Source organism: Lissotriton helveticus, chromosome 1_1 (genome assembly GCF_964261635.1).
Source record: "Lissotriton helveticus chromosome 1_1, aLisHel1.1, whole genome shotgun sequence".
In the NCBI taxonomy this organism is placed as follows: domain Eukaryota; kingdom Metazoa; phylum Chordata; class Amphibia; order Caudata; family Salamandridae; genus Lissotriton; species Lissotriton helveticus.
Genome location: NC_136057.1, coordinates 1,105,783,664 through 1,106,072,021, shown reverse-complemented (window position 1 = coordinate 1,106,072,021; position 288,358 = coordinate 1,105,783,664).

Sequence of the window (288,358 nt, the reverse complement as noted above, 5' to 3'; positions counted from 1 at the left end):
CCTGAAAGCCTTAGAATTATGGAAGGGGATGATGAGGAGGATGACGACGGTGAGCTAGTCATTGTGGCAAGAGGCACAGAGTAGTCCGAAATTGTTATTCAACCTGCTCTGATTGATGTGGCACAGATAGCACCACCAGCTTTGATATTTGCAAAGCCCCAGCTGAAAGCTGCACTAAACCCTACCTCAGTAGAAGTATGCACTGCAGAGAAGCAATCAACGACACACCTACTCTTTTTCAGTTCTTCTTCAGGCATTGGCAGTTGCCCAGTAAAAAAAGTACTTCTTCCCAGTTTGGAACATTTTTATGATTATCGCTAAGGGGGAGCACATTGCAATATGCACTATTTGCCTCAGGAATGTTCGCCGAGGTAAGCCTGGTTCACATTATGATACTGGCGACCAAATAACCCATATGGAACAACACCACACAATCCGGTGGGAGGAGCACCTTAAAAAAATTGCATGGTGGTGAAGGTAAGGACAGCCAGGTAACCTCAGCTACAAGTCCAACCATAGTGGGAGGTGATGATCAGGAAGATGAAGGTGAGATCCTCATGCAAAGCAGCCCAGTTCCCAGCAGTGTGCCAGCAGAATCACCCGCCTCAGCGACTTCAAAATGGCGCAAGACTCAGAGTCAGATGAAGAGACCACAGCTTACAGTGACTGCTCCACCACAACATCCACTGAGTCTACCACCACCCACTTCTCAAAAGTCACATGCGTCAGTGGCTGCAGAAAAGGGGAAAAATGGGCTACTATTATGGGCATGTTTAGGCAGAAGGGACCCTATGAACGCAACCATCCAGCGTCACGTTTGTGCAATGGGAAGCTTGCAAAAGTGTTAGCCCTGGACCTCCACCCTTTTGCTTTTGTGGAAGAAGTGGGATTGTTAGAATTTGTGGCAGACATCTGTCTGAAATTGCAGGTTCCAAGTCGGACCTATTTTGCCAGACTTGCTGTTCCAGCACTGCATCACAATGTGCTACAATTGGTTAGACAAGCTTTGCAGCAAAGTGCTCTTCATACTATCCACCTGGCGACAGATATGTGGACCATTTGTCAGCCGACTGATTATATGTGCATCATGCACACTGGATCTCTTTTGCAGAGGTAAAGCAAAAACTATCAACATGTCTTGGACCTGAAAAAAGAGCATTCTGTGGCATGCAATAGTGGCCATGTTCGCCATGGAGAAATCAAAGACAACTGCAAACACCTTGGATGAATTTAACATGAAGGTGTCTGAATGACTGTGACCCAGAGGTATCAGAATTGGATTTGTTGCCAAGAACAATGGCAGTAACATAGTCGAGGCCATGGCAGACGGGTGCTATTTCAGGGTCCTGTATTTGGTGGATTGCATCAACCTGGTGGTGTGAGACTTTCTCAAAAAAGAAGACAGCAACATACTGACCACCTGTTTTAGAATCTGTACTCATTTATGCCATTCTTTTGAAGTCCGGAAGCAGTTGTGGATTATTCAGCGTGTTAATAGAGTACCAGTTAAAGCCCCGATACAGGACATGCCAATATATTGAAACTCGACCCATTACATGTTGCAACGTCTGTTTGAGCAGTACAAACGGATCAATGACTATGTCATTTAAAGAGGAGGGGAAGCAATTGGGAAAGCTATGACCATGGATGCAGACAAATTGGGCCTAGTCAAATGTCTGACACAGATGCTATTTGAGGTTTTCACATGGGAAGTTACCAAGGCGAACAGTACGATGAGCCAAGTAACCCCGTTGTTGCATCTGCTACAGGACCAGCTATAGATGGTGTCTAAAAGGTTCGAAATCGCAGGTGTGAAGACAACCACAGAAGCGCATGCCTTGTGTGTGAGCCTACTCTTGCACTTGGCTTGTAATGGAAGGCTGCATAATAACATCATCTCATCCAAACAGTACATCTATGCCACACTAGTGGAGCCACAGTACAAAAAATGGTACCCACTTTCCTTTCAAAATACAAGAAGTGGATTGTTGAGCAAGCAGGAGACCTGGAAGAAGAACGGCTAGAACTTAGAGTCCCTCTCTGCAGTCCTGGTGTGCTGCCTTCAACTTCCAGAGAGAGCAGTCTTCTCTCACAGCAGCAGACACCAGTAACCAGAGCACCAGCAACAACAGCAACAGAAGGATCAGACCCAATCTTTGCATTGCATTAGTATCAAATTGCAAGGCTTAAGTTCAGTGCAGAGGTGATGGCAAAAGAGGTCGAGCATTTGGCATGCACCAATGTTCCAGGAGTATCTGGATGATCCAAAAAAGTTCAATGTGGATCAAAACCGATTGATGTATTAGTATGGGAAGATCCACCAATGGCTAGAGCTCAGCAGGCTGGCAATAAAGTATCTGGATAGTCCTATAGTCAGTGTGTGCTGATCATGTGTTCAGTGCAGGTGGCGCAGTTGTTACAATGAGAAGGACCAGTCTCTCACCTCAAAACGTGGTGAGTTTGCCCAAAAACAAAATAAATCAACATTTCATACGACACGATTATACCACTCCTGAAACAGCACATGAAGAGGAGAAGGAGGAGGTGAGGGTGGAGGATTGGTCAGAATCAAGTGTATAAGCTGACCAACTTCTGGGTAGACCACCGGAGTTTGAGGACGAACTCTAGTTCCCGGACTAAGTATATAAGTCCCACCATAGAACTTTTATTATTTCTCATTGAACTTCTTTCTTTGCAAACAAAAAACAAATAAGGAGCTAGTGGAACATTATGTTTTTGCCAGATTTATGCTACCCCACCATTTCTTGGTCACATATATAACCGGATTGCAGTTGGACCAGTGTGCAGTGAAGAAGCCTCCACAATTTCTTCATGACATTGAAGACAATGCCCGTCTCCCTCACATGCCTAACCTTTTTTGCATCATTTAACAGAGATGCCCCAGAAGATTGTTGATTTACAAGAGTGCCAATACCAAATCTTACTGTGTTGCCTGCATCATAGATACAATTGTATACCTACTACCTAACCTATCCGTGCTTGGATTGGAAGAGGTAACTCCAAGTATTGCAACAATGAGTGAGTGATTGTGAGTGATGATTGATGATTTATGTGGTAGCAGACAGTGAGAGAGGGTGTTCAATTAATAGTAAACTTGATTTTGAATAATTGCAAAGTTTTGTGCCTGGTGGGTGATCATTTTTCCTGAAGGTGATTGGCCAAACATATTTAGTAAAAATGTACCTCTGACGTCCACTCCTAACCTCTTTTTCCAGCACCTAGAAGGGCTGCCCCAGAAGATCATATGATTTACAAGAGTGCCAAATTCCAATGTGCTGCTTGCATCAAAGAAGAGGCTCAATTCTGCACCTACCACCGGGCCTGGATTGCGTCAGGTAACTATTTCACCAATGGAATATATTATTGAGTAATTGTGAGTGAAGATTAGTGGTACATGTGGTGGCAGACGGTGAAGGAGGGTGTTCAACTAATTTGTAAACTTGATTTCGATGATTGATTTAAAATGTTTGGGGCATGATGGGTGATCATTTTCCTGAAGGTGATTGACCGTTTCACACTTAGCAAGATTTACTTGCAGGGTCCAATCCTTTTTTCTGGTTCTTCAGAGACCAGAATGTTTCCTCCTCCATCTGGAAAGCTGGATGTTTCCATCTTGCCGTCGATTCCGTCCTTGAAAGCAGAGTTCAACAAGATAAGTCGAACAAGAGCTCTTTTGTCCCAGAAATAAGTCGCCCTTACATCTGCCCGTTAAACATTTGTCCTTCACGTGGCAAACACCCGCACAGAAGTGCATGCTTTATTAAATACGAATCTGCCCCTGCATTTCGGAGAGTTAATTCACACTATCTTTAATGCTTCCTCGACCACGGGGCTGGCTCACTTTTTTAAAGGTGTTAGTAGTGGCCTTGTTTCAAACTATATTCGGTGTGTTCCCGGCATTTTTTTCATTCAATTTTCTCCAGCCTCTTTGGTGGATTACCCTTGATGCTTGCTCTGGTTGCCGGAGTGCTTCTACTACTTTGTTTATTTCAGAATGGATGCACATCCTGTGCCACGAGACGATTTGCCCCAGCTGTTGCTGCTCCGCAACCGAATGCTTAATTTCTATGGAGCGCTGCCTCTTGCTACATTGAGTACAGCTTATGGATTATCGTTTTAATTTTCCTTTTTCACATGCGTCCAGCCAGTCTTTCATTGCCTGAGCTGAGATTTTGAATGGGCTCTGGATTTGTGTCTCTGCAGTACGGTGTCTCCCAACGCAGATTATGATCAACCGATGAACCCCTTAGTTGCTCATGAATTGCTTTGTTCTGGCGGTGGCATTATGGCCTTTGCAGCGATGCATGGAGCCTTGGGACATTGGAATGTTTTTGCAGCGGCGCATTAATTCTTGGCACACAGTTATATTGAAGTAAATCCGAGTTGTCCTCTGATGGTACTAGAGACTCCGGTTCTTGAGGAACATGTATATTCATTCCCGTTATTAAATTGGATGGCTGAAATGTTTTCAGATGAGAACAATGACTTCCTGTTGGAGGCTGTTGCAACGTACTGTGCATATACACTATTGGAGTGAGGTGCATTTCCTGCTCTCTCTCTTATTCACGACTGTTACTATTTTTTTATTAGGCCTATTGGCTTTACTAGGCCCAAAAGTAATTACTGATTTGAAATTTTAATCAAAATTCGGAGCTTGCTCCCATTTTTCCATTATGGCAAATTTTAATTTGATTCCATCTCTCGAAATTGAACTCTGAGTTCCTGCTTTGCCCACATTTCTTATCCGTGCTCCAATCAAGGGAGGGTGTAGTGGGGCTGAGCCTTGCATTTATATAGTGTTAAGTTAGCATGAGCTTTTTAGAAGTTTAAACGTCATTTTACCTTTTGCTTTCTTTTGCACTCTACACACACGTTAGATATTGTTTCAAGTTAGACTGAGTGTTTTGCGTCACATGAGAATAACTTGTTTTTCTACATTGCTAGACTTGCTTCGTAAGCTTAGTCTGAACAGTGAGTGCAGAGGCCTTCAAGGTTATATCAACACTGTTGCTCGAACTGATCAGCGCAAGTTCTAGACATAACATATATGCAGCTGTGGACAGCTCAGATACTGGTGCCTTTAATAATACACTGTGTAGGCATGATTGAACATACTTGGAGAACATTCGTATGCTGAGAGCTTGTGCTGAACTTGAGAGCTTGTGCTCGAACTCCTGCTAATCTCTGAGGTATGGGGTCGCCTATGTAAGCCTAAGAGACCTTATTTAGTTATAAAATAACCTACAAACAAGGGAGGGTGAAATATGGGTATATATTTAACCTGTTTCCATTTAGCTTTATAACATGCTTTCTCCCTTTGTATTTTATGGAATAGTAACTATGCTGACAATCTTATTTCTTGTCATATGTATGCTTGTATTAGCTAAGATGCTGCACCTGAGATCACGGCGTTAAAATAAACATTTTAAACTTGCTCGTGTCTCCCTTTACTCCCTGTTCTGGACTGGTATGAGAGTATAACGAAAGAGTGCTCATGTTTCCCACTTTACCTGAGGTATCCTAAGTCGAATGTTCTAGGTTGTCTAATCATTGGTGACTTTGCTATAGGACGAAGAGCTAATGAAACACTGATGCTAGTCTTGTAGGGGATTTTGGGTACTAAGGTGAGTTTTTGGTACACCCTAATTTACTGAGGTCCTGAGTCTCTGTGCACAGTTCTGTGACTGAGCAGAATCCCTGCAACAACTTTAGTTAACAAACACAAACCTATTCAAAATACTGCAATTTTATTTCTCTACTTGTTCTCCAACACCAGTGCACTAACGGTCTATCTTTCAACAAGTCGGGACTGGGGTGAAGTTACCCAGAGTCAGAAGGAGGATGGAAGGACTCAGGGTGGGACTACATCATTAACAGCTTGAAGAAGGAAGTTATCGACTTCACAGGAAAACCATGACTCTGAGGCCTAGTGCTCAGCTATTTGGAATGTACAGAGATGTTAATTTGGGAATTGCTGCTGAGTGTGAGTGGTGGCAAAAGTGAAACCCTGAGTCATCTTGTTTTTTGCTCTGCCTCTGAGTCTTCTTTGTACACTCTTCATGAAGCTTACCTTCATTATGTCCTTCTCCTTGACTCTACAATACAGTTTCTGTTTTACAATCTTCAGGCCTTCTCGTCTCCTGCACAAACGAGAGGCAAAAGCTGAGCTCAACACTCCTGCTTACCTACCGGACCAGTTCAGATAGGCACCCAAAAGTGACGGACATTCCTGAGGAGAATACAGATGAACCACCCAATTTGGCAATACAGTATCATTTTTCTTTTAACAGTCATATTTTTAGAACTGGGTGAGTTCAATTAACTTCTCCATAATTTGATTTTCTCAAACCTACAAAACAGAACATTTATATATCTGATAACTTGAGTCTCTGGGGCAGAAGGACTGTTTTCAAATGCATTTAACTGCACTGTGTCATACTCATTCCTTCGTTTCCTTCCACAACAGATTGATGATGATGATGTGCTGCTCATCGCCCTCATGAATATTGTTCTTGTGTTGTGTTAGCCTTTGTCACACTTTGTGGGGCCGATGTAGTTACATGCAACATCGACTGCAGGATCTTCTATTACCCAAGCAATAGCCCACACCAGTCCCACTTACCCATCCATGAACTACGTCATTCCTCTACATTAACATTTCAGGCCTTTGTTATGCATAAATAAAAAGCTGAACCTTGTTGACTTCAAAGTACAGACTTTGAGGGCATTGTCCCTGACCTGAAGATTTCATAACTTTGGTTCACCATTTCTCAGAATAATTTGCTTTTGCTAGTTTTTGGTATAATATGTGGTATTCTTTTCTTTGATGTGTCATGGCTATAGTAGTCTGTCTTCAGTCTTTCTAAAGCTGTAATATAAATGTATATACTACCCCTGTTTTTCTTTCAATTTAGTTGCCTGTGATCCTTTTGATTACTCCTGCAGTTGGAGATCCCCTAGGTGGGAGTGGGACCTCGTTGTGATGCCTTCACTGTTAGCACACTACCACTATCATAAAGAAGGCATATTGGGAAACCATCCAGGTGTTGGAAGAATGACAGAGGAAGCAGCCGTCAGCCATCACTTCATCTATTCAGGTAAGAGAACTATGGGGTGAAGTGAGCTACTTTACTCACTACTTAACTAAAGTGTACTGCACATGAGATAGCTTAATTGTTGATCTATGTTTCTGTAGGCAATATAGGGAATGGCAGCATACCCTTCTAACTGGCATACACTTTAAGAAATAGTAACGAGAGACTGTGCAAAAAGGCATCAGTGCAAAGTTGAAGTAAAACATACAAAAAGTCTTCAGACATTAAGTTGATTATAAAGGATTTCCCCATTACTAACATATATATTAACATCCACCCTCTTAGGTTAGAGAACTAAATAATATTAACGAGAACTTACTAGGGCTAGCAGAGCCGTCTGCCGCGGCGCTGGTAGTGGAACTTCCACCCGCCACGGCACTGATGGTGGCAACCTCCTCACCTGCCCCTACAATGCCCTCTTCTTGCCCTTGGGTGCTGAAGAAATAAAGAAGATAACAAAAATAGATTAGTGGTTCAGTTAATCTCCTAGAAAATATTTTGACAGGCAAAGGCAAGCACAGTAACATATTGACATTATACTTTTCTAAAACAGAATGCCTATATTATACAGCTGACCTATTCCTAATTTCCGAAACAGTACATAAACCCTCTTCCGAATTTCCTAATCTACATTTGGAGATACTTATTGCTTCGTAAATCCAATCCCCTTTGATGAGCCAACTCAGTCCGTTTCCCCTTTCAATGCATAGATGTATATTTTGCATACAAAAATCAAGGGAAGATTGCTTGGGACGGTACACACTACATAAAAAGAAAGACACAGAATGACTTGCTGCTGCACCTCTCAAGGCTCTGGCGCCCACAGGGTGTGCTCTTCGCTCCACAGGCACCACCTCTGCCATGCTCTGGCATGGTGCTAGGTGAATAAGAAAAAAAGAAAAAGGGAGGAAGAAGAGAAGGAATAGAATAGAGAGGGAGAAATTAGGAAGTTTGGGGAAGTTAGAGAAAAAGTCATAAAAGTCCCAGAAAATAAAAAAAAGAGACAAAAACGTAAATTGCACTAACACAAATGCACACACCAAGGAAATAAATGTAAAACAGGGGAGGGTAACTTAAATAAAGTTAGGATGACAAAGATGTGGTTAGGATTCAGAAGTATGCCCAGCACCATGAACCGAATAGGAAAAACTAAATGGCCACCAACCCGCGGTCGACAATGGTGTGCTCTTCGCGTAGGTGTTTCTATGTGGCGCACGTTCATCATACCAATCAGCATGAATGTGTGGCCAAGCACAACTCTGCCCGCTCACGCGGAGTTCACACAGTTTTTTTCACCACGCAAGCTCTGCCCACCCCTAATTTAAACATGTTAGGGTACAACACTATCCCCAAAAGTAATTAGATTGGAGTGAGCGTAGTAAATGTGAGCCTTTTAGTGTCCAACATGTTTCCCACAATGCATTAGATTGGAGTGTATATAGTAGATGTAACTCTTTTAGAATATAACATTTAACAAAACACATGTTTTTCTGTGTACTGTGAATTGTTTTGTAAAGTAAACAACTCATATCATAGGTTTTACAATTGAATCTATTTTGCTTTTCATATTTTATTTACTGTCTATGATTACAATAATTCTAACATACAAACGTTTTTTTAATTAAAAAGTTTTCATTATTATAGTGGCATAACATTAATTACACTTTTTTGTAATTGTGACATGTAATGTTGTTTCTAAACTGTTCAACATATATTCATTTGTAAGCATTATTACAAAAATAGTACATCATTATTTTTAACATGCACATTTGTTGCACATACATGTGTGTAGTTTTATCGCGTTAATATACTTTTTAGTATCTAATAAATAGTACTATAATGTGTTATGTTTTTGTAATACTATTTAAGTTATACTTTACATATTCATTTATATTTTGTTATTACATTCGAATACTTTTTGGGGCATTTTATAAACATTTTTTAATATTTTTTATTAATTTTGATTATATATTTATATTGTCTTCTAATGAGGATAGTCTTTTTTTATTTCCATTTAGCAGCCCTAACGTTACCTTAGTTTGTAGTCTATGCCGTCATTTTAAGGGGGATGTCATGGAATCGAGGTTACCTGCTGCTGTTCAACAGACAAGGTAAGATCTTTCCTAAGTTTTTCTTTAGGGATTTAGGAGTGATGGGGTGTGGCTGTATGTAGTTAGTGTGGTTTACAGTCTTACTTTTGTTTTTGAAGGTTGTTTGTGGTTGTTTTTGTTATGTTGTTTTGTAGTATTATGTGTTGGGCCTAGTTATAGTTATATACGACTATTGTGTTATTATGAAATTTCTTTTTGTGTTTGCATAATTCTAAAGCTATGTTTATGTCAGAGCATTACTGAAGAAACCTAATTTGGACAACTCCAACATGGCCAACTATCGCCCCATCTCCCTTCTTCCCTGGTTGGGCAAGCTGCTTGAGAGACATGTCATACCTTCTTGGTTCACTACCTGGAGTTCAACAACCTACTCCATGATTCCCAGGCAGGTTTCCGTCCCTAGCATGGGACGGGAACAGCCCTCCTGGCAGTGACAGAGGAGGCACTGAGGCTCCTGGACCAAGGCGGCACAGCAGCAATTATTTTGCTTGACCTCAGTGCCGCCTTAGACACTGTGGATCATAACATCTTGCTCACTCGACTAAAACATCTTGGTGTGACAGACTTGGCTATCACCTGGCTTAAATCCTGTTTGAAAGACCATTTTTTTCAGGTCTTGGAGGGTGCCACCTCATCAAACCGATGGCCTCTTAGTTGTGGGGTCCCACAGGGATCTTCCCTGAGCCCCACGCTTTTTAACGGCTATATGGAGCTATTGGCTGGGATAGTGCTTCCTTTCGGTATTGAAATTATCACCTATGCAGATGACACCCAACTGGTGGTGGCATTAAACCACCCTGAGGGGTCATCTAGCACCTTAGGCACTTGCCTAGAAGCGGAAGCCAAATGGATGGCACTATCTCACCTTAAGCTAAACAGGGACAAGACAGAACTGATGTTCCTGGGTAAGTCTCCCTCACCCAGCTCGGCTTTGGTGTGGCCTACCTGTCTCGGCACCATGCCGGCCACTAAAGATCAGATTAAGAGTCTGTGGGTGTGGCTGGATAGCGCCCTTTGTTGTAACTACCAAGCCACCATACTCTCCGCCACCTGCTTCAGCCTGATGAGGTTGTTTAGAAAAATGTTGCCTGTACTCCCCTTTCAGGCTCGAAGGATTATGATGCAAGCCCTCATCCTGTCCCGCCTAGATTACGGGAATGCTTTGTATTTGGACGCGCCTTTGGCCACCATAAAAAAACCTACAGGTGACTCAGAACTGTGCGGTCCGCTTACTCCAGGAGCTTCCCCGAAGGCATTCAGCGTCATCTGCTTTGAAGAAGCTCCATTGGCTGCCAATCCAGTCCAGAATCCGATTCAAGGCTATGTGTTTAGCTCATAGAGCCATGTGGAAATCAGGACCTGCTATGATTCGCTCTCTTGTTACCCCTATCAACCTTCTAGAAGTCTGCGTTCTAGTACGGCCTTCCTTGCTACCACAAGGAAAGTATGACGAGCCAGATGCGGTGGACGTTCCTTTTCCTGGAATGCCTCCATTTTCTGGAACTCTTTGCCACCCATTCTGAGCAGCGAACCTAACCTACAGATCTTCCGCAGACTCCTGAAAACCTTTCTCTTTCACTAACACTCATTGTCTGGCTTTGTTCTCCGCCCTCCCGGTCCTAGCGCTACGAGGCCTCAGGGTAGAAGTGCGATTTACAAACCTAATTTTCATTTCATTTCATGTTGCATTTGCGAATTGGCTTTTTTTAGGGTGAATATGTTATGTTTTCTTACAGATTTACACATCAGAGGGCATCATTTGGACCTTTTTTAAAAAAAGGAAATTACTTTAGTGTATTATAAACCAGTACTTTTTAAATGTCTTTTAACACTTTGGGGTTTTCTTGGAGCGGTTCTTATTTTTTTTCTGTTTTTTTTCTGGTTCCTAATGACGGAGGATTACATTGTCGGATTTACTTTGGACTTTTTCATTTTATACATTTTACCGGTTTGTTTACTTATTTTAGGTTTGAATTGGTTTACTGGTTGCTGTATCCTTTGTTGCTGGTAGCTTTGGAGTGCTTCTATTTATTTTAAGAGTGTTCATGCTGGGTCTTCCTAGTGTGGTTTGTAATGCTTTGTGCCATCCTTCTACCCCTTTGTTAGTTTTGGATTGTTGAGCCATGGTGCTGACATAGACATTCCAATTTGGGTTGGCATATGTTTCCATAGAGGTGCAGTCTGCCAACCCAGGTGACTTCAAAATAGTCCATATGGGGACTTAATTGATGTTCATTTTATTTTCAAAACTGGGTTTCTATATGCATGTTGTAGTGGTTAGCTACCTCTGTTATGGGGCATATGCTAGTGCAAATATTTTTTTTAATTTCAAAGTCAAACTGGCATATGTTATGCCCAGTGTAGCTTTTTGGAGATGCCTCTAAAGGCTTTGAATAAAGTGGTATTATCAGCCTTGTATGGATGTGTATAGGTATACCTTAAGTATTGCCTGTTCAATGACTATTATAATTTTATGTGGGGAGTAGTTGTTAGCTTTTATTTTGCTGTGATTTATTAGTTTGCAGTAAATACTACTTTGTTTGTTAGGCAACAGTGCACCATGTACGGTGTATATCTGTGTGAATGGTCTATAGCACATTTTGAAAGTTCCGTCCATCATCCATGTTTCACATTGGATTAGTGTTAAAAAATTATTTGCAGTAGCAAATGTAACTATTCTGTTGTCATTCTTAGCTTTTGTCATGTAGGAGGAAGAGTTAATTGTTATGTGTAGTGGTTGTGTGATCAGGAATTTTAATGTCTTACTATCTTCTAGGACAAGCAGGAGTTTCACTAGTGGCTCTATTAGTATGTGCTATTAGGATTTTGAAAGTGGGTATTGCTGGTTCCTGACCTGTGATGTGTTCAGGCACTTTAGGTAGTAAATCTTTTTGTATTTTAGTAGTGAGCTATTGGGAACTAGTGCTTGACTCTTTTAAATCCTGAAGTATATGTCCTACTTCTATTTTGGTAACATTTGGGGGTGGTTGTGTTCTCTCACATTAATAACAACATCGTTTTGGTTGTAGCCTTCCCATAACAAGATGTAGGAAAGTACTTTGCACATTTCCAATTTGCATTCTTGCTGCTTGTGCTTTTCTGGCTGTTAGTGTATCCCATGTGTCAGAGCAATTGTTTGCCTGTCTGTGATTGTATATGCCTTGCCCTTGCTGCCATTCTGAGTGAAAATACTTGAATAATATAGTGAAATATTGTGTTATACATGTAACTTTACTTTGCTAATGTAGAGAAAACATAGGGGCACATGCATGAAAGTAAGGAATTGCGATTCCTTAACCCTATCGCTGCTGCCGTCGACCGTTGGACATCGCGCGAGCTACCTCCCTGGTCCTGCGAACGTCCAACGGCCGACGCGGTCGCACCCGTTTCTTCGAACGTTTAGCACTGGCGCTGAGCGTTCGAAGCAGCAAACGGGTTAATAGCGACTATTAAGTAATCGCTATTAAGGACTCGCAATTCCTTATCCATGTAGGAATCGCCAAAAAAAATGTTATTCCTACACTTCCCTAATAGCGTATCGCAAATTGCGATTTGCTATTAGGGAAGGCCTTTCCATTCATTCCGATGGGCCTTGAGGCCCATAGGAATTAATGTAATTGCATGCGCCATTTACGAATACCAAATAGGTAATTGCAAATTGCGCATGCAATTTCAAGGGTGCTAGGGGGCCAAAAGGCCACCCTGATACACCCCCCAAAATTGGTATAGCTCCACATGAGGCGCACACACATGCCCCAAGGGCATGTAAGTGCGCCGCATGGCACTTTGAAAATGCACTTTTGTGCAATTTTAAAGTTTTTGCAAATTACCATCAACTTTAGCGTTTCCGAAATGCAAAGTCGCATTTAGGAAAGGCTTGTTGCATCCCAAATAGGGAATCGCAATTTGGGATTCCCTAAAAGCATTCGCAATTTAGGTAATCGCAATTAATTGCAATTACCTATTTTGTAAATGCAATGCCTTTAATGCATCTGAAAAGGCATTTTACTGGTAGCAAACGGGCTGATTCTGCGAATTGGCCCGTTTGCGACCGGTAAAATGCTTGATGCATGGGCCCATAATGTATTGTAGATTCTAATTGCAGCTTTTTCAGTTGAAGCTGTTGAGATGTGGGATAGGTGTCTAATTTTCTTTTGGGGAAAACCATTTTAGTACCAGTTGAATCATTTAGGTTTGGATCGATTGAAGGGGTTTTTAGTTTTCTTTTTTTACATTACTTGATGTTTAGAAAATTCTTAATTTTGCTTACTTTTAACAGGCTTTGATTTTGCTGCAGTTGTAGATTAGTATCTAAAGAGTGATAGAGAAAGAAAAACAGTGACTTTGTGTAATTATTTGTACATTTACGTTTTTAAATTAAATTACTTTACATTGAGTTTGTTTCAATGTTTTTATTTACTTGTTAAGTTACTTGGTCATTAGGTTGAACCCTATCCGACATTTTGGGGACATTCATAAAGCTTCCCTGGGAATGCATTCCACCCGTTGCTAACCATTGGCTTTGAGGTTTGTAACTCACATTTTATGGCTTTCTATTTGCTGACTTTATTTTTTCAGGCTGTCCAGGGTGAGTTAGTCCCTCCCAAGGAGCAAAGCCTTTTCACAATAACTCCCTTTATATTCTTCCATGAGTGCCTCTTTTTAGGTCTCGCCTGTCGATGCGCATGCGCATCGAGCTTACGAGACTATTGGGGCTTAAACAGTCTTTAACCAACTTGCAAGGAATCGTGGCGATTCCTTGCAGTGCCCGTGAAATTGAAGCTTAATGCGCATGCGCTTAAAAGCGCGTGCACATGCCCCCAGCCGCCTGCCTGCCCCTGCTGCTTTCACACCCTCTCGCCGTCTGTTCCCCCTGCTGCGTCATCAAAGGCTTTCACGGCGGCCGCCCTCTCGCCGTCTGTTCCCCCTGCTGCGTCATCAAAGGCTTTCACGGCGGCCGGCCATGCTTTCAGTTTCACTGCCGGCCGGCCGTGTAAAGTGCACTTCAAAGGCCGCTCTCCCTGCTCCGCCCCCTGTAAGTGCTCTTGTTTTACTCGTTTACTTGTTTTTCGAACATTTCTCCCACCCTTCTCTGTAATCCATCCCGCCCCCTCCAGCTACACGTTCTTTGTTTCCCAGCCTCTTGTTTAACTTATCCCATCCCCTTACTGTTTCTTCTACCCTGTCCCTGTTTTTCCTGCCACCTCCTATACGTGCCCCATCCCCCTTCCCCACTACAGAGCGCCCAAAGCAAAGAACCATTTGCCACCCCCTCCCTGCTGCTGCTCTTCCCAGCGTGTGCACTACACCCCCTTCTCCCAACGCTCTCAGCTCCTTGGCGCAGGTCACGGCTGAGCACACAAGCAACAGACCCTCTGTATTGTCCGTTTGATGCTGGCCTCTGGCTTTCCGTCTCACTTGTTATGTTTCATTGCCTGCTTACTCCTGTTTATTTAATCTTTTAAACTATCTACACTTCTAAACTCCTGCTACATTAACGTTTTAAATTACAAATTAAAGCTTCCCCGTGCGTTTTAACCTCTATAGAATCAGAAAGATTTGCCTGCCTGTTTCTTTTATGTTTTCACCTACCTCTCTGTTTATTAAATATCCTCCTTCCCCACATGGTTTCGCAGGTTTGCTGTTAATATAGTTTTACATCATAAATATTTGCTTTCCCGTCCTGGTTCATTTGTGTCCTCCGGCATAAAACCTTTGTCTGCATGTTTCTCTTTAATTTCCACTGCAGCCAGGTAATTTCTCATGTTTCCTGTTGATTTAAACTTTTACATTATAAACATTGTATTTCCGGTTACATGTCCTCCTTCTCACAATACCAAAGCAGTGCCTGCATCTTTTCTTAACTTTGAAGCCTTTGCTGCATCTTTTGTTATTGTTTTTACTACTCTCTGGGCTCATCAACCACCAATCTGCGCCTCTTCTGTTTATCACGTCATTTGTGCCCTACATATTCATTAAAGATGGACATACCTGCTATGTCGTACGCCCGTTTACTCCTAAACATAACACATTATAAATCACAGCCCTTGCCGCCCAGTTTCCACTCCATCCATCCCTCCCCCCACTCCATCATCCCCCCCACTCCATCCATCCATCCCCCCACTCCATCCATCCCCCCACTCCATCCATCCATCCATCCCACTCCATCAATCCATCCATCCATCCATCCCACTCCATCCATCCATCCATCCCACTCCATCCCACTCCATCCATCCATCCATCCATCCATCCCACTCCATCCATAAATCCCCCACTCCATCCATCCCCCACTCCATCCATACATCCCCCCACTCCATCCATCCATCCATTCCCCACTCCATCCATCCATCCATCCCACTTCATCCATCCATCCATCCCACTCCATCCATCCATCCATCCCACTCCATCCATCCATCCATCCATCCATTCATCCCACTCCATCCATCCATCCCCCACTCCATCCATCCATCCCCCACTCCATCCATCCATCCATCCATCCATCCATCCCCCACTCCATCCATCCATCCCCCCACTCCATCCATCCATCCCACTCCATCCATCCATCCCACTCTATCCATCCATCCCCCCACTCCATCCATCCATCCCCCACTCCATCCATCCATCCATCCCCCCACGCAACACCACTCACACACGCAACACCACTCACACACGCAACGCCACTCACACACGCAATGCCACTCACACACGCAACGCCACTCACACACGCAACGCCACTCACACACGCAACGCATCCACGCAACCCCACTCATCCACGCAACCCCACTCATCCACGCAACCCCACTCATCCACGCAACGCCACTCATCCACGCAACGCCACTCATCCACGCAACGCCACTCATCCACGCAACGCCACTCATCCACGCAACGCCACTCATCCACGCAACGCCACTCATCCATTTGAAAAACGAAAAACGTCAAACTCTTCTATTGCGAGACCTATTGCATTTTCAATGCTTGTTTTAAACAGGCCTGTAAATCGTGTTCCTATCTTGTCACATGTGCTGTGCATTCAAAGACTGAGGTCAAATGCCAGGCTCTGTCTTCCAAAGGGAGCTTGGTGTTTATTATTCTTTCTCTGACTTCAAATTGAGAGGATTTATATGACAATCAATGTTTCTGGATACTGGGGGTAGACAAGGTTTTTTTTTCTTTCACACAACAACATTTAAATGAACTATGCAAGTATTTCAGAATATATCAGAATTAGGAACTGTTGGAAATGGTCTTTTTTAGGGTGCTTTACCTCGACTTTTTGCTTTTGTCCCTCCTGGTTTTCCACTGATGTAGATGCTATCCTTAGGACTTTGAGCACTTTTGACACTGCTATTCAATGACAAAGAGCTATGCTTGTCATATACATAATGGTGGTTGGTGTATACATGATTGGCTGACTAGAGTTAGCTGTAAGACCCTTGTCTAGGGGTAAGACATATACATATGGCATGTAACTCAAATGCTCCTCCATGGGCCTACAACACTGGTTGTGCCACCCACGGAGGTAGCTCTTCAAAAGTGCCACAGGTTTGCCATGGCAGAGCCTGTGTGTACAGGTTACTGTTACTCGGCTTGGCATTTAAAAAGCTACTTGCCAAGGTTTTGCATGTCTCTTGCTACATTGGAGTACTCCCTGGGGGCAGGGTGTGGTGGTGTGGGGAAGAGGTAGGGAATGTGCTCAGGTGGCCTACATGCACTGGTAGTAAATGGTACTGGATGGTGTGTTCGGTACAATAGTACCTGATTCTAGCATTGGACTGACATGTGGGATCCGTGGAAAGGCTCTAGCGCTGTATTTCCTATGTGTACAAAAGTGGCAGTTTAGTGTTTGATATTGATGAGTTATTAATGGCGAATCTTCTCCCATGCTGCAAGTGGATTCAATATTACTAATGTGGAAATACCACATTGGGAAAGTGGACATTTCTAAGCTTGTGGCTTTGTGTGCCTTTCAGCCTGTCTCCAATACACAGCTAGGTGCTGGGGGTACACCTACATCTGTGCATTCTTGATAGAATGCCATAAACTAGATGCTCACGGGCAACTGCAGACCTCTAACTCTGAGGGGCCTTCCTGGGATGGATAAGTGGCGGTGGAATTGGCACCGCATTACAAGGGGCACGGTCTTGGCCCCTCTAAAGATATTGATCAAGCCTCCCGGGATAGGATGGCAGACAGGACAACATTTAGAAAGGGCCCGTGGGTTTCAAATTTGTCCTTTTGAACTGACCTCATCTTCAAAGGCCATTGTGGGTATATCTATTGGGGCTCTGCCATCTGGAGTTAGAGATGCTTTTGGATTGGAACCATACTATGCTGGTTCAATGCTGGGACCCCCCCTGCATCCTAGAAATTGCATTCTCATTTTGCGATTCCTTAATTGCGAATCGCAAAATGAGAATGTAAATGTAAATGTAAATGTGGGATACTTGTAAAGCGCACTGTTACTCTACCCGAGTGTCCTGGCGCTGTAGACCGCTGGGGAACCCGTCCTGGTTTTCCCTGTGAGATGGTCCCTTTCTGGGTATCTCCAGGGTAAAACCAGGCATCCCCGGCGTCTGTGGGGGGCCGTTGTAGAGATGAGGCAAGCTTAATGCCCAGAGTTACCGAGTGTGTTCCCTGGTTAGAGTAGGCACTGAGGCGAGAATTATCGAGTCCGTTGACCCTGGTCCAATGCCTTCCCATTGATTCCTATGGGCCTATAGGCCCATAGGAATCAATGTAAAGGGATTCGCAAAATTGGGAATCGCAAATAAGGAAAAATAAGAAATCGCAAAAAAAAATGCGAATTTTTAATGCATAGGTATTTGCGATTTATAAATTGCGATTCCTTAATTTTCGCAATTTAGGATTCGCAAATACCAACAATGACAATGATGCATGTGGCCGCATGTTCAGAAATAGTTCAAGATTGTTAGTTGTTAGGTGGTATAGAACCCCCTGTTCAAACGATAATATATTTGCAAATCAGTAAAGATAAAAAGTGGTATATTGTACCATTTAAAATATGCTGAATCTGCAATGAACCTTCTTTAACAATTAGCACCTATGGCTACCAACACTGTCATGAATATCTCCAATATTTCACTAATATCAGTGTGCTGTCAAAATCAAACTTAATGTTTATCTAATTAATAGTAATTATATTATTCATATACACATCCCAATATAAAAATTTCCTGTTCTATATACAAAACATAGTTTCAATCAAAACTGCTATTACCCCCATTACTCCAATCACAGTAATTCCAAATTTTAAATCTAAATCAGGAGGTCCACATGCTGCTCACCTCGTTCGTTCAAGTCACAGTCTCATATCGAGAGCAAGACCACCTGTATCTCATGACTTCTCCCGGTCATGAGTTTTATACCATATGTCAACCAATCCCTGTTCATTCAACTAAGGGGATATTTAAAGCTCATTCCAGTTAATCACAACTGCCAAGGTTGGTGGTGTTTGTACACCAGTGTTCTACATATGGTGTGGAGTCATTTTGTAGCATACGCAGTGTGTTGCGAGGGTAGTGCTGTGCCATTACTTTACACTTTAACCCTGAGGAGAGGCCTTACTGCTCTTTGCCAAGCTACCCACAGGTGAGCACAGGTTATCAGACAAGGGATGTGTTCTCATCCTATCTAGGACGGTGGAGTCTATCTCATTTTGATTGGTTCCAGCCAGCCTGAAACCGCTGGGTCTAACAGGAACACAAATAAAGCACTCTTTTTTGTTAATTCTTAAGTGTATTGGAAATAAATACTTTAATATGATCAAAAGAATCATTAAACTAGGTGATGCCATTTTCAAACATTACCATTTGTGAACTGAATTGTTTTATTAGTAAAACTGTGCCTGTACAAATGAAAGAGTAATTTAAGTTAAAAATGTGTTGTCTGTAATACCAGTGTGCTATCACATCATGCATAATCCACTCTAGGTCACTCCACTCTACTCTCTACCACTCCACACCACTGTGCTCTACTCTGCACCACTCCACTTTACACAACTCCATGCCACTGCACTCTGCCCTATGAGGTTCTTTAATTTTGACTCCATCTTACATTTGTCGTCATTTTTGTGTTGCCTTTACACAGGCTGCTCTATTCATGAAGTGTCTCTGCCCTTTGGACTGCAACGTGTTGAAAACCCCCCTCTGTCCTTGCTTTGAAATCAATCTCAGACACCAGCTGGCCTAACTGCATACAGACATGTCCTGCCATTACTGGTTGACCTATAGGTGCTGTCATTAATTTACTTGTGGGTTGGGCAGAAACACGACGTAAGGGGGACGTTCTGGTTATATGATGCCTTGTTCTGAATGCTTTCCTATTGGCTAATATTTTACAGATCTTGTATGTCCATATTAGGTATTTTGCATGCTTGCAAAAGCTAGGACTGCCTCTTACTTTTGTGTTGAGTTTGTAACCTTAAGCATATAAAAGGCCTCTGTGTTTTGTACTCTTTAGACTGCCTCATTCAGTTGCAAAGGCTCCTGTGTGACGTAGTCTCACTTAATTAAGTTTAATAAAGATGTCTTTTCATATTTCAGCTTCTGTGCCACGTTCTTTGTATTAGTGAGACCCCTGAGAATGAAGATTACAGTTCTTCAAATGGCGCCCAAAGTTGGGCCTCATCAGAGAAGTGACTTTCTGAAGGAGTGATCTTGTCAGGAGACAGAAATCTACTGAGGAGGACAGGACGGGACTCTACTACTCTGTGCACAAGGATTCTGGAGATTCTTTGTCTTTGCAGCCCAGTATATTTCTGATCTTCCTGATTTTAATCCTCCACATGATGTAACTCCTGACTGAGAACCTTTTTGGCGTGAGTATTCTAAAAAAGGACCGTTAGGTCATTTAGAGCTTGGCAGTTAGAATTTGGACAACCTTTTGATTGGTGAAAGTAAGGTAGTTTAGTAACGCTTACTGTAGCTTTGGAATTTTGGAATTTGTGTTGGCCAACTTTGGATTTGTATAGGTTTGTATATGCGAATTGCAATTTGTGTAGACAGGTATTGAGGAGATTTTTCTCTATTTGGTTTTGTTGAACGGTGCACGTACGAAAAGTACATTAAGCACTACTTTGATTATATTATTGTGTATTCTGCAATATTTTTGGCATGCCTGTTTCAAAGCACACATAGAAGAATGTGTTGCTTTTTCTTGGCGCTACCATAGTGTGATGTGAAATTAATTAGCCGTCTGTCCTAGAAGGAAGGAACAAAATTGAGAAGCGCTTTTTTGTAAATATGACTTACAACTAATATTTACAAATGGTTTGGTTTAAGTACAGGCTAAGGGCTGTCCTTTGTTTCTATTCTGAGTATTGGTTTGTGGGTTAAATGTGTGTTTAAATGTCTATGTGGTTTTCCCATTAGTACAATTTCTGTAAGTGAATAGCGATGGCGGTATTCACGAAATAAACAGCTAAAGCGCATCGTATTGTGTGTCCTGAGTGTTTGACCCCTTTCTGTTTATGTCTGAAATGAGCTCAATGTCTGTTCGTGGTTTTTCTTGATGTTTTCAGTCTATTAAGCAAAATGTCTAAATGCTTAAAAACTAAAATGTAAATTCACATTCACTAGGGGGGGCGCTAGAGGGCGCACAGCGGAATGGCTGCCATTTAAGACAGCTCTGCCGGCCAGGTCCCAAGATATTCATGAACCTGGCCACATCCACTATGCTGGATGAAGTGTTGCACCCCTAGCAGACCCCCTTACAGGGTGCACCCCTACCACAGTTATGTATGGTTCAAAGTTTGTATGGGGGAATGTATTCGGCATGTTTGGGATGCCGGAGTGGGAGGGGGAAAGGGGAGGGATAGTTGGGGATCATTGTTGAATCTACTGCATTTGAGAAGCACTGCCGCAACTCAGGGTACGCACACACGAAAGCAAGATTGCTGTCGACCACGCTACCTAATGCACGTAGTTATTTTACCACCGTACTTCATATTAGCACAGCGGGGCAGCCGAGAGATATGAGTGTTCCCAGATTGTCGGATGAACTCCGACTAATTACTTGGAATGTGAGAGGGCTCAAAAACCCGAAAAAGATAAGACAGATCATAGCATACTTCACAAGACATCATATAGATATCACGTTTCTCCAGGAAACGCACATAGACCCACACACCACTAACCGCATTGGCCACAAATGGGCTGAATCGGTCCATGGGGCAGCATATTCATCCTACTCACGAGGAGTTCTCATTCTTATACGTAAGGGGATCCATTTCACAGTTGAACAGGTTACACCAGACCGAAACGTCAGGTATGTCGTGGTGACGGGTATGCTGCGAGGCAAAGAGTGACGCTATTAAACATATACGCACCCAATGTAGATGATCCCGAGTTCTTCCACATAGTGTGGCAGGAACTTCAGAAATTCCCAAACACATCGTTGCTGTGGGGAGGGGACTTCAACCTGGCCATCGACGATACCATAGATAGATCGTCGGCGTCACTGGAGACACATAAACGCGCATTACAAAAACTGAAGGACATTATGCATGAGGAGCACCTCATAGACCTCTGGAGGCAAAGCCACCCCACTCAACTCGAAGCCACACACACGACAGCGGCTCATGGAACTTGGTCTAGGATCGACTATTGGTTGGGTTCCCAGACCGTGTCCTTGTGGACATTAGATGTGTCGCACCTACCCCACACATTATCTGATCACAACCCGGTCATGCTCACTCTTAAGTTCCTGCAGTATGTCCCTCCGCCATTTAGCTGGCGATTTAATGGTGAGGCCCTACTAGATCCGATATACAAAGACACGATAGCAAAGGCAATAACAGAATACTTCCAACTGAATGGGCCCTCAATGGAGGACCCCGGAATTCTGTGGGAAGCCTTTAAGGCGACCATCAGGTGAGAATGCATAAGCACCACGGCAGGAATTTTAAAAGACCTACGCCAACAGTTAGTAATCCGGGAACGTAAAATTAAAGCCCTGGAAGTGGAGTACAAACACACTCAAAATACGACACTAGTAGGGGACATCAGACAGGCAATCACAGACTACGAAGAAACTGCGGAGGAAGAACTACGTTACATGATGAAACGTCACTCAGCCAGACAGTACGGAGAGGGAGGCAGGCCGGGAGCTGCTCTGGCGAACAAAATCTGCAATCCAAAGCCGCCGCACATGGTGCAGGCAGTTTGTGATGCTGAGGGCGTCCTAAGACACGACACACAGGGCATACTACAAGCATTCATGCACACATATGGGGCATTGTACGAACAAGAGGACACTGCAACGGGGGGCGATATCTCTCAATACTGCGAAGACGTAGCGTTAGCCTGGCTTTCGGACGGGCAGAGAGCGTACCTATCCCAACCTGTAACGGTGGAGGAAGTCATGGAGACGATACACTCGTTGCCTAATGGCAAGGCCCCGGGCCCGGATGGGTTCAAGGGAGAGTTTTACAAGGCATATGCGGAGCAATTGGCACCGTACATAGTGCAGATGCTCGGAGACGCTCATGAGAAGTTGACACTGCCCCGCACTCTTAGAGAAGCAGTAATCCCAACTTTCCTGAAACCGGATAAAAATCCCGAAGAATGCGACTCGTACAGACCTCTGTCCCTCATGAACGTAGACACGAAAATATTGTCGAAATTGATAGCTACCAGACTGAAGCACCTTATGACGAGGCTGGTCCTACCAGATCAATCAGGATTTATACCCACACGCTCCACCTCTCATAACACCAGATCGCTCTTCGCTCTGTCACACTACCTAGACCCCTCCATCAAGGCTGCGACCGCCCTACTGGACGCAGCTAAGGCATTCGATACCATAGCATGGACATATCTACACGCGATACTGGCCAGAATGGGCTTCCCCCTAATATTCCTCCAATGGATAAAATTACTCTACATCGTCCCAACAGCCAGAATACGAGTCAATGGATATGTGTCGGAAAGCATAAACATAGCAAGAGGCACCAGACAGGGATGCCCCTTGTCCCCCTTGTTATTTGGTATCGCTTTGGAGCCTCTGGCCTGCAAGCTGAGCCACGGGCATCACTACTCGGCAATACAGTTCCCTCAGCGTTCTCTTCACATATCACTTTACGCGGATGACATGTTGCTCTACGTAAAGAATCCAGAACCCAATCTGAACCCCATCCTACGGGAGTATGTCAAATTCGGCAGGCACTCGGGTCTTCGGATCAATTGGGCGAAATCTGTAATAATCCCCCTAACTGACACCACACTACCGATCACCACGGACTATCCATTGGATTGGCAAACCGATCCGGTAAGATACTTAGGGATCTGGTATCGCAGAGACCCAGAAGTGGTGGTTCGCACGAACTATAACAGAGTTATATCGACACTCGAGGAGAAAATAGACAGATGGGTCAACCTGACATTATCCCTAGCAGACCGGGTGGCAATAGTTAAAATGGTAATCCTCCCTAAGATATTGTATCTCTTTAATACCATTCCTATTAAACCTCCCACTGTAGTCTTTCAGGCAATAACAACAATGACGTTACGATTAATATGGGCTGGGAAAGCAGCAAGAATCGACCTCCACTCACTGACACTACCGTACTCCAGGGGGGGATTCAAGGCGCCTGATTTCCTCCTCTACTACGTATGTGCTCAGGCTCAATACACCCACTACTGGTATCATCACATCCCATTCCTTAAACACGTGGCAATAGAGGAAGGTGATGCAGCACCTGTCCCGTTGAACGCCATTATTACTCATAACAGACCTCCGCTTCACAAAAGAGATATCAATACCATAGACGCCACAAACCAGGCCTGGAGTATTATAGGACAGAAAACAAACAGATTACCCCTATACGCCCCGACCATGCCACTGCACCATCACCCCAATATCTCAGTAACGCAGGAAGAGGTGGGAATGGACTTACTGAAACAGGTGGGGATAGACACCATGGGAGATCTATTTCACGAAGGGAAGTTCATAACCCTAGAAGAGCTACCATACGTGCAGAACCAAACGATGTTATTTAAATTCACGTTCTATCGACTCCAAAAAGCACTGAAAGCCTTATACCCAACATATCCGGATGAACCCCCAGTATCTAAAACATTCCAACTAATTCTTACCACACCTACACCTACCCATCTGGTCTCCAAACTGTATACGGAGCTGCAAGCATAAATTGGCGATACAACCCATAAGGCATTGGCCAAATGGAATGCTTGCCTAGATAATCCCCTGACTGAAGATGAGTGGACCACGGTGGGAATGATAACGGGTCTACTAACGCCGAATGGCAATTTAAAACTGATAAACGTAAAATATATGCACCAGACATACCACACCTCAACACGAATGTTTAGATTTGGACTCCGATCAGACTCCAAATGCCAGAGATGTGGTGCTGATTCAGCAGACTTTATACATCTAGCATGGTATTTCCCGAAAGTAGCAGAGTACTGGAAGCAAGTGACGAACACTTTGGGGATCATGTTTGGTGTAACATTGAGCTGTGATATTAAAACATGCTTGTTGGGACTGGTACAAGGAGTGAGAGCCTTGAAAAGGAAGTTTTGCGTCATTGCACTACTAATGGCGAAACGCAGAGTATCGATTACAGGGGGGGTAAAGCAGCTCCGCGAGTGAGGCAATGGATTGAGGACCTAGCATACTGCAGGGACAATCTAACAACGTATGAAGAAGAACTGCCGAGTGGAGCACGCTCCAGAGACTATTGGGTTTACCTCGTCTCATATCTTAAGGAGCAGAGTCCGGCACTGTAATGGGTATGAAATATACTTCAACTGTAATTGAGAAATGTTGATTAGTGAAGCTTTGATGATATGGTATGTATAAACTGTGCTACTGGAGGAAGAGTGCTGTAATTCAATGTAGTTCCATGGTTCTAGATGGTGCGTATTAAGCACAATGTTGTAACCTAAAGTTTGAAATGCCAATAAAAAAAAAATTATAATAATAATTCACATTCACTAGGAATTAAAAAAAAAACGAAATTGGGTGTTTTGCAAAAAATAAATAAACTTACAGCATTTTCCTTAGATACATTGTATTAGATATTAACAGGCAAACACACCATCTGAATACATTGGACCTTGCTGTATTGCACACGCATTTTGAAACTTGAAATGTCTTAGTTTTAGCCACCGTGCTCAAGTTACAAACATTGAGAGACAAGCTAAATAAACAGGAATATTTATTCAGCCAGGACTTTGCCCTCAGTTGCACAAGTGAAACTTTGCATTTCAGAATGTTGTTTTAAAAAGTTTCCAAAACTAAGGTTCATTATTTTGTATTATAGGAAGACAGTTCAATTAAGGGTTTTCCTTTCTTTAAGCATTTCTGTAAGCATATTCTTGGCTCTGTTGCTAAATAAGAATTAACCCATGTAATGAAGAAACATTTAAAAAGAAAGAAACAGTAACAGATGCTGAAACAAGATAAGGCAAGTGCAAGGAAACTAAAAAGTTAACGATGTCTTGAACATTGATTGGCAATCTCAGATAAAGATCAATCAGGGAAATTGGCTTTGCGAAGTCAGTTTCGGGTGAAGAGGTCAGTTTCTTACAGTTTATTTCAGAGTAAACTTGTTAATGTGTACATGACCTGGGACGGCCAGGCCACCTTGTTCGTCAGGCTATCTTTGCAGGCCTACGTGGCACAGAGCAAAAAAAAAAAAAAAAAATGAAGTCAGATTCGAGGAATTACAGAACCAAATATGTGGAACTATCAAAAATGATTGGGTTTATTACAAATAATTATTAATTAAGCAAAATAATTATTAAAAGTAAGTGCTACAAAATTCGTTTTTTTCTATTCATGAAGCTTAATACTTATACTGTGACCTCCTAGCATTATAATTTAATTTAAGTTATGTTATACTGCATAATGAGGACATTAGCATATAGAATTTCACTTGGCACAGGCGTGAAAAACTCATTTTTCTCAGGATTTGCATGAGATATGTCTAATGTCCAATCTCTGCAATTTGTAAAGAACATTCTGAGGATGATTAATAAGTAATGCAATTGTAGGATCTTTATTTTTAAGTGCCCCAAATATCAAAGTCGAATTTGGGTAAAATGTGGGCATTTTTGCCATTTACAATAGCTTTAAAGTGCTTTAGGCTTCAGTAAATGCATACATTTAGGTATAATACAAATTTGCAGGTTGTTCCCATTTGGGTTTGCTTTTAAATGGCTCAGTGAGCCAATGTGCCCGGTGCAGAGGTTTGAGTTTAATATCAGGGTGGAAGGTTTTAACTTTGGCTGGACCTAACTGAGACATTCATCCATTTAAGGTTGATGAAATGAGTACCAGTGCAAACAAGCATTTGTTCTAAAAACTGGTATGTGTGTTATTATGTTCTGCGAATTATTCACAGTAACTGTTTTAATAATCTAAGTATAGAAATAAATTGTAGCTCCTAACAGGAGTAATATATATATATCATGTGTTTTTAAATAGGGTTGGTTATTGCAGGTTAGAAAGAGTTGGGAAGGTTTTTTGTCTTTTTCAGCTTTAGAGTGAGGAAGAGGGAGAGGGCTGAGGAGCCCGCAAGGCAGATTTTGACCTTAAGGTCAGTGAGGTAGGATAGGAGTAAGTGTAAACAGATGGAGAAATCATTGCTTGGAAAAGCAGGGCCTCAAAGGGTGTTGGCGCACGGGACACGCAGAGTGTCTGTGAAAGAGTTTTTGGGATGTCAGAATTAACGTGGTTTAGCATGTTTTCAAAAGATGGTTGGTTAAAGTTGATGTTTTGTTTGTTATGTGCAGTGTCAGCAGTATGTTGAAAAAGATGTGTTTTTTTATTATGACTTCTTTTGAAAAGAAATGTTCGTGTGTTTTATATATTTTTGCATTTTATCCTTTTATGAATTGTTCCTGCTGGTCCTGTGTGTCAGAAGCGACACAGTAAGTTGTGTTTGACAGCCAAATCTCCACTAACTGGTGATCTGCTGTCAAAAGGAGGGTGAGGATTTTAAGCCTGACAAATTAAGCAGGCCCGAATATTGGGTTTTGGGCTGCAGGTTCACAGTGCATAAAGTGCATGCAATTGTGTTGTGTGTCACCGCTTATTTACATATGCTATTGTACTTTGTCTATGCTTTTTGTGCTTGATATACAGCGCGTATATCTGATGGCTTGGCATGTGTGTGTTTTTTTAATTTTATGTATGTTTTTGTTTTATGTTGCTGCTTTAGATACTATTACAAGTTCACCTGTGTTGTGAAGGGTTCTACATGACGATGTATATCGCTGCACAACAGTTGAGTGAATTTGCGCTGATACTAAATTTCACAGATATGATTTACAGACAACACTTCACCAGTGTATGTCAAATTTGGCTATATAGTATTGAAGTAAAATAAAAGAGATATACAGGATCAAAGTGTGTCACCTGCTGTTAGTCACGATACTGTCCTCTTCCCTTAAGGAACAGGCAGCCCTAAATTTATGTTTCCTTGATTGGACCTAAGAATGAAAATGATAGATTTGTGGCTCTTGCTAAAGGTGACCTAAACTTTCCATTTTTTTCCCTGAAAAAGGCACTGGAACATTAGCTGAGATTACCGTATATGGTGTAGCGGCCAGCGGTAGAGCTAACATTTGTGAACTATTTTGACTTTTGTGCATCACCCATACTCTTGGTATTATGTCACAAACTTGACTATCACCCAAGTAATTCCTTGTTCTTCCTATAGATTTTTCTTTTGTTACTTCTCCCCGACCGATGTCGCATCGTGCCTAGCTATTGGGGATTTTAGCTGTGTCCTACTCACATTTCCCTTTTCCGTATTCTTTTCACCAGTCAGCTCATTTATTCCTTTTGTATGACCAGATTGGTTTTCAAGAATTTTCTTTAGGCCTACTTTGAGGTTTTCCAGTCTGACCATCAGGGTAGTGATAGACTGGTTAACTGACTCAATGCTATAGTAAGATAAGTTTTCCACCTCAATAGGAGACACCTTACGTTTTTTTTAATATGACAAATTCAATGCCTATTCTAATTTGGTTTTTAGTTCCTTTTTTCTGCTGCTTTAATTTTTGGTGGATTAGATGTGTTCCAAATAATGGAAATACCAGGACTCTCTAGCTCTTGTCTTTTGTTTCCACATTTGATCATTAGCTTTTGTATTGCATAGTCCACCTGATGCACAGTTATTAAAAGAGAGGTATCTACATGTCCCTGATAATCTGTATTATGTGATTTCTCTTTTGAGGTGTTCTAGATAAGGAATTTAGGAACACCTACATGTAATCATTGAGGGAAATAAATGGTTGCCCCATTAGACAATGCCACCATATGTGAGGACATCCATTCAGATAGAATTCCCAATTAGCTATCTACCCTTAGATGGCAGAGAATAATGAAGAGAGCCCAATTGAAGAGGCTAGAGGCACTGTTTTGCCTACTGCCTTTGTCTTTGTATTGTCTTTGTAAATGACAGTGTATTCTAGACCAGAAATGTCCCATGACGTATGGCCACTCCTTTAAAGATTGCAGGCCACTTGCTTGCAGTCCTCTTGTTATATAATCAACTGTGTTTGTACTTAATTGAAGGAAACTAACAACTGTGTCTCATTTCCTACGTCACTAGGTTCTGCGGGATTAAGTCATAATACCCTGCGGAACTCACCCACAATCCCATCAGTGACAGCTATAGATGAAAAGTCCCAGCACCCAGAAAAGTAGCAAGACTGGACAGCGATCGCCAGCGTGCCATCAGTGGTATCTCCAAAGTATTGTGCTTGCTTCATCAGAAGGCGTTAACATCAGAAAAGAAGGTTTTGCCACAGAACCAGAGTTTCAGTGCAAAAGAGCGAAAGAATTGAGGCTTGAGTTTTCCACCTGTCATGTGCTGGTAACCTCTGACAGTGTGCAGTCCCTTGAGCCCCTTGGCCTGAGTTTTGGCCACACACCCCCTTTTCTTTGCTCCAACGGAAGTGCAGTGCACCGGAGGATCCAAGATTGGCAAAAGGCACTACATTGTGGTACCTATGATTAAATGAAAGAGCAGCCCGAGCATCCTCTGACACTGAATAGAGAGTGTTGGAGCCTGAAAGTGTTGCTGACTGTGAAAGTCTGTTGCTCTTTCCCGATTAATAGTACTTGGGTCTGCATGAGATGATCTGTGCCCATGACTAACGAAGAGCACAATATCTGTAGTGCCTGCAGCACAGGAAATATTGGTGCACTGCATTGAGACATTGAGACTTTCAAGTGAGCTGTGAGTGTTTGCCAGGAAGGCACTCCAACGGATACTGAGAAGCACCATGTTCATGAAAGGCCTGAATGAAGAGGCCCATGCGGAAGAAAACAACAGAAGCAGATTTGATGGACAATAGAAGCCTGCCAGAGAGGCTTCGACGGACTCTGGGTATTTCCCGTGCGATTGCATAGAATGGGTGTTTGGAGACTGATTCTTATTGTTTTACTGCATTGTCAATAGTCGCTGAAATAACTAGGAGCCCTGAAAATGTTTGCAAAATAATTTTAGGATTTGCCTGTGCAATGGCAAAAGGAGGGTCTGAGGTTCTTTAATTTTGACTCCATCTTACATTTGTCGTCATTTTTGTGTTCAATAACAAAAAATCCCTGTACCCTGGATTTTAGTTAGCATCCGTCTAATCGACATGAGAACCAAATCAGCTGGACCACTGCTCTAATTCCAACAACACCCCCTCTCAATTTATGGTTAAGTGTATGTTCTCTAATGTCATACTATCCATGCCAAACCATTGTTTGTAACTGTAAGTAGGAGACTCCGGGTAGGATTCAACTCGACACATCCAATGATGTCTGTCCCACTGAAACAGTCCATCCATCCACACTCAAACCATCTATAAATGAAAACAATGAAAAAATGAGTGGCGGAGAGGAAGGCACCTCATGGGCGAACAACCCTCTGGCAGATGTTACCAATACTATGCCCCTTTCTCATCATCGGTTGCGATTCCTTTTCCAAGCAAAGAACAGTGTCAAAGCAAAAAGTGTGCAAACAGAAAGGTGCTCAGCAGGAAGCTCAGGAAAATCGCTCCCTGATGTGACAAACACAGAGAAGTGAGATTTAAAATCAACAGACACACCAATTGTACAATTTGTATTACTAACTCAGGTGTGTACTGGTGAGTTAAAAAGGCTGGTAGCTTACTGTCGCATACCACTACCTGTGACCGACATGTTTCACTGCCAGGTGGACTTTATGGCAGATTCATCAAGGTTCACCACTCTGTCACCGCACCAGTGTTGGACATCTTTAAATAGGAAACTGTCGAGTTGAAAAACAAACCCTACATAAAATTAATTCTGGACCAAATATACCTCCCTATCATACCCAACAGTGGAAAAAATAGGGGATACAAAACGGGGTCATTACCCTCAACCAGCCATGTCCTCTCATACCAGCTGGTCAGGACAATTCTCCGCCCTGCTGTAGATTGTTATATCAATCTGTAATTAATCAAAACGTGGTTAGAGTTAAAATTAGAGTTAAAATATCTAACTCCACTTCTGCCTTGTTATGCAGCGGTGTCCCAACTAAGGCATTGACACTCAACAGCAAAACACACCACTGGCTGTATATATCAACCATACTTGTTCCCAAGTTATGTGTGAAATGCGCTGAATGTTAGACCCAGACCTGGATATCAATGTGGAATTAAACACACTCATGCTGTGATGTCAATGTCTAAATAATCGAAATATGGTCAGCGATGTACGTATTGACCCAATCCGCATTCAGCCATACTTTGCTGTGATGTGCACGGTAGTGCGTAAGGTGATCACCGCATTACTATTGTCTAAACTCTATATCGCCGGCACCACCTATTTACACCATCTGCGTTCCAATGCCGGGCAGAAAACTCCACACGTCATTATGACACTCACTGTTAGTGGAATTAACATAACACATCTCTGCCCTAGACCCGAGGCGTTCCCGTCTCTGACTACAGACGAAAGTGTCAAAGTGACCTGGGCATGAATAAATTCTACCACCCTCTACTCCTCACAGTACAGATAGGAACCAGGACCGTATCTCATCCCAGGAACACCAACCATATCGAGTCCCCGGTTTTTAAATTTCCCAAACCGGTGCCCATTCCTGTGCGCGTCCGATCACGTGGTCGGAAGGACGCGCGAGGGGGAGGGCCCGGTAAATAGGGCAACGCCAAACAGCTAACTCATGCAGGCGCCATCTTGGAATGGAGTTTGTAAATGTATTTTAACCAATGCTAGTTCTGATTATGGGGATGCACTCGTATTATTTAAAAACTCTCTAAGAATACAACCTCCGAAAACTTTTTCTTCAGGATAGACACGTAACTAAGGGTGATTCCTTCATTATGTCCCTCGCTACACACAATAAATCAAGTTCTCTTATTCATATGCAGTCGATTCCTGCGGGCGCCATATTGGAATGGAGTTTGTAGCTATATGTTATCAAAGCCAGGTCTTATTTTAGGACCACATTCACATCGATCCAGAGCTACAAATAAGCACAATCTTACTGGACTTTATTCTCAAGATGAGCGTCTAACTCATATGCAACCATCTGTGTGAACACTGGTAAATTGGAATATAGGCATTAACAGCTATGGAATTCACCAATACAATGTATGGTAGTGGTCTGGTTGTACAAATAGGGAAGCCAATGGCCCTAGAGAATTGCATCATGAGTGCCAGGTTATATGTATTGGGCCAGAATTGGATAACACATATAGAAGCCCAACACAAATACACTTTAGATGGACAATAAGGGCACCAAATCCAGACAAAACTCTATGCAAAAATGTGGATGTATCAATCTAGATGGTTCTATTTGACTCTATCCCACTCGATAATTTCATTAAGGCCCTGTATGTCACTTCTTTCTTTAAAAATCCATCTAGCTTCCTTAGTGAGTAACACAGCCTCAATGTTATTAGGATTGCCCTTCACCGTCTCCAGCACCGTCCATGGAAAGGTATGTTTCTCGTGGTAACAGTGCTGTACCAGTTTAGTTGTTAATTTTCCTGCCTTGATCCTGCTAAGGTGTTCTTGTATGCGGACCTTTATTTTTCTTGTGGTTAGTCCAATATACTGGAGACTGCAATTGCACAGTAACCTGTAAACCACATTGGTGGTGTTGCAGTTGCTGAATTGGTTCAAAAACCATTCTTTTCCTGTTGATAATATCACACTGCTGCATTTTTTGGTTAGTGGGCATACCGAGCACGTCCCACAAGGGTAATGCCCATTAGGAATGGTTGTAGATTCATTTCTAAGCGGCATCCGGTCACGGGTATGGACAAGCCTGTCCTTCAGATTACCTGACCGTTTGAAAGCAAACCTAGGTGGTGGCATAGAAAAGTCTTTGTTCGATAATAAATTCCAATGCTTTCTAATGGACTGCCTAATCTTGGTGGCCATAGGATCAAATGTCATCACTACTGGTAGACAATCCTGTCTTTCCTTGCTTGTATGTTCTAGAAGTACACTTCGTGGAGTGTTTAGTGTCCTCTTCCTAGCATTCTTGACGACCTTCGGAGGGTAATTTTGTTGTACCAGTTTCTTAGTCAGATCAACGGACTGCTCCACAAAAGATCCTGTAACTGAACAGTTCCTCCGATATCTGAGAAATTGACCCACCGGGAGGTTGTCCCGGAGGGCTCTGGGATGATATGAATTGTACAGAAGGAGGGAGTTTCTGTCAGTCAGTTTTTGATGAACCCGAGTGGTGAGGCTGCCTTCTCTACCAGACTCTATGTCGAGATCCAGGTATGTAGCCTTGGTATGGCTATACGACCAGGTAAACTTTAGACTCTGATCCTGTGAGTTTAGCCAGTTCAAAAACTCTAACAAGCATTCCTCGGAGCCAGACCAAATACAGAGCACATCGTCTATATATCTCTTCCAGAGGCAAATTTGCCTCTGGAAGGGGTTGGTGTCCGGATAGACGATGTGCTCCTCAAATTGGCCCACGTATATACATGCCATCGAAGTACCCGGTGTTTGTAGGTAAAGTTGGTCTTTGTACATAAAATAGTTACGCGTGAGAGCCAGTTCTATACATTCCATGACAAAGGATTGCGGGGTGTCATAAGTTAAGTTAAATTAAGGCATTTATAAAGCGCACTACTCACCCAGAGGGTCTCAAGGCGCTAGAGGGAAGGGTTCATTGTTTATCGAATAGCCAAGTTTTCAATTCTTTTCTGAAGGAGATGTGATTCTGAGTAAGGCGGAGGTGGGTGGGGAGTGAGTTCCAGGTCTTGGCAGCCAGGAAGGAGAAGGATCTGCCGCCCATGGTGGTTTTTTGGATGCGCGGGACTGCGGCGAGGGCTTGAATGGATGATCTTAGTTGGCGGGTGGGATAGTAGAAGGACAGTCGGGAGTTGAGGCATTCTGGTCCTAGATTATAAAGGGCCTTGTGTGCGTGGGTAAGAAGGCGGAAGGTAATTCTTTTGTTGACGGGAAGCCAGTGGAGGTTTTTTAAGTGACCGGTGATGTGATCTTGGCGCGGGATGTCTAATATGAGTCTCGCTGATGCGTTTTGGATGCGCTGGAGCTTTTTCTGCAATTTTGTTGTAATTCCGGCGTAGAGAGTGTTGCCGTAGTCCAGTCGACTCGTGACCAGAGCATGGGTGACAGTCTTTCTTGTTTCGAGGGGGATCCAGCGGAAGATCTTTTTGAGAATGCGAAGGACGTTGAAGCAGGAGGACGACACGGCGTTGACTTGTCTGGACATTGAGAGAGAGGAGTCTAGGATGAAGCCGAGGTTACGTGCATGGTCAGTGGGTGTGGGCGCTGAACCCAAAGCGGAAGGCCACCAAGAGTCGTCCCACGCTGAGGGGGAGGATCCAAGGATGAGCACCTCAGTTTTGTCTGAGTTGAGTTTTAGGCGGCTCTGTTTCATCCATTCGGCTACTTCTTTCATACCTTCGTGAAGGTTGTCCTTGGCGGTGTTGGGGTCTTTGGTGAGGGAGAGTATCAGCTGGGTGTCGTCGGCGTAGGAGATGATGTTGAGGTTGTGTTGACGTGCGATGGGGGCGAGGGGACTCATGTAGACGTTGAAGAGGGTGGGACTGAGTGAGGAGCCTTGAGGTACGCCGCAGATGACTTCGGTGGGCTCTGAGTAGAAAGGGGGAAGTCGGACTCTCTGTGTTCTCCCGGCTAGGAACGAGATGATCCAGTCCAAGGCTTTTCCTTGTATGCCGATGTTGTTGAGGCGTTGTATGAGGGTGCTGTGACAGACGGTGTCGAAGGCGGCGGAGAGGTCGAGAAGAATGAGGGCCACTGTTTCACCGTTGTCCAGGAGTGCTCGGATGTCGTCGGTCGCTGCAATGAGGGCGGTTTCGGTGCTGTGTTTGGCTCGAAAGCCGTTCTGTGAGGGATCCAGGGAGTTGTTGGATTCAAGGAAGGCTGCGAGTTGGCTGTTGACGGCTTTCTCGATGACTTTGGCCGGGAAAGGGAGGAGGGAGATGGGTCGGTAGTTTTTCAGTTCTGAGGGGTCTGCTGTTGGTTTTTTCAGAAGGGCGCTGAGTTCGGCGTGTTTCCATATTTCTGGAAAGGTGGCTGAGTTGAAGGAGCAGTTGATGACATCGCGGAGTTGGGGAGCGATGATGGAGTCAGCTTTGTTGAAGATGTAGTGGGGGCAAGGGTCAGAAGGTGAGCCAGAGTGGATTGAGTTCATGAGGCGAATGGTATCTTCAATGGTGATTGGGTTCCAGGAATTGAGGTAGTTAGTGGGAGGGGTGGGATCAGAAGGGGGTGGGGTGAGTTGGTCATTGGGAGTGTTCTTGAAGCTGTTGTGGATGTCGGCAATTTTGTTGTAGAAGAAGGAGGATAGCGCATTGCAGAGGTCTTGGGAGATAGTGATGTCGTAGGATGCTGCGGGAGGGTTGGTGAATTCTTTGACGATATTGAAGAGTTCCTTGCTGTTATGAGAGTTGTTGTCGAGACGGTACTTAAATGCTGATTTCTTGGCGGAACGAATCAGTTGGTGGTGTTTGCGGGTGGCTGTCTTGAGGGAGGTCATGTTGTCTGAGGTTGGTTCTTTTCTCCAATTCTTCTCCAGGGTGCGGCAAGTCTTTTTGGATTTTTTAAGGTCATCATTGAACCAGGGAGCTTTTTTGCTGAGTGATTTCAACTGGTGTTTTTTCAGGGGTGCTAGTTCGTCCGCACTGTGTGTAATCCATTGCCTGAGGTTTGTGGCTGCTTGGTCTGGGTCCGTTGTTAGGGTGGGAGTGTTTTGGCTGAGGGATGCGAGGAGTTGGTCGGTGGTGATTTTGTTCCAATTTCTTCGGGGAATGGGTTGTGGACGGTTGTGGGTCAGGGTTGTTTTGTAGCTGAAGTGAACACAGCTGTGATCCGTCCAGTGGAGAGCTGTAGTGTGATCGAAGGAGATGTGCTTGCTGGAGGTGAAGATAGGGTCGAGCGTGTGTCCGGCTGTGTGAGTGGGGGTGTCGACAAGTTGTTTGAGTCCGAGATTGGACATGTTGTCCAGGAGGGTGGTGGTGTTGTTGTCGAGAATGTTGTCAAGGTGGTAGTTGAGGTCTCCTAGAAGAATGTAGTTCTCGGAGGCAAGAGCGTGCGGGCTGATGAAGTCTGTGATGTCGTCGCTGAATTGAGATCGGGTGCCTGGGGGCCTGTAGATGAGGGTTCCTCTGAGGGTGGTCCTGGGGTCGGTGTAGATCTGAAAGTGGAGGTGTTCGGCGGTTGCAAGATTGTCGTCAGAGCTGGTTGTAATTTTGATGGTGTTTCTATGGACGATGGCGATGCCTCCTCCAGTTTTTTTAATGGTGCGGTCTTTTCGAATGATCTTGTAAGTGTCCGGTATGGCTATGGCGATGTCGGGGGCAGAAGATTCGTTCATCCAAGTTTCAGTGAGGAAGGCGATGTCAGGTGACACAGTGTCGATTAGGTCCCAGAGTTCGGTTGCGTGTCTATGGACCGAGCGGGTGTTCAGTAGGATGCATTTCAAGTCGTTGGGTTTGGAGCTGAGTGTGGAGGAAGTGTGTTTGGTGAGGGTCCTGAAGCAGTTGAACTTACAGGAGAGGCAGGAGAATGGGCCGTGGGTACGTCTTGGGGTAGCTACACAGCATAGTGGGGTGCGTCCAGCGTTGAGGGCGAGGAGAGTAGCGGCATCATAAGTTACTCTGGGGGGTTGGGGGCGGCATAGGGCAGGGAGACGGGCGCTGGGCGCGGTCCAGGCGCGGACGGGCGCAGACGGGCTTACCTTTGGTGCACCTTCGGCGCGACTGGGGCGCGATCGCTGCGCGTGAACGCTGCGCGTTGGATCATCTGTCATAAATGGATAGTGGAGGGGGAGGGGCGAGGGATGGTCAGCTGGGAGGACCATAGAACCATTCGAGCTCCCCCAGGGTGCGCGCTGCTGCCACCAGCGTCGCGTCCTGGGAAATACTCGTGTACAGGGACTCGATGTCAATTGTAACCAAAAACAGTACTTCTGAGTCATATGGGACACTCTCCAAGATGTTTAAAACATCAGTGGTATCCTTAACAAAGGACTGCTGGTTCACCACTGATTCGCGGAGAAAATAGTCTGTATATTGTGAGAGGGGCTCGAGAACTGACTGTAGCCCAGACACAATCGGCCTACCTGGTGGTGGCGGGTGGGTTTATGTATCTTTGGTAAGATATAAAACGCCGGAGTCCTGGGGGTATCATTCACGAGAAAATCTGTTTTCTTAACTGAGATCCATTTGTTGATCTTGGCTTTGCTCACCATTTTGCGGATTATTTTCAATAAGCCCTCAACCGGATCTTTGTTGAGTGGTCTGTAATTAGTACGTACACTTAACAGACGTTGTATCTCTGTGTCATAATCCTGTGTATTCAGGACCACGACTGCACCCCCTTTGTCCGCTGACTTTATTGTCAGCGATGCATTCTGCTCAAGGCTCTTAATTGCCTCCCAATCATTTGTGGTCATATTGGTGTGTGTGCGTTGTTCCTGGGATTTTTCAAAGGTTTCAATGTCAAGGAGAACCTTCTCCTCAAATACTGCAACTTCAGGACCTACTGCAGAAGTGGGATGACAGAAAGTGGACGGTTTTCTCAGATTCGTCCCTCGAAATGCGTCAGTGTCTGTTTCCTTATTGGCAAAGAATTTCCTTAATTTGATTTTACGAATTGTTTCATGGAACTCAATGCGACATTTAAATGCGTCATGTTTAGGCGTCGGAACAAATCCCAATCCCTTGTTGAGCACTCTCTCCTCACTGGGTGTTAGGATGTGATCCGACAAGTTCACAACAATGCTCTCATTCAGTTCAATGTGCGACCCCGGCTGCGGGTCACCCTGGGTGAGTTGGTTTGCCATTGAGGTGTTGGGTTGCCTCTCCCTCTGCCTGTTCCTGGGGTCCCCCTTCCCCTGTTGTGATTGGTTCTCTGACCCTGTCCTAAAAAAGAACGTAGTAGAGCTCCTAGATCTTCGTTCTGGCGATCCGGTTGATTAAACGTCACCCTATTGCTCTGCTGAGGTTCCTCTTCTTCCTCGCTTGATGTATTTTCAAACGTCCAGTTGTTGGGTGTACGTCTGGACTGTTGTCTGCCTCCCCTACCTCTCTGCCGGGTCCCTGCACTTGGCTGCTCTGATCCCTGTTGGTAGTATTCTTCTTTCACATATGGAAAAGCCCACTCATGTGTGTATCTTTCAAGATTTCTGGTAAGCCCTTTTATTTTTTGGATGACCATATAATTCTTGTAGTCAGCAAGATCGTCCTGGATCTTCTGAAGGTGCTCCTTACTGTTCACCAAAGTGGCATCGTTAGCTATGGTTTCTTCCAACTCAAGGATTTTTTTAAGGAGTTCCTCGCTAAGTCGTTGGGCAGTACTAATTATTAGAATGAGCCAGTCCCTGGTGCACTTGTTGGCGATGTAACTCCAATCAAGGCGGAACTTACTGTCATCCAAAGATATGCGTGGCTCAATTCTAACCAACAAACTCGGGGCGCTACTCCTGCTGTATAGTATTCAGTCATTAACGCACCATGCAGTGCGACTCTCACTTGTTTCTTTTTTAATGTCGACAGTTTCTCCCATTCCTCCCTAGCAGAGGTAGTACCTCGCAGGGGGGCACCTGAGAATAAGGATGGGCCTGACAAGATTGCTGCTATCTGGTCATCCGTAAAGGCAAGGCAGTTTTTATCCATCTGGAACCCTATTACTACTTACACCAGACAGAGGGATATCAAAACCTTGTTATCGAAACACTTATAGCTCTCTAAGTAGTATAAAATGACAATCTAGTGTCAAAAACCCTATATAATGTAAGGAAAGGGAATTGGTCCAGATCTGAACTCACTCTTAAAAAGAAAATCCCACTTTTTAAAAAAAAAACAAGCTCTCACGGCTGAGCCGCCGTACAATACATGTAATCACAAAGGAGCTCACAGGTGAGCACAGGTTATCAGACAAGTGATGTGTTCTCATCCTATCTAGGACGGTGGAGTCTATCTCATTTTGATTGGTCCCAGCCAGCCTGAAACCGCTGGGTCTAACAGGAACACAAATAAAGCACTCTTTTTTGTTAATTCTTAAGTGTATTGGAAATAAATACTTTAATATGATCAAAAGAATCATTAAACTAGGTGATGCCATTTTCAAACATTACCATTTGTGAACTGAATTGTTTTATTAGTAAATCTGTGCCTGTACAAATGAAAGAGTAATTTAAGTTAAAAATGTGTTGTCTGTAATACCAGTGTGCTATCACATCATGCATAATCCACTCTAGGCCACTCCACTCTACTCTCTACCACTCCACACCACTGTGCTCTACTCTGCACCACTCCACTTTACACAACTCCATGCCACTGCACTCTGCCCTATGAGGTTCTTTAATTTTGACTCCATCTTACATTTGTCATCATTTTTGTGTTGCCTTTCCACAGGCTGCTCTATTCATGTGGTGTCTCTGCCCTTTGGACTGCAATGTGTTGAAAACCCCCCTCTGTCCTTGCTTTGAAATCAGTCTCAGTCACCAGCTGGCCTAACTGCATACAGACATGTCCTGCCATTACTGATTGACCTATAGGTGCTGTAATTAATTTACTTGTGGGTTGGGCAGAAACACGACGTAAGGGGGGCGTTCTGGTTATATGATGCCTTGTTCTGAATGCTTTCCTATTGGCTAATATTTTGCAGATTTTGTATGTCCATATTAGGTATTTTGCATGCTTGCAAAAGCTAGGACTGCCCCTTACTTTGGTGTTGAGTTTGTAACCCTAAGCATATAAAAGGCCTCTGTGTTTTGTACTCTTTAGACTGCCTCATTCAGTTGCAAAGGCTCCTGTGTGACGTAGTCTCACTTAATTAAGTTTAATAAAGATGTATTTTCATATTTCAGCTTCTGTACCAAGTTCTTTGTATTAGTGAGACCCCTGAGAATGAAGATTACAGTTCTTCACCTACTGCACTTTATTCTGCACCACTCCATTCTACGCCACTGCACTGTATGCTGCCTCACTCAATGCCTGTCTACTCTCTGTACTATGCTACTCTCTATTCCACCACACTGCACTCTTTGCCACTGCACTCTACACCATTCCAGTCTAGGCCACTCCAATCAATTCTACACAACACTGCAACAATACACTCTTTGCCACAGCACTCTATGAAACCCTACCCTGCACCACTCTAACCTACGCCACTTCACTCTACTCTGAAACAACTTTTCTATGCCACTATACTCTACACCACTGAACTCTATGACACTCTACTCCACTCCGTGTCACCGTACTCTACGCCACTCAACTCTAAACTAGTGCACTCTACGCCAACGCGCTCTACAGAACTGCACTCAACGTCACTGCATTCTATTCCACTCTACACACTGTAATCATCAACAATCTTCTCTGCACAACTGAACTCAATGTCAATTCACTCTACGCCACTCAGGGCCGGACTGGCCATAGCGGGCACCGGGCAATCCCCCGGTGCTCCGCACGAGTGGGGCCAGTTCGGGGTCCCTGGGGGCCGTTTTTATTACAGGGTCGTTTTTGCAGCCTAGCTGCAAAATCGGCCCTGTAACAAAATCGATCGAAAACCGGCCCCGGCAAAGAGCTCGGTGGCACCTACAACCCCCCCCCCCCGAGTGGGGAGGGGGGCCGGCCGAGCACTTTGCAGGGGCCGTAGTTGGTTCCCAGTCCGGCCCTGACGCCACTCTATTCTGCATCACTCTATTCGACGCCACTGCACTCAACACCACTCCACTCTGCATTTCTCTCTATACCTCAGCTTGAGATCTATCATGACAATCTTGATCACACAGGTGATATTCAAGCACCCGTGTGCATTTATTTTGGTGCACAACACAATTTTGGGAAGTTATGCGATTATAATTGAGGAACTTTGTGGCAGCGTTCAAGAAAAAGTTGAGAATCTACCTTTCTATGAAGCTTTTCCATCCTCTCTCTGAATTATCAAGAATACCACCCCATCCCCTTCTGAAAGAGAAAAGGCCTGATCTGAGTACAGCAGGATACACAAAAAATATATCCAACTAATCGTTGGAAAAGGATTGATCTATTTGTGTTCTGCTTCACTATTGCGTTTTACAAAAGTAAAAAAACGAATAAGGTCAGTGGTTCTCGTGTTTTGTTGATCTGAAAGAATGATAGACTGAGGCAGTCACAATGAAGTCGGAACTGATTACTTCTCATTTACTCACACGTTTGCAGTAGGTGCATTAACCGTCTGAACTGCTGTATTTATTCTTAGTAGCTCACACCACTTAGCGCTAACTTGGCCGCCATCCTCATTTTTTTCTGGGTCTCTTTTTTGTGTTCCTTTACGTCAAAGATCGTATTCCACTATTCCCATGCGCTGTCGCTGACGCATTATCAGCTAGATTCATGAAAGGAAATTGCGCTCGCAAAGGGCCAGATTCTGAGAATCTGGCCCTTTGCGAGCGCAATTTTTGCATTTGGGATTCATCATCCCAAATGCAAAAATCGCTAATAAAGAATTCGCAAATTTGCGAGGATTAGCATTTAAGGAATCTCTATTAGAGATTCCTTAAATGCCATTTATGAAACATTGAAAAATTGCGATTTCGCAATTTAGGACCGCTATTTACCACGAAGTCAAACCTCGTGGTAAATAGCGAAAACTTAGAAAAATGCATTTTAATGCATGTTTCTAAGTTGCATGTTACACACACACATGTCTTTTGGACATGTGTGTGCACAACATCAGTGTAAATTCACATTTCAGGGGTGCTACAGGGTGTCCTTTGGACACCCCTGCACCCTTGAAATCGCATCCTTATTTGCGATTAGCAAATTGCTAATCGCAAATAAGGAAGCTGTAGGAATCGCAATTTATTTTGCGATTCCTACATGAATCCCGTTTTGCAAATCCTTAATAGCGATTCCTTATGAATCGCTATTAAAGACTCGCAAAATGGGTCTTTGATGAATCTAGCCGTATGTGCGCAGTTTCTCTCTTTGGTCGCGCCTGGTACCCATTGCAACCCTGGCAGTGGCGTAAAGAAACTTGAGCGGGACCCCCTGCCAAGGACATGGAGGGGCCACCTTCTGGACTTACTCAGGAGCACTGAGGCCAGTGGACTACGCTAATGGGGCCGTGGACCCCCCGCCCCCTCCCCCGCATTGAGCGAGCTGCAGGGGCCTTTGGTACCCACTAAACCCTGGCACACTATTGTATGGGCACCGGCAGGTGGTAGTCGGCGCGCTCGGGCTCCACGTGGTTGTCTATTGACTTTATAACTAGGCGCCTGCATTCAGCTCCCGGTGCAGAACGTGCTTTGTTCCGTGCAGTGGAAACATCCCCGCATCCAAAACCAAATCAGCCGCGCATTCATGGGTTTTCCAGCGGTATTCAGAAGCATCCGTTCTCCTGCCCCTTCTCATTAGGCCGCGTCGAATTACATTATTGGGCTACATTTGTGACAGCGGCTGTAACGATGCTCATTATCTTGACTGCTGCATACATATTATGAATAATTCAAGTCTGCGACAATGTGTTTGATTTTCTGCATGGCTGATTAACCGCACACTCCAAATACCCCGCGCACGCGCCAGCTTCATCCGTGTGTGCGCGAGACCTACAGGGGCGCCGGCGTGAAACACGTGTATTCATCACTCCGTGCTGCAGAATGTGTACTGATGCGACAACCTGCGCTTCATACGGGGTATGAAAGGCGCTGCAACTGTGGCACGAGGCAGGCACTACCTCCCAGCTGAAAAACATACTCACGAGTAGCCCAAGTATCAATGCCACATTCGGAAAGAGGACGAAATTATATTTCGCTCCAATTCACTTCTCAAATGAGAAAACAGAACGGGAAAACGGAAAATATATATATTCTTCTGAAATATCGGCCCAGTTGTCTCCCTCAATGAAAGCTATGGAATTCATAGGCGGTGGAAGTAGGATGAGCTGCAGCACCCCAACAATCATGCTGGAGTTCGGAAGGTTAATGAGTAATAACGAGTTATTTTAATATTATCTTGGCATGGAGGTCAAATGTCGGGCTCCGTCTTCTGACACATTGGTGCTTATTCTTTTGGCATGGGCATTGCACTTTACTTTCTCTGACAGCATAGAGAGTATTTTGTATCGGAACTATATGAACATCTTGATGAGTGTGAAAGGAAAGGCTCTGGAATGTTAGACTTTTTTCTAATACCACAAAACGTGAGCTTCACAAATATTTCACAATATATCAGGGTTTAGGAAAGAACATTTTTTTTTCAAATTCTGAAGTATGATGGGAGAAAATACTTAAGTAGGATTGAAACAAATCGAGACACTTTACTTGGGATGTGCCATGGCTAAATATTCACTGAAACCTGATTTCCGCACATTATCATGTGTGAGTTGTACTTGTATAGTGTTATCTGTAAAAGTACATGTCTGTGCAAATTTAATGGGTGTTTCAATAGAAAATGTGTTATCTGTAAACATTTGCCACTCTGTGCTCCAAAATGCGCCACTGGCTGCATACCACACCCTCACCACTCTCCTACCGAATGGGCGTGGCTCAATTGCTAAACTTGTTCTTTGAATGACGCTTGGATTTTTCACAGTCACAAGGACTTCAGTGGCGTAGCACTGACAGCAGCACCCCCACTATGGAAATTGTCCCAGCACTATTGATGGAATTCTCTAACCAGATCTAAAGGTGATTAAGTAGATTATCTGCACCATTACCACGACAACCAGCTTGTGGTTACTAACTATCAGGATAACCACACTGTCTCTTGGCCACATTTCAAACCAACATCATCCTCGCTAGCTTCCTGGTAAAAACTGGGTACCATAAAGTCTGACCACTGGAGTTAAATTTTGGCAAGCCAAATCTACCAGAATTTCACACTGAAAATATGCCAATAACGGAGACTAGATTTACTAAGCCTGTGTGTTTCTCTTGCGACACACAAGGTTACACAGAGCAACGCACAGACTTATTTGGAATTTACAAAGTGTGCCTTGCTGCACAAAAATAATCCTGCCTGTAAAGCAGGTGCCCTTGCACTTTGGTCCATATCTTTACATTTACCTTTCACACAATGCAACAAGTTGCCTTGCTGTATTGCGTTGTGTGAAAGCATGACAAATCTGCCTACAAGTGTGTGGGCTGCATGCAATCTATGGGCAGAATAAATCATATTTTCAAAGACAATCACAGATCACCCCTAGTATCCCGTTCCTCCTCTCTATTATACTTCTGGCACAACACTTTACTCTGATATATTGTAAGCCACTTGCCTTTTGGTGTGCCGCTGCCAGGAGGTTTCCCAACTTATTTTGTCCAAGTACTCCAAAAACAACCATCTTTTGGGGAGATCTCAGATGAAGATGGTAGCGTTGTATGCTTTTCATTTGCGACAAATCCTTATTTTATAATATTGCTGGGAATCCTGTTTAAAAATAGGTAATATTGGGCGTGGCCAACAACATGGCCGGGTAGGACGTGAGCCTGCTAGCTCCGACTACCATCACTAATCCGACGATCATATCGGCGGCCTCAAATCCTGAGTTTTGCTTTTTTATGATGATCGAGGGCCCCTGCTCCTGCTGGCTACCTCTGAGAGCGGTCTGAGGGAGAAACTGCCCCGTGTTGGGAGGTGAAGTGGGAACGGTCCGGAGGCCTGGTGGATGTGCTAAAATCGAGCCGGCTTTGGGTTGCTGACAGACGCGGCGCTGCTGGAGGCCCCGCGAGTGGCAGGGGGCGCGGTGTCCTGGGCGGCGCTCATCGGGCTGTCGGATCGGCCGCAAGTGGATGCCCACGACCCCGGGGGACTGCGAGGGGGTGCTCCGGGAGCAGCGGCGGCCGGGAACCAGCGAGGGGGCGACCTCGTGTCGGGGCAGACGCGAGTCTGGGGACAGGCCTCCTGCTTTGGCCTCCCCCCCGCCTGTTCACCTGTCCCGGGGCAAGGACATTTCTGCATTGAGCCCCCCCTGCACTGCAGCCGGCACTAGTGAAGGGAGAGTGCACAGGAGAAGGCCCATGCTGGACATCTGCCGATATAGGCCGGAGGGGAGAGAAGGGCCGGACATGAGAAGGGAGGGCCCTGTGGATGACGCCAGAGTAGAGTAAAGTTAGGTCGGAACCTGGACCTGCAGAAGGACGTCTATCCAGTTTGCGGGTGGTGAGGGCACCCCAGGAGCTGCGGAGCCCCGAAGCACTGAGCGAGTTTGGAATGACCTGTGGAGCAACGAGGTGGAGGTGAGAGGGCTAGGGAGGCAGAGTGCTTGCCTGGAGGAAGGAATAGATTTCAAGACAGGGTGGCCCCCTCCTCTGGAAGGGTTGTGTGGTGGACGCAGAAGGGGGTGGCCCAGTGGACTGTGGTGGAGGTGAAGAGTACCTTTGGGACATCCGTGGTGCCTGGGCGGATGCTGGTACCGAACGGCGACAACCCATGGCATTGCAGGCAGTGGTAGGTGGCACTTGATACGGGGCGAGTTAAAAGACTCTGGCCCTGATTAGAGAGGCCCTTGTAGGGGAGAGGCAGCCACGCAGAACAAGATGGGCAGGAAGACCCTGGACCCCAAGTTCCCCAAACATGGCACCCCGGACCACGACGCTGTGGCCCCTCCGGCGGCATAGGGAGATCTGAAAGGGGCAAGATCGGACACAGCCCTCCTGATGAATACCATACAGGTGTTTCGTGTGGCCCTGGAAAACAAAATAGGTGAGGTGGGAACGGAGGTGACGCTCCTGAGACAGGACCTCTGCAATTTAGCCGAACGAGTGACGGCCTCGGAGACCAGGATAGGAGAGGCGGAACATAACATACAGGAACTAAAAAAGGATCTGGTGGACCTACAGGCCTCACATAAACAACTTTTATGGAAAGTGGATGATGCGGAAATAGGGCGAGACGCAATAACCTCCGCTTCGTGGGCTTTAGGGAAGGAATTGAGGGGGCAAACATGGCAGAGTTCCTTCACTCCTGGCTTCTACGCACATTCCCAAAAGACAAATTCTCCACTTGCTTCGTCATTGAGAGGGCACATAGAGCGCAGCTGGCGAGACCGCCGGTAGAGGCACGGCCACGGCCAGTCATCGCCCATTTCTTAAATTTCTTGGATCGGGACATGATCCTCCGGGAGGCTAGGAAGCTGGGGGACATCCGGCACAAAAATGCACACATAATGATTTTTCAGGATTACATCCAGGAGGTGCAGAAGCAACGGCGCTCCTTTGACTCGGTGAAAGATAAACTGAGGGCCCTCCAAATATAATACATGCTGCTATTCCCTGCAAAGCTGAAGGCGATATACAAGGAGAAAACCCATTTTTTCCAATCTCCGGAGGAGGCATGTCAATGGCTGGAGGAGCGCCCTCCTCTGGGACGGCAGCCGATGGAGGAGCGGAGACCACCGGAGAGAGATCGCCCTGGGGGAGGTCTTCGAGCATCACCGAAGCCGCAGAGACTGAGGCAGATGCGTGGCAGCCGCGACGTGGTGGCTACCCCATACCCCAATTCCCCAATTCCGGATCACTGCAGAGGAGGCGGTGGCGCACAGCCTCCCTTGACTCGATTCACCCTGCGGGCTCCCGCTTTAGCTGCCTGGCAGAGCAGACGCGATCAGGAGAGGAGGAGGAGCCTGGTGGTACCTCATCCGAAGAAGAAGATATGGAGGGGTCCTCGTTACACCCCTTGGTGGCAGCCATAAAAGACATGGAACAGGGACATACGCAAGATACCGAGGTCTCGCAGGGGGACCCTCAGGACTCTAATTCGTGATGAAGGGACGCACGCAACCTGGGCTTCATCCTGGACTCCTCGCTCTCCATGACCAGACAAGTCAACGCCGTCTCCTCGTCATTCAACATCCTACGCATGCTACGCAAGATCTTCCGGTGGATCCCCACCGAGACCAGGAAGACGGTCACCCAGGCCCTCGTCTCCAGCCGACTGGACTACAGCAACTCCCTCTACGCCGGAACCACCGCCAAACTCCAGAAGAGACTCCAGCGGATCCAGAACACCTCAGCACGACTCATCCTGGACATCCCCCGTCGCAACCACATCTCCGGACACCTGAGAGACCTGCACTGGCTCCCGGTCAACAAGAGAATCACCTTCCGTCTCCTCACCCACGCACACAAAGCCCTGCACAACCAAGGCCCAGGATACCTCAACAGCCGCCTCAACTTCTACGCTCCCAAACGCCAGCATCGTTCGACCGGCCACGCCCTCGCCGCCGTCCCCCGCATACGGAGAGCCACCACAGGGGGAAGGTCCTTATCCTACCTCGCCGCCAAGACTTGGAACTCCCTTCCGACCCACCTCCGCCTGACCCAGGCCTGACCCAGGACCACCTCGCCTTCAGGAAGCAGCTCAAGACCTAGCTGTTCGAGCAGTAGCGGACCCCCCCTCCCCTAGCGCCTTGAGACCCTCCGGGTGAGTAGTGCGCTATACAAATGCATTGATTGATTGATTGCTAAAGGTCAGCCAAACGTGGACTCTGTGGCCAAGAGCACACAAGTTGAACACCCCACTCCTATATTTGTTTGTATTGATAGTATTGGACTGATTTTCTTTTTCATTTTTGTTTCCTTAGTTGCATGCTTGTGATTATGCCTTCCAAAGATTTTCTTGCAGAGCTGTAGAGTGGGCACGATAATAGTTGGGGTAGAGGTGGGGTGGGAGACAGACCTCCTTCACCTGGACAGCTGTATCTATGGCTTTAAGATGGCGATGGGTCTATAAGGGGGAGAGGGGTGGGGTGGGGGGAGTTTATGGGGTGAACCAGTAGGGGGGCTAGGGAGGGGAGGGGGGTCAATAGGGTTGTAAGATGGAGGGAGTTCATGGTTATGGTTATCTTTTTCAAGCGTGCTGCAGGCAGAAATGTTTACTACACCTGTACCCCCTACACTAGGGACCGGCCGGTGCCTGTCTTGACCCAGTTTGATGTCCCCTGAAGTGATGGGTGGCCCCGGGATGGAGGCGCACAACACTGGAACCGTCAAAATCCTTACGTGGAATGTGAACGGCTTGGGCACTAAGATAAAGCGGGGACTGGTTATGGCCCTTGTTAAGAGGATGGCCACGGACATAGTACTACTCCAAGAAACACATTTGCAAGGTACACAGTGTTGATTTCTGGCCAGAGGGGCGTATAAGGTACTGGCCCATGCGGGTGCACATCGGGCTCCAGAGGGGTGGCCATTTTAGTCAGGAAGTCCCCCCTTTCACGGTCTTAGACACTTGGACTGACTCACAAGGTACATACGTTGGGGTAACAGGGACATGGAGGCGTCAGAAAATTATGATCCTGTCAGTGTATGCACCTCCTAGGCTGCAGGATAGAACCCTTGCAGGGGTAGCTGACATAATTCTGTCCACGCCAGACACTCTACACGTGGTGGGAGGGGATTTTAATGATGTGGTACACCCCCCTCTGGACAGGTCAGGGGTGAGGGTGGACTCCTCGGTCCAGTCCCCTTTGGCGAGGTTTCTTGACACAGTGGGGCTGACGGACGCCTGGAGATGGCTCCATCCGAATGCTAAGATGTCCAGCAGCAATACAGGGCCCTGGCAACTGACGAGGCCAAGACGCAGGCGCAGGCGACCTTGCATAGGCTTTACGATGTGGGGGACAAATCTGGGAGACTTTTGTCATGGCTGAGTCAGAGGGGGCAAGAGGCGAGATGGGTAGATTGGGTGCTGGATGCAAAGGGCCAAACCAGAACAACGGATGAACATATAGAACAGACGTTCGTAGCTTATTATGAGAAGTTTTATGAGGCTCGGGACCTAGGCTCGATGGACGAGATCAGTCAATACCTGGAAAGGGTCGAGACCCCAAGTCTAGAAGAGGAGGCTCGAGAAAGCCAAGAGGCAGAGATTACAATAGCCGAGGTGAGGGTGGCATTAGCTAAACTGCGCCCGGGAAAGTCGCTGGGTCCAAATGGGTTCCTCGCGGGATTCTTTAAAAAACTGGCTGACCTCCTTACTACTCACATACTGGCTTTATTCGAGGGAGCACTGGAGGAAGGAGCGCTCCCCCCAGATATCCGCATGGCCACAATAGTCCCTATCCATAAGCAGGGCGAGCCGCTAGGGGAGTGCGCGTCTTACCGCCCCATATCTCTATTGAATGTGGAGGTTAAACTCCTGGCGACGATTCTGGCATTGCGACTGAGAAAGGTGATAACAGATCTGATACACCTGGATCAGACAGGCTTCCTGCCAGACAGGGCAACTAGACATAATTTGAGGAGGACCATAACTGGATGATGGAGGTGTGTGATCGTGGGGAGCCCAATGTGTTTCTATCCCTCGACGCTGAAAAGGCGTTTGACGCGGTGCACTGGCCGTTTTTAGATGGGGTGTTGCTACAGTTTGGATTTGGCCCGAAGTTTCGGAAATGGGTTAACCTTCTCTATACAGATCCACGAGTTAGGGTCAAGGTTAACGGAGTGATATCCGGGGACTTCCCCATAAGGAGAGGGACCCGACATGGGTGCCCTCTGTCGCCGCTACTGTTCGCCCTCACCATAGAAGTGGTGGTGTGTGAAATACGGCAAGAAAGACGGATAACGGGATTCAGAATAGACCAGGAGATGGAGAAGTGTGGCTCAATGGTTAGAGCTGCAGACCCTGATGCAGAGATCTAGCCCGGGACCAGGGTTCAATTCCCCGCCTCTGCGGGTCTTGAGTTAAAAAAAAAAATCCACGGACCTGATAATTCTCGCCTCGGTGCCTATTCCAATCATGGAGTCCCACTCTGCAACTCTGGGCAATAGCTTGCTTAATCTCCACAACGGCCCCCACAACGCTAAGGATGCCTGGCCTCCACCTTGGGGGTGCCCAGGAGTGGACACCTCACAGGGAAAGCCAGGATGGGTTCCACAGCGGTATTCGTACAAGCGCCTTGAGACCCTTGCGGGAGAGTAGGGCGCTATACAAGTATCAATTTACATTTACATAGGGTGATGACTACGAAGAGAAAATCTCACTGTACGCGGATGACATCTTGTTATACATTACACATCCAGAGGTCTCGGTACCGCGTTTGTTCACTTTGCTGGCCGCTATGGGTCACACTCAGGCTATACTATAAATTGGCACAAGTCGGTCCTATACAGCCCCAGGGGTGAGAGCAGGGGGCCTGCCCTGCCCGCGGTGCTACGGGTGACGACTGAGGGGTTTACATACTTAGGGATCTATATGACCAAGGACCCCACTATCTCGTATACGAAAAATATCCAACGAGTCCTCACAAATTTTGAGAAGGACGCGCTCAGATGGAAGGCTCTCCCCCTCACCATATAAGGACGGGCGGCAATGTATAAAATGATTACCCTGCCGCGGTTTTTGTATGCATTTCTAAATGAGTACTTCCCCCTGCCTAGACAGGTTTTCAAAGAGATAAATGAGGGGCTTCGAGCATTGCTTTGGTTGGGTAAACAGCCTAGGATAGCCCTGGAGACCCTACAGAGGAACCAATATAATGGGGGGATTTCTCTAGCTAACGTTGCAGCATACTATTGGGCGGAACATCTAGCGCCAATAAATGACTGGCTACATGCCCCAGCAAACCACTCTACTTATAGGTTGGAACGGGGTAAACTGGAGCGACGCACATGTCTACACTACATATATGGAGGTAGGGGAAGAGAAACGCTACTATCTGCGACACGGGTGACTGTAGAGCTGTGGGAAAAGGCGACAAGAAGGATTGGCTGGCACCACAAACCGTCGAGACAAACCCCAGTATGGCATTGCACGTGGCTACGAGAGCTACATAAGCTGAAAGGGTTCAAAAGGTGAGACGACATTGGTATTTCAGTGCTGGGTGACCTGCAGAAACAGGATGCTCTGAAGTCCTTTCAGGTGCTGAGGGCGGAGTATGGACTGCATCACACGCAGTTTCTGAAATATGCGCAAGTACGCCACGCCTGGCAGGCGGAAGGGGCGCTTACAGGCCCTTTGCCGGAGTATGCTCCACTAGAGGGTCGTCTATTACAGGACCAGGTCCCGTCTAAATTAGTTTCCTTGACTTACAAAACCCTGCTTAACAATATGCCGGATGGACTGGTGAAATTGAAAAGTACGTGGGAATCAAATCTGGGAGAGATGGACACCCTTCACTGGGAGACTGCCCTTATGCACCCTAGGGAGGTGGCAATAAAATCAAGGCTCCGGCTCATCTAGTTTAAAATTCTCCATAGAGTTTATTATGATAGATATCGCTTACATCAGATGGGCCGAGCCAGTGACCCTAACTGTTTAAGATGTGGACATGCAGAAGGGAACTTTTATCATACCATCTGGGAATGTGGGGTGCTCCAGAGCTACTGGGCCACGATAATGAGGGAGCTTGGTGAAATACTTAAGACGACCCTACCGTTGGAGCCTAAATTGGTGTTATTGGGGATAACGAATGAAGTGAATCTGACCCGACCCCACTTAATTTTCCTAACACTGGCCTTAGTGGTGGCTAAGAGGGATGTGGCTCGGGCTTGGGGAGCTCCAAGCCCCCAGAGACTAGACGAATGGAGGAGAGGAATGGATATTTACATGGCAGCCGAAAGGGTGACATATAAAGCTAGAGGTTGCCCGAAGAAGTTTAATAGAGTGTGGGGGAAACGGCGACGTTACTATGGTTTGGATGGGGGACTTTGAAGGGGTGGGAACTGTCCTGCTTGTAGCCCTGGTGTTTGGAAGAGGGGCTCGAATACTGTTCCATATTCCAGAAGTAGATGACATGTTACCATATAAAGACAAAGGGCTATGTTTTGTGCAATTCCAGCGATGGTGGGTGGTGGGAGGGGGGAAGCCAGGGAATGATGGACAATCTGCTGTGACATGTGTCACGATTCCTCTAATAGGGAGGGGTCAAGTTCCACAGAAGCGAAGATGAAAGTCCTCCACACTTCCAAAAAGCAACGACAAGAGTGGGATATATACACACTCAATGCCAACTGCTCCCAAAAAGTGTGGGGGGAATAATCCGAGGAGTGTACCAACTCTCCCCCAGCTGGACGTTGGAGCTGCAGACTTGGAGACAGGAGAAGGCTGCAAAAAATACACAGTGCGTCTAAACTACAATGAAACAACAAGAATTATATACATGTGTTCAACATGAAGTTCCACTTACCCCACGATAGTGAGAGTCAGACATTGAATGAAGTGTCACCAGGAAACTCCAGAGAGGAAAAAACCCCAAGGAAGTTATGTACCCCGACAGCAGCAGCAGACTCACACAGAAAAGAGGCTACAGCAAGAATGTGGGAGAATAGGAGTTTCCCCGGCTTCCAGAGCAACAGTAGTGGAGTAAACATTCACTACCAGGGGAATTCCTACCGGCTCATGCACCAAAGATAGAGCGGGAAGGAAACGTAATAGACTATAAGTTGAGCAAACCATGTCCGGCTCTTAAACTAAAGACAGAGCGGAACGGGTGTACACAAACCACATCCGGCTCTTCAACTAAAGACAGAGCGGAACGGGTGTACACAAAACACAAACACGAATGAGAAGCTCCGCCCAACTCTTAAGCTAAAGACAGAGTGGTACGGGGCTCTCAAATAGACAGAATGTTATGGACTCACTAGAGAAAAGAGGAAGTGCTGTCTGGCTCGTAAACTAAAGACGGAACGGAACGAGCACCTCACTAGACATACACACATGATATGACAACACTCACGAACACAGTGGAATGCCAGGTAAAGATGAGAGAGTCGTAACCCAGAATAAGGCGGAACCCGGAAGTGAAGGATTGCGGGATCAAAACACGCCACCCCTCACGAGAGGGAGAGGGTGTGTGCAAATGAAGAAAACAATCTCGCCAAAAGTTAGGCAGAGCACAGTCAGGGGAAATAGGGAATAGACAACAAGGTACAGAAGTTCTATCCAAAACGATGGTCAGGAATCAATATCGGGAACTTGAACAGGAAGAAATCAGGAAACAAAGGCTCCGGTAGCTTCCACGAAGCACGAAGAGCGAACACTAGGTAAAGGGGGCGTGGTCACGTCAGAATCAGTAAGCCAAGCGTGAGAGACGTCCTTTTCAGTTCCCTAGGGATCATCTCAAAAGTACACGACAGGGCACAAGGAACATAAGGAGTTCATTAGGGGACGTCTAAAAATATGCAAGTCAGGTTAAGAGGGAACACAATGCTGAACACATGTTACAGAGGGTCTGTGAATCCGACCACCCCTAACAACATGCTTGTGCTGTTTCTATGGTTTGAAAATGCAAATAAAAAAATTCAAAAAATAGGTAATATTGGTTGAACTTATCTAAGAGTTGTGTAAATAGGAACATTTTAGATGCATAGAGATAGTAGGCGGGATTACGTAGATTTCAACAAAACTGATGTCAATTTGAAGCAACATTTCTGGATTGCATAGATTGCACTTGGTTGTTGTTTTCACCAACCTTTGTACCAACATTGGATTGACTGGTGTAAAGTCTCGGTTTCCATTTGTGAGCTTGCAAAAATAATGTTTTTGTACTTATTATGCAGTGCTAAAGTTGATGGAAGCTTGCATGGACACCTATGAAATCTATGTAATTCAGAAAGATTAGTGCCAAATCTAGACCGTTGGAGCAGCCTAAAAGGACTAAAATGGCTCAGGAGTGTGTAGCATTTTTTAAGCAAAACAGCATGTATAAATCGAAGACGGATTGACTGGTATATAATTTACTCCCAACAGAGTGTCAATAAAAGAAGGTATTGCATTGTCAAATAGTGAACACTTTCGTTCAGCATTTGAATATTGTTGTTCAGCTACAGGTCAACTCAGCCTAGAGGCCCACAGACATTCAGGAATTGAAAGCGGTTCTTTGTGAACTTTCTGCAAAGTCACCCGATTTTCGTTGTTGAATGTTGCTGCTAAACCTAGATTGTGCTTACCTAGATTCTGTTTTGTAGTCATATACCAGTATCGATGATTTTTGTGCAGTGCTTAAAAAAAAAGAATATATATATATATATATCAATGGTCTGAAGACAGACAGAAAAATGAACAAGTTCATGACATGCCAGACTACCTTTGCAATATACTGTTTAACATGCCCCTGTGCACTAAATTACATAGGGAGCACCATTAATATGGTGAAATTAAGGGTGTTGGAACACATGCGCGCCATTAACAACAAAGATTTTAGTTATCCTGTAGCCCGCCACTTCTCAGTAAAACACAGTAGCAACAGGGATCTGTTGAAATACTACTGCTTGGATTGTGTACCTTCACATGTCAGGGGTGGGGATCGAGTTCTTAAATTGAGAAGATTGGAATCCCGCTATATTATTGACATGGGAACTAAGATACCGAATGGTTTGAACGGTGGGGAGGAGATGGCAGTTCATTTGGGTAAATAAGGACAATATGTGAATGTGGCAAATGATGATGAAGATGATTTGTATTTATTATATGTGACTGTTTCTGAGTACATATATATAAATTAATGGAACTTTTTTCTTATGAAGTAAAAAATAGGAGAATATTGTCTAGGAGCCGATACACGGCGTCATTTATATGGACATCAAGAACAAGCAGCCTTAACGTAAATAGGCTGCAATTGATTAATTGCATCAGTTTTTATACAAAACAAAGCTTTGTTGATATGTCGGCATGTTAAACCGACCTTCAACAAAGGATGCCATCATGTACACAAACAATACGTTTACAGTTTAAAGATGGCACCCACACATACGAAGGGCGCGCACAGTCCTTTGTTGATTACCATATGTGACACGCTTCTCCTTAAAAATGGCCACTAAGTAACAAACATTTGTAAATACGACACTGACGAAGGATGTAATCCGAAACGCGTCTGTCTAATAAACTGCTGCCGAACCAACAAAACCTCGTGAGTGCCATTCTTTTCCTTTGATGAGAAGGGAATTGTGAGCCGGAAATATATATATATATATATATATATATATATATATATATATATATATGTATGTATATTTCCGGCTCACAAATATATATATATTCACTGAAAAAACCATAGGTTATAGACCATATATAGTTAGGAATTAGCATTTACAAAACCTTGAAAATTCACTGAAAAAACCATAGGTTATAGACCATATATAGTTAGGAATTAGCATTTAAAAAACCTTTTTTTACTCACACAAAACCATTGAAATTCCATATATAGTTAGTAGTACTAACTATATATCGCGCACCCGCAATCCACTGCTGATCATGTCACATATTACATCATTCATGACATGGTCAGTGACATCACTGATGACATCACTGATGACATCTCAAATGACATCACTGATGACATCACTGATGACATCTCAAATGACATCACTGATGACAACATCCAGTGACTGTGTATTTCTGTAAAGTTAAAATATATCTTACATATTGAAGAATGAGTGGATGTAGAAGTGTCTGGATGAAGGATTTAGTAGGTGCATGACTGACTGTATGAGTGAGTGGTTAAATGTGTCTCACTGAGTGCATGGGTTAGTGACTGAACTGTGTTAATTTGTGCATCATTATGTTTGTTGTTCTGTAAACTGCTGCATGCGTTGATCAGTAGCTATATGAGTAAGTATATGGGTTATTGATTGGTTGCTCAAGTATTTGTATGGGAGACTGAGTGTGTGTGTGGGTGGCTGGGAGGTGTATGACTCTGTGCATTGGTGAGTGAATGGATATCTCAGTGCTACATGTCAAAGTAAGTACATATGTAAAACACAGTACATGTGAGAGTTGGCATATGTAAATAACTGTGCATAAGAGCCAGTGAATGTGTGAGTGTCTGTATGGATGATTGTGAACTTGTATCAGGGATTGTAAAAGAGAGTAAATATGTGTTAGTATATGTTTGAATAAGTAAGGTGTGTATAACTGTATAGTTGAGGAAATGGAGGTGTGATTGATTCTTTGCATGACTGACTAGGTGTGTAAGTAACTCCATGGATGAGTGACAGTCTGTGAGTGTCTGTTTACACTGAGTGTATCTAAGGTTATATTAGAGTCTGAAGAGGTTCATCGTATTATCACATGAATGATGTCATCAGTGATGTGATCAGTAATGTCAAATGAGATGTCATCAGTGATGTCATCAGTGATGTCATTTGAGATGTCATCAGTGATGTCATCAGTGATGTCATTTGAGATGTCATCAGTGATGTCATCAGTGATGTCACTGACCATGTCATGAATGATGTAAAATGTGACATGATCAGCAGTGGATTGCGGGTGCGCGATATATAGTTAGTACTACTAACTATATATGGAATTTCAATGGTTTTGTGTGAGTAAAAAAAGGTTTTTTAAATGCTAATTCCTAACTATATATGGTCTATAACCTATGGTTTTTTCAGTGAACTTTCAAGGTTTTGTAAATGCTAATTCCTAACTATATATGGTCTATAACCTATGGTTTTTTCAGTGAATTTCAATGGTTTTTTAATAGCAAATATCATAAGCTGTCGAATGTCAAGTACGTGGTAAGAAAAAACATTTTCGTGTTTATGCACACTGATCTGCTTTGAATGCTGCCCCCCCCCCTCATTTCTATTAGGAGGACTCTCTCTTTGCAGATAGTGAAGGGTAGTTAACGCAGGCCTTTGCCCCCGTTGTAATCCGTCGTGCCTGCTTCTCTCTCCATTTGATTGATTGTTATCCAAGCATTTACTGTTTTAGAATTGGTTCTCTTTGGTTCATTCTCTATTTACAAACAAGCACAGAGTCGCAATACTCTGTTTAGTCTTTGAAGATAGCGAAAAATCGTGTAAAAAAACAAAAGGAATCGAGCAAAATCAGTAGGCCACTAATGGGATCTCTTTTTGACCTCGCTAAAATAGAAACATTAGGAACAACCCCTCATGACAAATACGAAACTAGTGAGATGAACTGAACTCCACACCATGATGGCTGCAAGACAGCTCGGCTCCGCCACCCACCCCGCCCAAAATAACGATAAACTCTATGCAAATATATACAACACACCAGCAAAGTAACAGTGTAAAACATTTTATTAAACAACTATTTACATAACTATTTTAAACTTTTTGTTGCCCGATCCGGCTAGCTCAATCGATCGAGCATGAAACTCATGCACTCTGATGATTCAAAGTTTTGAAGAGTGCTTGTAACACTGTCTGAAGCCTATTTGCACTTGCTTCATCTTCACTATTCTAAAAGTAAGTGGGGGCTGTTTGAGTACGTTACTGCATTTGTAAACAATGTGATGCGGTGCCACCCTGAACCGCTTAACGGAGGCCCCCGAGGGACGGTGTGATGGCGCGGACTCGGAGGGGGCGCTTGGCTCCGGCCCCCTCCCCAAGTCGTGTTCTCCTGGTGTGGCCTGAGATCGCCCCCGACATAGGTGGCCGGCTCCCGGGATCAAGCGGAACTTTTTGCCTTTTGGTAACTCTTCCATTCTTGACCTTGTCCCACAATCCGTTTCACCTAAAGACACGCTGTAGTGGGGCGCCCCTTTACCATTTCAGTTGCCATTTCGCCCGCTTTTGCTACACTGTGCCTCTTCCGCTATTCAGCTGTTTACCGCCCGCTCTTTCGACTACAACGTCTCGCTCACCATGTAGTTGAGTTGCTCCCGCTCTTGCGGTGCAGCGATAGGCGGCTGCCACAGGACTCTCAAAATGGCGGCCGGCTCTTCAGATTTGGGCGTGGTCCACTAAAATGGCCCTGCGACACCTTGGAACTCGGACGCTTGTCTGTTAGAGCTTGGGCTCCATTCTCGAAAGCGTCCCCTCAGCCTTGAAGATTCTACACAAGTCTTGGGGGCCCCCGACTCCCGCAGGCTTCTGGTGGGGAGCGGCTAGCATGATTGCTCGTGGAATGGCCACGACGGAGCTACGAAATGGTGGTGCTCTCATGCTAACGCCAGCTTCAGTCTGAAACATCCAGAAACTCTGTAGACTACCAATTCGATCAGTTCCGGTAGCGCCCCAACGTGACCCGGTAGAGAAGAACTTGCCCTCCCCTCTTTGACTGATGGTTCTTGTTGCCTGTCCCTTCTGTTGTCATTTAACAGAACTATTTAGCCTGCTGAAAGGGGTTGTGTTCCGACCGCTGGTTGGTGGAGACATTTTGACTTTATTCTGGACCTGCGTTGTCGCGTAATGCGTCATATGACGCGCCGCGTTAGCGCATCCGGAAGTGATCCGGGGCGCGGCGCGCAGCGCGTAACGTAAGCATAACAGATCATGTAACTTGTTAATAAAACTTTTCATTGGTTCATTTTACTTTTCTTATTCTAATGATGAAAGGCTTGGTCATATGACCTAAAAATTACGCTTTTTATTACTTTCGAACATTAATTTTTTCTTAAACATATGTTATAATGTTCCAGGCTAATGTACTTTCCCGGAAAATTTACAACTGTCCTGCAAGTAAAATATATTCCTTTTTCGAGAAAAAGGGCGTTTCTTCGTCCCATGACGGAGCCGTTGAGCAAAAGAGGGTCGGCCTGCTGTCTTAGTCGCCGATACGCCAGAATATCAGATTCTTATCGATCACTTTATGTTGCAGGAGTAGAAAACACAACAACCCTTGACCATTTATCTTTACTGCGTTCCTGCGTATTATACCTTTTACCCTTCATGTAATTCGAATGCTTTATTTCACTTGCCTTTTACTGATTCTAAAACAGTGACTATTATTAAAAACTTTACCAATGTAAATACTACTACCATGTTTTCTTTTAAAAACCTTTATTATGAAAATGTCAGTATACAAATACGGGCCTATAACCACGTGGGCCGGCCACGGAGCAAACTGTAATCGTATATGATGAGTAGACATTTACACTGTAGAGGAACGTAACGGGCGGGCCATTAGGTTGCAAGAACTAAGGTGTCTAACAGTTGCGGAATCGGTGGACGTACATTTTATAATTAAAATACGACAGGGCCAGTTACAATAAAATTATCTAGATATACATTTGCGGGCAAGTACCATGGGTGACGTTAATTCGAACTTTCAATAGTACAGTAATCAATAACACATCAGAACTTAATATCAATAGGGATGTCGAAATATTCAATCAATTCTCGTCCCCGCCCGCCATGTGCTTCAAAACTGCATACGTATCTCGTGATTTCAATGTTCTGCAACCAGTACACAACAAGGAGTTACGACTCCCATTTATTCTGGTGCCATTTTGGGCGAGGACGGGCAGGTCCAGGATATAGTCAAAATGTCTCTACCAACCATCGACTATGATGATGTTCATATGCTGTATTTATTAGAGTAACACTCATCTGTCCACATGAAATTAATTTGCCACAATCTAAACATGTCATTTTAATCTTTCCAAAGTTCTTCTAAATATTTGGGACCGTTTCCCTTGCCTCTGATGCTGTCAGTGCCAGTTCTTTGATGAATGTACTGGCAGGTCGGGGGTTCTCCTCCAAATCTCTCTTTTATGCAGCACTATAATTAATCGGTGCCACCTCTCCATATGACGATGCATGGTATAGTTACCATAACTATATTTTTTTTCGGTTCCTCTGGAGAGTACATCGTGGCAGATGAAGCGTGTAACGTACCGGGAATTTACCTTTTTTGCATGTAGAGGAAAGGAAAAATAATTCGAGCGTCCGAGTTCTAAGGTGTCCCAGGGCCATTTTAGTGGACCAGGCCCAAATCCAAAGGACAGGCCGCCATTTTGAGAGTCCTGTTGCAGCCGCCTGTCGCTGTAGCATCAAGAGCGGCCGAAACTCAGCTGAATGGCAACTGAAACGGTAAAGGGGCGCCCCACTACAGCAGACGAGCCTCCACCTGGGAAGGCCCGTTCACGCCGCCTCCCCCCCCCACCCCTTCGGGCACCCCACGCCGTTATTCGGAGCAGGATTGTAGGATGGCCACACCAATGCGGCAACTTGCTAGACACCACCTCGGTGCCAACCGAATCTCAGCGCCTTGTGGTGTCTTCTATTCAGAAAACATTGTTGTGCTGCCTTCGACCTATTCGCCGCAAGTGCGCACGCAACTCAGCTGCATAGCTTGCTAGACACCACCTCGGTGCCATCCGGATCTTGGCGCGTTGCGCTGCCTTTGGCCCCATTCGCACATCGGTCCGCTACTGACGCCACCTCACAGGCCAACGGGGCGCCCCACGCCCACTTTCAGCATTGTAGGATGGCCACACCAGTGCGGCAACTTGCTAGACACCACCTCGGTGCCATCCGGATCTTGGCGTGTTGTGCTGCCTTCGGCCTATTCGCACATCAGTCCGCTACTGACGCGAACTCACAGGCCAACGAGGCGCCCCACGCCGACTTTCAGCATTATAGGATGGCCACACCAGTGCGGCAACTTGCTAGACACCACCTCGGTGCCATCCGGATCTTGGCGCGTAGTGAAGCTGCAGCAGCTGCAAATAAGCTTCAGACAGTGTTACAACCGCTGCTCAGAACTCTCAACTATGACACCACCTCGGTGCCATCCGGATCTTGGCGCGTTGCGCTGCCTTTGGCCCCATTCGCACATCGGTCCGCTACTGACGCCACCTCACAGGCCAACGGGGCGCCCCACGCCCACTTTCAGCATTGTACGATGGCCACACCAGTGCGGCAACTTGCTAGACACCACCTCGGTGCCATCCGGATCTTGGCGCGTTGTGCTGCCTTCGGCCTATTCGCACATCGGTCCGCTACTGACGCTGCCTCACGTGCCAACGGATTTTCTACGCTTTTTATACCCTATGCCGCATAACAGGTCATGTGACTTGTTTATAAAACTTTTCATTGGTTCATTTTACTTTTGGTTTCCTAATGATGGAAGGCTTGATCATATGACCTAAAAATAACACTTTTCATTGGATGAAAACTTTTTTTTTTCCCAAACGATGAAAGCCCCACCTTGTTTCTGGATGTTTCAGACTGAAGCTGGCGTCAGCATGAAAGCACCACCATCTCGTGGCTCCGTCGTGGTCATTCCGCGAGCAATCATGGCAGCCGCTCCCCACCGGAAGCCTGCAGGAGTCGGGGGCCCCCAAGACTTTTGTACAATCCTCAAGGCTGAGGGAACGCTTTCGAGAATGGGGTCCAAGACCTAGCAGACTAGCGTCCGATTTCCAAGGTGTCCCAGGGCCATTTCAGTGGACCAGGCCCAAAAAGGAAAGAGCCTGCCGCCATTTTGAGAGTCCTGTGGCAGCCGCCTATCGCTGCACCGCAAGAGTGGGCGCAACTCAGCTGAATGGCGGATTTTGACACAGTGGACCAAAAGCGGACGGAATGGCAACTGAAACGGTAAAGGGGCGCCCCACTACAGCAGACGAGCCTCCACCTGGGGAGGCCCGTTCACGCCGCCTCACCCCCCCCCCCCGGGGCGCCCCACGCGGCAACTTACTGGACATCACCTTGGTGCCATCGTTCTGCTGCCTTGGAACTATTCGCACATCAGACCGCTACTGATGACCCACCCCCCGCGACGCCCCACGCCGGATACCGAAATCAGTGCGGCACCCAGGCAACATCACCTGGGTGCCGTCCAGAAATCTGGACGTTGTGCTGCGTTGGGACTATTCGCACAACCGACCGCTACTTCCTTCTTTTTCCCTAAAAATGTTTCAATGTTTTTACTGTTTTTGTTTTGTTGTATATATTTATAAGTTATTAAAGTTTTATAATCCTACTACTTTGTTGGAGTGCTATATATTTTTAATGTGACACATAATTGTAAAAACTTTGACGTACAAAGAGGCATCCCTGGAATCTTCCGCTTCAGGCTCGGTCCCCTCCCCATTCACAATACAGAATGGTTTTCAGATAGTAGGAACGCGTGTGGTGTGACGGATCTCATCGGGTGTGGGCCTTGATCTACTATAACTCCTTTGAAGAGGGGTGATTCTTTACAGCTGGGGCCATAAACTACATCTGCAGGGCTAGCTGATAGCCTGGGACCGGCCTGGACAATCGGACACAGAGGAAGAGGAGTGTCAGAGGGTGCGGTAGTGAATAGGGCGAAAGGGAGGTGTCGGACAGGCACAGGGTGTGATTCTCAGGGAAGAGCAGCGCAGATGGGGGGGAGGTTTATTGCCCATGCGTAAGACAGAGAGCGGGGGTGACCAGTGCCTGGGGGAGATGCTTGCGAGGGTGGGGAGCCATGCTAAGGATCGACAGCGTGCAGAGAGTGGGTCTGGTCAAGGCATCTAAAATGGCTGCCGTGCACGACAAAAGTGTGGCATTTGAAAAAAGGCAAGATGGCGCAGACAATGTTTATCAACACTTCCTGATTTCCTTCGAATCGAACGTTAACAGACGTTATCTCTACCACACTACCGGTCCCCCTGGGCTTAAACGCCGAGATGGTAGGGACTGCATCCCGTGGAGATAGGCCGAGACGTCACTCAGCAGAAAAAAAAGAAAAAAAAAAGTCTATAAACATACAATAAGTTAAAAGTCAATCATTCTTGTTTCCTTGTAGTACGCTCCCCAGGCCCGCGGGGCCCTTTTAAAACCTCCACATCAAACCTAGGGGGTCAGGGAGGATCTACTATGCCCCCTTATGGTCATTTGCCCCTCCGCTTTGGCCTCCTCTTGTCTCTCGATCCTACCGAGAGACAAGATGGCGGCCGCTACGGACTGTTTGGAATGTTTACAGACGCCGGAGAACCAATCAGCTTCGCTTCACAAAGCTCCGTAACGCGAAAAGTACGCGAAGCGGAGCGCTGCCCGGTCCGCTGTCACAGATATATATCTTTTTTTGAACGTTAATTTCTCAAAATCCACTGGAGCACATATATTGAGACATAGCAAAGGCACATCGGGCTACCAGTACCTACAATTTTGCCAAGTTTCGTGCAAAGCCATTCAGCCGTTCGATTATTATTATTTTATTTTTTTTTGCCCCGCGGGGCCCTTTTAAAACCTCCACATCAAACCTAGGGGGTCAGGGAGGATCTACTATGCCCCCTTATGGTCATTTGCCCCTTCGCTTTGGCCTCCTCTCGTCTCTTGATCCTACCGAGAGACAAGATGGCGGCCGCTACGGACTGTTTGGAATGTTTACAGACGCCGGAGAACCATCCGGTCCGCTGTTACAGATATATATCTTTTTTTGAACGTTAATTTCTCAAAATCCACTGGAGCACATATATTGAGACCTAGCAAAGGCACATCGGGCTACCAGTCCCTACAATTTTGCCAAGTTTCGTGCAAATCCATTCAGCCGTTCGGGCTAAAAGTGAGGCCAACCGCCCTATGGAAATTAACATTGGAAAAACGTGTTTTGGGACCCCCCTTTTTTCTCGGCCCCCCCTTGACGAACCCCCCCAAATTTCCAGGGGCTGCTCAGAAACAAAATGTTCCATTTTCCTGAAAATTTCTGCCAATTCCGTCCACAAACGCCAAAGTTATTAGACATAGAATTTTCAAAAATCCCATAGAGAAAAAATCCTAACTATATATACCTACTGGCGACCGCCAGTAGGTAACTACTGGCGACCGCCAGTAGGTAACTACTGGCGACCGCCAGTAGGTAATTACCTAATGGCGGTCGCCAGTAGGTAGTTATAGTTAGGATTGTTTTCCATAGGAAATCCGCAACATTCTATTGGGAATAACTTTGGTGCAGATTGAGGGATCTGCCTGTAACTTTCCAAAATTAAGGCCAGCTCCGCTCTGCTCCTTCCCTGAAAGGTTCGGGGGGATTCGTGAAGTGGGGGCCGAGAAAAAAGGGGGGTCCCAAAACATGTTTCCCCCATGTTAATTTCCTTAGGACGAATAGACAAGGCTACAGCCCGAACCGCTGAACGGAATTAGACCAAACTTTGCAAAATTGTAGGGACTGGTACGCAGAAGTGCCTTTTCTATATTTGGTGAAAATTGCTCCAGTGTTTTTTTTTTAAATTAACTTCAAAAACACATATATATCTATATGCGCGCTTCTAGCGCTTACCGGTACGCGTACCGGGGAGCGCACCCTGCTCGCCACGGAAGTGCGCGAGGGGAAAGCTGATTGGCTCTTGGGTGTCTGTCAACATTCTAAACAGTCCGGAGAGTCCGCTATCTTGTGTCTCGGTAGAATCGAGACACAAGAGGTGAAAATAAATGGGGGGAAATGATTAAAAGGGGGCAGGGTAGACCCCCCTGACCCCCTAGATTTTCTGAGGGGGGCCTAGAAGGACCCTGAAGGGCAAAAAAACTATTTTTTTTTTTTAAATTTTCCCGGGGTAAGCGCTGGGTGCGTTCCCATGTACGCTTCCAGGTACGCGTACCCTGAGCGTAGCACAGGGAAAAACAGTGAAAGAAAATAGTGTAAAATAAGAATTTGGAGTGCTTAGAGGTAGGGTAGCTCTAAAAAGAGCTGTTGTGTTATGTGGGTGATTTAAGTACCTACAAGTAGGTACCGATGCAGAGTCTAAAATTCAAGAGAAAGACTCTGTTCCCCTCATCTGAGAAATGTACACCGTGTCCTCTGTAGATATCTTGCATGTTGTAATGCAAGTTATTGTGGTATATGGAACTCATACCATAATCTCTCAGGAAAGCAGGAACTGATCCTTTTGGGACCGCCTGAGAAGGCCTAGGGGGTGAGGGGTACTCTACTTTGCCCCCTTTTCACGTTCTGAACTATTTTATTTTACTCTCTTCTGTAATTACACAAAATGGCAGCGATAGGATGCATCAGAGACAGACAGTGAGAGAAAGGAGGCCGGAGATGAAGAAGAGATGTCAAATACACATTGGAGATAATATAGTGGGAGAAGGGAAGTAAATATGAGTAAACTTACTATGTAACATAAAAATGTTGCACTCTATACTATAAGTCTCATTTTATACTACAATCACTTCGCTACAACCTTATAAATTAAAAATAAAAATGAATAATGTCTCAAACAATTTTTGATTTCTAAATATAAATTTATTCTTCTGAATTTTCATAATTTGAAAGAACTAGTAACATGTCCTCATCAGGAATTTCCTCTTCAATCATCTCATCAGGAATCTCCTCATGAAAAGTCTGCAATGATGATTCTTGTAACTCTATGGTCTCCAAACATTCGATAAATTCGCCGTCAAGAGATTGATCAAAAAAATCATTCAAGTCATCTCCTCCTTGTGAGAATATTTCATTATTGGTGCTGTCAATTTCAATAAATGTAGTGGATAATTCAAAAGAAATTGCCACGGTCTTTCATTTATCGTTTTTAGTAATACATAATATAAAACTAACTTTATCAAGTATTTAGTATAACAGAAGGACTGTAAATAAATAACAGAAAACATTTTTCAAATTATCTTAAAGTGTACAACATAGTTCCCCTTACAAATTAACAACTCACCTTTTTGAAAGTAGGAGAAGCGTTAGTACTGTGTAAATCAAACACCAGAAATTGAGCACCAAAAATTCCTCACAAATGTACCTCAGACAGTAGTATCACAAAATGGCTGTGGTTTCCTCTCATTTTAGATATATACATAACCAATTAACTTTCATCACACACAAATACAAAACCAAAGTAACATTTTAATTGGTTCTAAATTTCAACACTTTCAAATGTGTTTTCCCCATGCAATTTTCCATAGGACATTTAGATACGTCTACAGCCTGAATGGCTGAACGGAATTACACCAAACTTGGCAAAATGGTACATCAAACCTAGGGGGTCAGGGAGGATCTACTATGCCCCCTTATGGTCATTTGCCCCTTCGCTTTGGCCTCCTCTTGTCTCTCGATCCTACCGAGAGACAAGATGGCGGCCGCTACGGACTGTTTGGAATGTTTACAGACGCCGGAGAACCAATCAGCTTCGCTTCACAAAGCTCCGTAACGCGAAAAGTACGCGAAGCGGAGCGCTGCCCGGTCCGCTGTCACAGATATATATCTTTTTTTGAACGTTAATTTCTCAAAATCCACTGGAGCACATATATTGAGACATAGCAAAGGCACATCGGGCTACCAGTACCTACAATTTTGCCAAGTTTCGTGCAAATCCATTCAGCCGTTCGATTATTATTTTTTTTAATTTTTTTTTGCCCCGCGGGGCCCTTTTAAAACCTCCACATCAAACCTAGGGGGTCAGGGAGGATCTACTATGCCCCCTTATGGTCATTTGCCCCTTCGCTTTGGCCTCCTCTTGTCTCTCGATCCTACCGAGAGACAAGATGGCGGCCGCTACGGACTGTTTGGAATGTTTACAGACGCCGGAGAACCAATCAGCTTCGCTTCACAAAGCTCCGTAACGCGAAAAGTACGCGAACCGGAGCGCTGCCCGGTCCGCTGTTACAGATATATATCTTTTTTTGAACGTTAATTTCTCAAAATCCACTGGAGCACATATATTGAGACCTAGCAAAGGCACATCGGGCTACCAGTCCCTACAATTTTGCCAAGTTTCGTGCAAATCCATTCAGCCGTTCGGGCTAAAAGTGAGGCCAACCGCCCTATGGAAATTAACATTGGAAAAACGCGTTTTGGGACCCCCCTTTTTTCTCGGCCCCCCCTTGACGAACCCCCCCCAAATTTCCAGGGGCTGCTCAGAAACCAAATGTTCCATTTTCCTGAAAATTTCTGCCAATTCCATCCACAAACGCCAAAGTTATTAGACATAGAATTTTCAAAAATCCCATAGAGAAAAAATCCTAACTATATATACCTACTGGCGACCGCCAGTAGGTAATATATATATATATATATACATATATATATATATAGATATAGATATAGATATAGATATATATGTATAAAAGCTCCACACTGTGTCCCCTTGATTTAATTCAACAAGACACCCAGCACTCACGGGATCAATAAGGCTTGGAACGCCAAACTTTTTATTCAGACAAACGCGTTTCAGGAAAGACTCCTTTCGTCAGTGTCATGAACAATGCATTTCGTGGCACCATTTTTAAAAGCGCGTGGGTGTACATAAGTAAACACAAACAAGGGACCAGGCCTCGTATTTTCGTACGGGCGCCATCTTGGAACATGTTTCTCTCGCATAGTAACATAATTTACCATTATATATCGAGAAATGTAACAACGTTATTACATACATATCCTAGATAAACATCTTGCCGTGGATCGGCATTTGCAACACTTAATAGTGTTGCTTTGTGTCCCAATCAGTGAGTATATTTTGCGATCAATTTGTACCACACATTATATTGAAGCGACAAAGTTCTAATGATTTTTTTGACTAAATATGCCATGATATTATCTTTGCACTTTTATCTAATTGGACTAATTGCTCATAATGAATGACCATAGCCCTATTAGTTCAAATCGTAATCTAGCCGTAGATCGGCCATGGCAACCAAATGGTTGCCCAGAGAATAAATCACTTCAATATTCTACAATATATGTTGTACAACTCAGTTCTTTCCGCTTATTAGAAAAATTGTCCCAAACAACATCGCATCATCACCGCCAGATCTACATTCTCGAATAGTTCATTAATCCGAGAAGCAGATAGGAATTTCTACAAAAACTCAGTTTTATCAACAATAACATATAACAGTTGTGGTAACATATTCTGCACTCGCAACATGAGGCAAAAAGATTCCTTCTTAGCCCGAATGTGCAGACATTTCCTCCCCAATATTAAAACCACCCGGAGCCTTGGTTTCTAGATCCACAATATAGCGGGACTCCAACCTCCTGAGTTTAAGGAGTCGGTTGCCCCCCCTGATGTGTTCCGGTACATGGTCTAGGCAGAAATACTGTAAGAGATCCCTATTGCTCTGATGTTTTATAGCAAAATGACGGGCAACAGGATAAGAAAAGTCCTTATTTGCAATTGCCCTCATATGTTCCAAAATTCGTAGCTTGACCGGATTAATGGTGCTGCCCACATATCTTATTTTACACGGGCAACTCACACAGTACACAGCAAAGCTAGTGTGGCAGGACATACATTTATTCAATTTTCTTCCCCCCTTGACTCCTCGAACATCATAGGTCAAGACGCGTCTGCTAAAGGCACACGCCTTGCAGTATCAGGACCCAAACCATGGGGTCAGTCCTCTACTATCCGACCACAAAGAACACTTAACGAAATGCTTGGTCAAAAAGGGTGCGCTTCTGGAGACTCAAGATGGCCGCCGCAGTTGCCATGGAAGAGGCTCGACAGGCGCGCTAGTGTCTCAGGCCCCTAGCCTTCGTGAACCCAATGTGAAGCGCGAGTTCCGGAGGAAACGCGCACTTCACTAGAGACAATCACCCTGAGAGGTTCGTTCCGTGGATATTAGTAAATTCCTGTCAGAGAAGTGAAGTATGAAATAAGAGTTCCTTTCATGCCCAGAATACACAGAAATACCTTTTAGTTATCGGAGCCCGGCGCGAGATTCAAGCGCGGGTTGCCGAGGTTTGTCAGGAGAGCGGCCCGTTGAAGTATTTCGTTTCACTACGGGACCCGGCGCGTGACCAAGCGCGGGTTGCCGAAGTCTTCAGGAGAGCGACGGTAGAAACCAACCGCTCTCTAGTGCATGACTGAGGAGGAGGCGTCTATGTCTTGAAGCAGCTCCAGTGTGGCGAAGAAAAGCGCTGGAACACAGACACAGAAAAAGAGCTAAGTGAAGAAGGAAATTAATAGACTGTAATAATAAGCACAATCTCTAGTACTCACCGTTGTTTTCTGAAAAGTGGAAATACAGTCATTTGTCATACTTGAAGAGAAAAGGAAAAGAAAGATGTTAAGAGTAATATGGACAATACCCAGTTAAACAGCTAGAAATCTAAATACAATGTAAATAAGTTAGAATCTTACCAAGGATTTCAGGAGAGTCTACAATCAGAGGAGACAAGAAAGAAGCAAGTTTTAGAACACAAGTAAAGAGTTCTATTGAATACACGAACATACCAGAAATCCCAATAGAAGGCATTCTCCGTTATTAGTGAAGTAAGTGCACTTATAGAGAGCTCTATATTAAAATCAGTTAGGAATCACTAGAAGCAGAAATATATAAATAAATCTATATTTGTTCCTTTCTCTCTCACTAGTGACAACTAATAGAGGAGAACAGCAATCACAATACATCTTATGAAGAGAAGCTAAGGTTCAGCTATATAATGGTGGGTGAGAGCAAGTAACAGAATAGGCTCCAATAGAGAGAGTAGGAGATTAGGATTGTAATGATGTGCTATTGCTTTTAGGTTTCCATCAGCAAGACAGCACCGAGAGTAGCTGACTGAGGAGGCCAACGCAGGACCAGTCTCTTCTCTGTTTATTATTTTATCCAATTCCCCCGTCCCTTGAGGTAATGATGGAGGGTTCTGTCTAAGACCCACCAGCATTGTCAAAAGGGGCCTGGGTTCTAGCATCTCTGTTCCTGTGCAGTAGCTGGAGAGTCAAGATTAAGTTTTTAAGGATCTGACAGAGTGAAGTGCCCAAGTTGCCTTCGCACCCGAACAGAGATGGCGGAAGGAATTGATGTCCAATCTTTAGGAACAATCCTAGACGCAATACAAAAAGAATTGGGAGCAGTTAGGGAGGATAATAGAAACCTGAGACAAGAGGTAGTTAGTGCCAGAAAAGAAACAGCCGAATTAGCGCTAAGATTACGTCAACCCAGTAGTTTTGAGAGAGAGGCTATGAATCCAGTATTAGAGACCACCAATAGGACAACCACACAAGTTATACACTCCCTCTCCCCAGTCATACCATTGGCAGCTCCAGAGAGATTTAGCGGGGACCCATAGAAGGCGCAGATATTCCTCTCCCAATGCTCATTACACTTCATGTGCCGCCCTTCAATCTTCCCAGACGCGCAGTCTAGAGTGGCTTTCATACTCTCTTATCTAAGTGGGGATGCAGCTTCGTGGTCCATGCCATTAGTCACATGGGATGACCCTTTGTTAAGGAATTTTGAAGATTTCAAACGAGAATTCTTACAAATATTTGATTGACGGAGAATTTCTCAAGTGGTGGATAACGAATTGCTTGACTTACAACAAGGAAATCGAGACTTGATCGCCTATCTGGCTCAGTTCAATAAGTTAGTGGTAGAGACCGATTGGCCAGAAAGCAAGAGAGCAGCAATATTCTATTGTGGATTGAGAGATGAATTAAAAGATACCTTGGCCCAGATTCCTAATCGGCCCACCGAGGTATCAGCACTCATAGATTTGGTATTGGAGATAGATTTCCGCCAGGGGGAGAGACGAGGCGAAAAGAAAAAAGACTTCAAGGTGATACCCCCAAGATTTGACCGGGCCCGGTCAGATGGAGCCAGAACCTCAGAGACTCACTCAGGAGCAGAACCAATGCAAATTGGAGCAATAAGGGGCCCGTTGAGCAAGGAAGAGAAGGGGAAAAGGAGGGCCAATAATCAGTGCATGTATTGTGGATCTGGAAGTCATTTTGTTCGAGATTGCCCCAAAAAGCCTAAGAGTACCTTCAAGCCGAAGGAAAACTAAAGGCACCACCTGTGGGAGGAGTTGAGCAGGTGGGTGCGATTCAGGGAATAACTCCGCATGAGTATCAAGTAGCAAATACACTACAGTCAGCCGCCCCGCATTTGGTCATGACCATGGAAGTGAAGTTCGGGCAAACCACCCTAACGGAAGTATCGGTCATGATAGATTCGGGAGCTACAGGAAACTTCTGTGATTTGAGATTTGCCGCTAAGGTGGGAATCTAGGCAATCCGGAAGTTGAAGAGTGAGCCTGTTCGAGCAGTGGATGGGACGAATCTTTCTTCGGGACCAATCGTGAGCCACACAGAAGTAATCCAATTGACGGCCAATGAGGGTCATCAGGAAAAGATCCAGTTTAATTTAATAGACGCTCCCCAGTTTCAGCTGATCCTTGGTCTTCCGTGGCTTACGGAGCATAATCCAACAATCAACTGGAGTTCCAGAACTGTAGTAATGGATTAGAGTTATTGTCGAGAGAATTGTTTTAATTCAAAAAACCAACAGGAAAGGAACAACCCAGCCTTGTCATTATGCTCCAGTGGGCATTCTATGTGTGTGATTAACATTCAGGAGATTCCCGAAGAATATAAGGAGTTTGCGGACGTCTTTAACGAAGTGGAAGCAGAACTGTTACCCCCACATCGAGTTTACGACTGCAAGATTGAACTGGAGCCAGGATCCAACCTGCCATGCAGCCGTGTCTATGCCCTGACCGAGAAGGAGCACCAACACCTAAAAGAGTATCTGGATAAATACCTTGCCAATGGTTTCATCCGACCGTCCCAGTCTCCTGTTTCATCTCCCTTGTTTTTCGTGCCGAAGAAGGAAGGAGAATTGCGGACGTGGATTGACTACAGAGCCATTAACAAGATAACCAAGAAGAACCGGTATCCGTTGCCATTGATTTCTGTGCTTCTGGACCAGGTGAAGGGAGCGCAAGTCTACACCAAGCTCGATTTGAGAGGACCCTATCAGCTAGTTTGAATGCATGAAGGAGATGAGTGGAAGACGGCATTTCGAACTAGATTTGGGCTTTTTGAATATCAAGTGATGCCCTATGGACTGTGTAATGCTCCTGCAGCCTTTCAGCACTTCATCAATGACGTCCTGAAGGAATTTATTGACCAATGTGCGATAGTGTACATCAATGACATCCTCATTTATTCCTCTGACGTGGAGAAGCATCATGAACAAGTGAAGGGAGTGTTACGAAAGCTGCAGGAGAACAAATTGTTTGTGAAACTAGAAAAATGTGCATTTGATGTATCACAGGTGGAATTCTTGGGTTTCGTGTTGTCGCCTTCCGGAATTCTGATGGATCAACGTAAGGTGGAGGCGGTGACGAATTGGGAATCTCCGAGGAGCGTAAAGGAAGTTCAAAGCTTCATTGGATTCGCTAACTTCTACCGAAGATTTATCAGCGAGTTCTCCAGGAAGATTCTACCACTCACAAAACTGTTGAGGAAAGGAACCAAGTTTGAGTGGTCGACGGAGTCGGAGGAGGCCTTTCAATCCCTAAAGGAGAACTTCACCACAGCCCCGGTCCTGTTGCATGCTGACCCATCAGAGCCTTTTTATGTAGAGACCGATGCATTGGATCTAGCTGTAGGGGGAGTTTTATCGCAGCGACATAAGACCACAGGCCAACTACACCCAGTAGCCTATCGATCAAGAAAGCTGACTCAGGCAGAGATAAACTATACGATCACTGAGAAAGAGTTGTTGGCTATTAAGGATGCCTTTAAGGAGTGGAGACACTACTTGATGGGAGCCCGGCACCAAGTAACGGTGTTTACCGATCATCGTAATTTAAAATTTTTGAAAACAGCCAGGACTCTTACACCACGACAACTAAGATGGTCCTTGTATTTCGCTGACTACGATTTTGTGATCACGTTTCGTTCAGGAGCTCAAAATGGAAAGGCAGATGCCCTGTCCAGGATTGGTACAGAATCGCAGAAGACCGTCACCGACATTCAGCCAATCATTCCCAGTGACAAAATCATAGGAGCCATCTCCTCCATCCGACTACAAGAATCGATTGCGGACGTCATGAGCCCGGAGGCTATGCAGAGTTGGGCGGAGGAGGATGCCAGCAGGAAAATCATTCAACAAATGCCTTATCATCAAGACGCCTTGTATCGTCCAACCACGGAGTTACAGCAGCAAGTTATGCGTGAATGCCATGATGACAAATTAGCTGGTCACAAAGGAGAAGCTAAGACCGAGGAGATAATTAAAAGACATTACTGGTGGGCAAGGATGACAACGGATATAGAGAAGTATGTCAAGTCTTGTGAGATTTGCGCGCAGGGGAAGTCTGAACGGCAGGCTCCAAAGGGGTTATTGCAACCCCTACCTACACCTCCCCATCCATGGCATACAGTTACATTAGACCTTATCACAGATCTACCAATTAGTCAAGGGTACGACACCATCCTAGTGGTGGTGGACGCCTTTTCAAAAATGGCCCACTTTACAGCTTTAAAAGGGGTTCCTTCAGCCAAACAGTTAGCCACCCACTTTACTTCCCAGATTGTCAAGTTACATGGGATCCCTAAAATTGTCATCTCAGATAGAGGTTCCCAATTCGTGTCCCACTTTTGGAGGGCCTTTATGGAAGGTTTAGGGACGGAAGTCAGATTCTCCACTAGTTATCACCCAGAAACAGCTGGGCAGACAGAAAGGGTGAACCAAGAACTGGAACAATATTTGCGACTGTTTCTTTTGAAAGAGGAAGGTAATCGGTTGGATTATTTGTGGACAGCGGAATTCGCCCACAATAATGCAAAGAACAATTTGACCGGTTATTCCCCTTTTTTCCTAAACAATGGCAGGCACCCAAATGCTACCATTCGTCAAATGGAAACAGCAGTCCCAGCAGTCAAGGAAGTAATGTCGCACTTGCTTCTAATTCAACAAAGAGCAGTAGACAATCTGCGAGTAGCCAAGGAAAAGTATAAAGAATACGCTGATCGGAAAAGACGTAAGGGGCCAGCCTTGACTAATGGAGACCAGGTTTGGTTGAGTACCAAACATTTGAGGTTGAGGGGAAACAGGAAGTTTCAACCTCGATTCATCGGTCCTTATCCTATTGAGGAACAGATCAATCAGGTAACTTATCGGTTAAAATTGCCACCCAAGTTCAAGATACATCCAGTCTTCCATGTTTCATTATTAAAAAAGGCCCCTGCAACCCTGAGACGTCAATCACCCCCGAAGCCAATTCAGCTAGAAACAGGAACTGAGTATGAAGTGAAAGAAATTTTGGATTCCAAAAGATCAAGAGGGAAGCTGTACTATTTAATAGACTGGAAGGGTTACGGCCCAGAAGAGCCATCCTGGGAAAGAGTGGAGGATGTAAATGCACCTAGGTTAATTAGATCTTTTCATCAACAATTTCCCTCCAAGGCAGGAAAGGGAGGACCTGCCTTGATGGGGTGTACTGTCAGGACCCAAACCATGGGGTAAGTCCTCTACTATCCGACCACAAAGAACACTGAATGAAATGCTTGGTCAAAAAGGGTGCGCTTCTGGAGACTCAAGATGGCCGCCGCAGTTGCCATGGAAGAGGCTCGACAGGCGCGCTAGTGTCTCAGGCCCCTAGCCTTCGTGGACCCAATGTGAAGCGCGAGTTCTGGAGGAAACGCGCACTTCACTAGAGACAATCACCCTGAGAGGTTCGTTCCGTGGATATTAGTAAATTCCTGTCAGAGAAGTGAAGTATGAAATAAGAGTTCCTTTCATGCCCAGTATACACAGAAATACCTTTTAGTTTTCGGAGCCCGGCGCGAGATTCAAGCGCGGGTTGCCGAGGTTTGTCAGGAGAGCGGCCCGTTGAAGTATTTCGTTTCACTACGGGACCCGGCGCGTGACCAAGCGCGGGTTGCCAAAGTCTTCAAGAGAACGACAGTAGAAACCAACCGCTCTCTAGTGCATGACTGAGGAGGAGGCGTCTATGTCTTGAAGCAGCTCCAGTGCGGCGAAGAAAAGCGCTGGAACACAGACACAGAAAAAGAGCTAAGTGAAGAAGGAAATTAATAGACTGTAATAATAAGCACACTCTTTAGTACTCACCGTTGTTTTCTGAAAAGTGAAAATACAGTCATTTGTCATCCCTGAAGAGAAAAGGAAAAGAAAGATGTTAAGAGTAATATGGACAATACCCAGTTCAACAGCTAGAAATGTAAATACAATGTAAATAAGTTAGAATCTTACCAAGGATTTCAGGAGAGTCTACAATCAGAGGAGACAAGAAAGAAGCAAGTTTTAGAACACAAGTAAAGAGTTCTATTGAATACACGAACATACCAGAAACCCCAATAGAAGGCATTCTCCGTTATTAGTGAAGTAAGTGCACTTATAGAGAGCTCTATATTAAAATCAGTTAGGAATCACTAGAAGCAGAAATATATAAATAAATCTATATTTGTTCCTTTCTCTCTCACTAGTGACAACTAATAGAGGAGAACAGCAATCACAATACATCTTATGAAGAGAAGCTAAGGTTCAGCTATATAATGGTGGGTGAGAGCAAGTAACAGAATAGGCTCCAATAGAGAGAGTAGGAGATTAGGATTGTAATGATGTGCTATTGCTTTTAGGTTTCCATCAGCAAGACAGCACCGAGAGTAGCTGACTGAGGAGGCCAACGCAGGACCAGTCTCTTCTCTGTTTATTATTTTATCCAATTCCCCGTCCCTTGAGGTAATGATGGAGGGTTCTGTCTAAGACCCACCAGCATTGTCAAAAGGGGCCTGGGTTCTAGCATCTCTGTTCCTGTGCAGTAGCTGGAGAGTCAAGAGTAAGTTTTTAAGGATCTGACATGCAGCGTCCACAAGGAAAAAATCCTTTGGCATCTTTTAATGTTCCTTTCTTATTGATAACTGGGTCTAAGTGGCTGTGAACCAATTGATCCTTTAACGATCTAGCTTTTTTTAAAGTGATCATAGGTTCTCTGGGGATATCCATACCTATTATGCTGTCTGTTTTTAGAATGTGCCAATGTTTCTTTAATATCATTCTCAGTTTGTTGGAATTGGAGGAAAACGGTGTAATGATACGAAACCTTCCAACCTCTTGTTCGGTCCTCACCCTTTTCTCAAATAGTGTGTCCCTGGGTAGACGACTGACTCGATTGCGTGTGTCTTTGAGGAGGTTTGGTTTATATCCTCTCTCAATAAATCTTGAGATACACGCATCAGCTGCCTTCTCATAGTCACTTTCAAGCATGCAGTTACGGCGAATCCGTAGGAGTTTTCCATACGGGATACTGTTAATTAATCTCCTTGGATGTCCGCTAGAAGCGTGTAAAACGCTATTCCCTGCAGTTGGTTTTCTGTAGAGGTAGGTGACTATTCTTTCCTCCCTGATCTCCACTTTTAAATCCAAATAATTTACCGTTTCCTTACTGACTTCACCGCTAATTCTAAGATTAGAGTTGTTGATATTAAGCAGTGCTATGTATTCTTCTGCCTCAGATACCGGTCCATTCCAGACTAAAAACATATTGTCTATGTATCTGTACCAGACAATAACCTTTTCTGTCCAAAGTATGTTTTTTGTGGCCCAGGCTACCTGCTCCTCCCACCAGCCCACGAAAAGATTCGCATAGCTGGGGGCGAAGCAGGAGCCCATTGCCGTACCAGATACTTGTCTGTAGATGTCATCCTGAAACAGAAAAATGTTATTCCGTAAGCAAAATTCCAACAATTCCAATAACATTTGACTATGTAGTGCCAAATTTAATGAACGTTTCTTCAAAAAATACTCTACAGCCTCAATGCCCTGTGAATGTTCAATGCACGTATAGAGGCTTGTTATGTCTAAAGTTATGAGACAATAAGCCGAGTCCCATTTGATCTGTTCAATCTTTTCGATGAAGTCCGAAGTGTCTCTAATGTAGGATTTAAGAGAAAGTACAAATTCAAACAGATAATGGTCCAAGAATTTAGACAAATTCTCCGTCAAACTACCAATCGAGGAAATGATTGGTCTGCCAGGGGGATTGTCTCTATTTTTATGCACTTTTGGTAAGTGATCCGAAACCAGTCCCAGGATGCTTGTTTCCGGTCCAGGGAAGACATGGCTTGGCAGTTCGGGCTGGACTGTTCCCATGAGGCTCAGGGTCAGACTGATTTGCATATAGCCATGTCTGAACTGGGGTGGCTGAGTGAACTAAAGAATGGTGATGGATTAAACCCAGATCAGTTGACTGGGGGTGAGTGTTTGATTTTCTCAAACGCTCCATCCATCATCCCCTTTTGTATCACATTCTAAAAACAGACAGCATAATAGGTATGGATATCCCCAGAGAACCTATGATCACTTTTAAAAAAGCTAGATCGTTAAACGATCAATTGGTCCACAGCCACTTAGACCCAGTTATCAATAAGAAAGGAACATTAAAAGATGCCAAAGGATTTTTTCCTTGTGGACGCTGCAAGGCGTGTGCCTTTAGCAAACGCGTCTTGACCTATGATGTTCGAGGAGTCAAGGGGGGAAGAAAATTGAATAAATTTATGTCTTGCCGAGAGGAGCTTCGCGCGCAACCGAGATGGTCGCGTGAGCACAGGGCTCCCGGACCTTCCCCACCTCCGGCATTTATCCTGACTATAATCCTGGATATGACTACGGACCATCGCAGATGAAACCCAGCTGATATGATAGCTGCTTTCAAAATTTGATTTGGTCCAAGAGAACCGATTTTATGGTGATTTGAACTTTCCTGGCCTGCTCCACGGACCTGCCCCGGGCTCGAGTTGATGAACTGCCTGGACGGTAATTGAACAACAGCGGCTTCCCTGATCCCACTTTCGACCCTGGACTTGGCTTTCGGTTTCGCTTTTGGCCCGGATCCCTCTACGCAGCAGATTTGGCCCCGCCGCCCACGGATTGCTTCACTTCCCGGTCCCACTCTAGGACCGGGACTGTATATCACCGCTCGGTGTGTGACTTGGAACACGCTATCCATTGGTTGAGCATCTGTGGATGATTTTGACGTAGCCATTTTCACCAGAACTCGGCCGGCAAGCCCGAAGTTGAAAAGCGGAAGACCAAGGCTGTTCACCGTGGGGGCTCCATACAATCTAATGTCATGGGCCGATACACCCATCCCAATGGGTCCCCCAGTGGAACTGGCAAGCTTCCAGCGGACAAGGGAGATGACCTTACGGCGGACGAAGACCCGACTCTGCACGATATCATGGGCGCCATTGCGAGTATGCAGGCCTCAATTGGTGTGCAGTATGAAACCCTGGCGCAAAAACTGGATACAGTGGCGATCGATGTCACTTTGATCAGGGCGGATTTGGCTAAAACAAACGAAAAAGTCAAATCCCTGGACTTGAAGACTTCTAGCCTCATGACGGATGTCTCCGATCTACAAACGGAGGCCCGCGATCTACAGTCCTCCAATGACTCTTTGTCCCGTCACTTGGAAGATTTTGAAAGTCGCTCTAGGCGGAACAACGTTCGTATTGTGAGTGTCCCTGAGAATTCGGACAACTTAAATGTCGATCTTATTGTAGAGGACCTCATCGTCAGCCGTCTTGCGCCCAAAGGCCTGAGTAAATTCTTTGCAGTGGAGCGGGCTCACAGAGTGCCGGGTGGTAAACCTAAGCTGGGTGCTACCCCGCGGCCCATCATCGCCAGGATTTGTCATTTCCGTGATCGGGATGCTATCCTGCAGGCAGCGCGTTTGGGTGGCCCCACGAAATTTGAGAACAGGACGGTGAGTTTCTATCCCGACTTCACTCAGTTGGCGCAGAAGCAAAGAATGGGGTTTCAAGGAGTGAAGAGACGATTGAGAGACAGAGACATGAAATACGCAATGTTATTTCCAGCCCGACTACGTGTGGAATATGGAGATCGGACGCTCTTCTTCGATCGCCCTGAGGCTGCAAGTGACTGGCTCGACACACTGCCCAGGCAGCGGGAACACCCTGAACATTCTGGTGGAGCTGAGGGTGGACTGATGGACCAGTAATGTGACTTGGTTCGCTGGCCTGCACATAGATATTTCGGCATGGTTTGCGGATCCTTTAACTTTCTTTAATTGCGGTGTTCCTCCAGGGGTGACGGGGGGAGTGAGTCTCTTCCTCCTCTGGGGTTTCTTTTCGTAGATTAGTTATTTGCTAGGGCGACAGGCACACTGCAAGTTGGGGGGGCCTTTGAGTCTAACGCAGGGGTGCAGGGTGGGGGGTTTTGTTTCATGGATAGGTTTGGGGGTGAGGGGGAGTTGTTCTTGTTTTGTTCCCTTCAAGGCACTATATTGATGGACATTTGGACTTGGCTGCCGCGACTAATGTGGGGTGGATGCTGCGACTATGTTTGGGATAGGGGGTAGGGGGCTAAAATTGTTGTGTTGGAATGTTAACGGTTTGGGGGACAGGATAAAACGTGGCGTGGTGTTACAACTCTTGAGACGTCTTTCCCCTGATGTTGTGCTGTTGCAGGAAACACATCTGATGGGCAACACATGCCAGTCTATGAACCGTAGGGGCTACCGTCTCCTGGCACACTCCGGCTTTACCACTGGCTCTAGGGGGGGGGTATCTTGGTTAGAGTTTCCCTCCCCCTTGAGATCGATGCTGTCATCCTTGACGACAGGGGGAGATATGCCGCCATTACGGGACGGTGGGAGGGGAAGGTCGTCACTTTGCTCTCCGTTTATGTCCCGCCTGGCCTTCAAACTACGACCTTTGCTGACCTGGGGAGGGTGATACTGGGGCTCCCGGAAGGCATCCTTGTGGTGGGTGGCGATTTTAACTCTGTGGTCCCTGGACATGTCGATCGCTACCCACCCAGGGATCTTGGGAGGTCACAATCCTGGCTGGGTGGCTTCCTTGACACTCTGGGACTAATAGATGGCTGGCGGCTGCTACACCCTGGACAATTACAATACACCTTCCACTCTGGTGCACACGGTAGTCTTTCAAGACTTGACTATATCCTGATGCCCGCAACACAGGCCACACTTGTTAAGGAGATCAGACATTTGGCTAGGGGTATTTCAGATCACTCCCCCCTGTGGCTCGTCATGGAGGCGGGACCGGGCACTGAGGGCCGGGTAGCCCCGATTAACCCTTGGTATCTCCGTGACCCTAAGATCCGTACGGAACTGATCAAATCACTCGACCTTTATTTTGTGGAGAATGTGGGGTCTGTGTCATCGTCTGTCTCACTATGGGAAGCCTATAAGGCGGTCATCCGCGGCCACGCCTTATCATTAATTAATAACGCTAAGAAACGTAAGTGCGAGGCAGTGGTCGGACTTGAAACTGAGATATCAGACATAGAAAGAGAGCTGGAATCTGATGTTACCCAGGACAGGCTGCACCTTCTTAGCCTCAAACAAACTGACTATAAAGCGTTGGTCACTGATGCCGCCAAGGTGATGAGTAGAGAGCAGCAGGGCAGTTTGTATGATGTGGGTGATAAGGCCGGAAAGTTGATAGCCTGGTTGGACAAGAAGGAGAGGGCTAGTCGTGTGGTTCCTTTGATTGAGAGGGCGGATGGAGTGAGAGTGACTGACCCGGTTGAAATTGTGGAGTGTTTTTCTGAGTATTTTCAAACCGTATACTCCCCTGTATCGGACAGACCGGAACAGGATTCACATTTGCTTCTGAGAGACATTGCTTTGCCCTGCTTGTCGGATCTGGATAGGGAACTGATGGACGCGACACTCTCGGTTGAGGAGGTCGCGGCCGCAATTCGCTCTGTGAGATCGGGAAAGGCCACGGGTCCGAATGGACTTCCCATCGAACTCTATAAGCTGCGCCCAGACAAAATAGCTCCACATCTTCGCTCGATGTTTTTAGAATCGCTAGACGCGGGTACCCTTCCATCCGACCAAAGACTCGCGTCTATCGTCGTGATTCACAAGGAAGGGAAGCCGCGGGATTGCTGCGCGTCTTACAGGCCCATCTCGCTCCTAAACGCTGAGCCTAAGATCCTCGCTAAAGTGCTTGCGAACCGCTTAGTCTCTGTTGTCTGCGACCTGATCCATCCGGATCAGTCCGGATTTATCCCGCACCGGAACACGGCGCTGAACCTCCGGCGTCTACATGGCGCCCTTGCGAAAGCGTCCTCGCTGAGTGAATCGCCCATTTTGGCTTCTTTGGACGCCACAATGGCGTTTGATACGCTGGAATGGCCATATCTCTGGGCTGTCCTCGCCAAGTTTGGCTTTGGCCCTGTTTTCATCAGTTGGGTGAAACTACTATATCAAGACCCCTTGGCCCAGGTGGTTGTCAACGGTCGTGTTTCTGGTTCATTTTCTCTCGGGAGGGGTACTCGCCAGGGGTGCCCATTGTCTCCGCTCCTTTTTGCTCTTGCTTTGGAACCTCTGGCGGCTTGGCTGCGCTGGGAGCCGTCAATGAAGGGTATACGCTGGACCCCTGATTTCGAGGACCGGATATCGCTTTACGCTGACGACATCCTGTTATATCTCACGTCGCCTCTGAAGTCGCTTGTGGTACTGTTCGATGTCTTGACTTCCTTCGGTAAAAATTCTGGCCTCGTAATCAATTGGTCCAAGTCCTGCGTGTACGTTCTCTCGGGAGACTCTCCTCTCTTGCCGCGTGGGTGCCCAATACAGGTGGCACACGCAGGTTTCAAGTACCTGGGGTGTTTATCACCTTGGATCCTTCGGTTCGCTACAAACGTAACCTGCTGTCCCCGCTTCAGCGCTTGCGATCCGACGTTGTGGCATGGCGTAGACTTCCGTTGTCCCCGCTCGGACGTGCGGCTCTATTTAAGATGATGTCACTGCCCCGATTTTTATATGCCCTACAGAATACTTGTGACACCATCCCGGCCAGCTATTTCCGGGAGATTGAAAGCTTGCAGCGACAACTGATATGGGGTGGACGGTCCCGCATAGCACTTGCCAAGTTGACACTTCCTTGGTATGACGGTGGAATCGCTCTCCCGGATATTAAGTGTTACTACTGTGCGTCCCAACTGGGGGCGATTAATCACGGCACGTATGATCCTGCGTCGAACCCCGCGTTTGAAATGGACAGATGGTTGCTGCCTGGTGGTGACTACAACAGGGCGCTCTATACGAAATCCGCAGGGAGGCTGCTCACTGGCCCCACCAAGATAGCGGTGCAAGTATGGCATCGTGCGACTGATGCCATGGGATGGAAGGATAGGCTTACACGCGCTACTCCGCTTTATGCTTCCGAGAGGCTGGGCTCCCTATGGAGGACGAAAGGCTTTGATAGATGGGACGTGATTGGTATATGCAGGGTGAATGATGTGTGGACTAAGGGTAGAGTTAAAACCTTTGACGAGTTAAGATTGGAGTATGACCTGAGTGACAGGGAGTTTTTTAGATATGCTCAGATCCGACACGCGCTGATGACGGTTTTCCCTCCGGGTACTGTGGTTCCGGAGGCGTCACCGCTTGAAGATCGGGTGCTGGATGGGCACGTTCCCGACAGTACGATTTCGCTTATCTATAAAAAGCTGATTAACGATAGGACCGACCTTTTACAACAACTTAGGGAAGCCTGGACTGGCAATGGTTTGGAGTTAGATTATGAGGACTGGCAGGTGGCCATATCCTCGCCGAAAGAGGTTGCAATTCCGGCCCGCCTTAGGTTTGTGTAGCTCAAGATTCTCCACAGGATATATGTTACCGGTCCGCGTTTGGTCCGTATGGGTTATGCCTCGGATGGGCTGTGCAGGCGTGGTTGTGGCCTTCCGGGCACTTTTCTTCACATACTCTGGGAGTGCCCGGTGGTCGTTCGCTTCTGGAATCGAGTGCATGCAGTAATGGAAGAGGTCACGGGTGTTGCGTTGTTGCCTGAAGCTAGACGATGCTTGTTGAATGTTTGGGAACCGAATGACTATGACTTGGCACAGACTCAGTGGGTGACCCTTGGCAATATGATCGCTAAGAGAGATATCGCCCAGTTATGGGGCTCCCAGAGATCACCCACACTTCTGGCATGGAAGGAAAATATGGACTGTTGTATGTTCAGGGAGAAGACGGTGTATGTGGCCCATGGCAGGCACCGCAAGTGGGGTAATATTTGGGGTCAGTGGAACTCCTACCGGGGAGATATATGTACACCTCCCCTCATACAATTGGTGGCAGATTCTTCCTCCCCTTGACCCGACATTCCTGCTATCATGTTGCTCTGATTGTCTCCCGACTCGCTGTCTCCCTCAATCCTCTCATCCTGCAATGTCAATGATTTTATTATGTTCTTATATTCGCTTGATTGCATTGCCTTGATTATTTTTTGTTGTTTATGTTGTTAAAAGTTTCAATAAAAAGAAATACAAAAAATTTTTTTTTATGTCCTGCCACACTAGCTTTGCTGTGTACTGTTTAAGTTGCCCGTGTAAAATAAGTTATGTGGGCAGCACCATTAATCCGGTCAAGCTACGAATTTTGGAACATATGAGGGCAATTGCAAATAAGGACTTTTCTTATCCTGTTGCCCGTCATTTTGCTATAAAACATTAGAGCAATAGGGATCTCTTACAGTATTTCTGCCTAGACCATGTACCGGAACACATCAGGGGGGGCAACCGACTCCTTAAACTCAGGAGGTTGGAGTCCCGCTATATTGTGGATCTAGAAACCAAGGCTCCGGGTGGTTTTAATATTGGGGAGGAAATGTCTGCACATTTGGGCTAAGAAGGAATCTTTTTGCCTCATGTTGCGAGTGCAGAATATGTTACCACAACTGTTATATGTTATTGTTGATAAAACTGAGTTTTTGTAGAAATTCCTATCTGCTTCTCGGATTATGAACTATTCGAGAATGTAGATCTGGCGGTGATGATGCAATGTTGTTTGGGACAATTTTTCTAATAAGCGGAAAGAACTGAGTTGTACAACCTATATTGTAGAATATTGAAGTGATTTATTCTGTGGGCAACCATTTGGTTGCCATGGCCGATCCACGGCTAGATTACGATTTGAACTAATAGGGCTATGGTCATTCATTATGAGCAATTAGTCCAATTTGCTAAAAGTGTAAAGATAATATCATGGCATATTTAGTCAAAAAAATCATTAGAACTTTGTCGCTTCAATATAATGTGTGGTAAAAATTGATCGCAAAATATACTCACGGATTGGGACACAAAGCAACACTATTAAGTGTTGCAAATGCTGATCCATGGCAAGATGTTTATCTAGGATATGTATGTAATAATGTTGTTAAATTTCTCGATATATAATGGTAAATTATGTTACTATGCGAGAGAAACATGTTCCAAGATGGCGCCCGTACAAAAATACGAGGCCTGGTCCCTTGTTTGTGTTTACTTATGTACACCCACGCGCTTTTAAAAATGGTGCCGCGAAATGCATTGTTCATGACACTGACGAAGGGAGTCTTTCCTGAAACGCGTTTGTCTGAATAAAAAGTTTGGCGTTCAAAGCCTTATTGATCCTGTGAGTGCTGCGTGTCTTGTTGGATTAAATCAAGGGGACACAGTGTGGAGCTTTTATATTTGCGCGGAACACCGCCGCGCTGCAGCACCCGCCTTTGAGAGTGACTCGCGATATATATATGCCCGATATGCCCAATGTTTTACTTTAGCAGACCGATGACACCCTGCCGAATACCAGGGTTACTGAATACCAAGAGTGCCTAGTCTTCACCCATCTCATTCCTCTTCCTTCCATCCATCTGCACATGTCTCTTTTTTCTTTCTTTCTCTTACCCCATTGTTTCTGCCTTTCTCTTGCTGAGGGTCAAAGTTTGATTATGACGAGTAAGTCATGGGTCCCAAAACTGAATGCCAGTGCTCATCACCAACAATCACAAATACAAATTATGTTCTGTCTCAGTGACAAAGATGATGGATTCCTCTTGTGTATCCTGTATATGATCACACATGCATCAACTCTCTTGTACCATGGAAGTCATTTACTCAAACATTCTTTACTCATCCTTTCACAAAGTGAAACCTGTTTATGCAAAAAAAAATATCCTTTATTATAATCATGTAATTTTTAATATCTCAGTATACCTATCTTATATAAGTAATCTAATATATAATCAAATTAAATACCTTGAAATACAATGCAAGTGGAAAAAAATCATCATAACATGCTAAAAATAATCCTTTTCTGTTACTAATACCCTATTACACACGTTTTAACATCAAAGAACTGACTAGATTTCAATGATAAAAGCCATATCATATGTTATTGTATGATTGATATATATTTTAAAACATCTTTATCAAATCAATACACTATACAAAAGCCTATTAAATAGTTTTCTAAAGTAAAAATGTTCCAAGTTGTCGATGCAGCGTTTCGGTGGTTAAAGGCTGGTTTAACTCAAATTCTTCAAGACAAAGTATTAAAAACAAAGGTGTTGTCTATAAAATAAATAATAAAAACATATTTCAAATGTATGAGCCAAACAAGAACAGTCATGATTACATATAACAGGTTCAGTGCACACATACTATTTTAAACTCCCTTTATATCTCTTTCTTGATTCTATAAGTTCATCTTCTCACATCAAAACCAAATCTTTCTATCCCTACCTTCTAATTAATTTGTACTAAGATTCTAAGAGTGGGATTGTCATTCCCTTAAGTGATTGTATTTATTCTTTAACTATCCCCAGCACTAACTATTTGTGTGGTCTATCCAGGGCATCCCTCGTGTTGATAAAAGACAGTGTACCTCTAGGATGCTGTGTCAAGTTAACCATTCTTCATAGTTGGCTATTCCTCGATTACCCTCTCATGCATACTCTATCCCAACTATTCATTAATATTTTCTGACATTCGATAGCACATTCAACTTACTCTCAAGGCGAGTGTACATCCACGGAGATTATTTCATCAGGATCACCTTACTGGTTTTTCTGGTGATTCGCGAGCAATTCCTATATGGCGAGTTTGGCCCCAGAGAATAGTTTTAGTGCCTACAGAGAATAAATGTTAAATAATTAAAAAAAAAAATACTTTCATAATTCTGCATTTTTGTTGAACCTTATGGTCTTACCTTAACTCTTACCTATGGATTCGCTTATTAGGAGTATGGAATCTAACAGCCAATTTTCTCAATTGTTGGCTAATGTTATCCATAGTCAGGGACTTTCCTTTTGTCACATGTTTTTTTAAACATATATTATTGTATTGTTCAGTACAGGGCTTTTGTACTTCTTACTTCACCCATGTTCAATAGGTATTAAGGGAAACAAACAGGTATCATAATTCACTTTATTTATATACGCTTTTTCATTATGAGCAAAGTGCTGCTCTTATTTCCATCTCACTTTGTCAACATTTATGTCCCAGTTCTATAAGGTCACCACTCTTCAGTGTTTAAAATACTTATAAATGCCTCCCACTGGTCTGAAACGCCAGAGTTGCTTCCTGCCTTAATTCTTAACCTCTCAAAGTCTAATAATTGGGGTGGGCGGGTCATGGAAATCTTAAAAAATATCCGCCTCTATACCCCATGCTGGATAAACTGTTTTCATTACAATGGATACATGGGTTGAATAAAAAACAACTCTTGTGCATTAACTATTAGGGAAATAACACCATTCATTTTTATGGCTTACCAAACTAAGGGGCCCATTAGGATGGCGGGCGGATTGCCCCCGCCAGGCTGGTGGTAGCCACCGCTTGCCTGGCGGGGGCATTCCGCCCACCATCCTCAGCTAAATGCCCCCCGCCATATTAGTATGCGGGGGTGGACCGCGGGGGACGGAAAGACCGTCCGCCGCTTTTCCACCCCGGTCGCCCTGCGACCGTGGTGGAAAAGGTCTAACATGGTGGCGGTGTCTATTTGACACCGCCAGCCATATTAGGATGGCCCAGGATAGATGCCTTTCGCCGCCACGGAAAGGCATGCGGTCTTCACTTCGGGGCCCCTTGAGTGAAGGAGAGGTGGGGGTGCACGGGAGGGGGTACCTGTAATACCCCCTGCATTTGCATTGACAAAGTGGCAGGCACCGCGCGGTGCCTGCCGCTTTGTTAATGCAAATGCATTTATGCATGTTTAGCATTGTGGCGGGCGGTGCTGAGAGCCCCGCCCGCCACAATGCTAAACATGCAGGATGCGCCCGTCACAGTGGCAGGCACATCCTAATGCCCCCCACTGGACCCCCGCCCTTATGGCGGGCGGTCCCTAAGACCGATAGGACGGCGGGCGGGACCCCCTAAGTATGGCAGTGTTGTCTTCTCGATCGAGACTTCGTAGGTCAAACAGACTCCGCTGTTAGTCTGTTCTTCATAAACCTGTTTTCTACCGCACATGTCTCAGCCCACTCCATCTCAAAAGTGCCACCATGTTGATGTCAGGCTAAAAATCGTTTACCATTATGAGCGTATTGCTATTACTATGAGTTTCCTGTTTTCTGTTATAATTGAAATCAGCGTTTCAGCAGTCATGGTGGCTGACTACAGAACGCAGGGGCTCACCGTTCGATCCCTGGCAATGGCGGCAGGTTAGCCCAGCACCTTGTGACTCTAGGCAATAGCTCGCTTAATCTTCCTGACAGCCTCCAGCACTGGGCCACCTCGCTGGAAGTGGCTGTGCACTTTACAAATGCTGATATATCATTTCATAATACCCTCATACATACTAATAAGGACTTCACTCATATGTTGATGTTACTCATTACCAAAAGTTATGGTGTCATAAACACGCAAATTACTGAAGTTATCACTTACAATCGGCAGACATCTTGACATAGAGAATAGCTCATTTACAAAATCTTTTACTCATAATTAAGTCATTAAGAAGCAAATTGTCATTTTAATATATAATGACAAAAAACATTGCTATTGTGTAGTCCGGCCTCTTGTTGTTGTCTGCATCTCCTCTGTCTATACAGTAATTTTGTCAGTTATAATTCACTAACCATCAAGGGTGGTATTGAGATTAAAGTGTGGCCCTGCTTAATGGCATAAGCAGTATTATGCATTGAATATTTACTTTTCAAGACAGTCCAAATTTTCTGGTGGAGGTTGTTCAGAGGCATCCTCAGGTGAGCCTCTGACATCAGATGCATCAGCACAGCCTGCCATGTCACTGTGCAGACTGTTAGAAAATGGGTTTCTGGTTGGTAAAAGTGTGCACCCTGTCAAAGCAGAAGCCACAATCCTAGTCCCAGTGAGTTATATAGGCACTAAAAAATAGCCTGTGCTCACCTTCGGTTTGCTTGGCACAGCTCAATCAGGCCTATCTAAAGAGGCATTGTGTAAAGTATTTGCCCAACATACACACACAGTAACACAATTAATGTACCACAAAAAGCCTCCACACAAGCTTATAAAAGTAGATTATCATATTATAAACAAAACAAGACCAACACAACAAAAATGAAATTTTTCAAGTTGAGATGATGCATTTTAAAAATATAAATGCAGTAAAGTGCTTAGAAGCAAGTAGTGCTGAAAGGTTACTTTAGGTCACACTAGACTGGGACAAAGTCAAAGTTTGGGCTGACCTCTTGTAAGTGCAGGCTGGGGACAGGACCCACGCAGGCTCCTGTGAACTAAATACCTTTCCAGGATGGAAGGAACGGGACGCATCGATCTTCTCCACACAGTAAAGGAGATACGTCAGTTTTGAAGACGGGTGCCAGAGTCAAGAGGCATCGAGCGATGCACCAGATACTGCCACACAGTCAAGGGGATGCGTCAATCTCACCAAGCTGCTTTTTGTTAGATGGCTGCTGAATGACAGAAAGACCATTCCACAGAGGTGGTTGCGGGGAGCTTCAGGAAAGTTCAGGCCTTTTACAAGGAACATTACGACCACAGCATGATGTGTAGGAGGTCGGAAACAGGTTATTGGGTAAGTGTGAAGGAGGCAGTGAAGTCGGGAAAGGGGCAGCAGGTTATTCCCACCATTGAAAGTGGTAATGATCATGAAGGGTGCAACCATACTAAGTGATGGAAAAAGTATCACACCTGAGCAGATTGACTAAGTGCAATGTGGAAGCAGGTGAAGATGATGACAATTCTGATTTTCCTACTTGGTCGTGGATCTAGGATGACAGATTCCCCAGGTTTAGACCTGATGGAACCACAGGTTATAAGTCGTAACTCAGTGTTGAGCCTCTTCCTTTTGTATGCAGGAGGTAAAACCAGGTTCTCAGTTCCTGGCATAAGGCAGTGAGGATCAAGGTTTGGGAACTAATCTTCTATCTGTGGGACATGTGTCCCCTGGACGAAGTGTGGTAGGAAAAGGAGAATCACGCAACAAAGTGTGGCCAGTTGGCTGTATATCCCAGGAAATTGGGAGATTATGTAGTATTTAGTACATGCAATGTGTAGGTTGCAGGATAATCTTTATTTTCTTTTAAGGATTATAGTATACCTTTTTCATTTCTATAATGAATTTGATACTTATTATTGTGGGGTTTTCTTTGCGAAGTGAATGGGATGTATAATGTCTGCTCATGTGCAAGGCATTCTTGTCCTTCATTCCAGTTATAGATTTGTTTTAAAGAAGAATTCCCTTTAGTTAGTTGCAACAGGATGTGGGGAATAGAAACTGCCTCCTGCTGCTCTAGACAAATAGTATATCTTCTCTCATTTTAATGTACATCTCATAGTTACATAAATGAAATGCAGAGATTCACTTTACAAATGTATAGAGTCCACATGGTAAATTATTCAACCATATAATTATGCAAGAGTTATCAAAAACAAGTCAAAATATATCCAAGCATTGTAAGTAAAATTCAGGTGATTGATATAATAATTCAAAAAGACGACATCATAAACCGGAAAAACTACAGCACCCAGTAGTGACATTTGGAGTAGGAGACATGCAGACAAAGGCTGAGAAATGGGGGCTCAGAAGGACACTGGAACAGGGATATAGGTGTAAAGAGATATAGACTCCTCCACTGCCTTTGATAAATTGGATCATCCAACACTGTGGAAGAAGTTGTCTGACCCTAGTATTCCCGGAACTTTATTGCACTTAATTATTGCCCTTCACTCTGCTACATGTCGCCAAGTCTTTCTAGATGGTAATCGAGGACTTTCCAGGACCATCCCAACAAAAAATGGTTTAAAGCAGGGGTATCTCTTTCTGTAGATTTGCCTGATTCCCTCTTACAAAGCATTGGCCTACCACCTAGTATCGGGAGACAGCCAATATGATGTCTTCTGTATGATGATTACATACTAATTGTAGACCGTACCTTCAAAGGTCTTAATAGCCAATTAGGGGCATTGCAACATTATGCTGATGCATACTTTTTGAAAATACATTTCTCCAAAAGCAAAGTTTTCTGCTTCCATGGAAAGAAAAACACCAAATATGCCAATTACCCTTGGTATTTAGGCTCCCAAAAATTGCAAGTGCTTCATCTTTTTGGAGGAAATTATGCACAGCAATTTGAGTCATATTGACCACATTTCGAATAGCGAGTGTACGGCTCAATCCCAGACAAAGGGAATACTCTATTGTATGCAATGGAGCATATAGGTATATAAAGATGGGGCTTTTTGAATAAAATAGAGGGCAGACTTTGAGAAGACTTATATCCAGCAGCACTTTGACATCAGTGTCAGCCCTAACACTACAATTTGGGATTGAAAGCGCTATGTACAAGGTTTAGCGAGAATAGTTTGGGGAGATTCCTGCCTTGGGAAGAGTGAAGGGGATACTCTAAGATACTATATGAGAAAGGAAATTCTCTGGAAAAAACTAAAACAACTTTATTCTCCCAAGGAATTTCAAATCTGCCCTAGTCCAACTCGGGCTCGACCAAAGTCTAGTGCTTTGTATTCTCACGTCCCAACTAAAGGGCTGTTTAAAACAGTCTTTGCTGGTTTTAAGCTTTTGCTTGGACAACAAAGCTTGTGGTAAGAAAAGTGTCTACCAGAGAATAAAAGATACCATTGTTATGAGAAAAGTTCAACTGTATGTTGCATGGAATATGCCGCATCGGGTTAGACGTTTCTGGACACCTTTACAATTGGATATTTTGCCCTTCAATCATTTAACATCTAAATAGGATGGAACTTCTGAAATCTGCAATCTTTATCAGCATGGTTTTCAAAATTTGAAACCTGTTTTATTTGTTTGCCCTGCCCTTTTATTGCACCGCCATAAATTGTTGAGATTTGTAGATTTGAAATTGTCGGTACGATCTTCCTCGGAAGCCTTACAGCAACTGTTTGATCCTCCCTAATGAAATGTTCTGCTGTCAAATTTGTAACTTTTTAAAGTGCTTTTAAATTTATATTGATTTTAGTATAAATACTGTTTTAGTGATGTTAATGTTTGTATGACTTAATGAATTTTATGAATTATTTTAATGACATTAAGGATTGATGTTCTATGTCTTACATTGAATGAAATTATTTTGTGTAGCTCTCCTCGGAGTTTCAAATTATAAATACATTTCACTTGGCTTAAGGAGACACTGCTACTGAAAAAGAAGACTGGAACAAAGTGACTCAAGAATAGCGAAACAGGCAGACATGAATGCAGCTACACACTGAGACAATGGGAAACATGCAGTTAGTAGGACAATCATACTACTTAATCCAAGGGCAGTGAAAACCATTTTGAGGCTAGAAATCATGATGTTAAAACCTTAGCACTGTAAGAACTTAGACACAAGTCACAGGTTCTATGGAAGCTGCAATGCCTCATTTTCTAGATTAGGCCTCAGCTAAGACACCCACAGCCTGTTACGTCCAGCGTTCTGAACATTGAACGCTGCTATGGGCCTTTAAGAATGAACACCAGTAAAGATGCATAGTCTAACTTTGATGAAACAAAAGTTCCCCCTATCATTATGGATAAAATATAAACAGGAGTCAGGAGTATTGATTATATAATTGTCAAATAATCCTATCTGATCACAGAAGACTAAATGTCCCATGATGCTGTGCAGACATTTCCTCTGTGATCCATAACCTCAGCAGGAAGTGGGAGAGGCAGGACTATGAATCATGCTTCCAGCCCGCAGCGCATTGCAGATTATTCATTTCTTCAGCATTGATCTCGGCAGTGGATACCTTCAATATCTTTCTATTTAGTATTTCTATTGAACTCTAAGAGAGATAGCAGTGTTTTCAACTGAAATTAATTCATGTGAAGGCTTGATTAATGGGTAGTCTGAGCTTTCAGGTGACCTTTAGGATTTCTTGAAGTTAAATTGAATGAAGCTCTAGTTGTATTTCATTTATTTCCTTTATGGAAACAAATCTTAAAGAAACTTAAGTTGTATTTCATTTCTTTCCTTTGTGAAAAAAATCTTTGGGGCTCATGCTGTGGGAATAAACCAGAGAGTTAAGGATGGTAATGAATTCAAAATAAAGTGCCATTTCTGAGGCTGTGTTTTGTTTGTAACAGTAGAACACATTTTAAGCAAGAAAGATACTTTTCCTGGAGGTTGCAGGTAAGGCTATGAGTCTTTATACAACTGTGGAAATAGGATCACTATGAAGTATGATTATGAGTTCTTGTAAGAGAAATATCAAGAGCCTTCAGCTGCCAAAGAATTAATTTGCTTTGCTTGTTTTATTATGACCAATTAACAGGGGGTGCCAATAGAGTGAGGCTTTGTTATGTTATGTTATGTTATGTTATGTTAATTAATCATTTTTATAGCGCACGGCTACTCAAAAAGAGTGTCCCGGCGCTTTTATTGGAGAAAGAAAAAGCTGCAACATAATAACATAACACCAAAAAAAAAGACTAAAAGAGAAGTGATCCAAGGATTCGAAAGAGACCGGCTACTGAGTAAACAGCCACGTTTTAAGGCCTTTCCTAAAAGCCAGCAAGCTAGTGGCTCCCCGCAGGGCCAGTGGCAAAGAGTTCCATAGCTGAGATGCCAGCAATCCAAAAGAGCGGCCGCCAAGGCGCGTTTTCTTTACCCGAGGGACAGCAGCCAAGTGCAGGGATTCCGACCTCAGAGATCTGGTCGGATGGTAAAAGACCAGTCTCTTTTGGAGGTACTTAGCTCCCCCCTTGTGCAGAGCTTTATAGGCCAAAGTCAGCGCCTTAAAGGCAATCCTCTTGCGGATGGGCAACCAATGTAAAGTTGCCAACAGGCCAGAGGCACTGGAGCGCCTACTAAGGCCGAAGATTGCCCTGGCCGCGGCGTTCTGCACCACTTGAAGCCGCTGCAGCAAGTACTCTGGAAGGCCCAGGTAAAGAATGTTGGAATAATCCAACCTGGACCCAATCAGAGCCTGAACTGTCAGCGTCCTATGCTCCACGGATAACAGAGGAAGGAACCTCCGCAGCATCCTGAGGATGCCAAAGCACATGCCCGACACCCCCAGTATCTGAGATTTCAGGGTTAACCTGTTATCCATCTTCACCCCTAGATTCTTTGCAACCTGAGAGGAGCAGGATGGAGGGAACATATCCAGTGGCCACCAAGTCTGCCAGTCAGGCTCGGTGTCACACCCAAAGAAAAGTACTTCGGATTTGTCGGAATTGCACTTAAGGCTGTTTAGATGGAACCAGTGAAAAACAGCCCCAAGGCAATCCCGAATACTGTCCCCGTCAAAGTCACCTCCTCTCTTACAAGAGAAGATGAGCTGGGTGTCATCTGCGTAAGATACGATCTGGGCACCATGCGACTCCACCAGCGCCGCCAACGGGGTCATAATGATGTTAAAGAGGGTCGGGTTGTTCTCTTCCCATGTGAAGCCTGGCAAGAGCTTTCTTATGGTGGGTAACACTCAATGTAAATATTTCACAAAGGACCTTACTATGGAACAAAAAGAGGCAGAAATTCATATTGTTCTAGATATATCTATCTACATACATATATGTTCTACATACGTCACCGATGATAGTTGTATTATTTCACAGGTATTTGCATAGGGATAAATGATGAATATATGTAACTCTGAGATAAACTATAATTAATGGCTTTATTTGCTTGTAGGTGTCCTTTCCTGCTGTTCCTAACCTTTCCTTCCCCGCTTAATCATCTCACATTTATCTGCTTTAAGAGCAAGCAAAATTGAGGCGATTGGAAAGTGGATCCTATTTGTGCAGCAAACCGATCCTGAAGTATCGGCAGGCTGACAGAACCACAGACAATCTTACCCTACCTCATACAAGCTAAATGTTTTAAGACCTAATCCCCTCCTAAAGAATATAATCAAAGGGGAAACCCTAAAGTACGATTGGTGTAGATCACACTCACACTTACTCTGATTAAGTGGAAGATTTAGTTCATAATCCCACATAGATAACCTAGGTTAAAATAATCACACCTTACAGATCATATTTACCAGGCTTTCTTAGGTTAAGTGGAAGATCAAATGTCTTATGTAGCCTTCATGAACTTCAGCAATGTGGATAATCCACAACTTGCAATGTTACCAAGAGGCCAAGAAATAGGGGGAAATGGCACTGTGATATTACCTAATGTAACATAACATATGTCATAACTAAAGGATACTCTAAAAAAATTGGGGTTCGTGGAGAGCACTCCTCAAATTCAATCTTCTGTTCTCAATTATCGACTGGTGCTGCGGTCGTAAAAGGGTCGTCAGCCCTTGGGTTTAAAGCTTAGTTATGATGAGTGATAGCACCCACCCGATCGCGCACTGTTCACGTGGTGCTCCGCACCTTATTTGTTTCAACCCACTATTCAATTTTTATCTGACTGCATTTATCATTGTTAACACATATTTTTATTCATAGTGTTTGACCATATTTCATCATTAAATTCATCATGATTATCATAGCAACATTTCTTTTATGCATTTTGTTTGTCAAATGTTTTAAAACACATAGTACTATTCAACATCATAGTATTATTCAGCATTTATACATTTTCATCATTGCTCTAGTTGAGCCCAATGCATTTCGGCAACCGTGATTGCCTTCATCAGGGGCAATTCTGCAAAACAATTAAAAATGAAATGAATTGTTAGTACCGATTGTGTAGTGTGCGGGGGTCTTTTTCAATTGCTACATTGCTTGAGTGCCTACCTTTATCTATCAGCTCTAGATTGATGTGTTTTTCCAGCTGTCAAAGCGTCCAATATAAATTCTATGTAAAATGGAAAATGAAATCCTCTGAGACTGTTTATTGCTTAAAGCTGTTTAGAATCTCAAGCTTTAGGAAGTGTTACGTACCTCACTATCTCGTAGAAATATCCTCTGAAATAACAAGCAAGCATATGTTTTAGAGTGTTCAGTCTAATGCCTTTGCAACCATCTAACTTCTAGATTTAGGGAAAGATAACATACCTTGTTCTGACGATTGTTCTTACTCTATGGAAAATAGTTTAAATCACAAGGTTAATACCCAGCGTTTAAACGGGAATAATATTCAGTGTAAAGCTCGACTGTTGTTACCACCATACTATGTGGTTTTAAGATACATGTCATGTTGTTCAGAACCTAAGTCCCCTTAATTTGTTCGCTATGCCGACTGTAATTCAGTGAACACAACTCTTTCCCCTTCATGTTGTTTCGCGGCAAATGGCCTCAAATCTAAATAGATTAAACAACATTTCACATACCTGGTCTTCTTTTCTGTTCTTATTCTACAAGAAACCGAATGCCACCGAATTAGTATCAAATGGTTGAATATTAGTGCTAACCATTAAAGAATATGTTCATTAAAAGTACCTGAACGTGATTAACGGTCTCCTCCGACCCAGACTACCGCTGCCCTGTGCTCAATGCTCTGCTACACTGCAACTCGCTGAAAGGTTCATAAACTCCGTTTCCTCGTGGCGATTGCGTAGTTGTTAAAATAAAAAACGGACTAGTCGGAATTGTATACCTTCCTTAGTGCGGTTTGGTAGGCGCCATGTCAGAATAGTTGAAAACAGTGTATTCCCTGCACTTTCAAATGTTAAGCGCTGTAAAAAAATCCATGTAACCTAGTTGTACCTCGCCAAAACTTGAATAAATGCCAAATATTGAATATGAAAATGCCTAATCTCCTATGTTAAATTCCCCCTTTGTCGATGACAAAATGCAGCGATAATTATTTTGCGCTTACGTGAATCTCACGATGATTGTCCGATCAAAATCCCAACTCAAAACTCCTACCTCCTGTGCATTATGTGTGCAACCCCGATCTAACAGCTGTTGTATGTTGTGAGTCCATCCTTCATTGTTACATCAGACATTTACATAGTCAAAAACTCTACATCGTGGTACATTGCATCATTACTCCAAGCTGCACAATTGTTACAGACCATGATACCTATTTCATAGCTGGACTACTATACAGTTAAACCAAATTTACACTGTGGTGTTACATTCGCCATAACGGGGCTATTACTTATCTTCATGCCAATTTCATTACCAAACTAACATGTGATTAGGCCAAATTTACAGTGTGATGTTACATACTTCTCACGAGTTAATTGTCACAATCTAATCATGCGTATGTTGTAATGCTACTTCGTACGTTACTTTTTTGCATGTTAAAGCAGTGCATTGTCCTTTACGTGCCGGTACCATACATGAACATTTTGTTCTTCTTACAAATAACAAGCGAGATCATATTTATCGTTAAGCCCAGTGGGGGCCATGGTATTTAAATGCTTGATCCAATACAGTTCTCTCTGCAACAATTTTTGACGGTTATCACTTCCTGTTTTCATCGGAACCTGCTCTATCACCAAAAATCTGAGTTGTGAAATGCTATGCTTTTCTTGTAGCCAATGCTGAACCAAAGGTGAAGTGAAGCTTTGGTTACGTATACGGCTCTTATGTTCTGTTATTCGAGTTTTGATTTTTCGCTCAGTTTTGCCGATATACATTTTCCCGCAGGGACATTTGATTCCGTAAACCACGTTTTGCGTGTTGCAATCGCTGGTATGTTTCAGTTGTATCAATTTGCCTGTGCAAGGGTGAGGACAAGTATTCCCTAGTATGACATTGTTACAGTTCGTACAATTATGACACTTAATCGTTCCTTTGTTTATTGTTGTTGATGCCAGATCTGGTTTGTGTTTTAATCTCTCCCTGAGGTTTAACCCTCTTGTATATGCATGTAGGGGAAGGTCTTTGAATAATCCATGAAAATCTCTTTCTGTTGCCAACAGTTCCCATCTGTTGTTAATTATGCTTTTGATTTTCTGTGATTGAGTAGTATATTTAGTCACAAATACCATCCTGTTTTGCTCTGTTCTAATTTTGGGTTTCAATAGTGTCACTCTGTCCATTTGTGATACCCTCTCCAATTGTTCTTGTAATATCTCAGGTGGATATCCTCTGTCTTTATATTTCTCAGTTTGTTTCTCCAATGTATGTTGACAAACTTGTGGGTTGGAGCATATCCGCTTGATCCTGATGAATTGTGATAATGGGAGGTTTTTAATTAGACTCCTGGGATGGAAACTGGTATACTTCAAGGCATTATTTCGGTCCGTGGGTTTTGTGTATAGTTCTGTTTCAAAACCAGTCTCTGTTTTAGTTACTCTAACATCTAAAAAGTCAATTTTTTCATTGCTAATTGTATGGGTAAATTTGATTCTGGCATCCACTTGATTTAATGTGTTGATGAGTGATTCCAACGATTCTTGAGTGTCATCCCAAATCAGAAAGATGTCGTCAATGAAACGACAATACATCTTGACATGTGGCCATTCTCTCATGCTCATTAAATTTTGTGCTTCAAATTGAGCCATAAATATATTAGCATATGCAGGGGCCCCTGCAAAACCCATAGATGTCCCGTTTAATTGAGCGTAATATTTCTCCTTCCAAGTAAAATAGCTGTTATAAAGACAAAACTTAATCAATTGTAACAAAAAAATTTTTTGTCATTAGGTAAGTTTTCCATTTTGAGCAATGCCCATTCAACTGCTTCGATGCCTGCTTGGTGTGGTATAGAAGTATATAGCGCGACCACGTCTATGGTGCACAATATCCAGTGGTTCTGGTAACCCTCCTCTGTCCATGACAATTTGTTAAGAAAATCAGTCGTATCCTTTATATAGGACCCCCAGTTTTGGACAAATTGCTGTAGATAGTAATCAATGTATCGCCCAAGGGGGTCAAAAATTGACCCGCACCCAGAAACGATAGGTCTTAGTGGCGGGTTGGTAGGATGTTTATGAATTTTAGGGATCATGTACAACATTGGTCTCCTAGGATTTTTTTCGGTTAGGTATTCAGCCGTTGAGTCATTAATCCATCCATTTGTTTTTGCTTTCTGTAAAGTGTCATTCAACATTGTTTGAAGCATAGTTGTGGGGTCTGACTGTAGTAGTAAATATGTATCTGTATCCGCCACATGTTGATCAATCTTGAGTTCATAAAACTGCGTGTCCATTATTACAAGGGCTCCACCCTTATCAGCAGGTTGTATCGTAAGAGATTTGTCATTGGCCAAATTATTTATGATGTTCTGTTCACTTTTAGTCAAATTGTTATGTCTGGTTTTACCATACTCCAATGATTTTAGATCTTTTTTCACCATTATTTCAAACGTATCCAACATACGTTTGAAATAATGGTGAAAAATACAGATACATATTTACTACTACAGTCAGACCCCACAACTATGCTTCAAACAATGTTGAATGACACTTTACAGAAAGCAAAAACAAATGGATGGATTAATGACTCAACGGCTGAATACCTAACCGAAAAAAATCCTAGGAGACCAATGTTGTACATGATCCCTAAAATTCATAAACATCCTACCAACCCGCCACTAAGACCTATCGTTTCTGGGTGCGGGTCAATTTTTGACCCCCTTGGGCGATACATTGATTACTATCTACAGCAATTTGTCCAAAACTGGGGGTCCTATATAAAGGATACGACTGATTTTCTTAACAAATTGTCATGGACAGAGGAGGGTTACCAGAACCACTGGATATTGTGCACCATAGACGTGGTCGCGCTATATACTTCTATACCACACCAAGCAGGCATCGAAGCAGTTGAATGGGCATTGCTAAAAATGGAAAACTTACCTAATGACAAAAAAATTTTTTTGTTACAATTGATTACGTTTTGTCTTTATAACAGCTATTTTACTTGGAAGGAGAAATATTACGCTCAATTAAACGGGACATCTATGGGTTTTGCAGGGGCCCCTGCATATGCTAATATATTTATGGCTCAATTTGAAGCACAAAATTTAATGAGCATGAGAGAATGGCCACATGTCAAGATGTATTGTCGTTTCATTGACGACATCTTTCTGATTTGGGATGACACTCAAGAATCGTTGGAATCACTCATCAACACATTAAATCAAGTGGATGCCAGAATCAAATTTACCCATACAATTAGCAATGAAAAAATTGACTTTTTAGATGTTAGAGTAACTAAAACAGAGACTGGTTTTGAAACAGAACTATACACAAAACCCACGGACCGAAATAATGCCTTGAAGTATACCAGTTTCCATCCCAGGAGTCTAATTAAAAACCTCCCATTATCACAATTCATCAGGATCAAGCGGATATGCTCCAACCCACAAGTTTGTCAACATACATTGGAGAAACAAACTGAGAAATATAAAGACAGAGGATATCCACCTGAGATATTACAAGAACAATTGGAGAGGGTATCACAAATGGACAGAGTGACACTATTGAAACCCAAAATTAGAACAGAGCAAAACAGGATGGTATTTGTGACTAAATATACTACTCAATCACAGAAAATCAAAAGCATAATTAACAACAGATGGGAACTGTTGGCAACAGAAAGAGATTTTCATGGATTATTCAAAGACCTTCCCCTACATGCATATACAAGAGGGTTAAACCTCAGGGAGAGATTAAAACACAAACCAGATCTGGCATCAACAACAATAAACAAAGGAACGATTAAGTGTCATAATTGTACGAACTGTAACAATGTCATACTAGGGAATACTTGTCCTCACCCTTGCACAGGCAAATTGATACAACTGAAACATACCAGCGATTGCAACATGCAAAACGTGGTTTACGGAATCAAATGTCCCTGCGGGAAAATGTATATCGGCAAAACTGAGCGAAAAATCAAAACTCGAATAACAGAACATAAGAGCCGTATACGTAACCAAAGCTTCACTTCACCTTTGGTTCAGCATTGGCTACAAGAAAAGCATAGCATTTCACAACTCAGATTTTTGGTGATAGAGCAGGTTCCGATGAAAACAGGAAGTGATAACCGTCAAAAATTGTTGCAGAGAGAACTGTATTGGATCAAGCATTTAAATACCATGGCCCCCACTGGGCTTAACGATAAATATGATCTCGCTTGTTATTTGTAAGAAGAACAAAATGTTCATGTATGGTACCGGCACGTAAAGGACAATGCACTGCTTTAACATGCAAAAAAGTAACGTACGAAGTAGCATTACAACATACGCATGATTAGATTGTGACAATTAACTCGTGAGAAGTATGTAACATCACACTGTAAATTTGGCCTAATCACATGTTAGTTTGGTAATGAAATTGGCATGAAGATAAGTAATAGCCCCGTTATGGCGAATGTAACACCACAGTGTAAATTTGGTTTAACTGTATAGTAGTCCAGCTATGAAATAGGTATCATGGTCTGTAACAATTGTGCAGCTTGGAGTAATGATGCAATGTACCACGATGTAGAGTTTTTGACTATGTAAATGTCTGATGTAACAATGAAGGACGGACTCACAACATACAACAGCTGTTAGATCGGGGTTGCACACATAATGCACAGGAGGTAGGAGTTTTGAGTTGGGATTTTGATCGGACAATCATCGTGAGATTCACGTAAGCGCAAAATAATTATCGCTGCATTTTGTCATCGACAAAGGGGGAATTTAACATAGGAGATTAGGCATTTTCATATTCAATATTTGGCATTTATTCAAGTTTTGGCGAGGTACAACTAGGTTACATGGATTTTTTTACAGCGCTTAACATTTGAAAGTGCAGGGAATACACTGTTTTCAACTATTCTGACATGGCGCCTACCAAACCGCACTAAGGAAGGTATACAATTCCGACTAGTCCGTTTTTTATTTTAACAACTACGCAATCGCCACGAGGAAACGGAGTTTATGAACCTTTCACGGAGTTGCAGTGTAGCAGAGCATTGAGCACAGGGCAGCGGTAGTCTGGGTCGGAGGAGACCGTTAATCACGTTCAGGTACTTTTAATGAACATATTCTTTAATGGTTAGCACTAATATTCAACCATTTGATACTAATTCGGTGGCATTCGGTTTCTTGTAGAATAAGAACAGAAAAGAAGACCAGGTATGTGAAATGTTGTTTAATCTATTTAGATTTGAGGCCATTTGCCGCGAAACAACATAAAGGGGAAAGAGTTGTGTTCACTGAATTACAGTCGGCATAGCGAACAAATTAAGGGGACTTAGGTTCTGAACAACATGACATGTATCTTAAAACCACATAGTATGGTGGTAACAACAGTCAAGCTTTACACTGAATATTATTCCCGTTTAAACGCTGGGTATTAACCTTGTGATTTAAACTATTTTCCATAGAGTAAGAACAATCGTCAGAACAAGGTATGTTATCTTTCCCTAAATCTAGAAGTTAGATGGTTGCAAAGGCATTAGACTGAACACTCTAAAACATATGCTTGCTTGTTATTTCAGAGGATATTTCTACGAGATAGTGAGGTACGTAACACTTCCTAAAGCTTGAGATTCTAAACAGCTTTAAGCAATAAACAGTCTCAGAGGATTTCATTTTCCATTTTACATAGAATTTATATTGGACGCTTTGACAGCTGGAAAAACACATCAATCTAGAGCTGATAGATAAAGGTAGGCACTCAAGCAATGTAGCAATTGAAAAAGACCCCCGCACACTACACAATCGGTACTAACAATTCATTTCATTTTTAATTATTTTGCAGAATTGCCCCTGATGAAGGCAATCACGGTTGCCGAAATGCATTGGGCTCAACTAGAGCAATGATGAAAATGTATAAATGCTGAATAATACTATGATGTTGAATAGTACTATGTGTTTTAAAACATTTGACAAACAAAATGCATAAAAGAAATGTTGCTATGATAATCATGATGAATTTAATGATGAAATATGGTCAAACACTATGAATAAAAATATGTGTTAACAATGATAAATGCAGTCAGATAAAAATTGAATAGTGGGTTGAAACAAATAAGGTGCGGAGCACCACGTGAACAGTGCGCGATCGGGTGGGTGCTATCACTCATCATAACTAAAGGATAGCAATTTCAAATAAAAAGTACAGAACACATTTGGAAAACAAAGGAATTAATGGACTTAAGAATGAAGGTTACTAGTTAGTAATCCAGTATGGGCAACAGCAAACAAATGGATAGCTGCATCCAAACTTGATTTGAGATTAAAATATAGTCATAGTAAAAATTACTTTACACTATTATGGACGATGATCAAAATAGTAAGGTTTGATCTATTAAATTCAGGCAGTTGTTGGAATTGCAATTTGCCTTTTGGTGCTTATACACACACATATGTTATGGCATTGTTGTTGGAAAGTAGTCTCCTTTTGATTTGTTTTAGAATGTGAGGAGTTAGAGCTTGGTACAAAGGTAAGCAGGTTTCCTTTATTCATCTTCCTGCAGTAATTTGTTGGTAAAAGCAATTTCAAAATTTAAAAGCAAATTTCTGAGTTTTCAAAATTTAGGCATCATTCATTTTCTATTTGTAGTCGAAAACCAATTATTAAGAGCCTGGAAGTCAGATGTATTGTCGTGTATTTCTATAGGTTCTGAATCGATCCCCCTATTCCTGACCCTATTCTGGTTAAACTACCTAGCTAGTTAACTAACAGTCAGCCCATGAGGCAAGAAATCCCCCATGATGCAGATACCGTTATCTGACGCAGTCACACTACGGCACAGGAACGTGTTATCTGATAAGGTCATAACGCTTGAGATCTAATTAGACAAGCGACATTCCTCCAGCCCCTGATAAGGCATACGACGTTCTCATAACAAATCAAACCTATGACAACCTGGATAATCCGTGCGGCCATTGTTTTGATTTCACAGAGAACTTTAGTAAAGAATGTGCTAACGAGCAAGTCGTATGACATCTTTATTGACGTACCTATGTCCATCCTTACGTCAATCCCGGCACCTTTAAGGTATAAATATTGCCGACCTTGCCCTATGCAAACACACGCGTGGTGACAAGACGGAGCAGCCATACTTGCCGAAGCCGAGAGCAGAAGCAGACCCCGCAGGCAGCAGCCCCGCCTTCCTGACGCGCTGAGAGACGCGCTGCTATCTCAAGCCGAGAGACCCAGCACCGGCGTTTCTGGGCAGCCCTCGCAGGCAGCCTGGAATATCGAGAGCAGAGAAAGAGATACCATTCCTCATTCATCCTAAATTCCAGGTACAGAACTGAATAACCCCTCCTAGAGAATTCTTTAGTTATTCACTTGGCAAAAACAAACTTAACTTAAACTGTAACTTTCTATTCCCGCCCACGTATTAGACTTAGGTCAGGTACACGGGGTAGGCGTATTCAGAAACACCAGTTGAGCACGTTTAGTCAAATGTATATGTGTATGTAAATATATTTTAATCATTTTAAAACATCATATGGCTCAGAAACCATATCAATGTTTTTACAGTATTATTTTATACTATTGCTTTTAATGTATGCACTTTACTTAACTATAAGTATTGCAATAATATCGATCCATTTCTCTTGTACGAGAAAAGAGACTGATCAATAAATAACACCTTTTATTGAACACGCCCGTCTCTTCCTTTTCTCTACATTCTGATGAGACTAAGAATGCACGTACTGACTGAGTAAAATAATTGCCTTGTGCTCACACGACTCTTGAGATTGACTCTTGATTAGGGGAGAGCAAAGTTGTCATGTTCTATGGTTGTCAGAAACTAAATCCCTTCTTGTCTAATCAGGGGAGTTAATCCTTCCTTGAACATTCGAGAAAGTTTCTAGCGAACTCTGAGCTTAGCTGGCAAACCCAAAAATTAAGTCTAGTATCGACAGTAGTAGACCTAGTTAACGTCTGGCCTAGGCCTTTACTGCTGTAGGTACTATTCCAATGCGCAGAGCCTATTGGGAAAATAGGAGCTACACTACATGGCGCCCAACGCGTTTGGAAAGGGCGATAAAACTAACGTAAGACATTTAGAGTAACTCAGTCGTGCTTTCTCACTCAGACCCCTTTTCCCAAATACTCCAAAGACGTCTGGAGTGGGTGAAAGGTTATAATATCCTCCAAAACCTCGCAGGAGGGAACTCCTATGTATGGTTCTTGGTCTAGTCAACGTTGAAGGATAAACAGTGTTCCAAAATATTGTGCATCTAATCTCTGTTTCCATAAAGAAACCTGATCTGCAAATAAACATAATACCATCCTGTCAGCAAAATGGACAGCGATGAAGAACGAGAGGTTACTAGATTAGCTACTGAAATAGCAGATGCTGATGCTACCATGCAAGCAGCAGACGCGGATATACTACTCATTCCGGTCGCCAAAAGGAGATCTATAACCTTAAAACTTATAGAAAATGGACTGACACCTAGAGGTGGCACAGTCATATTCGTAATCGAGGCACACGAATATCGGCAGACAGAGGTATATTATACATGGATACATTTTCCAGCAGCTAATACTATAACAAAGTACTTCCACTATTACAAAGTAGAGGAACCTCCTAATGAGTACACTCCTTTCGAGGAGGTGGAAGTACCACTCAAATTCCAAGAGCATTTGCTCTTATTTGATGGCGCCCTAAAACATAATAATCACATTACAAGGCTCGGTCCTTTAGGAAGACCAGGAGCAACGTGGCCGGTCCTAGCCGGATACACACCATATCCAGACATCGAAAGAATGCCTGCAGTAGAGCTGTTAATACAGCTAAAACAACTACTAAAAATTCACAGACAATTAGTTCAGTATGTAATGCGGACTTCAACAATTCAGCCAGCGATTAAACTACCACAGCTGACCCCTCACCAGGGGAACACAAATAAAATTACACCACAGAACATCCAATCCTGCCTAGGTAAAGTTCCAGCTAAACGGGAACAAATACCATTCTGGTTGGCACAGAAAATTACCCAAATAGAGGCGGTGTTTCCTGACACCACCCCATTAGAAAAACACAGGATTCTGACTATATGTCTCCCAATGGGAATCGCACCACACATTGAGGACTGTGACACTTGGGGTACAGTCTTTGCTTCCATCTACACAAAAACGCACGGTGTTCCATCCATTTCGGTAATACCAGATGTGCTAAAACAAATTCAAGATGAATACGGTCCAGAACCTGCTTTAACTCTTGGTATGAAATTACTAAAAGACTTCAAGCAGGTCTCGGCTATATTACTAGCCAACATAAAGGGTGAAGCAGCAAACGTGGCGATCCGCCAGAGGTTAAAAGAGACAGATATAGCAGACCAACCAGCTGAAATTGCCAGAATCATAGAAAAATCCTATGAAGAACTAGGCAGAGATAGTCTAGGTGGAATACCAGTAAAACCGCAACTGACTACAAGTCCAGAAAAAATGTTTTTTAATAATAATAATAATTCACCAAAAAAGAACTGGGATGGGAACAAACAATCCAATCCCAAAGAAAAGAAATTCCAGTCCAGAGGAAGGTCTCCTAGGCGAAGAGAGAAATCTCCAAACCCGAGACAAAGGTCACCCCGGAGTGAACCCTCTGGGAATAGATATAACCTTAGAAATAGGGATAATATTAAAAAACCTGATAGATATCAAGACATTGATACACGTCCCTCTCAATCTTTTCAGAATTCCTCGCAGAAATCGGAAAGAAGAGGACGATCAGAAGAGCACGCCAAGTCCAAAGACAAGGAACCTGCTCAACTGAAAAAGAAATCACAATTTCCAAAAAAGAAGGTAGCCAGTATCAAGGTAGTTAACAATGCCGAGAATACTGAGGACACAACTGAAAAACGGAGAGTGGGCTCAGACAATGCTAGACAGCGCAGCAGAGGTGAGCATAGCTCGCAAAGTCCTTATGAATCATCTGGAGACAGTGGACACGAATGAATACCTTCAAGTGGAAACTGCAGATACCAGAGTTAGCAAGCCCCACAAAATATACGAGATAACATTACGTATAGAGGGAGATAAGACTAGGAAAATAAGGGGACTATTTTGGGATAACCTCTCAAAGGGTTATGACATACTTTTAGCTGAAAAAGACTGGCCACCAGAGTTTGTCAGGGAGTGCCCTCATGGCGAAGAAGTAATTATGCCTGCCTTCTCTAATCAAATCCCGATTCATAAAAAATACACACTTGCTAGAAAGTGGGCAGTGGCCTTAGCACCTGCTTTATATAAAAATCATGTAGGATGGGATGAGGATTCTCCTCCTCACAAAGTCCAGTTAAAATCACAACCAACTGCACAAAGGCAGTACCCAATTAAGCAAGAAGCTAAAAAACAAGTAAATGAAATACTAGATCAGCTAGAATACCAGGGGGTGATTGAAACTTGCACCTCACAAATGAACAATCCTTTGTTTCCGGTCGCCAAACCAGACAACTCATATCGTCTAGTTTTGGATTACCGACACCTTAACACATGTTGCAAAACTTTTGCAGTGCAAAACTCACACAGTGCTGCACTAATGAATAACATAGTGCGCAAAAAATACAAAACTACCTTGGACATCTCCAACGGATTCTTTTGTCAAAACATAGCACCAGAGAGCAGATATTTAACAGCTTTCTCAGTAAATGGCACTCAAAAACAATTCTGTCGGTTAGCCCAGGGGTACAAGAACAGCCCGGGGGTATTCTCAGCGAGAGTAACAGAATTACTACAACAATATGATGATGAAGCATTATCTTATGTCGATGACATTTACTTAACAGATGATGACTTGGAAACTCACTTGAAAAGAGTGAACACCATAATACTTGGTTTCGCTGCAGAGGGTTACAAATTCAACTTCAAAAAATCCAGAATTGCCCATCTGAAAATCCAGTACGGAGGATATGAATTATCAAGTATTGCCTGGTTGACAGTCTTTTAAGAACTAGAAGAATTGGAAAATCTAAAATATGAAAAGACGTATCCTCTGCCAATCGACATTCTGCCTCTACGACATTACGCCTGTGTAATCTATACAGACGGACATGCTCAACCCTCCGTTTGGGGAGAACATGCATACAATCCCACATGTGAGATCACAAAAGAAGTGTGGCGCGGAGGTAAACTAAGACCTCTATTAACAAAATCACACTCAGTAGAAACAAATTCAGAACTGCAAACTGAAATAATAGCTTTGAAAATGGCGCTAGATAATGCGGATCGCGAATTCCCAACACTTATAGTGTCAGATTCATATTTCTGCGTCAAAGCATATAACAAGGATTTGCAGACATGGATTCAGAACGGTTACAAAGATGACACAGATGCACCAATAAAGCAGAGACTTCTCTGGGAACAAGTAGCTCTTTTGAAGAAAGAACTACCAAAGACTCACGTGACTCACTCACTGAGTCATCAACGTGATGGCGTTCACGTTGTGGGGAATTCATTGGCTGAGACAGCCGCAGCGGCAGCCACTAAATCGGCTCCCGTAGATCGAAAAAAGCATACATTAAAATACATTGACGGTGAAACATTGCTGGCGGTGAAAACGTCATCAAAAGGCGACTGCTCAGCGTTACCGATCAACTATCCACTCAATTATACATACATAATCGATGCAAACTCCGTCCCTTTTGCTCGAATCCCTGGAGTGGGGGATAGAGTGATTCCAAACATGGACAGGAGAAGCTTGTTAATCGCAGACGCACACATGGGCGAGGGTCACAGACACCTTAAATTAAAAGGTTCTCTGGAAGATTTACAATCACGGTACTGGTGGCCAGGCATGAGCCTGCACTACACCATGTTTGTAAAAAACTGCCCAAACTGCAACAGAGATCGCAGTGGGGAGAGAAGCAGTTTAATACCTCGTCGTATCAAGGCAGATAATATTACCAGCAAAAAGAATGGCTTGCGATTAACATATACAGGCTAGTTCCCACTTATAATGTAGATCCACAGCACTCAGCTGACGTCCGGACTGTTATACAAGATTTGCGAGTCTAAATGGCATATACGCTAAGAGCATGCTACGTTCGACCATTTTTTTCTTTTTCTCAGGCAATCCAGCCTGGGGGGGGAAAGAATGGCCAAATGAGCACAGCCCAGCGGGAATCTTCTCACTTCCTTCCTGAGGGTATGGGATGGTGTAAAGAAAAAACCAAGACAGAAAGCAATCTATAATAGAAAGGATATTAGGTTCGGGAGCTGGGTGGGTCAAACATCTAATAAGTGTCCAACGTAGTCTAAATAACTTGCCAAGAAATTCTCTGAAGGGATTCAGTCCGTACGAATTATTATTCGGAACTAGGATGTTGATCTCTGACCTTGATAGTCAGACTTCAGTGGTAACAGAAAAAAGCTTTGATGTCAAAGACCGTTTGGCTATTTTGCAGGACTTAAACAAAACAAGAAAAGACCTGAGCAACATACAGTTGAAACAACAGCCAACAACCACTGAAGAATCACCACCTGTCCCAGCAAGACCTGTCTGGATTCCAAAAGTCGGGGATCTAGTCAGGGAGAAGATCGCGGTAAAGAAGGAATTTGGGCCTTCTTACAGAAAAGCAGTTCCTGTCTTGTCTGTCAACGGGACAAGATCAGTTGTACTACCGCCACTTGCTGGAAAAAAGGAGAACCGAGTTGTATCCATCGACCTGGTAAAACCACAACATGTGGCCGATAACAAACAGTAGGCCAAGTGGACTCCCAATAAGTAGCAGAACACCAAGGTTTGCTACCAGTACAGAGGTCCTAACAAAGAGGCTCATCACATTCGAAACGCCTAAAGAAGAACAACAAGGACTATGCAACAATGCAATAGAACTTAGACCTCTGAAAACCCAAATAAAGACATTTAGCAGAGACACACCAATCTATACTGAAGTACCAAGTGAAAATGCAAAAAACAAAAATCCTGAACCAATTGGAACAATTGACAGAACTGCATCCGGTTACTTCATCAACTTCGATGATTCCTCTGAAGGCTTCAGCGAACAAAAGACACAGCCATCATCAAAATCCTTTAAAGACAAAGCGAAGGAACTTTTGAAACAACTAAAAGAAACATATCTGATTTCTCCATGGATCGAATTTTGGGTGGGTTTTGGTGCATTTATCCTCATACTTTGGCTCATCATGGTATTTACTTTGGGACGCTTCATTGAGGGAAAATATGCTAAAATGGACACAGCAAGTCAGAACATCAACTTGGTCCTCAAACCACACACATCTTCACACGTCGAGAAACGAGAACTTTCTTCAGAACTTTCTTCAGCCAACTTCACAGCAATTCCAGTACCTGGTGGGGTAGCCTGGGACAACACTGACTATGAAATTTATGGTCCGGTCGAGATCCTGAAATATCCACACCAAATTAAGATCTCTTTGAGTGACTTTGCAAAACCAAACTCATTTGCTGATGATTGGGACTTTGAAAGTATAAACAATATGATGTCTGACTTAGTAATGTCTGCTAAATTTACAAAACATGATTATTTGCAAGGTTCTACAAATTATGATAGTATGTATTGCTATAACCACTATGGTAACCATTTCTTGCATAAATCTGCACAACCTAGAAATGTTTTAAATTTTAATCAATGGGAACATTGTGCTACACCTCCAAAAGGGAGCTCTAGAACCGTTTATGACAAATATTCATACTTTCAAGGTTTTAACACTAGTAATGCTGAAACATTTTATTATAAATTGTCAAACAAGACAGGGACCAAAACCATGATAACCAACACAAAATTGATTTATTCTGATTCATTCTTTGAAAAAATGAATACTTTTGGATTCGATTATTGGGACAAAAATGTTGATTTGAAAAGTGTTTGGGGTACAAAAGAATGGCAAGTACAGGGTTTAGAAGCTTTGTTTAGAGCCTGCATGATCCAAGAACAAATGATATTTTTAAATGACACTGTTCAACAAACCACCTGTCTTGGCTTAGCCAAAATCAAAGATTTAAATAACCTGTCTATTCCAAAGCCAACAATGTTTAGCAATAGCTCTGAAACAGATGAAGAAATAGACATAAACCATATACTTAACCAAAACAGAACACATCCTGATTGGAAACAATGGTTGATCTGGCCCACAGATACAAATAACTGTCAAGATAGATTCCTGAATAAAACACAGGGTTTCAAAATGACCAGGCCAGACCCTAGATATCCCCAAAGACATCACCCAGGGATAATAACAACCTACAGTGTGGGCAAATTATGCCTTCAATGGCTACAAACTTCCACACTGCCTGAAATTAAGCAACACCTAACTTTACTTACTGATGGTGCTGACTTGCGTGATTTCATACTGGGACCACGCAAACAGCGTCAAAAGCGTTTCATAGCAGCCTCTGTATATGCAGCATACAATGAGGCCTGGAAGGTTACTCAAATTGAAACAGCAGAGAGAATACGTGAAATTGATCGTATTAATTTGGAAAAATCACTTTCTGTGGTGGACAATGGGTTAATGACTCTGTCCTCCAGAATTTTTTCATTGGACAGCATTGTGTCTTCAGCAATCGATATATTATCGCAAGACTTACTGTTATTACAACATGGTCAGTCACAATTGCGTTCTATCGTACAGCTTGGCTGGACGTTACAAAATCTGCGTTCAGGCTATGTGCCTTGGCGTTTAATCAACACAACGTCACTATTCCAAATCTTTAACCTTACTGATAGACAAATCGGTATGGCGCAGAAGGGTGCTGATTATACAATCTTGAGCATTGAAAAACTAGAAAGATTACCAATGACAATGTCAGAACGACCTGTCAGTGAATGGATAATCCACGGAATCATAAATATTCCAATCTCAACCTTCAGGTTTCAATACTGCCAAAAATATATACAGGCTGGCATGTACGAGAAATTGGGAAAGGGGTACCTTAAAACATCTTGGAACCTGCCCTATTCACATGCATGTGTCAGTAACAAAGGACAGAAAGTGTTTCTTAGTGGCAACAATTGTGCTATGTCACTAAGCGGCACGCTTCTGTGTAACGGTATTAGTTTGCACGGAGCCTGTGAAGGGAATTCATACAACCTTTCATGTCACCAGCAAGGCGCACCTGCAACTGAAATAGAACCATTCTTTCAAAGACTCTATAATGGGAGTTACATTCTTATTGTAGACCGCAGATGTTGTAGTCTTATGCCCGGGACTCCTTATCTCGTCACTACGACGGCGAAGGTCAAGTGCTGTGGACGTTCTTTGTTCCCCAGCTCCTTTCCAGACAGGGAGGCAAGGGCATGGCCCGGTTTGAAAATTACTTCTATTCGAATAGACACTTTAAGCAGAATGAAAACAGTGCTTCTTCAGACGCCTACAAGGCTCACGTCATCAAAAGAAACGTATGATCTACAAGTCGCAAGGACGACTGCAGAGATACATACATTATTATCAACCAATTCCCCCGTACATTTCGCGGAAGTCCTGAGCGAAATCTTAAATATTTCTGATACCACAGGGGTCTCAAAGGTATTTAAGACAGTATTTTCGATGGCATTAACACCATTCAAAGCCATACTGGGTATTTTTCCAGATTTCGTCCATTCGATTTTTGGCGGACTTCCCCTGATCCTAGGACTAATTGCAGGAATCCTATTCCTAGTCCTTATTTTTCGTTATGGCAACCCATGTCACAGATCAAACTCTCGCGACATTGGAAGATACGATCCTAGCCATTGGATACCGGGACCGGATATCAAAAATCCTGGGACTCTCCCGGCTTAGAGACCTGAACATGACTTGGTTTCTATCATTTCGACCAATGTGGCAAAGGTGTGTTTTTCCTGTACTAAGGTGTCTGCTATGCGGAGAAGAATGCGTGTTAGACACCTGTCTGACACTACAATCGGATGCGCCGGTGGATGCAGATACACTGCTGGTTCCTACCAAGGTTCACGCTTTGTGCTGCCCTCAAAGGCTGCCAATTCTGATGACGGCATTCCTGGAATCTTCACCACTGCGATTGAAGAGTAGTGAAGTTCAAGATGAAAGCAGCATCGAACAGGTACGACCTTCTGTCAGCAATGCAAATCAGAATGTCAATGCAGACAATCATGCGCATGAATGCATGGTTACACCTATTTCCGACTTAGTGGAACTTTCCCATGAAGCTGTTGACAGTTTTTTCGAAAGCCTGAATGATATGATGTTCTCTCCGGAACAGAAATAGAGACTTTTGAGTAAACTCGCACACGGCGTTCCCTGAATCCGGCCTTCAACTTAAAAAATAAAGTCACATGAACAATTACAATCCAGTTCACGGACAGCAACTTTTTTCAGCAAGCCCTTAAAATATTTTTCTATATATTTTTCCCCGGGACACTGACCTTCTGCTTAAAGTAAGAAACTATTCCTAGAGAACTAAGATTTCTATTTTTTTAGATACTTTATAGACTTTATATAGACTTTAGCTGCCCGCTGGTATGTTCACAATATATTTTATGTGATGAAATGGTTTCGACTTTTTTTCTGTATAGCCATATTAAGAGCCATTTCATGTGTATTTCTCATATACCAACAAGCAATAATGCATAACAATGCGTGTTTACTTTTGCATTTAATTCATAGCTTAAGTGCATACAATATATATGACTGCAATTTTTCAGTATATTTGAAAATTTCAAAATGCATTTATGTATTTTGGGGTGGTAAGGTATACACTATACTCTATAGTATGTTGTACTATGTTATACTATGCATAGATTAGTAGATATGACCATAGTTGGCGTGGAGTGGGTGTCGTGTATTTCTATAGGTTCTGAATCGATCCCCCTATTCCTGACCCTATTCTGGTTAAACTACCTAGCTAGTTAACTAACAGTCAGCCCATGAGGCAAGAAATCCCCCATGATGCAGATACCGTTATCTGACGCAGTCACACTACGGCACAGGAACGTGTTATCTGATAAGGTCATAACGCTTGAGATCTAATTAGACAAGCGACATTCCTCCAGCCCCTGATAAGGCATACGACGTTCTCATAACAAATCAAACCTATGACAACCTGGATAATCCGTGCGGCCATTGTTTTGATTTCACAGAGAACTTTAGTAAAGAATGTGCTAACGAGCAAGTCGTATGACATCTTTATTGACGTACCTATGTCCATCCTTACGTCAATCCCGGCACCTTTAAGGTATAAATATTGCCGACCTTGCCCTATGCAAACACACGCGTGGTGACAAGACGGAGCAGCCATACTTGCCGAAGCCGAGAGCAGAAGCAGACCCCGCAGGCAGCAGCCCCGCCTTCCTGACGCGCTGAGAGACGCGCTGCTATCTCAAGCCGAGAGACCCAGCACCGGCGTTTCTGGGCAGCCCTCGCAGGCAGCCTGGAATATCGAGAGCAGAGAAAGAGATACCATTCCTCATTCATCCTAAATTCCAGGTACAGAACTGAATAACCCCTCCTAGAGAATTCTTTAGTTATTCACTTGGCAAAAACAAACTTAACTTAAACTGTAACTTTCTATTCCCGCCCACGTATTAGACTTAGGTCAGGTACACGGGGTAGGCGTATTTAGAAACACCAGTTGAGCACGTTTAGTCAAATGTATATGTGTATGTAAATATATTTTAATCATTTTAAAACATCATATGGCTCAGAAACCATATCAATGTTTTTACAGTATTATTTTATACTATTGCTTTTAATGTATGCACTTTACTTAACTATAAGTATTGCAATAATATCGATCCATTTCTCTTGTACGAGAAAAGAGACTGATCAATAAATAACACCTTTTATTGAACACGCCCGTCTCTTCCTTTTCTCTACATTCTGATGAGACTAAGAATGCACGTACTGACTGAGTAAAATAATTGCCTTGTGCTCACACGACTCTTGAGATTGACTCTTGATTAGGGGAGAGCAAAGTTGTCATGTTCTATGGTTGTCAGAAACTAAATCCCTTCTTGTCTAATCAGGGGAGTTAATCCTTCCTTGAACATTCGAGAAAGTTTCTAGCGAACTCTGAGCTTAGCTGGCAAACCCAAAAATTAAGTCTAGTATCGACAGTAGTAGACCTAGTTAACGTCTGGCCTAGGCCTTTACTGCTGTAGGTACTATTCCAATGCGCAGAGCCTATTGGGAAAATAGGAGCTACACTACAGTATTTCTAATAGATGTAATAGGTCTTAGATATGTCTATTCTTTCCAAATGACAGAACATGATTAAAAAATTGTACATAGAATATATGTGCATAGTATTCTGGTGTGATTAATAAATATATATATATATATATATAATTTGAGTTGGTAGATAAGAAAAATATGCATTTTTTCTTCTTTCTTTCCTTCCTCTTTTGGTTGTCTGGAGTTTGTGTTATTACATGTCGTAGTCTCACACAGACTGTAATATTTTCCCTACAAATGTTTTGTTGGCATAGATCAATACTTAGAAAATAGTGCTGAACAAAGGTAGGCTATGCTGTTTAGTCAAATTGAGTTTCTGCCACTCCATGTATTTACTGGAGATATATATATGGTTAATGTGAACCTCTCCCTCTATCCTGTGTTATGTAATATATGTATTTGATGCATCAACTTTAATTGATAAATTATGTAAAAATAAAAGATGCCCCCTGAAGGGAAACCAATCTTAAATAATTTCACCATACCTAGGGAGAATTATCAGTTAGTGACATCTTTGACAGAAGCAATAGCCTACAGAGCATATTTTCTTTATCACAATAATGCACGTACCTTTGTTATAAAATATGTAACTGAGCAGAACGTGGTTGCTTTTCTTAACATCTTCAACGAAGGACATTGGAATTTGGAGAATTTGTCACCTGATTGAGGTTGGGAGGCGAGACTACAAGCCAGACGTCAACACACATAAATCTTATTGGAAGTCCCTACAATAGTTCCTTGGCTTAAATGTGTACTGGGTGAGCTAAGTTACCACAGATGCTCCAGATTCTTCTGTAAATTTCTGCTTCACCTTCTTACTGTGGGAACAAATTGTGCAAAAGAAAAATAGTCCTTTCATCCCTAATTATTTTGTACACACGATGCAGTACTTGTTTGATTAGCAAAAACATTAATTACTGTTTATCTTTTGCATTTATCATGCTTCATATTTTCCCAATGCTTCAACACTCCCAATTCGAGCAGGAGCCTTCCTTTCTTAACCGCATGCGCGCTAGCAGTTTTCCTGCTGCGCGCTGCGATTTTGAAAATCCCGCGTTACGTGACAAGGTCAGCTCGTCATCCGCGTAGCGCAGATTACGCCCATGACGAGCTGACCTTGTCATGAGCGTAGAAGGGGTTAAGCTTGAATCGATAAAGAGTCATGGAATTCTACAACACTTTCTAAGGTTAGCAACATTTTGCACAGTTGTCAAACCTAAGAAATGTCTCTTTGGTAACGAAACATTGTGTCACTGCATTGAACCATCTTTGCCTATTTGTTTTCATTTGTACGGATAGGAGCTATAAACACTAAAAGATGTAGAATTGCTATACTGGTCTAACAAGAGAGCTTCGTAATTAGGAAAGAGCTGCAGCAAAAGACTCGTGTGAGTGTTCCAGTGGGAATTACCAGCCAGAAAAATCAGCTTTGGTTCTCCGGTCCACTAGAAATCGGGTAGAGCAGAATTCAAAGAGGCTATTCTGCTCCGCCTGACTCATTGGCAGTCCTCAAGAGGTACAGATTGGGAAGCATTCAAGCACTGCAGGAAGCTCTTAAGTATTATACTCGAGTACATAGGCACCTCTTTGCACCAACCCACAGCAAATTTACCTGAAAACATCAACTATGGTCATGTTGAAATTACTACTCTCTGATCCTGCACTGAGAAATTGCAAACTTTGACGACTGGAACATTTCCTTATGTTAAACTCCAGAAGACTTAGATCCGCCTCTTCACCATCTCTCATAGGACTAATGTTGACCTCTTAAAACGTGAAGGTTTCTATCCCACTACTTCCAACTTGGTAAAATGCCTCAGGTCTACCTTAGATCCTACCCTATTTCTTAGTCTGCAATATACAGTCAGCAAACGTCCACCTATACACCCCCACAAAATCCAACTTTTTCTTTCAGCTGAAAACTGAGGTACATGCTCTCATTATTTCCAGAATGGACATTGGAATTTATTTCCTATGGATGCTCCCTATTTACAAGTAACTACAACTTTCTACAGCTAGGCTCATCACATTACTCCAATATTGTACAAGTTTCGCTGGCTTCTCATCAACCTCAGAGTAAAATTCAAACTCTGATCAGTGGCATAACGAAAGTTGAGAGGACCTCCCTGCAAGGTACATGGAGCGGCCCCGGCTCCGGATTTATTCCAGAGTTCTCAGGCCCGAGTACTGTGCTGAGGGGGCCCCCTGTAGCTAGGGGCCCAGCCGCACCGCTGGGGCTGCGGGCCTGTTTTACGGCCCTGACTCTGATTTCTGGCTTATAAAGGCTTAGCACAAAAGAATCCCTCTTATCTACCAAATCTCTGGTAGCCAGAGAGACCACAGAAGCACACATTCTCTCCAGCTAGAAGTTTACAAATTTAGAACTGCAACTGCCCAGATGCAATCTAGGGGCCCGATTCAAATAACTAACTTAAGACAAAATCCTAATCTTACTACCATTTTGGTATACACAGAAGGCACATACTCATTTTGGTATTCCAAGAAGGCGCTTACTCATTTCGGTATTCACAGAAGTTAGGAGTCCTAACTTTAGGACTCTTAAATGCCTTCTGTAAATACTGAAAGTCTTAAAGTTAGGATTTTTCTCAGTTTAGGAGTAGTAAAGTTAGGAGTCCTGGGAGAAAACATCACAAGGGGAATAAAGCTCATTGGCCACCTTGGTGATTCTTAATTGCAGATGAAAGACGAGTCAAGCTTTTATAAGGAAGGCAGCAAAATTAGCCTAAACCAGTCTGGAAAACGAGTCAGTCATAAAAAACAAGACAGTCCAGTAAGGCTCGACATCAGAAAAAGATGGCAAAAAATAAAGGATAAACAAGCTTTAGTGGGGGACATGAGTGAAATGAAAATAAGGGAATTAACGTCCTGTGACACGTCCATCGTAAGACAATTCCTACTTAAAAATATGGTGCTGATGGGACATACCATCACAGAAAAGAGATTCGCGCCATTTTGGATGGAGAATTTCAGGTAGCAAACATCGGGCAGGGGACCATCTTTGAATTGGCCTCGTTCAGCCCTGGGAACAAGAACCCCAGTTTCCCTTTTGACATCCTTCCTCCTGAGCAATTCCTGCTCTTTTCCTGACACTCTCCCAAGTCTCATAGTCATCTGACTGTCAACAGAGATACTGACAAAAACAGATCGGTGCAGAATAAGATGCCATTCCCTACGCTTAGCTCAAGGACTTGAGATGCACTCCTTCCTTTATGAATGTGGAGCCCATCGAACATGCAACTGCCTCTGGTAAATCTCTTTTGAACAACAGTATGGTCCCCTCCTAAAGCTCCAGGTCTGCAGGGATGCTGCTAAAAACACGGCACACCAATAAGGTGGCATGAACTAAAGTTGAATCTTCCCAAGAAGACACAACAACCCAATACTTAATTTTCTATCCATAAAGAAAGGTATTTTCTCAATATTAGTTTGGCAGAGGACCATCCAGTGTACATTACAAGCAACAGTGAGTCTTCCAAAAGACTCTCACTTTCAAATAGGTGATAGAATTTTGGATTTATAAATCTATTTATATATTGCAAAATTTTAGACTAAGACTGAGAAAGTTCAGCAATTTGATAATTTACAGAGGTAAAAAATGGAGAGTATTTCCCATGTGAGACTTACCTCAACCCAAGAATTGGTTAATCAGAAAAGATGTAAAAGTTGCATATCTTTCCAATCCAAAATATGCTAATTTCAATTGGCACGGACTCTTTTACCAGTCCACTTCATTTCCATTCAGGCTCTCTTCAGACCATGATATTTCACAAAACTTCTAAAATCGTTCATCACAAATCTCAGAGTTCAGGACATTTACATTTGGGCTTAGTCTCCTTTTGGAAGTCAAAAATCTTCACCGGGATGAAGCTGGAGGCTGTAACAAATGAGAGTTCCAGGAGTCCGGATACCCCTTCAACGAGGGACCACTGAACAGAATTGCTTGCTGCAGAAAATAACTTTTTGGGAGCTGTTGCAAAGTCAAGCCGACCAGCGATGCATCTTGGGCGGATAGACGAGCAGGTTGGTCCCAGTCTTCTCTGGGTTCTCAGAGCAGGTTTTAGGCAAACATTTTGTATGTCCCAAGTTTCAGATTTTGGCTTCTGGGCACCTTTAGCACCACACCCAGGGTTCCAGGACTGGAGGGGAAACCATTTGGGGGCTTAGAACTCACTCAGGCTGGGTCCAGGTACACGTTCCAGAGGGTCGGAGCCTGTTATGTCCATGTGGCGCTGAACAGGAGGCCAGAAAACTAGCCCTTAGAGTCAGTCTGGTAGTCTTGGGTTCAGGAGATGACCCAGGGCTTAAACAGCAGGGCAGGCTTCTGAGGACTGAAGGCAGACTCCAGGCAGCAAATCAGTCCTTCCAGGTACAGCAAAGCAGTCTTGTGGAGTACACAGCAGCAGGCAGTCCTCTGACAGTCCTTAGGCAGATCCGGAAAGTGAACTGAAGAGTAGGCCTGAGGGTCCTATTTTTATACCTGGTGCCTTCTTTGAAGTAGGAGACATTTCTAGAAATTTTCTTTGACGTGCTTGGGGTTTCCTGACTCCCCTGACCTGGCTCCAAGCTGACTGCAGGGACAATGCAGTGGTGACTAGACCTTTGTGTGAAGGCAGAGCATAGCCTATTCAGTTGCAAGTGGGCTGTGCACAGCTCAACCCCCATTTTGTCAGCTGATCACCCATTCAGGCACACCTAATCCCTCTATTGTGTGACTGTCTGGGAAGAATAAATAAAGGGTAGGAACATGCCAACTTTCTAAAAGGGGCATTATCAAAATTGTAGTTTAAAATCTGACTTTACTATTAAAGAGGATTTTTAATTATAATTTCATAGATACCAAACACAAAATTCTTACCTGTTCCCAATTAAATGTTAGTAATTATTACATTTAATAAGGCAACCTAATGTTATCCTATGGAACATGTAGGTCTCACAGTTTTCACTGCCCCTTACTGGCAGGGTCTTTCGGGCTGTGACGGGCAGTGAAAACTGATCTCTAATTCCGTCCATCTAAACCAGGTGGGGAGAAGAAGTGGTCTCCGTCAGGATGTCTGAGGGGTTTAGTTATTGCGAAGACACTACGACTCACTCTCCTTCCTTGCCGGACACCCTTCATGCTGCTCCTGCAGGGGAGTAGCTTCAGAGGGCGTGTTAGAGTGTTACACCCCCTAATAAATGTATTTTCAGATGAATAGTTGGGTACATGTGCTTTTCTGTAAAAAAAAAACTTTTTACAACATATTGTGTTTCTCTCATTTAGTACTCCTATTAATCAGTATTCCTCTCCCTTTCCGCTGCCTCTTAAGCCCCTCTCATGTGCCCTGCTTGTCATATACTTTTTAAAAATATTTTATGCTAGCTTGATGGTCGGGAAATCTGATGCTCACCCTCCCCCCCCCCAATCTTACTGACCAAGCTACCCCCCTGTTTTTGACCTATTGTTAGACGGGGACCCAGAGGGTCGGCCGAATACTGGGGGAGAGGCCTCCGATGAGGGCCGTCTCCGGCGATCGTACAGACAAGTCACTTCCCTCCCCCAGAGATAGACACCACACAAGGATGAGATCAACACTCTTTATATAGGGTTCTTGCGGCAAGGTTATCAGCGGTACAGGAGATTCAGGACTCGAGGGTCCTCTCAATTCTAGTCTCTGTAGGGAAAGGGGTAGCGGGACAGTCTTGGTACCGGGTCGGTACAGAGGGTGGTAAGAGAGAAGCTCACAATCCTCGAGCTTAGGAGTCTGCAAGGTTGGGCCGCGGCAGCGCCAGCCGGCTAAGATGAAGGTCGACAACGAAGGGGCCGCGGCAGCGCCAGCAGGCCAAGGTGATGGTTCAAGTACAGAGGGCCGCGGCAGCGCCAGCAGGCTAAGGCGATGGTTCAATGGGCAGAGGGCCGCGGCAGCGCCAGCAGGCCAAGGTGGTAGTCCACGTTGCAGAGGGCCGCGGCAGCGCCAGCAGGCCAAGGTGGTAGTTCACGTTGCAGAGGGCCGCGGCAGCGCCAGCAGGCCAAGATGATGGTTTCACGAGGGTGGGCCGCGGCAGCGCCAGCAGGCCAAGACGAAGTGTTCACAGGGCAGGGCTGCGGCAGCGCCAGCAGTCCGTCAAGGATGAGTTCTTCTCGGTGTCTCTCGACTCCAGGATACAACTGCCCTCCTGGTCTGGGGCTTCCCCAGTTATAGGTCTGGATCCCTTTGATGCCCGGACCCTCGCGCCTTGAGGTCGGGAGGTCCGGAATGAGGGGGTCCCGACACCCAGCAGGGGGTTGGAGCCAGCGCCCAGGGAGGCCGGGGGTGATCGACACCCGGCGGAGGAGAGCCGTTGACGCCTTCTTCTTTCATTGACCTGCCAAGTGGTCTCTTTACCTCCTGTGTGGAGGTTGGTGCCGCGATGTCGGGGCCGGGCCAGGCCCAGGGTTGGGGTCGAGTCGAGGCCATGCGGCCTCGTGCTGTAGTGTCCAAAGATGGCGGCTGGGCCGGGGCCATGGTGCTGACGGGGACCAGGGCCAGCCGGTACGGGAGGGTTCAGGAGCTGGCGTCCCGTTGTGGACGGGTTGTGGGTTGCCTCGGGGGGATGCCGGGTGGCTCTTGCTGGGAAATTCAGGGAGAGCCGGGGTCCGGGCCCCGTTGTGCGGAGGGGGGACGGCCCAGCCACGCGGCCTGTCCAACATGCGTCCCCCCCAGCTGAAGGCAGGGAGAGTCAGCCATCCTCTTGGGGGCTCTCCTCGCCGAGGCGGAAAAAGCGTGACAGGCCGTCTGCGTTGGCGTGGTCCTGGCCTGGACGATGCTCCACAGTGAAGTCCATCCCCTGTAGGGAGATGGACCAGCGCAACAGTTTCGGGTTCTCCCCCCGCATCTGCATCAGCCATTGCAGGGGTTGGTGGTCTGTCTGCACCCGAAAGGGGGTGCCGAAGAGGTAGGGCCGGAGCTTCTTGAGGGCCCATACTACGGCGAAGGCCTCCCTCTCGATGGTGCTCCAGCGCTGTTCCCGGGCCAGCAGGCGTCGGCTGATGAATGCCACTGGCTGATCGACTCCCTCGGTGTTGAGTTGGGAGAGGACGGCCCCCACGCCATGATCGGAGGCGTCCGTCTGCACGATGAATTCCCGGCCGTAGTCGGGAGCCTGGAGCACGGGGGCAGTGCACATGGTGGCCTTCAGCTTCTCAAAGGCCGATTGGCAGTCCGGAGTCCAGTTGATCGTTTTGGGGCTCTTCTTGGATGTGAGCTCCGTGAGGGGCCCCACGATGCTGCCATAGTCCTTCACAAACCGCCGGTAGTACCCGGTGAGCCCCAGGAAGGCCCGGACCTCGGTTTGGGTCGTAGGGGGTTGCCAGGCCTGGATGGCAGCGATCTTGAGCTGGAGGGGGGCCACCAGACCGCTTCCCACCTGGTGTCCTAGGTAGGTCATGGACCCTTGGCCCACCTGACATTTGCTGGCCTTGAGGGTGAGCCCGGCCAGCTGGAGGGCGTGTAGAACTTTCCGCAGGTGGCGGAGGTGGTCGGTCCAGTGGTGACTGTACACAGCGATGTCGTCCAGGTAGGCGGCGCTGAATCCTTCGAGGCCCGCCAGTACCTGGTTCACGAGTCGTTGAAATGTTGCCGGAGCGTTTTTCATGCCGAATGGCATCACCCTGAAGTGGTAGTGACCATCCGGGGTAGAGAAGGCGGATCGTTCTTGGGCCCTGGGGGTGAGGCCGATTTGCCAGTAGCCCGCTGTTAAATCGAAGATGCTCAGGTAGCGGGCGGCCCCCATACGGTCAATTAGCTCATCTGACCGGGGGATAGGGTGAGCATCGGTCCTGGTAACGGCATTCAGTCCCCGGTAGTCCACACAGAACCGGAGCTCAGGGGCAACGCCCGGGGCGGCAGCCTTGGGGACCAGGACGACGGGGCTGGCCCAGGGGCTGTCCGAGGGTTCGATCACTCCCAGTGTTAGCATCTTGGACACCTCGGTCTGGATGCAGGCGCGCACCCGATCTGGTACGAGGTACGCCCTGTGGCGAATAGGGGGGCTGTCCCCGGTGTCCACATCGTGAAGGCACCAGGGGGTGACCCCAGGGGTGAGAGAGAACAAGGATGCGAATCGTGTCAGGAGAGCTTGACAGTCTTGACGTTGCTCCGGGGCCAAGGCCTCGGAGAGTCTGACCCCTTCCACGGAGCCATCCTGCTCGAGGGTCCCCAGCAGGTTTGGAAGGGGCTCGGAGTCTTTTTCCGTCCCATTATCGGTAGCCATCAGGAGACTGAGTTCTGAACGTACAAAATGGGGCTTGAGTCTGTTGGCGTGGAGGACCCGTAGGGGGTTCCGGGAAGTTTCCATGTCGATTAAGTAGATGACGGGCCCCTTGCGTTCAATCACCTTGAAGGGCCCGGACCATTTGTCCTGCAGAGCACAGGGTTCAACCGGGGACATCACCCAGACCTGCTGTCCCGGCTCGAACTCGAGGGAGGAGGCGTGCTGGTCATACCATTTCTTCATGTCTTCCTGACTGGCTTCAAGGTTGACTTTGGCGATCTCCCTGAATCGCCAGGTCTGGTTGCGAAGGGCCAAGAGGTATTTGTACACATCCGGGGGAGTTTTCTGGGGGGGCCTCTCCCAACCTTCTTTGACTAGGCTGAGGGGAGCCCGGACGGGGTGCCCGTACAGGAGTTCAAATGGGCTGAAGCCTAGGGATTTTTGAGGGACCTCTCGGTAGGCGAACAGGAGGCACGGGAGTAGCACGTCCCACTGGCGATGGAGGGGCTCTTCTAGGCCCATGATCATTCCTTTGAGAGTGCGGTTAAACCGCTCGACCAATCCATTTCCTTGTGGGTGATAGGGGGTCGTGAATTTGTAGGTGACCCCGCACTGTTGCCAGAGAGACTTCATGTATTTCGAGATGAAGTTCGTGCCCCTGTCGCTGACGACCTCCCTGGGAAAGCCCACCCGGGAGAAGATCCCCATCAGGGCTCGGCCTACCACAGGCTCCGTCACGGTTCGAAGAGGGATAGCCTCGGGATAGCGGGTGGCGTGGTCCACCAGGACCAGGATGAACCGGTGTCCTTGGGCGGTTCGGGGGTCCAGGGGCCCCACAATGTCTATTCCCACCCGTTCGAACGGGGTGGTGACGACGGGAAAAGGCTGCAAGGGTGCTTTGGTTTTTCGGCCACTTTTTCCGCTGGCCTGGCAGGTGGGGCAGGCCCTGCAGTGGTTGGTGACATCTTTTTGCATTCGGGGCCAGTAAAAGTGGGTCACCAGGCGGTCGTACGTTTTGTCCTGTCCCAGGTGTCCGGCAAGGGGTATATCGTGGGCTAAGTTCAAGAGGAAATCTCTGAAGCGGAGGGGCACCACCAGCACCCGACTGGCCCCCAGTTCTGCAATCCTTTGCTCACTGTAGAGCAGGTCATTGTCCCAGTAGATCCAGTGGGCCCCCGAGGTGTCTCCTGCGCTCTGGGCAAGGGCTTGCTGCCGGAGTCCCTCGAGGGAGGGACAGGTTCTTTGTTCTTGTTGGAATTGTTCCTGGGTGGGGCCCCCCTCTTGACGCCACTGGGCCAGGTCGGGGAGGTCCGGGAGCTGACCGGGTCCTTCTTCGGTTTGGGCCGGGAGACTTGCTTCTGGGGTGGCCTCCTCCGGGACAATCGCGGGAGGAGGCTCCGGCCACTCGGGTTCTTCTGGACTGGGGACGGCACGGGCGGTCATGGACCGGGTCGTAGCACAGACCCATTCGGGGAGGCCCAGCATCCCCAGGTGCTCTCTCCGTTCGACTGCTGCCCAGGGAGAACTTTCGAGATCGTTCCCCAGGAGGCAATCCACGGGGGCATCATCGCGGACAGTTACTTTCAGCATCCCTGATACTCCTCCCCATTCGAAGGGGACGTAGGCCATTTGACATAGACTTTCTGAGTTGTCGGCCGACCGGACAGGGCAAAGAATGTTCGGCAAGATCTGGTCTGGGGCCACCAGATGACAGCGGACCGCGGTCACACTGGACCCGGTGTCGCGGAGGGCTTCCGCCCGGCGGCCATTAATGTTGACCCACTGGCTGTACTTCTGCGTGTTGGCGGGAAGGGGGGCCCGAGGGATCAGGTCTCGTTCCCCTAAGCAAACCAGGGACATGGCGGCCGGTTCCCACTCAGGCTGGTCTTTTTCGTACTCTTCTTGGTCTTCTGGGTGCTGCTCTTCCCCCAGGGCTGCAGCAGCGACCTGGCGGGGTAAAGGGTTCGGGTTCTTTGGGCAATTGGGATCATTTGCGTAGTGGCCGGGTCGCTGGCATCGGTGGCAAGTGATGTTGGCTCGGAAGCCGGGTCGCATCGGGGGGTTTCCCCTGCCGGCCGGGGGCGGGGTGTTGCTGGCGGGAGTCACCGGGCCGGTGTCCCTACCCCGGCCCTGGCCTCCTCCTCCACGGGGGCGATGGGGCCCTTGGGCAGTTCTGTGCGCTTCGCTGGGTCCGTTTCGGCCAACTCGGGTGCTTTCCCATCGGTCAGCTTCGGCGGCGAGTTGCCGAGGTTCCGTTAGTTTACTGTCCAGGAGGTGCTGCCTGAGTTCGATGAAGCAGTTGTTAGAAAGGTGCTCCCACACAACAAGGTCAAAGAGCTGTTCGTAGGTGGTCACGTTGCTGCCCTTGATCCACCCCTCGAAGGCCCGGCTAAAGAAGTTCACGTATTCCACCCAAGTTGTACCCGGGATCCGTTTGCAGTCGCGGAACCGCTGGCGGTACATCTCGGGTGTGAGTCCGTATCGAGTGAGGAGGGCGGCCTTCATGTGGTCGTAGGATGTCATCAGATGGTCCGGGAGTTGCAGCAGGGCGTCTCGCCCTTCGTTGACAAACCTCCCCCATAACCCGGCTCCCCAGTCGCTTCGGGGAATCCGGTGGGAGGTCATGGCTACTTCGTACGCTTTGAACCATTGCTGGATGTCATCGTTCTTGTAGTACTCTCTGACGACATCTTTGGGTATGTGGACCTTGGGGTCTGTAGGGGCAGGAGTGTTCGTGCGCTCGGGGACCCCGAGTTCCTTGTTCTGCTTCCGAATCTCTAGTTCTTTGAGGTTGCGCTCATGTTCGTAGGTTAGCTTCTTCTCTTCTAGCTCTCTCTGCCTTTGTTTCTCTTCTCGCTCCTCTCGGAGCCGTAAGTGTTCCAACGTTATTTTTTGTTCCGCCAATTTGAGCTCTCCATCTAAGCGAAGTCGTGCCAGTTCTAATTCATGGAGCCTGCTTTTTTCCCGTTCACGGACCTCTTCTGGGGAGAGACCCGATCTTCTTTCTTCCGTCGGCGTGGGGCTTGTTTCGGGTGTCTCGTGGCTTTGTGTTTGGGGTACGGTCGTACCCGTCTCCGCCCAAGATTCCAGGGCTCGTTTGAAGTCCTCTTTCGTGCTCAGTCCTGTGGTTGAAATGCCTAATTCCATGCAAAATTGTTTCAGTTCTCTGTGGTTGTATTCTTCCAGCTTTTCCATCTGGAATTTTTCTGTTGCTCCGCTCTCTTTTGTTGTCATGGTGGTTGCGTGTCGTGGGGCGAGTGACCCTCTGTACGGTTATGCGTAGGTTCGGATCGCGCCGCTGGCCACCAATGTTAGACGGGGACCCAGAGGGTCGGCCGAATACTGGGGGAGAGGCCTCCGATGAGGGCCGTCTCCGGCGATCGTACAGACAAGTCACTTCCCTCCCCCAGAGATAGACACCACACAAGGATGAGATCAACACTCTTTATATAGGGTTCTTGCGGCAAGGTTATCAGCGGTACAGGAGATTCAGGACTCGAGGGTCCTCTCAATTCTAGTCTCTGCAGGGAAAGGGGTAGCGGGACAGTCTTGGTACCGGGTCGGTACAGAGGGTGGTAAGAGAGAAGCTCACAATCCTCGAGCTTAGGAGTCTGCAAGGTTGGGCCGCGGCAGCGCCAGCCGGCTAAGATGAAGGTCGACAACGAAGGGGCCGCGGCAGCGCCAGCAGGCCAAGGTGATGGTTCAAGTACAGAGGGCCGCGGCAGCGCCAGCAGGCTAAGGCGATGGTTCAATGGGCAGAGGGCCGCGGCAGCGCCAGCAGGCCAAGGTGGTAGTCCACGTTGCAGAGGGCCGCGGCAGCGCCAGCAGGCCAAGGTGGTAGTTCACGTTGCAGAGGGCCGCGGCAGCGCCAGCAGGCCAAGATGATGGTTTCACGAGGGTGGGCCGCGGCAGCGCCAGCAGGCCAAGACGAAGTGTTCACAGGGCAGGGCTGCGGCAGGGCCAGCAGTCCGTCAAGGATGAGTTCTTCTCGGTGTCTCTCGACTCCAGGATACAACTGCCCTCCTGGTCTGGGGCTTCCCCAGTTATAGGTCTGGATCCCTTTGATGCCCGGACCCTCGCGCCTTGAGGTCGGGAGGTCCGGAATGAGGGGGTCCCGACACCCAGCAGGGGATTGGAGCCAGCGCCCAGGGAGGCCGGGGGTGATCGACACCCGGCGGAGGAGAGCCGTTGACGCCTTCTTCTTTCATTGACCTGCCAAGTGGTCTCTTTACCTCCTGTGTGGAGGTTGGTGCCGCGATGTCGGGGCCGGGCCAGGCCCAGGGTTGGGGTCGAGTCGAGGCCATGCGGCCTCGTGCTGTAGTGTCCAAAGATGGCGGCTGGGCCGGGGCCATGGTGCTGACGGGGACCAGGGCCAGCCGGTACGGGAGGGTTCAGGAGCTGGCGTCCCATTGTGGACGGGTTGTGGGTTGCCTCGGGGGGATGCCGGGGTGGCTCTTGCTGGGGATTCAGGGAGAGCCGGGGTCCGGGCCCCGTTGTGCGGAGGGGGGACGGCCCAGCCACGCGGCCTGTCCAACACCTATCATCTGCTACTCCCTGATCATGTGCTGGCCACACTAAATGCTGCCTTTACAACCTCCCTGCTGTTCCTTTGGGTGCGTGGCTGACACCCTTAATGCTGTTCCCCATATATCATGCCGCCACATTCTCCAACCCCAGCAACATCTGTCATGCTTCGCCAGTCTGTGTGTATAAGGGTAAGGGAGTGTTTGCAGGCCTGCAGGGAGAGCAATTTGTGAGAGTGTCTCTCTGCAAGCATATAAAGAGAGATGTGCCTGTGTGAGTGTAGCATGAGTGGTCAGCAGTTTGAGTGTAGGGATTACCTATGTAGAGTGTGGAGGCAAGGTGATGGGCATGTATGAAACTGAAGGGAAGGTTGAGTGCTTGTGTGAGTTCAGGGTACAGCACATACACTCCAGACGTATTGGGATTGCCAATGCATGCAGCAACATGGGAAATATGTAATGCTGGTTTTTATCCCTTGCACAGTACAAACAAATGAAACAAAGACCATCCTCACAGGTGCTTAATCCTCTGAGCTATCCCCTTCAGCTGTTATTTCTTACACCTTATAACATTCTATCACATGGAGGCCAGCTGTGAAAGTACTTTGGGAGTGCTTGGTGAAAAGACAAAAGATTTGGAGTTGGATGGCACAGGAGTATTCATAAAGTCACATGCAGTTGCCCTACAGTTATTATGTCACATAATAGTCCAAGCAAATATTTTAGATCAAAGCCTAATGCTTTGTGTTTAATTCTTTAAGGCAAGAAATCAGTACCCTGTGTTAAATACATCCACTCTATGCATGTGGCATAAGGATTAATGGTAGACGTGTTTGGGGAGGATGGTGTTTTAATGCAGAAGGTAAAATCAAAACAGAGCACCCACCGCTGGTCAGTGCATTGAAAACATTTGCTGCATGTAGCTAAAAGTCTTTATTAACTGTCATCCATTCTCAAATTAATTCATCCATCCACACCTCATTCATCTAAATATTCATTCATTCATTCATTCAATGAGCCATTCAGCCATGTCTCCAAACTACAGACATCCATTCAATAACTGGGCAAGCTTCTTTTATCAATAAATGTGCTGTAAAAGGCAGCAACTTTGTAATTTTTTTCATTTTTTTCTTTGGGGAAGAACAGACCCAAGTCCACCCTTGCAGTGGTATGGCTCACTCACTGTGCTTCCTCGCTCACTACATGCAGTATTATGACAGGTCTGGCAAAATTTGCCATGGCTGCTTTTGGTTCCCAGTCCAGCCTGGTATGTACAAGTTGTGAGTAGTAAGGGCTATTCCTGCAGCAATATTACCCACAGCATGAAGCTCTAGAAATTGACATTCAAACATACTGAGGTAGTAAGTGGGAACATTTTGACACCTGCTACCCAATTCATACCGCCCTTTTCTACCACCAGTGCTCAAGTTTTTGTCCAGTGGTGATAAAGCCTAATAAAAACATGCGTAATGGTAACACACCCAATACAATACTTGCATTATACCTGTTGACTAAACTACAGGACAATTTGCTGACTTTACTACGCCTCCTCTGCTGTGTCCAATCCAAACCCTGCACTTGCTTCAATTCTCTTTTCTTCCATCTTTTTCTCTATATCATCTAAAACTGTATTATTATTCCTTCCAAAACTTGGCTAAACAACCACTCCTAAGTAAATGTTCAGTAACTCCAGCAAGACTCCTGAAAAATATTCTCAATTAGTACCCTGATAAACCTACTCATACCAAAGGTTCCACCTCAAAGCTTGATTAATGTAAAAAAGGCCAACAACTAATGCAATACTGGCATTCTCAGAAGCAAGTTTGGTCAAGACTGTGTAATCTTTCCTTGAATCGTATGGTCATTCCAGTATCATCGGCAAATATTGAACGGGTTTTCAGTGGTCTTCATTTCATTAACAAGCCAGAAAGAGCCTGAATGTTCTCATAGTCTCTTGAAATGCACATGTGCTTGTACTACAATGGCAAAGTTTTCAGATGAATGTATTGTGTTTACTTAATTTGACATATATATAAATATATCCAAACTAATAACAACCATGTGCAAGTGTGCATTGACTATTAAATGTGAGAAAATACTACTACAGCATCTTCTTTTGCTTGTGACAAAAATAAATGTGGATAAATACAAATAAAAAATAAATATGGCTAAATACAGACTGGAATGTTAAAAAAATAAATACCATAAAATCGGGAGCCCTAATCATAAAGCACCTAAAGACGAAGGTGGCCCAATAGGAGATGCATAGGCCCACAGATTTTAAGAACCTCTCAAGAGCCAAAAGAGTTGGTACATGCTTACCTTGAAAGATTGATTCAGGTGTATAGGGAGCACAGCGCATTGAATGACCCTCTGAGAGATAACATTGGAGGGTTCCTTATGTCTGTTGTATAATGGCTGAGATCAGAGATTAGCAATCAAATCACACAATATGTCCTTTGCAGGCAGAGCACCCCCATTGATGAGATTTTACAGTAGGTGAAACATTGCAGCATAATGCTAGAAGCAAAATGAAAGGGGCTCAAGGAGAAGTACATGATAGCCCAAACATAGTTAACTAAGATTGGAGGAGTTAAGGGACTTTAGGCTCCATTCCACGGACCCGAGCAAGACAGCAGTTTCGGCAAATAGATGCAGGGAATATTCCTGCACTACAGTGGAACGTTTGAAGGATCGGGGGAGGTTGAGATAATGTGGCAGGTGCCAATATAAGTGCTCTAAAGAAAGTTACCCAATTTCAAATTTGTAACAGGGTGGGGCATTGTAAGAGGGAATGCTATTACAACCCACACCGGACTGTGGCAGAGGTTCAAGGAGTGAGCCCTGCACGTCAGGGAGAACTTAACCCAGTACCTAGATTCCCTCTGAAAGTCCCTTAACCATATTATTGTCAAATTAATTTAACCCAATGCAAACGCAGGGAGGCCTTTCCCATCTCCAACGAAGTCAGAGTGTACCTCAGAATCTGAAGATAAGAGAGGGAGGTCCAGTCCTCATGATGTTTGAGACCTCCATAGATTTCATTCAGGGTCAATGACTGTGCCTGAGGGGCGGGGGGAGGAGTGCATACTTGGTGCAGTCCTTGAAGTGGATAAGAGTAAACCGTATGGGGACAGAGAGGTTGACGGATATCCTGTATCTTTCCAAATAGACACAAGAGCCATTTGTCTAACGGTTAGGTCCCTAAACTACCCCTCTAGGGGAAAGAAGTCCAAGTTTCAGGTATTACAAAACAAGAGTGCTCCAAAAAAAATCACTGCTCCCAATAAAAAATAGGAGATATCAGAGAGCAGCATCTGTTAGTGATTTGTGACTCTATCCCCATAAACCTGCTAGGACTAGATCTTCTCTGTAAACTTAACAGCGCCATCTATTGCACGCACGATGGGGTATGAAAAGAAACACAGGTAGCCAATACTGAGTTTAAGTTGCAGTCTTTGGAACCTGTTGTCAGGTGATATCCGGTGATCACCACCGAGGACTTGCCAGTGGTTTTGAGAGAGACAGTTAAGGAGGAAGTATGGGACTTTACAGGAAGAGAGATTGGGTTGATTAAAGGTGCCAAGCCTTCTTAAGATCACTCTCTGACCCAATGCTGTTTTTTCCACAGACTCACCCCAATAAAAAGACCACAGAAGCTATTGCAGGAACCACCAACAACATTTAGTGTATGATAGAACAAAGCATCTTGAAGTAAGTTATCAGGAGTCCATGTAACTCCCCACTCAAGGCCTTACAGAAGGTGAACAAAAAATGGGTTATCTTACAAGACCTCTGAAAGATCGGTATTTTCGGCCGTTACCGAGCGGTATTCAAGATTTGGTATGTAGGGGCACTTTTTTACAGAATCGGTAAATTTACCGATTGTGTAAATTTACCGATTGTGTAAAATACCGAATCGGTATTTTTAACGATTCGGTAAATCTCAGATGTAGGTGGGACTCTTCAGAGTCCCAAAGGCCCTACAAATTCGGTATCTGTGTGCCACATGGCGCACATGTCAATTTTTGGGGTGCCAGAGGGTGTCAAAGTGACACCCCCTGCACCCTTGCTAAAATCGGTATTTACCGATTCTGTAATTACAGAATCGGTATTTCCCATTGATTCCTTTGGGCTTCACAGCCCATAGGAATCAATAGGAAATACCGATTCTGTAATTACAGAATCGGTAAATACCGAATATTACTGATTCGGAAATTCCACATCTGGAATTACCTACATCTCCCCCCCTCTATTTTACCACTTCTTAAATACGGAATCGGTAAAATTCGGTATTTAAGAAGTGGTAAAATAGAATTACCTACATCTAGCCCCAAGTGCCTTAACAGTGATAAATAAAGAGATGCTTACAATGAGAGCTATGATTATGCAAAATCACCTTGCGCTGCTCCTTGCAAAGGAGAGCGTAGTCTGCAAAGTTATTCTTGCTCGGGAATGCTGTGCCTATGTGCCGAATAAATGAATTATGTTCTGTGATAAAGAATTGAATTGATGACTTAAAAATCATCAGGGGGGGTTTGTGAGAACTGCTTTCCTGCATATTAACTGCATCATAAATTGGGGCTTACGCTAACCTTAGTTGTGCTTACAGGGGACCCATGTCGGGGCAGGCGGGGGTCGGGGCAGGCGGGGGTCGGGGCAGGCGGGGGACGGGACGGGCGGGGGCCCGGGCTGCTGCACAATGTCGGGGCGGTCGGGGGTCGGGGAAGCCTGTTGCACACGGACAAGGTCGGGACGGGCTGCTAGTTCTTTATATAAAGCTTTGAAATGATCACCCTTTTTCTCTCATTCTTAGAAGAATGCTTCTCACCTGCAGCCAAGCTTAGTCAACTGACTAAAAGTGAAGTCTCCAGTCGGGGAGCACCAAGGTCAGTATCAGGACAACAGCACTCCCGGTCCTAGTCATTGGCGTGCCTTATAAGTTGGATTTTAGGATAGTTTTGTGCATTGACATGCCTTACTTGCTGATGCTCCGGTGAATAGGTCCTTTTAGGGAGCTGGTTTTCCAAAGAGTGGGAATGTTAGCCATTTAGCAGGAGATGGTTACATTTGCATCTCAAAGGCTATCACTGACCTCTCACCCACTGGGCAGTTTAATCCTTGATGGCCTACAAGGATGACGGCTATAAAGGCCAGCAACTCAATTTTATTTTGCAGTTTACTCTACACTTTGGCATTATGACATGCATACCATCATCTATTTTTTTCTAGCCAACAGCATGTTGCATTGTGGGGCTTGTAGTTTTATGTTTAACAGTTTCTTTATGGTATCAAAACGCCTGCATGCAAAATGCTGTTGGCTAAAATGCCAGAAAAGGGCCAGAGGTGTTATACAAGACATGGAGCCACTTGTAAGCTATCTTTCAAAAAATTTAAAAGTTGCCTACTCCATTTTAAAAACAGCTTGTTTCACACACAAAATCAAAAGTACACTCCGCTCATATGTGTTGTGAGGATTCGGGCTTTCAGACATGTCATGCATTAAAAGAAGCATTATAAATGTAGCTCATTTCTTATTAAGCGGAGTGGAGCGTTTTATACCGAGCTTCTCAAACAATAGAGGTACAACATGGACAGCTGCAGCAAACCTTCCCTAACACAAATAACAGGTTGTGGACAGGTGCCAGCAGCAGAAAGAACATCATGCAATAATTCTTCTCACATAAAGGACAGAGACAAAACAGGAAGGCAATGCAGTACAGAGTGAATGGGAGGCATTAAAGGACGGTTGTGTCATTTTTGTACACTGACATCAATATACAGGAAGTGCAAAACTCTTGCAAGAAATAACCAAATATGCTATAGAATTGCCATACATTCATGTACTCGTATAGCATGATGAATTCTCACCTACCTAATGCAGTATGCTGTACCAGTGGGTTCCATTTCTTGCAGTGTGAAGTATTTTTCAGTACTAGTGTGGACTGGTTGTACAGTCTCCTAGTTATCAGTTTCCTAGTTTTTGCGAGGATATGTTACTTATGCCGACATTTATGTACCCCCTTTGTTAAACTGTTAGACCTATATTAAAATGTTATGCAGGTGAGCTAAAAAGGTTTTTACTGGGGTCTGCCTACCAATTGATTAAAAATAGGAGGGCTGAGAAACGGATCCTTCTCTTTTCCATCAACATGTTTGGTACTTGGTCCCTGCTTCATTCGTCATGTTCACCAGTCTTAAATGGGGAGGGACAATGGGGCAGGGCTCACAACAGGCTATTGATAAAGCTGTCAGTATGCAGAATGTTTCACAGGGTGAGTCACTGTAATCATAGCCTGCACTATGAAACAGACCATGCCCATGCCCATGCTGTCACGCCACACTCACAACTGACTGGGTGTGGGCAGCATAGGCCTTGAAACTGGGCACTATATATCTATGTACCTAATACCAAAAAAATGTCAGCCTCATTGTAAGCACCAGTAGAGCAGTGGTAGTCAGGCGATAACTGTCGGGTCCCATAATTCTCTGCAACTCCATCTGTGTTGCATCCTGTCTGGAAAAGCAGTGGTGTGGAGGCTCAAGGGAACAGGTCTCAGTTCAGCCTGGTCCTCCTGCTCTAAAATTGTCAGTGGATGCCACTTTGTTTATAGCTGAGGTACAAATCTTTACATAAAAAAGTGCATGTTATATTGTTTCACTTTAGTACCTAAGATTGTACCACTGGTCCGAGAGGCCTTTATTAAAATTAGTGAACCTCACCCTTTCTGCTATGACAATTGTATTACTGACTCAAGAGGCACATCAGTTGTCTTGTTTCCTCCTATATAAATAAGACTTTTATTTGTATATATGGAGCAATATTAAGGCCTTTTAAACCATACAAAAAAGAGGTTGTTTTACAATGTACATCCTAAGCTACTTCAATGTGCTCTCAAGTGTGGTGCAGATGGAAAACGATGCAGAGTGCAGAAAAGTAATTGCCTAGGGTCATATTGTTTGGTCAAATTTGGAAGCTGAGATTGCAGCCTTGTTTCATGATCAGACATTGTGCACTTCAGAACCTGGATGGATATCTCATTATTTCACACCTTCCCCTCTGATGACATTTTGAATTAGTGACACACGAGGCAAGTCGGTTGTCTTATGCCTCCTATTGATGGCCTTTACTGATGTCATAAATGGAGCAACATTATGGTCTATTTAACCATATACAGGTGAGGTTTTTGTACAGAGTACATCTTGAACTAAGTTATTGCAAGTTGCTCTCAAATATGATCATCACTGAAAACAGAAGCAAATGGAAGAAAATTGCCCTTGGTCACGCAGATTAGTCAAGCTGAGAAGCTGTAATTGAAAGCAGGGTCTCTGGGTCAGGGCCCCACAACACATTTTGCCTTGGATACAATAAAAGCTTCTGACTGGCCTGGTAATGTAATGCAAGGGCATTCAAGTTATTCTCAGTTTTTTTTTTGTAAGATGGGGCAACAGCAGTGGAAACACCCGTCTTCATACAGCAGCTACACGTTGGGTGAAACACTGCAAGCCTCCCTATTACAGATGACAGGTACTGCTAGGATAACCTCAGCACAAGCAGGTGCCAACCGGGCAGCAGCAGTGCATGTTTTAGTTCCTCACAGAACAGGGAGTGTATGGCAGTGGCAAAGTATGCATCCCTCTCTCACAGAAGGAAATACGTGCAATCCTCTATTTCCTCGAAACTTTGCAGAATCTCCTTAGAATTTCGCAGAAAGTGTTGGATAGGGGAGGAATAAAATGTACTATTCCCACTTCAGTGAGTGCAACAGGAGGGAAAGTGTTGGATAGCGGAGGGGTAAAAATAACTATTTCCACTCCAGTGAGTGCAACCGTAGGGAAAGGTTTGCATAGCGGAAGGGTAAAAATTACTATTCCCACTCCAATGAGTGCAATAGTAGGAAAAGGGTTCGATGGTGGTGGGGTAAAAATGGCTATTCCCACTCCAGTGAGTGCAACAGTAGGGAAAGTGTTGGATAGCGGTGGAGAAAAATTACTATTCCACCCTTTATCCTTATAAACCCCACAACTGGCACCTAGAATTTACCCAAAAATATTAAAAATATAATTTGCATTATAAAATCTTGATTAAAAAAATATATTCATTAATTTGTTATAATTAAATTACTTCGCACCCTATTCTCCGATAAACCCACAACCCGCTAAGGAACTAAAAAATGCAACATTTAAAAAAAAAAAAAATTAATGACTACAAAAAATGTAAGACATATATTAAAAAACATAAACAACACACAAAAAATACATCACACACATTTAAATATATATTAAAATACTTAACACTAATCAAAAAATCGATATTTCAAACAGCTATATTTTTGCAAAGGATATTAATGAGTTCTATATTTTTAAAAACGATATTTCTTTACTTAAAATCGATATTCTTGACCACCATATTCTTGCTGTCGATATTTCTGTCACGGCAATTCAAACTCTATATTTTGACTGAATACTGTACCTGCTCACAAGAATCAGGGTTGTCTGCCTTTCTTTGCACCATCATCAGAAATCATTAATCAGACCAGTTTGCCTGGGTGTGAACTTGCCTGGAAGCATCTTCTATCTGTTTTAAGCATTCTGGGAACTGGCGAGATGTGCAAAATTTGTTAACACGGTAAGGCAAGGCTTTGTTCGTTTACTGTGCCCGACGATATGGAAGTACAAAAAGTAACAACAGCACATAACGCCTGAGCCAGAGGCGCAACTAGAGCCAAATTTCTTGGGGGGGGGGACCATGAAAAAATTTAGGGGGCCGAATCTTTAAGCAGTAGGCAGAGTGGAGCTGCAGGGGCTCTTATTGCAAATGGTCCTTAAAAACCTGTGAAGTGCTCGGGTGCGGCTGTGTGTTCGCCCCCGGGAAGCTGTCTCAGCCCGGGCTGACACACAGTGGGGGCGGGGAGGTGTGGGGGGGGGGGGATCAGGGGCGTTGGGGCTGAAGCCCCTTGAGTGAGTCCAATGGGTGTTGCGCGCCTGGCCTGAGCAGCGTCGGCCGAGCGCTAACTGGAGAAGCCGTACTGAGGCTCAGGTGCACTGGTCAGCTGCTACTTGTGCTGTTGTGCAACTTTACTAAAATGCGTATATCGCTCAACGTTCTGAAATGCACTCCCTTATCATATCTTCGGACACAGCTTTTTGCTCAAAACTTTTCAGATAAATGTAACAGATTTGTATTTTTAGCTGATTAGATGTTAGCTGCGTTGTTAGTGTGCAACTTAAATAAAAATGCACATGGCACTCAACCAGTCTGTAATGCACTGACTGCTCACTTGTAGTCACACATAGCTTTTTGCACTAAACCTTTTAGATAATTTTAACAGATAGTTCTTTTTATTTGATTGTAATGGTTTTAATAAACTAAACAATAAAGTCATGAAGCATCGTAGTGGCTCCACATTTCTTTAATAAAATCAGGACTTTCCTTTACTAAAGTCTAGGGAAACTCGCATTAGAAACTTTGTTCTCACAAAAATCTGATTTAAATATCCCTCCACCGTCTCTGGCTCATCACATTGCCTTATGACTAACAGGTCCAGGGAATAAATGCATTTCTTAAAGCTGACATTCGTGTGCAGCAAGCAAGAGCCCCAACACGCTGTATTAACCATCTGACAACTGCATCGATCTACATACACATTTGCTTGCATGCATTGATTACTTGGAGGTAATGTATTTTCATGCTTAGCAAACCAACCATTTCAGAATAACTTGTAAACAAAGAATTATAACAAACTGTGACATGAACAACGTGCAACAAAGATCGTGGTGGGTGTGACAGAAGTTCCGCCAATGGCTGCCGGCCTTTCACTTACTTATTGTGTTAATAAACAAGGTTTCCGCGTGCCAGTCTCCCCAGGGCGCTGAGTCACGCAGAACAGGAGGTGTAGCCGGAGATTATGTTTGACGTCGTAAGAAGAAAAGCAGACCATCCGGCATGGGTTTAATTTACACAGTGAAACAAAGTAAGGCGAGAGACACATAACACATAGCAACAATCTTTGCACATTTCAAACAGTCAATTCCGCATACAACATCGCTCTGGGTATTATCGTTGCATGTGTTTTATTGCCACCTAAAATGTGTGGTTTATTGCAGGAAAACAGCTGTCTTTATTGCAGTATCTATCATGTTTGTTCAATTCTAGCCACAAGCTACGAATCCAAGATTTTTTTTTTAGCAAGGCACTTTGTGTCTAACATTAGATGATCTTTTTAATATTTATTTTGTGTGCAGTCCTGACAAAAACATCATCTTACAATAAAGCCTCGTTTTAACCAAAGGTTAAAGTGATGTTATAATTAGGGTTTGAAATAAGGCAAAAACTAATATCTAAAAACAAAAAAAACCTGAAATTCGCCAGGTACAGTTTGCTGGCTTATCTATAACCTGCCCCCGGGCAAATCACTGCTTATGATCTCACATATTACATTCTTATGAAATATAAATGACATCCATCAAGACTTCACCGATTACATCTCAAATGACATAATTGATGACATCATCCAATCTTCTGCTCCTAAAATGACTCCATAAATGGCTAGATCATTAAAAAAAAGAGCGAAGGCAGTAGTTACGTTACCACAAACATATACAGAACAGATTGAATATATGTACAGTGTGCATGTACGAAATAGAAACAGTGTAGTACTCTGGACAAGTCTGATTCAATATGGTAAATGTTATGTGGTACACACTTTAGCTCCGAGTGATGTTTTGAGTGGAAGCACTACTTAATTTAAACAAGGTAAAGACTGAGTGCAACTAGTGTACTTGCACTCCTACGCTTCAAATAGCATGTGGCTTAAATCAAAGTCCTATTGTTAAAACGTGCAAAAAATTAAAGTTTCTCCCTACAGTACATTATTTGCCTGTTGACTTATGTGCACTGACTTACATTTAAGGGTTCTTATGTAGTGGTGTCAATTTCTATATAAACATGAGATTTATTATGTCCAGATATTGATTTGCATACGTTCATCAATGAAAATTCTGAGACTTTAGTTACTGCTGTAGAATGTATAATGTATGGGTGACTCACTCACAGACGTTTACATTGCTGTAAAATTACAAGCTTTGTCTAATCGTGTACGTAGTTCTCCTCGTTTCGGTTATATGTGTAGGGTACTTTAACAAAGTGTGGAGGGTTGTCCAAAGGGCCTGGTTGGGCATGTCATATCATTAGCTAATGTAGAGATTTGAAGCAGTTCACATAAAAGTCTATGACAGATGCTGAATTTAACAAGCACATCACGTTAAGATAAGTAATGACCAAACACTTTTTTGAACGTTATTCCTGGTTTAATAAGTTGTTCATCACATTAATTTCCAAAGAGCCATTACATTACTCACCAACCTGAATACCACTAAAAACAGATCATAATATCTAGTGAAGTGGATGATTTCACACATATGCTTCATACCCTGCACTTTGCAAAAGAATATGACCATTAGCACTATATTGGTGATAGACAATTGGGTCAAAGTGTAGCTTTCTAAATACCTTCCAGGTACAAAGGTGTATAGCACTCTGTCACATGCATTTGATGATGTCATCAGAAATGTCATTAGTGATGCCATTTGAGATGTCATCTTTGATGTAATTTAGCATTTCATGAGTGGTGTAATGTGTGAGGTGATAAGGGGTGCGTGGCGGGGCGCAAGTTATACTTAGGTCAGTAAGCCCAGTAAACTATAACTTGTGAATTTCAGTGTTTTTTAAACATTAGTTCTTGTCTTAGTTCAACACATAACTATAACGTCACTTTAACCTTTGTTTGTTCCAGTGTGTGTGTGTATATGTATATATGTGTGGTTTGTGTGTGTGAGTAGATAGATAGATAGATAGATAGATAGATAGATAGATAGATAGATAGATAGATAGATAGATAGATAGATAGATAGATAGATAGATAGATAGATAGATAGATAGTTAGATAGATATAGATATATTACCTACCGACTGTTGCCATTAGGCGCGGCCAGCACAGGTAAGAGCAGTGGGGAGGGGTGGGCGGGAAGTCGACACACGACGGGATAGGTAAAATGAAAATACAAATTAAACAAAACCACTTACAAACCCCTCGCTGCATCGCCGACTCACCTGGTTGCCAGTAGGTAGTTATAGTTAGGACTTGATTTCTATTTAAAAGCTGTGTTTCAGTTGCCTATATCTTTAGTGCCGGTTGATGAATCTTCACCCAAAAAAGTTTTAAATGATAATTTACACATATATACACTTTACAGACCACCCTTTATTATATATTGATATGTCTATATATTATTTTATTTTGCTGCTTTATTGAGAGAATTTTCTTTCCCCAATATCTACATTACCCAGTAGCAGTTGCCACTGGGTAATAATTGTTAGGATCGCCTTTCCATAGAAAATGCCTATTTTGTGTTGCTAATAACTTTGGTGCCATTTCATGTCTCTCCACAAAACTTTCCAAAAAAGTGCTACTGTTTGACTAGTTTAGGCATGCAACGTTTTGGGGTGATACATCAGGCAGGCAAGAAAAAGGAGGGGGGTTCAATAAAGCATGTCTCCCCATTCATTATTCCATAGGATCTTTAGATACAGCTACAGCCCAAATGACTGGACGGATTTACACTACATTTGACAGAAAGCTAAATCTGTGTAAAAAAATGAGCTTTTTGTAGTTTGGTGTAAATATGTTCACTAGTATTTTTGAGCAATTAAGGCTAAAATAAATGTATATCTAAGGACAAGGTTCCTGCAGGTCCTCTGCTAAGATCTGATTGGCTATCACCACCTCAACCAGGAAGTGGCGGTAGCCATCTTAGGAATCTGGACTCTGGCCAGAGCCCTAGAAAACACAAAAGAAAAAATAAGGGGCAGGATACAGATACCCTGACACCCTATACCTTGTGGTGGGGTCCTGCTGGGACCCCGCCTGGGGCCAAAAACTTTTTAAAAACATTTGTCAAAGTTCGCAGAGTATTTGCGAATCGGCTGCAATTTTGTTTATAAAATGTGATGTCTCTTGTGCAATTAAAAATAACCCCCCACTGGAGGGCAAGGGCTGAGAGAGAAGGTGCAGCATTAATTTAAGGGGGATGTGTGGCACCCCTCCTAAAGCCTCCACGAGGCCCAGGGATTCCATTCCCTGGGCCGGAAAGATAATTAAATGGGAGGGAGCCACGCAGCCCCCCATCTGAGCCATAATATGGCTCCTGGGACCCCAATCCTCAGAGCCAGTTCAGTGACAGTGTCTCAGAGTCCCCAACCGCCAGGACATCATCTATTTCCACGCCCGCCAGCGTAGGCAGGGAAAATAAAAAGTTCTTCCCCCGGGCAGGAGCACAAAGCTGCTGCCTCCCAGTGGGAGAACATAGCATTTCCCTGCCAGCGCTCTTGTGGGTTTGAAGCAATGACGACTCATGCTGCACCCATGATGGGTGCAAGTGGCGAGCTGGCGGGGCTGCGGGTGCTCTGAGCATCCACTCGCAGACCCCAATGCGGGATGAGCTGTTGGGTGCCCCGGGTGGGCACTGAGGCATCCCACTTAAAATAAAATGGGAGAATGTGTGGCCTGCTCCCAGAGGCCCCCAAAAGTGATTAAGGGTGTAGGGTGCCCCAGGTGGGCAGAGGAGCACTCCACTATGTAAAAGAAAAGATGGACCTAGTTGAAGCATGCCCCCTGTGGGCCTTGGGACACGCCACTTTAAACAAAAACATGCTGGCTTGACTCCTGGGGGAGCAGGGAGCTGGTGGGCTGCAGGGACCCTGGGGCTCCCCCTGCACCCCCCAACAGGAGAACTAGCTGTAGTGTGTGGGCACTGGGGAATGCCACAATAACATTTAAATTCCAATTATAATACCAACACCTGCAGGAACAGGAAGCCGGTGGGTTCTTGGGCTCCCCCTGCAGACCCTTATAGAGAAAACAGTGGGTGTCCCAGGTGGGACCGGGACACCAAGAAACACATTTAAATAACATTAAACAGTGAATAATAAATGAGCAGCCACATCCCCTCATTTATAATTCACTTCTCCTACATGGAGCACCCATGATGCTCTGGGGGGGCTATTTCCATATATTTTGTTTTTCGTGATGTCCCTAGAAGGGGCAGCGACATCACCATTTTTTTTATGCTGTGGGGGGCCATTGGGAGTTTTGCAGCCCCCAGCAAAGCAAGAAAAAAACTATGTCTTCTGGGTTATTTAACCATGACCCCAGGAGAATTTAACACATTTTTTAAAAGCATTTCCCAGACTGGCGACTTTGCTCCACATTTGGGACTGCAGTGCCACTTAGGGGCTGGTTGTATGGTTACAGTTTATGTGATACAGTGTATCCCATAAAATGCAAGGCCTTTATGTAGTTGTTTTTATGATTGAATTTTTGAGGTGTAAAATGTCAAAAAGTAGAAGCAAGAGATATTGGGATTTTTTATTTCTAGGAAAAAGAATATATTTCTGACTACTTATTTTCAAATGTTTCACCTCAGAAATGTAATAATAAAAGATAAGTAAAAAGAAAGAGTCACAAACATATAGTTTCATAAAACTTTATGAAATATTTTTTAAGGAATCAATAATAAAACTTTTTTATTGAGTTTATTATTGAAATATAAGTTTGATTAAAATGATTGCTACTTTTTGGAGAAAAATTATAAATCTGCTTTATAAGTAGGGTGTTGGGTGGGAGCAGGGGGGTGGTCACAGGGCCTGCATGACCTTAGGCTATGCACAGCAGGGGATTCCCTGCTGTGCATAGCCTAAGGTCATGCACAGCAGAGGGTTGGTTTTTACGTACAGTAATAAAATATTACTGTACATTAAAAAAAATAGAAAGTCGCTGAAAAAACAAAGGTTAATGTAACATTAGAGTTAGGTGAAATGTTCAGTAACAAAGTAAAATTTTAACCTCTAAAAACCACAGACATTCACCGTATATAGTAAAATTTGTCTCAAGTAACCATAACTCATGTCCTAACGTAACTATAACTCACACCCTCGCCATGCACAGCTAATTACCCCACATATTACATCATTCATGATATCTTTTATGACATCATTGATAATATCACTGTGACATTTGCAGTTAAATTATTTGTTAGGAAACTGTGCGTGGCAGGGAAGCGAGTTATAGTTACCTTTAGGACATGAGTTATAGTTTCTTGAGATAACTGTAACTATAACCAGTGAATATTTCTGTTATCAGCAATATCTCATTACCTAAGAGAAAATGTACTGCCAGCCAATATAACCATGCTTGTTTGGATACAGCTCAAGCAAGAATCAAAACAGTAGGTCGGAGAACACTCTTGTAAAAAAAAAAAAAAAAAGTACAAAAGCAAATCCCTTATGGCCTCGATCACACAATATAATATGCTTAGCGATAACATTTGTAAGATTTGTAGCAAACACTGGTCCTTATTGTTAGATGTGCCTGATCTGGGAGATAACACATAAACCCAAGATTATTTGCAGAAGAGCTAAGACTATACACAACCTATTGTGCCCTAGTTACATTATCAGTGGTAAAGAGACCAATAATTGTAATGACTGTAATATCTGTTGATTTGGCATTCACAAAAAGAAGACATTTGCCTATAATATCAAAATAGAATACCATATTTGACAAGTTATTGATTGTAACACCAGATTTGTAATTTATGTCCTTGGTTGTACCTGTAAAAACATCTGCATAGGTAGTACCGCACAACCGCTCAAAAGTGGAATACAGGAACATGTGAGAGCCATTATACACGAGGATCAGAAGAATTCTATGGCCCAACATTACGTTGAGCAACAAAAGGATGACAAATCAATGGAATAGAACATGTCCCTATTGACACTTGAGGTGGAGATAGTGAATTAATACATAAAAAAGAGGAATTATAGATCTGTTGACTTAGGGCAGTAGAATATGGTCACAACACGGAAAACAAGTTACACTACGTCTTGTGAATAACTTGTACGCAACATGGATTTTTTTATATAATGCTGCTTGTTTCTAATAGTCATAAATGTCAATCCAATTTTATCCTTAGCTCATTTTACCCCTTTGGATGCTACAGTGATAATGGTTACAATGTGTATGTTTTTTAGAATACCAATCATATTTGTAATATTAGGGTTCACATGCCCCCATTGTCTCACTCAACACTTGGGGCCGTATTCCCAAACATAACTTACACTTTTGATTACGTTTACTACTTTTTGGCTATACACAAAATCCAACTGTGAATTTACTCTAAAAATGTAACCCACATGTCTCTACCAAATTAAAGAGAATGAGCCTTATTCACTTTAGAGTAATGTACACTTTTGATTAAATGTGCTACTTTTGGGCTATTTGCTAAATCTGAGGGTAAATTTAGTCAACAAGTGTAACTTACACTAAGATTTTGTGAATAGTCAATAAACAGTAATCTTACTCAAAAGTGTAAATTACTCAAACGTGTATGTTACCTTTGTGAATCAGGCCCTCAATGTGGGCTACTCACTTCTTAATTCTTGATGGATTCTTCATGACACTGCTATGACACCTTTCAGTTAAGTATGTAAAACTATAATTCCCTTGGTGCTACCAGGCCCACTATTGAGTAACACTTTGATTTGTTCTCTTTTTCACCATCACATAGAAACCATTGATTGTACTAGCAGAATTCACTCTTTCAAGACCGCAGACCAATTCATGTTCTCTCTATAGAGGAATACATGTTTTGTGTCGTTTGACCCAACAAGTATCACATTTGGTACTCTCGAAATGCCATACTAGGTTTATTTTTCATCACTGAATGCCTAATGGTATTTATATGTTCCGTAAATAGCTTTTGTACTGAATGATGTGGGTCTCTTGTTACAGTGTACCATCATAAGATGGAGACTAATGCTGAACTTACGTGACATATTTTGCATCACATGACACATTGCTTATATACCAGCAGAAAATGGCTTTTCTGTAAAAAATTTACGGAGTATACCTGGTAGGACTTGATTCTGAGGTGAGTTGTATGATTTGCATGTTTTCCACCTTTTCAAATCCAGACATATGGTCTCTCTTTGGTAAACCTTTCAGGTTTCTATGGTTGTTAGAACTAACTAAGTACTCTCAAAGTTGCACACTCTGGTCCAATATATCTGGATAGAAGCTTTATCTTGCCTTCTGTTTTCAAATTGAGCACTTGTTACTGCTGTAATTGTACGAATAGGAATTAGTCCCCCCAAGGATTATGCATTGTTTTGTGGGATTTATTGGCCTTTGACGAGGGCCATATCCATTTTTATAATATAATAACTCTTGTAGCACGTTTATTATTTTGCACCTTTGTAGAGATATTTCTTTCCTTCGTGTAGTTCTCACCATTAAAAGATGTCTGCTTTTAGTGACTGGTTTCAATGTAATTACATAGCATGTATGATCCCTGATGCACATCTCTCTAATGGTGATCCTACTGCCAGGCATAGATGTGTGTTTACCAGCTGCAGCATTCATTACATGTAGTATTCACCATGACTGCATGACCACTGAGATTGATTGGTTGCGATGAAACTGCATAACATGTATGATCCTTAACATACGTATTCCTCACTATGATTATGCTGCCAAGCATAGATGTTTGAATGTACACTCACTACTACAATATGAGGACTGATATTGACCGGTCGGAATGAGATTTATTGTGCAATGTGGTTCATTATATTTATTGCTTTCAGGCAGGTATTGTATATGGCGCTGGGTAGGCATTCATTCATTGCATAAGATTTGGACTGATGATGGTTTTGGGTACATTTTCTGGGTCACAGTTTTGCCACTGACAGATTGCTATCCTATGATGCATGTCTCTAAGACGGTTGCTTCTGTTACAACTACTTGGGCACCGCTCACACCGAGTGACGTGTGACCTACACAGCAGTAGGGCATGGTGTTTTCAGATAGATTCACACTGTCTGCCAATTGGTCTTTTTTATATATTGTCTTTGGGAACATCCTGAATACCTTACTGACTTTGTACTAGATTAACTTTGACATGCTTTACATATATTTCTGATTCAATCACATTATTCTAGACAACTATCCATATTTCACTATACAGCCCGCCACGAAGAGTTCCAATGTTTCCAGGAAGAAAGCACATTGGCTGTTTTTAGGTCGAGGACCTAAAGGCTGCACTTGCGCAGTCTTTGGTCGGAGATTTAATGATTTTTAGACGGGGCTTGGAACCCGCCTCTCTCCTCCACCTCTTTTCCATTGGCTGGCTTCCTAAACGGAGGCCAGCCATTGGAGGAGAGGGGAGTCACTCCAATGAAGCCCCGTCTCTTTTGGATTCGGGGGAGTGTTTTTGGCGTTCTTTCGCCCTGTGACGTCACACGTCACTCAGAACGCCTAAACACGCCCCAAATCTGAACATTTTCGATGTTTGCGGCCGCCCTTTTATTTTGTCCCATTTTCACTGTGGGGACCCGAGGCCTGGGACCGTGTTACACTGTGGGCCTGGATGAGGGTCCGGCAGCCGTGGAGACCTGAGCTGGCGGAGAGGGCGGTCGGACATAGTACCGCAACTAAGGGGTGTTGACGCCATGGTCCAGCTCTGGACTTTGAGGTACCGGCGAGTGGTCTGGATCCCCGGACTGTGTCGAAGGAAGAGGGACAGGCTGCGGTGCGGCGCAGAGATCGGGCCGCCGCAGACAGCCCCCACTTTGCACGGGATCGGGCGGCGTCACGGGACCCGATTCAGTGCAGCGGAAAAAAATAGAGTGGACCGCGGCCGTCTGCATCTGGGGCTGGGGCACTGGAGTTGCTGAAACTGCCCCGGCCACTCGGTCGCACTGCCAAAAAGCCCGAGGAGGGCGAGGGAGCAATCGCTGGCACATAAGATTAGAGGTCAGACACCGGGGGTCTGATGGCAGCTATCGACTCCCGGGGGGCACGCTGCAGCACAGGCGGACCGCGCCGGCCATGGGAGGAGCGGGTGCATCTGCACAGCGGGATGGCTTGGCAATAGCCAGGCAGAGGTGAGGGTAGTCTGGAGTGTGACTGCGAGTGCTGGAGTGGGCGGTGGTGCGGCAGTAGCGTTGGGCGAGATTTGGAGCCCTGGAGCTGCCCGCCGCCGCCGAGAAGACAGCTGACTGATCCTGCTGGCGGCTTCTGTCCCGCGCTGCAAAAGGGCACAGAGGGCCCCAAGCCATCCGGGTGCACCTTCACCATCGAGAGGATTCTGGGACTGGACAAGGAGCCAGCGGCTGTCCTCAAGCCTCATCGGCCCTAGCTGGATCCTGGCAGCAGCCCTGGTATATCAGTTCATGCTCTTATGCATTGTGGTCTATCTTCTGTACAGACGTCGAGCCTGGTCCTATATTCTTAGGAGCACCTCTATCGAGATCTGCACTTTTCAGCTAACTGCTCTCTGCCTTCAGACTCATGTTGATAGCAGAAATTGAGCCAGTCAGAATAACATACTGGCTGTCAAATCCTGACTTTAGAATAAGAAGAAATGTAAATTCAAAATATGCTACTGTCAAAATATGCAATTCTTAAGTTTGCTTTTCATTCCCGGAGTGTTGCCGGTATGTGAATAATTATGGGTTAATTGTGTGTGAATAATTATCAGGTTTGGCTATTAATGTGCCCCATGCAGTGTGTGTGTGTTTTTTTTAAAAATCCGGAGAGCCTGCCATTACAACGTGATTACACAAATGGTAACCCAACAGACATGCATACTGTTTCAGGTTGGGCGTTGAAACTGTGGGCCTGAGTTGTGTGCAAGGCTGCAGGTCCTATTATCAGAGGTTCCATCTCCCAGGCACTTCTGGCGTCACTCTTAGCATCTGACCTGGAAAAGGGGCAATACGGGAAGCACAGAACCAAAGGGCAGTGTGTCTTGTGTATGAATGCCAGAACTTGAGATAGGAAAGTTCTAAAGTGAGGCCTTGATGTTTCCTCGTATTTGATAACACATTGTGCTGGGCAAACATGACTTCTGTTCTCTCTGCACCAGGAGGCGATACACACTGTGGTAGGGCCTATATAAAAGACTCAGTTTATGGAATAAGTGCGTTTGTGGTCGATGTGCCAATAGTTCAGATTACACCAATCCCATTACATCTAATGCACCAGAAGGGGAGAGGGCGATTGCTTCATAACAGTGAATTGAAAATGATTATCAGAATTATCTGTTGGGCTGTTTTATTGGTATGTTGGTATGGTGTTACCTAACTCCATACTCTGTATTCGATGTGTGGTGCGTGGTATTATCGTTATATTGTCTGACTTCCCGGGAGTATTCGAGTCCCCTTCCTCCTCGGCGTTGTTGCTCTGTTACTTACATTGGCTGTCTTGTTCTGTTTCCTCAGTGGCATTGGGCAGTCCCTACATCTGTCTTCTCAAGATGTCGTGTAAAAGCCCCCTGCAGGGCGGGGATGGCCCGGAGCTCAAAGAAAGGGTGGGAATATTTATTACAGTAAACTGAACTTGCATAGTGTACAGCATAAGGCACGTAAATAATATACCCAAAAGTGGATTGCATAATAAAATGGGTCCCGTTTTAACCCTTCAAAGGATGTGTTGACGCTCTTGAATAGCGCGCACGTAAACTGTATTGTCGCTAGACACTACCGGATGTTGACTGAAGTCGATTCACTAGGATACAAAGTGATGTGGTCAGGTGGGGAACAAACAGGAGTCCCCTAGCATGCAATTTGAAATGTAGCCGCTCGATCATAACTTCGGCCCACTAGATTCCAAAGCCAGTGACATATCAGAGTCCATGTAACTGTAGTTTAAAATCTGGACATCGTTTAAAAATATCCTAAACCGTTTACCATGTGCAGTGTTTACAGATGTTTATAACTTGGTGGTAACAGATGCCTTGAGCTGCACTCTATCTTTTGGGTCACAAGAGCCTTTCACCGCTGCGGCTTTTGTAATTCGAAATTACATTAAGCGGTAGAATTGAAGGTAACACATTGATTCCTCTTCCGCAGATTGAAACTCTGGAGAACATTTTCAGGCTGAACTCGTATCCCAGCATTGACATCCGAGAGGAGCTGGCCGAAAAGCTAGATTTGGACGAGGACCAAATCCAGGTAAACCCATCCTCTCTCTGCAGCGTTATGTAGTGGCTTCATTGAGGTTTGTTTTTGACCTGAAATCAAATTATAAATCACGCTGTTCCTCATTGTGCTGGTGTCCCCACCCACCCACCCACGCTGTTCCTCGTTGTGCTGGTGTCCCCACCCACGCTGTTCCTCATTGTGCTTGCTCCCCTGTCTGTGCTTGCTCTCCTGGCTGTGCTTGCTCTCCTGGCTGTGCTTGCTCTCCTGGTGGTGCTTGCTCTCCTGGCTGTGCTTGCTCTCCTGCCCGTGCTTGCTCTCCTGCCCCCTGGCTGTGCTTGCTCTCATGCCCCCTAGCTGTGCTTGCTTCCCTGCCCCCTGACAGTGCTTGCTCCCCTGCCCCCTGGCCGTGCTTGCTTCCCTGCCCCCTGGCTGTGCTTGCTTCCCTGCCCCCTGGCTGTGCTTGCTTCCCTGCCCCCTGGCTGTGCTTGCTTCCCTGCCCCCTGGCTGTGCTTGCTTCCCTGCCCCCTGGCTGTGCTTGCTTCCCTGCCCCCTGGCTGTGCTTGCTTCCCTACCCCCTCGCTGTGCTTGCTCTCCTGTGTGTGTGGCTCTGGGTGTGTGTGTGGCTCTGGGTGTGTTTGTGGCTCTGGGTGTGTGTGTGGGGCTGTGTGTGTGTGGCTCTGTGTGTGTGTGTGTGGCTCTGTGTGTGTGGGTGGCTTTGTGTGTGTGGCTCTGTGTGGGTGTAAATGCAATAGGTCACGCATTTGCGAGCTATTAAGTTATTGGCATTGTAAATGACAATGCCATTTATTTAACGATTAAGCTATTGGTAATGTAAATGACAATGCCATTTATTTATGATTAAAATTAAAAATAAATAATGAGCAATGCCAATAGCTCTACCTTTAATAATGCCGAGACCAATGCATTGTAAATGCTTGTTATCTTTATGGAATGAAGAATAAAAGCTTGTTTTACCTCATTTGATGTGAAGAATGATGGAAGATTCTTAATTGGATGACGGACCTATGATGGAATTATTTCGTGAATTTGGGAACTGTGTGCGCTCCTCAATTTTATAGCAAGATTGGAGACTCCTATTATGCTTTCTTTCTTGCATTTATTTCAACAGCACCTTATCCAAGGAGGCGAAAGTAGTAACAAACCTGCTGAGATCTTTAACAAGAGAATCTCCAAAAAGGAAACCATGCGCCTTAATACCTGGGTCCTGTGGAGCTAGATTCGCAATTTTGGGGTCAAGTTTGATAAGAAGCCCCTTACGGCGTTCGTGAGTAATCGCGGCATTGGCATTCCCTAATCAATCTAAACATTTATAGAGCGCGCTACTCACCCGCAAGGGTCTCAAGGCGCTGAGGGGAGGGGGGGGGGGGGGGGCGCTACTGCTCGAATAGCCAGATCTTGAGGAGTTTCCTGAAGGTGAGATGGTCCTGGGTCAGTCGTAGGTGTGCGGGGAGGGAGTTCCATGTCTTGGCGGCCAGGTAAGAGAACGATCTTCCTCCGGTGGTAGCTCTGCGGATCCGTGGGACGTTTGCGAGGGCGAGGCAGGCCAAGCAGAGCTGGCGGGTCGGAGAGTAGAACGAGAGTCGTTTGTTGAGGTATTTGGGGCCCATGTTGTGGAGTGCTTTGTGTACGTGGGTGAGGAGCCTGAACGTGATCCTCTTGCTGACGGGGAGCCAGTGCAGATTTCTCAGGTGGGCCAATATGTGGCTGTGGCGAGGGATGTTGAGGATGAGTGGTGCGGAGGCGTTCTGTATGCGCTGAAGCCTGCGTGACCGTCTTTCTGGTTTCTGTGGGGATCCACCGGAAGATCTTTCGGAGCATGCGCAGGGTGTTGAAGCAGGAGGATGAGATGGCATTGACTTGTTTGGTCATCGTGAGCGAGGAGTCCAGGTTGAATCCCAGGTTGCGTGCGTGGTCCGTGGGTGAGGGTGCGGAGCCCAGCGCTGTGGGCCACCAGGAGTCGTCCCAGGCGGATGGGGATTGTCCGAGGATGAGGACCTCCATTTTGTCTGAGTTCAGTTTCAGCCAACTGAGCTTCATCCATTCCGCGACGTCCTTCATTCCTTCCTGGAGGTTAGTTTTGGCGGTGGTTGGGTCTTTGGTGAGGGAGAGTATCAGCTTGGTCTCGTCGGCGTAGGAGATGATGTTGAGGTTGTGTTTGCGTGCGATAGCGGCGAGGGGGGTCACATAGATATTGAAGAGGGTTGGGCTGAGCGAGGAGCCTTGGGGTAGGCCGCAGATGATCTTGGTGGCCGTGGAGCGGAACGGCGGGAGGCGGACTCTCTGGGTTCTCTTGGAGAGGAACGAGGTGATCCAGTCCAGTGCTTTTCCTTGGATCCCAGTGTTGTAGAGGCAGGTTATTAGGGTTTGGTGGCAGACGGTATCAAAGGTGGCTGAGAGGTCTAGGAGGATGAGTGCGGTTGTCTCCCCGTTGTCCATTAGGGTCCTGATAACGTCGGTGGCTGCGATGAGGGCTGTTTCGGTGCTGTGGTTGGCTCGGAATCCAGATTGGGATGGGTCGAGCGAGTTGTTTGTCTCGAGGAATGCAGTCAGCTGTTTGTTGACGGTCTTCTCGATGACTTTAGCCGGGAAGGGAAGAAGAGAGATGGGGCGGAAGTTCTTGAGGTCTTTAGGGTCAGCTGTGGGTTTTTTCAGAAGGGCATTCATCTCTGAGTGCTTCCAGCTCCTTGGGAAGGTGGCTGAAGCGAAGGAGTTGTTTATGACGTTCTGGAGGGGTGGGGAGCGCTAACTGGAGAAGCCGTACTGAGGCTCAGGTGCACTGGTCAGCTGCTACTTGTTCTGTTATTGTGCAACTTTAATAAAATGCGCATATCGCTCAACGTTCTGAAATGCACTCCCTTATCATTTCTTCGGGCACAGCTTTTTGCTCAAAACTTTTCAGATAACTGTAACAGATTTTTATTTTTAGCTGATTAGATGTTAGCTGTGTTGTTAGTGTGCAACTTAAATAAAAATGCACATGGCACTCAACCAGTCTGTAATGCACTGACTGCTCACTTGTAGTCACACATAGCTTTTTGCACTAAACCTTTTAGATCATTTTAACAGATAGTTCTTTTTATTTGATTGTAATGGTTTTAATAAACTAAACAATAAAGTCATGAAGCATCGTAGTGGCTCCACATTTCTTTAATAAAATCAGGACTTTCCTTTACTAAAGTCTAGGGAAACTCGCATTAGAAACTTTGTTCTTCTCACAAAAATCTGATTTAAATATCCCTCCACCGTCTCTGGCTCATCACATTGCCTAATGACTAACAGGTCCAGGGAATAAATGCATTTCTTAAAGCTGATATTCGTGTGCAGCAAGCAAGAGCCCCAGCACGCTGTATTAGCCATCTGACAACTGCATCGATCTACATACACATTTGCTTGCATGCATTGATTACTTGGAGGTAATGTATTTTCATGCTTAGCAAACCAACCATTTAGGAATAACTTGTAAACAAAGAATTATGACATGAACAACGTGCAACAAAGATCGTGGTGGGTGTGACAGAAGTTCCGCCAATGGCTGCCGGCCTTTCACTTACTTATTGTGTTAATAAACAAGGTTTCCGCGTGCCAGTCTCCCCAGGGCGCTGAGTCACGCAGACCAGGAGGTGTAGCCGGAGATTATGTTTGACGTTGTAAGAAGAAAAGCAGACCATCCGGCATGGGTTTAATTTACACAGTGAAACAAAGTAAGGCGAGAGACACATAACACATAGCAACAATCTTTGCACATTTCAAACAGTCAATTCCGCATACAACATCGCTCTGGGTATTATCGTTGCAAATGTTTTATTGCTACCTAAAATGTGTGGTTTATTGCAGGAAAACAGCTGTCTTTATTGCAGTATCTAAATCATGTTTGTTCAATTCTAGCCACAAGCTACGAATCCAAGACTTTTTTTTAGCAAGGCACTTTGTGTCTAACATTAGATGATCTTTTTAATATTTATTTTGTGTGCAGCCCTGACAAAACATCATCTTACAATAAAGCCTCTTTTTAACCAAAGGTTAAAGTGATGTTATAATTAGGGTTTGAAATAAGGCAAAAACTAATATCTGAAAACAAAAAAAACCTGAAATTCGCCAGGTACAGTTTGCTGGCTTATCTATAACCTGCCCCCGGGCAAATCACTGCTTATGATCTCACATATTACATTCTTATGAAATATAAATGACATCCATCAAGACTTCACCGATTACATCTCAAATGACATAATTGATGACATCATCCAATCTTCTGCTCCTAAAATGACTCCATAAATGGCTAGATCATTTTAAAAAAGAGCGAAGGCAGTAGTTACATTACCACAAACATATACAGAACAGATTAAATATATGCACAGTGTGCATGTACGAAATAGAAACAGTGTAGTACTCTGGATAAGTCTGATTCAATATGGTAAATGTTATGTGGTACACACTTTAGCTCCGAGTGATGCTTTGAGTGAAAGCACTACTTAATTTAAACATGGTAAAGACTGAGTGCAACTAGTGTCCTATTGTCAAAACGTACAAAAAATTTAAATTTCTCCCTACAGTACATTATTTGCCTGTTGACTTATGTGCACTGACTTACATTTAAGGGTTCTTATGTAGTGGTGTCAATTTCTATATAAACATGAGATTTATTATGTCCAGATATTGATTTGCATAAGTTCATCAATGAAAATTCTGAGACTTTATTCACTGCTGTAGAATTTATAATATATTGGCGACTCACTCCCAGACGTTTACATTGCTGTAAAATTACAAGCTTTGTCTAATGGTGTACGTAGTTCTCCTAATTTCGGTTATATGTTTAGGGTACTTTAACAAAGTGTGGAGGGTTGTCCAAAGGGCCTGGTTGGGCATGTCATATCATTAGCTAATGTAGAGATTTTAAGCAGTTCACTTAAAAGTCTATGACAGATACTGAATTTAACAAGCACATCACTTTAAGATAAGCAACGACCAAACACTTTTTAGAACGTTATTCCTGGTTTAATAAGTTGCTGATCTCATTAGTGTCCAAAGAGCCATTTCATTACTCACCCACCTGAATACCACTAAAAACAGATCATAATATCTAGTGAAGTGGATGATTTCACACATATGCTTCATACCCTGCACTTTGCAAAAGAATATGACCATTAGCACTATATTGGTGATAGACAATTGGGTCAAAGTGTAGCTTTCTAAATACCTTCCAGGTACAAAGGTGTATAGCAATCTGTCACATGCATTGGATGATGTCATCAGAAATTTCATTAGTGATGCCATTTAAGATGTCATCTTTGATGTAATTTAGCATTTCATGAGTGGTGTAATGTGTGAGGTGATAAGGGGTGTGTGGCGGGGCGCAAGTCATACTTAGGTCAGTAAGCCCAGTAAACTATAACTTGTGAATTTCAGTGTTTTTTAAACATTAGTTCTTGTCTTAGTTCAACACATAACTATAACGTCACTTTAACCTTTGTTTGTTCCAGTGTGTGTGTGTGTATATGTATATATGTGTGGTTTATGTGTGTGAGTAGATAGATAGATAGATAGATAGATAGGTAGATAGATAGATAGATAGATAGATAGATAGATAGATAGATAGATAGATAGATAGATAGATAGATAGATAGATAGATAGATAGATAGATAGATAGATAGATAGATAGATAGATAGATAGATAGATAGATAGATAGATAGATAGATAGATAGATAGAGATATATTACCTACTGACTGTTGCCAGCAGTTGCCACTGGGTAATAATTGTTAGGATCGCCTTTCCAAGTCAAGTCAAGTCAAGTTAGGATTTATATAGCGCACTACTCACCCAGAGGGTCTCAAGGCGCTTGGGGGAAGGAGATGTTTGTTACTTATCAAATAGCCAGGTTTTGAGTTGTTTTCTGAAGGAGAGGTGGTTCTGTGTGAGGCGGAGGTGGGTGGGGAGAGAATTCCAGGTTTTGGCCGCTAAGTAGGAGAAAGATCTTCCTCCTATGGTGGATCTTTGGATGCGTGGAATCGCGGCGAGGGCTTGATTGGACGATCGTAGTTGGCGGGTGGGGGTGTAAAAGGCCATGCGCGTGTTGAGGTATTTAGGTCCTAGGTCGTAGAGGGCTTTGTGTGCGTGGGTGAGGAGACGGAACATTATTCTCTTGTTGACGGGGAGCCAGTGAAGGTCTCTCAGGTGACCGGATATGTGATTGTGGCGGGGAATGTCTAAGATGAGTCTGGCGGAGGCGTTCTGAATGCGTTGGAGTTTTTTCTGTAGTTTGGCTGTGGTACCGGCGTAAAGGGTGTTTCCGTAGTCCAATCGGCTAGTGACAAGTGCTTGGGTGACCGTCTTTCTTGTTTCGGTGGGGATCCAGTGGAAGATCTTTTTGAGCATACGTAGGATGTTAAAGCATGATGATGAGATGGCGTTGACTTGTCTGGACATCGAGAGGGAGGAGTCCAGGATGAAGCCCAAGTTGCGTGCGTGGTCCGTTGGTTTGGGTGCGCTTCCTAGGGCTCGTGGCCACCATGAGTCGTCCCAAGCGGAGGGGGATGATCCTAGGATGAGGACTTCCGTCTTGTCTGAATTCAGTTTTAGACGGCTGTTCTTCATCCACTCGGCTACGTCTTTCATCCCATCTTGTAGGTTGGTTTTGGCGGTGCTTGGGTCTTTGGTGAGGGAGAGGATCAGCTGTGTGTCGTCAGCGTAGGAAATGATGTTGAGGTTGTGTTGGCGCGCGATGGATGCGAGGGGACTCATGTAGACGTTGAAGAGGGTGGGGCTGAGCGAAGATCCTTGTGGTACGCCGCAGATGACTTCGGAGGCCTTTGATCTGAAAGGGGGGAGGCGGACCTTCTGAGTTCTTCCGGCGAGGAATGAGATGATCCAGTCCAATGCTTTTCCTTGTATTCCGACGTTGCTGAGGCGTTGTATAAGGGTGGTATGACAGACCGTGTCGAACGCTGCAGAGAGATCCAGTAGGATGAGGGCAGCTGTTTCTCCGTTGTCGAGTAGTGTTCGAATGTCGTATGTGGCTGCGATGAGGGCGGTCTCGGTGCTGTGTTTGGCTCGGAAGCCGGACTGTGAAGGGTCGAGTGAGCCGTTGGACTCCAGGAAGGCGGCGAGCTGATTGTTGACGGTTTTCTCAATGACTTTGGCAGGGAATGGGAGGAGTGAAATGGGGCGGTAGTTCTTAAGTTCGGTAGGGTCTGCTGTCGGTTTTTTCAGGAGGGCGCTGAGTTCGGCTTGTTTCCAGCTTTCCGGGAAGGTAGCGGTGTTGAGGGAGCAGTTGATGATATCCCGTAGATGGAGTGCGATGATGGAGTTGGCTTTGTTGAAGAAGTGGTGGGGGCATGGGTCGGTTGGCGATCCGGAGTGGATGGAGTTCATCAAGCGGATGGTGTCTTCAGTGCTGATTGGGTTCCAGGCGCGAAGGATGGTGGTAGGGGGCTTCAATTCGGAGGTAAGTGGGGTGGACTGGTCGTCGAAGCTGTTATGTATGTCAGAGATTTTGCTGTGGAAGAACGAGGCTAGAGAGTCGCAGAGGTCTTGAGAGGGAGTGATGTCGTTGGTGCCGGCGCTGGGATTGGTAAACTCTTTGATGATGTTGAACAGTTCCTTGCTGTTGTGGGCGTTGTTGTCGAGTCGATCCTTAAATGCTGATTTCTTGGAGGATCTGATCAGCTGGTGGTATTTGCGGGTGGCGTCCTTGAGGGCGGTCATGTTGTCTGTGGTTGGGTTTTTTCGCCAGGTCTTCTCGAGGGCGCGGCAGTTCTTTTTGGAGTTTTTAAGGTTGTCATTGAACCTGTCGAAAGGTAGGGCCGAATTCGACCAAGAACCCTTCAGTATTTGCCCGGCGTTAGCCGCCTCTCATACCATTCGAGATTACCAAACAAAGAGGCAGGCGCTGGAGACAGAAGGCAGGAAACAGGAGTTTATTCCGATGGAGCAGAACACGTCAAATCAGACAACAGGGTATCTTCTCGAGGTGCTCTAAACGCATCCTTGAGGCCTGGCCTCTTATACACAGGTTTATTGCTTTATTACATAAAACACATTCTTGTCAATACTTTGATGTACGGAAAGGCATCCTCGGAATCTCCGCTCCAAACCCGTTCCCACACATATTTACAGTAAAGGTCCCCACCCCGATCTCAGTAGGTGATGACTATCGCGCAGCTGGATACCCCGCTGGCTCCCGGAATGTGTGCGGCTGATCGGATCTCATGGGGTGGGGGCTTTTATCAGTCATAGATTCTTTGAAGAAGGACAGTTTCCTACTGTAAGGGGCAATAAACTGTGTCCGCAGGGCTAGGTGATGGCCCGGGATCGGGCGGGACAATCGGGCACAGAGGAAGGGGGTTCATCAAAGGATGCGTGATCATTAAAGGGACGGAGGGAGGTGTTAGTCGGGTACGGAATGTGGCTCCGAGGCAGGGCCACGCTGAAGGGGTGGTTTATGGCCCAAGCATGTGAGAATGTGGGCTGTCAGCGTGCGGGGAATGCTGGCGGGGTCAGAGAGGGAGAGAGAGAGAGAGAGGCGCTGGCTATCGGCAGTGGGCAGAGAGGCCATGGCGTTCAAAAATGGCTGCTACTTACGCGCACATTTGAGCTAAAAGGGGACAAGATGGCGCCGATAATGTTTACGTCGCAATCTAGATTTTAACAGTCCTCCCTTTTCAACATATCTAGCCAGCTTGTCAATTTATGTCTATCCCCATCATATTACGGATTTCTACATCATACAAAGCTTTCATGCGTTCAGCTTCAAAGTTCGGAGTCTTAGGGCAAACACAGTTAGCAAATAGTGAACACAGAGGTGGCAAGCATTGAATACCCAGGCAGAGTCCGCATATTACGACGATCGGTATCAGTACAATCATGAGCAACCTCCATCCCCAGTCCTTTACAGTACTCCAGAACCAACTCCCGAGCGACCATCCTTCTTGTTCCTGATGAACTCCTGAGGAGAGTCTGTGGAGGTGTTCGATGGCCTTGTAAATGGAGGGTGAATTGTCTGGTATGTAGGTACAACAGCTGGACCCGATGATACGACATGCTCCTCCACGGTCCGCCAGAACCACATCCAGAACAAGGCGGTTTTGAAGAGCCACCAGACGGACCGCCTGAAGCTCGGCTGTATTGTTTGTGAGGATACCAGCTGTAATGTTCATCGTTGTCTCGACTGCCTGGGATAAATGTCGAATGGCATGACTGTTCGCCATCGGACCCCAAAGTGGAACAAGTCCTTTCATTGCATCCAAGAATTGTGCTCCGGTGGAGTCGGCCTGCTCGATGTCCTTTGCTCGTCTCTGTCGGTGATGGTTTGCCGGAGCCACATAGGTTGGAGGAAGGATGAAGGCTATGTAGCAGGTACCTCCCCAGCCCTTTGGGAGCCAGGTGTAGGCTTTTGTACCACAGACGAAGTACATGTTTCGAGAGGTGACAAAAGAGGGTGGGTCGGTTGAGTACAAAGTTCTGGTGATGCGGCAAGTGCTGTGGCCCACCATTTGTGTCCCATGGCCTGTGATGCATACGAGGCCTGAGACATTGACGACAGATAGTGCCACAGTCAAGGTGGCAGCTGTTCGTTTCCGGAGGTAGGAGAAGGTGGGTCTGGCTGGATTGTTGAATATTTGCATCTCCACCATTTCTTTAGCGGGGATGTCCATGTGAACAGAGACATTGGAGGATAGATGGCAAAAAGGAGCATCAACTCTCCCGGTTTTGTTCAGCCAGACTCCATGATAAAAGCGTGACATAGTTTCGCTGGAAGTGGCGTTGTCTCTGTAGCTCTCTTGCAAGAGGAACAGCCAGGCAAGGCAGGAGCCATGAACAGAGAAAGGTGAAGGGATGAAGGGAATGGAATGTCCGGTGGCATGTGGTATCAACCCACAGATCCAGCAATTCGTGGCATTTGCAGCAAGGTTGTGTTGGTGCAGCAACTGTACGAAGGAGTTGTTCCAGAACTCCTTACGCCTTTCTTGGATTTGAGGTGAAAGAGAGACCAGGTAGTGTTCTTTCATGGTGGTAGGCTGTGCAGTCGTTAGAAATGTCTTATGAGCCGGTGCGTTCTCTTCCACGATCCAGAAGGTAGTCATGAGGAGGAGGCAAAAGAGAAGAGTTATAAGAAGAGCAATAGTCTTTGAGCTGTGCAAACTGTCAGTTTTCGGGTTCCTGTAGCGGGTCTTCGGATGTCCGGTTGCTTCCATCATCTTCGTATCGGGCGCTTCCATCATCTTCAAGGTGCTCGGTAGTGGGCAGAACCACAGACTTCGTTTGGTTTCTCTCCTGGCAGCCTTTGTAGTGTTAGGCCGCCGCTCTGAGAATGATAACTTAGTCAGTGGTCTACTTAGCCGAAGCTCCCTCCTTTGGTCGCAGGTTATACCCTTCTCTGGATGGCACAGTGGGATCAGGGAATTTCGCCAATTCGAGTGTCTCTGTTTCAGGGTAGCAGCTCAGGGATGGTCGGTCTTTGTTCAGGAGCTCTTCCTGGGTGCTCACGTCTTCGGTCGACGTCAGGGCCGGAGAGATTTTCTTGCAATGATGTGCATGCAGCCAATTTCGCTTCCCCTCCACTCGAAGAGCTGTTCGGGTGGTGATGAAGACTTGCCAGGGGCCCGTCCAGCGGGGTTCCAGACTCTTCTCCCGCTGGAAGTTCCGAATCAGGACGAAATCTCCAGGCCGGATGGTGTGTCCGGGGCCCCTGGAAGCATCGGGGATGGCCTGCAGCACCTGATGATGAATAACAGACAGTGTTTTAGTTAGGTTATACAGGTAGTCAGACATTAGGACGTCCGGGACGTCGTGAATAGATGTCGGTTTGGGTGCGGACCAGATACTCATGGGCCGGCCGTAAACGACCTTGTAAGGGGTCAAGTGGTGTTTGGTGGGGGTGGAACGCATTGACAGCAATGCTAGGGGGAGAGCTTCTGGCCATTTTAGTCCTGTGGTAGCCACTATTTTCACCAGTTTTAGTTTCAATGTGGCATTGTGCCGCTCGACCAGTCCAGCAGATTGGGGGTGAAAAACTGCGTGGAATTTCTGTCGTACCCCCAGTCCTTTCAGGATGAGCTGGATAACCTCGGCTACAAAATGGGGGCCATTGTCACTCCATAAAATACGGCAAAGGCCGTAGCGAGGGAAGAACTCTTTCAGTAGTACTTTTGCAGTGGCAATAGCAGTGTTGTCACGCATCGGGTAGGCTTCCACCCATTTGCTAAAAGCGCACACAACAACAAGTACATACTTCAGTCCTTGACATCTCTCTAACTGGATATAGTCCATCTGTAGGACTTCAAATGGATGGTTGGGGACCCCAAACCCTCCCCGGGGTACGACAGTTCCTTTCCCAGGGTTGTGTTGCAGGCAGACTAGACATTGTTGGACTAATCGTTTGGCTGAGTCTGTAATTCTATCGTTATGCCAAACTCGGGAGACAAGTTCGGCCATAGGGGCAGATCCTATGTATGCAGGGGAATGGGCCATCGTCAGTATGGGGATCAGGTACGAGTTGGGTAGCAACCATTTGTTCGTATATTTTGTCCGCCAGCAGCCTTCATCATCCTTTAATCCCACCCGTGCCCATTCAGTCAATTCTTGTGGTGAGCTGGCCATTTGGATGTCCCTAATAGTTTCCCTAGCGTCCGTCCATTTTTCTGCTTGTGACCTAGTCACGTACATGCGAGTCGTCGTCCTGTTCTCAGCTGTGGTTCGGGCAGTGATGTCGGCCAGTGCATTTCCCTGTCCAATGATGTCTGTCACCTTTTTGTGTGCTTGGCATTTGATTACGGCAAGTTGTTTGGGGAGGAGAACCGCTTCAGTCAGAGCGGAGACTAGATCTCCGTGCAGGATGGGTGTGCCATGAGATGTCAGAAATCCCCTCTCCTTCCATAAGAGCCCAAAATGATGAACCACCCCGAAGGCATACTGGCTGTCCGTGTAAATGTTTGCTGTTGTCCCCTTTGCTAGGATACATGCTCGTGTGAGGGCAATCAGTTCTGCCGCCTGGGCGGATCGTTGCGTGATGCGGGCGGTTTCAACTACAGTTCGGGCTGTGGTAACTGCATAGGCAGCTGAGGTGGTGCCGTCGGGGAGTTTAATGCAAGAGCCGTCTACCCATAGCTCTCCGTCAGGGTTTGGGAAGGCAGTGTCTCGGTTTTCAACTCTACTCCTAGTCTGTTCGTCCGTGAGGGTTACACAGTCATGTATTGGGGGCACATCGGGATCGTTTTCAGGCAGAGGCAGCAAGGTGGCTGGGTTCAGTGTGGTGCATCGTTTCAGCGTGATGTGAGGTGCGAGCAGCGTCAGTTCGTACCCAGTCAGTCGCGCGCTGGTCAGGTGTTGTGTCTTTGTCTGGTTTAGGAGGGTGTCAACAGCATGAGGCACTAGTACCGTGAGGGAATTCGAGAGTACGATTCCCTCACTTTGTCGGATAGAGACAGCAGCAGCGGCTACTGCTCGAAGGCAGGCAGGCAAAGCTCTTGCTACGGGGTCAAGAGTGGCAGAGAAATAGGCACATGGTCGTTGTTTGGGGCCAATGGACTGAGTCAGGACAAACAAAGCGCATCCCTCCCTTTCGTGAGTGTAGAGAGAGAAGGGCTTTGTATAATCAGGGGTTCCTAGGACGGGCGCTGAACAAAGGGCGTCTCGTAGTTCCTTGAAGGAGGATTGACATTCAGGGGTCCAAGGGAGCGGGAAGGGGGCATCTTTAGCCAGTAGGGAAAGTAGTGGTTTCACAATGAGGCTGAAATTTGGCAACCATTGTCGGCAGAAGGAGGTGAGGCCTACCAAAGAGCGGACTTGCTTCGGGGTTTTAGGGATAGGGGTCTCTAGAATAGCCTGTATTCGATCGGGTGTGAGCTTTCTCCCGTCTTTGGACAAGAGGTGGCCTAGGTAAGTGACTTGGGGTTGGCAGAATTGCAACTTCTTCTTGGAGACCTTGTGGCCATTTTCCGCGAGGAAGTGCAGGAGTTGGATAGTGGCTGTGACTGCAAGTGGAGTGGTGTCGGCCGCCAAAAGGATATCATCGACGTACTGTATCAACATCACTCCATCCAGCAATTGGACTGCGTCCAGCTGTCTCTTGAGGGCATGGCTGTAGATGCTGGGACTTTCAGTGTAGCCCTGGGGTGCTCTGCAAAATCTGTATGAGCGGGATTTTAAAGTGAAGCCGAAAAGGTAGCGGCTGTCCGAGTGAATGGGGATGGAGAAGAATGCGTTCTTGAGGTCGATTACCGTGAAGGTGGTGGCAGTGGAAGGAATCAGGGTCAGGATGGTGGTGATGTCTGAGACTACAGGGTACTGGGGTACAACCACTTTGTTGACTTCTCGTAGGTCGATGATGAAGCGGTACGCTTTTTCATCTCCCTCACCCTGCTTCTTCACAATGGGTAGGATAGGGCTGTTGCAAACATTGCTAACTACTTCTTCTACCACTCCTGCATCTACCAGGGACTGGATGATTTTTACCAACGCCTTCTCGCCTTCGGGCGATATCCGATACTGCGGGAGTTTGGGGAGTACTGCGTCCTGTCGAACAGTTATGTGTACAGGGTCTATCATCATGCGTCCTACGTCCGAGTCAGTCTTTGCCCATAGGTACAGAGGTAGGGTGTCGAGTAAGGACAAGTTAGTGTCAGTGATAGAAAACATGCGTTGTGTGCGACAAGATCTGAGCAGTGTTGGGTTGTCGTACAGAATGACTCGAACTCCGTCTTGTGAACACCTAATAGTAGCTCGAAAATGTTTCAATAAGTCAAGTCCCATAATGGCGTCGGGGGTGTTGGAGGAGAGCAAAAACGTCGTGTCAGTGGTGTTATTGTCCAAGTTAAAAGAGATCGGTGTGGACAAGGGATTAGTGGAGGCCGTTCCATCAAAACCTATTGATGTCACATGTGAGCCAGACAAGGGTGCCCTGGGAATCAATCGTTTAGACAACGCACTACGTGTTGCACCAGTATCTACCAGAAATGGAGACTTCGTACCTAGGACCTTAGCGGTGACATAAGGGCCTTGCTGGTCAACATAGAGCTCGACTGGATCCCTTCCTTGCCCTTGGCAGTCCTATGCAAAGTCGTGGGCATTGTCGCAGTCAGACTGTTGGCACTGATTCTGTCGGGGACGGTCAAATGTGTTCGGTCTACCAGGTCTGTTATTGTTGGTGTCGTTTGGGTGCCCTCGTCCCTGTCCTCTATTTCTCTGCCCGCCCGCTACGTCTCTCGTGTCTTTATTTCTGAGTGCTTCTAGCAGAACTGGACAATGAGCTTTCCAATGGCCAAATCCTTTGCAAAACGCACACTGGTTCTCATCGAGGTCTGTTCGTGGAGCGCCGGGTGCGGGTGTGCGGTCTCTAGGGGGTGGATTTCTAGGAGCATTCGACTGGTAGTTCCCTCTATACTGTTCCCTTCCTATAGTTACCCCTTGCAACTGAGCAATCATTACCCTCTCTATCAAATCCTTTTTCTTTTTCTCAGTCGCTTGATCGTTCTCGTTCTTTTGTCGCTCATAGTATTGAGCCATCTGAAGGATAGCTGCGGGCTTGGAGGCCGCCCAACTATTCTCGCTAGTCTGTAGTTTCTGCGAGACTTCTGGTGTCAGGCCTTTCACATAGTTCTGGACAAACAAGTGATGTCCGGTTGCAGTGGTCATGTCCTGGCCGCTGTAATCGGAGAACACCGTTTCAAACCGGGAGAAGTATTCTGATACGTCTTCTTGGGGTTTCTGGCGACAGTCCGTTACTACCGACCAGTCCACCTTCCTTTCTGGGACTAAGGTTTTTAATTTCTGCACGATCTTATCTGGTAGGTCTAGAATGGCTTTCATAGGTTTCTGTCCCGGCTCTCGCTGTTTGTCTACATCACCGAGTTGTATCCAGGTATGTCCGAACAGCTCAAGGTGGTCGACTTTCCGGATTTGCTTCCACACATCAGCTGGCAGACATAACCCGAAAAACAAATCGATATCCGCTAGGGTCATAATCGTCGAACCCAAAGCGGTGGCTAATTCTGTATAGAAGGCTGTGGGGTTCTTTCGCAGATCAGGCAAGGACTTTCGGAAAGTCAGGATGTCTTGCCGATCCCATGGTTGGTAAACCCAGTTGTAAACTAACCTCCCTCTCGCATCTTGGTGGTTAATATCGTCGTGTGTTCCCTGTCCTCGTGGGGGAACCCAATAGGGAGCGGCCTCCTTTATGGGCATCATAGTGTCAATTTTTTCTACTCTGGCTTCAGTCACTGCAGGAGTCGTGGTGTTGGTCTCTGGTTTCAGTTCCGTGAGGTGGCGGAAAACTTCAAGCGTACGCGTGAAGAGGTTCGTCACATCACACTCGTCCCCATCTCCGACATCAACTTTTCTATACAGAGTCGTTAGGTTTTCAGGGCCTTTTCCTTGGTAGCGGTCTTCGTAGGCATTAAGGGTATGGTAACAAAGGCGTACGACAAAGTGTCGCCTGTGGCTATTGGCATATGTATGGTACATATCCGTTATATAATCCTCACTTTTCTTTCGCACCACCAGTGTCTTTACAATCTTATCGATCCCAACTCGTTCGTCCTTACTTAATCTATTCGATCTCGCGGGGTCTTTCCTCCCCGCTTCGGGATCACCTGAAGTTGCTGCTTGTGCTGCGCTGAGAGCAAGGGATTCGGTCGGTGCAGAGGCCTTGAGGACCGAGGCTCCGGCAATACTCTCGCCTGTCGTTGGGGGTTGCGGGTGCTGTGCTAAGGGTTGGGAAGGGGCATGTGGAGGGGGCATGTAGATGATCGGGGGACCTAGTAGTAAATCATCGTTCGTTCGCTGTTTCGAAGGTAGCTCGGGGTAAAGTGTAGAGGGTGTCCTGACGGGATACTGGCCTGATGATTCGGAATCTTGTTTTAGCTTGGTTTCCTCTCTTTCTTTTATTTCTTCCTTTAATTTGTTAGCGGCCAGGTGAGCTGCCTTGCGTAATTCTTTTTCTAACCAGACCTCATTTCTCTTCTTTCGCTGTTCTGTTTCTTTGCGCCACATGCCGAAGCTATCGAGCATAGTGGGTGTTGTCTTATTGTTATAAAGGGCTGTTTCCAGCGCGTTTATTTTGTCGTTATCAAAGGATCCTATCAGTGGCCACTGACTTCCCCGATCCTTTCTCGTGTATTTATGCCACAGCTTACTATAAGCCACGGTGACTAGTCCATATTTAGTAAACATGTCCTTATTAGGGGTGCCCTCCAGTGGAGCCGGATGGTTCACCTCTAATAAGCGGTCCGGGCTGAACCAACAAACGGGGCGAAGACAGGCATGACGGGTTAGAAAGGGGACAAAAGTCTGCACTACCTATCCTTCACTATCCGCAAAGACTAAACAGAGTATTGCGACCCTGTGCTTATTTGTGAATAGAGAATAACCCAAAGAGAACCAATTCCGAACGATCAATGTTCGGATAAACAATCAATCAAAGGAGGGATAAAAATAGGCACGACGGATTACAACGGGGGCAAAAGCCTGCGTTACCTATCCTTCACTATTCACAAGGACTAAACAGAGTATTGCGACTCTGTGCTTTTTTGTAAATAGATAATGATCCAAAGAGAACCAATTCCAAAACAGTAAATGCTTGGATAACAATCAATCAAATGGAGAGGGAAGCAGGCACGACGGATTACAACGGGGGCAAAAGCCTGCGTTACCTACCCTTCACTATCTGCAAAGACTAAACAGAGTATTGCGACTCTGTGCTTGTTTGCAGATAGAGAATCTCTCAGAAACAATCAAATGAGTAATACTAGTATTTTCAAACAATCAATTCGCAATTCGTCGTGTTACACGACCTTACCCGGACCGCATGGACAGTTTCTCGTCTTCCGCTTCCAGCGCCTGATCGTCCTCTGTTGTCCGTAATTGCTGTGGCACTCCTGATGGTTCCCAGTCAGGACCGTAGATCACTCGAGAGAGGTCTGCTCGGAACCGGTGAAGTTCGGATGATCGGCTGCCAGACGAGGGTCTATCGGGCAGGAGCTCTTCCCGATCGTTGCAGTCGTTCAATCTGTCGTACGGACCTCTCCCACTGGATCCACGCGTCGCTGATGGGCCCCACGTTGGACGCCAATTGTCGAAAGGTAGGGCCGAATTCGACCAAGAACCCTTCAGTATTTGCCCGGCGTTAGCCGCCTCTCATACCATTCGAGATTACCAAACAAAGAGGCAGGCGCTGGAGACAGAAGGCAGGAAACAGGAGTTTATTCCGACGGAGCAGAACACGTCAAATCAGAGAACAGGTTATCTTCTCGAGGTGCTCTAAACACATCCTTGAGGCCTGGCCTCTTATACACAGGTTTATTGCTTTATTACATAAAACACATTCTTGTCAATACTTTGATGTACGGAAAGGCATCCTCGGAATCCGCTCCAAACCCGTTCCCACACATATTTACAGTAAAGGTCCCCACCCCGATCTCAGTAGGTGATGACTATCGCGCAGCTGGATACCCCGCTGGCTCCCGGAATGTGTGCGGCTGATCGGATCTCATGGGGTGGGGGCTTTTATCAGTCATAGATTCTTTGAAGAAGGACAGTTTCCTACTGTAAGGGGCAATAAACTGTGTCCGCAGGGCTAGGTGATGGCCTGGGATCGGGCGGGACAATCGGGCACAGAGGAAGGGGGTTCATCAAAGGATGCGTGATCATTAAAGGGATGGAGGGAGGTGTTAGTCGGGTACGGAATGTGGCTCCGAGGCAGGGCCGCGCTGAAGGGGTGGTTTATGGCCCAAGCATGTGAGAACGTGAGCTGTCAGCGCGCGGGGGATGCTGGCGGGGTCAGAGAGGGAGAGAGAGAGAGAGAGGCGCTGGCTATCGGCAGTGGGCAGAGAGGCCATGGCGTTCAAAAATGGCTGCTACTTACGCGCACATTTGAGCTAAAAGGGGACAAGATGGCGCCGATAATGTTTACGTCGCAATCTAGATTTTAACAAACCAGGGGGCTTTTTTCAAGGGTGCTAATTCATCAGCGCTGTGGGTGATCCATTGTGTGAGGTGGATGGCTGCTTGATTTGGGTCCGATGATTTGGTGGGAGGGTTTTGGTATAGCGATGTGGTGAGCTGGTCATGGTAATTTTGTTCCAGTTTCTACGGGGCATTTGTTGTGGGTGGTGGTGGGTCGGTGTCTTTCGGTAGTTGAAGTGGATGCATCTGTGGTCTGTCCAATGGAGTCCTGTGGCGTGGTTGAAGGAGATGTGCTTGCTGGAGGAGAAGATTGGGTCGAGCGTGTGTCCGGCGTGGTGGGTGGGGATGTTTACTAGTTGTTTGAGTCCGAGATTGGCGAGATTGTCCAGCAGGGTGGTGGTGTTGCTGTCGTTGTTCTTCTCCAGGTGGAAGTTGAGGTCTCCTAGTAGAATGTAGTCCTTGGAGGGAAGGGCGTGTGGGCTGATGAAGTCTGAGATGTCTTCGCTAAATTGTGTGCGGGGTCCTGGTGGTCTATAGATGAGGGTGCCTCTGAGTGTGGTCTTAGGGTCGATGTGAATCTGGAAGTGAAGGTGTTTGGCGGTTACGAGGTTGTCGTCGGAACTGGTCGTGATGCGGATGGTGTTCTTATGGACGATGGCGATGCCTCCTCCAGTCTGGTTGATGCGGTCCTTTCGGATCATTTTGTAGCCGTCTGGGATGGCTATGGCGATGTCGGGCGCTGAGGAGGCGTTCATCCAGGCTTCTGTAAGGAAGGCGACGTCCGGTGAAGTGGTGTCTAGTAGGTTCCATAGTTCAGTGGCGTGTTTGTGGACCGAGCGGGTGTTGAGCAGGATGCACTTCAGGTGGTTAGTGTCGGAGCTTAGTTTGGCGTTAGTGGGTTTCGTGTGGGTCCTGATGCAGTCGAGCTTGCAGGAGTGGCAGGTGAAAGGTCCATGGGTGTGTCCTGGGGCGGCTTGGTGGCAGTCTGGGAGATGTCCTGTGTTGAGTGCAGAGAGGGTTGCGCTGTCGTACGTTATGCGGGTGGAGTAGATTTTACGGGGGGCAGGGGGTCTGGCGCTGGGCGCGGTCCAGGCATAGACGGGCTTGCCTTTGGCGCGCCTTCGGCGCGCATAGGGCGCGCCCGCTGCGCGTGAACGCTGCACGCAAATGCATTCGACATAAGTGGATAGTGGAGGGGGCGTAGCGAGGGAGGAGCAGCTGGGAGGCGGGAGCGGGGTAGAGAGACGAGCTACGAGGCACAACAACAAGATGGCAGCAAAAGCAAAACCTAAACAGGACGAGATTGGGGCACAATGTGGAATATCGCTATGGGCAGTGGGACCGGCACAATCAGGCACTAATTATTTATTTATACCAAGCAATGCGAGCGCTACGATATTAAACTGGCACAAATACTTTTAAAGGCAATGCGAGCAATGCACAAATTAATTCTTGGCAGCAGTGAGCAATAGAGCGCTACGATACTGAAGCAGGCACCAATTATCTTAAAAGCAATGCGAGCAAAGCATAGAAAATGCCTATTTTGTGTTGCTAATAACTTTGGTGCCATTTCATTGCTCTCCACGAAACTTTTCAAAAAAGTGCTACTGTTTGACTAGTTTAGGCATGCAAAGTTTTGGGGTGATACATCAGGCAAGAAAAAGGAGGGGGGTTCAATAAAGCATTTCTCCCCATTCATTATTCCATATGATCTTTAGATACAGCTACAGCCCAAATGATTGTACGAATTTACACTAAATTTGACAGAAAGCTAAATCTGTGTAAAAAAAAGAGCATTTTTTTGGTTTGGTGTAAATATGTTCACTAGTTTTTTTTTAGCAATTAAGGCTAAAATAAATGTATATCTAAGGCCATGGTTCCAGCAGGTCCTCTGCTGAGATCTGATCACCACCTCAACCAGGAAGTGGCGGTAGCCATCTTAGGACTCTGGACTCAGTCCAGAGCCCTAGTAAACACAAAAGAAAAAAATAAGGGGGCAGGAAACAGATACCCTGACACCCTACTCCTTGTGGTGGGGTCCTACTGGGACCCCGCCTGGGGCCAAAAACTTTTTAAAAACGTTTGTCAAAGTTCGCAGAGTATTTGCGAATCTGCTGCAATTTTGTTTATAAAATGTGTTGTCTCTTGTGCAATTAAAAATAACCCCCCCACTGGTGGGCAGGGGCTGGGAGAGAAGGTGCAGCATTAATTTAAGGGGGATGTGTGGCACCCCTCCTAAAGCCTCCACGAGGCCCAGGGATCCCATTCCCTGGGCCGGAAAGATAATTAAATGGGAGGGAGCCACACAGCCCCCCATCTGAGCCATAATATGGCTCCTGGGACCCCAATCCTCAGAACCAGTTAAGTGACAGTGTCTCGTAGTCCCCAACCACCAGGACACCATCTATTTCCATGCCCGCCAGCATGGGCAGGGAAAATAAAAAGTTCTTCCTCCGGGCAGGAGCACAAAGCTGCTGCCTCCCAGTGGGAGAACATAGCATTTCCCTGCCAGCGCTCTTGTGGGGTTGAAGCAATGACGACTCATGCTGGACCCATGAGGGGTGCAAGTGGGGAGCTGGCGGGGCTGCGGGTGCTCTGGGCATCCACTCGCAGACCCCAATGCGGGATGAGCTGTTGGGTGCCCCGGGTGGGCACTGAGGCATCCCACTTAAAATAAAATGGGAGAGTGTGTGGCCTGCTCCCAGCAGTCCCCAAAAGTAATTAAGGGTGTGGGGTGCCCCAGGTGGGCAGAGGAACACTCCACTATGTAAAAGAAAAGATGGACCTATTTGAAGCATGCCCCCTGTGGGCCTTGGGACACGCCACTTTAAACAAAAATATGCTGACTTGACTCCTGGGGGAGCAGGGAGCTGGTGAGCTGCAGGGACCCTAGGGCTCCCGATGCACGCCCCCCCCCCCCAACAGGAGAACTAGCTGTAGTGGGTGGGCACTGGGAAATGCCACAATAGCATTTAAATGCAATCACCATTGTTTTATGTTGTGGGGGGCTATTGGGAGTTTTGCAGTCCCCCAGCAAAACAAGAAAAAAACTATGTCTTCTGGGTTTTTGAAACCATGACCCCAGGACAATTTAACACATTTTTTAAAAGCATTTCCCAGACTGGCGACTTTGCTCCACAGTTGGGACTGCAGTGCCACTTAGGGGCTGGTTGTATGGTTACAGTTTATGTGATACAGTGCATCCCATAAAATTCAAGGCCTTTATGTAGTTGTTTTTATGATTGCATTGTTTGAGGTGTAAAATGTCAAAAAGTAGAAGCAAGAGATATTGGGATTTTTTTTTCTAAAGGAAGAAGAATATATTTCTGACTACTTATTTTCAAATGTTTCACCCCAGAAATGTAATAATAAAAGATAAGTAAAAAGAAAGAGTCACAAACATGTAGTTTCATCACACTTTATGAAATATTTTTTAAGGGATCAATAATAAAACATTTTTTTTATTGAGTTTATTATTGAAATATAAGTTTGATTAAAATGATTGCTACTTTTTGAAGAAAGATGATAGATCTGCTTTATATGTAAGGTTTTGGGTGGGGGCAGGGGGGCAGGGGGGGCTGGTCACAGGGCCTGCAGGCAGGCCAGGCACTTTGACGAATCCCCTGCTGTGCATAGCCTAAGGTCATGCACAGCAGAGGGTTGGTTTTACGTATGGTAATAAAATATTACTGTGCATTAAAGAAAATAGAAAGTCGCTGAAAAAAACAAAGGTTAATGTAACATTAGAGTTAGGTGAAATGTTCAGTAACAAAGTAACATTTTAACCTCTAAAAACCACAGACATTCACCGTATATAGTAACCATAACTCATGTCTTAACATAACTATAACTCACACCCTCGCCATGCACAGCTAATTACCCCACATATTACATCATTCATGACATCTTTTATGACATCATTGATAATATCACTGTGACATTTGCAATGAAATTATTTGTGAGGAAACTGTGCGTGGCAGGGGAGCGAGTTATAGTTACCTTTAGGACATGAGTTATAGTTTCTTGAGATAACTGTAACTATAACCAGTGAATATTTCTGTGTCAGCAATATCTCATTACCTAAGAGAAAATGTACTGCCAGCCAATATAACCATGCTTGTTTGGATACAGCTGAAATAAGAATCAAAACAGTAGGTCGGAGAACACTCTTGTCAAGAAAAATAAAAAGTACAAAAGCAAATGCCTTCTGGCCTCAATCACACAATATAATATGCTTAGTGATAACATTTGTAAGATTTATAGCAAACACTGGTCCTTATTGTTAGATGTGCCTGATCTGGGAGATAACACATAAACCCAAGATTATTTGCAAAAGAGCTAAGACAATACACAACCTATTGTGCCCTAGTTACATTATCAGTGGTAAAGAGACCAATAATTGTAATGACTGTAATATCTGTTGATTTGGCATTCACAAAAAGAAGAAATTTGCCTATAATATCAACAGAGAATACCAGATTTGACAAGTTATTGATTGTAACACCAGATTTGTAATTTATGTCCTTGGTTGTACCTGTAAAAACATGTGCATAGGTGGTACCGCACAACCGCTTAAAAGTGGAATAAAGGAACATGTGAGAGCCATTATACACGAGGATCAGAAGAATTCTATGGCCCAACATTACGTTGAGCAACAAAAGAATGACAAATCAATGGAATAGAACATATCCCTATTGACACTTGAGGTGGAGATAGGGAATTAATACATTAAAAAGAGGAATTCTAGATCTGTTGACTTAGGGCAGTAGAATATGGTCACAACACGGAAAACAAGTTACACTACGTCTTGTGAATAACTTGTACGTAACATGGATTTTTTTTATATAATGCTGCTTGTTTCTAATAGTCATAAATGTCAATCAAATTTTATCCTTAGCTCATCTTACCCCTTTGGATGCTACAGTGATAATGGCTACAATGTGTATGTTTTTTAGAATACCAATCATATTTGTAATCTTAGGGTTCACATGCCCCCATTGTCCCAAACATAACTTACACTTTTGATTACGTTTACTACTTTTTGGCTATACACAAAATCCAACTGTGAATTTACTCTAAAAATATAACCCACATGTCTCTACCAAATTAAAGAGAATGAGCCTTATGCACTTTAGAGTAATGTACACTTTTGATTAAATGTACTACTTTTGGGCTATTTGCAAAATCTGAGGGTAAATTTAGTCAAAAAGTGTAACTTACACTCAGATTTTGTGAATAGTCAATAAACAGTAATCTTACTCAAAAGTGTAAATTACTTACTCAAAAGTGTATGTTACCTTTGTGAATCAGGCCCTCAATGTGGGCTACTCACTTCTTCATTCTTGATGGATTCTTCATGACACTGCTATGAAACCTTACAGTTAAGGATGTAAAACTATAATTCCCTTGGTGCTACCAGGCCCACTATTGAGTAACACTTTGATTTGCTCTCTTTTTCACATAGAAACCATTGCTTTTACTAGCAGAATTCACTCTTTCAAGACCGCAGACCAATTCATGTTCTCTCTATAGAGGAATAAATGTTTTGTGGCGTTTGACCCAACAAGTATCACATTTGGTACTCTCGAAATGCCATACTAGGTTTATTTTTCATCACTGAATTCCTCATGGTATTTATATGTTCCGTAAATAGCTTTGTACTGAATGATGTGGGTCTCTATGTTACAGTGTACCATCATAAGATGGAGACTTTTGCATCACGTGACACATTGCTTATGTACCAGCAGAAAATGGATTTTCTGTAAAAAATTTACGGAGTATACCTGGTAGGACTTGATTCTGAGGTGAGTTGTATGATTTGCATGTTTTCCACTTTTGCAAATCCAGACATATGGTCTCTCTTTGGTAAACCTTTCAGGTTCCTATGGTTGTTAGAACTAACTAAGTACTCTCATAGTTGCACACTCTGGTCCAATATATATGGATATAACCTTTATCTTGCCTTCTGTTTTCAAATTGAGCACTTGTTATGGCTGTAATTGTACGAATAGGAATTAGTCCCCCCAAGGATTATGCATTGTTTTGTGGGATTTATTTGCCTTTGACGAGGGCCATATCCATTTTTATAATATAATAACTCTTGTAGCACGTTTATTATTTTGCACCTTTGTAGAGATATTTCTTTCCTTCGTGTGGTTCTCACCATTAAAAGATGTCTGCTTTTAGTGACTGGTTTCAAGGTAATTACAAAGCATGTATGATCCCTGACGCACACCTCTCTAATGGTGATCCCACTGCCAGGCATAGATGTGTGTTTACCAGATGCAGCATTCATTACATGTAGTAGTCACCATGACTGCATGACCACTGAGATTGATTGGTTGCGATGAAACTGCATAACATGTATGATCCTTAACATATGTATTCCTCACTATGATTCTGCTGCCAAGCATAGATGTTTGTATGTACACTCACTACTACAATATGAGGACTGATATTGACCGGTCGGAATGAGATTTATTGTGCACTGTGGTTCATTATATTTATTGCTTTCAGGCAGGCATTGTATACGGCGCTGGGTAGGCATTCATTCATTGCATAAGATTTGGAATGATGATGGTTTTGGGTACATTTTCTGGGTCACAGTTTTGCCACTGACAGATTGCTATCCTATGATGCATGTCTCTAAGACGGTTGCTTCTGTTACAACTACTTGGGCACCGCTCACACCGAGTGACGCGTGACCTACACAGCAGTAGGGCATGGTGTTTTCAGATAGATTCACACTGTCTGCCAATTGGTCTTTTTTATATATTGTCTTTTGGAACATCGTGAATACCTTACTGACTTTGTACTAGATTAACTTTGATTGGACGAGGCAGACATACTTTACATATATTTCTGATGTAATCACGTTATTCTTGACAACTATCCATATTTCACTATACAACCCGCCACAAAGAGTTCCAATGTTTCCAGGAAGAAAGCACATTGGCTCTTTTTATCTTAATGGAATGAAGAATAAAAGCTTGTTTTACCTCATTTGATATGAAGAATGATGGAAGATTCTTAATTGGATGACAGACCTATGATTGGAATTATTTCGTGAACTTGGGAACTGTGTGCGCTCCTCAATTTTATGGCAAGACTGGTGGCTCCTACTATGCTTTCTTTCTTGCATTTATTTCAACAGCAGCAAGATAGGTGCTAAAACTACAGTTCCCAGAGGGCCAAGCAAACCGCTGGCCAATGGGAACGAACAGTATCACAAAAAACACAACCAATGGTAACAAAGCCAAGGAAATAATGTCACAACTGACTGCGAACAGTCCTTTTTTCTTGCTGCTCGCAGTCAGATAAGTGACTTATCCTCGGTGCTCTTCATATATTGTTTTTCTATTAAGTGTAATTATTTTATTTCTTATGGTATTTGCATATAATTATTTGTACAGTGTACGCGGTGCTTACCGCTTCATTCTCATCTTTTGCCGCTTCGCACTCTGCCCCGCTCTGTTTTTTCCCCTGCTCACGGTTGGTTTCAACCGTCGCGCTGTGGCGGTTTCCTTCCTCCTTATGCCTTGCTTCAGCCCCTGCATACCGGAGCTTCCGTTAGCGCGCATTTTTCCTCACACCCCTGAGGGAAGTGGCCCGGTTGTGTTCCTCCCTCCCCTCTTGTTCCTTCTCTATATTTTAACCCTTGCCTGCCCTCTTTTATATCTTTCTCGGTTGCTAAGGAACTTGACAGTTCCCCTGGTTCTCACCGGCAGCATGAGGAAGGCAAGGCCTTCAAGGATGATTTGAATACATTTATTAACAATTCTGTTGAGACCGCGGTGGAAACATCTATGAAATGGAGAATTCTATGCTTAGTCTGTTGTTCAAAGCATTGGCCCAGTCTGCGGGGGATAGCAGAAAGAGAAAGTTCGTTCCCTCTGCTTCTATATCCGTTCCTAATACTGCGTCACTCTTGAATAGCAAGGTCTCCTCGCACTTGACTGAGGACTATGTGCCTCCCAGGCCTCCCTCTAAGGAGGGGTTGTTAAGTTCAGATGGGAAACGCAAAAGTAAATCGAAGCATGTAGAGGTTCCCAAAAAGTTGATCATCTCCACCATTATGGATACAGACAATGATATGGGTGACGCAGATGATTTGTTTTACCTTTTTGATGTATCCGATCCTCCTTTCCCTCCTTCTAAAAAATTAAAGTCTGATTCCTTTGCTTTTGAACCTGTCTTGGACACTGAAGGGGTTCCTATGTTTGACCCTTCTTCCATCCGCCATCCTAATTCCACCGAGTGGTTTCCGCACTCTCACGTTGGTGACTATATTTCCACCAGACTTCGCCTTCTCTTGGATAATTCCGCCAGATCTAAGCTGAAGTCTGAGTGTCCTAAACCTTCCTTAGCTGCGAAGGTTACCATCGTCCCTTTCATTGACTAACCTTTACTCACTTTTTTCTCAAAGTTTGGCAAAGATCTTCGTAAAGGTGTGGACAAAGCCTGGTCCACCTGCCAGGATAAACTTCTTGATGTGGTGAGCCCCTTGGATCGCATTTTTGATTTAGGGGAATCTGCTAGTTCGGAAGGAACTGATTAGTGTGCAGAAGATATCTCGTTGTGGGTCCAACAAGCCTTTTGTCTTTTAGGGAATGCTAATGCCGCGATTATTCACGAACGCCGCAAGGGGCTTCTTATCAAACTTGACCCCAAATTTACTAATCTAGCTCCACAGGACCCAGGTATTAAGGCAAATGGTCCCCTTTTTGGAGATTCTCTTGTTAAAGATCTCAGCAGGTTTGTTACTACTTTCGCCTCCTTGGATAAGGTGCAACAGTCATTCAAAAAAGGTTTTTACCCTTGGGTTTTTGGGCGGGCCAGCAGAGGCAGGAGTCGCTCTTCCAGGCGCTCCTATCTCAACCAAGGCTCCAGGGGTTCCTTCATCTCCAGTTCCCAAGAATACAAGCCTCAATTCTACCCACAAAGAGGTCGTGGGTTCAGAGGTCGAGGTCAGAAGAATTTCCGCAACAACAACCAACAAGGTAGGTCTTTCACCTCCACCCCCGGTTGGGGGTCATCTAAAACTTTTTCTGCAGAAATGGCGCACTCAACGCAGATCCTTGGGTACTAAACACGGTTCAAGGTTATCTTATAGAGCTCTATCCGCCGCCTTTCCAAATAGTGTTCCCTCCTCCTCTGGTGTTTTCAAAGGAAATGTCTCTTCTCATTTCTCTGGAGGTCCAATGCCTTCTCCAAAAACAGGCCATTCAAATTATAGTGCCCTTCAACGTCTAAAAATCAGACATCTTCGTCAAGGATTAGCCTACTCTGACCTTATCGCTTTGGATCTGGGGTCTCGCATCGAACTTCAGTTGTGGATCGACCATTTAGATGCTTGGAACGGGCGAACTATCTTTGCTTCAGCCCCAGATCTTGTGTTAGAATCAGATGCAAGTCTGTCGGGTGGGGCGCCCGTTGTGGACCAATATCGACTGGCGGTACATGGTCTCGCGAGGAGTCGAGATTGCACATCAATTGTTTAGAGATGCTTGCAGGCTCCTTTGCAATCCAAAGCCTCACTATGAACAGAGTTCAATGTTCCATTCTTCTTCGTATGGACAATGTTTCTGCGGTTCAATAAATCAACCATTCAGGAAGCACCAAATCCAAGCCCCTAGCAGAGTTGGCAAAGAGCCTTTGGGAGTATTGTCTGTCAAACAAACTATAGCTGACAGTAGAGTATCTTCCGGGAGACCTCAATTCTGCAGCAGATTGGCACTCTCGCTATCTTTGGGATTCCAGTGATTGGCAGCTTCTTCCATCCGTCTTCCGATCTCTATCTCAAAATTGGGGTCCTTTTCATGCCGATCTTTTTGCTTCTCGCCTCAACACCCAATTGCCTTTTTTCTTCAGTTGGCGCCCGGATCCTTTGGCCCTAGCTATGGATGCTTTCCTTCAGGATTGGTCCCTTGACCTCAACTATGCCTTTCCTCCTTTCCTCATGATCAACAGAGTGCTTTCCCAAGTACAACGCCAGTCGACTTCCTTGGTCATTGTTGTTCCATTCTGGCAATCTCAAATTTGGTTTCCTTCCCTTCTGGAGATGGTGGTGGACTTCTTGGTTCTCCACCCTGCCCGCAAAGACTTACTTCTGAACCCTTTTGGACATCCTCACAGTCTCATCCAGGACAATTCTCTGGTTCTGTCAGCATGGAAAGTCTCCAGTCTGTCCCTCCTGACCTCCTCATTTCGCAAGAGGCTTCTCTCTTTATCAGCAAAGCCTGGGCCCCTGGGACCTCCGGAGCGTGCAAGTCTGCTTGGGCTTTATGGGCAAGCTGGTGTCAGGAAAAACATATCGATCCCTTTTCAGCCCCTCAGCCCCTCTGAATTTTGTGGTCAACTTCCTGGCTTCTGAAGCCTGCACAGGTAAGTCCTAATAAATGGTTAATTTGTATAGTTCTGCCATTTCCCTTAATCCTACACGATTGACGGCAAGCCGATTGGCGTTCACCCTTTGATCTGCCACCTTCTGCGAGGAGTATGGTTTTCCAAACCTCCGCTGGTTACTGTGTCTCGTTTCAATTAAACGTGTTTCAGATGTTAAAGCACTGGATAATTCCTCTCATCAGTTTTCTCCTACAGGTGTTTTGTTTCAGATTAGAAGACGGACAAAGACTAATTTGAACTCTGTTTTTTATCCTTATTTCCCTTCCCATCCTAAATAGTGTAGGTCAATGTCTCAAAGTGTATGAGCAAAGAACTTTTGATCTCAGAACATCCTCTCATTCACAACTTCTCATTTCTTTTCGTAAGCCCCATCTTCCTGTTTCCTCTGCTACTTTGGCCAAGTGGGTGCGTTGGGTCATGTCCCTTGGGGGCATTGACGTCTCAGTTTTCAGAGCCCATTCCACCAGGATAGCCATGGCCTCCAAAGCTTTTTAGGCAGGCTCTCGTTTGGCGGACATTCTGAGATATGCAGATTGGTCTAATGACAATGTTTTCCGAATGTTTTATTGCAAACCTGTTGTTACGGCTGCTTCTTTGGTGGTTGATATGCTTTGAACAAGCATAATAGGAGCCTCCAGTCTTGTCATAAAATGTAGATTTTTCTCATAGATTATGACGGAAAGTCTTTACTTTATTAAAGACACAGAGGCCAGTATTGTTCCACCTCTACAATTCGAACATGTGTTTTATTCCTCCCTACAGCGACTCCAGCGTTGCCTCCCGAATCTTTGTGATAGGAGTTGTCTTCGTCAGGAGGTCTCTTCGTCTTTTGGGGTTGTTCCCTCTTCCAGCTCTACTTCTAACACCGTGATTCCTGAGATTCAATCAACTTGGTTGGACTTTGGTCAACATGTTTTTTCCTGGACTTTAGCGTTTTCTATTATTTTTTCCATTGTTCCTCTGTTTAAATACTCTTTCTGAACTGCTCGCAAGCGAAAAGAGGACTGTTCGCAGTCAGTTGTGACGTTATTCCTTTGGCTTCATTACCATTGGTTGTGTTTTTTGTGATACTGTTTGTTTCCATTGGCCAGCGGTTTCTTGGCCCCCTGGGAACTGTAGTTTTAGCACTTATCTTGCTGCTGTTGAAATAAATGCAAGAAAGAAAGCATAATACTCGCTTCCGTGTCTTTAATAAAATTAAGGCTTTCCGTCATAATCTATTAGGAAAATCTACATTTTGATCTAATTCGCCTGCTGCTCCAGACAAGTCTGGAGGGAATTTTGAGGCCCAGCCACGCGAGTAGATATGCAGCAGAAGGGTTATTTCTAACTTGTAATTCCATGTGCAGGAGGGAAATGCGACAGGTGCAGGGGTTTGCTCCTGTGTCTGCCACTAGTACACTGCCATGCATGTGTCTTTAAAGTATGTGGTATCCAGTTGGGGGCAGTGGTTTTGCAGTGGAGAGGCTATATATTTTTTGGTGTTTAAAGCTAAACTTTTGGATGCCTAGAAATGCCAAGCACTTCCTGGTCACCTTATAGCAACCTCTGAGATAATGGCGAGGCTTTAATACTGCTCCTGTGTGATAGATCTCAATACTTTCTCCTCTAGCTTGTACTACTTCCGCCTCAATGAAATATACTGTGCCTCATTTGTTTGCAGAGGTTTTGAGTGAACAGCAAATTGGGTTATCTTAATAATGAAAAAGCACACTTTTCTAACAAAGCACACCAATGTTTTAGCTTTCTTATCAAGACTTGTTGGTTCATCAATTATTGAGCTTTAAATATGACTCTGTTCTTGACTCTTTGGGTTTAGCCTTGTTCTAAAGTTCTACTGCATTTCTCTTCTTTAAAATTCTAACTACAAAATTAGGTTAAATATATCACAATAAATGAGCTATGAGGTTCATGGGCTGGCAAGATTGGGTGGCTGTACAATATTGCTTTCGTATTTGCTCTGTTGATAATGGTGTTGCTTGCCCAGCAAGTATGTATGTGTGGCAGATAGCTGATGGTAGCAAGTGTTATTGAATGCCCTTATAGCCATTTAACAGCATATTTGGGCTCTCTGCTGCGTATGTTCAGAGATCTATTTAGGAATGTGCTGTTGCATGTTAACACCCAAATATATGTCTGTGCTACGCTTTTTGTAGACAGAGTTCTTTCTAATGTGTTCTGTTGAATGTTGGAGGGTAGTGTGCACTCTGCATCTGTTCTAAATGCTGTGTGTATTGTTTAAATAGTGCTGTCTTGTGAGCTGTTGTGTTATCTGACCTGTGTGGGAGGACGGTACAGGGTGCTGTCTACTGTATTGTGTTAAATGTGTGTGCCACCTGCAGTATGTTGGATTCATGAGAGGTATTGTGTGAACTATTTCCTGGTGTGTGTGGTGGCTAGGGGGGCAGATTTAGCAAGGTTTTGCGTCATCCTTATGCCACACAAGGCAACGTAGGGTGAGGCAAAGCCTAGAATCTGATTTACCAAGCCGTGCAAGACCACCCTGCATGACCCTTCGTGGATTGTAAATCTGGTGTAACGCAAGGCAGCAAGGAGCTGCTTGACAGCTAATGAGAAGATTGGCCCTGGTTTCCCCCTTGACCATCACCTACCCAGCCGGACATTGGGCATAGTCCCTCCTTGTCTCCCCGCTATAACTCCTTCCTCCCCTCCCATCTACGAATTGTTGAAACATTGTTTATGTGCACTGTACCTTAATATACTCTTGTATCTGATGTAACTTGTAACGCACGAACCTTAAATGTAAAGCGTTCTGATACCCTCTTGGGTCAAGTTCGGGCTATAGAAAAACGTATAAATAATAAATAAATAAGGCAGCGCAGGTCACTTCATTGCATTACACTGTATGGTGGAGGCATTGCATGGGTAAGGTGTGAGTGTTTTCATGCATTCTGACACATTAATTGATTTACCTACATGGCTAGACCTGGGAATGTGTGAGAATTGCACACCTTCCCACCAGAGACCAAACAAAGAAAAATATCTTTATTTCTCCTTGATGCTTTCTCTTTCGAATGCAAAAAGAACAGCTAATGGACAGAATGCAGAGTAAATCAAACATTCAACCCCAGTCACAGATTTGGGTTAAATCCATCATTTCTTTTTGCAAGCCACACCATTCCAGATCAGACCCAGCCATATACAAATCAGTCTTGACCCTGTTCCCCATTGGAACAGTCCATCCAAAACTGTCGGGTCAGGTCCTCCCTGGATCAGAAACAAGCATCCTGGGAACGGTATTGGGTTAACACCCCTCATCAGCAAGGCTAGCTTGAATTTGATGGTGTACCGAGCACAGGACCCATGTCTGAGCATAACCTTCCTACTTAGGGTGACATATGCAAAAAGAATAGATGATAGACGGAAAGCTTAACTAATCAAACATTCATCCCCAGTTACACGTCTGGGCTTAATCCATCATTTTTTGCATGCCACACCATTCCAGTTCAGACCCAGCCATATGCAAATCAGTCTTGACCCTGTTCCCCAAGGAAACAGTCCTGCCCGAACTGCTAGGCCAGGGTCTCCCTGGACCAGAAACAGGGTCAAGACTGATTTGCATTTGGCTGGATCTAAACTGGGGTGCATGGTGAGTAAAAGAACTATGGATTTAACCCAGATTTCTTAGCTGGGGGTGAATGTTGAATTTGCTCAGTATTCCATCCATCATCTGTGCGTCTTTTGATTTCTCACCCTAAGTGCGCCGGGTATGCCCAGACATGCGTCCCGGGCTCACCTTGTCACTGGAGTCAAATTAGCCTGGCTGATGAAGGGTGATGCCCCGAAACTGGTCCCAGCATGTTTCGTCAGGGAGGACCTGGCTTAGCAGTTCGGGCTGGGCTGTTCCCATGAGGAACAGGGTCAAGACTGAGGGTGAATGTTTGATTTGTCCTGCATTCTGTCCATTATCTGTTTGTCTTTTGCTTCCTATTTCTAAGTGTGCTTCATTCTGCAGCACACTTGGAAAGAGGAAGTTACCTCTAAGATTGTTTTTTTGCAGGAAGGTCTCTCTTCCTGCACAAGAACAACCCTGCCTGTAACGCAGGCATCCTTTCACCATGATGCTAGGGTGCCTCTGTTGATTCTAGGCTACACTGAATGTGCCAGCACAAGAAGAGGACAGGAATGCCCCATGTCTTGATAGATATGGCACATCCCTGTCCTCTTCCTTTCAAGCAGCATAGCAAGGCTTCTTGCTGCGTTGCATTGCATAAAAAATTATAAATCTGCATATATATGCTCTACCTACTAAGATCAGCTGGATGTTGGGTAGTTTTGGCTGTGGGCAGTTAAAGCAGTAAGGAATCTACATGATTCAAAATTAGCTAGAGGTGTACATGTGTGTTTGCATCAAAAGAGGTAGGTAAATGTAGAAGGTCCAGTAATCCTGATGGTAACATGGGCAAGGCAGAAATACGCTCACATAAATGAAATTATGCCAGATGGGTAAAATATCAGATGCAGAAGCAATTGAAGTTGGTGACTTGAGCAGGAGACATATAGCTTTATAAGCAGAAATAGTGCCCGCTGGTGTATATTTCTGCATCATGATTTAGAAAATCAGTGGAAGAGCAATCAAAGTTAGCAACCTGAGAAAAACCTATACCATCTTTTAAAGGCCAGGATTCCACCTACACTATGCAAATAATCTGCCAACCCTATATAACTTTTATAAAGTACATAGTTCTGACTAAATAACAGTCCCATGACTAATACAGAACCGCAAACAAAGAGAAAGGGATGCTCACAAAATGCCCTTTTCGAATTGCAATTTGGTATACACTTTGCTAAAATGTGCTTAATAAATAAAAAAAATATTTTTTCGGTGTTTTTTGAGGATTGAGCAGAACATCTTGCCCAAATACAAAATTACAGTATCCCTTCGGATTCTGCACTGCCCACCTTGAATGCAGTTTTCCACATTCAGCTATATTTTCAGTGTGCCCATCCGACCAGCCCCGGACTATACCCAGTCCGATTTGTTCAGTCCGACTGCCCGACACACCAGCCTAACAGGGTGATCCAAGTTACATATGGGTTGTCCCAAACATTTTCAGGAAATGTAGCTTGTATATTTGCTTTGTATTCCTTGCATGGGAGGTGGTCCACCCGGAAATATGGCATTTTGCCTGGGGAGGTCGTGGTTTGGATCACCACAGCTGTATTAAGCAGTCTCTAGTTTTGCTTTTCTGCTCTGTGGGCAGCATAGCGGCATTCTGCCCAGGCCTTATATCAACACTGGCTTGTACGGTCTACAACCTTTACACCGTGGTCAAAACACCGCGGTGCCATTACGGCGCGTCTTTTACAACGCAAGTCGTTACCACGACTTGCGCTGGAGGGCGCTATAGACTAAGGAACAGTAGATTTACTATTCCAACAACTTCCCTACTGTACGTAGGCTGGAGTTGGAATAGTACATCTTACTATTCCTAAGTCCAGCACCCTACAGCGCAAGACGTGGTAACGACTTGCGTTGTAAAAGATGCGTTGTGATGTTCCGCGATCATTTTGATCGCGTTGTAACATCGTACATCCGCTTGTACAGCAACAAGAATGTGAGCTTCTAGCTTTTCACACATGTATTGTAGCACTGACAATGTCTTTCTGCTCAAAACTAGAGCCTGAGTCTTGGCACATTTAAACTGTAGGCATATGCATAATTTGCTTCTTGATTATTTCTTAAAATGGGGGTGGATGTAAAAGTGTCCTTGGAAAAGGAATACAAATCATATTTGAGAGGGAATTACCGTTGCATCAGTGGTGAATATTGTGATGAATCTTATATTTCCAAACAGGCTTGTCCTCTGAACAAAATGAAAAAAGGACCTTTTAGTAATTTATGCAAAGCTAAATATTTATTGTATTTCCCCCAACGAACATCACCAGTGCATTACCAAATGCAATGAATTGCACAAATCTTTGTTAACACAACAAAACATATGGCGTAAAGGTCATTGGTGTTAAAGACAAAGACGAAAAGAACAAGCATTTACAATGCAAGGGTCTCGCCTTTGCAAAACTTAGAGCTATTGGCATTGTAAATGACAACATTTTTATTTATGTGTTGGTTTTAAAAACAGATAATTAAATGGCATTGTCATTTACAATGCCAATAGCTTAATCTCTCGCAAATGCCACACACAAACACACAGACCCACACACAGACACACACACACACAGAGCCCTACACACACACACACACAGCCACACACACACACACACACACAGCCACAGACACACACACACACAGCCACAGCCACATACAGCCACACAGCCACAGACACAGCCACAGACACACACAGCCACACACACATACACAGCCACAGCCACACACACACAGCCAGTCACAGCCACATACACACAGAGCCCAACACACAGAGCGACACACACACAGAGCCACACACACACACAGGCCCACACACAAACACAGACCCACACACACACAGACCCACACACACACACAAATTGAATATGCAATAGGTCGCGCCTTTGATTAAGTTAAAGCCCTTTGCTTTGCTAATGGTATTGTATAGCAAAGCAAATGGCTTTAACTTAATGTACACTGCACCATGGTGTGGCGCTCATTTTGTTTTAATTTTTATGGCACACAGATCAGTCCGGCCTATTGATTTTGTTCAAGGAACATGAATGTTTTTTTACAGGCCTTCCCTGAGGAAGGGGGGGGATGTAAAAGGTGATACCACCCACCCTGAAGGAATGCCATGTATGCAATTAGGGCCAAACTCCCAGCTAGGGGGGTAGGATTCAAAGGCGGTGGAGAGAGGCAGAAACCCTCCCCCTCCCACGGGCCAGAAATCCATTTAAAGCTCGGAGGCCATCACAAATTATCAGTGCTGCTGGGGACCATTAACTCTTTCAGGGCTCCGGACAGATCAAGCCATGGCCCCCGTCTTGTGTGGGTGGAGCTGGAAGAGGCCTTTAATACACTGCAGATTCACTCTCTCCGCCACGGCGTGGACGTGCTTTTCAGCACAATTCACGCCTGGATCTCGGGTATCGATTGGAAGGGAAATCTGTCACTGCCTCGGCCACTGTCATTCAATCAGGCAGGCCCAGTTTGTCATTTCAACGACTGGTGTGCTCTGCTTTGTGAGGGGTGTTTGAAGTTTACACCCCAAGCCAGGCCTGTGTGTCTGGGAGGGGTCACTTGAGCAGAACAACAATGCCCCTTTCTTTCCTCTCAGATGGCAAACTGAGCCTTTTGGAAAAGGAGAAACCCAATGTTTAGCACTGAAATGGTTAATCAATACCATGGCACTTCAGCAGGGTGTGTGGTGGGGGTGGGGGATGGGGCGTGTGTGGTGGATGTACAGAATGTAGAGTTTATGAAGGAAATGGGGGTAGGGGATATTCCACTTGGTGTAAAATATCCTGATTACCAAAAGCTAAACACAGAAACAGGTGAAGGGGGAAGCAGGACCCGAGGTGAGATGTTGACTCTCAGGCGCCATTTATAAACTCCTCAGCTGCACTAAAACTACGGGCATTCTCCGTTCTCTTAAAATGTCTGCTCTGCTGAGTCTCAAATCATCTCTGACAGTACTTGGCATTTTGCGCAAGATTGCCTAAACATCGAGCTGTTGCACCTAGATCATACACTTTCAAATAAAACTGTGGAGATGTTCGTCTACATAAAGGCCGATGGGGTAGTGTTGGGTGTGTTGAGGAAAGGAGAGGTGAGGGAGGGAAGGAAGGAGGCGATAGGGAGAGGCACAGGGGAAGGAGCTCAGATTATTAAAGAGAAGGGCTGTGGGAATATAGCGAGCAGAGAGGAGGGGCGAGGGGGCCAAAGGGAGAAGTTTGGTATCAAAACAAGCCCATGGAAGCACAGGCGCCTTCTCGGTGCTCCAAGACTTCGGGGGACCTCGGGCAAAGTTTGGGCTGCACAGCAGACGTGCGGATCAAGAGTGGGCTTCGGGACCCCGGTGGCGAGTTGGTGACGTTTCTGATGATAGACAGACACCCTCTATGTATTTTTTATTTTATTTAATGCGATTTTCTATAGCGCGAACATTACCCTAAGGTGGACACACGGGCGTTTGTGATTATCTCCCTCGAGAACGAAGGGAGGGTGTATCTGCCACTAACGGTGTGTTATCGTAGACACACCTCCAAACACCTCTATTAAACGTATACACACACACGCTTCAGTAGCACCACCACGTTTTGCACACATTATGGGATCTTAAACAAAGCATCTAGAGGATCAGAATAAAGAAACGCGACTACGTCTGGCTCCCCAATAGAGCCTATAGGTTAAGGGATGTAGGTTAGTACAGATCTCGGTACCTACACTGATACGTTCATGTTGGATGGCAGCCCCTTATCCTGCTGGCTCACGCCGTCCCATGGCAGAGATGGATGTACCTACACACCAGACACTACAATGACACCACGTGTGATCCTAGACACACGTCCAGCCATCTTTGACAAATGTAAACCATGTGGCTCCAGCAGCTCTCCCCAGATATACTTAATTTATGTGATATGCACGTCTCCAGCCCTCCTCCACATATACTTATTTCACATAAACATGCGGATCCAGCAGCCTCCCCTCACCCCAAGTGTGATCTCCAGCCCTCCACAAATATACCTATTTCATGTAAACATGCGGCTCCAGCAGCCGCCAGGAGTGATCTGGCAGCCTGCGCACCCCGAACAGCCCCTTCATGACCTTGTAGTGTCCTGGGGAGCAGATGCTCGGGCCCCCCGCCCCACCACCGGGCCGCCCAGTCCGAGTAGAAGGACTGCTTGGCCTTCTCCCACGCGGCCCGGCACTGGGACATGCTGCGCTCGTAGCCCTTGGCCGACAGGTCCCACTACAGCGCCTCGTTGAGCCGGGAGGTGGAGGCCATGAGAAGCGGCAATGGCGGGAGCCGCTGATCTGCGCCAGCAGCCGGCCCACCTCGTGCTGGCTCCAGCAGGGACCCAACCGTCCAGCTTCAGGCCGCGCTGTCCGTGGCCCGCGAGGAAGTTGCGAGGGCTCCGGGGGCCTGGAGAGGAGCCGGCGAACCGTGTGCTACATTCACCGTGGCGTGCTCAGCGTCCTGCCACAGCTCCGGGGGCCTCAGGCTGCGCCTGGACGTGCAGCGCACATCTGCCTCCAAGGTAAGCCCGGGGTACCATCTGGAGGAGCGCGTGCGCTGCGAGGGGCTCTTGCAGGAACTCCGGGGACAGGCTTCAGCTCCCAGAAGCCCTCTTAAAAGCGGGGAGAATATATATGTACATAGAGGTTACAAAAGCAAAGCCTCCGTATCCTGGGGAACGCCGCATCCTTCACTCGGTGTACTGTGTGATCTTGGCTACTGGCAAGAAGAAGCGCTCGCCATGACACAGCCCCATCCCTTTCAGACTGGGCGTCCCGACTTCCTGCTGGTATAAAAGGTTCCTTATCTTCTTTATGGGGCCATCTGGACCCATAAAGAAGATAAGAAACTTTTTACGCCAGCAGTAAGTCAAGGAACCCATTCTGAAAAGGACAGGGCTTAAAGAGAAAGAAGAACGTCACTAGGACCTCCTCTCCAATGGCTGGCCCCCGTTTAAGAGGCCAGCCAATGGAGAACAGGGGTGGGGCTTAACCCTCGCTAGTGAAGTTCTCTAAAAACATCAAATCTCGCGAGCTCGACTGCGCATATGCGCAGTATGCCATGCGAGACCTAAAAATGGTAAGATCTGAGCCATAGTTACAAAACATTCATGGCAGTATATGAATAGATCAGTGACATTTTAAGATGCATGCCCATCTGATAGTGGTTAGGATGTAGAAGTAGGCTCTTTAAAATGATGAGGCGTGACACTGCAAAATTAAATCATGGCATCTACAGACTTCCTGTTCTCAGAAAGGGAAACACCATTCCAATATATTAATGCGTTGAAGGACTTCCTCGAACAGTTTTTTCTCCAGTCGATTCCTGGAAGCAGATACTGAAAGAAACATTAAAATTTGCAAGGAACACCAAATACACTGGTATGAAATGTGAGTAAAGGAACTTTGCTACCAGTAGTGAGCAGGAGTAGTGAATAGCGTTTAGGGTGCAGCGATCAGGGCCGGCTTTAATGCGCCACACCCAGTGCGACTTAGTTTGTTGGCGCCCTTCAATGACCTCCTTCTCCATGAATTCCCTCCCCACCTATTTAACAGTGACCCTCAAGTCTCCATAACCCCCCTCTCACATGCTTTTCTTTTGTTTTATAGTGCTACTCGTACCAGTATCAATTGTCAGAGCATTTTACATCACACACAAGTTGCATTTCAGGCAATAAATCACACATGTGTATATCAGTATATAGGAAATGTTACATCAGAAAGAGGACTACAATGTATAGGAGGCACATGTCATCCATATGGGTAGGGCGTATAGTTTAAGAGCGCTTGATCTGGAGAAGCACAAACTCAGAATTTAAAACATACCACTGTGGTTGGGGGTTGCCTTTACTAAAACGTAATGATTTCGTCCCTAATTAAACCTTTTTGTAACATTAGGTTAATGAAAGATTGGGGAAAATCATAATGCTCTAACATATACCTTGCAGTTTGCATGCAGCTCTTTGATGACACTTACTAGCTCACTGTTCTATATTAGGAGTTTTAGAGGTTTGCAGGTGGCTAGTGTTCTATGGAAGGAAGCTGTGGCGGCTCGCAGAGGTAATACTGTGGGGAGGTGAGGCTGGGACGGGCGGGGTGGAGGGTAGTGGAGTCGGACATACTACGGCAAGGAGTAAAGTAAGTAAATACATGAATAAAACTACTTACCTTGCGCTCGCTGCAGCACTGAGTTGGCGATGCAGCGAGTGCGAGGTAAATAGTCTTATTTATTTACTCACTTTACTCCTTGCCATCGTATGTCTGACTCCACTATACCCCCGCCCTACAGAATTCCCTCTGCAAGCTGCCATTGGAAGTAAGGAGTTTTAGGGTTTTTATATGGGTAGAATTTAGGGGTTGTGAGGGGTTTTAATGGTTAAGTGATGGGAAGTCTTCAAAGGTAGTGAGGAGCTTTTAGGCTTCAGGAATGGGTCGGGCTTTGGGGCCATGAGGGGTGTTTGGGTTCAGGGATGTATATTAATAAATGGCAACCTACCTGCAAGGTAAAGATACTGCTAATGTTACAAAAAAAAACTCGGTGTAATGGCACTCTGGATGAACCTACGGTGACGTAATGACTCCCAATGTCAAGATCTGTGAAGTAGCGGCCTATATTTATTTGTAAAGTGGATGTCAATCTTTCTGCACATTTTCTGTGACAATTAAACGTCCATATGGATGACGTCAGCATGCTGGCGGCAGCGTGAGCAGTGCCGGCGGGTCCTTTGAAGACAGAGAGCACAGTGGGAAGCACTGTGCCGCTCTTGGACGGCTACCAAATGTGAAACACTGCCATATTCAAAGCCTTCCCGGCACCGCCTCTGTTGAAATATCCTCCTCGTAGGAAGACAGATTTAAACAGATGGTCAATTATAACGGAAGCTACGTAAACAGAACCTCAGGGGCTCGTGTCAATGGAATGATAAATGTCTGGATGCAATCTGTGCCTGGTGACAGGCAGCTTGGAGGGAACGTGCACCCTTACTTACTCTGCGTTGAAAGGAGTGACTCGTTCTGTGTTTTAACCAGAAACTTAATTTTAAAGTTTCTTCCACCTAACCCAGCACTTTGTTACACTAATCTTAGTGTTCAAAGCGTCCTAATCTTGTGATGAGCAAAATATTTATTTGAGTACTGAATTGCTCAAGTTAGTGAAATAATTTGACACAGTATTCGTAGCTTACTGGGTAGAGGACTGTACTGTATGTATCTCGGGCCGAATGTTAACTAACATCTGTTGCTCTGCCTTGGTGACAGAGGTGGGTTATACCACGTGCAGGAATTAAAACTGATTGGAAACTGCCCTACTAGGTTGCCTGCGCCACGCGGCCACCATCAATATTAAGAAACGTCCTCAATGCGTTCCATGAAATGGAGTCAGGGAGTGCAGTATTACGCCCCTGCTGGGCCTGTAGTGATGTTATCGGGCTCTGTCCCTGACATAGACACACGCTCTGCAACTTGGCAAAGCCAATGCGGTCTAGCAGCAAGGGAACATGGTCTCCTCCGTTTTTGGCTATGGTGTCAGAGGCCAGGGGCCTGAGCGGGTGTTGCTGAAGTCCCCCTGGCGCTAGGCCCTGTATGTAGTTTTAATAAAGTTGGCTCTGGTAAATACTTGGAAGAATTCAGTGTTACCTAGATCAAACTGTTGGAAATATCTGCAAATATGAAATGCAGTGCACCATGATCCACAGGTGGAGGAAAATCCCTTGCAAAATGCACCCGTTTTGATGAGCCCTGTTGAGGAGGTGTAATTGGCGTTTGTCATTCCACCGGAAGTTAATATTCACTTTGAAGGTCTAGAGATATGTGTTGCATTAGAGGCCCACAGGAAGCTGTGTATCTGCTCCGGCACAATTCCAGGAGACCTTGCGGGAGAGAGTGTACAAGGAGGTCTAAAGCCCATGGTCTTTGCGGAGATCTTAGACATAATGATCCCTAGATGTGCCCACGGAATTTAGAGTTGTTTACACAAACATCTCGCAACACAAGCAGTGATTGATTTGATCTGAAGCACCTGACTCTAATGCAGTTTGTACCCTATTGGAGGCCAAAGGAGCACAGACAGTAGCAAAATAGCAACAGTGCAAATCAGCTGGTAGCATCCGAGCAACAGTGCAAAGCTGTTGGCCTTTCTCATCCCTCAGCAGTAAGTAGTGCTAGATGTGAAGTGCTACGCCCAGCCACCACCGGGTATTTATAGCTTGTAAGGGTGCGGTTACCCCTGCCCTGTGAAGGCAGCACCTAATCTCTTCTTACTGTGGGGAAATCGCCTGTGTTTTTATTGATGAATGAACAGGTAGGGTTCCTGATAGTATGTGTATTGTGCAGGAAGAACACCTTATTGTCTCCTGTGTCTGATGTACATAAACCCTTAATTCTGTCCTCTACCTTGCTGTTCTCTTTTCCCACACAGTGTTTTTTAGTAGTCAACAGTTCTCCCATCAAGGTCTCCAGGGAATAGTATGCTCCAGTCACATCCTTTGCAAATCTTACTTAGCAGTAGTTGCACAAGTCTTCCTTACATTACAAATGCTTTCGTTCTTTCTACAAATCCACTTCACTTAACTCTCCTAAAGGACCCTTCATCTGGAACCTCCATTGCTGGTCCCATCTTCTCTATCAGCTGATTCACTTAAGTAGAAAGAGGTAGTTTGTGTTTATTTTCCATGTGAGGAGCATATGTGACGAGCCCGTCCCTAAAAACTGAGGGATGAATACACGGCTTGTATTTGAATGAGTGCTGGCTGTAGGGCCATGCAAATGTTCCACTCACGGCAGGTTTGCTACTCAGAGTGAGAACCTGTTATTTCTGGATCAGGGAAAAGGGCTCAAACCAGCTGGTGGCATACAGGGTGAATGAAATCCGCCCTTTGCTCACATATTTGGTGGGACTTTCTCAGTGCACTTGACTCTCTTGAGGCTTCATGCTTTCCTCTTCACCACCTTTCAGATGAGCTGATGCTCTTGATAGAATTTCACAGCATAACTCCCTTATTGTCTCTCTACTGCGCATACTCTCTCTTGCAACCCAACACACAAACACTAAATGCAACAGGCACACATCTTTATCAACAGATATTTCAGCTAATCCCATATCGATATCTCTCTTACAACTCCAACAAATTTCAAGCAAGTTAGCCAACTGCAATCGATACTAACGGGTGCATCAATAAGAAGGTTCTCATCCGGCCAATCACACGGCTGCTGTGTCTCTACTGGTGTTCTTCATCTCAGTATCTGTGTATCTATAGCTTCAATCACCATTTTGTATCTGTTTCCTCAAACTAAGAGCCTTATTTTTACATGTGAAAAAGGTGAAGAAATCGACGGAGGGCCTATTAAAACTTGCCTCTTCAATGAATAGGCCATGTTCCACTACATGCGTTTAGAACGCATGAAACTACAGCGGGGTCATTACAACGACTGTGTGTTACATTGCAGACCATTACAACGCAAGTCATTAAAACGACTTGCTGTAGGGGGGGTGCTGGACGTTGGAATAGTACATTAATACTATTCCAACTCCAGTCTGTGCAACAGTAGGGAAGGTGTTGGGTTTAAAATCCAACACCTTCTGCCCCCTACAGAGGTCATTGTAAGGACCATGTTGTAATGGCATGCAATGTATAACCTTTGTTATAAACAATGTTTACCCTCTTCAACGAGTTTAAATGGCTGTCCACCGACCAACTAAAATGTAATCACGACAAAACTGAAAATTCGCTTTTTGGCCCCATTCTGTCAGACGTTCGGAAGATGTTATGCCTTAAGGGCACTCCCCCTGAACTCCAACAGAGTATGGTAAAGAAAAGTGGAATTAAATTGGACACTGCCCTCACCTTCTAAATGCAAATTTGTTCACTGGGCTGGTTCCTGTTTTGGGTTGTTACGATCCTCTAAAGAATTCCTACCTCTTCTATCTGTTGAAGCGAAAAAAACAGTGACTCAAGCATTAATAACTTCCAGACTTGATTATGGCAATGCATTTTACTTGGGTCTTCCAGATTATCCTCTCCATGGACTTCAAGTGGTACAAAATGCGCAGCGTGAACTCTTCAATCTTTTTCCATCAACTCATATGACCCTGTATCTTAAGGTGATGCACTGGCTGCCAATTAAAAAGAGGATTATTTTTAAAACCGTGATTCTGGTTCACAAAGCCTTACGTGACAAAGGAGCATTGTATTTGAGGAGGAGGATTTGTGCCTATGCCCCCTTCAGGAATTTACGGTCAGCCTATGGATATTTGGCCAGTATTCCACAAATCTGCCGGACCAGGACTGGAGACAGATCCTTTTCTTATCTTGGGCCTTTGGACTGGAATAACCTTCCCCTGAATCTTCATTCCACATCTGAGATGGCCATCTTCAAGAAGAAATTAAAAACACAGCTCTTCCAACAAGCATGATCTGACGTTCAGCATTGCGGCAAGAAGCCCAACAGTTAGCGCTGGGACACTCCATGGAGTTTGCGTGCACTTTATGAATCTCAATCATCATCATCCTTGTCCTGGTGACTCCCTGTGCCACTGAAACTGTGGCACTTGTAAAGTACAAATGGCACTTGAGATAAATGTAGTTCTTTCTTTATTATGTTTATTTCGGGGTGAGACCCCATAAGACATGCACAAACAGCAATATACAGTATCTATAAACATATACAAACAATGATAAACCAAAACAGTTCAGGAAAAATAATTAATTGAAACATCAATTTCACAGTTATAGATAAATGTAGTTCTTTTAATTTCTTTAATATTGGTGCGAAATACTGGCAAAGCTAACACTATAGGTAGACATTGTGATGAATGTTATTCGAATGACAGAAGTGATGAATGTTAATGCAAGAGGGGGTTCTTGCTTCTGCCATGTTGAAAGCAGTAAAAATTACATTTGTGGGGTGGCCTATGAAAGACACACTTTTGAAAGTGGACAGCAGGACTGGTATCAAGCCTGACTTTTCTGCATAAGTAAAATAGACCTATCACCTATATCTGCATGAAGGCAAGAATCATATTAAATGGCACATTCAAGAGTAGACATGGCTTGCAAATCCAAGGGCTACAAGCCATGCACCTAAACAAAGCAGAACTTATGAAACTTGAGTTGTGGATGGTCGTATCTTGGCATGGATTAACATGTCAGCCTATCCGAGGACTGACATTTGCCCTGGTAAGAGTTACCAATGAAAGGAGAAACGTAAGTTTGCTCAAAGTTTGTGGTCCCAATTCATAGAATGACTGGGAAGTGTGGCACATATCGATGAGATGCAAGTGTATTGATAGGGAAATGGCAATAACAAAAATAGTCCAGGAAAAAGCCCACCAGACCGGATGGTCTTCCTGGTGACCTTTTTCTGGCTGATCCTAAAAACTGATTCCAAAAGGGATGATGAACGGAGTGTTTGAGCAAATCAAACACTCACCCCCAGTCAACTGATCTGGGTTTAATTCATCACCATTCTTTTTTGAATGTATGACATTGTTCTGCACTCTGTCCCTCAACTGTTGTTTTTGCATTTGTCACCCCGAGTGGGATGGGTATGCTCAGACGTGAGTCCCGTGCTCTCCACGCCACTGGAGTCAAGCTATTCTGGCTGAAGACGGCTGATAGCCAGAAACCGGTCTTAGGATGCTTGAATCCGGTCCAGGGAAGACATGGCTTGGCTGTTCGGGCTGGACTGTTCCCATGAGGCACAGGGTCAAGGCTGATTTGCATATGGCCATGTCTGAACTGGGGTGGTGTGGTGAGCAAAGAAAATATGGATTTAGGCCCAGATCTCTGTACTGGGGTGAATGCATGACATTGTTCTGCATTCTGTCCATCAACTGTTGTTTTTGCATTGATCCTAAAAACTGGGCACATTATATCCAACTCTTGATCAATGCCATAGCTAATGCCTGCCGAATTCCTGATCCATGGAAAGGCGCAATGGTGGTCCCAATATTTAAAAGGGGGACAGAGAAGACTCATCAAACTATAGGCCAATTAGTTTAATCGATGCTATGCAAAAGCTGGCAGGTAGGGTCCTCCACCAGAGAATACAGACCTGGACTGAAGATGAGGATGTCCTTTCTCAATACCAGGCCGGGTTTAGGGCCAGCCCAGGAATGATCGGCCAAATCTTCAGATTATTACTTATATATTGGAACGTCGATGTTATTGGCAAGGGTAGCCTTTACCTTGCATTCATCGATTTGAAAACTGCTTTCAATCTCGTACCCAGGATGAGATTGTGGCAGACGTTGAGGGGCCTGGGTATTCCCCCCTAGTTCTTAATTTTTTTATTTGGTTACATGAAGGAAACTAAGTGAGATGGGGGCCCATGGGGAGGTTACGAGACGTTACCAGTCAGTAGAGGAGTCTGCCAGGGCTGCGTCTTTGCCCCCATTTATATGTCAATGGGGTGGTGAGATTTCTTCAGGAAGTCTCGGCCGACGCGCCAATCCTGGCGGGCGACAAAGTCCCAACCCTCTTGTTTGCAGATGACACCCTGCTGGTGTCATAAACTCCATCTGGGTTGCAAAAATTTTAAATAGATATCAACTATCTTGTGACTCTCTGGGTCTAGTTATAAATACCACTAAAACAAAATTTATGGTTTTTAATCCTCATAAGTCTTTTAAAAATGATTTATTTTTAAATGACACTTTTCTGGAGGGATTAAGCATGTTTGATTATTTGGGCATCCAGCTTTCTGACAAAATGCATTGGAAGCCTCACTTAGCCAAGATGCTCATGAACCACAAGCGTGTAGTCGGGGCATTAAGTAAAGAACATCGGTCCTCGTACAGCAAGCCGGTTGCTCCAGCTCTCACAATTTACAAAGCCAAAACAGTTAGCTCCGCACTGTATGGGGCGGAGCTATGGGGCTTTGATAACATCAAGGATCTCTGCAGATCCGAGCACAAGTTCTTGAGGGATCTGGTAATGCTCCCTCATAACACCCCACTAACCCCCTTAATGTTTGACATGTGTAGATGACCGTTCAGGGATATTGCTAAGTTGCGGCCATTGCTTTTTTGGGCACGTGTAATACGCACCCCAGAGCTTGCAAATTATGGCGCTGCCCTGACTGAGGTGATTAATCTAGATGTGGGGCACAGGGTCAAGTGGATATCCAATGTTAGAAAGATGCTGACACAGCTGGGTCTTTCGGAATCATGGGACACTCAAGTCACACCCAACAAGGTAGCGCTCAAGTATATTTATTGGAACTGGGTTGATTCTAATGAGCTGAGCAAACCAAACTTGGGGAGATTGACAGATGAGTTTTTCAGCACAAGCAGTCCAGAGGCTTATAGCCTTACCTGGATATTATCCAGGTCCCACGCGATAGGCTGCTATACACCCAATTTAGGTTAGGCACACTCCCAGTTCATGCAACAATATCTAAATGGCGCTCGCACAAACATCAAAATGAAGCCTGCTCTTGTTGCAGAGTTCAGCTGGAGAGTGTCTCCCATGTTTTGCTTGCCTGCCCAGCTTACTCTATCGCCAGGTCCAAATGGATAAAACCAATTTACAAAGCCATGGGCACACGTGACCATAGGGTCGCCTTGCGTATTCTCAAAACTGACCCAGGCATGGTTTTCACTTGTGGGGTGGCTAGGTTTTTGAGTCGCGCCTGGATTATCAGACATAAAGCTTTGAAGGGCTCTCAAATGCCGAGTGACAAGTAATAATGGCAGTTTCTCCCCTATCTTACATTTTATTGCAATATGTTGAAGAGTTCATTAGTTTGAACCTTGGGGAGGAATGCATGGGTTTTTTAAAACATAGTGTCCAATCTTGAGATACATTCTCTTTGATTGTGAGTGTTTCTTGTAAAGTTTCATATACCCATATTTCACATAATACCGCTTGGTGGTGCTTTAATGCGTCTCCCTACATTGTTTTATACAACCTTGTTTTTATAATTCTTAATATTCACCGAGGACTCATCTCTTTTACTAGTATCCTTCATCTAACATACACTCTCTTATGAATTTAGTAAATCAAAATGTAGTTCAATCATGTTTTATCTTGCTGTGAATTATTGTATACATTTAACACTTTTGTATGTCCTTTCTACATTGCTTTTATGAGTCTAGCGATCGAATAAAGCATATTTGAATTTCATAGGGAACACCAACTAAATACTTAATGAAACACTGTCCTGCATGGGTCGCAGTCAAGGGAGTTCAAATCCACACTGGTAGACAAGGATGAGCTGCAGTTAATGGGCACGTTGAGGCTGTGAGTCATGGAGTAGAGGAGTACTTGTTCCACTTTCAGGTACAAGGTACTCATATACATACCAACTTCTGGCCCAAATCACGAAGACCTCTGCGCTCATGGCGGGGGCCCCCGCAATGGGTCACTACAGTTCAGAGGTCCCGCCATGATGGCAGGGCCTCCGCCCCACGTGCGGAGGCCCTTTGTGAATTGGGTCCTTCATGTTTACAGGGTAAAGATCTTACATGTCTTTATTGAAATGTAGGAGATTGGGAAAATGTAACTGTGCAATATATTTTGTGCTAGAGATGATGCTCTCAGGACTAAGGTCAGTATTGGTACAGTGGTGTCAAGCTGCCGGAAAGTTGATATTGGGGAAACTATCTGCACCCAGGTAATAGAGGAATTAAATGTGCCTCTTTGGAGGAGGCGATGTGGGAGAACATAGGCGATTATTGTGGTGAGAAAATGATTGTGAATATAGCTGATATCTGCTCTATGCCACATAGAGCAGGAAGGGATCTGACAGCTGGGAGTACTAATGATAACTGGAATGTACCTAGTGCAATCAGGTAGTGTTGTCTGTTCGATAATGAATCAAATATAAAATACGATATGCAAACTGTCAAAATCATGCTAATTACTGTGCGAATGTACTTTGAGTACAATATAACACATTATAAAATGTATGTTATTTGGTATTTTGATAGCACACTTCGGCCATTTGTATGGCCGTATGGTGATGCAGGGTGTTTCGGTGAGGTTGTGGCAGCCATATCCTCCTTCTGCAGGGCAGACCACTGTTAGATAGATGGAGTGCTGTGAGTCTCTTCATTCTCATGACCATGTCTGCCCTTCCCATTCTCAATGTCTGTAACTTCTCTCTGTCTTAGTGTCTCTCAATCCACCGTCTGTGTCTTGTACCTTTATATTTTAAGAGTGGAAACAAATTTGAAAATATGTGGTTCTTTTGAAGTCTACTTTTTAAATTGCAGGTATGTATTGTCAAGAAAATAAATAACTTGAGATATAGTGTAATGATAGCTAGATCCCTGGGAGCAATGGTAGTGCTGTTTGAGGAGTGGATGGAGCAGAACATTTGTAGAGTGATTGGAGGATTAAGCATTTTTTTGTGCTCTGGATTCATCACAGTTTTTAAAGCTTAATTATATTTCAAATGGTTTTTTTAATATTCTGGTCGTGCACTGATGTAATATCCCTATTTGGCTTCCCCGTTGAAAAAAAGTATTAATTTTTTCATATGTTGAGTACATTTTCTATATTTATTGGGCTAAATATTTACTATTGATTTTTCAATTACATTCAATGTTACTGAGGCAAAGCAGTTAAAAATAACCTTTATCGTCAAGTATTTGTTTCAATAAGTTTGAGAGAAAGAACAAGAGGTCCATCAAGAATATCTCATGCATATTCGAAACTAGGGGTCAGATGTACAAAAAAAGGCATGAATGCAGCGCAGCCCCCAAAGAGGCTGTGCTGCGTTGCGTGACAGGGAGGGAGCAGGAGAGCACCATATCTACAGAGATATGGCTCTCTCCTTTCCTTTGCTTAGCACCGGCATTGATTTCAGCTGCCATGCACCAGGCACACATCTTAGCCCCATAACACTAAGGTGCATGGCTGAGACGAGCATAGGTTTTGTACAGGAAGGGTACCCTATCTGTAAAAAGTACTATTCCTAGACAAGTTCAAACACTTTTCCTACTTTGCATGTGTGCTGCACAGTGCGGTACGCATGCAAATGAGGAAAAGAAAGGAGAAATTAAAACATTTCTCCTATTCACGTCTCCTTTCAGATGACGTTAACGTTTGTCGCGAAACCCTGTTGACAATTGTTAGTAGGTAGGGTTTTGATTCAAAAGGCATGGGTGGTTGCATGAGAACATCCATGTACCACCCATTTAACGCACCCTTGGTGCTACATAACACAAAGCAATGCTTTGCGTTACTTGTAGGGTACTTTCAAAGCAAAACAAGTTTTGCGCTGGAAATTAAATTGGTAGAAAAACATTTTGCGCTGGTTAACATCACTTTTGTGATGCTAACCCTGTGCAAAATATTTGAAAATCTACCCACTAAGAAATTAATGTCCATCCCATAAATTAGATACTCTGCCAAATGTGAGATGTGTTAATGCATACAGCGGAACTCACAGTACAAGACAGAACTTCATAGTACCAAACAAACTTCAAATCAGTGGGGAAAGGAAATAGGAAGATGGAAGTTAGGAAAACAGTTGAAAAGACATTGCATCACCCATATCACAAGATATATCTTCTGTGAACATTAGGCTCGATGCTTATATGAATTTGGTAAAGTCTTCACCACCAAACATCTTCAAAATCATAGTATCCCTTACATTATAACATTTATTTAACATTCAGTATTTAAAATGTTGAAAGCAAGTTGTATTACATTTAAAATGCTTGCCTTTTCTGAAAGTTATTAGACCTAGCTTACTGCTTAGGAAATTTTGATCATTCTTCTGAATTGAATACTTTTTGAAACAGGGACACTTCAAAGATATAATTTCCTGTGAGCTACCTAAGGAGAACCATAGATCAGAGAGTTATTACCTAAAATTAAAAGTTATCGGGCAAATTTGTTTATACTTTTCTAGAAGAAATTTGCATTTTTATCCGAGGTTGAATATATTTCTAAAATGAATACCACATGGTTATTAAAATGTTAGATCCTCTTCGATCAGCAGAATTGTTTAACCAAGTTGTTATCAGCCATTCATTAATTCACAGTATCCCACTCCTCTGAAACACCTAGAGGAAAGTAATGTAGCAGGAGAAATCTAGAAGTTATCAACGGTTACGGTGGCACATGACAAGTGTATGGTACACAGTTTTAAACAAGTAGATAAGTACTAGTTCCTTCAGTTTTCTAGATTTTCTTTTTTACCTTTTTGTATATATTCTCAATTTGGTTTCAATTTATTTAAGGGCTTACAATGTTGTATTTGATCTGATTCATTTAATCTGTTGGACATGTTACTCCCTAGTAAGTTAGTCCACACAAAGCAATTACAAGCTAAATATTTGCCTCTGAGTAGCGCTCCCACGATCATACCTTTGATATATCTACAAGTTTTAGCTCATCTTAGATTACTTCACTCAGTCAATGATGTTCCTTGTTGTAACTGAAGAATTGGATGGTCCATTTGTGTTTCAAGGATAACATTGCTCGCTTCACAGTAAGAAATGGATATGGCAGTCACAAGCAGTCTAATTTTCATTTTCAATGAAATGATGTAGAACACTAACATTTTGTGTTTAAAATTTGTTATGACAAACTTATATTGAATAAACTATCTGCAAATGACAAGTTAAGTACAACCAAATTCAATTTTACAGAGGTGAAGGTTTATAGCAGACCAAAATGGTTTAAGGTATTTGGGCAAATTGTTTGCAAGTCAACACTTTGTGAGCAATGATATCTTTATAAAGTAGGTGCATATCTGAATGACAGTAATGAAGGAAAACATGTTCAGCTGATTGTGAGCCCGTCCTCTTCATCAATGTCATTTGGTTAAGTAGCTGCAAATTGGGTGATGAATTGTAAGAACTCCTCCAAATCGCGTGAAGGGTTTCTTGGATAAGTATATATCTGGGGTAGCACAGTTTGCCTCTCGACATTTTGAGGTGACAGACTGGTTCCCCTAACTATTGTAATAATGAGCGTACTCAAAAGGCGGGGAAAAGAACTGTCAAGAGCAATAGACCAAGAGTATTTGAGTAAGAAAGATTCTGTAAAATATATGAGCAAAAGCTGGGAGAAAAATATAAGTTATCCCTACCTTGATATATTACTTAATCGATGGTTAAGAATGGAAGTTTTAAGGATACGAATTGGAATAAATCCGGCTGTAATAAATAGTGTAATAAAATCAGGCCTAATGCAACACGATGGCAAATGCATGTGTGAGTTGGGGATGAAATGTAACGTTTTACACATTTTATTGGATTGTGGAAATTTTTAAAGTTACGTAATTTATTTCTTCGCCCGATTTTTTTAAAGTATGAGGTAAAGGCACGCTCGCAAGCATGGGAACTTCTTGCATATATGGAAAACTTAGATATAGCGATAGCCGTTGGGAAATATATGGAGGGTGTATATAAGTTCCCCAACTTATTGGAGGCTTACGTGCAAAAAAGCGTATCGCTATTTAAAACGAGATATTACTGTTTTAAAATTTTAGGAATGAAGTTGTAAGGATTATATGATGTTTATATGGTTGTGAATAAGATCTTTTAATGTGCAGACTCTTTTAAAAGTTATTGTATGAGCTGTTGTTTAAAGACTAAATGGTCTAAATAAACTTTATGTTTGATACTGATACTATCATTTATGATAGACAAAGCAGCAGGGAAGACATGTTCAGCTTGTGACAAGACCTGCCACATATTTAGTTGCTATCCTAATTAACATTGGCTACAGCTGAGTTTTTCTCATGACAATATTTTGATCGAGAATGAAGTTTACATTTTCTTTCATGTTCTGTACTGTTTCTTTTTTTTGGGGGGATGTTGGCATTGATATCTTGTATTTCTCAAGTGAGCATGAAAGTATGCATAGGTTCGGATTCCCTTTTGTCACAAACGTTTACATGAAACAGTGTAGTGTAATGTCATTAGATCTGTGCATTGTCTTTAATGGCATCTGGATTTAAAAGAATGGCTGAAAGCCCACACTTTCTGTAATAAGTGAGCATTAAATTGATCACCCATGGTCCATTTTGATGAAGGCCTGAACAACTAAGTTCAGGAAAAGTGAAAAAGGGCATGGAAAGGACTTTCCATCTGCAGCCATCTGCATGTATATATTCAGTGCTATTGCCCTTGTTGGATGCGAGAACCAGGCATTTTAAGTGCTTGGTGTAAGGTATTCTTAAACTTTAGCTTTGAATTTATAATTTTCACAGCTGTGTCTGATTTCAGAATGCTGAACATAGCTATAATTTGCAACTGGTGGATACTCTATACTAGAGATGGCGAATGTCCTAGAATCATGTTGGTTGAAGTTACCTCAATATGCAGTTGAAATATTATAGCCTTTCCCCTTCCCAGTGTTTCATGTGTCTATTGTCAGGTGAACTATGTGCACTGCTGACTACCTTTTTGTGAAAACGTGTGAACTGAGATACTGCCAATAAGACCCATTGTCAGGACCATTGGTCCTTCAAATGGTTTGGTGAACTCCATTAATACCTTGTCAAGCTTTTACCGAGCAAAAAGAAGAAATCATCTCACGAAGGATCACTCATGGAGAGAACTGTGGCAGAAAAAAAATTCCAAGATGGCCGCCGTGGGAAACGGCGCTGTATCGGTCTAGTTGTTTCCCTTGTACCTGTGTGGAATCTTGGTGAGGCGCGCTCTCTCTAACGAGTGCGCACTTCACCAAGACAATTCTGGCATTCGGACCTGTTGTCTTGCCCTCAGTAAAATTGTAGATTAAATCACAGTCATAGCCTCGGACTCTTGTTCCCTTCGTTACCTGTGCTCGAGAGTAAGCTCCGCCTCAGTCTTCTCGCCCGGAGCTTCTCCGTCTTCCCGAAGAGCCTAAGAACGTCGTCTGGGCGTTTCCTTGTCCCGGGCTCCTCCGCCTCAAGTTTCTTCTCGGCATAAACCCTAAAGGCACCAGAGAAGATTACAAGGAGAAGAGAAAAACTCACTGCAGCTAAGTGAATGAACTCTCATATTCTCTTCATAATATAATGACAGTTGTATAAAAGAATGTCATGATAGCAACCACTTACCTTAACTATTGAAAAGACTTCAGTAATATCTGGAATACAAAGGTTAAGAGTGAAGCAATTAAGAACTTGTTGTGAGAATGTATTTACATATTAGTTTAAGAAACTGAAAACCAGTAGCACAGAGAGCAGTTATCTCTACAATATAATTTACTACGATATTAAAAGAAAAATACATCATACACATTAACTGGTAGGTTCACTCCTGAAATAATATACGTTTCTGCCACATGTAAGATTTCAAGCACCACTAAAAGTTGTGTTTATATGATTGCAGACTAAAAACTTCTAAGAAAAGGCTCATACTAGAGAAAAGTATATATTACAGTTAGAACTTAACAAATAAGAAGAGAGGCTAGTTCGAGAGGATCTAGGGTAGGTAAAATAAAGATTAATATCCATAAAAATTTAACAGTTAGGCAGATGTGTAGATAGGGTTGCGAAGTAATTGTGTTGTGTTAGTTTCCATAGGTTTCTTCACAAGATAAATCCATTGATCGGATTGGCAGAAAGAAACGGATTGAAAATCTGAAGGTCCAGAACCAGTCTCTTCTGGTGTTCATTATTTTATCCACTCCCCCTTCCCCCTTTGGGGTTAATTGGAGGTGTGATTAAAGTCAGTCTCCGAGGAATCCTGGAGAGGGAGTTGGGAACTAGCGTCTTCTGCTCCTGCGCAAGTCACTGGTAAGGGATTGCAGCACCTGTTATGTCATCTACTAGTGTGACAAAGGAAAACATGGATTCAGGCCTACCATTGTATCCTGACTGCTGCAGATTAAACCTGCTGTCTGACCTGTCAAAATAACCTTTTTGACATGGATAAAAACCCTCTTTTAAATATTAATAAGCCACTCTATGTAGGTCATGTAGTCCACAGTGTCGGGTGCATGGTATTTAAAAGTGGATCATGTAGAAATTTAATATTGCCATTTCCCTACAGTGGCAAGCACAAAGAAAGCTTTTTCCACTGTGGAAGGCTCTGGCTGTTCTGTGAGAAAACTAGAGTACAAATTAAAATGCTAATTCTGGTTTCTCGGATTTGAGACCAGGTAGAAAAATGATGTAACCACTATTTTAATTATTAATTGAAAATCTAATCTAGATTTTTAATAACTATTTAGGAAAATAAATGTTAGAAAGTCACATTTTGCCTACTTGAATCTCTTGAAGGCTAATGTGCAATAGCCTGCCAGCAGCTGCCCTGATACTGCTTAACCTTAATGAGGTGTGATACCTGCTCACAGAGCAGAACATTGGTTTAGGCTTGGATGACAGGATGAACTGGGTGTGGAACAGGTTTTCCCTATCAGCTCAGGAAGAGCAGGTGCGCAGATTCCAGGAACTTCTTTAACTTGGAAGGGACAGAGGTGAAGCCTGCCTATTCATGGTTTAGTGTAAGGGGAGCTCGAAGGAAGGGCAATACTTTGTTCTTTAGGCCGAGGGTAATTAATTGGACCCAGAACCAGTTTGGTGTTGCTTAAGAGGAGTGCGCCGCTTATTTCCCTAGACACCTCCCTACCTGAGTACACATGCTCACTCCAAGGGCAGAAGGTCTGTGCCTTCTTGGATTGCAAATAGAATACTGCACACTAGGATAGTTTGCAGTAAGGCAAATAGGATGTGCTGTAAAAGTGGGTACAATTGCCCCATGGAACCTTTTCCCCATTGGTTAGGGAGTATCCAGATATCTCACCCACCCACTGACTAGAGATACCTAGAAAGCTAGCAACTCACCCACAGCCTCTGAGAATACTTTCTGGATTGTGGAGGATCAGAAGCAGGACTGCATCTGCTGTTTGAGACCTACAAAGAAACCTAAATCCATAATAATAGCTGAACTCATGTGTGGCTACAGGGGCATCAAAAGCTGCAAGAGACCTTTTTCCTGGAGTGACCAGTTGCAACGGGAAGAGAACTAGAACATTCTGATGGCCTCCTCTGTTGGAGTAAGTCCTAATCCGTAAGTGCAGTCCAGAAGGTCCTGGGTGCATTAGTGGTGTCCAGAATGACATATTCTGTCATCTCAGAGAAATTTGTACTTAGAAAAACTTTGGACTTCCAGACCTCCAGTGAATCAGGATCAATCACCCAAGTCAAACTACGCAGGCATGACCTTGCTGGGCATGCAAATCAAGTTATGCCCCACTGCTCATAAAACCTGTTCAGCGGATCCTCGCAGCAAGCCTATCCGACTTCGGTGCAACCTTCTGAGCTCTAAAAAAAGAGATGAAGTCCAAAAGTAGAAATCTTGACCCGTTGAAGTACCAAAATGTATCTGACTGAGGAGAGGACTTCCCTATGTGTGAATTTAGACTTTTCCCACCAAAACGAACAGCTTCAGCGTGAACTCATCTGATGGCTCTGAGAGGACTTCCTCTAATATAGTCTGCAACCAGGCCTCTCTGAAGGATTTTGATTTCCATTTCTGAGACAAAGTCCTACAGTAAAATACTGGACCAGAATGAACCTGCTTGGAGTATCCGACTCGCACTCTATCATGGTTCACTTGAAATTGCTAATAGGTCCAGTCACCCACAAATAGTAATTACTGATGAACTCTTGACATTTCTTTAATCTTTTCTCTCAGATTTAATTTGAATTCATATCTCCATGACTCCTTATTGAATTTTTGTTATTTTGGTGTTATTTTGTTTATTAAATTTGACTAAACTGGCATGCGATTTTTATTGTGTTGTGCTTTTGTCTGTGTAACTGTTTTGGTATGTCTAAATGCTTTAAACCTTTTTTTTAAGTTAAGTCTGTGTGCTCTGTGCCATAGCTACAAGACGTTGAGTTCAGGTTTAATTTATTGAAAACTTTCCTGGACTTAACTTGTTAGTGACTATATTACTTGTGTTGTACAACCATCTGCCCCAATTAATAATTCATTTTCTTACACTTTGTATTTGCAAACAAATATAACAATATTCTGTGCAGTTAAGACACTTCAGCATTGAAAGTTTGTATGGCTTGATACCTGCTATTTAAACAAATGACCTCAACAAATTTATCAAATTGTTTTCCTTCCATCAACGAAAATGGAAGAAGGTCAAGTGCCTACATTTTCGCCAGCTTGCTATAATAACGTGAGACAAAAGATGGGTTTGAAAGTACCTAGTATTTCAGATTGTTGAAAATCGTCTTGTTACTTATTGTCTTTTTATGTTGGCTTGTGACTCAATTGAATATTGTGAATATGTGGTATCATAAATGCCACTGGTGCCCAAAATACTAACCAGCAATCTTTTCTCTCAGATTTATTTTGAATTCATATCTCCAGGACTCCTTATTGAATATTTGTTATTTTGGTGTTATTTTGTTTATTAAATTTGACTAAACTGGCATGCGATTTTTATTGTGTTGTGCTTTTGTCTGTGTAACTGTTTTGGTATGTCTAAATGCTTTAAACATTTTTTTAAGTTAAGTCTGTATGCTCTGTGCCATAGCTACAAGACGTTGAGTTCAGGTTTAATTTATTGAAAACTTTCCTGGACTTAACTTGTTAGTGACTATATTACTTGTGTTGTACAACCATCTGCCCCAATTAATAATTCATTTTCTTACACTTTGTATTTGCAAACAAATATAACAATATTCTGTGCAGTTAAGACACTTCAGCATTGAAAGTTTGTATGGCTTGATACCTGCTATTTAAACAAATGACTTCAACAAATTTATCAAATTGTTTTCCTTCCATCAATGAAAATGGAAGAAGGTCAAGTACCTACATTTTCGCCAGCTTGCTATAATAACGTGAGACAAAAGATGGGTTTGAAAGTACCTAGTATTTCAGATTGTTGAAAATCGTCTTGTTACTTATTGTCTTTTTATGTTGGCTTGTTGCTCAATTGAATATTGTGAATATGTGGTATCATAAATGCCACTGGTGCCCAAAATACTAACCAGCAATGACTAATAGAAAGCAGGGGCGACATTGCTATTTTGATATTGAAGCCAAAGTAGGGATGCACAGTTCCAGTCTCTGGACCATAATCTCTTTCAACGGCTGTCAGTATCATGGGCAGAGAGAAACAAGAAGCTGTCCCAACTGTGTGACATTAAGGATATGCCCTTCCACGGAATGATTGTTCTCCAGATGTATCCTTTGCATTCTGTGTGTCATAATCTGAGTGCAGCTTCCTGTGTCAAAGATTTTTGTTACATAGTGGGCTGTATGCCACTTGGTCTTTGTGGTTGTCAATAACCAAAAATCGCTCACCAGACATGTACACATTCGGAAAGTTTCACGGTCCGTGTGTGTGGTGTCAGCTGTGTTAGGCCCTGGGCACTGGGACTGTTCAACTGCCGTCTGTAGATTGACTTAGGGTGTCAGAGAAGCATGTTTGATGCTTGGGGCTAGGGCTGAGCCCGTGTAAATACCCAACTAAATACTTATGTTTTTCAAATAGGGAAACAGATTGGTACTACAGGTGACATCACTTACACCAGAGGATAGAGGGGCATATTATCAAGGGGGTTTATCTCCGCTTTTTTGGCTTTAAAAGCCAAGAAAGCGGAGATAAAATTATCTCCCTATTACTTAGCTGTCGCTAACACCAGTTAGCGACAGCTAGTAGGAGATATCGACCATCTTGGGCCCCGCTTTGCATGTCAGTGAAATTTATCACTAATGACATGCAAAGTGGGCGTGCCAAGATGTTAGCGACTGGAAACAGTCGCTAACATCGCTATCTCCTAAGCGCGAATATCTCCAAAAGCTAACACCTGCCCTGAGCAGTTCTTAGCCATGTTATCCAATGGTAGGTGGATAATGCATGAATATCGCTGACTTTTCAGCGATATTCATGCATTTCAGCCGATTTTTATCGCTTAGGAGATAAACCTTGATAATAGCAAGGTTCCTAAGCGATAAAAATCGCCTCAGCTCGGCGATAAAAATATTGCCGTTAAGCCAACATAGCGATAATTATCGCTAGTTGTTGGTAATATGCCCCAGAGTTTCTTGAAACTTAATTTTCCTGCAGTCCCTTCATGGAAAACAATGGGTCACTACAGACTTGAAGTGGGTGAAGAAAAATTACTTATTTTACCTCACACCAACACTATTACTATTACCTTCAGAAGAAAGCCTCTTAATTTTTCTTCTAGTACTTTTCCTTAGGATAACTGAAAAATGCCTTCACCACAGAAAGAAGATGGATGATGCCTTTGGCTAGGCCTTAGTATTATGTGCTCTAGTGTACCAGGCTATGATTTACTTCTCACGAAGAATTCTGAGGTTTTTATGCTAACCTTTGTCACTCTGGTGGCCTGATTGGAGTTAGCCTACAGGAATCCAGGAATACTTAGGACGTGCACTGAAAACAGCAATATTTTTGCTTAGGAACATATTGGGGATTCATTTATAAATGTGAACTGCCCTGAAAAAAAGCTAAAGTGGCCCCTAATCAACGAGATCCAGAAATGTAACACAAAAACATATGTAGCATCATGGCTATCCCTCGGGCATTAGCCCACTACTCATAAATCTACTGCCCCCAACCCTGGCTACTTTCAAACACACTGCCCCCAGCCTGCTACTGGCTACTCTTCTTTTACACACCCACCCGTGAGCTCATGGCCTATGGTGAAAGGAATTTGTGCTTCCATGCCTTCCCACATCTTCCCCAAATTGTAGTCAAAGGGGATGCAAGTATAGCTAGGCCCTACACAGTCACACACACCTACCTTAGATTCAAGGAGTCCAAGCAGTGGGCTTATGTGAAAATTACCAACTCATATTTTCTGCTGCTGAGTTGATTCTGGTTGGGTATATCCTTCATATGTATTGTCCTGGGTAAAGACTGGTTGATTTCGAGTGAATTGTGGTAACTATGTTGTGTCCTCTACATTGAGCATCTTGAAAAACTTGATTTGTCTATGAAGAGTAACAGAAACAGATCTGCCAAGCATCACGCATCAGGTGTAATACTAACGCATTTTAGTGCGGTGGTCCGCGTCACCGCACTAAAATGTAACGTCTCGCATTTGTAGCGTCCCCTTGACACCACTGTTGGTGCAGAGGAAGAGACAAGCGGGACCAAAATCGCCGATCTGGTGCTGTGCTGGCTGTAGCAATGAGCATTCATTATCAATGACTCAGCTGCTGTGGACCGTTCAGGACGGCATTCACGTAACGTGGTGAGGTCACGTGAATGCAACTAACAGCTCTCTCTGATGTGCGGCAGGGCCGGGGGAGCGGCAATTATGGCGCTTTCATTTGCCGCTGCCCGCCAGGCGTCATGACAATCATTATATTGGTTCCTCATTCATCATGGACACCGGCGTTACAGACGGTGAGTGGGTCACACAGTCATGACAGAGCCTGAGGCAGCATCAGTTGATCATTAGAATGGGATCAGACTAACTGTCTCTGGTGTGTGCACTGCTGCAGAACTCGTTGCGGAGGGTGTGAATTCAAAGTATTCTTGGGAATGTTTCATTTTGTAGTTAGCCTGATTCCTTACTCTCCGCTGTGCTCAGCTCAGCTGGTGTTGCAGTAATGTTGGTTAAATATTGGGTAAAAGGCAGCAGCTGAGATGTGCGCTAGTGCCTCTCAGCTTTCTTAGTTTGTTTCCACGTGGCTTGAGACTGCCTGGTCAGAGCGCGCCCCATTACAAATGCTGGTATCTAAAATATGCTACAATAACATTATTTTAGTTTTGTGCTGCTTGGGCCTGGTGGTTCAGCCAAGCCCTTCGTCTGTTTTTGCTTCAGCCTCCACTGTAACACGTAGTTTCACAACCGGCTCGTGGTAAATATAACTAATACAGGACGTGGCAGTGCCTGTTATATATTTAATTTAGAGCGTCGCTCACTGCCAGACTGAGACCCAGTTACAGCTCTACTCTGCTCCCTGCTCTCCCAGGCTGCACTGAGCAGTGTCGTGTTCTAATTAGCGCTGGCGCTATTAATAGCGGCGCTGGAACAGCAAAGAATACACGGAGCCGGTTTCAGTTTTAATCGCGGCTCCGGACCGACTCCACGGCCACGCCCCTTTATTTTCATAGTGGGCGCGTGACGACACGCGCCCGCGCTAACGTGTCCTCGCAGGCGCGGGTAGGCTAGAACGCTACCCTGCACCGCAGGACACTACATTCCTTCTAATCTTTATTTTTAAAAAAACACAAACAGCATTATAGAATTAATGAGGGTCTGTTACCAGTCTCTTGATTTCCATTCTCTGGGCGGTCACACCACGAAATCAGCTAGCTGGGATGACGGTGCTGGATTCCGGCGCAAACCATACCTAGATTGCTCCCCTCGTGATAGTGGCACGGACGGTGTCACTCGCGGCGAGGTCCCACTTGTCGGAGACTGCACGGGAGAGCTTGGCAAGCTCTCTCCTGTCGTCTCCGGCATTGGCTGGGTGTCTTGGTCCAGTCGGTTCTCAGTTTCAGTGGGGCACTGCCATGGTAATTCATAGTCGTCTTCATCCGCTTGCTGGCTGGGCCTGGCAAGCTGGCGGTCTGGCTCCTGATGAACTGGTGCTCCGGGGTGTGCTTTCTTGAAGAACGAAACGTTTCTTGTGACAACTTCAGATCCTCTCTGTGCGGTCACCATGGTGCCAGTTGGCGTAACACAGTCCAGGGCTTGTGCTCGAACGGGAGCCGGAATTTGCTCCTGGGATATCGGTCTCTGATGAACACGCTGTCTCCTTCTTGGATGTCCGATTCTCTAGCCCCTCTCCTGGCACTGGCTTGGTTGTTGGATTGGGTTTGGTTTGCTAGGGCTTTGTCTACATCCACTCGAGCGGGGACCCAGTCTGGGTGGTTCGGGAGAGTGTCCTTCACTACTCGGCCCATGGATGCTGGGCCTGGGGCTGCTTCGGTAGTGAGATGGGGTGTCTGCCGGTACTCTCTCAAGAAGCTGTAGATGGCTCTTTCCACGGGATATCCATCTGCATGTGCAATGCGTATTCTTTTGTTGATCGTACGCATGGACCTCTCCACTTCCCCGTTGGCTTGGGGCCAGCGGGGAGTCACTTTCCGGTGGTTGATCCCCCAGCTCTTTAGGTAGTCCGCAAACTCCTGTCCCTGGAAGGATGGGCCATTGTCTGTTTTGACCACCCCAAATATTCCATGCGTGGCAATGGTTTTTTCGAACTTGGTGATAACTTCCGTGGCTACCTGGCTCGCTACAATCTCCACCTCTGGATATTTCGTGAAGTCGTCGATGATCACCAGTGCATAGCGTCCATTAGGAAGATGTCCAAAGTCTGCACTAACACATTCCCACGGTCTTTTAGGGTTTTCCTCCGTGATGATCGGGTGAGGGCGGTCAGGTTGTCCTGCTGCTTGACACCAAGTGCAGGTCCGGACTGTCTGTTCCACCATTGCGTCCATTCCTGGGAACCACTCTTTGGCCCTCAGCCTACTCTTGGTTTTTACCATGCCTTGGTGTCCACGGTGTGCTAGGTCAACGGCCTGCTGGGTCAGACTGAAGGGCATCACCAATCGCGGTCCTCCCCGTGAAAAATTGTCCGGTTTTGTTCCCCCCCTTTTTTGATATAATTCCTAGCGTGCACTCTGCACGGGAACCCCTCCTTTTAGGTTACCATTAGTGAAGAATTTTTCACCTTTTGGCCCAACCTGAGTCAGTACTTACTGCTCAACAAAGGTACCATTCTTACGCTCTGCTCTGGCTGGCACAGTCCGTGGCTCCGCATCCTTACTCCTAGAGCGAACCCGGTTGCCAATATGGAGGATGTACCGGGCTTAAGCTTCGATGAGGACACCATAGCCGAGGCACTAAGATCAACGCCATCAATATTAACCAATCCTCCGGCCTCCACATCTGGTGCATCTTCCGATGAATGGACAACTTTAACGGAGTTGAAGAAAGAACTCATAAGAATTACGATCCATGGGATCATGATGACAGAATACTTGAGAAGCAACATAGCACCACAGGGCTTAATTGTCAATATAATCCCAAGACTCTTTTTGGATGATAAACGGTTCAAAGTGGACTGGTGCCAGGTTTCCTGGAAGTGCACCAAGGATCTACTCTTCTTGATCACCCAAACAGCGAAGCGCCTTTCTGACGCATTGCTAGAAAGAATCTCAGCCTTAGAGGCCACCATGAAGAACGCAATATCAAAGAACAACAAGACAGCTTTTACCACCAAGCTATCTGAGATCAATCAAGAAATGGCTGATCATCATGAGTTTTTACTAAAACAGAAGACAACAAAACTTGAGAAGGATATTGCCAAGTTTGCGAAAGAAAAGGTATATCCCTATTTGAAAGATGATTTCAAAGGGAAAAAGAATAATTATTCGTCTGATGAGAACTCAGCCAGTGACAACAGACGGGGATCAACAAGCAGTGACTCCAGTGGTGGCAATCCCTCTAGGAATCCCCGCCCACCGCGCACATGGCAACAAGGTTACCATCAAGGCCCAGTTTTCCACGGCCCTCCACATATGACACCACCATGGCAATACCCTTTCTATCCACAAGGCCCCCCGCAATTCTACCCCCTTAACCCGCCACCTTTTCAAGGCAGAGGCTGGGGCAGAGGAAGAGGGCGAAAGCGAGGCGGGCAGAAAGGAATACAATGGCAGGAACAACCGTCAGTACCGACAGCAATGGAAACCAGGAGCATTGCAGCCAGGGGGAGACGAGTTTGATCGTCTATTTATCCAACCGAATCCTTTCACCAACAGAAAAGAGTGTTTTGGAAAAGGGTCTGGGTTTTGTCCCCACCCCTATCCCTGATAACTTCCTAGAAATGATTGAGCTGAAACAATTCTTCAGGAAAGTACGCCTCCGGGCATTCTTCAAGGATCGACCTGAACTTCCCAGTCAAGACACGGGTTTAAAAAAACCATCCACCTTTACCCCCACTGATGGGATGGTGCCACCAGAAGTCTTAACCTTCGAGCGTGCGGTTCTAACGAGCCTACGCAACAAACCAACTATCAAACCCTTCCACAATTTAACTACTGCAGAAAGACAAGCTTCCATTGCTCTGGGCAGGGATGAATCCATTGTCATCAAGCAGGCAGATAAAGGTGGAGCCACTGTTATACAAAACTATGAGGACTACGACCTTGAATGCAGACGACAACTGTCGAACATTGCACATTACAGACCACTCATGGAGGACCCAACTAAACGGTTAACGACAACGATCATGGCCCTTGTCATCGAAGCTGAGACGAATGAGTGGATAAGTAAGAAGGAAGCAGAATTCCTGGTGACACTGGACCCTGTAACACCCTATTTTTACACGCTCCCCAAAATACATAAGGGGACGACCCCAGTCCCGGGGAGACCCATTGTCTCCGGCATCGGATCTGTGCTGGAGCCGTTGTCCCAATTCTGTGACGCCTTCTTTCAGCCTCTGGTTAAACAAATTCCATCCTATTTACAAGACACCAGAGACGTCCTCCGTCTTATCAACGACATCGACGGGAGAGAAGACATCGACCTACTCCTAACCCTAGACGTAGAGGCGTTGTACACTAATATTCCACAACAAGCTACATTAGAAGCTGTCGACTCACTGATGCGACAAGAAGAATGGATGTCCCCCACCCCAATAGCCTTCATCATGGAGCTAGCACATATAGCCCTGACTGAGAATTTTTTCAGATACGAATCCCAACTGTATCATCAGGTCCGCGGAACCTCGATGGGTTCGACCTTCGCACCGAGTCTGGCATGTATTTACATGGCCTCGTTTGAAAAGAATCACATCTACCCTCCAGAAAATAACCCTTTTCGAGAGAATCTCACCCTCTGGCGTCGATATATCGATGACATTTTGGTTTTCTGGAAGGGTGATCGACCCAGTTGCGAGGCCTTTTGCATTTGGATCAACCAGCAGGACCCTTTCTTAAAGTTTACAGGCACAATTGCTGAGACATCGATACCCTTCCTAGATCTAACCATCCGATTGGATCCGGCAACGATCAGTACCACCCTCTTCAAAAAGGAGACTGATAGAAACAGTTTGCTCCTTTATAAGAGCCATCATACGAGAACCCTGAGGGATAACTTGCCCTTCGGGCAATTCCTCCGCCTCCGGAGAAATTGCAGCTCTATCCAAGACTACAAACAAGAAGCCAGTATCCGGCAACACAAGCTCCAGGATAGGGGATACCCTACACGACTTCTAAAGACATCATCCAAAAGGGCACTAAACAATAACAGAGAGGCATTGCTTGAAATCTACCCCAAAGAGCAAGATGACACAATTACATGTGTAACATCCTACACCAAGCATTCAACTTTTATAAAAAAGACTGTGAACTCACACTGGGGGATCCTCAACACAGCGGGTATGGAATTACCACGCCCACGTTTTGCATTCAAAAGGACAGCGAACCTTAAAGACACTTTGATTCACACTCGTCCCAAAAAATCGAGTACACACCCGGTTAAGATCTTATGGGACCTCCCACCGGTTACTGGACACTTCCGGTGTGGATCATGTGTAGTGTGCCCTCAAACCATCCAGGGTAAAACCATTGAATTACCGAGGGAGTTCATCTGGACCTTCAATAAACACACCAACTGCAATAGCTCAAGGTGTATCTATGTTCTCATCTGCCCTTGTAGGATGCTCTACATTGGGATGACGATGCGCCCTGTAAAACAACGAATCATGGAGCACAACAGTAATATTCGTTGCTTAAAGACACATACGAGACTGTACGACCACTGCAGAGAACACAATCACTCCACAGAGAATATGCGATGGACTGTCCTAGAGTGTCACCCCGCAATAAGCCAACCAGCCCTATTCAGATTGGAACAAAGATGGGTTCATCGTCTGCATACCGATGAACTCGGCCTTAATGATGCGGTGCCTTGGACAATGCTAGCCAGATAATTCATACTCGGACCTGATAGTCCGGTTCCCAGTAAACAATTGTCGCCACCAAATAAAAAAATGTTCCCTGTTCCAAGATGGCGCCCACATTCACCGTTTCAGCAGGGCTAGGTAATCTTCACTTTCCAACCCCGCGTCGCGTTGCCCAGCAACACGAACCGGACACGCCTACCATGGCGCTCGCGCACCTCGCTTTCTTATGCGACGGGTGCACTTCACGATCTGACCGGCTGTCCTGTGACGGTACCGACGTGGGCGGGGTAGGTGACTAGATGCCTGATGCCAGAAACGAGCAAGGTAAGGCGCACTGATCCAACGCGATCTTCATGACCGCCGCTGTTGAGCCGCAAGCGGTACCAACATTCAGCAGTAAGCCTCGCCGCTTAGTAACCCTCTAACAAGCGGTGGATTTGACTCATTTCAGGTGAATTCCGTATAGTTCTGGCCCCACCAGGTCAGTCGGTGGGATTTCCGACCGGGGACCGTGGGTAAGATTTCCCTCCCCCCTTTTTTACTTTTTACTTTTTACTCTCTCCCCGGTGTGTTCGATTACTTATTGTAAGAACTGTTTACCACACTGGTGCCATCTACGACTTGCCTAGTCCTAGGAGATAGAGTGTTACTACGGTGCCTTCTTTTTTATTTTAATTTGAATTGTTTCCTGTGTGTTAATGCGCACACCTAGCGGCGCCTGCATGTTACTTACACGACATATAGCATGGCATGATACGCTAGATACGTAAATACAATTATGCACGCGATTTGCGGAGCACATCTGTCACTAGCAGGACGCGGTCTCTCCACGTTCTGACTACACTTTTTAACCCTCTCTCACATGAGTATCAATTCCTGATGGGGTTTGTATAATCTCTTCCCTTCGGAACACATCACCTGCATGTTAATTTTTGATGTGCTACAATGTTCACTAAAAACAGACATGTGATTGACTGTACCCTTCTTTTGTCTCCTCTCCTAGTCCCAGGGAGGGCCTCAATGGAGGGTTGATCCTACGACATATCCCAGGTCGTATATCCGATTCCTCCAATTATTGAGGTATCGGTAGCAATTATATGAGCACTTTGGTCCTGATGAATTGCCTTAGGGGCAAGAAACATGTCGACCACACTTTGACTGAGGGTTGAATGAGGCTTGGTCACCTTTACTACCACGCCTCTATACCCCTCAATTTTTCTTTTAACAAAGCAGTGAGCCATAATATTAAAGCTTCGCCCAATGGACCCTACTGACTTTTTTTAAACTTCACTCACGCTCACTATTGCACTTTTTTCTAGGCCCCTCACACTCACACACCCATTGGCTAAGGAATAAAAGAACTCCGCCAAAGTGCAGCTCCTAGGGCTGCCCGACGGGCATTGCATCGCCAGCCTGCCGTAGGAGCAGGACACCAATGATGACACTGTACGATCATCGGGTGGGATGACAGCAGTCGTCCAACCGGTGATTTGTGTGAGGTATCCTTAATTCCGTAAAAAGGGTGTATCACATTCACTTTTTCTGGTCAAAACTCTACGTGAGAGAGGTTAGATATAGTTGACTTAATCAGGGGAACTCTGTACAATTTGCTGTTGATCCCTCGCAGGAGGCAGCCTCGACTGTGGACTGACAGTTCGTCCTTGACTCGCATCATGGATTCCAGTGCATCTTTTGCTTGTGATGTCCACCTGTTAATGGTGGTTTGGATCGGGCGCCAGTCGTTTACTTGGACAGCCTCGGCGACCAATTGTAGACACTCGTCTTCCCGTGTGGCTTCGATGATGGCTTCCAGACTCATTGGTAGGGGTCGAGCCCTCTCCAGTACCAGCCGGACATATTCTTCAGTATCTTTCAGCTTGGGTGGCCGTCTGGGGATGTCTCGAGAGGTAGTCTGCAGGATTCGATGATCCGGGTTTGTATTCTACTCTGTAGTCATAGCCTTGGAGCTGGAGCATCCACTTCTCAATCCGTGGTGGGGGCTTGGACACCGAGCCTTGAAACAGGGGTATGAGCGGCTTGTGGTCCGTCGACACGGTGAAAGGGTGACCATACACGTACACGTGAAAGTGTCAACAGGCCCAGTGGATGGCGATTGCTTCCCGCTCTATCTGCGAGTATCTCTGCTCTGTGTCCGTTAAGGAGCGGCTGGCATACGCAATCGGGGCCCATTCTCCATTGTCCTGTAGTTGAGTTAGGACTGCTTCTAGCCCATAGGGGCTGGCGTCTACTGCGACGTTGGTGGACCGGGACGGATCAAAATAGGACAGGGTTGTGTCTGCTGACAGAGCCCGTTTAGTGGCTTTAAAGGCTTGCTCTTGTTCTGGACCCCAATGCCACGTCGTGGTAGATTTTGTCAGTTCCCTCAAAGGTTTGGTGAGGTTGGAAAGATCGGGGACGAAGTGTCCACAAAAGTTGACCATGCCCAGGAAGCTCCTGGTTTCCGAGATGTTGGTGGGGGCCGGGGCTTCTTGGACGTCCCTCACTTTTTCGAGGTCCGGGGCAATTCCTTGATCCGAGAATGTGTAACCAAAAAAGCTGATTTTATTTCTCAGAAATTGACACTTCTCCCGGTGTAGGGTCAGGCCGGACTCTTCGATCCTTTGTAGCACTCCCCTTAGCCTTTGATGGTGATCTTCCACCGATGATGCATAGATGAGCAAGTCATCGCTCACGTTTAAGACTCCTGGGAACCCACTGAGGACTTCCCGGATGGTGTTTTGGAACACCTCAGTGGCACTCGAGATCCCAAAGTTGAGGCATCGGTATCTTCTGAGGCCTATGTGCGTGGAGAAGGTGGTTATATATCGGGAGTCCGGGTGTGGTGGCAGCTGGTGATACCCCGACCGGAGATCCATCTTGGAGAACCATCTCGCTCCGTTCAACTCCCCCAGTATGTCGTCGATGGTTGGGGTTAGATGTCGCTCCCTCTTCACGGCGGCGTTTGGGAGGCGCATGTCCACACAAATCCGGACTTGTCCCGGCTGTTTCGGCTTCTGAGCCACCACGATCGGAGACACCCACGGGGTGGGCCCACTTACTTTTTCGATAATGCCCTGTTTTTCTAACGCCTCCAGTTCTTCCTCGACCTTCTTCCCCAAATGGAACGCGATGCGTCTGTGTCTCAGTGCCACTTGTTGGATCGATGGGTCGATGTGGAGGGAGACCTCTTTCCCTTTCAGGCATCCGAGGCCTTTGAAGATGTCCCCCAAACTCTTCTAGAATGGCCTCCAGCTCATCCTCTAGCACTGCCATGGCGAACGATATAAGCCTCAGCTCTTCTGCTGACTGTCCGCTAATCAGCATGCCGCTGCCTTCTTTGGTGACATACACAGTGGTAGGGACTTTGAGGCCCTGGTGTTGCAGATCCGTTTTGAAGCACCCTATGAGCGGAATTGGCGTCTTCTGTCCATATGCGAATACCCTGATCTTTGCTTTCCAGAGAGGTTTTTTTTTACTCAATTGGTTGTTCACGTTGGCTGCCATCAGTTCAATGGATGCTCCTGTGTCGATGGTGGCCCTCACCTCTTGCTGATGGACTTTGATTCTGCATTTTGGTAGACGTCGCTTCTTCCGCCGTATTGACTTGCTCCGTTTTGATGGGACGGTGGAGGGCTGCTTCCATGTGAGAGGCTCTGGCCTGCGATAGCTCCTTGGAGCGCCCCAGCTTGAGGATGTCAGCTAGCGGCTTGCCATCTTCCTGGAGGATGGTGACCCTCAGTTTGGAGGAATAACATCCTTGAATTATCTGTCCTCGAATTTCCTCCTGTTCATCACGGAATCCACACGTGCTGGCCAACTCCTTCAATCTCCCGTGGAAGGCGTCCAATGACTCCTCTGCTTCTTGCTTAGCCTGGCGGAAGATAAACCTCTCATAGTCTTTACTTGCCATGGGTTCAAAGTGCGCGTTTAAGGCGTTGAGATGGGTATGGTACGTCTTCGGCGTGGCTTCCACTATTGTTTTGTATATACGGTGGATATCCTTTCCTCCCAGGTGAAGAAGTAGTGCTCTGTGCTTTTCTCGGGCCGTGCCTGCTCCCTCGAAGTAGATTTGGAGACGGTCAACCCAGTCCCTCCATTGTGGAGCGAGGGACGACGGAGCCCCGTCGACGACAAATGGCTTTATGGCGGGAATCAGCACCATTTTGACGCGTGCGTGGCGCGCTCCGCCGGGTGAAGCTCGAGTGGCCAGAACTCCCTCCCTTCTCTGCAGATGGTCGCCTGTTTGGTGCACAGCCCTGACCTCAATGGTGGGCTCAGTGGCACTCCACGGTGGGCTAACTGCAGGGTATGGCGATGGTGTGTTCCTTGTGGCTGTCGCAGTGCTTTTTTCACAGAGGCAGGCTGAAGTGGGGCTGCACAGGCCCTCTGGTAGGAGCAGGCAGCACCAATGAGCCAGCAGTAGGTTCACATGAGGCCCTCGTGGTCTCACTGGGCCTGAACACTATGGCTCATGAAACAGGCCCAAAAATATCTCAGGGGGGGCACCCAGCACAGCATGGAGTCGATAAGCCCCTCGTCGCCAATGTTGTGTTCTAATTAGCGCTGGCGCTATTAATAGCGGCGCTGGAACAGCAAAGAATACACGGAGCCGGTTTCAGTTTTAATCGCGGCTCCGAACCGACTCCGCAGCCACGCCCTTTTATTTTTATAGCGGGCGCGTGACGACACACGCCCGCGCTAACGTGTCCTCGCAGGCGCGGGTAGGCTAGAACGCTATCCTGTGCCGCAGGACACTACATTCAGCACCACTCAGCTCTGAGCGTGATCCAGATCTCAATCATCATTAAATGTTATTTACTATTGTCTCATTTGATTGAAATATACGTACGAGTTGGACACATCCTGCTTTTCCTTTAATTCTGCTCAGATGACATCCAACTTTCGAACCACCAGTATATTATATTGAATTACAGCGTCACTGCTCTGTCTTAGCCTGTAGCTCACTGCTGTCAGGACGCACTGGTGCCCCAGCCCTCCACGCAGCTGACACAGTGAGTGCATTCCATAAAATAATTCTTGTTATTTATTTATTATCACTAGAGGTCTAAAATATTATTATAAGCCTGACTAACCCTGTAGTAAATTAATTATAATTAGCAGCTGAGATGCTCACTGGGGCTTCTAAGTCTGCATGGTCAGGTCTTACATGTGACAGAGCCTGGACAGACTCTTTGTCAGTTATTAGTGCCTTTTCATTTCTGGAGGTTTACAGCAGTTTCAAGATCTTCTGAGAGTTTCTCGTTGCTCAAATGGGTGTAATTTCTTATATTGATATGTTTACTTGGTCTCCATTGCTTGATTTTGCTCACGAGAAAGTGTCACTCATAGTCCTTGAAATGTCACTCATAATTACACAGAAAATATGAAAATGTCACACCTAGCAATCTGAAACCTTGACAGCTATGCAGAAATGTTATACAACAGTCCAAGAGCTGGGTTTGCAGATTGAATTCCACACCATGACTCCTACAAGAATTTGAGAACTGAACTCTATGTCATGATGGCAGAATCGATTCCCCTACTACCATAGAAAGGCTTATCGTTGGTGCATGGAGTGAACATAAGCACATTTCTGCATTCCCGAGTCCAGTATTAAATTAAATAAAAGAGCTGATGCAAAGACACTTTTGCATTCTAAACAGGGTACCACCCATACCTAATTTAGAATTCGTTTTCTAGTAGTATCTAGTTATGAATTCAGCTTTCTTTTCTTACGCCTCACGTCCTGTATTAAATAACAAAAAAGTTTGCAAATATGCTTGAAATGAAAAGCATACCGAGGTGTCTAGTTATCCAATGGTATCGCCTAACGACTTTCCCGGATGCGTCGCCTTCCAACGCCCTTCTTCCTCGAGCAATGAAACATTCCGCCCAGTCAGGCCTTCTAGGCCTCCTGACTGAGACACCTCCCTTTCATTGTATTTTCAAAGCAAATATCGCACCATTCTTGTGTTCTGAACAGCATGACTGAAAAGCGCTCACACGCCTTCTTTGTTAGTCCTCCCTCCCTTCCCATGGCGCAGGCATGATCCAAAATGATTGCGTGCTCCGGGTCAGAGGGTAATTAAGAGCTGGTGCAGGCTGACACTTAAGACGGCACCGCTGAGGAGTTGTGCACTCCGGGATGTGGTTTAATTTACTGCCATCTGTGCAGGCGAGGTGAGCAGTGAAAAATATAAACATCGCTTAATTCCCCGGATCGGAATGCGCATTTTTCCAGCTTCACTCTTTAGGGCGCGTGCTTTAATGAAATTTCACCCCTGACCCGCCTGAGTTCTAAAGACATTCTCCTCCAAATTCCAATAAGAAGTTGCGAGTTTTGAAAACTTTCCTTCCTTCCAATGTTGGGCTTTAAAAATGCACAACATGTTTTTAATAAATCACTGAGGATTTATTTTTCCGAAGTAGACAAGAAAAAATGTAGAATAATTTATCGGAACACTGAAGCTCTAGCGCTGCCGCTCCCTGAGGTACTGCAACAATTTTAAATTAACTAAAAGCATTAAAGGAGAAAGTGGCAATGCAATTGAGAGCTCAAAATAACGTACAAACATTAGCAAAGCCAACAGGCCAGGCTTCAATGAGCTAACGTTTGTATTTGTGCATTGCTGTGATTAAATGTGTTAGCATATTGTAGGGACTGCCGTACCTCGGCTAGGCCCTAGAAACTTTCTACAATGAGGCACACCACACAGTGGTTACTTAGCATGGGCGGGAAGACCCTGAGCGGTCTCCCGCAGGTTTCTTTATCCCCTCGGCGCGGACCCGCCCCGAGGGGTGTGGGGATGCCTGACAAGTGGATACATAGTATGTCAGCGCCAGAGTGGCACTCTACATCCCTCCTTCATTTTAGCCGACATCAGGACATCTGGGTCTTTTTCACGGAGAGGCACAAACAAAGTCTCGGAGTCTCTGACTGGGACCGGGATTGGGCCGTAGACAGTAGCGTTGGCTGCGGCGGCTAGGAGATGCCTCAATCCCGGTTGGGTGTTCTGGAGCCTCCTCGCCGTCCCCGGGCGGACAAGGTGCACTTGGATTTCCCCAGGCCCCGGGGCTCACTGGCGGATGTCCTTCCGTTGCCGGACTCCAAACCGGTGATGACCCTGATGGATCCGCTCTTGGTGTCATGTTTTGAGAGGTCCCACTTCCAGAATCAGCTTCCGGCTCGGAGGCTCTCTTGAAGCTGGAGACGTTGCGAGTGACAAGTTGATTTCCTCTTCGGGCCGTCACCATCGTCCCCTTGACCCTCTCAACAGTCCAGACCTCAGGTTCGTAGGGTGTTCTAAATTTCCACCCGGGGTGTCGGTCTTTGATCACCACCGAGTCCCCTACGGCGATCGTTGGTTCTTGCGCGCGACGAGCCTCACTCGCCTTCCGATTGGTTGTTTCTCTTCTTGCCTGAATCGCCTCGTCATTCCTCGGTTCCGGAACCCATGCTGGGCCCGCCGGTATGCTGTCTCTCTGCGCTCTTTTGAACAACAGGTGTGCGGGAGCACACTTCGTGGTGCTGTGAGGTGTTTGGCGATATGCTCCCAGAAACTGGTCAAGAGCGGCCTCCCGACTTTCTCCGTTGTCAACGGCGATGCGCAATGCCCGATTAAGAGTCCTCATCAGTAAGCATGAGCGCAAAATCCGCTACGCTCGCGGATTTTGCGAATTTTCGGTAAATCCGCGATCCGCGAACTCTCGCGAATTTACCAAAAATTCGCAATCCGCGAGCGGCAGATTCCGAGGCCAAAAGTTCAAGCCTTCCTGGCCTGTTGTTGTAACTATTTTACGATGGCGCCGGCAAGCTGCCAGCGCCATCGTAAAATAGTTACTAAATTAGCTTCAACAGGAAGCACTAATAGATAAAATCAAGCAGGCGCTCGTGCATCTGCTTTATTTTATCTATTCGAGCTTCCTGTTGAAGCTAATTTAGTAACTATTTTAGGATGGCGCTGGCAGCTTGCCGGCGCCATCGTAAAATAGTTAACAGGCCAGGCAGCTGTGCCCTCTTCCCAAATATACCATCGAAAATCGGCTGTGATGCTGGACAGAGGCCTTTGCATCCTTGACTGTCACGAGCGCAATCCTCGTGCTGTTCCTGTAGACAGGAGCTTTTATAGCTCACTCAAGGCACCCCTGCGCCCTTCGGCCCTATTGCATAGTAACACACACCTGGTCGCTGTAGACAACTCTCTGGCACTTTAGGCAGCTGTAGTGTAGTGTAGTGAAAGCACTATACATTTAGCCAACGAGGTATGGCACAAAACGGTGGCGTCTTCTTGAATAAATATGAAGGGCAGGGTTCATTCTGGCACGATGGTCCTGGCACAAAAATTAAACCTCAACCGGAAGCACTTACAGATATCATTTAAGCATGTGCCCTAGTTGAAGCTTAAATTCAGTGACTCATTCATCGGCCCAAAAAGCAATCGTGAGCGTTGTCAAGGCTGGGCAGCTGTGCCCTCTTCCCAAATATACCATCGAAAATCGGCTGTGATGCTGGACAGAGGCCTTTGCATCCTTGACTGTCACGAGCGCAATCCTCGTGCTGTTCCTGTGGACAGGAGCTTTTATAGCTCACTCAAGGGACCCCTGCGCCCTTCGGCGCTATTGCATAGTAACACACACCTGGTCGCTGTAGACAACTCTCTGGCACTTTAGGCAGCTTTAGTGTAGTGTAGTGAAAGCACTATACATTTAGCCAACGAGGTATGGCACAAAACGGTGGCGTCTTCTTGAATAAATATGAAGGGCAGGGTTCATTGTGCCCTCTTCCCAAATATACCATCGAAAATCGGCTGTGATGCTGGACAGAGGCCCTTGCATCCTTGACTTTCACGAGCGCAATCCTCGTGCTGTTCCTGTGGCCAGGAGCTTCTGTATCTTCTTCATCCGCTGCTCTGATCGGTCTCTGACCTTTTATACACACAAGAGGCATGTGCACTCGCATGGAAGCCCCGCCCCAAATCCGCTAATCCGCAAATACCCGGATTTTGCGGATCCACGATCCGTGAATACGCAAATCCGTGAATCGTGGATCCGCAAAATCCGCCCATGCTTACTCATCAGTCCTTCCACCTCCCCGTTGGCTTGGGGCCACAGTGGGGTGATCTTTCTGTGTCGGATGGCGAGGTTTCCCAGATATTCTTGGAATTTTCGTCCCTGAAAAGGGGGTCCATTGTCTGACTTGACTTCAGCAGGCAGGCCCATCAGTGCGTAGACCCGGTCCAGGGCTGTTTTCACCTGTGGAAATGCTGTCGACGAGAAGACCTCCACAATGGGGAACTTTGAGAATGAGTCGATGACTACCATCATCTGGCGGCCATCGGGGAAGCTACCGAAATCCACACTCAGGTGCGTCCACGGGGTTGTACATGGTTCCTCGGTAATCACAGGTGCGGGTGCGGGATCTCCTCCTGTGATAGTGCAGGCATGGCATGACCTCATCATCTCGTCCACCATTGCGTCCATGGCCAGAAACCAGACCTTGTTTCTCAACCTCGCTTTGGTCTTGGCTGTTCCTTGATGTCCCACGTGAGCCAAAGCGAGAATTCTCTTCTGTAGAACTTCGGGTACCACGATTAGGTGACCCCTCAAAACGACTCCATCTTCCCCCACGCTCAGTTCGTGCCTCACTTGCCATATTTGTTGTCAAGCGTGACTGACCTCCAGCCGGAGGGTTCGGGCTCCGTCCATGAAGTGAGCCCAGCTGTTGCCTTCCAGTGCTTCTTTGACCCTGGACAGGGTGTCGTCCTCTTGGGTGGCTTGACCTATTTCGGCCAATGTCATTGCTCTGGGGCAGGCGGACTGTGAGATCATATGGACGAAAGCCTCAATGCTGTGAATGGCGTCTGGTGAGTGACCTGAGCCATCTGCCTCCGGGTGTCGGGACAGGTAATCCGCAGGATTGTGAGCCCCAGGGCGAAAAACGACTTTGAAGTTGTATCCTTGCAATTGCACAGCCCATCGCTCGATGCGCGGGGGAGACAGCCGGGTCGAGCCTGCAAACAGTGGTATCAGTGGCTTGTGGTCGGTGACCATGGTGAATTCTTGGCCGCACAGGTACAGGTGGAAATGCTGGCACGCCCATTTTATGGCCAGCGCTTCACGTTCAATCTGCACATAGCGCGTCTCTGTGTCGGTCAGCGCCCTGCTGGTGTATGCAACTGGCTTCCACACCTCAGAGCCATGGTCTTGCATGAGCACCGCCCCAAGTCCTACCGGACTCGCGTCGACGACCAGTTCCATCTTGCGTTGGGGCTGGAAGTACGCCATCACTGTCTTGTCGAGCAGGCTGGTCTTGATGTCATTGAACGCTTTGTTCGCTGCCACAGACCATTCCCATTTCCGGTCTTGGCGCGTGAGGATCCTCAGGGGCTCCGACATTGCCGCCAGATTCGGGATGAATCGGCCGAAGTAAGTGGCCATGCCCAGGAAACTCCTCACCTCGGTGGGGTTCCGTGGGGTGCTCGCTGCCCTGATCGCCTCAGCTTTCTTTGGGTCTACCTTGAGTCCTTCTCGTGTGAATGTGTACGCGAAGAAGTCTATGCTTTCTTGGTAGAAGGAGCACTTTGACTTGTGCAAGGTTAACCCGCTGTCCACCAGCAGCTGCAGTGTCGCCCTCAGGTGTGCGTGATGTTCTTCAAGTGTGTCCGAATATACCAGAATATCGTCGCTGAGGTTTATGATGCCACATAGTCCTGACAACACCTCACGAATTGCGTTCTGGAAAACCTCGGCGGCAGAGGATACTCCAAAGCTGGGTCTTCCGTAGCGGCGTAGCCCTAAGTGAGTCGAGAAGGTGGTTATGTATCGACTTTCCGGCTCTAACTCTAGCTGATGGTAGCCTGCATTCAGATCGAGCTTGGAGAACCACTTTGCGCCATTCAGGTCAGCCACTATGTCGTCCATGGTCGGGGTGATGTGCCGCTCCCACTTCCCCGTTATATTGGGCAGCCTCATGTCGACGCACAGTCGAATCGCTCCGGATTACCTTTTCTATTACTCCCAATTCCTCCAACTTCCTGAGCTCTTCCTCCACCTGCGGTCGGAGATTGAAAGGCACGCGCCGGTGCTGGAGGGCTATAGGTCGTACTAATGTATCGATGTGCAGTCAGAATTTCTTCCCTTTGAGTTTTCCCAATCCTTGGAAGAGCTCCGGAAACTCTCCGAATAGAGCCTCAGCGTGGGACTCGTGCACTTGACTTGCGAAGAATACGAGCTCTAGATCTTCTTCCGTGTGACAACTGAGCAGGGTCCCTTTCTTGCCTTCTGTCACGTGGAATTTCGCCTCTGTGGAGAGCTTCCCGCTCACAATAGTAGTTTGGATTACACCTCGCAGCGGCAGGGGACAGTGCCTCCATAGGTGTAGATTCTTGCACTCGAGGGTGCGAGGGGTGGTTTTGGCGATAGTTTCTCGTACTGGTCCGAGTCTATCACATTTACTGAGGCTCCAGTGTCTATTAGAGCTTGTATGTCGGTGCCATCTATGGTAACGGAGCACATTGGCGGTGGCCGTCTCTTGGTAATCGTCGTCGTCTTCGTAAATGGGACATCTCCCTTGAGCTTGATCGTCAGGTGGTGGTGCCTGTTCGTCCAGTGATACTTGACGGACGCGCTGTGACAAACCTCTGGACCTGGGTGCCGTCGCTCAAAAGCGTCCTCCTCGGCACACTCTTGCGTAATGGTTTAGCCGCCGGCAGCGGGAGCATGTCTTCCCCTTGGCTCCGCACGTGGCCTCCGCTGGGTGGTCTTCCCTGCAGTATCCGCACTGGTTCTTTTGCGTGGATTTTGGCGCTTGGCGCGCTTGGGTCGGCCTTCTCTGGATGGCGTCCACTTTTTCTTCCTTGACCGGCAGGAGCCTGGTTGCCGACGGAGTGGCCACAGGAGTGTGCAGGGCTGCTTCCATCACTTCCGCTCGAGCGTCGGATAGCTCGTGGGATCGGGCCAGGACTAAGCTTTCGTCCAGGGAGATTCCTGGTTGACGTAGGATCAGTTTTCTCTGTAGCTTGGAGGGACCCCTACGATGATCTGGTCTCTGATCTCTTCCCTTGGCTCCGTGAAGGGGCACGTGATAGCCAGCTGGCGGAGTCTTGCATAAAACATGTCGACGGATTCTGATTCGGTTTGCCAAGCTCTCTTGAATTTGAACTTTTCGAAGTCATTGTTGAGCTGTGGGTCAAAATGTGCGTTCAGCGCAGCGACCGCCGCATCATAGTCGTCCTCCTCTCCGGTGTTTGGGAGTGTCTCAAACAGATCGTAGATTTCCTCTCCCCCGTAGTAGATGAGGAGCGACCTCTTGACTGTTCCATCGGTTTCAGGTGTCCCCTCAAAGTAGTGGTTGAGTCTCCCAACCCAGGCCTTCCATCTGGGAGCTGCTGTCGCCGGGTCGGCGGATTCGCTGAATGGAGGCAGTGGTGCTACCACGGTGTGAGCGTTCGCCGGTGGTAGGGGTCTCAGCACAGGACCAGGGTTGTCTCCCGCTCCCTGCTGTGCGGCTGCTGCTGCTCCTGGCGCCTGGTTGCTCATCGCGGCGTTGTGGCCTACTTAGGCGTCGCCCTGTGATTGCCTGCGTCGACGGCCTCCTCTGGCTGCCACGTTGGGTGCACGTGGTCTCACTACTGCGCCACTGGTCACCTGCGGGGGTGCAGGGTCCTCGTACTCTCCCTCGCGCTTCAGTAGGGCCTCAAGGCTAGACAGGATACCGTGCTTGCCGGTGAGTGAATTTGCCAATGCTTCACACTTCTTCTAATTTTTCCAGTTTGGTGCGGCCAATGCTTGTTTTTTTTCTTCCAGTGCGTGACCCTGCCAAGCCTGGTTGCGGCCCAGTCTGTCCCTCGTGTGTGAGGGGTGAGTTCTAACACTTCGAGTGTCTCTGACTCTGTTGCCGTGCACGTGGGGCTTATTCTTGGCGCCGGCGTGAAGGGCGCAGGCACTGTGGGAGGCAGCCTCTGCTCGGGGCTTTTAACTCGTGGCTGGTCTTCCCCCGGCAGTTCGCGGCCTGACGGGACTGCTGCGGGGCGTCGAACGCCGTGGGATGTGCCAGGTATGCAGGTGGGCCTTGGTGGGGAATACTCGGCGGCCCTGGGGCGGGGAGGGACGCGTGGCGCACTCACCCTTGTACTGGGCCGTCGCCGGGAGCTCCGCCAGCTGAAGGCGCTCCCTCGGGCAGGAGACGCGTGGGCGGGCTTGGACCGGCCGGCGGACAATGACGGGCCGTGTCAGGGGTGCGCTGCAGGTCTGCACTCCTTCCCCTCACACAGAGATCGCACCAGAGCAGGACAGCAGCGGGTGGGCACCGCACGCTCCCGATTAGGCAGGCACACGTGTCTCGGTACCGGCCTCGTCGCCAGTGTAGGGACTGCCGTGCCTCGGCTAGGCCCTAGAAACTTTCTACAATGAGGCACATCAGACAGTGGTTACTTAGCATGGGCGGGAAGACCCAGAGCGGTCTCCCGCAGGTTTATTTATCCCCTCGGAGCGGACCCGCCCCGAGGGGTGTGGGGATGCGTGACAAGTGGATACATAGTATGGGAGCGCCTGAGTGGCACTCTACACATATTAGAGCCAGGACTGTTGTTACTTTAAAACGAAGCACACAGCGCTGAAACTAAACAAGCATCCTGGGACTGAGCTTGAATCCAGTGGCAAAGTGAGCAAGGGACTCATGTCTGGGCGAGCTGATCGATGATGGACGGAGCGCTGAAACTTTTCAGACACTCACCCCCAGTCACAGATCTGGGTTGCATCCATCATTGTTCTTTAGCTCACTTCACCACGCCAGTTCAGACCCAGCCATATGCAAATCAGTCTTGACCCTGTTCCTCATGGGAACAGTCCAGCCCGAACTGCCAAGCAAGGTCTTCCCTGGACCGGAAACAAGCATCCTGGAACCGGTTTCAGGGTAACACCCCTCATCAGCCAGGCTAGCTTGAATCCTGTGGCAAATTGAGCCATGGACCCACGTCTGGGCATACACTGCCAGCTTAGGACGAACAAAGCAAACACTAAGAGATGATGGGCGGAGCACTGAAACTTTTCAGACACTTCCCCCTAGTCACAGGTCTGGGTTGAATCCATCTTCGTTCTTCAGCTCACTTCGCCACCCCAGTTCAGACCCAGCTGTATGCAAATCAGTCCTAACCCTGTTCCTCATGGGAACAGTCCAACCCGAACTGCCATTCCAGGTCTTCCCTGGACCAGAAACAAGCATCCTGGGACCGGTTTCAGGGAACACCCCTCATCAGCCAGCCTAGCTTGAATCCAGTGGCAAAGTGAGCAAAGAACCCACGTCTAGGCATACCCTGACAACTTAGGGCAAACAAAGCAAACACAAAGAGATGATGGGCGGAGCGCTGAAACTCTTCAGACACTCACCCCTTTAAAACGTCCATGCCAGACTATTCGATGTGTTCATCACATGTGGTTGTTATGCACAATGCCCACCTACAATGCATCATACCCTATAACAGAGCGTGCATTTACCATAGGACAGAGTATTCAACTCATTGCATTTAAAACAAGCATTTACAATGCAATAGGTCTCGCAATTACATTGTTTTGAGCTATTGGCATTAAAAATGTTATTTTTTTCCCTTAGTGAAGCATTAATCAAGTAACATTGTCTTTTACCCCCTGTTGAACCCCGCAAAGCTCATCAGCATGTGCCCGTCACTGTTTGCTGCGCACCCAACAAATCCAGAATGAACAGCTGTTTCTCCCAGTAGAGCTATTTCACGAAACTCGCTTAAAAGGCCCTTAAGATTGTATTTTAAGTGTGCGTTTACTGTATATTTGGACCAGTGGCTCAGCTATCAATAGTGCAGAGTGGAGGGGGCAATGAGGTGCGCACCTCATCCAAATAATAGCAGTTTTTTGTTATTTTAGATTTTCTACTGCTAAACAATGGTTTCGGGACATTTTCTGTGTTTACGGTAGAACCCAGCTCTAATTAAGCACTGGTTGGTGAGAAGAAGGAAGATGAGGAGGGTTTGTGTTCAGGTGATGACTGAGCACACCATTATCTTTGTAAAGAGATACATCACACGTAAAAACGCACTTGGTGTCAATTTCTGTGAGAATCCAGCTCGAGCCAGTGAGCATAACCTCTTTCCAAAACCGAGGCACACGTCGCAGGGTGACTGTGCAGAAAATGTTAAGTACACCTAACTGGAAGCTTCCAAGAGAACCCCACTTCCAGCAAATACTGTACTGATCACTCTATTACTCTGTTTCTAAACAACTGTTCTAAAAAACACAAAAACAGAATCTTAGTTAGGCCCCTGAAGAACAGAACATACTCCCTTCTACACTACAAAGCACACTCCCTTTCAGACATGAACATCCGCGTTACATAAACTGGAAAGTTTCACGCTACGCAGCCCGGACAGAGGTATCTTGGCACATCAGCCTTTTATATTGTATGCGGTTGGAGTTGGATTGTAGCCCGATTGATCAGTTTCCGTAGGCATAGGAGACATAATTTGTCCCTGTCTGTTGTCACCATAACAGAGGTGATACTACAGAGGGAGTAGTCAGCGGAACAAACCAGACGACTACCCTTGCTTGCTCGGATTGAAATTTAGAAGCAACAGATTTGATTTGCCCTGATGAAGTTGTTCGTGTAGAACGAAACGTGTTGGCTGTTTGGTGAACATTTTTCAAAATTGTAAAGAAGAATAAAGAACTTTGAGTACTTTTAACACTGGACAGATATTCGTAAACTTATTTATCTATGGACATTTCAACAAGGTGGTGCAACCTACAGTTGGTGAAGAATTTGCGTTACATAACACAGCAATAAAAACCAGCAAACGGAACGGAAGTGAAGGGAAACAAGGATTACCAACCTGACGGAATTTAGCACTACAGAATAATTGGCAACATAACGAAAGTACAGTTTTTATATTGCAAGAGTCTCTTAGAAGGTAGGCTATTCAGCAGACAAGTGGACTTCAGTAGTGGAAGTTTATGGTTGGCTGTGAAATGGGTGAGGGGGCCAGAAAGCATGACAAAAATGTAGCACAGCGCTATAAATCTGGCCATACTGGTAATTTACACAAGCCAAGGCTTTCCTCAAGAGTGCTGGCCCATTATTGTTCCTGGTTGGGGGGATATCTCCCGAGGGAAAGCTAGGCCCTTCTGGCCAGTATACTCCAAGAACAGACGGGGCAGGGGCGGCCTGGCAGGCGCACACCCACCAGACTTTAAGAACAGCCATAAATCCAGTGGAGAGGAGTAGAGGGATCCATCGGACCGGTCCCCCAATGCTGAAAGAGTGCACTATTCACACACACCAGACTGAAAAACATATAGAGCACACATACAGCAGACACCCACCCAAACAGCAGTCACACCACACACAGCAGACACCAACCGACCCACTTACCCAATAAACAGACACCCATCCACACAGCAGACACCCACCCATCCACTCAGCAGACACACCGAATGCACACAGTAGACAGACACCCTCTGCCCAAGAGGATTTCACATATCCCAGCCAATCTGTTCTGTGGCCTGGAGGGGCCACCCTCCCCTCTGCCGGAGCTGTGTGAGGTGCCTAGGGAGAGCCCACAACCTGTTGTCATGGCAGGGCTCCGAGGTTGACAGAAAAACAAATGGCTCTGGGTGCAGGAAATCACAAGGGCAATTTGCATAAGCGGGCGAAGGTTAAAATTCACTCTTATAAAAGGACTTTGGAGTCAGGTGCCCAAGAGCACACCGTGCTGCATGTGGAGCCGAGACACCGGACAATGCACCACTGCTCACTGCCAATGCACAGTTAATGTAGGGAAAACAGCTACAAGTGACAGTAGGGAAACATCATTTACTACGAAGGCATTACCACGCATAACGTTTACCACGGTACACTTACCACGCAAATGTCTTTTCAACGCGGGTGCCTTCCACGACTGTCTTTACCACGCAAGTACATTCTGCGTGGGCTGGGGGGGAGACGTGGTATTCCTTCCAGTCGTTCTGCGTGACCTTGGGAGGGCTGGGGGGGCTCGGGAGGGCTGGGGGTAGGGGGTCTCCCCCCCAAAAATAACAAAAACCAAGGAGCGGGTTACTTAAATAAAAAAAAAACGCTCTTTAGTATGTCTGAAGTAAAAGGAAAGAGCCTCCCCCAAAGACGTGCCGTGTACGTCAAAATAGCAGTCCTTTTTTAATTTTGGTAGACGTGTTTTGACGCTTGTTTCCATGGTGGATGGCAGTAAGGGCTGCTGGTGAAAGACGTGCAGGTGTCAAGTAAGAATATAATCTTTAATAAAAATATATATATATTTAAGCGCACATTAAATTAAAATAATTTATAAATCTAAGGTAATTTGTAGTTTTTGATTGTTTAAAAAACGATTGATTGGGTTGTTATGCAGTTACTACATACTCTAGATATACTTTTTTTGCCTATCAGTTTCATTATGTTTATTACAGAGTCATTTGTGCTTAATGGACGTTGGATGCTTAATGACGTTTCTACGCGTGGTATAATCCTTCGTTGTAAATTCCAGTGTGGTAAAGCCACTTGCGAAGTAAAATTTGCGTGGTAAAGCCATGCGTGGTAATTGTAAGCGTGGTATAATCATATATTCGTGACAGTAACACAAAAGAACCCCTTCCACCGCCCACGGGGGCCGCTTCCCAGAACTCCAACACCCCCAGTTTAAGGGGTTCGAGGTCGAAAGTTGTAGAGGACAGAAAAACAAATGGCTTGGGGTGCTGGAAATCACGAGGCCATTTGCATAAGCGGGCGATGGTTAAAATGTTACTCTTATAAAAGGACTTTGGTGTCCGGTGCCCAAGAGCACACTGTGCTGCACGTGGAGCTTCTCACACAGACAGACAGGAACAACAGAGGGCGCATCTCACACAGACAGGAACAGGGGGCGCATCTCACACAGACAGGAACAACAGAGGGCGCTTCTCACACAGACATGAACAACAGACGGCGCATCTCACACAGAGGATCGGGGGCGCATCTCACACAGACAGGAACAACAGAGGGCGCTTCTTACATACAGGTACAACAAAGGGTGCATCTCACACAGACAGGACCAGGGGGCGCATCTCACACAGGCAGGAACAGGGGGGCGCTTCTCACACAGACAGGACCAACAGAGGGCGCTTCTCACACAGACAGGACCAACAGAGGGCGCTTCTCACTCAGACAGACAGGAACAACAGAGGGCACTTCTCACACAGACAGGACCAACAGAGGGCGCTTCTCACACAGACAGGACCACAGAGGGCGCTTCTCACACAGACAGGAACAACAGAGGGCGCTTCTCACACAGACAGGAGAAACAGAGGGCGCTTCTCACACAGACAGGACCAACAGATGGCGCTTCTCACACAGACAGGAACAACAGAGTGCGCTTCTCACACAGACAGGACCAACAGAGGGTGCTTCTCACACAGACAGGACCAACAGAGGGCGCTTCTCACTCAGACAGACAGGAACAACAGAGGGCACTTCTCACACAGACAGGACCAACAGAGGGCACTTCTCACACAGACAGGACCACAGAGGGCGCTTCTCACACAGACAGGAACAACAGAGGGCGCTTCTCACACAGACAGGAGAAACAGAGGGCGCTTCTCACACAGACAGGACCAACAGATGGCGCTTCTCACACAGACAGGAACAACAGAGTGCGCTTCTCACACAGACAGGACCAACAGAGGGTGCTTCTCACACAGACAGGAACAACAGAGGGCGCTTCTCCCACAGACAGGAACAACAGAGGGCGCTTCTCACAGACAGGACCAACAGAGGGCGCTTCTCACACAGACAGGACCAACAGGGGTCGCTTCTCACACAGACAGGACCAACAGGGGGCACTTCTCACACAGGCAGGACCAACAGGGGGCGCTTCTCACACATAGAGGAACAACAGAGGGCGCTTCTCACACAGACAGGACCAAAAGAGGGCACTTCTCACACAGACAGGAACAACAGGGGGCGCTTGTCAACAGACAGGAACAACAGGGGGCACTTGTCACACAGACAGAAACAACAGGGGCGCTTCTCACACAGGCAGGAACAACAGGAGGCACTTCTCACACAGACAGGAACAACAGAGGGCGCTTCTCACACAGACAGGACAAACAGAGGGCACTTCTCACACAGACAGGAACAACAGGGGGCACTTGTCAACAGACAGGAACAACAGGGGGCGCTTGTCATACGGACAGGACCAATAAAGGGCGTTGCTCACACAGACAGGACCAATAGAGGACTCTTCTTACACAGACAGGACCAACAGAGGACACGTCTCACACAGACACGAACAACAGAGGGCGCTTCTGTTAAGTCCAGATCTTCAATCATAAGGCAGGAATCTTTCTGGTTAAGTATAGGTTCTTTATTAAGAAACCTTCACAGCAACATGAAGCAACGTCAGCTCAGTACAGGAACCAGGCAGTAACTGTCCAAGCTAGAACACTAGCAAGGAACCACCTAGATAGAACATTCTAAACTATAGAGAATGAAGAGAGAGAGAGTACACAGACAGAACCATAGATACCACACATCTCCCTTCCCCAAAGAGAAAAAGATGAAGGCAAAGAAAAGGAGGAAGAAAGAAAAAAGGAATAGATTAAAGATGATAGTCCTTGAGGTAGGCAGGAGCAGAAGTGTTGCGAGAACTTCGCCTGAGAGGAGGAGGAAGATTAAATTGAGCAGGAGCGACATTGAAAGTCGAATTAGAACCAACAGAATGAACATCAGAGGCATAACTATCATTGTTGATATCAGAAGGAGAACATTGATCCAACAGAGAGGAAGAAGGACCAGGAAGATCCAAATCAACAAAACCATGAAGGTCTGAAAAGTCTCTTTGATGAAACGACTTGGAAGGTTGAAGATCCAAAGATGAAGAAACAGAAAGGTTGTTGTCTTCCTGGTCTTTTGGGACCTTGGGAACAAAAGGATTAACAATAACAACATTTCTTTTACTCCACCACTTCCCATTGGAAAGTAACACAGCATTCTTGGAGACTTTGACCACTTTGGAAGAAGGATAGAATTTTGAGGAATGACGACTGTTTTTGAGAGGTCTTTTGACCTTAACAGAATCACCCACATTGAAAGTAATCACCTTAGTTTTGAATTTATCATCATAAGCAATTTTCATCTTGTTTTGCTTAGAAGCAACCCTGTTGCGAACCTGATCAACGTTGGGTAATTTGCCATCAACCTTAGTTTTGTCGAGAACCCAGGGAGGGCTAAGCTTAGAAGAGCCAAAACGTTTCTTTAACAAGACAAAAGGGGTAATTCCAGTAGTGGAATGGGGTGTGTTATGATAGTTCCACAATCTTTCTTTAACAGCTTTGGAAACATCCAGATTCTGCATGCAGGCTAATTGGATGGTGTCTTTTAACATTTTGTTAACCCTTTCCACCATGCCATTTCCTTGTGGACTGTAAAGGGCAACAGTCAAGTGTTTAATGTCAAGATTGGATAAGAACTTTTGAGTGACTTGGGACTTGAACTGGACACCATTGTCGGAGACAAGAAATTTCGGGATACCTTCTCTGTGAAAGAGGTCATCCAGAAAATCAATGACACCAACCGTGGAAGGATCAGACATGAACTTGCACTCAACCCACTTGGAAAAATAGTCCACCAAGACCAAGGCGAATCTTAGATGGGGTTTCAAGTTGTACATAGGACCAATAAAATCAATGCCCAGTTTCTCCCAGGGGCCCTGAGGATAGGGAACAGGAATAAGGGGAGTATTCCGCAGCTTAAGGGACTTGTCAGCTTCAAAACAACAAGAACACCTACCCACAAAATTTTCAACATCAATATCAAGATTGGGCCACCAGTAGTAGAGTCGAAGCCTTTTCTTGGTGCCGGTGATCCCTAGATGACCCAGATGAGCCAAATTCAACAATTTAAGTTTGAGTTTGTTGGGAGGAATTAACAAAGATCCCCTCATCAAAAAATCATCCTCAACAGTAAGTTCATCTTTAACTTTGGCAAATAAACGTAGTCCAGAATCAACGACTAAGTTGTTTGAAATTCAGGATTTTAGGTTAGAAGTGAAAAACGCTGTAATTATCATGAAGAGTGCGTATCTCACCGTGACCAAATTTGTGACGAGTTTGTGGAAAAACGCTGTAATTATCATGAAGAGTGCGTATCTCACCGTGACCAGATTTGTGATGAGTTTGTGGAAACGAGCGCTTGAAATTGAATGCGCTTGTGGTTGAGTAAAGAATACTTGCGTGACCTTTACCAAAATGGAGTCACGTTGGATTCACGTAGGAAAAACGTGAGGCGCGTCACTCCGTTGGAGACCAGGCGGAGCACTGTGACGTGCGCGGCTGCTGACTGGGAGGAGGGACGAAGATGGCTGGAGTGGAAGACTCGATCAGGTACGTTCTTTTAGAATTCTCGCGCTGAAGTTCGCTCGAGGGAGAGAACGTAGAGTCTGAGTCGCTCGAGACATACACGCTCGAGGGTAACGGTTGCGTAGATAATTTGAAGGTGGCGCAGGACCGTGAAAAATAGCCAAAAATTTTTGAAAGTTGTATACGACCTTTTAAGATACAGCGCGTTCTTTTGTAGAAAGGTTTCTTGCGCTTCCTGATGGTCGAGTAGGCCTCCAGTGCTTCAGTGGGTGCTGAGAGTGTGAAGGATTCAGGAAAAATCCCAAACGTCGCCAATATGTTAAGTCCAGATCTTCAATCATAAGGCAGGAATCTTTCTGGTTAAGTATAGGTTCTTTATTAAGAAACCTTCACAGCAACATGAAGCAACGTCAGCTCAGTACAGGAACCAGGCAGTAACTGTCCAAGCTAGAACACTAGCAAGGAACCACCTAGATAGAACATTCTAAACTATAGAGAATGAAGAGAGAGAGAGTACACAGACAGAACCATAGATACCACAGCTTCTCACACAGACAGGAACAACAGAGGGCGCTTCTCACACAGACAGGAACAACAGGGGGCACTTCTCACACAGACAGGAACAACAGACGGCACATCTCACACAGACTGGCAATAGGCGCATTGTTTTAGCTTTGCCCCCTCTATCAAAAGCCTGGGTTATCCGATCATGTCTTTTTCTGTGGCACCCATTCACCCCCTCTGTGAGCTATTCCAGGCGCTGCAGGTATGTATGAAGGCAGCATGACAAAGCTTCAGCTTGCTGAACTCTCCCTGAACCTTCCCTTAACAGGCCCCATCAGATAAGAGAAAAGCCATGAAACTGAAGGAAGCCATAGAATCTGTGTCCAAGGACGTGCACAGAAAAGCCACAGGGCGGTAACCACAAAGCCTACAGAGCAATCGAAATGCAGGGTATTAAATAAATATGGACATTGACCAATTGAAAGTATGGGCGGGATCAGAAGTCCTTCTCCAAATGTACTTTTACCCCAATAAAGCTCGCCAAGCGTGCAGCACAAGCGCTGCAACGCTAGGCGAGACCTAAAAAGGTGCTGGTAAGAGTCCAAGCGGTGATACAAACGATATTTACTTAGTACTACACCGGCCATAAAGAATTTTATGTTCTCTGATATACAATCAACACATATTTTTATGAAGCGATATTAGTGTAGATGAAGCAGATGCACGCTTTTGGTTGCACAGGATATGCACTCTGTGATGCTTTCTACAGCATATAGCGTATAGCTTTTTATGTGAAAATGCTTCAGAATACGAAGATGCAATGTCCTCAGTGCTGCCAGACCTTTAATATTTGCTGGGCGTACCACCTTGGCTAGTCTTAAAGTACCACACTGTTCTTAGCGATGCACAATGCTGCACATCGGTCAGTTATAAAGCGCTAGGCCCTGTAGTGTTGCCCGAAGCCATCAGTGATACACACACGCTGATAGTCCTGTTAACTACGTCGAGGACATGATGCCACATGAAAAAAACCATGCAACCAGTAAGGTAAGACCTAGAAAACCGCCCATTCAAATGAAGGAGAAGGCGTGTGCACTCCCTGAACCAGGTTTGCTTTTGGGTGTAAGTAGTTTAGAACCAGGGACTGAAAGGACTTAAGGTTCACTGGGAGTCAGATTTCACTGGTTAAAACCAAACACTTCCAATAAAGGTGTGGTCTGGGAATTATTTTTTTTCCCTCCCTGGAGCAGATGGCGAGCAAGGAGGTGGGCATGAAATTAAGAATCAATTACCATTTTCCGATCAATTAAAAAAAAGTTTGGGTTGGTGTTCTTCATGCAGAAGTACATTCCTTCAGTAGCGGCTGCTAACGGGCAGTAGTGGTGAGGCAGGGGAGGGTTACAAAAATAAAAGGAAAAAAAATGAAAGTTACTTCCCGGCCGCTGCTTTTCCTCCATCCTCTTCTTCGTTGATGCAGGAAGCAGATGCAAGAACAGGAAGCACCCAGCCTTCCTGACTCCCCTAGCCAATCACAATGCTGCTGATAGCAGCGCCATGATTGGTCTGAGCACCGTGGTTCGGCACTCAGATGGGGACTGGGACCCCGGGCATTTTCTCCACCCAGGCTGTGCAACACAGCCCGGTGGAGAACATGCAAAGTGTGAATGATTGTTTAGCCGGCCCAAGACGACCGGCCAAACCGTCATGCGCACTTAGAGAGTGCCCACCACAACTCCCTCTGCTCTGTGGGCAGTCCAGCCCGTCTGCCCCTACAGAGGAGTACTGAAAAATAAAATGATAATAACTTGCTGTTATTATCACTTTATTTTTCCTGTGCGGCAACACTCCTGCATTCCTTATAGAGCCATTATATATATATTTAAAAAAACATGGTATCCTGACCCTGTTACTGCAACTGTTTTGAGGTGCAGAGCGGTTCAGGCGGTGCGGGGGTGTAATTGTTAATTTGATATAAGCAGACACCTCTGGGCCCTTAACTTTGACATTGGAAGCTCTTGATGGCTTCCTGCGGCTACCTGGAGCAGAGAAAAACAGTCATGAAGGTGTCATTGTAAAGAGAACTCAAGTACTCTGATTGGATAAGTAGCACTAAAGAGGTCTGTAAACTGTTTGGAACTATGCTCTGAGGCAGTGAGGAACTTCGCTACTAATGAAACTCTGTATCTTTTTGGGTTTTGTGGTGCTCGACAGGGTTACACAGCGAGTACAGCAGCAGTGAGTCAATATGCTTCTTTTCGGGCTCGGGAACATCACCGGCTCGACCAGATTGTGGTGTGTTCTTACCTTCATGTTCCAATAAAGTTTCTTTCTCATGTTCTGTTACCATAGTTTTCCCTCACTGTGTAATGTAGAATGTATTAGGTCACTTTTAGAATGCTTTTAGGTCATGTTTGGAAGGGGAGGCAGAAGCGGTGGGAGTTGGTGGTTACAGGACGTCTTACTGCTATGCACCAGTGGGTCTTCTACTGGTTTGTTAAATAAACCTATTTTACATAAGTTACCGACTCCAGCGCCTCTTTACAATGGCGACGAGTGGTTTCTAGAGACCCACTGTGCAGTTTTTATTTGATTTTTTTGGCTTTGATTTCGGCGTCTTAGTATTGGTCATGTGAACATTTTAAGAAACTACGACCAGTTAGTATTGGTCATGTGATGTGAACATTTTAAGAAACTACATCAATGTCTGAGTGTTATGGTTCTGGTCAATTGTCTTTGATTTGTTTTAGAAGCACTAATAGTAGAGTAGCGGCCTTCAAACTGTGCCCTATATTGAAGATGGCCTAGGCGCGACCTTGTTTATTTGTCACGTTTCCTGGGTGTCTTCATTTACATGCAGAGACTGCAGTGCATAAAAAAATCCTCATTGAAAACTTTGATATCCAGTGCCTGAGTCCAATGAGGAAGAGTCAGTGCAGTGCTTAATTTGAGCTGGTGGTTGCTGGTGGGGGGTCACCACAACTCATTTTTGGGGACTGCAACTGTTTTTCTTCATTAGTTGTTTCCCCAAGAGTAAAAGAAGGAAAACACACTAAGAAGGAGGAAGAGAAAGACGACGCAAACTTCACAAAAGAATAACGCAGCAACCTACAAGAGAGAGATAAATGTTAAGAGTGGATCTCTAGTAATGGATTAAAGATGCATGGGGTGGACTGAAGACTGCTCAGCCTTGGTATTTGGCGAACTGTTACTCAATAGCATGGTCACGGCCTTCTGAGCAGAGCTTTGGGCACTTAATATTTTACAAACTGCTCACCGAGTCAGTGAGCATGGTGGCAGGGCCAAAGAAGGGGTTAGAAAGGACAAAATATTCTATTATGATTTTGTTATTTTTTCATCTGGGGTATCTGCAGTGCTTAGTGGTAAATGAATGAGTGCTGGTGTTATTAAATGTCAGTGCACTGAATACCAAGGCTGCGTAGCCTTGAATCCACATTAAGCCTATTTAATCTACTACCAGATACTCCCAGCTCTTTTATTTCACTCTTGCAGGTTCCTGCTTTCTCCCTTTCTGATGGTTTTTCCGTCTTTCTCTTCCTCCGTAATTCTACTCTGTGTGTTTTTCCCTCTCTTGCTCTCTATAAATGCCTGATGAGGTAAAATAAGTGCCTGTCCCCCAAAATGAATGTCAGAGGGTGCCACCGGCAATAATTAGCTTAAATAAAGCACTGGGTAGCTACTTATACAAATACTGCACACACCCTAAGTAAAACAAGCATTTTCAATGCAGTAGGTCTTGCATTTTTTAAAGTTAGAGCTATTGGTGTTGCAATTTAAATGTTTTTAACTGAAGACCATTACAGCTTAATGAAAGTTTAAATCTGAAAAAAAAATCCGTACTTTAGGAGGGCAGGTTGTTTTTGCTCCTGTGAAGCTTTGCAAATTATGTCATGATTTAGCCACAGTGTGTAGGGAGGTTTAAGATCTGCATTTTCGCTTTGCAGAAGAAATTCTGTGAGCAACGAGTAGGTGGATTGAGGGGATGGACTGCCCAATCCCCTCTTATGTGTTCCCCAAATATGGAGGGGCTAGAACTGCGATCAGACCCTGAGCTTTTCAAAACAAACACTTCTGAAATTGAAAGCATGAGAGAGACATGCACCTTCCTGAAACTGCAGCAGTGTTGTATAGATGTATTAACCCACAGATGGACCTGGAGGCGAACAGAAGACCCTGGTGTATAGAGCAAATGAGTGCGGCTGTGTAAGTACTTATCTCCCTTTTCAGAGTGGTTGCATTTGCGAGGCTACAGGCGGTGGACTGGAGCAAGGTCCGTACCCCATATCGTGTGCATGAGTGCCACACTGTCTAACACAAAAGCGCATCCATCGCATTAAAAGTGGGACAATGTGTGATAACTTTGCTACAGCTACTATTTCCCCATCTATTTGCTGAATCTGCAGGTAATACCGATCAATCCTGTGCACATGATTTTAGTCACTCTAATCGATCCTTGTTTCATATAAATGTCACATGTGACTCTTTATTTCTAAAAGATAAGGCGTAACGTTGCTTAAAGATAAAGCAAACAATTTAAAATTCTTATCAGGCATGTAGCTTGGCGACTGGGCAAAAGGCAGAGAGTGAGTGTTTTTAAAAGAGAAAGCACTGCATCCCACCCTTAGACCCTGCTGGTGATTAAAATGTAAGGCATGAGGTTGCTTAAAGATAAAGCAACTAATTTCAAACTTTTACCAAGCATGACGCGCAGGGCTGGCCATAAAGCGGGAAGGGAGTGTCTTTGAAAGAGAAAGCGCAGCGTCTGTTATTGGGTGCAGCGCTTAAGTCTGGAAAATAGGGCGGGTTGGTAAGGGGGGAGCTTGTAGTGGCTGCAAATAAAACAAAAGAAAACTGTGCGGTCACCATGATTTGTTCCTAAAGCATGGCGTGCTGCGCTCACTAGGAAATAGAGCGTGCATGAGTGCGGCGTCATACAAAACAAAGGCATGCAGTTGTTTAAAGAAACTAATGATTACCGTGTTACCAAGTATGAAGCGTGGAGGCCACCTGTGAAGTAGCATACTATGCAGGAGTGCCACGCCATGCAAATCAAAGGCACTCAGTTGATTAAAGCAACGAATGATAAAAGTGTTACCAAGTATGATGCAGGGTGGCCAGCTGTGAAGTAGCATGGCGTGTTGGAGTGCCATGCCTTGCAAAACCAAGGCGCACAGTCGCTTAAAGCAACTCATTTAAAAGTGTTAGCAAGTATGAGGCGTGGCAGCCAGCCGTGAAGCAGCATAGCGTGTGCAGTAGTATCGCGCTGCGCAAAACTTAGGAAAGGGAGGTGGTCACTTAAAGAGAAACCAATTAATTAAAAAATCTTACCAAGCATAAAGCGCAGGCTGGTTGTGAACCGGGGAGGGGACTGAGCATTTTTAAAAGATTTTGTGCGGCGTTCATGATCCGGCGCCATGCTGAGTCAGGAAAACAGGGCGGGTTGGGAAGCAGGAGAGCCTGTCGTGCCTGCAACAGCAGCTAGGAGAAAGTCATCTAAGAAAATAGTGCTCACAAACTGTAAATAAAACATACTGAGTAACAAGACGTAACAGGGGCAGTCCTTAAGGGAGGTTACAACATGAGAAAAGGAGGTAATAAGGAGGGATATCTAAACAAATTACCCAAAGAAATTAAAACATTTCCAAAAGACAGTCAAAGGAGCCAATAAATAAATAAATGGGCAGGAAAATGGACAGAGCTACAACATGTCACTGAGATATAGCGCAGGCGCTGCCTAGGCGAGACCTAAAAATAAATGCAAGCCTAACTAAATGGGCAGGAAATGTACTCTTTTAGGTTACGAAACATTAAATGACTAACATGATCACAGCAGATTCCTGTGTGTATGTCACTAGAAGGTTACAAACTGAATCTTAGTAGACTGTTACTTAATGACTTTTGTAGGGCTACAAGGTCCTAGCCTGTGACAAAAAGCACGGTGATTCTGTAGGTCATTATTTTAAAATTGTATCTCACACTGTATAAGATAGGCTGCTGCAAAAGGAGCTGGTGTTTAAGATAAAAACAAATGCTTTCAAAATATATATTTTAGTAATACCTTATCAGATTTTACTTGTGCAATAACTGTCAATTAAAAAAGGACGCACTCCAGGACTCATCTGGTGACACTATTTCATTACCTCTCAAAATGAATATATATTTGTGACTGATTTGGAGTTTGGTTGAGAGGGTACTCCGTCACAAAGGTGACGGAGTACCATCTGCACCAAGCCGAAGTTTGCTCACCTCATTTAGAATCAGGCGAAACTTCATTATGTCAACTGCGTAGGCTACTCAGTCTTCACTTCTGACATACAACCCTGATCCCCCAACGGAGTAAGAGCTGTCGAAGTATGACTGTTTGACCGGCTGCCTGATTTAGAGTCGTCGGCCAAATGGGCACTTTTCCCTGTCCATCACCCCCATGTAAAACCTGCAGTAAAGGGCAGGGAAAACGTTTTAATGTGGCCCTCCCATGGTGTAGTGGTCATTACAGGGTCGTAATGGACACCCCCTCATCCCTCATAGCACAGAGGCCCCCCCATTCTTCAGTGCAAGAAAGGGGGGCACCCTCAGCTTGCTGTGCTGTAAACATGTGTGTTTCTCTAAAGCAGCTGAAGTGAGCAGTATTGACTGAGCTGACATCATGCAGACCCAGGACTGAGGAGAAGCAAAATAGTGAATTGTTGTCTTTCAGAGAGCACTGTTCATCTGAGAGGGAAAGAGGTATCACTAGACTGATTAGTTTTTTTTATTTGCAAAAACAAAATTCCTTGTTGGTATTTTGTATTGATTTTTATTTTTTTAAAGGTTAAAAGTTTGATGGCGGGTACCATCATGTTGTCAGAGCCGTTCGTCAGAGTTTTAATACATTGACAGGAACCACTGTGACAGTGGTTCCTGCCAACGTAAGAGATGTCCATAATATATTGACAGGAACCACTATGACGGTGGTTCCTGCCAATGTAAAAGATGTCCCTTGGGGTGGCGGACAGCTCAATTTTTACAGTATGAGTATTCCATCATGACGACAGAGTATTTTGCTCCATTGCCTTGATGAAGTATATACCGTACTCCGAACTCTGAACCAAGCCCTTTGTCACAATGAAGCAACAAGTCACTCCTTCAATTAAAGCCTATAATAGCTCCCAAGCACCTTTTACAATTAATCTCTAATTAATTGCACACAATAAAATTTCTGGCAGGTAGCAGGCACCCTGGTGTTAAGGCCAATTTCCTGGTATTAAGTCCTATTATCTCTCTTTCCCTCCCTTGGCTTCACAGTTCAGGGCTGTAGATACACTGCAAGTGCGCTGGCAACAGGGTCCAGGGGTGTGAAGGGCCAACCAAATCACAATTATGGTGGTTTTACTATGCTTCTCTGCTTGCATTAGGGCCCAGTGCAGCCTTGCTGTACCAGTGCTGCTTTGCGCCTCAGATTAATATCCCAAGGGAGGGGAAAAATGAAGCAGAGGAGACACCTTAGTTTGGGCCTCATGGAGACATGGGGGTGGGGTGGGGGTGGCTCCTGGTTCTAAAAGACTTGGCAAGGCAGTAGCTATCATTAGTGAAGCAGATGAATGTGAGATCTATTGCACCTCAATTATGACTATGACTATCTTACAAAAGTGGCATGGGGCTCATTTTGCTTGCTACAGTAGGGTTAAGAGCACCATTACTGCAAAGAGGGGTGCAACATGCAGGAACTATCCTTTTTTCTGAAAAGGACAAAGTGCCTGCTTCCAGATCTGAGATGTGGGCCAGAATGGTGGGGAAGGCGTGAAAGAGGCAGAGGAGGGAGCCTGCTACTCAGGGCCGCAATTACCATTAGCGCAGCAAGTGCAGTTGCATTGGGACCCAGAAGTTTGAGGGGATTACAACAGTGCAATTATAAGGAGGAGTGTTTTTTGTTCAATTTCTGTTTTTGTTTGATGCATTTGCTCTTTTATAAGTCTCAAATCCAGTGAATATTATGAGCTACAGAAAAGGTACACCTGAATTGATTTTATAAATCCTGCTCCTGTGCACATCCCTACCCCTCCCACTCATCCAATCCTTGCTATAAAGTTTTGAAACAGGAGCCACAAACTCAAAACATTTTGCTCAGGAGGACTCTTAACAAACAAATTTGAAGATCTTTGTAGTAGAGTGAAATGCTTCTGCTGACTACTTTATTACAGTCTTAAGCATGTGTGATCTATGTGTGTGCATTTCTTTTCTAGAGCTATTTGAAAGATTGATGGAGCTATGTGCTTGTTTGCTGCTTTTGTGTTCAGCTCTTGAACCACTGGCACGTGTGTCAGATTTTCCCTTTTGCATTATTCAATGTACTTGCATGCTCAGAAGTTAGGCAGCAAGAAAAAGTAAAAAGACAAAGAAAATTAGCGGCAGAGGATGGAGTCTCAAATACTTGTTCTTCAAAAAGCACTCATACACTACCCAGTGTCGAAGCAGCACTTTATGTGAATAGCCACAGTGGTTGCTCCTCAAGTCCTTGCTAGGAAGGGATAAAAGAAATGCTGAATTCTTCCTTCTGCTGCGAACAGAGAGGGCATGGGATAAAAAAGAGAGGGCCATACTGCTACTGCTCAAGTTGATTGACAAATAATGACACAGATGCATGGAGGTTGCCCTTGCTTGCTATCACGTTATCACGTTTGAACCTAGCAGCCATGTTAGGGGAGAGAAATCTCTACACCAGACAATAGGAGAGCTATAGAACACTCATTCTGAGAAAACATGCATCTTTCTAAAACTGTGCTCATGTCAACCAACATCAGTCCGGAGCTACAGTCCCTATTTCTGCAGTACTCCTAAAAACTCTTTTTTAGTTTGATCACATAAGGTCTGGTAAGCTCAGCATTATACTGTGTTGCAGCTTGTATATAATGCTTGCCACTGCTGTGTGGAGCACTGTAGTGCTTGCCTACATGGGCAGCAAGCTATGCATTGTAGGGTGTGTGAGTGTAAGGTTGCTGTCTTTGTTTTGTGATCCTATGTGGGAAGTGTTGCAATGTCATGCGTGATGACCACCAGTGTGTGGTTATACTGTTCCGGGATGCAGTGCTTAGCAGTGAGTGGTAAATGCACAGTTTATGGTTTTCAGTAAGCTGCCAGCTTTGAGCAGCTCTGCATGATCCTTTATGGTATTTCTTATGATCATAGTCTACTTAGGTGGTTACTGCTCTGGGTTGTCCAACCTGAAGTTGTGTTTACAGTTTTGGTCACGAGCTGGCATGGTTGGCGAGAGAAAAAAAAAGTGGAGAGCTCTGCTGGGATGGGCTTTGTTCCCAAATGTGACTGTCATTGGGAGATGTAAATAAGTGGTCACAGTGTTTAGTTATTTGGGACTTGCTGTAGGCGATTACATCTCACATTATGGATCTTGTGAGACCTGCCTTTGATGTAATCAAGATTGAGATCCATAGCAATAAAACATTTTTTTTACTGTGTCCCCCATAAACTGTAACCCCAATTCATCAAAGCACACATAGGTAGAACAACTTTGCAGTCCCAACAAAAGTCTACCGAATAATTTGTTTTCTTCCTTCTGCAGGCTACTAATATTTGAATATTTTCACTATTTGTTGACACTGAGAGACACTAACTAAAAATGTATGAGCATTTCTCTAATCAGTTGTGTTCTACCTTGGCCGTGAACATAAAACTGGATTCTATTGTTCTGTAAAATTGTTGGTGCTAATAATATATAAATGCCCCCAATTGAGAGCTAAATCTATTGGTATGTCCAAATAAGAAAAGGTCGATGCTCACCCCACCCATATAATTGAGATATTATGGAAGCACGTTTTAATGGGGTTTGACCCAGTGAACATACTCTATGATTTTGAAAGGATTTCTCTAGGTCAGACTGCTTCATAAACTCTGTAAAATGAGCCAGTATAATCTGGAGCCCATTAGCAGTCCTGCCAGCAGCCAGCAGGACTGCGTCATCTGTTTAAAGCAGCAGCGGAATTGGCTGCCAGGCCAACTACGGCAAATCCTTTCTGTTTGATACTAGAAAACTTTACAGACCATTTATATAAAGTGTAAAAAAAGTGCCAGTACACACCCTGGGTGAGCAACTTTTATTTTGATCCAATGTGTGCATTCAACATTTGGCCCATAGTGCACCTTGCCTGTTACCTCTGCTTGCATCTGCCTCCATAAAGAGACTATAGGTGCCTCCAGCTCCATTGCATGCGTAATGAATCTAGCTTAGAACAATTGTCACTGTCAAAAGCGCAGCTCAGGTCCATAACTGATAGGTGCAAAATTCCCTCCCTAGCCCCATGTATTCTGGCTAATAAACAAGTATAGGTGAAGGCATTAATAAACTGTACCAACGCCATGCCGGAACCTATAGTGGACTTCTGATAGAACAGAGTTTTGCTCTACCCATGTCTACATTCGTTCCAGCAACTCTCTCCCCACAATTTTAACAATGGAGTCCAGAAGTGCTATAGGTAGATATTAGAACAGGTCACTACTAGCCCCTTTTTCAAATATTAGCACTAATGTTGACCATGATTAGGATTATGGAATGGTCAAGTGGTGGGTGAAACATGCCATAGTCTTTGTCTTGGAGTGTAGAAAGCTGTCTTTGCAGAGTGTAGAAATACTGCATGGGCTTCCCTTGCTTACAGCGAAACACTGTTATGATCTAAATTTGCAGTACTCCTTAGCTACTTGCTGTTCACAAGCTGTGACTATCTGAAAATTTTTCACCCAGGATTTTCAGCAGAAACTGCTGGGATGTATTGGCTGATAAACCATGTGGAGTGGTTCTATCTTGTCAATATTGCGGTCAACAATGCAGAGAATGATTGAAAATGTACTTCATTTGAACCGCACCGATGACAGCCCCCAGTCAATCACAACAAATCAGGTGTCTGAATACCCCTTCCTCAACAAAAAAAATCCTTAGAGACATTTTCTCTTTCTATGTGTGCTGCATTCACGGAAAAAGGGAATAACGAGGAGAAATAAATATAATAAATGCGTTACCATGTTTACAAATCTTTGTAAATCTGGGAATGTGGCAAAATCCAAGGGCGGAAACATGGTAACACCAATGCTCCACCCAGGGAGCGCCTCCCAAGTTGAAATGTAATGTAACACAGCGCAAGCAGCTGCGTTGCAATACATTTCTTTACAAACCCACACAAGGCCTGGAGTAGCTTTGTAAATTTTGCTGACACCTTTGCATTATCCTAGCAACGTCTTGCGTGATGCAAGGACAAAGCAAAGGCATCATAAATATGGACCCTTATGTTAACCTTGTGACACGCAATCAACACAAAGCATGTTGAACGTTGTTGTTTTGGACATTTTATATGATTCAAAGAAAGCGTTATCTACTACCATTAATTATCTTATTATAAAAACTTGCTCTGATTTTAGTTTTCTGTGCAAATATAGTATATATGTATTTTAAGATGGACTGTATTCAATAGTTTGAGTAAATATTTTGGCATTGATGTCTTTTTTTATGAATCCTACATGGCTATGGCTAGATGAATAAAGAATATATGTGTTGATTGATTGATTGAGAATGAAATGTGTTCTAGGGGTGAAGGAAGTAGATTACCTTGGGCGCATAATGAGTGAGGTAATAAATCCAAGACAGGTTTCCTTGGGCCATTGAGCAAGCCCCAGCTCCAGCCAACAGATCAGTTGATGCCATTCATGGGGTTACAGTGCTTAATTTGTGATAAAAAAGAAGTGCTGGGCCCTCGTCAGGAGGCCACTGCACCAACCTGTTGCTCCTGTAAGCGCCGCCTATTACAGAACCAATACAACTACTAACCATGAAACCCTACAAGTGTGACAATTCAGACAAATCTAGGCCGCAAAAGCTGTAGTAATGGCTTGGAAGGCAGAAAATTGCCATTTTAAGGTATATTGTATTAATAACTAACTATTGTTGTGCTTGTCTCTATATTAGACATACAGCGTCAAAATGTAGCAGACTGTCATAAGCGCCGCTGTTGACAATTAAGTGTGAGTGCTGAGTACTGGAGACCACTGTCTCAAATTAAGCACTGTGATCGACAGAGGTTTATGCCAAGTTTGTGCCCAGTTTTATTGAGGTGCTGGAGCCTCTAATTAAGCTTTTGACAAAAGGAATTAAGTTTGCATAGGGCAATGAACAACAAGAAGCATTTGAGAAAATTAAAAGTGCTTGGGTGCAAGCACCCGTGTTGAACCAGTTTGTGCTTGTGCAGCAAGTGATTATCACGGTGATTGCTTGGCTGCAGTCTTGACTCAAAAAGTGACTAGAATGGACTGGCTGCTGCAGCCCCCATAACGATTCTACTCAGTCCTTGAAAAAGAGTTGCATGCCTTTCTCCTGGCTGTTATGGACCTATGTGTGGGGATGCATTTTTTGATTCATACTGATCACAAGCCTTTGGGGTTAATACTCAATGGGACCAACAGTATATCCACAAAGTCTACAGTCTGGTTCAAGTTCCTTGAGTACAACTTTGACGTTGAGCACATTACCAGTGCTGAGAGCAGGAAAGATCATTGCATGAGCTACCAGTGCATGAGAATAAAGTATTGAACAAGGACCAGTTTGGTAAGGGGGTAGTGTGTTTCAGAATAAGAGTATTGAGTAGCTAGGGAGAAAGAGTCAAAGCTTACAAAAGTAGTTTTATTTATTGAAAAAGGCTAGCCAAGAGAGAGTAGCTTTACAATATTTCAGGAATGTTGAGGGGGGTCTTTCTATATAAGGCGGGGTTGTCCAGACAGAATAACTGAGTGCCATCAGGAGAGATTGAAGAACCGGGTTTTCTTAGAACCCAGCGGTGCCAGGGACACACCCGAAGTCTTCGGATTCTCCTGTCTTGGAATACAGAGACACGGATTACTTCTGGATGACGTCAGAGATCAAATTTATTAGCTGCAGCTAGTAACAGTAAACCAAGCAATACAACACAGTGTACAACTCAGGAAACTGCTCAATTTTCATAGAGCAAGACATCGCTTTTTATAAACCATATTCTCATTATAAATGTACACCCACTGCGCAAAATTCTGACCAATAGGACACATTTTCTAACTGAGTATCACATTAACAAAAACCCAATTTACAGTAACCCAACCCAAAAGTTAATTATTAGGACTGTCCCAAATTCAATTTCCACAAGCCGGACAAACCCATAATTGAAAGCACTACCCATGTAATGAAAAGTCGTAAGGAAAGAAACAATTCAGATGCTGATTAGGATAAGATATGTGCAAGGAAACTAAAAGTTAACGATATCCTGAACATTGATTGGCAATTTTAGGCAAGAATCAAACTTAAGGGAAATTGGTTTTGCGAGGTCAGTTTCAGGTGAAGAGGTCAGTTTCTCTGCAATTCACTCAAAAGTCAGAAAAGGGCCTGTTAATGCATACATGAACAATGAGGCCCATGCAACTTTGTTCGTTCGGTTACCTCCACGGCCTACGTGAGGGCAACACAAAAATGGCGTCTTGAACAACTCAAACAAAATGGAGTCTGGTTCGAAATCACGGAACCTCAGACCCTCCTTTTGCCATTACGTAGGCAATAACCTAAACTCACGTCAATCTGAATCCAGGTCTATATCCTTTCTCATCAGGTCGTCAAGGTGTTGCTGTAACATCATCTTATTATCCTTCACTTCTCTCTGGACTGGTCTTCTCACACAGATCGTAGCACAAAGACTACAAATGGCGGGACCACACTGGATGCATAAGCAACACGAGAAAAGGATTGCTAAAGCCATACCAAGAAACATCAGAATCTTCCATCCCCATTTGGACAGCAGTTCCCAATGACCAGTTCCCTTCGTCTACATGTATAGACTCAGCGGACTTATGTAACCTCAAGATGGCTTGGTACACTGTCGGGGCGTTATCTGGTATGAAAACACAGCAACTAGACCCGATCAATTTACATACCCCACCTCTATCTGCAAGAATATTATCTAAAACAAAGCGGTTCTGTAATGTCATAAGGCGATCCGCTTGAAGCTCAGCTGTAATATTGCTAAGGGCACCTGCAGTCTCATTTATAGTGGCCTCGACCACTCTCGTAAGCTGACGAATATTTCTACTATTAGCCATAGGACCCTAAAAGGGCAGAAAACCCTTAAAGAAGTCCCCAACTTCTTGTGCGACAGTATATTTCGCATCGATAACACCTCTACCATATCTTGTCCTATGGTAATTGAAAGCAGCTGTGTATGTAGGGGCAAGCAAAAATGCCACATAACATGTGCCTGAGAAATCAAGAGGCAACAATGTATATGCTCTGTCGTGACAAACAAAATACGTGCCTTTAGCTGGCACGAACGGTGGAGATTTCTGGGATGTATAGACATAGGTGTGAACGCACACACTCTTACCAAGCTGAGCTCTCGGATTCTGACCATTACCTTGCAGACAAAAATGACCTCGGTGGGGTACAATCCAAATAGGAGGAGACCTTTTCTGTCTCTCCTTTTCTGTCAGACTAATACTATATCTCGTCTTGTTCCAACCAACATATGCTCGTACCTCATCTTTAGGGATAGCATTATACGCATCAATATCTCTGATCATATCTACTATTCCCTGTATCAAGGCATTATTACTCGCATTATCTTTAATGGAACGTTCAGGAGATGCTTCATTCGCATAGATAAACATTGCTTGGAGTGCCCATACTGACCCATTAGGCGAAAAAGGCAAAACCAAATATGGCATTCCCTTATCTGTCGTATGTGGCATGAGACCACAAACCTAGCAATTCGTAGTATTTACAACTAACTGATGCTGATGCAACATCTGTATAAATGAATTGTTCACAAATTCTGATCTTCGTGTCTGTTCATGTTCAGGCAACGTATGAAACTCATGTGGGGAGAAAGTAGGAAAAGAAAGAGTAAGTTGGGATGTAGATGCAAGCGTCTGTTGCGTAACATAGACAATCCAACCCACACAAGCTAACATAATATTCAAAAGCATTAGAAAACACAATATTAAAAAACATTTGCTACGAATCAATATACACACTTTCATTTTAGGATCAACTCTCTTAACACCCTCATCAGACCCCAAAGACTCCATCCTCTAATGTACTGGTCACGGCTATTACCTTCTTCACTTAAGTGTGCGCCAAGATCGCACTAACGACCCTGAACCACAGACCTTATGTAAATACGCGGCTCACCCCTTAAGGCTGTACCGCGACCCTGCAGCTGAGTCCGGATGGTGACTCGAAAAAGAAAAAAGTCTCTTGATCTGACAAGGTGTAATTTACTATATAAAAAAATTCAGATTTTATTTGTCCATGAGAACAGTCTTTCTTGGTCTCAAATTGTAGCGTTCTTTACCAAGCACAGCTGGGTCTTTAAAAAGGAGCTCCGGATTCGTCGTGTCGAGCTTCAGATGTGGAGGCACAGCAGCTTGCAGAACATCATCATCCTCGCGTTCTGACTGAGTCCATGTCAAATGTGCATCACTAAAAGGTACAAATCTAGAAATCCTTTCACATTCGGAATCAGCTATTCCATCCTTCACCCACTTATCATACGCTAAAGGCAAAGGAACTTTGTTAGTATGGGTGGCATGCACCCAATTTTTTTTACCAGCTACTCTAACAGCAGTTCTAGTGGCCAAGAGTACCAAATGTGGTCCAGTCCATCTCGGCTCCAAGTTTTTGGTTCGTTGAAAATTCTTCGTCAACACAAAATCACCAGGTTGAATCGTATGGCCTGGATCTGCAGTAGCTGTCGGCAAACTGTCATAGACCTGTTGGTGGAGAACACGTAATTTAGCAGTCAAGTCATGTAAGTAATCCACCAACATAGAGTACTCAATCTCGCTGTACTTTTTAGGACGAGGCACACCCCAAACATTCGCTAGACGACCAAAAACTATTTCGTATGGGCTAAGTCCCACACGAGAATGCACTGTCGTCCTTGTTGACAAAAGAGCCAACGGCAAGGCATCCGGCCATGTAAGACCAGTTCTCGCTTGTATCTTAGCTAATTTCAGCTTCAAAGTGCCGTTATAGCACTCGACAAGTCCAGCAGACTGGGTGTGATTCGCAGCATGGAATTTCTGTTTTATTCCCAAACCAGCACATACTTTCTTCATGATTTGACCCACAAATTCACTCCCATTGTCGCTCCATACAATTCTCGGCAATCCATACCTAGTGAAATACTCTTTGAGCAAAACCTTGGATGTAGACAAGGCAGTATTATCCTTTAGGGGGTAGGCCTCTATCCATCTGGAAAAGGCACAAACAACCACAAGGACATCCTTCAAATTATTGCATCTCTCCATGTGTATGTAATCTAGCTGTATCACTTCAAACGGATACGTTGGAGGGGCAAAATGACCAGCTGGAGTTGGAGTTCCCTTTCCAGGATTGTACTTCAAACAAATCATACAATGTTTCACCACATTCTCAGCACATTTCGGAATTCCAGCATTCTGCCATACTGGAGCCAATAACTTGCATATTCCCTTCAAACTAATGTGAGCCATTCCATGAGCCATAGTAACCACTGGGAGCACATACGCGTCCGGCAACAACCATCGCTGGTGTCCTGACAACTCAACCCAACAACCTGTCGAATCCAACATACCCGTACTTTCTCTCCACGTACTCACTTCCTTTTCCGTAGCTTCAGCCTGAATTGACTTCACACTTTCTATTGTGTCTTCACACATTCCACCAGCCATAACCCAATTAGCAGGGCTTGCAACATACATACGGCTCATCATGTCTTTCGCCGTTTCCTTCGCAACTTCATCCGCAAAGGCATTCCCTCGACCTACATCATCCACAACTTTCTTATGCGCACTACACTTCACAATTGCAATCTGCATTGGGAGAGTAAGTGATTCCAGAAGTTCATACACTAACTGCCCATGCTGAATTTTCGCACCATGAGAAGTAAGGAATCCTCTTTCTCTCCACAAACGTCCAAAACTATGGCAACACCAAACGCATACTGGCTATCAGTATAGACATTCACTCGTTTTCCCTCTGACAATACACACGCTCTAGTCAATGCAATCAACTCTGCTGCTTGCGCAGAATTCTGTGCTATGCGTGCTGTTTCAACAACTGTATGTAAAGTTGTGACAGCATATGCCGCAGTCCTCTCACCATTCGGAAGCTTGAAATACGAACCATCTACCCATAAGGTACCATCAACATTCGTGAGAGGAGTATCTTTTAAATCAACTCTAGCCTTCGTTTCCTCCTCTGTCCGGAGAACACAATCATGCTGTTCCTGAGCATCTGTCTCTACAGAAATCGGCAACAACGTAGCTGGATTCAACACATTACATCTTTTGATGTGAACATGGCTAGCCAAAAGTGTCAGCTCATAACCTGACAGACGTGCAGTAGTAAGGTGCTGAGTCTTAGTCCTATTCAATAAGGTATCCACTGCATGTGGGACCATCACAATCAACGTATTATCCAATACCAAACCAGCAGACTGTCGGATAGAAACAGCCGCTGCCGCTGTAGCTCTCAGACAACTCGGCAACGCTTTAGCTACCGGATCTAACGTCACTGAAAAATACGCACATGGGCGTTGCTTGTCTCCAAACTGTTGAGTCAACACTGACAATGCACAACCTTCTCTCTCGTGAACATACAACGTGAAAGGTTTACTGTAGTCAGGAGTACCCAATAACGGAGCCGAACACAATGCATCACGTAATTCAGAAAAAAAATTCTGACAATCATCAGACTAAGGGAGAGGGTACGGAGTATCTTTAAGAGTCAATGCCAACAAAGGTTTCGCTAGCAAGGAAAAGTTAGGGATCCATTGCCTACAATACGAGGTGATACCTAAGAAGGCACGCACTTCTCTCTGTGTGGATGGTACAGTCATTTGCGCAATTGCTTGAATTCGTTCTGGGGTCAACCTTCTTCCCTCCTTCGACAAGGGATGACCTAAGTAGGTTACTTCTTGTCGGCAATACTGTAACTTGGAAGGTGACACTTTATGATGAAGGTCAGAAAAATGTCGTAACAACGAAAGAGTAGCCTTTTTACAAATCTCTTCGTCATCAGCAGTAATCAACAGATCATCAACGTACTGAATAAGAGTAGCACCAGAAGGCAACACAAAATCATCAAGCTGAGTTTTCAACGCCTGATTATAGATGGAGGGACTTTCACAATGACCTTGGGGAGCTCTCTTAAACCGGAAGCTTCGACCTCCTAATGAGAAGCCGAAAATATCTCTACTTTCCTCTGCAATTGGAATACTGAAGAAAGCATTCTTCAAGTCGATAACAGAAAACCAGGCTGCCGAAGCAGGAATCAGAGTCAACAAAGCAGTGATATCAGGGACAACAGGAAATTGTGGCACCACAATCTTATTCAATTCTCGAAGATCGATCACAAACCGATACACAGGTGGCTGAGAAGCATCAGTACGCTTAAGGACAGGCAAAACAGGACTGTTACACACGTTACCTCTCGTTTCTTCAATTACACCCTTCTCAACCAAATCATAAATAATTGCTAGAAGAGCTCTCTCGCCATCACTCGATATTTTATATTGGGGAATACGAGGTAGCCTAGCATTTGACTTAAGGGTAACAACATAGGGTGGAATCTGCAAAAGACCAACATCATTGGGACCTGTAGCCCAAAGTGTATCAGGAAGAGAACGCAATTCCAGTGGAAAGCAATCTTTAGACAAATACATCGGAGAAATCACTTTCTTACCGAAGGTAAGATGTATTCCCGAAGGAGAGCAATGTAATGTTGCATGCAGTCTTTTCAGCAAGTCCAAACCCAACAGATTCTCACCACAACCAGTCTTTAGAATAAGGGGAGCTTCCATTTCACAAGGACCAATAGAAAGAGGCAAAGGACTAGAAACCGGGTTACAAACTGGGGCGCCTGAAAATCCTACTGAAACATTGGTCAAGCCAAACAAAGGTGCGCCAGGAAGTTTAGAGTGCATAATAGAACTCTTCATCGCACCAGTGTCCAAAAGAAAAGGTTCTGCCACACCTGATGTAATCACTTCAACATAAGGTCCACTCTGGTCTACTGGAACTGACACTACTCCCTTACTTTGGCCATGGCTGTCCTAACTATCATTATAACCAGCACTCTCACTCTTGACATAATAATCATCAACATAGTACTGTGCAGACTGACCATTCGGAACATTCTGTCTGTCCAAATAATTCACAGAATTCTGAAGGGAAGAGGAACACTCATTCTGGGGTAACACACCACGTCCCCTACCCCTAGGAGCTGGCTGGAAACCACCACGACCTCTCTGACCAGATACGCCATTCGCACGCTGTAACAAAGCCGGACAACAGGCTTCTGTAACAATCTCTGAAACTGTGGAGGTTGCTGAAACTGAGGTTGATTCTGACGAGGCGGATAAGCTTGCTGCAAAAGAACCTTCGTCTTTAGATCTTTAGTTTTCTTCTCTGCTTTATCCTTCTCATCTTTATCCCTATTCTCATAATATTGTGCAGTAGCCAATATCTGGGCCGACGTAGAAACAGCCCATGAGCTCTCAGAGTCCTTTAAGTTATTAGAAAGTTCGGGAAGCAAATTAAAGACAAATTTGTCCACGAACAACCTTTGACCACCTTCAGTGCTCATATACTGACCACTATGATCAATAAACGTTTCTTCAAACCTCGTGAAGAAATCAGACACACTCTCATCTTTCTTTTGTTTGCATGCTGCTAACTTGTCCCAATTCACTCATAAAGGAGGCATCATAGTTTTCATTAAATTAATAATCCTACCAGGTAATTCTGCAACTAAGGGCTCAGGTTTGGCACCTCCTACTTGCCGACCATCTGCAGCAACAATATTAGCCCACGTATCTCCTAATTCTTGCGCATGATTCTCATGACAAATCTTCGCCCACAAAGGTTGAGGAACTACATTACCCATCAACATATCTATGTCAGCTAAATTCATAATACACGCTTCAACTGTCTGAGACAACTCCTTATAATAACCGGCAGGATTCTTACGGGGGTCAGGTAAGGTCTGCTTAAGAGCAAAGACCTCTGCTCTTTTCCAAGGGACATGTACCCATACTCGCTGAAAATGAGCCGGTACACCCTGAATACCCTGATTAACATTAGCAACAACTTCCTCTCTCCATACAGGGGGAACCTCTCTCATAGGATACTGCTTCACTTTCCTCCTAACGGAAGAATCAGGGTCGTACAATGTCTGAGGCGGTAATCTAGACCTAAAAACAAGTATCGTCTCCACGGCATCTGTAACATCAGATTCTACTATCGTCCCTTTAGCAAATTTGGACTGAACATCAAGCACTTCCTGCAGAATCGGACCCAACTCATTATCTTCCCATTCCTGACAAAGAAAAGTACACATTACATCAAAAACGTACCTTTGCTTAGGTGGCTCCCATTGAAAGAAAACATCCATAACTGCTGGCAAATTATACCTGGAAGCATTTAAAATCCATCTACGAGCCAACAAATCCAACACTGTCCATTCCTCGGAACTAGGAAGCTGACTACGACTCTTCTTTCGTTCCGAAACAGGGGTCATATTCAGTGACCCAAACAATGGAGACAACAGAATAACAACAGTCTCAGTCATTCGTTTTCGAGCAGAAGGAGAAGAAGCAGACATAAGAACAGCAGAATAAGTATTTTGAGGCAAAAGAGGTGTAGGGACAAGAGCAGTAGGAGTCGAAGATACAGAAGTAGTAGGCAAAGGAGTTTGAGGCAAAGCTGGTAGCAAAGCTGGCGACCCTAGAGTGGGTTGCGCAGTAGGAGGCAAACCATCTGTGGAGCACCGGGTGGCTGAACAACAGCAGGAGGTTGAACAACAAAGGGTGGAACAACCAGGGGTAATGGAGGCGCAGTAGCACCCTGCACATAAGGGGGTGGCAATCTCAGTAGATGAGAGATCAAAGGATCTTTTTCAGGATCTTCAATCACTTTTGGAGGAGAAGACGGCAAGGCCGGATAACATTTATCGATGGCCATGCAACGCAGTCTATCTGAGACTTCACTCGCACGCTCTTCTCCATCTTCCTTAAACTGCCTAGCAGCTTGTAGTATTGACATATTCTTATCTTTCCTATCTCTCTTTGCTTGCTTAATTTCTCGCTGTTTGGCTTCCTTTCGCCAAAGGCGGAAAGAGTCAGACATTGCCAGCCGGGCTTTCTTCCTAAATAGCGCAACTACCAGATTATCTGAAATATTTAATTCGAAGCTACCATGTTGGGGCCATCGTAAAACACCATCTTTCCTTGTATAGCGGACCCACACTTCATTATAAGTGATAGGACCCACTACGTGTTTTGAATAGAGCTCATAAATTGGAGTTCCAACCGGAGGTATCGGACACGAATCCTCCAATCGGGAATCCCTGTTACAACCACAACTAAACCATTTCCTAGATCTGCTAAGACCAGGCATCTTATAGCTCACTAATCTAGCTTCAAACTTCAAGGGGTTATCAGCTATCGATACACTCGCAAATATACGAGCTCCTCGGCTTCGATTGTTGCAGCAACCGAATCAAGCAAAACCAAGAACCAAAACAAAATCGTGGGAGCGACCCACTTATACTTAACCAAAATATCTGTCACGCCACCAGAAGACCGTCTATCGTCTCGCTTTACAAAGGATCAATCAAGGGTCCAAGACAGGGCGACAGTCAGGGCAGCAGTCCTTCGTAGCCGTTGGAAAGCGGGAAGCCTCGCAGAAAAGACCTTCGGTCCACGTCGACATGCAGGGGTCAATGAAGTGGCGGCCTTCCTCCAGAATTTCCTCACGTGGCTCCTCACGATCCTCAGGCTTAGACTGGTACCGCTGAAGTCGCCCCACCGTTGGGCGCCAACTGAAGAACCGGGTTTTCTTTGAACCCAGCGGTGCCAGGGACACACCCGAAGTCTTCGGATTCTCCTGTCTTGGAATACAGAGACACGGAATACTTCTGGATGGCGTCAGAGATCAAATTTATTAGCTGCAGCTAGTAACAGTAAACCAAGCAATACAACACGGTGTACAACTCAGGAAACGGCTCAATTTTCATAGAGCAAGACATCGCTTTTTATACATCATATTCTAATTATAAATGTACACCCACTGCGCAAAATTCTGACCAATAGAACACATTTTCTAACTGAGTATCACATTAACAAAAACCCAATTTACAGTAACCCAACCCAAAAGTTAATTATTAGGACTGTCCCAAATTCAATTTCCACAAGCCGACAAACCCATAATTGAAAGCACTACCCATGTAATGAAAGTCGTAAGGAAAGAAACAATTCAGATGCTGATTAGGATAAGATATGTGCAAGGAAACTAAAAGTTAACGATATCCTGAACATTGATTGGCAATTTTAGACAAGAATCAAACTTAAGGAAAATTGTTTTTGCGAGGTCAGTTTCAGGTGAAGAGGTCAGTTTCTCTGCAATTCACTCAAAGGGCCTGTTAATGCATACATGAACAATGAGGCCCATGCAACTTTGTTCGTTCGGTTACCTCCACGGCCTACGTGAGGGCAACACAAAAATTGCGTCTTGAACAACTCAAACAAAATGGAGTCTGGTTCAAAATCACAGAACCTCAAGATTAGAGGTAGGTTACCAGATGTAGCACATGCAGGAACCTTGGTGTGATGTTGAACAAAAATCGGTTGCTGGAGAAGATCTGATAGCTGGACATGGACTTGGATGTTCACCAGAAAACGTTGGGATGTGCAATATGCAGACAGTCTGATAAAGATTTGAAGAGCATGATATAGCCCATAGTAGAGGTTGAGATCCCACGAAAAGCATGGGAGAAGTTGGGGATTGACTTTGTTTAGGTCCATTCTTTATACTGCTTGCAAACTAAAGTTATTTCATTGTTTTGGTAGATCAGACATTCACATATTAGAGGTCTGTTTTGTCAGGTATCCTCCTAATACTAAGAGTGTCAGAGAATGTCTGATGGATGTTTTCTCTTGTGAGGGAAGTCCCAGTGAACTTTTGAGATGCAGTTCCTTCCGTGGAGATGCAAGAGTTGTTATTAAGTCTAGGGATAAAGCACAAAAAGTACTATTTGTATCATCTCCAATGTAGTGGGCTAGCCATGAGGCACATCAGAATGGTGAGTGAGGAGCTCACTGTTGACTATTGTGGATTAGTTGGTGGCTCACCATCTAAGAATGACAGTCACCAAGTGAAGTTGAAGTGGGATATCCAAGAGGCCCATCAGAATGGTGAGTGAGTGAGTAAGTGTGTGCGTAAGGAGGTCAGTATTGATTGGTGTGGATTTGCTGGTGACTTACCATCTGAGAATGGCAGTCACCAAGTGAAGTAGCTGAAGTAGGAGGTACAAGATGTGAAGGGCAAAAGTAAGAAAATACATGACAAACTGAAGTGTCTTAAAAGCTCTCAGATCAAGGTTGGGGTAGTGGTCCATGTTAAAAGTTCAGTCAAAGTCAGAAAGGAAGTATTGAGATATGGGAAAATAGCTTTTGTGAAAGTGTCAAAAATGAGGCTATGTTGCCAAATGGACAGCGGTGGGATTTAGAAAGTGTGGCAATATAACTGTAAGCATTGAAAAGGAGATAGCGGGATTGCTGAGGGAAATTGGGTATTCAAGATCTGTTGTCGACAGGTTGGGAACTGCTGTTTGTGTCTTAAAGTTACTTGGAAAATGTAAGAGTTTAGTTATGCCTTAATTTAGAGTCATGTTGTTCATTGAATCATCCATATTACCTTGTCTGGTTGTGAGACATGTTTACCCCTGTTTAGTGCTAATGTTACTTTTATTTTGTTCTGGGAGTAATGATGTGTTCCTGTTTATGGTTGAGAGATTCATTGCACCCTCGCTTCCTGCATTCTGTGTCCGTGTCCTTCTTTTCTTTTCTGTTATGTAATGAACATTCTAATGTTCTGAAATGAGAATGCTTTCAATGTTTGATTCAGTTATCTAAAGGAGATTGGTTGGGGATTGCCATCAGTGTAGCTCAAAGAAATACAGTTTCAACCTTTCTCAGCTTTTACACAATTATAGGGTTACATTCCTTAAGAATACAAGGGATCAAAGCTTCTAATTAGTGATACAATACATAACTTACCAGTTTGAAGTTAATGGGTAAGATGGAGGAAAAGCTGAAGTGCTAAAGGCAACATTGAAGGATGTTGTGAACAGAAGACAATGTTAAGTAGAAAGTTTACAGGGATACTGTAGCACGAGACAGAAGGCTTCAGGAGAATATGACCAAACAAATTAATGTAGCCAACCCCTTTCACCAGCTCTTCCTCCCAGCACCTCACCTAACACCCTCTTTCTGCAGGTTCAAGCCTTTCCAAACTGAACAAATGAGCCAAGAAACCAGCAACGTTTCAATGGTCAGGGAGATTGCCCCAATAAAGCACACATGGCTGTGGGACTAAAAACACCATAACCTCAGATGCCATATCATGTAAAGAACACTTATCCGATCAGGGCCTAGCACAGGTACTGTACAGGCGGTCCTCATGCTGGACATCTGGACACATTCACCACTGGCCATACTGTGCCCATGCCATTCAAGACCCTCTTGTAGTAGCCATTGACCATTAATTTATGACCGTAATGCAGCAACCTGCATTCCTCGCCATATATGGTACGCCGTAAACATTTTATGGCTGTTGTAATATTGTAATTAAAGAGCTTCAAATTCGATTTAGATTGAGACAATCCTCAGACCTAGTGCCTGTAACTGTTCTCTTAACCAAACTGTGTAATAAAACAAACTGTTCCTGTTTTGCCAAAGGCCTCTTGCCCTCTGTTTTTTAAGGAAATCCAATTTGAGTCACATTTTGGCAAGCCACCCTAGGAGGATTGGAATCTCGTATCCAACTGCAGCCAAAGGAAGGTCTCCCCGCCCAGACGGATTCACCCTTTGCAACGAGAAAGGTGGGCAGACACCACAATTGATTGGAAGTTCTGCTGAATCTCTGAGGGTCACAGGTCCATTCTGAAGCAGCCGCCATTTGGGTAAGAGACTACATCTGAACCTATCATGGTCTAAAAGATCATGGCAAACTAGGGAGAATATAAAAAGGTAACCTGAGTGCCCTGCCACCAATGATGGGGTCTGGTTTATTACCTATTGTATATGTCCCAACTGTATCAGTCATAAGGCAGCCTCTGAGGCGTTCTCGCAAAAAGGAACCTTTGTTCGATAGTTGACCACTGTCATGGATTCTCTACTATAGCACATGGAGACTAGGTTCCCCAAACAATTAAAAAGACTTAATAAGTTTTGCCAATAGTGGAGTTTACACACAAAGGCACACACATTTCCATGGCCTAACGAGGGAACATTTGACATGAACACATCTTAGCACACTTAAACCCATATAAAAACCAGATATACAGGTCAGAAAAGAGACAAAAGGGAGGTAGTGTTAGAATTGTGGGCTATCTTTGATGAGGCTCAATCTGATAACCCCATGATGCCAATAGCAAGCAGGGAATCAGCACCTTCCCTACCATATGCAGGGATGGACATGCCCACACCAGCTCCTCCTGCATTAGGTTATTCAAACACAATAGTAGTAGAAGCTGATGAGCCCCCCCACTGGAATAAGGTCGGACAGGTTTATTCCCGAGAAATATAAAAGCAAGCAAGCCCAAATCCTACCAGCACAGCCCATGTTTCTATGCAAGGTCCCCAAAAACTCGATTCGCTGTCCACCGCACTCAACACACCACATCGCAAAGGCAAGCAAATTATGCATTCCCGCTACGTCGAGTGAGCGAGCGCAAAAGTGTGCCAGTGAAGTTTGTGATAGTCTTCGACAGTGATACAGTGAGTTCAAGAGATGAAGTGAGCCCCAGTCCCCCAGGAACCGATGATGAGGGTGGGGCCACAGGGTTTGCCCAGGTAGCCTAGAAGGGTACAGAAAGCAAATTTGAGGGTGAAGCCACTGGCCAAGGCAGCACATGGCTCTGAGCAAAGAGAGCAGGCCAGACGGTTCAGGGAAGAGAGGCACGAATGGAGGCTCAAGAGAGAAAGGGCATGTGACAGCAAGTTTGAGTGAGGCTACAGGCCAGCGCAGTTTCCTCATAAGAGAAGCCAGGTACAGGGTGCTATACTGGGAGGAGTCAGAGGTCGATGAAAGGCTTTTAGCAGGACTCAAAGCCACATAGTTCATGAATAGGAAAGGGGCTGACCAAGAGTTAAAGGAAGAGGGCAGCCTGGTACTTACTCACCCTTGGCACAGAAAAAACAAGATGGCACCAGTGCGTGCACACGAGGGGAACAGCGATGAAGATATGCGCTGCTTCTTATGAGTGCACGACAAATATAGGCAACCCGAAGGAAGATAATCACTAAGAGGGAAGGCAAGACCTTTGTGTACCTGTTTAGCGACCTATTGGCCAATTGAACTAAGGAGAGGGGCCACTATGACAGGCCTTAGCCAAGGGAAGGATCATTTGAGCCGGAAGACATGAAGGTGGAGGAGGATTGCAACAGACATGAAGGAAGTAACCCTAAGTGGGACTTCCTCTACATGCAGCAATGCCTTGCAAGATGGGAATGCTATGTTGAGGGTAGACCCCTAGAGTCAACTAGTGCCCATTACTTCAGAAGAGCACAGTGGGATTATATACATACCATCAGCCCTGATGGATAAAGAGAGGTTGAGAACCAAGTTACTGCCATTGCTGGATAGGGCAGGGAAGTGGATTACATGCTTCAAAAAGAACACTGCTGGTATCAACCTAGTTATCCGATATATTAAGAGTCTGCTAAGCAGTCAAATTGGGTATGAGATGAACAATGGTGTTCGCCCGAGCTCGCAATCCATCAATCACGCTAACAGACACCCAGCATGCCGGAGCATTTATTATTCACCGGCAACCGATCGGAACTGCCTGTAGGGAAGTCATTTCTGACTGCCCAGATGTTGGAGGACTTATGGCAGAGACCATGAAGCCAGAGGAAAGCATAAATGATTTCCTGAATAGAATGAGGGAGCGATGGGGACAGGAAACCGGACAGCCGTGGACCGATACGGACCCACAAGTCGCATTTTTCTGCAATATTCTTAAAAAAGGGTTACCCACCGAGATACTTGGTGGGCTGGACAGCGTAATGGGGCTAGACACCAAATGATGACGGGACATACAAGCTCTTATACTCCACTACCACAAGAAGAAGCAAGATAACCATAGAGAGAGGGAGTGACAATACAGAAAGAAGTTGGGACAGAACCAGCACATCACCGCTAAACCACTGCAAAGCCATTGGGTGGGATTGTATGACGGTACAATGCAGGTAAAGACATCGTATGCGTTTACCACTAATTATTTACTACATGGTTTTACCACTAACATGCTTTTACAATGCATGCCATTACCACGCATTGTTTTTATATATCAAAACAATGTATTTGTGGGGGAGACCCCCCACTCTTCCCAACTTACCTTAAATGGGTGGTAAAGGCATATGTTATAAAGGCATGCACTTGGTAAAAATATGCATGCTAAAAAATGTGTGGTAAAGGTCCAGCGAGATGAAAAACTTGTTGTAAAGGCTGTTTCCCATGGGTGGTACTGGGAAGAACAGCTGTAGCCACCTTGGCACAAAAGGTGGTGGTAACGATGGGGGTACCACCACAGAGATTTAGAAAGGACAAAGTATGTAGTAGAGGGACCCAAGGAAGTAGTACAAAGTGCACAGAAAGAAATGGGCAGACAACACAGTACTCCCAATGGCAAGGATTGGTCGTAGTAACTCCTCAGCTCCCAGAATTAGATAGGTTACGGGGACAACAGCGACCAACCCAATGTCCTACTATTATATTGCTACTAAATAACACTCCTTACAGCTTCCTGATGTACACAGGGGCAGCAAAATCATGCCTAAGGGAAGGAATAGTCCCCTTATCAAGAGAGACAATGGACATGGATTCTTGGGAACGGTGATGAGTGTCCCCTTCACAAAACCCCTACAGTTGGATATAGGAGGCAGTCACATGCAGGGGCAACTGTTATATCATCCCTCATCCCCAATTAACCTATTGGGACAAGATTTATTGGGCAAATTAAACATAGCCATTCACTTATCTGATGATGGGACACTGACCTGCTCCACCCCTGGGGTTTCACCCATATGACTCAAGTCATTAAAATGCCTCACAATACAGATGAACCAATGAGAGCATCACCCACTGACCAGACTGCCTTCATTAAGGCAGTCCTAACTATTGTCGCTAACATGCTGTAATTACTGGGACAGAATTGCAACTTCCCAAAGAACTTGTATTCTTCCAGAGGGACACCATGACTGGGAACCCCAAGAGGAAGTACTGTTCTGCTTAGAGGCAGTTGCATTACAGCCTGCTTATAGGGTCCTGTTAGCCACCGATCGGGCTAATGTGATCCGGGCATGTGTCTTCTTTGTAGCACCTCTTCTCAGTGTATGGGAGATAACAAATTATCAGCTGTTTGGCGAATGTTCAGGAGCTTCAGGAATTATTTTTGCAGATTCAATTGAAGTGAGGGTAGCACTATGAAATAGAACCCAGTACCCGTGGCAGTATTGACAACCTTCCAGAAGCAGGACTTGTCAAAAGTGCCACCTTAACTATGGGCGCGGGGGCCACATGATGTGGATATCAGTAATACAGCCGAATTTGTGAAAATAACGTTGAGGCCACCCTACCAAGAGTGAGCCAGTACCCACTCTCTAAGGAAGCCGACATGGGTATAGCACTCATTATCCAGGTACTAATTGTTCAAGGGGTCCTCTACATGGGAGTATCCCCCAGTAATACGCTGATCTTCTCAGTCAAAAAGAGTAAAGGAGGAATGTGGCGCTTGGTACAAGACCTATGCCCCCTCAATGACATGATCCCAGAGTTCCCCATAGTACCTGACTCCTGCATCATCATAATATACAGGCAAAGCAAGTGATCTTTCCATAATAGACACCATGAATGCATTCTTTAGCATCCTGCCGCACCCTACAGTCAGTACCTGACCTCAAAATTACATTTCGAGAGGTTCGGGTACTATTCTGGCGATTACCACAAGGGTACTGTGAGTCCCCAAGTATCTTTAATAGAATAATGAAGAGAGACCTCGCTAACTTCCAGTCGGGTAGCATCCTGATACAATATGCAGATGACATCCTATTATGTAATATGTCATCAGGAAATTGTAGCTCTCCTTACTGCTCTAGCTGAAAAGAGATATAAGGTGACGCGGGGCAAGGTGTAATATGTGCAGCAGGAGGTTAACTATCTAGAAGGATTGATCTCAGGGGCCAGTTGGCGGGTCACCCCAGAATATGCAAACTCCATTAGTGCTATACCACCACGTAAACTAAAAAAAGCATGCAAAAATTCACCTACAGCCTTCACCTACAGCACGCTCATTGCCACCCTATTCGCGGCCATGAGAAAGGTAAAAAATGGCAGCGAGAAACCAATATGATCACCCGAAATGCATGATACCTTCTGTTAAAACAGAGATAAGGTGCTCACCAGTGCTAGGGACACTCGACTATAAGAAGGAATTATTTTTATTTAGCCACAGTGATGGGCAGGTCATGTCAGTAGTCTTGATGCAGAAATATCCCTTGGGGCACAAGCCCATTGCAGGTACTTAAGCAGAGCAGGCACTTAGGCTCAGTCATGCAGAGCCACTTCCCATGCGAGCAAACTCTGGCAGTTGTAGCTTTTACCTTTGATGAGAGCACCTCATTTGAAATGGGGGCACCGCTGACACTGTATGCAGAACATTCAGTATTTGCGGTCATACATAAGAGCATAAGCACGCTGACTACGCGAGCAAGAGTATGCTGACTATGCAACGGGTTTCCAGGTACGAACTAATGCTCTCATGATCTGCATTAAAAACAGTGCAATGTCACTTGCAGAAACCAGCCACCCTCATAGCCCAGGGAGTTCAGGACGGGGAGGAGATCCATGATTGTGCAGCATGCACCCCTGATGGGACACAGGAGGATCCCATCCCACACAGTGAGACACTGTTCATCAACAGATCCTCTGTGATAGACCAGGAAAAAGGGGTAAGACACATGGGGGCAGTGTTAGTCACAGCTCTTAGCCACATGCCTTCAGAAGCACTGCAAGTCACAGCAAAGTTAACACTTCTACCACACCTCTCCGCTCAGGTGGCAGAGTTGATAGCGCTGATTGAAGCTCTCATCCAGAGCACAAGAAAGACAGTAACAATCTACTTGGACTCAGCCTATGTCACCACCATGGTGCATTCGAGCATAAGGAGGTGGAAAAGGCAAGGCTTTCTGAAATCGGATGGTATGCCCGTCATGCACAAGGACCTCCTCGAACTGCTAATAAATGCACTAACCCTCCCTAAACGCATAGCTGTAGTAAAGTGGGCCACGCATACCAAGAGCAAAGACTTTGTTTCACAGGGAAATGCACTAGCCAACCAGATGGCAAAAAAGGCCAGCTTAAGGAGCGGTTGGTAAGACACACGTACTCCCCTTACAGAAAGCAGCAGAGCCAAAACTCATTTAGGACAGACCTTACACAGAGAAAGACAAATTATATCCGAGGAAGTTACAAGAAACAGTATTATCACATGAGAAAGAGCTATGGGAAGCCAGGGGCTGCACACAGACAGCACACAACCTCATATATCGACACACACCCATGGGAAAACCAGTCATGCTCCAGGGCTTAGTAAACATACCAGTGCCCCAATTGCACCTTTCAGCACACACTGCAAATGAAAACATGTTAGTGGAACTTCAGACCAACTGGTTCAACCTCAGTGTTAAGGAGATGGTAATGATGTACTTAAACGAGTCTGCGTGAAAAGAGAATCACAAATGGGGAACTACAGCACCTGGTAGGGACCTCTCACACATCACCTATAAGGACACGAAACCGAACAGTGGCATCCCGCACACACTACATAGCACCCTCCTACACAACACTTGGCACGTACACATGACCTCAGTCAGATGCCAAGTATCAGCAAGATCATGTTATGTCTTTTCATCAATCCCACTTACGGTGGGCACAGATAGGCCTTACCTATCCCAAGAGGTAGCCCTCAAAAAAGCAAGGTGCCTCATTCACCTTTACTTATGTAGGATAAGGGCCAAGATCCAGCCTAACAAGATAGAACTACATGGGGTAGTTGTAAACCTGATCCGATATGACACCAACCCAATAGTGATATAACTCTTTACTGTACCCAATTATATCAAAACCGAACTGGATAGAATGCGTAGCAAGGGCACAATTGGGGAAAAGACTGTTTGGCCTCCAGATTTCCCAGCGAAGAGATTCTTGAAGGTAGTACACAAATACTCCCGCTCCAGCATCCATCTGTGGCCCGAGGGTGGCCCTTAGCATATCTGGGCGGTCTTCCTTAACAACAAATGATCTCCCAACATGGAATTCCTGTGTACAGTCATCCAGCTCTGGGATAAAAAGGGAAATGAGTCACATGGTGGACGGTTCAATGAAAGTATGGCTAACCCTGCCAGGAAATCTGGGACGCCGAGGTGGGTGGATACACTTGGCAAGAAGGGAAGGGTCAACCCCTGATTGTGCGGAGACTTACACTGCATTCTCTATGTTTTGGAGGAAAAGGAATGCAACCAATGGCACGAATGCTAACTATGGAGGGATTTCCTGATATTCAATGGGGCACCTCCAGGCTGATGAGTTTTTACTGGCATTGTGGTGAACATGCTTACACCCAGCTGGTTCCCAGCTAGAGGGGACTGTGCTCCTTTGTGACCCTTGCACATCCCGACCTAGTAATTCCCAGGCAAGAACTAATAGAGTTGTACCAGCACCCGTTAAAGAAAAACCAAGCTAGCGAAAAGAGAGCAGTGGACTATTTTGGCTGGGCTCAGCTCAAAGGCATTTCAGAAGAATTCAGGCTGTTCACGGAAGCACAGCAGGGAGAAGATGGGTCGATATGCCCGCTGGCTCCAGATTAGCTGGTGAGAAATGCTCAAGATGATGAACAGCCCAAGATGATTAACAGCATTGAACATGGCCTCAATTTGAGTAAGGCAGCACTGATATGTGCTGGTTTTAACGACCGCAATGGAGGGAAGAGTCTGTGCCAAGATAGGTTCCGTCTGTTTCACATGTATCCCAGGTAACAGTATGGACAATGGAACATTGATACTTGCCATCCAAGTAATGCATAACCTACAGAAAAGCATGCATGAAGAAGGAGGTGACCCAGCACAGAGGTAGTTCTGTAATTGGCTCTCCTGGCTTCCAAGGTGGATATTTGATCTATGTAAATCCCTGTTGCCAGTTATCGTTATGTTTCTATTGGTTTGCAGGGTTATATAATTGGGAATCACCTGCTGTAAAACGCAGTCCTCAAACTAGGTCAAATGCAAGTAATTAGGAAGGTTGTTATAGTCAAGAGCGAGCATAGGGAACAGCAGGACACAAATTAAATAATGGTACAAATGCATGAGTTAGTGTAGTTGAAGAATCAATGGAATGTTAATATGGATATCAATGCATTTGTCGACAAAAAGGAACTATCATCCTTATTAATGGAATCACCCGTTCTGAACTCCACATCTACCTAAACACACAGTACATGGTCAGGCAGGCCCTGCAACCTGGGTGGGTCTGGCATTACTGATTGATGGGTCACAGGAGAGAGGGTGTATAGCTGGCAGGCAAACATTCGGGCAGTAAACTCTTGACCAATTCCACAGATAGGCACAAAGACATTACAATGGTCAGGGGAGATTGCCCCGATAAAGTACACATGGCCAGTGGGGGTACACACTTCTAAAAACGCCATACAGTCAGATGTCACATGAGTTAGGAACACTTAGCCATCATCTCTCTGTCTGCTCTGGCACACTTGAGTCACAAGAGTTGGCACATATAGCTTCTTGAGAGGCTTTATAAATCCCCTTAAAGACTTGTGCTGCCCTGCAACGACAATGACAGGTTTCTCTGCTCTTTTTTTGCATAATTTATGCAGCATTTAAAAAAATTGGTACTGTTGTACTAGAGAGGATACCAGGTGCTAGTACCGCAGTACTTGAGGTCCGAATTTTCTTTTCATAATTTTGACTTAAGGTCAGTCCACACACGCAGGGCCCTGGTGGTCAAGGTCTGCCCACTCTGCTTCTAATATGGCGTTTTATATTTTTGTGTTCAGGATTCAGTGACGGAGTCTCCGAGTCTTGCCTCAGCATGTTCTCCATTTTGTCGTATGTCCAGCCAATCATGTTCTGTACATCCACTTTGAATGGGTCAATCAGAGCATTTCTGGACATCAATGGTTCAGAAAGCTCTAGCTTTTTACCGGGGTCGACGTCTTCAAGCCCACCAGAGCACCTTTTTTAATACCAATTTCTCAAAAATGGCTGAACAGATACAGGGGCGACTCCTCCATTGGAGCAGAGGAGCGTCGCCCCAATTAAATGCACCCGAGGGTAGTGACTATCACATGTTATGCTGGAGAGTCAAGGTGTTTTACATTTAATGTATGGGGCTGGAAATAAGCGCTGAAGGCATAGTGGTTGCTGGATGTAACAGATGCTGCATGACTATGTAAAGCCTATTCATGATATGACATATTTAATCTTTAATTTAAGTTGCTCTCTATAGTGCCTCACACATTGTCTAGCAGCCACTTCTGATCACTTGGTTGTATAGACTATCATGCAGTGGTTCTTTTGAAGCAATACATGGAGTCAGTTGGGAATATCATGCGCAAGTTGTACCTTTGATACAGTCTCTACAATTCCTGTCCACTCTGAATGAAAGCTAGTCAGTGACGTCTTGCCACCCTGCATTACTTAGGTGCTGTGTCTACCAATCCTAGTCCTCCTTTGTTGACTTGAGTAAGAAAATTAGTTTTTCACACTTTTTTTGAAGAAAAGGAGAAGAGGTGGCTAGGTTGCACCTTAATGCTCAACTTTAGGGAATTTAAGAGCATAATGGCTCTTGTAGCCCGAGGGCCCTGCCCTGTGTCTCTGTCTTTAGATCTTTTCCTGGAAGATGATCCAAGTGTTGGTTGATTCGATATTTTATTGCGGGATATAATAGAAGCCTGTTTCCACATGCACAATATCTTAGTAGATATGGTCAACTCTCTCCCTATCATGCATTGGCCAGCTGCATTGTAACGTCAAGGCCACTGCTCTGGAGGCACGATTGCATATGCGGCTGGTTGCTAAGTAGGACCTTAGCAATAGGAGATTGCCACGGAGTGTAAATATCGAGCGGCCTGTTTGATCAGAATCGCTGATTGGACGCGCACATTTCCCTGAGGAGTGCTGCCAAAAATAGTAAGAGCATGACCACTAGTGTGTCCAGCAACATTTGGCAACATCTGCCCCATTGATACTGACAGCTTGGAAGCACTATACTGCACAGGGCCGAGAACAGAAGTGCATGTCCAGCGGCACACTGCTGATGTGCACAGCTCAAAGGTACTATACTGTGCTTATTTAACTCCATGCTGAGTAACAGGCCAGTCGCTGTTGCTCTCAGCTGAAGTGCAAATTTTGTGTCAGCTCTTACAAGCACAGTTTCAAGTAATATACCAGTGTGAACATTGTGCATTGGTGGGTGACCATTTGTGTAATTAGCTGATATTGGCGTACATCTCTACTATTAGGTTGTAGAGCCTCAACCGGCTTGTGGGAGTAACGTAAGTGCATTGCGTATTATTGTGCACTATTATGTGCTGTGTACAGATTGGTGAGCGGGTGTGCACGTTTTCATATTGTTGAGTCCTTAGCGGCTGTAGTGAGGCATGGGATCACAATCTATACCTTCTCCTCCCTCATTTTTGTAGGACCCTGGTTAACCAAGCTCAGCATGGGAGGACTGGAAAGAGGCATTTGATACGTATCTTGAAGATATAGGTGGTGATGTGTATGCAGCAAAGGGAAAACTGGTGATCCTGAAGAACAGTTTGGGAGGAAAACTTTAAAAACTCTGCCTATGCTGGGGACAGGTAATGGGGGAGATGACGAAGGATCTGACAATGATGAAGAGGATGTATATGAATGTGCAATGTAAGCATTGGAGGAGATGTTTGGAAAAAAATTAGTGTGGGGGTTGAAAGACATAAGTTTATTTCACGTGCTCGGAAACAAAATTCATCTATTGATTGAACAATACAATACTGTTTTAAGACATTTGGCAGTTTCATGCAAATTTAAAGATTTTAGAGACAAGATAATTAGGGATCATTTTATTAATAGATAACACAAGATGCGCATCCAGGAGAAGTTATTTGGTCTAAAAGATCCTACATTGGATACAACAATTGATGTGGCCAAACACGTCACGTTATGTCAAAGAATTGGGAGGTGGTGAATCCAGAGGGAAGGACTGTAAATGAGGTTAAGGTTGTGAAGAAGGTGTGAAAAAAAACTGATAAAATGACAAAGGAAAGGTAAAAAATGAAGAGTGGTAGTGCATTTAGTGAAAAAACGTGAATCTACTGAGCTGAGCGCAAGTGGAGAGGGCAATGTAGACGTTTTAGTTGTGTGTGACGAGGAATCTCAAGTGGTATGCGCACAATAATTGGAAAAGTAAAGTGTGTACAGTTCACCTAGATGTACGGTAAAGAAGGGTAACAAAATGGTGCAGCTGTGGACTGATGAGTGCTCACCATTCAACTTGATTGACGAATGGTGGGGAAGAATCTGGAAATGGGTGAATTGAATCCCACAGACGTGGAACCTGAAGGGTATTGCAGGGGTAATCTGCCTATTTTAGGTTATTTCAGACAAGTTGGGAGCTTGGGGGAAGAAAGGCTGATGTGAAACAATATGTGGTTGATAAGAGAAGGTCCCTTCTAGGATGGAAGGTATTGTCCTAAACCCAAACCATCCCAATCAAGTGTTATCAATGAAACCCCCAGGAGGTGAATGATTGGGCCACAAAACTTCCTGATTTATTCAGAGATGAGTTAGGGTGTCTCAAGAAATTCGAGCATCGTATTATGCTCAAAGAAGGGGTGGTGCCTAAAGTGCACAAGATGCGAAATGTTCCATTTGCCCTAAGGGAATCATTGAAGGATGAATCAGAAAGGTTATGTAAGGAGGGCATGGTCAAGCCTATTGAAGCCTCAGAGTGATTAAGTCCAATAGTTATCGCTAGTAAACCCAATAGAAAAATCTGCATGTTTGTGGACTTGAGAGATTTGATGGATATATCTGGATTGATCACTATCCACTACCTCACATAAATGTGATGTTAGCGTGTGTGAATGGTGGAAGGTATTTTACCCATTTGAACTTATGCAGTGCCTATCATCAGGTGAATCTCCATAGGGATTCTTGGCATTTAACATTGTTCATCATGCCCAAGGGAACTTTTCAGTTTCTGCAAATGCCGTTCGGACTGGCTTCGGCATCTGCTGAGTTTCAGAGGGTGATACAAGGGGTCTTAAACTGTATGTCAAACACGCTCGTGTTCCAATATGATGTGTTGTTGTGGGGGAGAGTAAACACATGGATGATAGTGTTCCAGAGGAAGTGTTGAACAAGAAGGAAAAGTCGGGACTCCTTATTGGGATGATTAAGTGTAAGTTCTAAGGTCTGTGTCAAGGAGGTGTATTTGGGGCACATTGTGTTACGGCGGGATTTCTGATCTATTTCTATAGGTCTAGATCCCAAATCAGGTCGACTGTACCGTTGATACCTGTCATAGAGTAAAAGGCAATCCACTACTAGGTCAATCAGTTAAGGACTTACACCACTCTAAAGAACCACTTACTACGAATAAGTTTTAAAAGTTTATTATAAAGCCAAAGTTAACTGGAGATACAAACATCTCAAAATAAGGTTCAAAAGATATACTGGTATCAATACAAACATACATTTTCTAAATGCTCTTAGTCGGCAGAAGAATATCACGAAAACCAATTCGAAAATCATCAGAGTTGCAAGAATAGACACAAGCTGTAGCTTATGAGTCATTTACAGAAAGGAAGAAAATTCAGATTAGACTGTCCCTACACTAGACTAAGGGACATCCCTACTTAGTAGAATCTTAACCTAAAAAGGTGTCAGCCGTGGTGACTTCCAAAGAAGATCACTCACTTCCCTTAGTCTTTGTTGTAAATCTGTGTCTCGCAGTTATCCTATCTGCCTACCCATCCGCTCTCTTAGGTTCCTCAGACCATCTGCCCTAACTCCACCCAGGGGTGCTGTCCCTAATACAAAAATCACATTTACAATAGAAACGCCCTTTAGAGACGCCCCTCACGTGGTGTTGGTTCTGGCATTTTCCATGCTGATACTCCTCTGGGCCCATCGTTAGCGTTGACCTTGCTTCTCAGGCTCTTCTCCGGCAGGACGGTACCCCCCAGGAAATTCCTGAAGCCTCCTCCAGGCCTGTGCCTGGCGCCCTGAACAAAACTCTATTCATCACTCTCTTGATTGGAACCTCCTCGCACCTGCAAACAGACACTTGTACAGTGGGCCCCAAATTCCGGCCTCCACCATATCTTCTAAGTCGTAAACCATCGAGCAGGCTCCGCAATTTATGCTTAACATGACATTCTTCTAACTAACACATGCAGATCAAAAGAAATGAACTCATCTATTCAGGCCTATTAGAATTACATGAAACGGGCCTGTGCACTCTGTAAACCTTTAATTTCTTAGTCTAAATAGTATTCTAACTCATTACACACAATGGTTATATGAAACACTTCTATAAAACATATATTTCGGTTCTATGATCAATAATACTTTGAATTATAACAACATTAAAATCCATATCAGGTGAAAGTGTAACAACACCTTCCATTCTCTGTGAACTGCCATGTGGCCTACACATTTCTACGTTTAGCAGCGTTACATTCTCCTCTACAACAGCCACATAACATGATATTTCAACATCATTATAACACCTCTACACACTTCTACATTAGCTTTTCACACTGATATATGCATTCTATTTTATTAAACACTCTTATGTATTTTCACTCTATAAATTCGACATTCTTAAGTAATCTTTACTAAACTAATGCAACGTGCTTGTAAATATGGTGCACTTCTAATTTTTTCTCGATTTGCGCTCTCTCAGTTCCCCCCTTTGATGACTTTTAGTAGTCATCACCATCACAACACCATCCCTGAGGTATGAACTAAATCAAACTGAACTCGTTGCAGTACTCTCTCGTTTCATCATCTCTAGAGCCCTCAGACTCCTGTACTGATTATCCTGCATCGTAGCTAATCTCCTCTCCTGCTCTCTCATGGATCTCTGCAACCTATTTGATCTATACCATTGGTACAGCCGCACCAATCCCCACAGGGTGATTATACAAACCACTATTATGATGATAGGTTTCAGTATGTACCAAATGAAACCCTTTCCTAGGTTGGCAAACCAACTTCCAACTTTACCCATTCCATGACCTACTTTTTCCCACACATTTACCTGTGTCAAATCCTCAATCTCATGATGAATTTCAGTGATGTTCCGTATATACTTTTCTAGAGGTTTTGAATTGTCTGGAATGTAAGTACAACATTCCTGAACCTTCAAAGCCTTACAGACTCCTCCCTCTTTGGCTAGCAGAACGTCTAGAGCAAGTCGGTTCTGAAGAACCATTGCCCTTATCGATTGCATCTCTCCCTCCACCAGCATTAATGATCTAGCAGTACTGGCGGACAACCTATCTACAACTGTTGCCAATCTTCTAATCTTGACATCATTCAGTGCTATCCCTAAAAGAGGAAACATAGCACCAAATACGTCTCCAACTACCTCCTCATCGCTTACATCCCTTCTTCCTCTAGCTTGAGTTCCTCCCTCTATAATTTCTAAATCCTTAGCATGGTATATTTTGGGGAAGACAATTGCTAAGTAACATGATCCATACCAATTATCCGGTAGTTTCACGTATGCATTTCTTCCACAAACAAAATATACATTCGGGATCACCTGCATTCCCTTCAAGAAATCTTTTGTATAATACTCTAATTGGAAAGCATGTTCACAATTTACTTCTCCCACAAACACATTCTCATCATAGGTTTTACCCCTATATATACACAGTTTGCCTTTCTTCTCTCGATCTAAAGCTATTGGACCATTACTACCCTTTCTTTGGTGTGATCTTTCTTCCTCTGTCCAATCTGTTTTCCATTGGCCTGAAGCTTTTAAAATCTTCTGTCTCCTATACCGATCATCCACTTGCCCTATAAACCTTTTCTCAATTTCTGACACTTTACAAGTCAAATTATTTCTTCGGGCATGTGAAGTATCTAACGTTTTCCAAGGAATGAAACATTTCTTTAGTCTATCTTCACTCTTATAATAATCCCACTTATTCATATGCTTGTAGTTTGGAACTTCTGGTAAAACAGCATCAAAATTTGAAAAATAATATTCAAAACCATCACGTTCATAAAATATACTAAGCAACAAACTACATGTGATTCCATAGGTCAATGGAAGATGATGATATCTAATACCTTCGTCTACAGAGGCTGGCAATTGCATACACACGTAGCAATCTTTAGCCTCCATAGCATCAATATATTCATAAAGCAATTTAGCATATGCATTTGATTTGAAATTTCCCTGTGATTCATCCACATGCAACCTACGAGTCTCTGCTGCTAGTAAAGCTTTATCTTTCTCTGTATTGTCCCCCTTTTGACCAGCAGTATTAGGTTTCTGTATCGATACAATTTTTGCTTCCTTTGGAGCCTTTTCTTCATTTTCATGTCCCACTACATATGATATAGTAACTACTAAAACTATAAGAAAAATTACTCCCACTAAAAGTGTGCCTACTATGCATTCTGTCCTGCGGTTTGGGTTGCCAGCCTCCATGATCTCAAGACAGTGTAGTTCTGGTTTTCTTTCACAACACAAAGTCTCTTTTCTTTGCTTATTCAGTCTTTCCGAACCACATCTGGAAGCTGATAATCCCTTCAGCAAGATCAGTCTTTGAGTTCTAAAGCAAAAGACAACCCTAGCCCTTCTCCGTCCACTAAATGGGAAGCCCCTAAATTTCTTCTTCTTCCATTTGGCGCTAGGTCATCTTTCAATCTGTTTATTTACAAAGTCTTTAACAATCTGGAATCAGACGTGTTCCAGCGGCTCTAATCACGTATTCTAATATTTCCAAACGAAGAGTGATCTCCTCATGCGTTGGCCTCGTTGAACAAAAAGTCGGAAATTCTATTCTGTTTAAAACCATGTCTCTTATCCCGCTCAGATAAGGAGGATTGGGGATAGTGAGTGTCAGCAACCCTTCGACCTCCACTCCGGGTATAACCAACACTATTTCCACTGTTATGATTGGGTCAGTACTGGTCAATGTCACTTCCCTCACCCTCCCAGATCTCCGTGCACTGGACATCTGCAGCTAGTTAGGTCCACTCAGGAGTAGCGTATCTTCTGCGGGGCACTCGCACCCTCCTCGATCTTCTCGGACCTTCCTGTTCCTGTCTTTGTGCACCTTCGTCCGGATCCGAGTCTTCAGATATAGGAGCAAGAGTTCTCTCTGGAGTTGGCTTCAAGCTCGGCCTCTTCTTTCTTTCAGGCCAACTAGCTTCTCCACGCCTTGTTCTCCTATTTCTTGTCCTCACACTCGGTTCTTGATCACTTTTGTCTTGATCTGTCTCTGAGCCGTATTCACAACAACTTTCTCCTTCGGTGGCAACTTCAGTTTCACTGTCGTCCTGTCTTTCTTCTTCTGGATCTGTAGCACTCCCAACTTCTTCCGACACCCCCACAGCTTGACTGATCCCCTCTAGTGGTTCGCCGTCCACAGTTGGATTTTCATCTGTGAGAGGAGCTGTTTCTTCTAAGGGTGCTGGAACTCTTCGAGTATGGGAAGCGTGGATCCAGTTTGGCAGCCCTCCACACTTTACAGCAGTATTCGTTGTCAAGATTATTTGGTAGGGCCCCTTCCAACGCACATCTAGGCAGTTCTTCCGGACGTGCTTTTTAATAAGCACCCAGTCTCCAGGGCACAAGTCGTGACACAGGTCTCTTGAAGATGGAACTTCAGCGGCCTGCACCTGAAGAGACACAGAATGAATGACATCAGAAAGTCCCTTGCAATAATCCAAGATCAGGTCATCTGTAATATTCAACAAAGCTGTAGTTGGAACAGACGGAAGTCTCATTGCCCTCCCCATTAAAACCTCATGTGGAGAGAGACCTGTCCTCCTGTCTGGTGTGCTACGCATACTCATGAGTACCAAGGGCAGAGCATCAGGCCAGCTTAAGGACGTCGATGAACATACTTTGGCTATTCGGGACTTTAGAGTTCCGTTTATCTGCTCCACGATACCTGAAGCCTCTGGTCGATAGCTACAGTGCAACTTCTGATCAATTTTCAATGCAGAGCAAAGCATCTTCACGACTTCACTGTTGAAATGAGTTCCTCTGTCTGATTCCAAAGAGGTCGGCACCCCAAAGCGCGGGATCAACTCTCTAAGCAACTACTTTGCTACTGTGAGTGTATCGCACCTGCGTGTAGGGTATGCTTCGACCCATCTGGAAAATATACATACAACCACCAGAACATACCTGAAGCGGTTGCTTTTTGGCATCTCAATAAAGTCTAATTGCATTCTGTTGAAAGGCCCCCCAGACCTCCCAATGTGACTCATTGTAACTGGTGTTCTTTTCCCTACGTTCAATTGCTGGCAGGTGACACATCTCCGACACACTGCTTCTGCTGCAATCCTAAACCTAGGATTATACCAAGTCTGCCTAAATAACCTCAGCATGGCATCTCTTCCTAAGTGTACTGGACCATGTATCTGTCGTGCCATTGGACTCACTAGTTCATCAGGTAATACTGCCCTTCCATCTGCTGAAACCCACAAATCCATTTCACTTTTCACACAACCTGCTGTTTCCCATGCCTTTTTCTCAAAATCTGTTGCTTTCTCTTGCAGATCCTTTAAATCATCCCAAGTATCAACTGTTTCTAGCATCATGTTTAACTCTGTCTTTTCCTGAGTCCCACCTACTTCCACTTCCGTGAAAGAATATCCTTGCTCTGCACAGTAGCGGGCAACTTCGTCTGCATATCGATTTCCTTGCGACACAAAATCTGTATTTTTGGTGTGGGCTACACATTTAACGATCGCAATTGCTGCTGGACCTTGTAATGCTTCTAACAACAGTCGCACAAATTCCCCATTTCGAATAGGCGAACCAGAGGAAGTCATGTAACCTCTCTGAGACCACAATTGCCCATAATCATGAACTACACCGAAACCATATTGGCTATCGGTATAAATGGTGACTCTAATTTTGCTACCTGCTAAACAGGCACGTGTCAATGCAATGATTTCGGCTACCTGAGCAGAGTGTACTCCTTCCAGGCAATCGGCTTCCACAACTCCAGTAATGGTGCAAACAGCATAAGCTGCTCTCAACCGACCAGTATCGTCTCTTAAACATGAGCCATCAACAAAGAAAATTTCATCAGGGTCAGTCAACGGCTCATCCACAATATCTGGTCTTGGCTTGGTGCATAGTTCAGTCACATCAAGGCAATCGTGATCTTCACATTCTTCGCCTTCTATATCATTAGGAAGTTGCATCAATGTAGCAGGATTCAAAACAGAGCACCTCTTAATGGTCACGTTCTCCGCAGCAAGAATAACTTGCTCGTAGCGCGTGAGCCTATTATTGGTTAAGTGCTGTGTCTTGGTCCTGGTCATTAACAATTCTACAGAATGAGGTACATACACCACTAATTGGTGTCCCATAACGATATTTTCATACCGTTCAATGCTGACACCTGTTGCAGCAACGGATTTGAGACATCCGGGCAACGCTGCGGCTACCGGATCTAAAGTAGCCGAAAAGTATGCAACTGGTCTACGGGCATTTCCATGAGTTTGTACTAAAACTGACAAAGCACAACCCTCTCTTTCGCAGCAGTAAAGTGAAAATGGTTTTTCGTAATCAGGCATCCCCAAAGCTGGAGCACGGCACAAGTCCTCTCTCAGCTGTAGGAACGACATCAAAAAATCCTTGTCCCATGGTACCGGATCACTCACCTCCTTGTGCGTCAGTTTTTGTAAGGGTTTTGCTTTCAGGGAAAAGTTTGCTATCCACTGTCGGCAATAACCAACCATTCCTAGGAACATCCTGACTTCTCTCTGTGTAGTAGGCGCATTCATCTTCATTATCGCCTCTATCCTATCTGGTGACACCTTGCGCTTTCCTTTTTCTATCCGGTGACCCAAGTACTGTTCTTCTGTCAGACAGTACTGCAATTTGCTCGGAGATACTTTATGCCCATTTTCAGCTAAATGGTTCAGCAAGGCGATGGTATCTATCTTACAAGCTTCTTCCGTTCCTGACGCAACAAGTAGGTCGTCTATGTACTGGACCAGAACCGAGTTCTGTGGCAGTACTAGACTTTCAAGGTTTTTCTTCAATAGCTGGTTGAAAATTGATGGGCTTTCTGTATACCCTTGTGGGATACGACACCATGTTAAGACACGATTTTCCAGCTTAAAAGCGAAAAGATACTGGCTCTCCCCATCCAATGGGATTGAAAAGAAAGCCTGACAAAGATCTATCACTGTGAACCACTCAGCTTGGAATGGTATCTGAAACAATATCACTGATGGATTCGGTACCACTGGACAACATGAAACAACTATGTTATTAATCTTTCGAAGATCTTGCACTATTCTAAATTTCCCACTAGGTTTCTGCAAACCCATAATCGGGGAGTTGCATGGACTACCCACGATTTCCTTCAGTATTCCCTGTTGAATCATAGAGTCGATTACGGGTTTTATTCCTGCAATCGTCTCTGGGATCAATTTGTATTTAGGCGTTCTTGTATAATCGACATTTGGTTTTACCATGATCTTCACTGGTTCTACTCCTTTGATCAATCCTATCTCTTCTCCAGTAAAATCCCATACCTCTGATGATACTGTATCTCGTAAGTCCCGAGCAAGGTCCCCCACAGTCAGGGTAGGATACAGTTCTACGCATACTCTCGAATTTGCAACTTTAAAGGTAGCATCTTCGTCTGTACCTCTACTCCCTGAGGTGTGCAGTAAATTGTGCAGTTCAGTTTGCACAATAAGTCTCTTCCTAACAGACACACAGGACTAGAATCACATACTACAAACTGATGTTCATCGGTGTAGTTTCCTATTTTCACTAGCACTGGTTCCGTCAAAGGGTTAGTCATTCTCCTATTTGCGACTCCTACCACTTGAATTGTTTCCCCCGACATTGGTAGATCTGGAACCACTGCCGATCTCAAAGTTGATCGAGTAGCTCCGGTATCTACTAAGAATGTTGTAAGACACCCTGCCACTTCAGCCTCAACAAACGGTCCTCTTTGATCCACCTCTAGAACTGCCCCGAGGGTACAGTCCTCCTCTCTACTTACACGTCGTCCCGTCAATGGATCAACGTAGTAACACTCTTCTTCGTCTATAAAAAGAGGCATTTGTCTATAGATTTTTCCCCCTGTCGTAATCTTTGGTGGCTGCGGGAACTGGGCTTGTGGAGCCGAAATTCCCCCTTTGGCCACCTTACTCTTTGGCACTGTCACCCCTTGACCTGGAACTTCTAGAACTTCCTCCTCCTCTACTTCTAGCTCTCCGTTTTCAGTGTTATAGGGACACTCGCGTTTCCAATGTCCCACCTGGTGACACTGGTGACACTTTGTCGTTTTTTTCAATGTAGCAATGTCTATTCTAGGTCTCGAGTTTTCCTCGCTGTCCTTATTCTGACTATTTGGTTTCCGTCTCATCGTCCCTGTTCCCTGTTGCTGCTGTCCACCCTTTCCAGCCGACTGCATCTGCACCATCATCAGTTTCTCCTTTAGTTTCTTTGCTTTGGAATCTATTTCATTACTGCAATACCTTGCGTATCTCAAAATTTCATCCAATGGTTTGTTTTGCCAACAAATTAAATGTTGCTGAATCATCAAACAGATATCAGGTCTCAACCCCAAAACGAACTTCGATACAAACTGTCCTATATCTTTGGGATCCATTACATCTAATCCGCTGTATTGTTTGAACGTTTTCAGCAATCGCTCATAAAACTCATGAATGTCTCCTTGGGTTCCTGTCTTGTTCGGTCTATTTTTACCCAATCTATATCTTGTGGTGGCACCTTCTCCTTCAGCCATGTCATCACCCTTTCATATTTTACCATTACTGTTTCTGACGGTCCATTAGTACGTCCATCCCTTTCTGGTTCTGCGGTTGGCCATTCGACACTAACCTTGCATGCTATCCACAAGTCTCCTGGGACCACAATGTCAAATAGGGTGTTCAAATCAATCCACAATACTTTTGAAATCTTGACAAACCTCTCTACCTGCGTGTACCACTCTACGGGATTTTCCCTTAACTTCGGAAATGAATTGGTAAATGCAGCCAAATCTCCCCTACTCCAGGGCACGTGTACATAACTCCCATTTGCTATTTCTCGCAAAGGGAATGCCTCCATCTGCAGTAGCCTTCCCTCCGGAGACATCACATTTGCTCTCCGCCTAACAGTTCCATTTTTGGACCACCTCTCTTCCCATTTGTCCAGATCTCTCCATGCTCTTATTCCTGTGATCAGTTCCCTTATGTGTGTTTTTAATCCAGTTGTCCTCCTCTCATCTAAGTCCTGATCTGAATAATGCAACCTATGGTTACCCTGCAATGCCTTTGTTCTGGACAAATGTACCATATACTTGTCTGCCAGTTCAGACAGTTTCTCATGAGTTGCTCTTGCCTTTCGAGTAACATCCTTTGCTATAAACAGCAGCTCATCTTGTTCGTACATGTCAATCCTTTCTAAAGGCAACATACCATCTATTATCTCGTCCAGGTCAGATTTTAAGCTGGTCACATCGAGTCTTTTGGCTTTTATCACAGCTTTCAGTATGCTATCTCTAGAGAGTCCATTTACATCTCTCCCATCACAGCTCTGAGTCCTACGTCTGGGCTCAGGCTTGTTATGGGGAGTCCTCCCATGCTCCCATCTCTCCAGGTCCCACGCAGTTCCATCCTCTCTGGGTGTATAGTGAAACACTTCTCTATTTCCCATAGTCCCACATTTCCCATTCTGCCTGGTTTCTCTAGGTGCATGGTAAGACATTCCATTACTCCCCATGCTTTCGCAATTTGCCTGTGATCTCTGATCACTCGACACATGGCAAGATCCTTCGCGGTTCCCCATGCTCCCGCGATTCCAGTGCTGTACGTTATCATCAGGTGCGTGGAGAGTGCACTTAAACCTATCCCTGTACTCTTGTGTCCTTTGGTCTCCCTCACTTTGAATGAGACGAGCCGTCTCTCCACACTCCGCACTTCTACCTTTTTGCTCCTGCCCATTTCCACCGTCAATATGACGTGTAACTCCTCTACTCTCCTGACTTTTACCGTCCCACTCCTGACTGCTTTCGCTAGCCCCGCAGTGAGATAATGTCCCGTTGCCTCGACTTCCCCATCCAGCTTCTGCTCTTGACCTGTCGCTCGGTGCTTCTGTGGACCTATCCCATTCCTTCAAGTCAGCCCTCAACTCTTTATAGGATTTCGGCCGTGGTCCCCTCAGGTCCATCGGTCCTCTCTGACCCCCCTGTTCTGTTACGGGATCCACTGCTGAATCCAATGGGGTGCTCCACGTTATCGGTCCTGGCAATTTCCTCCAGGCATTTGTCGTGATATTCCTTCTTTCCATCTCAACTCTTTCTCTGTCTAGCCGTACCTGTTCTTCCTCTTTCCCTTTCTCGGGGTGATAAACCGACACTATAGGACCTATGGTAACGGGTACTTGAAGAGCATCTGGCAATCCATAAGACTCAACCCTCTCTGTTGCTGGCATCTTCTGCACCACAACCCTTCCGACTACTCTCTGTACAGGACTATGTTGAGGTGTCTCCTCACCTTTGGTAGGTACCCAATTCGTTATAGGGAGTGGCCTGTTCTCTTCTATGTCAACCCTATCTTCCCTTGGGAGCGCAGTACCTTCTATCTCCCTATTGTCCGGAGGCGGTCTATCTATCAACAACCTATTTATTAGGCCATCCTCCAACTCGCTCTCGTCATCCTCTTCTATGGGTCTCTTTTCTCCTGTAACCTCTCTCACTGGGTACAACTTATCCACTTCAATCGTCTGTACTCTCCATTTCTTGGCTTCCGCATCCCATTTGGCATCTTGCACTGCCCTTACTGATCGCCTTACCCTTTCCTGGCGTCTGTTCTGATTCCTGTCGTGCGCCGCCCTAATCCACGCATTAAGCGCCTCAAACTCTCAAACTGTGTTGGTCTAGGCAAAGGTCTCAATGAGGACATAACTGCTTTCAGCTGATGCAACACTTCTAGTCTAAACGTTCCGTATTTCGGAAAGGTCAGTTCCTCATTCCCTTCTGTAATCTTACTCCAAGTACCAAGCCACAGTATAGTATGCAACCCAACATTCGTTGCCATATAGTGAGCTGGTGTACCCTCTGGCGGTGCCTCTTCCCCGTAATAAGATTCTCTTCTCTTCCTCTTAAAGATCGCTCTCAAACATTTAAAACATTTCATGTTCAAAATCTACAAAATTTCTATTTTCTCCGCGTTCGTTTACTTCCTGATGACAATCCACCAATCCCAGCGCGGTTCTCGCTAACTGGCCTATCACAGCGCGGCTTTCGCTGACGTCACACCAACCGGCCTATCACAGCGCGGCTTCACACCAACCGGCCTATCTCAGCGCGGCTCTCGCTGATGTCACTCCTACCGGCCTATCACTGCGCGGCTTCACACCAACCGGCCTATCTCAGCGCGGCTCTCGCTGACGTCACTCGTCCCCCTTCGCAGCAGTTACCCTCCTTTCTCCGCTCGTCTCCCGGTCATGCATGCGTCCCATTCATACTCTGAAAAATGATTACTTCCGACCAAGCGATCACTTTCCTTGACTGCACGCCCACAGTCTAACTGTAATTGTCACCTTAACTGACGAAATGTCTTTCCGTGTACGTCCAGACAATCGCCTTAACTGATAGGTTACTTACACACGGTAACTTTCGACCTGCGTCCGTTACCCACACTCTCACTCTTGCGTGCCCCCTATCTCGGTCCTGCGGGCGATCAATGGTACCTCATGACCCCCTTTACTCTGGTCGACAACTACTCTGGATGTTCGATACACCCGAACCACTTAAGCTCTTCCCCGAACTTAAGATTTTCCCAGTTTGCCAGGTTGCGCACGCTCACAACCCTCTCTCAATCACACTACAGGCATTCAACTCCGCATGACATTACAATACAGATACAACACAAAACACCGCAATCTGTCAACGCATGACCCTTGTTATACTCACTCTTGTCCGACCCTGCTGCTTTTCTCTCGCACCGTCAGCAGCTTCTTCGGCAGGTGATTCTTCCGCTGCTCATCTCTCGATCTCTAGGGACCTTGGGGTAATCTTAACCTAGTCTAGATCACCTTCCTCTAGAAGGTAACCATCCTTGTCTGCTACCAACTGTTACGGCGGGATTTCTGATCTATTTCTATAGGTCTAGATCCCAAATCAGGTCGACTGAACCGTTGATACCTGTCATAGAGTAAAAGGCAATCCACTACTAGGTCAATCAGTTAAGGACTTACACCACTCTAAAGAACCACTTACTACGAATAAGTTTTAAAAGTTTATTATAAAGCCAAAGTTAACTGGAGATACAAACATCTCAAAATAAGGTTCAAAAGATATACTGGTATCAATACAAACATAAATTTTCTAAATGCTCTTAGTCGGCAGAAGAATATCACCAAAACCAATTCGAAAATCATCAGAGTTGCAAGAATAGACACAAGCTGTAGCTTATGAGTCATTTACAGAAAGGAAGAAAATTCAGATTAGACTGTCCCTACACTAGACTAAGTGACATCCCTACTTAGTAGAATCTTAACCTAAAAAGGTGTCAGCCGTGGTGACTTCCAAAGAAGATCACTCACTTCCCTTAGTCTTCGTTGTAAATCTGTGTCTCGCAGTTATCCTATCTGCCTACCCATCCGCTCTCTTAGGTTCCTCAGACCATCTGCCCTAACTCCACCCAGGGGTGCTGTCCCTAATACAAAAATCACATTTACAATAGAAACGCCCTTTAGAGACACCCCTCACGTGGTGTTGGTTCTGGCATTTTCCATGCTGATACTCCTCTGGGCCCATCGTTAGCGTTGACCTTGCTTCTCAGGCGCTTCTCCGGCAGGACGGTACCCCCCAGGAAATTCCTGAAGCCTCCTCCAGGCCTGTGCCTGGCGCCCTGAACAAAACTCTATTCATCACTCTCTTGATTGGAACCTCCTCGCACCTGCAAACAGACACTTGTACAGTGGGCCCCAAATTCCGGCCTCCACCATATCTTCTAAGTCGTAAACCATCGAGCAGGCTCCGCAATTTATGCTTAACATGACATTCTTCTAACTAACACATGCAGATCAAAAGAAATGAACTCATCTATTCAGGCCTATTAGAATTACATGAAACAGGCCTGTGCACTCTGTAAACCTTTAATATCTTAGTCTAAACAGTATTCTAACTCATTACACACAATGGTTATATGAAACACTTCTATAAAACATATATTTCGGTTCTATGATCTATAATACTTTGAATTATAACAACATTAAAATCCATATCAGGTGAAAGTGTAACAACACCTTCCATTCTCTGTGAACTGCCATGTGGCCTACACATTTCTACGTTTAGCAGCGTTACATTCTCCTCTACAACAGCCACATAACATGATATTTCAACATCATTATAACACCTCTACACACTTCTACATTAGCTTTTCACACTGATATATGCATTCTATTTTATTAAACACTCTTATGTTTTTTCACTCTATAAATTCAACATTCTTAAGTAATCTTTACTAAACTAATGCAACGTGCTTGTAAATATGGTTCACTTCTAATTGTTTCTCGATTTGCGCTCTCTCAATAGTGAACCAGGAAGGAATCAGAACTAACATGCGGAGGCCACAGAGAAGGCTCTTTCCCCACAGGACAAGGATCAGCTACAGTCATTCATAAGCCTCGCAGAGTATTATGTGAAGTTTGTGGATCACTTCGGGATGCATTTTTTTTTTACAAAGTTTGCTGAAGAAGTGAGGTAGATCTCAAAGGTCAGAGAGTTGTCAGGAAGCATTTGTGGCTGTGAAAAAATCCATTGTGGAGGCTGTGACTTTAAAACCATTTGATCCTTAAGACAAGCCCATAATTGTGACTGATTCTAGCAATTATGATCTAGAGGTGGCATTTCTGCAAGTTCATGATGGCGAAGGAAGGGTGGTGGCACTTGCTTCACAGAGGGAAAGTACATATTCCACTGTGTAGAAGACAGCTTTAGTGTGCTGGTGGAGTGTGCAACATTGTATGGGGTTTGGAATTTGAACTTCACACAGACCATAAGCCATTGGTGGGGTTGATTTCCACTGCAGGAGCTGAAAAGGCCACCACTCTGGTGGGCACTTACAAGAGTATTTTTTTACTGTCAGATATGTGCCGGGAATTAAGAACATTAATGCCAACTGTGTGCCAAGATTGCCTCTGTATGTCGCTGGTGTGAGTGAAGGGGATGAATAGATGGTGGTTGAGATATTAGATGCATGTGGGGCCATTGGAAAGGATGACTGAAAAGAAGCTGTGATGTCAGATTCATTGCTAGTGAGGTTGATGGAAAAGTTACCACAGCCACAAAGGTGGAAGATGGTTTGAGATTTAGAGGTCTTCAAAAATGTGTGGGAAGAGATGTCAGTGGTTGGTGGTTCCCTGAGAGTTTATGGGAGAATGTGCTTAGTTTGCTACAGGAAGGACATGGTCCAATGTCTGCAATGAAAATGAGGGCGCGTGAGGACTTTTAGTGGCCAGGCATGGATAAGCACGTGGACCGATTTGTCAGGAAGTACATCCCATGCACATGTAGTGATAAGTCACACAAGTTGCAAGAATCGTCTATATGTCCTGTGACTTTGCCTCCGCATGCATGGGAGAAAGTGGCTGTAGCTATATGTGGTTGATTTGAATGTTTGTGCATGGTATGGGCGACAGGTTTACCATTGTTATGATGGATTATTTTTCAAATTTGCTTAAAATGGCAATTATGAGGGAGGTGAAAGCCAGAAAGGTGATTTTTTTTTGTGGGGATATTTTCTATAGAGAAGGTTGTCCTGCTGAAATATCGAGTGAAAATGGGCCACAATTCGTGTCTGAGGAGTTTGGAAATTTTCGAAAGAGATGGGGGATAAAACATTGCAAAATGCTTGTATATCATCCCAGAGGAAATGGCATGGTTCTTTAATTAAGCTGCTGTGCCCGTGTACCTGACCCACATGAAAGGAGCAGGAGCCTGGGAAACTTGCCTCAGAAAATATCATAATATCCATTCTGACTGCACAGTAAATATGAGAGGGGTGAACAAGTAACTCCAGACAATTCTTACATAGGTTGTTGGTGCCCACTCTGAAGTAAATGCCTTGAGGCTGGAGGGGCATGAAGCAATCAACATTAGTCACCCAATTGGCTGATTCACAAAGGAATTTTTACTTTAGACAGACGTTTCTGAATTAAAATGCCCCTGGAAATACCCCTATTTATATATGTGAACGAATTAAAAGGGAAAACTGGCAAGCATAAATGGATTTATTATTGTTGATTTCTCTGCCATGAATATATAGAAATCCGCAATGTAAATGTAAATGTAAATGTATTTCGATTTATATAGCGCACGATTCACCCAGGGGTCTCAAGGCGCTTGCTTAGGGAACCCGTCCTGGTATTCCCCTGTGAGAGATACCCCGGCAGGGTATTCACAAGGTGAAAGCCAGGCATCCCGCCGCGAGGGGCCGTAGTGGAGATTAAGCAAGGTATTGCCCAAAGTCGCAGAGTGTGACCCCGTGAGTCGAGTAGGCACCGGAGCGAGAATTGTCGAGTCCGTGGAATTTTTGAGCCCGAGACCCGCCGAGGAATCGAACCCTGGTCCACGGCTGATCTCAGCTTCCGGGTCTGCCGCCTCTAACCACTGAGCCACACTTCTCCACAATAGTATTATCCCATGCAAGGGCTGGGAAGTTGCATGGCTTTCCTAGTAAGCTTGTGAATGCCCTCAAGTATGAACATTTGTAAGCATTGAAAATCCCTGATCCGACCCCTTGTCACCCTGGAAATGTTTGGAAATGTACTTCAACAATGGGAAGACGGTCTGATTAGCCCCATATGTGGTGGGATTTGAGGGCGGTAAGGGTATCTCAACAGGAAAAAATGTTTTCTCCCTGAGAAAAAAAAGAACAAAATTTGCATTTGCAAAGCAGGTAACATTGCCCCCAGGTCCCTTATGTCCTCGTCCCATTCATTAACTAATTGGAGATAACCATCTCCCGACAGAAAAAAAGAGCAGAGGCATGCAGGGACCCTAATACTGCCCCTCCCACCGGGAGTACATAAGCTGTACTTACCCAGCATCCCATCTGTTCTTTTTTTCTGTCTGTCGACAGAAGTTTGCTGTGGTTGCTGTTGCTGCTCCTGCTGGGCTTGAGTGGCTTCCCTCACTTGGCACTCCCCGTCCGGCTGCCTGGCTGTGCAGTCGGGCTGTCTGCGGTCCTTCCTCCTGGCCTGCCGGGCTTGCTGGGAGGCTGGTTTCTTCATGGCCTTGGACTCTTGGGTGCAGACCGGCCCTTTGCGGCTGGTGTGCCGGCCTACGGGTCTATTCCGGGTCATGGGGTGCGTCTTCCTGGATCCTGGCCGTGGGGAAGACACGCTGCGGTTGCCTCCTGGCTGTCTGTCCGGCCATGACGTGGTTGCGGCGAAGCGCCTTGGGCTGGTGGGAGGGGAGGCCCTTGTTCGTGTTGCGGCCTCCCTCCCGGGTGAGTCCCGCATAGCAGTCTCTTTATACCCCTCTTTGCTATTTAGCGTGTAAGCTGCAGGCTGCCGATGTTGATGCTAGAGGGCTGAGTTGTGTTCCGGCGGATCCTCTGCGTCCTGCCGGCGGTTCTGGCCTTGTTGTGTCTCCTCCTGCCTTCAGCCGGTGGGGATGTGGCTCAGTGGTAGGGCCATGATTGCTTGTGTGTGGCCCTGGGTTCTAATCCCGACTTCTCCTGTTTTTTTCTGCCTTGCTTGGGTTTTGCGGACACCTTGGCTGGCTTCGTGTTCTGGTGTCTTAGTGTCCCTGCCTCGAATGGCTTTCCCATTTTGGCTTTTCCCATGCTTGGCTTTGCAGCGGATGCTTTGGCCATGCGTGGTTCGACTTCTCACATGTGCTTTGTCATCGTTTATTTCGTCCTGCTCCTGGGTTGCGCACCCCTCCTTTCCCTGTCGGAGGTTTGCCTTACTCTTTGTCTTGGACTGGGGCTGTCTCCTGCACTCTGTCCTGGATTAAGGCTCGGGTTGGTCTTCCCGTTGACTGCTTGGTGTCCCTGCTCATAGTGGCATGGTGGCGATGTTTGTGTTGATGTTCTGTCTTGTTGGGTGGCCGAGTGACTGCTTGTTTCAGGGTTTTGCCGGTGCTCTCCTTTATGAGCTTCTGTTTTTTTGGGTTGTGTTGGTGCTATCTCTCTCACGTTCTTTGTTTGCCAGTGCTCCGTCCCAGGCAATGCTGGCTTTTTGTTTGGTGATGCCAGCTCCGGACGTGCTCTCTTAGGCTCCCTGGCGGTGTGCCTTGCCCTTGCTCCTTTTGGGGCTGTTCCGGGTCCTGGTCGCTGCTTTTTGGGGGTTCATAGTGGCGAGGGCTCTCCTTCGGGGTCGCTGTCTTGCTGTAGTGCCCCTGGGCATGGTGGCACGTGTTTCGGCCTTTGCTGTTCAGCCATTTGGGGCTCTGTTTTGGAAGGATCTCCTCTCCATGATGTTCCTTGGGTGCCTTGGCTCTCTTTGGTTCTGGGAGTTCGCGCCTTCTCCAGCAGCTATGGTGGCGAGTTCCTTTTCGGCTGGCTCCCTCTGTGTGGGCTCATGGGGTTGCCTGGTGTTTTTGGGGTACTCCTGCGTGCTTGCTTGCACTCTGGCCCCTGCTGCTTGCTCGGGAGTTGGGGTCGCGTCTCGCTCCTGGCGTCTACCGGTTGCTTCTGCTTCTGGTCTTCCTCCCCGCTTCTGGGCTCTGCTGTTACTCCCTCCCCGGGCTTTTGGTGGGGCGGTGTTTGAGCTCCTCTGATGTCTGCTTTGGGGGTCCTGCGGGGTCGTGTTTGTCCTTTCCTGGGTTCCTACTGGCTGCTGTGGTCTGCCCCGCTTTTCTTGGTGTCACTGCTTGGCCCGATTTCTTGGGGTGTCGCTGGTGCTGGTAGTCTGGTGTCGGGCGTAGTCCTTGTGTCAGCCCGCCCTTGTTCCCGTGCGGCCTTGCATCTTCTGCGGGCATCCTGTTCGGTCCTGGTTTGTGCTCCGCTTGGGTGTGGTGTGTGTTCGCCTGGTTCCCTGGCTTCTGCGTGACTGGTCTGGGTCCTGGTTTCTGTTTGGCGGTGCGGTGTTTGCTTCCTCCTTTGATTCCCGTGGGCTGCTCCTGATGCCTCTCAGAGCTTCGGGGTTTTGTGCCTGGGGTTCTGCGTGGCGTTCCTCCCGCGCTATTTGGGTCCGGTTTGCGCTCTTGGCCTGCCACTGCTCCGTTCTGTGGGGTGGCCTCTTCGTGTTTCGGGGGTTGGCTTGCGGGTTGCTGGCGCTCCTCCTGCGCTTCTAGGGTTTCCTTGGGGTTGTCCTTGTGTTCCC